This window comes from Brienomyrus brachyistius, chromosome 9, assembly GCF_023856365.1.
Source record: "Brienomyrus brachyistius isolate T26 chromosome 9, BBRACH_0.4, whole genome shotgun sequence".
In the NCBI taxonomy this organism is placed as follows: Eukaryota; Metazoa; Chordata; class Actinopteri; order Osteoglossiformes; family Mormyridae; genus Brienomyrus; species Brienomyrus brachyistius.
This window is the reverse complement of record NC_064541.1, coordinates 10,617,786-10,881,159: the sequence shown is the minus strand read 5'-3', so window position 1 is coordinate 10,881,159 and position 263,374 is coordinate 10,617,786. Positions and strand designations below refer to the sequence as shown.

The 263,374-nt window shown below is 43.8% G+C and overlaps 9 protein-coding genes and 1 long non-coding RNA gene across 12 annotated transcripts; 2 read left to right on the top strand and 8 right to left on the bottom strand.

Annotated features, from left to right (window-relative positions):
* Positions 1–103,157: 103,157 nt before the first annotated feature.
* Positions 103,158–120,580, bottom strand: LOC125749055 (programmed cell death 6-interacting protein-like). The gene is made up of 18 exons (XM_049025908.1): positions 120,375–120,580; positions 116,330–116,384; positions 116,092–116,161; positions 115,098–115,225; positions 114,338–114,491; positions 112,722–112,822; positions 112,110–112,241; positions 110,852–111,074; positions 110,414–110,537; positions 109,304–109,481; positions 108,321–108,432; positions 108,054–108,223; positions 107,511–107,759; positions 107,083–107,217; positions 106,692–106,786; positions 105,411–105,543; positions 104,982–105,199; positions 103,158–104,861 (listed from the first exon to the last, which is right to left on the bottom strand). The coding sequence occupies exons 1-18, from the start codon at positions 120,578–120,580 to the stop codon at positions 104,690–104,692; spliced, it is 2,655 nt and encodes an 884-aa protein (XP_048881865.1). The 3' UTR covers positions 103,158–104,689.
* Positions 120,581–124,815: 4,235 nt separating this feature from the next.
* On the bottom strand, positions 124,816–161,740 carry LOC125749208 (CLIP-associating protein 2-like). 3 transcript variants are annotated; one of them, XM_049026237.1, is made up of 43 exons: positions 161,479–161,740; positions 159,941–160,081; positions 157,190–157,266; positions 156,209–156,301; positions 155,563–155,708; positions 154,899–155,034; positions 154,120–154,190; positions 152,905–152,964; positions 152,107–152,184; positions 151,800–151,967; positions 150,804–150,844; positions 150,350–150,499; positions 149,466–149,489; positions 149,129–149,233; positions 148,963–148,989; positions 147,200–147,226; positions 144,340–144,510; positions 143,692–143,730; positions 143,221–143,328; positions 140,587–140,646; positions 139,538–139,644; positions 139,319–139,342; positions 138,767–139,008; positions 138,512–138,575; positions 136,832–136,995; positions 136,109–136,187; positions 132,837–132,980; positions 132,527–132,670; positions 132,191–132,297; positions 131,929–132,073; positions 131,488–131,584; positions 130,082–130,269; positions 129,545–129,673; positions 129,172–129,378; positions 128,789–128,905; positions 127,565–128,634; positions 127,282–127,504; positions 127,102–127,221; positions 126,729–126,758; positions 126,459–126,578; positions 126,056–126,398; positions 125,966–126,025; positions 124,816–125,905 (listed from the first exon to the last, which is right to left on the bottom strand). In XM_049026237.1, exons 1-36 carry the CDS (start codon positions 161,510–161,512, stop codon positions 128,545–128,547), a joined length of 3,804 nt encoding a protein of 1,267 aa, XP_048882194.1. In that variant the 5' UTR covers positions 161,513–161,740; the 3' UTR covers positions 124,816–125,905; positions 125,966–126,025; positions 126,056–126,398; positions 126,459–126,578; positions 126,729–126,758; positions 127,102–127,221; positions 127,282–127,504; positions 127,565–128,544. The 3 variants fall into 3 exon arrangements, with proteins under 3 accessions (XP_048882194.1, XP_048882193.1, XP_048882195.1); XM_049026236.1 differs by lacking the exon at positions 127,282–127,504 and having other exon boundaries at positions 125,966–126,398; positions 127,102–127,251; positions 127,625–128,634; XM_049026238.1 differs by lacking the exons at positions 126,459–126,578; positions 126,729–126,758; positions 127,102–127,221; positions 127,282–127,504 and adding an exon at positions 126,819–126,878 and having other exon boundaries at positions 125,966–126,235.
* Positions 161,741–179,097: 17,357 nt separating this feature from the next.
* On the bottom strand, positions 179,098–180,694 carry LOC125749661 (GTPase IMAP family member 9-like). Its single transcript, XM_049027128.1, has 2 exons — positions 180,650–180,694; positions 179,098–180,313 (listed from the first exon to the last, which is right to left on the bottom strand). The coding sequence occupies exons 1-2, from the start codon at positions 180,669–180,671 to the stop codon at positions 179,364–179,366; spliced, it is 972 nt and encodes a 323-aa protein (XP_048883085.1). The 5' UTR covers positions 180,672–180,694; the 3' UTR covers positions 179,098–179,363.
* Positions 180,695–185,622: 4,928 nt separating this feature from the next.
* Positions 185,623–242,544, top strand: LOC125748855 (GTPase IMAP family member 8-like). The gene is made up of 8 exons (XM_049025514.1): positions 185,623–185,638; positions 186,480–187,226; positions 200,961–201,503; positions 215,874–216,077; positions 216,610–216,835; positions 238,720–238,950; positions 240,060–240,349; positions 241,446–242,544. The coding sequence occupies exons 1-8, from the start codon at positions 185,623–185,625 to the stop codon at positions 242,228–242,230; spliced, it is 3,042 nt and encodes a 1,013-aa protein (XP_048881471.1). The 3' UTR covers positions 242,231–242,544.
* On the bottom strand, positions 210,743–212,563 carry LOC125749659 (GTPase IMAP family member 7-like). Its single transcript, XM_049027127.1, has 2 exons — positions 212,488–212,563; positions 210,743–212,167 (listed from the first exon to the last, which is right to left on the bottom strand). Exons 1-2 carry the CDS (start codon positions 212,528–212,530, stop codon positions 211,227–211,229), a joined length of 984 nt encoding a protein of 327 aa, XP_048883084.1. The 5' UTR covers positions 212,531–212,563; the 3' UTR covers positions 210,743–211,226.
* LOC125749664 (GTPase IMAP family member 9-like) lies at positions 221,976–224,227 on the bottom strand. The gene is made up of 2 exons (XM_049027132.1): positions 223,583–224,227; positions 221,976–223,156 (listed from the first exon to the last, which is right to left on the bottom strand). Exons 1-2 carry the CDS (start codon positions 223,602–223,604, stop codon positions 222,306–222,308), a joined length of 873 nt encoding a protein of 290 aa, XP_048883089.1. The 5' UTR covers positions 223,605–224,227; the 3' UTR covers positions 221,976–222,305.
* Positions 228,363–231,103, top strand: LOC125749663 (GTPase IMAP family member 9-like). Its single transcript, XM_049027130.1, has 2 exons — positions 228,363–228,514; positions 229,218–231,103. Exons 1-2 carry the CDS (start codon positions 228,493–228,495, stop codon positions 230,102–230,104), a joined length of 909 nt encoding a protein of 302 aa, XP_048883087.1. The 5' UTR covers positions 228,363–228,492; the 3' UTR covers positions 230,105–231,103.
* On the bottom strand, positions 235,235–236,883 carry LOC125749662 (GTPase IMAP family member 7-like). Its single transcript, XM_049027129.1, has 2 exons — positions 236,787–236,883; positions 235,235–236,532 (listed from the first exon to the last, which is right to left on the bottom strand). Exons 1-2 carry the CDS (start codon positions 236,797–236,799, stop codon positions 235,592–235,594), a joined length of 954 nt encoding a protein of 317 aa, XP_048883086.1. The 5' UTR covers positions 236,800–236,883; the 3' UTR covers positions 235,235–235,591.
* A 4,464-nt stretch (positions 242,545–247,008) lies between the features above and the next one.
* Positions 247,009–261,611, bottom strand: LOC125748854 (uncharacterized). The gene is made up of 3 exons (XM_049025513.1): positions 261,417–261,611; positions 260,147–261,103; positions 247,009–248,317 (listed from the first exon to the last, which is right to left on the bottom strand). Exons 1-3 carry the CDS (start codon positions 261,436–261,438, stop codon positions 247,329–247,331), a joined length of 1,968 nt encoding a protein of 655 aa, XP_048881470.1. The 5' UTR covers positions 261,439–261,611; the 3' UTR covers positions 247,009–247,328.
* LOC125749666 (uncharacterized) lies at positions 251,782–258,071 on the bottom strand. Its single transcript, XR_007399978.1, has 2 exons — positions 257,941–258,071; positions 251,782–252,200 (listed from the first exon to the last, which is right to left on the bottom strand). It is a non-coding gene; the product is annotated as an uncharacterized LOC125749666 (long non-coding RNA).
* Positions 261,612–263,374: the final 1,763 nt, after the last annotated feature.

Here is a 263,374-nt window from a genome sequence, read left to right as displayed (position 1 = left end):
GAGTTAGGGCAGGGCATGGCCCCCGAAAGCAGTCCTGCACTCCGAGCTTCTCCCCTCCACCTTGTGAGGGATGGTCAGTCGCTGCTGGTTCTGAAGGACCCCCAAGACAGATTGGACCCTCACTGCAAATCTGTGCATCTCATTATAAAACCAGGACAAGGAAATGAAATTGAGAAACAATACAGATTTAAGGCTAATTTCTTCACACTGCTACTCTATCCTGTCATTTTAGGATGCATCCTACCCACCTGAAACAGTCTCACCTGCATGTTATCTTTCCAGTTAGACCATAACACCTCTTAGTTATTGTAATACCCACCTAACAGTGAGATGGTGGATTCACTGGCATGTGACATGTGACCACTGACATGTGACCACTGACATGTGACCACTGACATGTCACCACTGACATGTGACCACTGACATGTCACCACTGACATGTCACCACTGACATGTCACCACTGACATGTGCCCCGCCCCATGATCCCCAAACACCACCCATACAGCTTTGGTCAGTTTTTTTAATTCCCGTGTGATTCTGTTCCCTGAGTCACCCAGTCTTTCCCACACAACTGCACCTTACAAGAGAGGTTTTATTCTGATTTGTGACGCCAATTGATATTTTATTTACTTTTCAAGGTGAGAACCACTCCATTCAATACCATATGGTGACTCTGAATAAGCCTTTTGTGACACCTTCCATAGTTCTTTTTCACCCTGTATTAAACCTGTTCTGTAACATGAAATTCATTTATGTCAGTAAAATGAGTAAACAAATATAGTAATGAATGAGCACATCACCTTCAAAATGAAAAACTTAATTATGGAACGATGTCTGTGCATAAAACTCTGAAAGCCTCTTATATTTAAGGTAGTTTTTGCTGGTGATGTGAATTTGCTCTGTGGGTAAACAGGTCTGTAAAAACAACGTCGGTTTCTCCATGATGGTGATGAGATCCAGGGAGCATTGCTGTTTGAGGATGGATCGGGGGCCTTTTATTGCCCCCCTCGGGATATAAATGGTGGGCAAAATAAGCAACATAAGAAAATTACTGTTTTGTGCTTCTGACCAAAAATAAGGAAGAATAGGAACCCTGGAGAGTGGTACCACGAAAACACAGAAGGTCTTCCACACCCACAGAGCAAACCTCCTTCAAACAATTACTAATTGATTACTGGTGACTAGTGGGGTCTGAAACTTCTCCCAAAATGAAAAAGTCTATTCCCCAATCCAGCTGTGGGCTGCAGTGATGAGCCCTGAAGGTCACGGTCTTTGAGGAGCCATGTCCAGGACCACTGACCGAGTTGCCAGTCGGTGCTCGGCATTGAGTGGGTCGCCAGTCTGCACTCTGCATGGACATGGTCGGCAGTTGGCACTGAGCGGCTAGTGGTAGCTCGGCATCTAACAGGTCACCAGATAACACGCGGCACTGAGTGGGTCCCCAATCTGCACTCACCGTTGAGCAGGTTGCCAGCTGGTACCTGGTATCAAGCGGATCGCCAATCGGTGCTCAGAAATCAGTGCTTTGCCAGTCGGTGCTCAGTGTTCAACGGTTTGAGAATTGGAGCTCGGTGTCATTAGAGTGGTCGGAGCATGATGTCAAGAAGATTGTCAGTCGGCACTTGGCGTTGTGCGAGTTGCCAGCTGATGCCTGGCGTTGAGCGAGTTGCCCATCGGTACTCTGCAACTTCTTAATCCGCCGCCCAGCACGATGTCACTCCGGTGCGACGCCAAGCTCGTTACACTGGAGAGGAGTCGTCAGAATTGTGCACGTTATCTGGCACAGTGTGACCTCCTTTCCCGCAGCTGCGAAGCTGCTGAATCAGCCGCTGCTTCAAAAGGGCCGCTCCCAAAACGCTCCTTAAACAGAAGTAACCCGCTTACGTCGAAGTGTAGCGAGCCGTTATCCGGGACATCGCAGGCATGTGTGAAAACCCAGATGATTTCATCAACACGTACCCAAACCTTGTGATTTTATTGGGAATTTCTCAAATTCTGATTTGTCTGCTGTTAGCTTTCCCTGCAGTTGGTGGGAACTCGAAGGAGAAACGTATAAATTCCAGGCAGGCTCGCCGACAGCCCCTCTCGTGTGTGTCAGGGCTATTTCAGGACCTCTTTTATCTCCTGAATAATTGATGCGCGGATGTCAGAGTTGGGAAGGGCTGGCCTTCTCCTGCTTGCTGACCCACCTTGCGAATTCGCCCCATTGTCTGGCTGTAGAGCTTCGACATCAGAGCTCCAAATCCAGTGGCAGTCGGGGGGGATGTTGCTTTTTCACTCGTATTGACGAAAGCTTGTCTTGCATCTACACAGGGAAAATGGACCAAAAATTACTCATCTGTGGAACCTCCAAGCATATACATATGGTTAAGTCAGTAGTTCCCCCACCTGCCAGATTGTTTTCATTCCAACCCACACTGCTTTCAACCTGCAACATTCATTATTAGTCTATTAAGGACCATAAAAGCCCGATTAAGGTGAGTTAAATACAGGGGATGCTGTAGAAATAAGTATATTTCATGTAACGTATTTGTCTCTTTTTGCAAGGGCACCTCTTATTTTAGCACCAATTGTCAATGAACGTGGTCAGAGGGATAGAGCTCTTCATTCATAACTGCTTATCCAGTGCAGGCTGACAGTGAGCCTGATCCAGCATGGATGGGGCGCCAGACCATCGCAGGCTACAGACATACGCAGAACATAGAGACATCAATTCATTTATCTATTTCTTTGGTCTGTGGGGAGGAACCAGCGCTAACACTGGGAGAACATACAAAGTGCGCATGTATGGGGGGAAGCAGGATTTAAGCCCCCACCCTAGGGGATGTAGGGCTATAATTCTGTGCAGCCCCCAGGAAAGGGGGCACCGTGTGTGGCTCAGTGGGTTTGGCCTCCGCACCTGTGACCAGAAGGTTGCCGCTTCAAACCCCTGCAGAAGAGTCATACCTCAGTTGGGACCCCCCACCACCCAAAAAAATGCTGCAATATTCCAACCCTGCACCCAAATATGCAAAAAATTCCATTGTACATGTGTACTCATTGCAACTCGCATGTTCTGTGTTTTTCCCCTGAAATATCCAATCAAAGCCCCAAAACAAGCCGGGCAGGTCTAATGTCAGCTGCAAATTAAAACTTAGACATGCTCCCCCTCCCCAACAACTGGCATTATAATAAACGCTACTTTGAAAGAATACAGTTCAGAATCATGCAGTACAGGGCGAATGCCGCTAAGCCCTTCTATCAGAAACACTTATAATGAACTTTTCATGCTACAGCCCTCTATAATAAGGCATGCAGTGCTGAGTAGATGCACTGATAGGCTTGTGATGATGGAGACCATGCGGAAGCATATGGTGGATGCAATAAAAGGCTTGTAATTACGGCAACTGATTCTATCTGTAATTAAAACCGGTCAGTCGTAGCTCATGTGCTTAGCCTGCCAACACCAGTGTGTTGGAAACACTGCGTTAGATAGCGAACCGCTAGCTAATGGTACAGAGCCCCACTGAACAACATCTCAGACTAAGACTGCATGCGGCTCTCTCAGTTTCAGGAGAAGTTTAAGAACAAGTAAGGGAGTTAGATGTAAATCTGTAATGTTTTGGGGGTGTAGAACTTGTGTGCCATTATCCAACCATCTTTCGTAACCCTATATCCAGTGTGAGGTCATGACGAGCCTGGTGCCCTTCCCTGGAAGGCAGGGGGCATCCTGGGTGGCATGCCAGTCTATTGCACAGCACACACTCACTCATGCAATTACACGCTAGTGAGAAGGTAAAGACAGCACTTCTTCTAACCAGATGTTATAGGACTGTAGGGTGAAACCAGAGAACCCCAGACGGAACATGCATGTGTAATTTAATCATTTAATTCAGTAACTGATAGGAAAGTATCTGCTAAGAAAGTAAACCACTCATTGTGTATGAGTGTCATTGACGTTGGGTTAAATGGGTGAAAGGAATCCCAAAGGCTCACGCGGCAAGACCATTAGGCCACGCCCCCGAGCTGTGGATGCTCCCGCGCTAACTGCAGTCAGCTCTCTGCTCCCTGTCTGGCAGCCGCACAAATTACCCAGGCATCCAGCTGTGTTAAAATGACCAGGGAGGGTTTCAGCGCCGAGCCCCATGGACCAGGAGCACCCATGTGTTGCAAATTTAGATAATGAAGGTGAGGAAACACTATATATGGCGGTTAAGGGTCTCAACTGGTGATCAGAGGATTTCAGGTTCAGATTTGATTCACAAGACATATAAGCCGGGTTCTTTTTGCCGTATTGTAAACTCCTTAAATAAAGTTTCCTTTCGATAAAACTGTCCTCCAAGCAAACAATAAAGCAATGAAATCACATTTCATGACGCAACCACAAGACCTGCGGCTGAAACTGTGACTTGAAGCTGAATAGTCCATGCATTCATCTTCCATAACTTTTTGCCCAGTACAGGCTGAGCCTGGAGCCTGTGACTGAGCACAAGCAAAGGAACACCCTGGTCTGGACGCCAGTCTGTCGCAGGGCACACAGACTCGCCTTGTGGGAAATTCAGAGGAACCAGTTATTCAGTATTCAGATAACTTTGCCTACTTTAGACTGTGGGAGGAAAGGATTCAAAAGCTTCATTTTCATTTGTAAAAGTACAATGAAATACTTGCTTGCGCACCTCCCTGCAGACAACATATAACAAAGAAAGAGAGCAATAACAGACCAGTGGACAAAACCATACAATATACACTCAAGATGCGTATAATATACAATGCAAAACAACAGAAGTAGGACAACAAGGTGCTGAGGCTAAAGTGGCAGTAACTGGTAAATAGCAGTGGTGACTGCGATTACACTGCGAGGTTTCAGGGTGTATTTGATGTTCTTATTACCGTCGGGAAACTGGAGTACTTGGAGGAAACCTGCTTGAAAAGAGGGGAGCCAGCAAACTCCAGATGTGCAGAGCCAGGGGAGGAATTGAATACCTGGGGGCGTGAGGCTACAGTGCTACCCACTGCTCCACTGAGCTGTGCAGTCCAGACATAACTAATCGAACTAAGAATCCAGCTGTCCTGTGTAAGTCCTGAGCCAGGGCCCCTAGGCTGAGGCCCCTGGGTTAGGGCTGCCGGGTCGTACTCCACCTGTGCAAGTGACTGCAGCCCCCCCCCCTTCCTTATCACCATGTCCAGACAGCCCACAGTAGCGTGCAGGGAGGGTATCCACACTCCCTTTCATTCTGCAGGAACATGTAGTGGGTGGTGGGAGAGGGAGCGACATAAAACACTCTGGATTAGCAGTAATGTCGCTCGTTATCTGAGCCTCTTTCAATCTAATTGGAAACCATCAAATATCGAGCCGCTTTGGCCGCCTCATGGCCTGGAGAGTGGCCGTGTTCATTAGTTCATTGATTGGCAGGGCTGTTCTTGAAAAGGCCCAAATCAGGCCTGTTACGTGCTGCTCATCAATCACCCTGCAACCCCCCGGCCAATCGGCTCCGCATCGATCTGGAGGTGGGCCCCGTGCTCGCGCACACCTCACACCTGGAAGGGTTAAGAAAAGGCAGCAGGCCGCGATCGGCCCGTCCCCTTCCCCGCTCTTGGTGCGGCCCGTGGTCCGTCAAACCTCAGTCGTTTTACTGTCGTCTCTCACCGACAGCAGCTGGATTGTAAGGCTGTAATATCACCCACTGTTTTGTCAGCTTGCCGGTTTATTTCCACTGTACGGCTTCATCGCTTGTCTTTTATTATTATTTTAACTCGCCGCGGCACTAATCAGCGGTGAGAGGACCGTCGCGGGCGGATCCAGGCCGACGGCTGACGGATCGGGACACGTGCCATTTGTGCAGAGACTAATGGCTGTAATGATGTCGTCAGGCGATGTGCGCAGTGAGACTAACAGCTGCCGTGGAAACCATGGGGGGGAGGGGGCTGTAAGGGTGGAGGAGGGGGGGTGCTGTCTCTAGCTCCGCGAGCCCGGAGATTGTAGGATCGGATCCGTATCCAGTAGGTGACAGTAGACGGGCTCTGAATCGCTGTGTCTTCTGGCTCCTGACCAGTTCAACCGGACTAACTGGCTGCTGCGAATTTTATCCAAGATAACACTGGAAAAAAAAATCTGGGCACAGACAAAAATAAACATAAGCACTCAGGAAAAAAGTCTCCTGTCCAGTGGACCAGCAACATGCCAAAGTTGTATTTATTCCAGTGACGGAAACAGGACATTGGTGCTGCGACCATTGTGGGTCTCGTTTGTTTCTCATGATGCCTGTCCAAAGGATGTTGGACTTTCCTCAAGGGGATGTTGCTTAATTGCCTACTGGATGTCATACATTTTATATACAGTTTCTGCAATATTCTTGCAGTAGTTCACAGTGTGCACAATATTATTTTTAGCTAGTAAGGCCACCCAAATGTTCAGCAGCAGTGACTTTGCTGGGATGTGACCCAAACACCTCCACATCTCAAGCCCAGGTCTGTAACCGCTGTGGGGTGGAAGATGCAACAGCCACCTGTCGGCTGTGGGACTGAGGTAAAACTACCTTCAATTTATACAGCAACTAACTGTATTTTGCATGTGTTGGGAAATGCCACAGCGTCTTGATAATCAATTAATAATATGCAATTAAACTGACATTAAGCCCTATGGCGCTATTTCCCACCTGTTAGACATTTACATCTCATGAATAATGCATCGTGCTGAGAAGAAAGTTGAGAGAATTTACCGGGAGATCCGCGGCATCTCATTAACGTCGATGCGTCGCGTGTCATGCGGGAAGTGCTTTCGGGATAGGAATTAATTAATGTTTGACCCCCCGGCCACCTTCGGGAGCCAAGGGTGGAAATATTTTGTCAGATGAAGGGTAGTGATCTCTCAGCACGCTCACAAGAAAAAAATAAAAATGTCACGTAAATAAGGAGGGACCCAGAAAAGCAGCCTCACACATCAGCCATAAATGGCCCACTTCCAAAGGAGCCAAATCTCCTGTTAATTAATGATAATTTAGTCAGGCGCTTGTTTTAAGATGACTAAGATCCCCGCGTCTCTGTGTTCTTCCCGAATACATTATGTGTGATGCACGGGGCAGCCTCTCCTGGGCTGTTTAGGGGCCTAGTCACACCACAACAGCCCTAAGCAGAGCATGTAACTAAACCAGGGCAAGCATATCACCTGTGGATATAAAACTACCATGCCTGAAAGTTCTGTGTTTTTTTTTTTGTGTTTAAGAACACAAACTCTTGCTTTGGAGGCAATTACTTTGGATAAGAGTGACGTTACAGACTAATAATAAAAAAGACATGGATTTGTATGGTCTGACTTGAGTCAGAGCAGTTTTTTGGAGGGAAAATTTAATTACCCTGCCTGGTTTTGCCTCAAGCCTCCATAAATGGGGAGATTTAGCTAATATTAAGAAGCGGACACGCAGGACACTGCGTGAATGACAATTCCTGAAAGCACAGTGATGGAACGCAGCCGGGTTTGGGGGGGGGGCTATCGGGGTTCCCATGGCAACCGATCACTAGCCTGCACCCACAGAGACCCTTGTCAATGAAACCAAACCAAACCAGTTTGAACTAATTAGACTGTCAGGTCCTTATAGAGGGTTGGCCAGGCGGATGGAAGGAGAGCAGCCTTGCAGGAGAGATGTAGGGCCAGGCCCTTCAGCTGCGGGTGCGAGGAATCAGTGTCTTAGCTGCGAGTTTTTCAGTGACTGAGGAGTTTTTAATTACTTGGTCACTTTTTAAATTTAATGAGTTTTTTTTCTGCTCAGTTAAACCCTGCCATCCTGGCCCATGGCAGTCTGTTGTTTTGCCGTGCTAGTGCTGATTTCCCGGGCTGGCGTGCAGCAGAAGCGATAAAAGCGAAGATGTGGAGACTCACAGTAATGCTGTCCTATCTCGTGTTTGCGGCTTAAGTGCGATGATTCCAGGCTGCACCCTCTCCTCCAATTTATTATAGTTTATCTATCAAATGCACACGCATAATTGCTACCTTGTAATGTTTATTTTAGCCAAGTGAGTCTTAATTAATTGTTGGATTATCTGCTCAGTGGGAGCATGTAATGCAGACTGTGAGCAGTTAATGAGTCGATTGACGAGCTATTAATCTCCTGGAGTGTGTCCGCTTCAATCTGCCCGTCGATGAGTGACTATTTAACAGATGATTTTTTTTGGGGGGGGGGGGGGGGAGGGGGGCAGCACACTTTGAGTATGTGAAGGGTAGGGTGGGTGTGAGAGAGACACTCACTGCTGGCTAACTACGGGGAAGAAGTGAGAGAGAGGGACAGAAGGAGGCAAAAACAGGGCGAGCGAGCAGACAGGGGCTCTTCAGCCTGTCTGTGTTCAGCGCCCGCTCCAAAGATCCAAATGAGCAGCACTCACCCACTGGGGGCAGAGTACGACCAATCAGAACGCAGGGATGAAGTTTCCATTTCCATCTGTGGGTATGTGTAGGAAGGGATGACGAAGCTATTGATTAACCCTAATGCAGAACGAGAAGAAGGTGAACATGGAAGCATGTGATAGTGGTGGTCATGTGACCCCCCCTACGAAGTCACACACTTCACGAATCGGTGCCATAGAGATGGACTGGCATGACTCCCAAGGTGACCCTGCCTCGTCTCCCTGTGCTACCCGCAATAGGCTACTTTGGATAAGAAGTTATACAAAATAAATGGATTCGATATGGAAAACGGAGGGACTCCGTGATTCTACACACTCACGGAATACCTCTCCTCATTGGTGCTGGAGAGCTGGGGAGCTGGGGAGCTGATGCCGTTCGGGTCCCTCCTCTCTCTCCTGTCCTTGCCAAGTTCACTTGACAGGACTGCGGTGTCCCCGTCACCCGTCCCCAGCCTTAGTCACCGCGCCGCAAGCGGGGGACGTTCTGCGTTCGCATCGCGGTATTTCGGGAGCGCGCTCGCAATCCCGGCGGTCACAGGGATGGCCCGCTATCCCTGCCGCTCTTCCCCGTCAGCCTCACCTAGCTCCACACCTTCCGGCACGTTCTCTTCCTCCGTCATGCTGTGTTGTTACTTTCGGTATCCGTGGTGACACTGATGCGGGAGGCCATCGGATGCGGCGGACGCGGAAATGCCTCGCAGTGCCGGGTGCGTCTCCCCCCTGATCGTTCATCAGCCACGCCGGCTCGCCCTGTTTGTTTTTCTGGGCTCCTGGGGCTTCGGTTCGGGAGACGTTAGCACGTTTGCGGGAGAGAACGTGGGTGAGCTTCACAGGGAGGTAAAAATACCCAGAGTCTGCTAGCGCGGGGCTTGGTGTAATTAACACTTCTTTTTCTGATCCCCATGATGCCCTGCTGCATGTAACACATTTCCCAGATACACACCTACTTTCAGTTTTTCTAACATTCTTTTTTTCCCCGGCCTTCTCTATAATGAGATCCGACACTTTGCCAGGCTGATCCGTTTCCCAAGCGCGCTGCAAGTTAGCAAGGCGAAGTTTGACAGCAGTTTCTAGAGCAGTAGCTGCACCTGGATATTCATGATCGCTACGCCAGTCGCTATCATTCATGAGACACTTCTCAGGACCTATTTGACCTCCTTAGAGGATCTAAATGATTAACTTTTCCTATAATACCACTGTGTTTAAATTCCTTCTATTACATAACAATTTGCTGTAATACACCCCCCCCCCCCCACCCCCCCCCACCACCCATCTCCAAGTGATGCACAAGCGTTGTATCTCAGGAGGGATTTTGCCCACAGTTACTCCTAGATGTTGATGTCTTTCACTCAGACACTTAAGCAAACATCAGCTTAATCACTGTCCATTGTGAAAAATCACGACTGAAGCTTTCAGGCATTGATATTTTTTTAATGACATAGTACCCAAAATCATAGGCAACCTGGCCTGCTCAGCATTTTCATACATGCCCCTGAACATGATGAAAGGTTAATTGTCACCTCAGGGACATTCAGTATGTGTCAAGTCTTTCCTTTATTCTAGCTGTTACCTGTAAATAATTTTCACTATATACATGTCCTCACATCCCTGTCACCTGTTTACAAAACAGCAACATGCAACACTTGCTGGGGGTAAACTTGTCTCTGCTTCATTGATGAAGCATATTATAGCTAAATTGCCATTTATGTTGAATTTCAATGTAAAAAGTAAAATTCATTCGCATACACTTCTTGGTGTAGATAAATTTACTATATTTATTGAGAGGACGATATGGTGGAGTGGCAAGCTGGGAAAAACATATCCAAATAAATTTAAAAATTGAGACTTGCACAAGCGCCTTCCTCTGCAGACGCAGCAGGACCTCATTTGCTCGCGGAAAGGCGAATAGTTTTCCCATGAACAGTATGGCGTCCAAACCTGTGACTGCTTTTAAAACACTCACTTTCCATCACAAAGCCGTACCTACCTGGAGAACCTGGGAAATGTAACTTATCTGGAATAAAGGTCCATTTCAGTTACTTATAGAAAGGAATACATTTGCTGTATCAATACAAGCCAAGGTCAGCTAAATCACAAGGTTTACCGGGGCACAATTTTTCACTTCTTGCCACCAAACGTTTTGCTTGTGTATAAGGAAGCAGCTGTTGAAGGCGATGCCACGGCAACCTGCTGTAGCCGTAGGTGACAACTCCACATTCATGGACATGTGGACCCATGGCACAATGCATTGTGGGGAAAAATTAGCGAAGTCCAAACATTAACTATACTTTTACATTTCTTTGTTTAGTACTCTCTGGAGGAGAGAAAAATGTCAGTTATGTAAGTGTTTTTCTTTGAATGTGAGCCCACACAGTGAGAGAGAGAGGGAGAGGAAAAAACACTTCCCAGCTGTCTCCATGTACAAGATTAGAGGATGAGGGGAAAGTGTGATGTCACAACCAGGAGGGAATGGGGGGTGGGGGGTGGGGGGTGGACAGTGTGATAGCAGAACCAGCAAGGTGTAGGGTAGTGAGAGATGGAGAGTGAGAGCAGAAAAGGAGGATGTAAGAGATGTAGAGTGTCGTGACTGAACCAGGAAAACAGGGACAGGAGGAGTGAGATGGTAGAATCGATAGGACATAACAGAGATGACGAGTGCAAGAAATCCCCCCCCCTGAAAGACTGTGGTGTAATATTCTCAACAATTAATAATGGGGGGGCTTGCAGCTCATAGTCAGCATCTGCTTGTTTGCTGCATTCACTTGTGGAATCAAGCAAGGTCTGTCTGACTTCGATGCAAAATATTAGTAACTGGCTTTGAGTCCTTGACTGTGAGTCTATTTCAAGTGAAGTGCTATACAGGGTTCATCGGGGACAAAACCTGGATGGATGGTCGGGTTTAGGGTGCTCTGCTTTTGATTACTGTTTGTTGTGGGTTTCAGTAAATGTGCATTAAACGAGTGCTTTGTGTCTTGGTTGTGACACAGGGAATAAAATTGCATTTTGGCTAACAGTGCTAACCGTGCTAACAGTGCTAACAGTGCTAACCGTGCTAACAGTGCTAACAGTGCTAACAGTGCTAACCGTGCTAACAGTGAAGACGACTGCCAAGCCCATTCAAGAGCTCCTTCATTCCCTCAAAAAGTTTTTCTGTATTTTTTTTTCAAACACACTTGTGTTGCTCTGTGCCCCACATGCGATCGGAATTGTTGTAAATGAATGCATATTTCTGTGCGTTGCAATGCCTGCTGACTAGACCACGTGACATAATGATATTCACATCTGCCAAGTTTACAAATGATTGATCATTTCGTTTTTCTACTCAGGAAGTTTACAAAGTATGATGGAAACGCTGCATCAAACGGAACCAAGTTCAAAGTGCCAAAAAGGGGAAAATGAGCCTGAAAAAAGGTGAAGAGTTCTTTATGGTTTTGAAGCTATTAGTGAAGCATATTACAGCAGCGTAGAAGAATTCAAATCAATTGTGGGGCACCATTCACAAGCAGACAGCCATTTTATAAACTTTATTTTGTCTTTGTTCCAAGATAACAGGAGGACAGAACTTAATTATTCTTAGTTTGTAATTTACTTTGAAGAACAATGTGTTTCCAGAACACCAATTTTGATTAATTTGTTTATGCGGTTGTTTTCAAAAGCCTCAGAAGAATCTTTAGCTCTCTCCTACACGCGATCTCTTTAATTAAAATTCACAGTTTCCTCCTGAACTCTGCCTCTAGATATGTTTTTGCGCAAATTCAAACATTTGGCCGCACCGGCACTATCCTAAGCGCTGAGAAGTGACAAAGTGTATTAGAGATTCGGAGAGATTCCCATTCATATTCAAATGTGGCAACGCGCTACCCTGTACGGTGCAGCAAAGCCTGTTTTTTAGCTGTCATGTTTAATTGCACGTGGCCAGAGAGAGAGAAAGAGAGAGAGAGAGAGAGAGAGAGGGGAGAAAGAGCCACACAATACTGTAAGGAGGTTTAATTATCACTAATTGTCTTGAGATAATTGTTGGCAACACTAAAGATACTGGATGGTTCATTCTCGCTGAAATTACTTTGAAATTCTGCACACTGTAGCATTTGAGAAAGATGCAAGCTCGTGTCTAACCCCCAACAAACCCCATCCATTATTCTCACGGTGAGCCCGTTCGCCCCCTACCCCCACACCTGCACCTACAGCCTACAATTCCAAGTCGTCGCTGTGGTACCCATAGATCCATGCCAAGCTTTCAAACGCTAAGACAAAGACTCCACGACCAGGTGCCTGGGGTCCTGTACTGCATGATTCCACCAAACAAAGGCTGCTGCATTCCTGCGGTCACGAGCACAGCCGGTGCGAGCTGCTTTTCTCAGTAGTCTGACTCTTTGAAGAACAGATGTGAATTTGGCCTTAATTCATCAGCCTGATAGCCTGAATAGACACGGGTGATGTTATAGAGCTAGAAATGCTGGGATTTTATTTGAAGGTGTTTGAAATTGTTAACATCATTGTTAATCAATCCAGATATTCAAACATCATCTCATATTATATTAATATTGTTGGTAGGTGGCTTTTGTATGATACACACCGGTGGTACAGTACGCCTCAGTGTTAAATAAAATCCTTATGTTGTGTAGCTGTGCTGTTACACGGACTCAGGTCCTGCTGGGCAGGGGATTGGATGTCACTTGAGGAAAGCGTGTCGACGCTACTCGTAATCCTTCAGCAATTCGCCGGCACCGGGTGTCGTGTCCAGCCAGGAGGCCTGCAGTGGGAGGAGAAACCGCCTGGTCTCCTGGGAGGAAACTGGGAGGGCAGGGGGGTACGTTTGTGGAATTTGGTAGAGCTGCTGTCCAGAACACAGGCCACAAATTTGAAGGTAAAGAGCAGGAAACAGGGGCTTGTCTTGTCATTTTATACTTAAATATATTAATACTTTCATACTAATTCATATTTAAACAGTGGAGAAGCCTGATCTCCAACAAATTGCAATTAGGATGGAACTCCTCTCTAAAAAATATAAAAATCTCCGATGTAAACAAACATTGCTAGTTCTAAATTAACTCCCAGTTAATGTAAAAACCGCTAATTGGGCTGCATGTCTCGCGGATTATAAATCATAAAAACGGCGCAGACCCAGATCAGGGTGATGAGGACTGGCTTTCACGGCAAGCCTGCTCACTATGGTTAATAATATTTTACAGCTGTCGGCTGTATTGATTAGTTTTTTTGTGTAATTGATACAGATTTCATAGCCCGGCTGGCACTGCAGTCAATGAGGCGGCCTATTTCAGCTCCTTTGCATCTCCAATCGAATGTAGTCTTGCCTCCGCCTGGCGGGGTGGGGGGGGGGGGGGTAGAAAACAGTCCTATTATGTCAATGGAAAATTTTTGCCAAGTCACTTTTGAACTTTTGCAATGCTTCTTTAATCCATTTTTATTACATTTCCAGCATACTAAGAAATAAGCAAGATAATATGTTAAGATGTTATCGTAGCCGGAAACACCCGACGAAACACTGAGGAATGGCCACACAAAATAAACAAAAATTATGTTAAGCCTATATATACGTGTAGCGGAAACTCTGGAGAACATGAGAGGATGAACCTCTCATAATTATTTTTAATTAACAGTGTTTTTCCCATTTCTTCCCCAATGAAATTAAATATATGCAGAGGCAGGGAATAGACGTGTAGCTTAGGTAGTCTGGCGAGCGGCTTTCCGGAGAGCTGTGGCGGAGCATTTGAGCTGACGAGGTAGTTTTTACTCGCCTCTCCGCCATTTCCGGAGGATCATTAATCACTGGGTGCGCCAGGTGTGCTAGGAGGCCAAGCGATGATGTAGCGCACCTGCTCTCCAAAGTTCTGCCCGCGGGACAAGCCTCCTGCTCAGTGACACCATGTGACACCTGACCTGCTGTGGCCAATCAGAGGAACAGACATGATTGAAGAACAGTACTATAGAAGATGAACAGGCAGGAGTTTCTATGTCCCAGTGTGAGGCAATGCTTATGCATTCGCATGTGTGCATGTGTGTGTTTATGTGCATGTGTGTGTTTCTGTATATATGTATATATTAATTTGTGGGAACCACATGTCCGTACAATGTGATAAAACTCTGCTCTTTTGATAATGTGGCAAGGACGTCGTGTCCCCCTCACATTTCATAATTATTTGTTTGAACCCCCGCATATTTAACATGAAATATTAGTTTTATGCCAGTGTGTCCCCCCCCCCCCCCACATTCAAAATGCTTTTGACACCCCTGAATGTGGGGACTAAGTTTTCAGTCCCCACAGGGGGAAACTCAATTTTACAAAAATCTGTGACTTCAATCAAATAACTAAAAATGGAAAAAAAAAAAACCTCTATGGCCATTTTGCATAGTGTTACACAAGCTCATAGAGGCAGAAACAGAACCGGTGAAGCACATTTTACACGTCCAACATAAAGCGAGCTGGTGCCTGGGGGGTGGGTTTGCTAGTAACCAAGATGTCAGGGTGAGTAGGACGGCGAAGCCACGTGACGTACGGTTAAAAAACAAAAAACCGGAAGAAATGGCTGCCGTATTCCATGCACATGAAATCTAGCTGAAAGGAAGCGTTTTGCCCTTTAAAAATATATGTGATTTCAAAGAGTAGCTAATGCAGAACTCGACTGGCGCCATAACAAAATTGAAAATACATACTGTGACACAAAACACTGACACTCACAAATAACGAACATCAGGATGTCTCCCCCTGCCTGCAAAGTTCTCCTTTTATCCACAAAGGTTAATCTAGACCGATAAGAGTCAGCTGGTTATCAATATGGCACTACCGATAACTTTACACCCAGGAGTGTAAGTAGCTTTGGTAAAAATACACTGTGTTTACACTCAGTGGGCAGCTTGCGCTTGGTACTGCACTCAGCCCACTCCTCCAAATAGGCAATTATGCAGCTGAAACTGAATGCATGCGGGACACTTTCGGAGTCAAGAGGTCCAGTTATTCTTTGACTAAGCATTCGAACATGTGAGATGCCTTATCTAAGCAGTTTTGAGTATGATGTGACTGATGACACCAGACATGGTGGTTCTAGCATCCTACTTGGGATGTTCCTGCATTACAGTGTCCATTGTCTACAGTGAATGATGCAATAAACAAGAAGCCTTCAACCAATGGGGGCTCAGAGGGTAAAAATACCTTATTAAGGAGAGAGGTCAGAGGAGAAAGGTCAGACTCATTAAAGCTAACAGGAAGACCACGAGTGCAAAAAATAACAGCTCAGTTTAACAGTGCTGTGCAGAAAGGCTTCTCTAAGTGTACAATTTATCTACCCTTGAAGCATTTCAGAAGGCGAAAATGGATCCTACCCGGTACTAGCTAAGTGTACCTAATAAAGTGGGCACTGCATACAATGTGATGCAATGGGATGAATCATCAGGCACGACCTGTTCCTAGATCATAGGATCCTGCTCTGCTGGTCTCAGAAGGAGTCAGACCGAGTGGCCATTAACTAAGTGGGTGGGGCACAGATTGACACGTCCAAGTACAAGGTGAGAACTGCATGTGTTCAAGCCACGAAGCTATGATATGGAAAAGTGGGTCGGGTTTGATCCAGCCCCCTTCAATGATGGAGAGCAGTGGGTTCTGAAGGAAGATAGTAGCCAACTCCAAATGTTATATTATTACATTTGCTGTCTTGAAGACGAGTTTTCTCCTGGGACAGCGGCATTGCTGCAGGTCCCGGCTCCGCCCCCAAAGGCCCATCGCAGATCGTCCGTGTGCTCGCGTGTGCATGTGCGCGTGCATGTGTGCGGTTACCGTCATGCTCCCGGGAGAGAGTCGCCACCATTCTACTGGTCCCAGCGGTTCTGCTAGTCTCTAAGTGCCCCCCCCTTTATATTCCATTGCCTGGCAGCCCCTGGCAGAGGGTTATGTAAGGGATGAAGCCAGCAGGCGATGCCGTCTCTGAGAGCCCAAGACTGGCAGCTCCAGGGTAGGATCTCTTTTAGTGACTCACCGGCGATGGAGCCCCAGCACCTCGCAGCTCTGCTCTAAAGGCATTTATTGCAGTAGTCCTCCCCCTCCCCTCCCCCCAACCCTGAAAAACCATGATGAGCCTGTCCTGGCAAGTCATACGCTGGCATCCGGCACCACTGTGGGGACAGTCAGTGCTTACCGCACCACGGCTGTGAAATAAGACTGGAAGCGAGAGTCTGCAGAGAAAAGGCTGAGCGATGTATTAAAAACAGACATTTTCAGGCGCTTGTATTAAGAAAGAGCTCAGCGTGGACATCAGACACCAGGTGAACCGAGTCATTTCACAGCGGAACTGCGGAACACTACAGTTTACATCAAGCATATCATTCAAAGCCCGCGGAATGTGAGATACACCCCTCCAACGAACTATCCAGCTGTCAGTGGTGCCCAGCCTTTAGACACGACCATTAATATTGCTGTAACTTTGGCAGAAGTAGACGGACATTGGGCAATTTTCCAGCGTTTGGCCAGTCGAGCAAATAAATCAAAACATGGACGCGGTGACTGCAACTACGATGACGAAAAATGTAGAGAAAATGTGCAGACGCTATTAAAACTGACAGCACTCTACAAAGACCACATTATATAATGCTTTCCATCCATCTTCCGACCCCTCGCCGTCGACAAGCTTGTGAGGGGGGGGGCTCGCGTCTGTCTCTGGCAGTGTAGGGCAAAGGTATCGGAACACGCTGCACCGGATGCCAGTCCATCACGAGGAACATTCTGAGCCTCCTTATCCTTCATATTTTTTCTGTATCCGCTTGTCCCATTCAGGGTTGTGGGGGTCCGGGGCCTTATGGGCACAAGGCAGGGACCAACCAATCACAGGGCACACTCACAACTACAGGCAATTTGTTAACTCCAATTAACTATAGCATGTTTTTTGGACTGTGGGGGGAAACCAGAGTACCTGAGTACACAGAGAGAACATGCAAACTCCACACACGGAGCAATGGTGGAGGCTTCAACACTGGTCCTAAAGGTGAGAGACAGCAGTTCTCACCACTGCAGCACAGTGCCATGCATTACAGCAGTTACGCTTTGCGTGTGTGAAGTTTGTCTCCCCGTCTCACTCGTGTTTCCTTCCCCGGTTCGAAGACATGCAGCTAAGATAACAGCCATTTCATAATTGCCTCTATCGTGTGATTATATATGTGCACTGTGATAGACTGGCATCCTCTCCTGGGTTTTTTTTCCTGTCGTGTGTCGTCAGCCGCCTGGGATAAAGGATCTCGGTGCCCTGCAACCCAGTGGCTGAAAGACAGACCTCCGCATGGGTGGAATTATCACTGCATCCATGAGCACAGCGCAGCTGTCAGGTGAAAGAACCAGACTGCTAGATGTTAAAAATTGTAACAAATGGAACAGAGTGATATCAGGATGCAGGATTGGAGACACATACATGTTTGTACCCATATCTTTGTGGGGACTCTCCATTCATTTCTATGGGAAAATCCCTAATCACAACAAAGACTTTGACCCCTACCCAGCCCTAACCTTAACCATAAATAACCAAACAAAATACCACTCTTATTACAAGTTTAGTTTTTTTTAAATTTAAGTCACAGAGTTTTATATAATGTAATTTTGCCTTGTGAGGACTGAAAAGCTAGCCACCGCAACATGAAAATAATAAGATTTTGACATTGTGGGCACATTTGGTGTGTGTATTTATATAAAAGCCCCTCTCACACACACATACACGCATACGGAAAGAAATAAACTCTGCCTCACACTGGATTGTAGAAATTCCTGGTTTCCCATGGCAACACTCTTTATTACTGACTTATGAATATAGTTTTATTCCAGTGTTTCCGAATCAAACACTGCAGAGTTTAATACCCAATCTGCCTCCTGATGCAAACACGAAGTAACGTAAACATGGAATTTAATATCCAAAACCGAAAAGGAAAGTTTATAAGGACAGGAGAGTGAGAAACTCCCAGCGTTACTCGAGCTCTGGTGAGTAAGCGTTTCAGCTTGGGACTGTTGTCACTTCTGCAGGGGATCAGCGGGTGCTGGACATGGCAGTGCTCACTTGCTGTGTGACTCTGCACCATGCCGTCCGCAGGTATTTTAGGGAAGGAAATTAGCCTTAGGGCGCGGTAAATCTCTCCTGTTGTTCTGAGAGCTCATGTGGGACTGCACTGACTGACTTGGCAACCCTCACTAGTGTGATTTCACGTGTGACCATCTAGGGTTGTTTGCTGTCCTGCTTGCTTTCCACTAAGGTCAAATGGCGCGCATGATTCTGGAATGTTCCACAGTACGGTCACTCCAAAACAAAGCATGGAATTGCACGGCACACTGCACAGGCTTCTGACACCAGCAGTTCTTGTGGCACAATTGCAGTCACTTCACTGCACTGGTTGTTCTAATATTTTTTTTCTTACGTTATACACTTTTTACAGATTCATTTACTGGGTTTTGCGATTCTGTTTTCTACGGGGCATCTCTTGCCTCGACTTAGAATTCAGCTGTAATTAAATGTGATTAAATAAATTATGAATGAAACTAGAATCTGTGTTGCATGTCAATGTGCAGAATGCGGTATTTAAGTCCAGGGACTTTCTTTGTAAAACAGTGATTGAATTAGTAATGCGTCGGCAAACCAAGGAAGATAACTCTGTGTTCTTTTAATTCACAAAGCATAGCAATAATAATGCACTTACATTTATGTTTAATACCTAGGTATTAATATCTGGAGAGATGGTACAGGAAAGTTCATTATGGACTTATTGGATGGCAGAAAATAAAAACTCTTTGTTTGGATTGAGGAACTCCCACCTGCCTATGCACAGTAGCAGTCAAAAGTCTGGACGCACATACTGAAAATTCTTTGTTTTTCAGCAATATAACCTGGAGGACATATAGTAAGTATGATCCTCTTAGTCAGGACAGAGAACCCTACAGAGCTGGTTTGGGATGAGTTAGAGCAAGGCAGCCAAATTGTGCCCAGAATGTGTGGAACTTTAGGGTTTTTGTTGGAGAAGCATTCCAGGTGGCTACATATGGAAGGTGGCTGAAAGAGTCCACCATGCTTTCATTGAAGCGGAACGGGGCCATTCTGAAGAGTCAAAAATTAGAGAAAATTTTGAGATGTTGAACACTTCTCTTGCAATATTTGGTATGTATTACTCCATTGCCTCAAGGCCTTTTACCATGAGATGATTAACATAGGATCTATCTATCATAATATGTAAACTACAGGCACCACAATAACCCTTGACCTTCTTCAGAAAATTACTCCATCCGTCTTCTACCCAAAACAGGATGCTTAGAGGCTCTTCCAGGCATCACAGGGCAGGGAGAACATGCAAACCCCAGATACACATGGCAGTGATATGCCCCCTCCCCCCCCCCCCCCAGAGATGCTTACCCACCGTCCCACTGTACCACCCTGCGGGAGAGTAAGGTCCATTTGAGATACATTTATTATTGAATTTAGAAATAAATGACCAGTTTAACTATTCTTAGTGCGACCCGGACCAGGAGAGACTGGATGGATGGATTAACAATTCTCAGTAATTCTTCATAAAAGGACCCTCTGGAATGAATTTTTCAGAGCTGTCCTCAGAGGTTTGTTCCAAATATTCATGACAAAGCATGATCTGAAACCTCAAAGCTTTTACCCTAAAGACAAGGCCGCCGATGGTACACTGTCTGATGTATTCGGCAGCAACTGCCTCCACGTATCTGTGCTTATTTCTGCCTTTTTGTGTTCCCATTAGGGTTCGGCTGTGTAGTTATTCATGACCACATAAGTCAATGACTGTAAATAGAAAGAGGATTTAACTTAATAACTAGGTGTATTACTGTAAGTAAGCTCTGGATCTCGCTTAGGACCTTGGTTTTCTTTCTACAAAGATGCATTAAGGAGATCTGGGATATCTGGCGGACCTGGAAATTGCCAAGGTACCTATGCCCCTCCAGTGCCCCTAGTGGTGTGAACATGCACCTTGTCCTGGGTGAGCAGTACGTAAAAATATAAATATTACGAGACGCCATCAAAATATCATACTGCAGAGGAAAGAGCAAACAATCGTGTTTTATTTGCAAAAGTACATTAGAATGCTCCTTTTCACTGACACCCCCTTGCTCTCCATAGCTTGGGGGGGTCACAGCACAGGGTCCGCTAACATGTGGCCCCCCTGCAGCTGGGTGTTAAGGGTCTTGCTCAAGGGCCCATTGACATATGAGCATTTTGCTGAGGTCTGGGCTTGAACCACAAGTTGCTAGTGTTTGTGCACTAAGGGTCAACTGAGACTTGGGGTTGGTGATGGTGTGATTTGGGGGGGGGGGGGGATTTGAGGTTTTGATCTGATGGCTGAGACCCCATAAGCAGAGAGATGAGGGACACTGGCAATCGTCTCCTATGCTGCTGTTATTAACATTAACTGACTGTACAACCGTAAAGCCATTATTCATATAAGCTAAAGGCATCTGCATAATCAGCTAATGGAATACATGCAGAAATACTGCAGAGATAACAGCTACTTCCAAAAACACCTACACACGAAATTAACAACAAAGCAGGATGGTACCAAAAACGCAACTTTAAAGTGGAGCATAGAGCTGGGTTGGTGTGTAGCTCAGCGGGATTTTGACTCGTATTTGTATTCAAAAGGGTTTGGGTTAAAGTTTCAGAGATGGGGGCCTTTACCACCAGCTGCTTCAGGGATGATGGATCATCCAACTCACTGACATTAAGGTTTCCTCACTTGTATGGTTCTCTGGACAAAAGTGTATACTGAATATGAATAAAAACTTTCTAAGATTATTAGATGCTGTTGATATTTTCGCAAATGGCAAGACGCACAGCTGAAATGTGTCTAAGAAGCCAAACTGCACTCTACTGTATGTAGGGTAACCCCCAGTCATTTCAAGCTATGGTCCAGCCTAGTGGTTTGTGTTCATAGATTCTGCTTTCCAGTGGCATTACTAGATTCTTTGAGGGATTAGGTACCAGACAGTAATTTTCACATTTCCCCAAATTGGCAAATTGGATTTCTCTGTTTTTTTTTTTTTTTTTTTTTTGTAAGTTCTCTGAAACATGAAATTACCCAGAGAAAAATAAAATTTGTCTTATTGATTAAATGTGGTCCTGCTGCTGGACCTCAAGAGGGACAGTGTCATCATAAAGGCACAGCGGGCGTCCTGCTCTCCCCATGTCTTGGGACACAAGATATCTGATAGATGTTGCGGAATCCTTCAGTAAGACATGTGTTTGGCAAATATATCCTGCATACAGTAGCCACTAGAATCGACTGCACTCATTATTTGTCTTAAAGTGATACACAGTAATAACATGCTGATAAATAATGTCCAGAATGAATGCTATACCGGACCTACTGCAACCACGTTTCATGATGAACTTACCCACTGTACACACCAATCGTTAATGCCCTGCTGGAGAGAATAATCTGTTAAATAAATAAACATGAATGTAAACATGAACACTTAAAATAATTCTGCATCTGGCTGCAGTATGTGTTAAGTTTGAAAGCATGTAGCTGGCCTGCACTGGCATCTAACGTGCAGTTTTACAGTATGTGTGTATATTTATTTTTCATGAGCAGACTGCTTTGTTCAGATTCATTTCTGTGTACAGAAAATGACTTTGAATTAGTAATGCTTTGCCACGTACACATGTTAAATGTGTAAATGTAAAATGTGTATGAAAGCATTGTCGCAGGCACATGGTGCTTCAGATTGTCCTGAAAATAAAAAAAAAATACTTACTTAAAATCACCAGCTAAACTTAAATGCATGCAAAGGTGGGATCTATCGTTCTCACATGTTTAACGAGATACATTTCAACTTCATCCTTCACCTCGCCCTTACACTAGCGATGAATCTCACACACTAAGGTTCAAACAGTGTTAGAGCGTTAAAATTCAAATATATCTCACTTTGGAATCTTATCTTTGGAATAATACTTAGTGTGCTGTTTTAAGGGTGTTTTTTTTCCATAGCACACTAACGTTGCCAAGAATCCAGACTGGAACTCGGGCCCATTTTGGAAGATCAGGTATCCGTCACTTGGGTCAATGAATCATAACTGCTGCCATCAAGGATCAAGGATTTATTTTTTGTCCTTGTGCAGGCATGGTTACACTATTACAACAGAATTAAGTATCAATCTTTTGACGTATAACACATATGTGCATAGAAATCCAACAAATTACAGAAATACTAGCACCATAGTTATATAAAAATACAGTAAATATGCAAAATCCTATATTTACAGTTGAGGTTCAATAAAGGCAGGGGTCTATACTCGCACCAACTGACATAATATGTGACAAGAATACTAGTTTGCTTAACAAATTGTGAGTGTAAATAGTCGTCCGTACAGTACCGAAAAGCTGGTGTTCGGCCAAATGTTTCACCTGTCTTGTGAAGTCCTGGTGATTATTATACGTGCATGATATAATATTGACGTGATATCACCCGGGCCTACTGGGGAGCACGTATATATGAGACTAACGAGAGGCAGCTGGGAGTGATTAACACGAGGGTTAGGAATGAGCTGGAAAACAAACAAGTAACAGGCGTGGCTTGTTATGGGCACACTAGAGATTAGACAGGAGGGTCAGGTGGGCATGGATGGCAGGACTATGTGGCAGATAGGGATCAGCTCGACAACAGCTCTGGAGAAGAAGCGGTTTCTGAGTGTGACAGAGCGAGAGTGCATGGTCCTGTGCCTTTACTGGACAGCGGTATAGTGAATAGAACATGGCCGGGGTAATTTGGGTGGGTGACGACGCTGAGGACTCTCCAGAGGACCCTCCCTTGCTGTAGATTCCCTCAACGTCTCGCACTTATTGGCTGACTTAATGACTCGCTGTAGGACTCCTCTATCTGCGGCAGAGCAGCTGCTGTACGTGATCTTACGCAGAAGGTCAGGGTACTCTCGGGAGTGTATCGCCAGAAATCTACCCGCGGTTCTTGGGGCAGGTGGGCCCTCTTTAACCTCCTTAGGAAATATAGGCACCGTTACACCGTTTTGACCACAGAGGATCAGCAGACCATATGAGGTCCTCTGTGATGTGAATTTGTAGCTGGAATCTCCCTCTACTGCGTCTCCATCAAAAAGAATGGGAGGGGGTGGTTTCTGCATCTTGACCTCCTAAAATATCTCATGAGTTCTTCTGTTTTCTTGGAGTCGAGCACCAGGCTGTTGGCTTAGTATTCTGGCCTGCTTCAACATCTCCTGTGGGCTGACTCGCTGAGGCTGGAGATCAGCCCCATGACAGTGGTGTCATCTGCGAATTTGATGATGCTGGAGGCAGAGGTGGGACTGCTGGTGTGGGTGAAGAGTACACAGAACAGTCGGCTCAGCACACCGTCCTGTCGAGCTCCAGCGCTGAGCGGAGGAACGGAGGAGGAACAGCTGCCCGGTCTGACAGTTTGGGGTCTGTCTATTACAAACTCCAGGATGGAGTAACAAAACTTCAGTGTTACGCGTAGATACTGCGCCTCCTTCTGTTCACCTCCTGTTCTGTTGACCGCCACTCCTGCACAGATAGCACAAATCATGCCAGTGTTGCGAAATGAGAAAAAGTGCGCCAAAATAATCATCCATCATCCATCCCGTGTATCTATCCCACCCTCTGGTACTGTGGCAATCAAAATGAGCCATTAGTGGCCTCTCACTGCAGTCACCTTCACCCTTGGCATGAAAACACGCAAAGCGTGCCAGGAACTAAAACAGACTGTGTTGGTATGCCGATGACACTCTGTAACTCAATTCATCGATCCATTTTGATTCTTATTTCATGCCTGTTTTCAATGAAGTGCACACCGTGAGCACGCATAGCTAAAAAGCCTGCTTTTCTCAATAACCTCTCTTTGCAAAAGAACAAAAAAAAATTCACTATTTTACATGCTCGATAAAAACCACGGCCAGCTCATTTTTTTGTGCTACCAAATGTATCCGTAAAACTAATTACCATGAAATGAAACCATTAAAAATCCAGTCTGCTATTTAATCTTTCCTCGTTTTAGACATACATTCTTTCCATTGAATTACTTGTGAGCCCATTCTCACGCACACAGACTTTGTGTCAGTGGCACTCCTTGCTGAGTGAGGGTGGATATAGGCAGCGGACACATCCACCTTAATTACAAAAAATGCAATTTTTACCACTCGGCCACTACAAAGAATGAAACTCCAACGCTGGGACCGCAATATGCTAATTGTGAAGAAAATTCCATGACGACAAGCTTTCGAGACACACAGCAGCACACGGTAGGAGATATTAGTGTGGTTGTTAAGGGTGTGAGCTTGTATCCTCAAAGCTGTAATGCTCTTTAGAGGAAGGTCTCGGCTGATAGAACAAGTGCAGAAGCTGCTTTCATGATGATTGCGGAACAGCTACAAGACAATCTCTCTTCATGAGGGTGAGTGGAGTTTGACGTCATCTACGGGAGACTGTGTGTTGTGGTTTCTGTGAAACAGAAGCTTTGCACGGCAGTCAGAGAATGAGCTTCAGGGAAAGGAGCAAAGAAGGGGAGGACAGGCTGAAGCGAGGTGCAACTCTGCGAAATTCTGTTTGGCCATCTTTGTCGCTCACAAAGTGGCACCAATCATGGGAAGATTTTGCTCTGAGAAACCCGACCATTGGTTACCTTGGTCACTCGGCCTTCTAGGATAAAGGAAGTGGTAAATTTCATCCACAACAGACAGCCCTGCTTTGTTTACTGAGCATGGACGAAGGACTGATTGCGCAGTAATTATCATTTGTACTCCTAGTTTCAGGTCACTTTCACTTGTGGAGGAGTCGTAAATGTCGAGGCCTTACTGGGTGGCCGCCATTCCCACTCCACAGGTGTCAAAGCTGAATCGCAGGCGTCCTCATGGGCACTGGATACAATTTTTATTTGAGCAGGAACACCTTATGCCACAAATCTGTGTGCCTTGCAACTGTGGTTCCCCATATTAGAAGAGCATCTGGCCATAATTATCTCATTAAATATCACCTGTTCAGACCAGGCGAAGTAAAATCTCTCTAAGCAGACTCCCCCCTGTCGTCACACCAAAAGGAGGTGAGGCCAAAGCCCTAGGTTCGCTGCTTGTGGTGGACAGGGTGGGAATCCGGGTGGCAAATAATTATATCAAATATTGAATAAAATTTCAATGCATTGCATCACTTAGCCTGGGGGTATTTGTTCAGTGTGTGAATAAACAACCATGCTCATACGTCTGCATGACCTTTTTGTTTTCCTTTATCCCGCATTTTACATAGACCACGCACAGATACATTTTTTTTGTAGACAGCATTTTTATAGCTACCAAGCCTGGTTAGCATTACTGTGAGGGTTATTGTGAGGTCGTATCGTGGAAACTAGACTATCAGTTAGCTTTGCCCCTCCAGAGGTTTTCTGTCTCTCCAGGGCCCACTATTCAAGGGCTTTGTTTTGGAGTGGGGGCAGCTTATGAAAAGTCAAGCGTGTTTTATAGCCTTCTAGACAGTCCGCAGCGCTGTTGCTAACACTAACTGTTTCACATCCATAGGGTAAAATGACACTCGAAATGCTGCTGGTGCCACACGAAGACACGCAGCGTGTAGAGGGCAGGAGAGACTCAGGGAACAGGAGAATGACAGGCCAGGTGGCTGGGAGTGGCGAAATAGGGCGATGTCTGGCACGCAATCAGGCAGCTGGGCAGACAGCTACATACTGAGACTTTTGGGTCTGGCAGCTCTGACCTGCAGCACTCATTCACCTGCTGATTGTTGAAAGAGTAGAAACTTCTCCTTTTCTATCTGCTGCAAAATCTATCCATCTTTCATGACCGCTTTTCATTGTCAAGGTCATGGTGGGCTTGGAGCTTGTCCTGTTCAGGGTCATTGTGGGCTTGGAGCCTATCCTGTCAGGGTCATGGTGGGCTTGGAGCTTGTCCTGTTCAGGGTCATTGTGGGCTTGGAGCCTATCCTGTCAGGGTCATGGTGGGCTTGGAGCTTGTCCTGTCAGGATCATGGTGGGCTTAGAGCTTGTCCTGTTCAGGTTCATTGTGGCTTGGAGCCTATCCTGTCAGGGTCATTGTGGGCTTGGAGCCTGTCCTGTCAGGGTCATGGTGGGCTTGGAGCTTGTCCTGTCAGGGTCATGGTGGGCTTGGAGCTTGTCCTGTTCAGGGTCATTGTGGGCTTGGAGCCTATCCTGTCAGGGTCATGGTGGGCTTGGAGCTTGTCCTGTTCAGGTTCATTGTGGCTTGGAGCCTATCCTGTCAGGGTCATTGTGGGCTTGGAGCCTGTCCTGTCAGGGTCATGGTGGGCTTGGAGCTTGTCCTGTCAGGGTCATGGTGGGCTTGGAGCTTGTCCTGTTCAGGGTCATTGTGGGCTTGGAGCCTATCCTGTCAGGGTCATGGTGGGCTTGGAGTTTGTCCTGTTCAGGGTCATTGTGGGCTTGGAGCCTATCCTGTCAGGGTCATGGTGGGCTTGGAGCTTGTCCTGTTCAGGGTCATTGTGGGCTTGGAGCCTATCCTGTCAGGATCATGGTGGGCTTGAATTTTATCCCACGAGGTACTGGGTATGACACAGGGGATTTGATGTCTTCATAGGACACACACTGTGGGCCCTTTTCACCTAAATCATGCGTTTGCAGAGTTAATTGCGAGAGGGATACGAGTATAAGATGCAAAGACCACAGATACAGAGCTGGGGTCACAAGGGGACGCAACAGCCTTGGAGATGTAAGGCGACAGAGCCAATGTGCCATCCCTGGTACAACATGCTGCTGCTAATGTATTTTGTACCATCCACCCTCTTTATGGACCTTAAACGTGTCTCTATGGTTAGCTGGGGGGTAGGGTGAGATTAATAAAACTGAGTGGGGGGGGAACTTTCCCTCTCCACCATGACACAGCATGTCAGCGCCTAAAGACAGCCACTCTCATGTGACCCTGTCGCATTATGACCTGTCACTCCATCTTCTCAGGGGCAATTAGTCCCACGGCGGCCGTGTAATCCGTTTAAAACAGATAAAAAGGTTAAGTTTAAAGATTTACTTTCTTCCCCCAATTTACAGCCATTGTGAAGGATGAAGATGCGATAAATCATTTCGGGCGAAATCTGCTGACGCCTCATTAGAGACGCCGGGACCCTTGGAGACGGTTATAGCCACATAATTAATAACCACCTGAGAACACGACAGAATTATCCTCAGCTAGCTGCGGGAAGGAGAGCAACACGCGATTGGTGTCTTAAAGTGCCACGGACAGAAAGTGAAGGTGTGCTTCACTAAAAGACCAGGGGGCCATACCAGGAGGTTCACTTCCCAAAGATCGCACCATGAGCAAGGAAATGGTGGCTGTGGCTGCCCTGGGAGGGAATGTCAGGTATCAGGGGTGGGGGGGCACGTGGAAGAACGTGATACAAAAAGTATTTATAAATGAAATGAAACCAACACTGTTTTCGTTATATATGGTATTCCGGTATATTTGACCTCGCGTTCTGCATGCACAGCGAATTGGCTCCAGGAACATGCGGATTTATAATAAAAGGTAAGGAATGCATTTTTTTTTGGGAAGGGGGGGGGGGTTCTGCTGATATTGGGGGACATGTCCCTCCCCTCCATCCCCTTATTCCTGACATCCCTCCGTCCGCCATCTTATTAAAAATGCACATCAAACTGGTCTTTTCTTGTTCCTTCGTTTCTGGCCCCTCTGGGTGATATAGTGTCCTGAGTAAAAGCTGCTGATTACAATGTATAGAGTGTGATGTTACAGAGGTGGGTAGAGTAAGAATTACAGAGACAGGATGCAGGCAGTTTGCAGTGCCAGCCGATTCACTGACAACCACTTTTGATAGTCTCAGTTTACTTGATCTGTTTTGTTACACTGGTTGTATTACTCCTGATGACTATATAACGGCTGGCAGTTTACTCATACATCAGGCCCGTAGGACTTCTCAGCAAAATCAGCACCAGAGGTGTATAGTCCAGGTTCAGGAAGTAAAAATCCAGATCAAAATTTTGTTTCAACCAACCAGTAGAGTATAAATAGTCACAGTCACAGAGTACCCAACTGATTGGCTGAAACAAAACCTCGGTCTGGAGTTTTACTTTTTGGATCTGGACTATCTACCTCTGATCAGCTCTGACCACCCTCGGGACTTTCTAGAATTGGGGGATGGGTGGCTTACAATTTCCTTCTCCCTGACCACCCATGTTTAAGCAGCACTGGGGGGGAAGGCCCCGCCCTCCATCTCAGCAGCCTCCCACCACATCTCGTCTGCGTTCGTCACGGGCGGCTCCTTCACAGTTGCTGTCCGTCATAGTGGTGCTGAACCCCACCCTTCCTGGATTGGTAGGTCACTGTACTCCCACTGCGTCAAACTGCTTTCAGGGAATCAGAGGAGAAGATGGCCAAAGATTTTTTTTTTTTACGTCAATAGAATGACAACCCTGAATCAACCTAATTAAATTAAGAACACTTCTGTTATATTGAAATATATCATGTGGTCATTCTCGCTGATGTGTATTCCTCTTACATTTAGTATCCCAGCCGCAATTAAGGATGACGGCTTTGCTCAAGGGCTCAGTGGTGAAATCACACTGCCAACCTTGGGATCTGAACACACATGATCAAGTGCGTTGGTTATGAATGGGTTAATTTGACCCATGACATCCTTTCTTCCTGCGTCTTCACACTATCATGCTGGTTGATTCGGTTGCTGATCCCTTTCCTGGAGACCCCAAAGAGACGATGATCCTCCTGGGAAGAACACATTGGTTTTGTTTACCTGGAGCGAGGGGAAGTTTTATAGTCTTATATTTATGCGACCTAATCTTCTTAGAAGGATCTGGAACACAGCATTAAACTTCCACAGGGCTTCTGGGGGCTTCCGTGGAGGATTGGCGATCTGAGTGGAGGAGCACTTAGCATCAGTGACAGCGTTTATCCCATGGTGATCCCACTGCCTTTCTCCTGATGCCATGTGTTGTCCCTGAATCTAATCCACGGGCTAAGTATGTGTGAGACCTAGAGGAAGGAATTGGGGTGGGGGTGTGGGGGGCTCGATCTTGCCTTCCTGCCGCTTCAGAAATGGATTTGAGGCTACGCATTGGACAGGCAAGGCCATTAACAGAAGATTCTTGCTGCACGGAGCGACACGGAGATGAGGCTGGATGGTTCTCCTTAGTAACAAGGCTGATCGCAAGCTGACCGCAGCCTCTGCGTATCTGTCCCACAGATGAGGGGAGTAGCGCTCCAGAATTAAACGCAGAAATACGACAGATACCTCGACATCCACACTCAGAATAAGGGTGAATGCCTTTTATCTTTACCTCCAACATTCCGATGATACTGTCACGGTTGCTATATATGCCGTACCGTTGTCATGGCATCCGAGGCTAATGATACTGGTATTAAAGTTTAGGTGAGGTGACACACTCTCATTACCGGCCTGAACCCACAGGTAGATGGACGCCTGGCACAGCGTGGGGGTGGAGATGACGGGTGCTCGGGCAAAAGCAGGTAAAAGGCAGGTGGCAGCCCCCTGTGTGATCGAGACAGATACAACGGAAAAAAAAAGTAATGTCACCACGGAAACATAAACATCGCCTGCTCCGCTGCTGGGGTGAAGCCGCTCGTATGAACCGTCTTCCTACTGTGTGATGACATGGCTAAAAATTGAAAGCGAAATAGGAATATTTGTGTCATCTGGGGCGGTTGAAATCTGTGTGTTTGACAGAGAATTTCGAGTGCTGTTTGTGCATGGAGAATCCCACTCATGAGAGGATTTCGCCTCCCTTTCTTTGATTACGCAGATCATCTAATCGGATTGACGAGGCAGTGACAGACAATCAAAATTCACGTAGAGGGACTCGCTCCCAGTGGGAGGGGTGAAGGGATCCATGTGACTGGAGGAATGAACGGGGGACTTTAATGGGATTTTGGCACCTTTACAGCGAAGGGGGCGAAAAAAGAGGGAAAGATAGTTGTTTGTGAAGATAGCTGAAGAACAGTGGCAGCCAGTGTGGAAGTAGAAGGAAAAGTAGGTCTGGCTGCTGGGGCGGGTAGCAGAAGCCATTTATGTCTTTAGTAATATTGCTGTGGGTGAATGAGGAGCTCCTTACCTACGTTACCTAAGGACATCCACACCCTCGCCTTTCCACACACGTACTGCGAGATGAGGTGGAGAGTTATTTTACTCTATAAAGTCACTCTTCATTTTACTGAACCGAAAACGGGAGTCAACCTAAAATTAAAGTGTGGGTGACGCACTGTAAGAAAACATAAGCTAAGATAATGATTAATAATCAGCTCACTGCACCAATTTTGCAGTGTAACAGGTTGATAATCCCCATACCTAAAAATGTGCCTCGTATGTTTAAAACACTCAGTTATCAGCCTGCCGTGATGCGAAACACTGCCGTCCTCTTAAAAGGAGTTGGAACTGTTTGGGCAGCGCCCATGAAATATCTATTAAGGATTAAACTTAAATAAAAGTGATCATTTGATGTTGAGACCATGGATGGGAGTTCGTCTGAATTCAAAGGCAGACAGAAGAAAGGAACCATTTGAAAAGCTCCATTTCTGATGATATATTGGTGAGAGCTGGGAATCTCAACGAGCCGTTTTATCATTATCATTTGAATAATTATTTTTGATCCAGTTTTGGTGTGAATGAATGAGAATGAGTTTCAATCCCATTCCACTGTGGCGGGGAAGGGGGGGTGGCACACATAAGTATTAAAACTAACATATGTAGAAACACTAGAAATTGACAAAAAGCGAGCGTCACTTTTCACAATCAGAAGTGATCAGGGGCGGCCGTACATCCCACTCGTAATTATCCCGTTTACATTTATTACACCTAATGGCTTCTCAGGTGGATAATAATGCTATGATCCAATAGTTTCTTGCTGGTTTTGTCTCCTCTGACAATATATCTGTCAGACAGAAGCATACATTTAACTGGAGTAATTCAGTGAGGATAACCAACCATGTGAATGGAACTATTGAAACATCATAGCTATAAATGCTAGCTGACATGTCCGTGATCCGCTTCATCCTGTTCAAGGTCAAAAGGGGGTGGGGCCTATTTGAAGTGAGACAGGGCACGAGGACACCATGAACAGGATGCCAGTCTACCACAAGATGCATGCCAATTACTCTAGCTCCAGGTCTTTAAATAATGCAAATTCCACATGCACAGAGCGAAGGTGAGATTCAGACACCCAACTCTGAAGGTGTGAGGCGACAGTGCTACCCACAGAGGCACCAGTTCACTCCTGCGGAGCTGCTGCTCCACCCACCACATATCCTGCTAAGATGAATTACCAGGCCCCCTTTCAGAAAGGCTTTGGCATTGTAGTTACATTTCCCTTTCATATTCCTAACTGACACATGGGTTTTTGATGTGTGAATACTGCCCCCCAGAATACTATGCTTTCCCTTGTAATATGACATTAGATTTGATAAAAATATGACACAAACAGTCTCCTCGTCGGGCGAGCATTTTTATCACGCACGGCTGACGTGAGGAGCCTTAAAATCGAGCGGACGAGCTTGCTGATTGCTGTCGGGGGGCGGGGGGGGGGGGGGGGGGGGGTCGCAGTTTGAATTTAAGCTTACGCAGAGGCAGGGTCATCACAGATGGTCTGAAGGACGTCGCAGACACCGTCTCGTAAAAGGTCACTTCCGTTTTACCGTGCAGTTTCACACTAACTTTGACAACGGTCAAAAAAAGGGGAGTGTAGTGTTACAAGTCACAAAGGTCAAAATACAGGATCGACAGTATGAGCAACAAAAAAACGCAATATTTTGTTAAATGAAACAAGCAAATACCGAATAATTGCTTGATATAAATATGGGCAATTTTACCTTTATTTCCCCTGAGTCAGGGAAAATACAGCAATTATCCTTTCAAAAAGAGTTCTTTGTTTTTCAGCGATGTATAATAACCATGAATACAGCAATTTGGATGCGGGAATACAAATTTTAAAACTGAGAAGCAATTATGCCGTTAAACTTTGCACTGACATAGCAAATGATGTGTACTGCTGATGCCAAGCCACATTTAGGTCTGTACGCTGATATAGGAAATGATGTGTACTGCTGATGCCAAGCCACATTTAGGTCTGTACACTGATATAGGAAATGATGTGTACTGCTGATGCCAAGCCACATTTAGTTCTGTACACTGATATAGGAAAATGATGTGTACTGCTGATGCCAAGCCACATTTAGGTCTGTACACTGATATAGGAAATGATGTGTACTGCTGATGCCAAGCCACATTTAGGTCTGTACACTGATATAGGAAATGATGTGTACTGCTGATGCCAAGCCACATTTAGTTCTGTACACTGATATAGGAAATGATGTGTACTGCTGATGCCAAGCCACATTTAGGTCTGTACACTGATATAGGAAATGATGTGTACTGCTGATGCCAAGCCACATTTAGGTCTGTACACTGATATAGGAAATGATGTGTACTGCTGATGCCAAGCCACATTTAGGTCTGTACACTGATATAGGAAATGATGTGTACTGCTGATCACATTTACATTTTACATGTTTACCAGATACGTTTGTCCAAAGGACTGTACAAGTGAGGCAAATCGCACATTACAAACACATGTACTGTCAAGGAGCCAACTTGGCATAAGTATAGCTAGACTGGGCTTCCAGTGAAGGCCCAGCTGCAGCCCTAGCTGTATTAAAGCAGGAGATACACAGCAGCTTCCAACAAAGCAACAGCCTAATAGGTTTATTCAAGTGGAAGCAGAATCTGAGAAATGTAGTATTCATAAGGCTGTTTCTTTCATATCAGGTAAACACACACAGATCCTTATGATTAACACCTACTAACCGGACAAAGCCACACACCATGGGTATTTAGCTTGGACACATTTTTGCTTCCAGCCGTTTTGTAGAACCCCAATTTATGATGAGCAATTAATGTATTTATATTTCTATTACATAAGAAGTAATACATCAATAAAAATATATATATATATTTAAATATCATGAATCAAGAGAAAAATAAGCCCACATATGTCATTAAATCATTTTATGATTGTCTTATTACCCTTTTATGTCTGTTGTATAATCTAAATTCCAAAAGTAATAAGAGCAATATGTATAGATGGACATCAAAGGTCAGCTTTACTTCAGAGAAGTTTATCCTCTCACTTTCATTCACTTCCTACAGAACACACTGTCAGAGATGTAAGAAAGGATAAAGTTTATTCAGAGGTGACATGCAAATCTGGTCCTGATGGTACAAGCTTCATAATCAGCTATGAAACTAATAATTTCTCCTCATTGAGAACTTCCATATGGGCATGAGAATATTAGAATGAGTGAAGGAATGAAATAATGAGCACAGGAACAGCAGCATGAGCATAGGAGCATTAGCATGAGTGGGAGAATGTTAGCATGAGTGAGGGAAGGTAAGAATGAGCACAGGAGCATTAGCACGAGCATGGGAGCATTAGCATGAGTGGGAGAATGTTAGCATGAGTGAGGGAGGGTAAGAATGAGCACAGGAACAGTAGCATGAGCATGGGAGCATTAGCATGAGTGGGAGAATGTTAGCATGAGTGAGGGAAGGTAAGAATGAGCACAGGAGCATTAGCATGAGCATGGGAGCATTAGCATGAGTGGGAGAATGTTAGCATGAGTGAGGGAAGGTAAGAATGAGCACAGGAACAGTAGCATGAGCATGGGAGCATTAGCATGAGTGGGAGAATGTTAGCATGAGTGAGGGAAGGTAAGAATGAGCACAGGAGCATTAGCATGAGCATGGGAGCATTAGCATGAGTGGGAGAATGTTAGCATGAGTGAGGGAAGGTAAGAATGAGCACAGGAACAGTAGCATGAGCATGGGAGCATTAGCATGAGTGGGAGAATGTTAGCATGAGTGAGGGAAGGTAAGAATGAGCACAGGAGCGTTAGCATGAGCATGGGAGCATTAGCATGAGTGGGAGAATGTTAGCATGAGTGAGGGAAGGTAAGAATGAGCACAGGAGCGTTAGCATGAGCATGGGAGCATTAGCATGAGTGGGAGAATGTTAGCATGAGTGAGGGAAGGTAAGAATGAGCACAGGAGCGTTAGCATGAGCATGGGAGCATTAGCATGAGTGGGAGAATGTTAGCATGAGTGAGGGAAGGTAAGAATGAGCACAGAAGCATGAGCATGGGAGCATTAGCATGAGTGGGAGAATGTTAGCATGAGTGAGGGAAGGTAAGAATGAGCACAGGAGCATTAGCATGAGCATGGGAGCATTAGCATGAGTAAGAACATTTTAGTAAAGGAATGTATGGAAACAATACTGTGAGTGAGAGTGCTAGCATGGATGGGAGAACATTAACATAGGGTAGAGAGTATAAGAATGAGCATATAAACATTGCGCACTAATGGCAAAATGTTAGCATGAGGGCATTAGTATAAATTAGGGAGTATTATCATGAGCAAGAATGCTGAGAATTAAGGCATTAGAATAAAAATATTAACAGAGCATTTCTGACATGAGGATCATGACAAGAATGTTAGCGACGCAGTGCCCATATGAGGGTGTATCACTTATCAACACTGTGGTTGGCACCAGTGTTGCTAGGAGAATGGATGAAACATTTGGACAGGAACAGGAAAAAGAACACCGGACAGGAAAGCTGATTTTTATAACTTTGCCAGCACTCTTGACCTTTCTAACTAGTAGCCTTTGCCAACGTTGCTGACCTTTAAAAGTGATAGTTTTCACCAGTGATGGTGCCAGTGTCCTAGTTTATTAGTCATTTAAATGTGTCCATTGAACCCCAGCCATTGTGTGAGGGCGAACCTTTGAACGTTATACCAAGCTTTCTTTGAGATCTAGGATTGATTCCAAGTAATCACTCTCCTGAAGGTTAACCTGTCTTTGCGGCTGTATGGAAGAGGTCGTAGCCTCAAGAGGTCTTTTGTCATCAAAGGGAACAAGTTGTTCATGGGATATTAGTGAATATTAATGTTGCTCAGCAGACTTCACCAAAGCCACTTATTTTTCAATTGTTCATGCAGCTGAATGTCTGCGAACAGGGAACAACCTTTTGGATGTAGGTCCGCTTCTCTGTGATGCAGTCAGTTGCTTGATCTGTCAGTATCTACCATAACAAGCAATGATGAATGAAATGTCAGCACTCAAACATAACTGTAAACTGACTGATATCTCAACTACTCAACAAGCAATATTGATTTTTAAAATTTACTATAGTTGAGTTATCTATAGCTGTTGATAAATAACGGGCTTCTTACTGAAGGGCAGAAGACGGTTTTCAGGGATTATACTGATTTTACTGTCCTCATCCTTCCTCCCCTTTCTTCTTTCCATCTTTTCCTTCATTCCTTCATTCCTTCCTGTGCCTATGGTACATAATTCTCTTTGTTGTAAGAGCCAGAGAGTATTGCAATCTCATCTCTTCCTTGACGCCTTAATGAACGCTGATAACTGCCTTGTCTGAAGTCCTGAGTGAGTGACCCTTGTTTGTGTTCTTGTTCTGCGGGTCGCACAGCAAAGACCAATTTGCACTGTGTTCCTGTCAGCCTTTCAATCCATGTGAGTGTGCAACCAGCTGTCAGCGGAAGCTCACCTGTGTTCCTCGCTTGAGACCCTTTTGTTTGTTTTTTTTTTAGTCTGATGGCTTGACAGCTGTAGTCAGTGCCACTACACGCTCAGTAATTTAAGCACTGCTTAGCGGTCGTACTTCCGCTACTTGGTAAATTGCTGTTGGCAGGCCTGGCTAAAGGTGAATGAAACCCTATCAGGATGTCCTGTGTCGGGTAAGATCCGGATGCTTGTATCTTCTGCTGTCTGTCTCTGAGTCCTTGTCGACGACTCGGCCCCGGTCACCCAGGGCCCAGCTTGACACACTTTTAATTTCCGTGATTTTTAATGCTGCAGATGAACTGTCCCTCACAAATAGAACAAATGCAAGACAAAGGCACAAATGTTTGACATTCAGACACGTCGATGATTTACAAAATGGGGCCATGCTAGAAGAGAAGAACAGCGGATGCATGTCTGTGGTGAAAGAGGATAATTTATTCACTACCCCTTAACTTACATATTTGCTTATTGCCCATGTCTCAGCTGGGTTATTGAAGACTAACATTGTCGTGTGTGTGGGACATATATGTGAGTTATATCATAGGATTTGCGTCATAAATTGTAAGGGGAGTGTGTGTTCTGTGATGGATTTATGTCCCATCCAGAGTGCTCACTGCCTAATGCAGTGTGCTTCTCAGAATTAGGTCTTTGCTCACCCTGACCCTGAACCGGATAAGTCATATGGAAGATGGATGGATGGAAGGAAGGAGGAAGAAACATACAGGTTGTGTAACATTTTAATCAGTAACTCATTTGTATAATGGGTTATTTTTTTTCAGAAGCGATTCATTTTTCCCTCGCTATGTATAAATAGGGTAGAATTTTTTATAACAGAATCCAGCGGCTTTTTAAAATTTCCAGTGCAGGGTTGTAAAAACCACGGCACCTGCTCTGAGATCAGAGAAATATCATTATGGGACACAAGTTATGGTTCAGTCTCATAGGAAAGGAAAACTTTAGTAAAATCTTTGATTTTTTTTCATTTTATTTTTTCAAAACATCACTAGACCACAAATATGAGATTTACTGTTTTGACTCACATTTCCCAGATACTTTTTGTGAGAAATTGTCTTTGAAAGTCTCACAGAAAGCTTGGTTGGATCTAAAAGGTAAATCTCAACAAGGATCTTGGAGAAATCTCACTTTGTCTTCATTCCAAGTTTCTCAAAACGTCTTAAAAAAAAAAGATTAAAGTCAGATTTTCACTGCTTCTTTTCCTGAGCCCCAGTAATATTCCTCAGTCTAAGGTCTGATTTCGAATCTCTATTTAAGCTGTTTGTTTCTACAACAGAAATTTAAGGAGACGTAATTTAGTCAACAAACGTACTTTCCGAGATAAAATGAGATATCCAGTGATTCTACTGAGAAATTAAGCCGAACTATTGAGCAGTAAAATTTTTCACGGCCTGTCTCAACACATCCATCTATCCATTTTTAATAACCATTTATCCGATGTGAATCAAGATCCAGAGTCTATGCGGGGAAACGGGGTGGGGGGGGGGGGGGGGGGGCACAAAGCCAAGGTGAGTGGTGGAGGGGATGGTGGAGTGTTGCTGGGTGCATAAACGCCCACAGAAATGGGCACAGTCACACGTTTTGCAAATGAAACCAAGAGGATGCCTTTAGACTGTGGGAGAACGATGAAGGCGGAACTGGCAGAAACCCAAAGAAACCCAGGGAGCATGTCACAGGTGACCCCCTCGCGGGGGTGCTGCTTGTTGTTGTGAGACATTGTAATGCATCACCTTTGTCCTTGCTGCTGTTTATGTATGAATAACATTTGTTCTTTTATGTTTCCCATCCCTTTAATATACATGACTATTCTGCTATTTTTAATTTTTCTGTTACCTTTGGATGTATTAAACGCCGATAATTCAAATAGATCCACCAACCTTCTCCGAGCGAAAAAAAATCACTGTGGAGAGATAAACAGCTACTTTGGGTTATTTTCCGTTACTTTTCTTTTCTCGCTTTATGCCGCTTTGTGTCACTTGGTAGATATTGCATGTCTTCTGTTCTGACTTGAGACCGACAGCCCTCACCGAAGTAAAGATTAATCGCAACGCTTTTCAGCCCTTCCCATATTTTGACACATCCGAGGGTTAAAATTTGGATATGATACGGCCTGTGGAATGATCGATGTAAAACGGCACACAATGCAGACCATCTCTTTTTGTCGCCCCCATTTTATTGTTTTAATTTGTGTTTCTCAGCTTAGACTTGGGATGAGCAGTACTGACACGGTTCAGTGTCCCCACAATGTATTAATAATTAATAGTGGGGGGATGGGTGCCACTTACAGTCATTCTGCGGCAATGAGTGCCGGTAAGAGATAAAAATGACCGCTGTGTTAACGTATAAGTGCTACTTACCCATGATGCATCTGTATATTCAGGAGGTGCAGGCAAATGCTGCTCATCTGATCCATCACCACCTGTTTAGAATATGGGAAGCTGTGGAACGAATAACCTTTGAGTTGTAGCATCACACGGAGACCCGCTAACCTGACTGAATGTCCAACTGCTTTCCAACTGCTTGTCCATCAGAGGTTCACGTTTGCCATCCATCCGATGCAGGGAAACACCCTGGATGGGATGGCTGACTGCCCCAGGATACAGGCATGATGGCCAATTTAGATAACAGGCCTTCTATAGCTGCACGTCTTCATACTGCCAAGAGAGACAATTACAACACGTGGAGGACAAATCAGCTCCACACACGCACAGCCCTGTACTCATATCTTTGTGGGGACCATCCCTTCATTTCTGTGGGCAAAACTCTAATCCAAACAATGACCTTAACCCCAACCCAGCCCTAACCTTATGTAAGGTTAAGTAACCAAACAAAATACAAGACATCCTGCATTTTTCGTTTTTTAATTGCTGTCACACATTTTAATAACATTCAGTTTTCCCTTGTGAGGACTGTAAAAAAATGGTTGGGTATTTTGGGGACATTTGCAGATGTGAGGCAACAGTGCTACCCACTGAGTTGCCATATCTCCCTGATTGAATTATAGAAATTTATTTTACATTTTTATTGACCCCTGTGGGGAAATTCTCTCTTTGCCTACCCCATCTTGCTCTCCGTTACAGGCACACATATGTAGGTAAGAGCAAGTTTGGCAGCAAAGGTCAGCCGGGGGAGGTGAGGTGGGGGTTAAAGGCCCTGATCAAGGTCCTAAAGACATGTGGCTGCTCTGCCAAAGCCAGGCTCCCTCCCGATCACCGGCGTAGAGGCTTTGGTCACTGAGTCAACTGTGACACAGATGTAATAGAACACAAATATGGCAAACAAATAAAAGGAACTTAAGCATTGTAGTAGAAGTATGGGCAGGGTTCTCCAGCCCTGTTCTGCGTGATGCTGGACTTCATATGCATGTGTCAGATGCCTTCTTCCAAAGAGACTCGTATGTACATTAGCATAACTTAAAGGGTCACTGGTAATTTGCTCACTTTTCCCACAACGCGGCGATCAGATTGACCCCTATAGATGTTTGAAAGCTTGGCCTGCATATTAAGTACGGTTTTAGCATTCGGGGCTGATTTCACTTCATACCCTCGTTCGATCTTAACTTCAAACGTCCAGCCATAGTTAGCATAACTGACTCCGGTTGGGTCCTAATAGACTCTGTCAGCAGGTAATAAGCTGACAAAAAGCAAAAATAACTGTTGCTCAGGTAAAGGCGAGGTAAGGCAGCCCTTACTGCCTTGGAAACACGGTGGTCTGTAAAAATGGGGGCTGAAATGTGCTGTCCATAACTGCTAGCTCTGCACCACAAGCCCTGTCTTAAACATTCACATGAATATTCATTTAATCCAGCCTCATTGTCAATTATGGTTGATGGAGGTGATATTGAAAAAGATGTGGATTCCGCATCAATTAAACGGGAACCGGCAATGTGGGGGTGGGTGGCGGCTAAAAAAAGAAGTATCGATGCTAATTAGTGGTACTTCAGTCTGATTGTATTTGTCTCCTTAAGTCCCACAGACAAATTAGCGCCACCGATTATGATTAGATTTCAGATTAATGCACTCGCTCTGGCTGGCGGGTGGCCAGAATGGCCACGCCCACCTGCTGCTGCCACACAGATGCCGAGGACTGCGGGCTCATTAAGTTAATGCTCAGGTGGAATCAATTAGAGGGCTTTTAAAAAGGCTCCTGCAGGCCTGACGGCTGGGGAAGCAGCAAACTATGCGGCGTTCATGTGGTCTTTGGCAGCGAATTATTACTTCTCTAGGTTGCAAGTAGAACTGCTGTAGTCTAAAAGCAGAATATGCTGGTACGACTAAATGTGCTAAAACTTGAATAATTTTATTTTTTTTAAGTAGGGTAAAAAAGAGCAACACTGGGAAAGTGTTCACATTTGTGTTAATGTGCAAGGTGATAACCTTTGCACTAATGCCGGAGGAACGGTTTTCAATATAACCATCAATAACTTGCGGTAATATTGTATAAATCACTACATCATCTCCTTTTATAATAGTCAGGAATTACACTTTTTTCTTTATGGGGTGTTTTTTTTTTTCTTTTAGCCTCCTCTAGCAAATATCCCTTTTTATGACGTACCATATTACGTATGATCTGATTGATTGATTGACCACCGGATCTTTCCGGAGCCACTTCTCCACTGTAGGCTGCTCCCACCATCTCCCTGGCAGGGTTGTATTAGAATGCTATTTTTCTGCCAGGGACCGTGCTGCCTAATTGTCCTTGGTGCTCTCTGGAGATTGCTAATTGAGGGCTTGTGATTACAGCTGTGCACTTCCGAGCCGGTGAGCCACCGCGCATGCCATGGCAACCCGTCCCCACTGTGTGGGAACCATAGCAACCTGCCCCCTGCTCCTGGGGTCCCCGCAGTGACCTCTCCCTTGCGTCTGCCGCCGGGGTGCCAAAAATCCCCCCGATGCCGATCCTGCGTTACCATGACAGCCAGTTTCCGTGCGCACATGGCAACATCCAGATTAAGCCCGCATCAGGAGCAGAACCGCGGTTCTGGTCCTGCTGAGAAGCGAGATGTGGCTTCCTGGGTTGTGTGGCGTATGGCTGTCGTGCAAGTTGGTACAGATAGCAAGGGGTAAGAGCGAAAGGTGAGTTAAGTCGGTCACATGCAGCAGGGACACCATTACATCAGGCAGACCTTGAACGAGTAACGGGATTGGCTGAGACATAATACAGTATAATCCAACATAAGATTAATATACTGTAGGGCTGTTGGATACTTTCAGATTAGGAACCACGCTTTGGGTACTCATTAAAAAATATTTCTATTAAAATGTAGTTTCAAATTTCCTGGAGGTGAATCCCTGCACTTCTTTCAGTGATGAGTTACAGATCTGTGTTTTTTTTTTTTTGGGGGGGTTAGGGTTATTTTAGAGCCTCCTGTAAAGGTGCCTCTGCCTGTTTCCGTGTTCCCTATACTGCCTGCAGATTATTGCAGTGGCGTGAGCAGCCCCCCACTGCAACCCTATACTGCCAAAGTCATTTTAATGCTAATTAATATGTGATTGTTAATTCTGTTTATAACTGGGAGTAATGGAATACCGGACTAAAGACTTTAAAGCAGATCGTCTCCATCGGCATATCGATTCAGTGAGTGACTGATAAACAGACAGACAAATTGTAAAATGTTTCTCTTGCTCTTGCAACCTTCCTCCCTGCTCCTAGGGTCCCCACGGTGACCTCTGTCTTATAAGTCAGGCAGTTGTACTTCATAGTAGAAGAACCTTCGGTTTCACATCTTGGTGGATCCCACAGACTGTAAAAACAGGGTCAGACATACTGCATCCTGGAGAGTCAGTGCTAGGCGGGTGGTTTGGAAGCTTCCCCAGCCGGGAGGTACAGCTGGGCAAAGGTAATGGTGATTGGGGTCGGGATCAACACATGCTTTGGCTCCAGGATTACTGCGATCTTCCACTGGAAAAGAGCTCACGGGAAATGAATGGATGGATTGACATCTATACTCAGTCATCTAGTAGAAGAATCTTCAAGGTGGTGTTTGAAATGGCTCCACCTTTCCCATTGTCTTCTGAATGTTTAGGATTTTAAAAATAATAAAAATAAACATTCAATAACCGTATAATCATGCTTGCATATGCTAGGAGTTCTAATGAGAATTGGGACGCTAATGTTGTTTTTAGCTGTGAACTTTTTAAATCTGTTGGCACTGCGTTTACTGTGTTTGGACCGTGTCTGTTTGACACTATATAAATGTTCGTCTGTATGCACCAGAATTTTCCACTGAGATCTTAGTCTTCATCTGAATCTGCACTGTTCTTGTAGCACCTCTTCTACAGATTCAGTGTTCTGGGAATTTAGGTTGCGCTTAGGATTGTAGTGGAGCATCCGCCGTAGATTCCATGAGGAAATAAGTTTAAACAAAATGGTCTAATTAACCATTTGCCCTGCTGTGTAGGTATTAATTACCACAACTCGCACCTCATCCCTTAAATGAATCTGAGCATCATGAAAAAGAGATGAGCGTTCTTGAGTGTCGCATTAACTCACAAGGCCACTGATTAAACATTAAACATTAGGTATTGTGTTTATACTCAAAGCACCAAGCTCGATTTAATTGATTGGCCAGAGCTATTTTCAATATGGCCGCCTATTGTAGGCGTTGGTATTACTGCACTCAAGAGGAAGTAGCAGTCGCGGGAATAAACAGCTAGGACGATCGGAAAACAGAGGAGAGTCAGCAATATGATCACCGAGGTTGCAGGAAATGGCTTTTTGATAGTCTAATTTATCAGGAATCAGCAGGTAGAGCGTCTCGGTGCTTGGAGGACACACAGGGCCGCGAGCCCAAATACCTTTAGCTGGTACCTCTGCTGTCAGAACGCGTCCTTCATTCTCTCACTCTTCCCCTCTCTCAGGAACAAGCTCACATTACAGCAGGCAACTTAAGGGCCCACGATTCCTGAAATGTTCGTTTATCATCATTAAAATGCAAAGTTCGCAGGGGCCATGCAAGTAAATTTCTCCCTTTGCTCTAGATAGGGTTTACCCACCTGGGGAGAAGTGAAGCGATTAAGGTTGAGAAAAACAGGTGAGACAATAAAGGCGAAGACATTTCTTTTTCGAATCGGTTTAAGCAGTGGCCGCATAATGGAAAGAGAGGATGACGGATGCTCCTTTCAAGTGGCACAATGAGCCGAGTGCCTCGCACTCGTGAAGAGGACAATGAGTGTGTGGAGCCTTTATGACATTACCTCACCAGGCAGCAGGTGGCGCAGTAGTTAAGAACACAGGCTGGAAACCCGATGGCTGGAGGCTCCTCGCTATGTCGCAGGTGTGTTCTTGTTGAAGCAGTTTAACTTCGGCATAGGGGTGTTTAATCCTTAATGGATGCATCAGCCGAAATTGTTGGGTTTGGACGTAACTGGTGACACAAAAAGATGTAAAGCTGTTTGAAAAGTGAAAGTTAAAAATGGAGTAGAACTAGACGACTGCAGTAAAGAGCCGACAACATATACTAGAGGCAGATGGTGAAAATAAGCAATGTAAGATGTCTGGGGAAAAGCTAACAATACAAATACTAACACTGGATAATCAAAGAGAATGTGTTGTGTGAAAGACGGAATGTGAATGTAGGTTTTTTTTCCAAGTTAAGGACAATCGCAGATGAAAATGCGAGTGGCGTGCGGATATTGCGGTATCTGTTCTTGCCGGATGCATAAGTTATGCTTGGGTATGTAAAGAGCGTCGTGGCTGGTCATTAAGCACCTATCCATCATGGGTTGAGTGGAAGAAGAGGACAGTCTACAGCAAGACACATGCGCTGCACTCACCCAGCCACCTGGAGAGTCATATGCTTGTGGTGACTTTGGATCAACCATTTACTTGAAGATAACGTGTGAAAACTGAGAGACCAAGAAGACGGCAGGAGAACCAACAGAAGGAACACGAAAGCTCCAGATTTGCAAACTCGCCCTAGTCTCTAGGTCTGCTAATCCACCACGCTGCCAACGGGGCCTCTCAACCCTGTGTAATGCACAAACCTTCTGGATGTAATCTGTAAGTAATGTGTGTGTGTATGTATGTGTGTGTGTGTGTGCATGGAGAAAGTAATATTGAAACCACAGGTGAGCTGAAGACCTCGGTGTTACCGTGGAGATACGGCAAGGATAGGGACCTCTCTGGTGATGTAATGCAGAGATGAAAATAATAAGATTCTCACAATAATGGAGAGCACCTGTACTGGTAGCTGTGTACTTCATATGGTGGATTTACACTGAGTGACAGTAATTACTGTGGTAATTACCATACATTGTGGAGAGAAATAGTGCCAAAAAGCATGGAACAGGGCCAGGCTATTACTGTAGTGCTTAGGAAATTGTATTTAAAGCCTTCTCTGAGCAAGCGATTGGCTCGAATAACAGAGAGGAACCCGGATAACTTACCCCTCGTCAGTTTTGTTGCAGGGCTGACAGTGGGAGGAAGAGCTGCAGTTTTGTTCATTGCGATTCACCTGCGGACAGTAGCTGCAGAACATCCATTATGGTATGGCATACAAATAGGGTATGACAGGTTCCTGTTAAGCCCATTGAGGGCAGGGTGTGGTGGCACTGATGTGAAAACAGTGGGACGCGACAGTCGGCATTTTAACACCTACTGCTACCATGTGGCTTCCAAACCCCCAGTGGGTGGGTTCATTATGCACTGTCAATCACTGCCACATCCTGTCCTCATTGGATCATTCCTTAGTTCCCCTAGGGGTAAACTGGAACTGATTGGCATTGATAAGTTCCCTGCAATGTAGGTTCAAAATGAGAGCATCATCCCATGAGGACTCACAAGTCAGTCCAGGAAACTCATTGTTCCAGGAAAGCAGGGAAGCTGCAGATGCTACAGCCATTGCTTATTAATGTTGACACTGGCTTACAGGGTTTTGTAGGAATCTGATTGATCTTTATAAATCAACGCGAAGAGACACAAATGAGGCTAATGTCATTTGGGGACACACCTCCACCAAAGAAGGTCTTCCCGTCCAACTTCCTCGCTCTGAATTCCGAGGTAAGACGCCAGAAATAAACAAATGAGCCGCATCTTCTGAGCTCAGTGGTTCGGAGGGAACCATTGTCAGTGCCGAATGTGAATGATATGAGTATGTGAGATAGGAAAACAGTGTAATTTTTATGTGGCAAGAACCCATTTTTTGGGGTTTTTGTGAGTGTTTCCTGAGATAGAGCTGGTGCCGGGGTCAGTGCAATACTGTACTGAATAAGTGGTTTGAAGCTGTATGGATGGATGGATGGATGGATGGATGGATGGACAGTTTGGTGCGTAAAGCCAACAGCTGAGAACTTGAGTTGTATGCAAAGTTGTTATAATTGGTTGACATTTGAGTCGGCCTGTTAGAGCAGGAGGTAAGAGCCATTATGAAACGGCTTTCCCAGCCGTGACTTTCTCCTGTCATAGGCAGGTGCCGCCCTTTCACTGGCCCCGCGAAATGCCACCGATCCGTCCCCCTTTGTCTCTCCCTCCGCTCGCCGCTCACCAGTTAAAGGGGTCGAAGGGTCGCTGGGTCAGCTAGCCATCTTGTGGTCAGCTGCTCGCTAATTATTCATAAAATCACCCCGCCTTTGGCAGGGTTGATGTTTCCGTGCCACCGAGCGAAAATCCCCGGAGATAGAATGACCTTGGGAACAGAGGCTGTGTATCCTTATTTAATCTGACTGTTCGGATCGGCTGGATAACTGACCGTCAGCCAGCGTGCGAATGTGAATCTGCACCCCAGAATCAGCGTGGGCTCTCTAGGCACCAGGATGAAATAATATTGGATCGACATGGGGGGAGGCATCTGACTGTGTACAACCACAGGGGGATCGGAGGTGATTTTTAGCAGCCACAAAGCAGAGGGGCAAATTCTTGTATCATTTATTGTGCATTTTATTGTAACAGTAATTATTACAATGGGCTGGCATCCAGGCCAGGGTGTAGCCCAGCCTGTGCCCTGTGCTGCCTGCAAAAGACTCCAGGCCTCATCTTCAACCTGAGCAGCATAAGCCACTGGAAGATGGATGGATGGATGGATGGATGAACAACAAGATTGATGAAGTGTTTCCTTCCTTCTTAACACACAAAGATTTCATCTTTGCTTGCATGAAATTCATGTCTGTAAAATCCACTGAGGGATATAAAATATAAAAACTGATGAGAAAAATGTGCTTTCTTTGATTTATAAGCATATGAGTGTGTTATAAATGTCTTTATATGAGTCTTCGCAATTAATAAAATGACCTGGATCATTTACAACCTTTTAAAAATTTTTATGTATTATATGCATGCTATAACATTTTTAAATGAAAAAATGTTTTGGTAAAACCAGTGAATCAAGGTTAAAAGTACGGCACTATGCCATCATGCTGTGTCTCTCTCTATTAATAGCCATGTTGATTAGCTAACTTGGCGTCACTGAAGAGATTCCAGGTTTGGGGCTGGATTCCCTCCCCACTTTGCACAGAGTTTGCATGTCCTCCCTGGGTTGTGAGTTTCACCCTGTAGAAGCCGAAAATACAATAACTGCCAATAATGTAATAATTTCTCCGTTCGTAATTTAATAAAAATCAATAATGTCATAACTGGCTAATAATGTAATACCTTTTCTGAAGAAATAGCATAACAACTTTTTGTCGAAAATGCAATAAGTTATAACTTTATTGGCCAGTTATTACATCATCAGCTTTTATTACATTAAGAACAGAGAAATTTATTATGTTATTGACATGTTATTACATTATTGGCATGTTATCACATTATTGGTAGTTATTACAGTATTGGCATATTATTACATTATTGGCTGCTACACTTCAAAGACATACAATGATGCAGACTCTCTAAACTGTGCATAGTGTTTGAGTGAGTGTGTGTGTGTGTGTGTGTGTGTGTGTGTACTCTGTCATGGACTGGATCCCTGTCCGGGAAGCTCCCCTACCCTGTGCTGTATGAACAAACCCCACCTCCTCTGAGACATTTTACTGTATAAGGAGTGGGAGGTGGACTATTGACTAGCTGAAATATATATTTTGTAAAAAAAAAGGCAAAATGGGTAGCTAGCATGAAATGATTTCATTAAGATTAAGATTTAAAATTAAGATGCCACTGGCTGATGCTGCGTTTAGCAACTACCTGTAACACACATATATCATGTTTTTTAATAGATAGAGTTACTTTGGTGATTGGGGTAATATATTTACAAGCAATGCATTGTAATTAACACTTTTAAATTAATTCCTACATTGTCAAAATTACAGTAAATGGTGGGCACTTCACTAACTTTAACTCTGAATAGGCTCCGGACCCCCCCACGACCCTGAATAGGACAAGTAGGTTCAGAAAATAGATGGATAGGGGGTCGACACCAACATGCTCCCAAGGAAAAGTAATTTCCGGGAGTAAAACTTTTGTTTTGAGGTTTTTTACTCTGCTCATATACACACCGATATGTGCTGGATGCACACTGGGATAAGAGGCTGTAGAGCACTTAAATATGTGCCACCATTTTTCTGAAAGCCCAAACATGAATTAAAATGCGGTGAGGTGCTATCATCCTTCGCACTTCCTGCTGGTAGCCTGCTAATCGGCTAATGTGGTTCCCTCCATTGCAGGCGCCCCCCAGTACTCACAAAAGCAGATCAGTCCTTAACCACCAAGCTATTTGCTGCTTTTGAATAACCTTTTATATTTTTGCCTCTCGGATAGCTGCAGGAATGGTTGGCTTGTACTGCTGTTAGTCTGAAAACCTGGAGATGGCAGGTTGGTTGACATTCTTCCAGGTAATTGTGAAAATTCACACAAATCAGTTTTAGATATGATTTGTGAGGGACAAATTTTAAACATGAAAATTTGTAAATATATATATATATATATATACTTTAATATGATGACATATAAATATAAATACTTTAAAATGAACAGATACAGTCAACGGGCAGTTGATTAGGGACACCTACAGTAGTACCAGGTAGGACTTACCTTTACCTCCAGACCCATATCAAGAGTTCAACACCACTGTTGTACCGAGTTTTAATTTGTTTCACTTTTGGGTTTCCTGTTCACTTTAATCAGCGTGGTGTCTAAGGCCAATGTACAATGAAATATATCATGATGTAAGAAACACAAAACTTGGACCTGTGAGTATTGGAAAAAAAATGGAGTCATGAGACACCTTATGTCTTGTTGGGTTTATGTTTGGAGAAAGTCTGTTTGTCAAGATCAGTGCCTGTCTTGCCCTTATCTGTACAGTATGTCAGTTCCTTGATTAGCCAGTAGGTGACGCTGGACGTCCCATTATTCTTGGCTCCAAGTGTGTTCTTCTGTTCCCCAGACCGCTGCATGGTTTAATGGGCTAAGTGGGTGGTTGTGTCATCCAGGCTTCCCTTTTGTTGTGGGTTCGAGTGTTTAGTATTAAGATTTATGGTTCCTGCTTTTTTTCCTGCGTTAGTTTTGTATTGGTGTATTTCTGCACGATTCCTCATTCTGCTCTCGGTTGTTGTTCTCTGCTTGTACTAATGTTAAGTTATCTTTGTTATCCGAGCATCTGCCCAGGTTTGATCTTTGGTATCTGTTGATTGTCCCACACCTGTTTCTCGGTCTTCTCAGTTTCTCAGTGCTTGTTAAATGCCCTCATCTCTCTGTTGTTGATCTTCACCATGTATGCATTTAATTGCCAGATATTTTTGTGTTTGTGTTCTAGTTAGCTGCTGTTCTGCTGTGTATTATTGCTTTTGTTTCCTGCTTGTTCTCCATAAGAGTCGCACTTTGTTTGCCTCATGTTACTCTATTCTCTTTGTGAGAACTCCTTGTTTTCCGGTTACCTATTTCAGTTCATTTGTTAAATTAAGAACCCCTTTTGTCTGGGAGCTGCACCATGGATCGTCCACAGCTCTACTGCCATAGAAAGCATCCTGTGGGAAGCATTACTTCTGATGATTGTTCTGCATAGTCGTAATGTGGCCTGCGGGGGCATTTTACAACCGCAGGTGTAATCTATGGTGCAAACACTCAACCCCCATTATGTCCACATATTCCAAGGTGACAGTGGCCCCTACACAGCTAAACAAATTCAAGAGGTTTCATGAACACCGGGGATTAAGTAAAACACCCTACTTGACCTCCTGATTGACCAAATCCAAAAGTCATTGACCCTTCATGGAATGTTGACAGAGCATGGAATGAACACAGAGTACAAAGTAAATCCATCCATCCATCCATCCATCCATCCATCCATCCAGCAAGCACGTTTTGTAAGTTGTCTGCAGCCAAATGCATATTCTGCTGGTTGCTGAGCTGGGCTGTGTTAAGAGAAATTGACAGTCTGTTTAAACCAGCTGCGGGGGGAAGTCAGGGCTAAAGTGGAAGGATGACAAGAGACTGACTTTGTGTGGCTTCTGTCTTGATCACCAGGAGGGCTGTTAGTTTGCACGTGTCCTGTTTCAGATGGCTGCCTGACTTTCGTTTTAAGGTACAGCGTTAATTCCTGTAATTTCTGATAGTTTTCCAAAGGAATCGTCGTTGATTTAATCTCTAGTGTTTTGTGCCTTCCTCTCCCTGGAAACCAACACGATAGTTGTTGGAAATGCGCTGATTACGGAGGATCGCGATCTTTCTGACACAGTGGGACTCCGCAGACATAATTAAATTTAAGGCTGATGGCCTCCATGGTCCAAACTGTTTATTTTAGATTTCAGGGCTCCAGCGAGAGCATGAGTCACCAAGATACAAATAGCACGGAATGCGTATATACTCTCAGCAACCGTGTCATGAATCAAATATATTTTTTGTTTACCTTTGTTGCTCTTTGTTCTTTGAGTATATTGTCAAATATTCATAGTTGCACTGGGGGGCTGCTTTTGTTTTAAGGCGAGTTCCCCTGTTTTAGAGGAGGCTGAGATTATAGCTGAAATAACGAGATGTCTCAACACAATAGATGCCAAGAGTTCTGTCTTTTTTTTTCCATGAAATATGTATTTCTGTATGAATAATGCAAGACCTGTCATGTCTGCTGAGCACATGCATAATGCATGCAGCCCCCCTTGTAATAACAGGGAAACAAACCTATCATTTTGCAAGATGGGAAATTACATACTTTTTCACAGGCTCACAAGGATCCCGTAACCAGCGGCGAGAGGAAGAGAATGGAATCGGCCGATTCCCGGAGTTATCCCCGACTCGCGCTGAGGCCCCACGTCTGACTTATCGTTTTCTGGAGATAACAGGAGCGTGAGTTTCAACAAGGTGGACAACACAGGAGGGGCTGCCCCCGTTGGCACTGCAAAAGACCGAGAGCTTCAGGTGACCGTTTACTTGGCTTCACTCCTGCGTCTGCTTATCTCTGCTTATTGCTGCTAATGTGGGAAACACCTTCTTCAGCTGGAAGTCTGCTGTGTTTAAGGTGGATCCTCCAACACAGTTACCCAAGAACGACTCAGCACGCCAACCGAAGACCTTCTTTTCTTCTCACTGCGGCTATAAGCACATTATGTATAAATGTTAGCAAAGCAGAGAAATGAGTGCACATGTTTGCCAGTTCTTACTGTGGCTGAATTCTATACTTGGTGACTAAAAGTACATTTAAAGAGTAAATAATGGAGCTGACTGGAATCCACACGGATGAGGTCAAGGACATTCAAGCAAATATTTATTTTCTGGAATTTTAAAACCACATAAATGAATCACTGAAATACACAGTTTTCTGGAACAAAAAAATCCAAACCTCATTCGTGATTACGTCCTTTATCTGCAAACAGCCATGCCTGTAAATGTTACGAATCTCCTCTATGTTTAGGACTGGAATTGGGAAGACTACACTCTACCAGGGACTGCTTTGAGGGGGGGCAGGTCGTCCCCTACAGGGAACCCAGCTGCACACGCGACAGGGCGTCGGGTTGCGCGGCCACACGCAGATACGCAGGGATTTATGGGGTCTGCTTTAACGAGCAAAATTAGTTTAAACTGTAGTCTCCAGGGACAACGGGCTGGAAGGGACTCTTTGCTACAGAAGTAGACAATTACTTCAGCAAATAAAAGAGGGATAAGGAAATAAGTAAAACGGTGAGGAAAAGCATTAGCTACCAGTACTCTCTCCTTACAAGGGACCTACGGGAGGCCGATTTCACTCAGATACTGAAACTAATAAACTTGTGCTGGATATGCGACAAGGGGGACTGGAGCCAGGAAGACAGCTGACCTTTATCCAGCAGAGGATTCGTCGGTAATTAAATGTGCTCCATTTGGGTCTGTGTGCACCAGTCGTTGAGCTATGAAGTCGTGCTGGGGGTCGCATTACCACCCTAGTTCATCTATGATAAACCGCCACTGCAGGCCAGCTGGACCAGTTTGCAGGGGGGTTGGGGGTGGCGTTACTGAACAGGCCTTCTGCTTCGATTTCCACAAGACGGCTGGTTTGCTGAGCCTGTAGCTGAACATTATGAAGTTGTGGAGCAGCCTAGGCCTTGATCCAGTGACGCGTTTATCACCCGGTCTTAACCAATGCCGCTTCCTCTGCAACGTAATCCTGACAAACATCACTGAGACCTTCCTTTGAGGTGCTGTCATGTGATTTACCAGCTAAGTCATTCACTTCCTCATTTATCCGTCCGTCTACCAAGTCAGAGCCGGCCCTGGTTTTCTGGTGCCCTAGACGAGATACTGCTGGACCCCCCCCCCCCAAATACGTTAGTTTGCGTCTGTTTCAGAAGAAAAGTACTGAGATATTAATAAGTATATTGTCACAGAAAGGAACCAAGTAGTATTTCTTCTGTTTCCTTTCACTCACTCAATCAATCGCCTATGTAGCCTATAGGGTGGGCCGGCTGTGTAATCAGGATTATGGGTTAGGGAGCCTACCCCAGGTAGCAAGGCTGGGGGACACCGTGAATAGGATGCCAATCCATCGCAAGGCATATGAACATGTACACGCTATGGGCAAAATGCAGGAGAAAACCTGGAGGAAGCCTGTACAGCACGGGCAGAACATGCAAAGTCCACACAGACGTAAATGGAGATGTGGAGCCGCCACCCCCCACTGAGCACTACAGCACCCCTCATCGGTTCATCCATGTATTTAAATGCTGCTGGGCTGTAATGACCGGACAAAATGGTGGGTTTGGTAGAAAGGAAAGCTGACAACAGTGTGGATGAGAGACTTCGGCGTGCTCCTGCAGAAATCGGCACCCTGCATACCAAGCATTCCGATTTTGAACAAAAGTGAACAAAAAGCAGGCATTCTTTTTTAATTAGACCTTTGACTGAAAAGAACGTAATCTGGATTTCTGGAGCTGTGTACGTGTGCCACGAACGCATGGTTGTGTGTAATTAAGGCAGCGCGTAATTGGAATGTAGAGTTATGATTTAGGTTTGTCGGACGAGGAGTAAGCATGGTCACGCAACAGAGAAGGATCGCCATATTTCTCCAATTGGGGCTTTCAGCAAAAGTCCCGCAGCAAAGGAAGTGTGTTCTAAAGAAGGAAAATTAATTGCGGAGTTAATTAAAGATCCAGACGTCGGTTAAGGTCAAGTAGCTTCCAATTTCTTTGCCTCCAGCAGGTTTAATGAATCTCCAGCTTCCTCTGTATTGGTGGAGATTAATCAAAGGACAGCCAGTCAAAGAGAATGAACAGCCGCAACCTCCCCGGTCAATATCTAGGAAATAAATCATTGCCGTGAAATGAAAACAAAATATACTGTGTTGTTTCAAAAATCTTGGGTAGTCTTAAAATGTAAAAAAGGAACATAGCTGTGAATTTAATATTATGACCCATTTATTAAAAAGCTATATATTGCAATGAGCGACAGCTTTGGTAATAAGGTCAGTCATACTTTTATGGATCTCTAAGCAAAGTGGAACTTGCCGGCCCTGCATAGTGATATGGCAAAGACTGTTCAGTACCTTGGACAAGGACTCCATAAAGAAGTGTGCAGGACCATGGACAGAACACAGTAAAAGGGTGTTTGGTGCCATTACTTATGAGCCAATCATCTGCTACACGGCCCCAGTGATCCAGGAGCCAGTGTAAATAAGCCAATGCCCTGGGAGCACTCAGGAAAGGGTGCCAATCCATTGCAGGGCACACACTCACAACCATAACTGGCAATTTAATTAAAGTGCACGTCTTCGGATGGCGGGAGTAAGCCAGAGCACCCAAAGGAAGCTCATACAACACAGGGAGACTGCTTACACACAATGCGGGGGCTGGATTCGAACCCGTGACCGTAGAGGCATGACGCCACAGCGCTGCTGTTTATCATCGCCATTAATGTCGCTGTTGTACTTGCTTATTGTAAACATTTTTTTTCTTTTAATCCGTAGCGACTTATGAACAGTCTTGCATGTCAGCTTTCCGGAATTCTCTGTATGTCCTGCTCTCCAGGCACACCGGAGTCGTGCTGTACCCTTAACGGCCACAATACCGCCACGCAGTGCTGTGGTGTGCAGATAATGGTCGTTTCCCAACAGCTGCTCTGTGTCTGCTTAAAGTAACGGCAGCTCTAAAGGACCCCCCCCCCCATCCTAGGCAGATAGCCATCTTATCATCCCGCCTGTTAAACATTAAGTAACATTTAATCATATTGTAATTATGAAAGCTCTACAGGTGAAAAACCATCGAGTATCTGATGCAAACATAAAAATAAAGGTTCCAAATTTGTATTATTTGGGGGCCCTAATAAATATGAGAATACAGGGTCACCATACTGTGCTTTTAATTATTCAGTTGATCATCTTAAACTTACGTTTGTCTATTTTCTGCTCGAAGATCAGACTCTTATGCATGATAAGCAGGGAATGAGCAGGTGTTACAGGAGTGCGGCTGAATAATCCAATGTGTGAAACCTTGTAAGGCTCACCCAAGCCGTGGGGTGTGGGTCTGGTGGCTAACTGTAACCCACCCCCCCCCTCAAGCTTTTAACACATAAGCTCGACTGGAAGCCGTTTTCCATTCAGGACCACACACTGAGAAGAACCACTGGTGTAAAAATCAACAGTTTAATGAAAGTTTGTCTGGATTTAGCAAGAAGAAGAAAAAACTTTTCAGAGGAGACTAGGGTGATGAGGAGATGGGAAGAAAAACTATAACTATCACACTGACCCTGTAGCACGGAAGTGCAGGAGACGAGCCTAACCGAAGGTGGCTGAGGGTTACCACCCCCGTCTCTCAGCTGGAGGAAACGGCAGACGCTTTTTACACCCCAAGCTTCCTTTGAATCATCCCTGCAGATCGGAGGGGCGGAGATTCCAACCTGCTCGCTGGCTTTGTCGTGGAAAGCGCTGGGGTCCCCGGGCTAATGGAAAAGAACTTTAAAAGGAAGTCACAAGCTGCAGTCAACAGTGACCTCTCCACTGAGTCTTTTAATGCAATTTGTAAGAGGGAAGCAAATTTCACTAAAGCTTTTCACCTCTGTTCTGCGCTCCAGTCTACCTCTGTCGGCATAAAAACAGATAAATAATGCAGTCAGTATAAGTGAAGCCAAACAGGTACACCCTGTCTCTGCTTGTTTATTTCTAGACGTATCTGGAAAATTCCACCGATAAACTGATACGCAGCGTTTCAACCTTAAGAAAAGGTTTCATGGGGTCCACTGCACACACACCGCTAAGTACATTTAATTTAAGGATAAATAAAACGCTCGAGCAGAGAATCTGATATTCCAGCTTGAGGCTTCTGTCTGGTCTCTTCTCGTTTACTCATACAGTACATGCATATTAATCACAGTATCGCTATTGGACTTTCGTATCAGATGGAGTGACCTGATGGGTTGTAAATGTGTCTGGCGAGAGAGCTGGAGGTGAAGGGAAGTTCTGATAAGCAGAAAGTATTTAGCCCTTCAGAGGGATCTAGAGAGTCATAGAATTTCGGGAAATGAAGGTTACAAGAAAGTGAGTTATCTCATTTACTTTTAATTTAAATACATTTAATTATGTTATCATTTATTTAATAAAATTCTCATTAAAAAGCTACGGGAGGTTTTCATGCTTAGTTTGAGAGAATATCTTGGTGAAAACAAGGGAATCTCATCAGAGAGTTTCCTGTGTAAGGTTTTTAATCTCTGAGTTTAGTCAGTGCATTTTGCCCAGGAAGCTCACCCTCTCACTGCAAGCCCAAAGGATGCAGATCCTCAACATCTCTCAGACATTTAAGCAACTGAAACACACGGTCTACCAGTAATGGAGAGGAATAATATCCAGAAATAACGTCGAGAGAGACCTACCTGAAATCTAGAGCACCACGGGGTGAAACCCCCGAAGGCAAGGGTCACCAAGTAAATTGCAGTGGTCGCAATGTATTACACCATCACCTGCACCCACGCACACTTAGTGACATTTTTGGGGGGAATTTTATCATATTGTAAAGTTAGCAAGTGTTTTTTTTTTTTTTTGGAAAATCAATGAACTAGAAGGATATTTATTCAGGACTCACAGGACTTTTAGTCCAGAGGTATATGAACTCCTGTGGCCCCTACCCGCAGCCCAGAGGGAAATGTACAGCAGGGAGACCTACCTGTATTCTAGAGGGATATGTACAGCAGTGAGACCTACCTGTATTCTAGAGGGATATGTACTGCAGAGGGAACTAGCTGTATTCTAGAGGGATATGTACTGCAGGGAGACCTACTTGTATTCTAGAGGGATATGTACAGCAGTGAGACCTACATGTATTCTAGAGGATATATACTGCAGAGGGACCTACCTGTATTCTAGAGGGATATGTATTCAGGAATGGGCAATGCACAAAATCCATCCATTTCACACACCCAAATGAAGCAAAGCAACAATATCACCCAGATCAACTGCTATTAAAGAACGTTTTAAAGACTTTAAATTGGCACACAGTAGCATTTGCTTGGACTATTTCACAGGGCAATGGCTATTTAATGACCTGCTTGTAGGTATTAACTCATCTTTCCCAGGTAACTTTGATTTATTTTACTTCTGAATCAATACCTTTGCTTTATGCCTATACATATTTTAAATAACGGCAATTCAGCAGTCAAATTTACCTACAACGACCAGGACTTTTTACTGTGTACGAAATCTCTCAATAAGCAAAACACAAATTTGATGCTGTAGTCTCATATGAAGGTATTAATGGGTCTGCCTCAGTATGTCGCCTCCCCCGAAGGCCATTCTTGGAGCAGCTAGGAGTGTGAGTGTTCTTGTCAGGTTCTTGCTGGGCTGGCAGCTTTCTGCAGCAGCTGATATAAGTGAATTACGGAGCCCGGCCTGCTTTGTGTGGCTCTTCCTCTCATCCACTTCCTGTTGCTTCCCCTGGACACGTCATGGTTTGGCTCTTCTACCATCGCGGCAAAAATTTTTTCCTCACGTAGCCAATATAATCAACGCCATATTTCTTTCTTTTATCACGGCAAGGAAATTGATCAAATTGCCTTTAATGAAGAAAATAACACCTTAAATAATCTCTAGCTCAACAGCCAAGGAGAAAACTTGGTGCTCTGGTCTGTGTTGATTTCTTAACTTTACTCTCAAGCCGGGATTGCAGCAACAAAACACAGAGCTCTGAAATCTGACAGCTTGTTACGAATGTAATAAAAACTATGATCATCACTTTTGATTTTTATGTTTTGATTCTGAATTTTTATTAAGTACCTGAAAAATGCCACTAAAAAAACTACCTGCAGACACTGACTAGAAGGACGTGTAAAAAAATCATCAAAGAGATTATTTCATTTTAAATCATGCTACCTTTAAAAAAAATGGTGTCCGCATAGAAATGAAATCATTTATTCTGTATCAGCCTTTTCTTTACATGGGCTAAGAGGCCTTTGGTCTAATTTTCCTCCAATTAGACGTGTTCTGCCCTAAAGGTCAATGCCACAGTATTCATTATCCTAATGCTTGCTAACGACCTCCTTTGACGGCCTCCTCTAGCCCCATTCACACTCCTGGCTGTTTGATTGACAGTAAAACTGTACCCCTGAAGTCTTTGACCAAAACGTTCATTACAGGGAGAAGACCGAGCATTGTTCTCCTACATGTTGATCTATGGTTCTCAGGCACAGAAATATTCTAGATACAGCACGCAACTCCTGGTCATGTCCCCAGAGGTATGAACCCATTGAATTGAATGACTGTTTCCTTGACAATGATGCCCCAAACGCAGACTCAAAGGTTGGAGAGGTCATGCAGTATCACGGCAGCACTCAATCTGTGCTCCCCCTTGTGGTCATAACAGGGCAGAACAGGCAGCCATCACAGAAAGAGAAGCAGTGGCAAAAGTCTTCTGGGATTACAGCGTTTTCATACAGATTCCATTCAAGTGCCTTTTCCTATTATGTTGCGTGGGGTTGGACGGCGTCTTATTATCTGACATTAACCAAAGGAGACATGGAAATGAATCTCATGCATTTTCTGAGTTTGACAAATTTATCCTATGGGGAGGTGGGGGCTTATAGGGGACTGTGGAGCATATAAATTCACATGATGGGTATATAAAAATTTAAACAGAAACTTTCCAGCCAAACTGTACAATCTGTGATACACTGGTTTATGCAATGGGAACATCTTTGGTAGTCTATACCTTACATAATATTAACCGAGTCTAATGTATATGTATAACATGATTTGAACAGAGTGTTTGCTCAGCCTACCGAACCACCTGTTGTTTGTATGACTAAGGAGTGCTTATGGGAAACAGCCGAAACGCACTGGCGTGCTTGATCTCAACTTAAAACAGCAAAAATAAATTGTAGCTTAGCAACAGTTTTTCCAGATTGTGTTTCACGCTGTTTTTCAGTGGAAGCTACAACGTCATAAAGTCCGACACAAACAGGACTGTAAAACTGAAGAACCAAAAAGAGGTAAACGAACATTTTTCTGCATGAAAACGTAAACACAGCTGTCTTCGGGCCTCGTAGATTCATCTTTAAAAGGTAAACAATTCACAAACAGGGCCCCGGGCACAAGGAGAAAGCTCTTTGCTGGGCTTCTGTTTGACAAGATATGATAAAATGAAAGAGGGTTTGATTAAAAAAAGGTGATTAAAGATAACCTCACAGGACAGGCAGCCATCCCTAAAATAACCCTCATCACCACACCCAAGAAATCTATACACACATTTAGGCAAAGCTCGTCCATTTAATGGGCACTGCTTTTATGGAGCAAATCGGTCCAAAATAGACACTGTTCATTACCAGCCATTCACTTAACTTCCCCCTCTCATTCTGCATTTTTTCTCTCTCTGTGTCCTTGAGGGACATTTTGTCTCAAAAAAGGTTGATCCTTTTAACACGTTAAATAAAATATTTTTCATCTATTTATCTTTTAATTCTTTTAAAAAGCCACCGTATGGTATTTTGGTGTATAAGCACTTGTAAAGTATGGCATTTGAAAGTATGGCATTTGAAAGTATTTCTGCGACTGTAGATAATTATTTTCATTGCAGAAGCTGTCGTTAAGTGGATATATTTTATAATTTGTGTTTGTGTTGTGTTCATGCATTTACATATCCTTGGAGTTCAGTACCTTTGATGAATAGCTCAGAACCTGTCTCTCTCTTTTTTATTAGTGACAAGTAGTCATGGTTGAAGGAAGCTGTTAGATAAAGCAAGGCTTTGAATAACATATCACAAATTATGGCGCTTTAATGCTTCTATACATTACGATTAAAACATGAGCAAAAAAGAAATGTGTGTTCAGTGGAAGTATCAGACAATATGGCACGGTGATGCAGCAGCATGTTCTCCTGGTGTTCATGTGACTGAATCCCCACCATCTCTCAAGCCACAAGGAAGACCTGCATCGAGACTCTTCTCTGCTCTGGTGTGTAGTGGAATGAACTTCCACTATATGTCCGAAAAGTTGGGTCACTGTGGTGTCTTCAGAGAGAAGACTAAAAGCCTACCTCTTTCAGAAGTACTTGGATTAGCCATTCCAGGATTATTACAAAAATTTGCATTGCGTGCCAACAGTTTGTAGAGAGATAGTATTCTTAACTGGGTTCTACTGAACCAGTATCAGAACGTGCTCACTGGTGAGACTTCTAAGCACTTATGTAAGGTGCTCTGGCTAAGGGCGTCTGCCAAATGCAGTAAATATAAATTAATTTGTGAAGCAGTGGTGTGTGAGTGTCTATTTGTGCTGAAATCGAAGGTATTCTGCCCCAGAGTTCTCCTACCTCGTGCCCTTCACTTCCTAAGATAGACTTCAGGGTCACCATGACCCTGGACTGAATGGAGAGATTATGTATTATCCTGCAATAAAGTTTCATAGTAAGTGCATGATGGCTGTAAATATATTATATTAACCAAACCTCCAGGTCGACAAAAAAAACACATGTTGGTTGGTAAAAAAACACTAACTAAGGCTGATCAGAACCATTCCGGATCAGTACCTGTTAGCAAACATTTTCTAGACGCTATGTTGTGTGTTAATTTGGACGCTGCCATTAATGGCGAATGGAATTCTCCCTGAATTTCATGGGTCTCCGAGTCAGTGCTGCTATTTGCACACGGTTCTTTTCAATTAAGCTGATGGGGCATTTGTGTTGTCAGTGTGAATGTCACACCACTGTTTTCCTTCCTCCTGCATGCCCCCTATTAGCTCCACGGCGGCTCCCCCAATTTATCCCCAACTTCCCCTTGTCCATAATCCAGCATTAGATCATTTTTAGACAAAGGGCATTCTGGGAGATCTAGGTATGTGGCGGATCCGGCCGCCTGACAAATCTGTCCCTGACAGCAAGTTTACTCGTTTAAAAATATATATTTTGCTTATGTGGGCAGTGATGTTTCTCACTCTAAGCCAGGGGGGTCCGACCTACTGGCTTGCACACAGAACACAGTGGGTTTGGGGAAGGGGTTGGTTAATTTCTAAAAGTAAAGTATTGTCTGTATTTTCAAGCCGTGGCATTTTCTTTACAACCCCTAATGTTTGGATGTTATATCTGAAGAAGCTAGCTAGCTATAGCAGGATCGGCATTGGGTGAGGGGGGCGGGGCAACTGCGGGCCATGCCCCCTCCATTGTGCCCCCCCCCCCCAAATGCCACGAACCACTGATCTTTTATTTTTTAATAAAGGCATTCATCCAAAAGCAAATAAGCTCTTCACAGACATGGTAAAACGAAGTCAGCATAAAGGATTGCGAGTGGTAGACTTTGGTGATGTTGACAATATGTGCCTCTTAATCATACATAATCCTATGAAATTCCTGAACGATGTATGACGGTCCGTGGTCATCAGAAGGTTGGGGACCATATCTTATTAGTATTTCATACACAGTTGGAATTTTGAAATCAATGACCATGACAAAATTATAATAGATTTATTTTTTTTAGGTTGAGTTAAACTACTGTACAGCACAAAAAAAATCATTTTCTGTATTCATATTAAATATTTTATTAGCTGATTAATGAATAGTAACAAGGGCGGCATGGTGGTGCAGTGGTTAGCACTGTTGCCTCACACCTCTAGGACCCGGGTTCAAGTCTCTGCCTGGGTCACATGTGTGTGGAGTTTGCATGTTCTCCCCATGTCATTGTGGGGTTTTCTCCGGGTACTCCTGTTTCCCCCCCCACTGTGTGAGTGTGCCCTGTGATGGGCTGGCCCCCCATCCTGGGTTGTTCCCTGCCTCGTGCCCATTGCTTCTGGGATAGGCTCCGGACCCCCCGCGACCCAGTAGAATAAGCGGTTTGGAAAATGAATGGATGGATGAATAGTAACATGGTTATAGGGGTGTAGCTAATTCTATTTTATAGGTTCCTGTTAACAGAATCCTCTAGGTACAGATTTCCCATAAAACAATCACACGTGCAGGAAATATTCATTTTTGATAATCACATTGAAAAAAATTTGACATCTATATAGTAAAAGATGTAAAACTACTGCAAAAACTTAATATTAAAGTTTCACATTCATTAAAAAATTTGCACAAAAGATAATCTTTTTGTCACATATATAGGCATCACAGTTCATCGCCATCGCAACATCTGATCTACTGATTACTGACTTCATTGGCACAGCACCCAAAGGGACTGTGGGTAATTAAAATACCATCTGCGCACAGGGTCTCCTTTCCCTTCTAGCAGGGGCTGGCATTCGGTACTCAGTGCGGGATCTTGGCATGTGATCCAGTAGGCACAGCGTGGAAAGTGTGGCACCCTTGCCAGAACTTGGAGGGCTGAAAAATACACCAAGCAGGACATATGCACTAAGTACACTGTTAAGCAGTTTAGCAAAATAAAAAAAACTTACACACATTTCCAGCTTAAAATGTAAACTTTTCCTAGGGCACTACCTTCTACTGGTGGGTACAGATAGTGTGTAGAGTTGCTTTATGTATGATAATTTGGTTTCTCATCATGAGCATCAGCATACTGTTTCTCCAGGTGAGGGCCATGGTGGCAACATGCCAAGCTGATCAGACCGAACTTCTCTTTCCAAGGCCACTGACTCTAGGTCATTCTGGAGAACCCTCAGACATTTCCAAGCCAGCCAGGTAATATAATCCTTCCAGCATGTCCTGGCTCTTTCCCAGGGCTTCCACCCAATTGGATGTGCCTAGAACACCTCCCCTGGGAGCCAGCCAAGAGGCGTGCTTATGAGATGCCCAAACCACCTCAGCTGACCCCTTTCAACCTGAAGGAACAGCATCTCTCTTTCGAGATCCTTCCAGATATCCAAACTTCGCACCCTCTCACAGGAGCCTGGAAACCATTGTGGAGAGAGCTCATTTTCACCAGACATACTTGAGGACTGATTACCCACAATTCACGACCATAGGTGAGGACAGTATTGTAGATTGACTGGTGAACTGCAAGCCTCATCTGATAGCTTAGCTCCAATCTTCATTTAAGATCTGCTCAGCATCTAAAAACCCGCAGCTACCAAACCAATCGGCCTGTCAAGCGATGTTCCTTCTTACCATCACTTGTGAACAAGATAACAAAGTATTTAAACCCCTTCAAAGGTTCACCCCCCCCCCCCCTTACCTGAAAGAACCAATCCTTTCTTTTCTGGGACAGCACCATGCCCACAGATGTAGTGGTGCGGATTCTCATCCCAGCTGCTTCGCACTCAGTATCGAACTTCTCAAGTGCCTGCTTGAGGTTCTGGCCAGATAGCGGGGATGTCACCTCTAATCCCTCATACCGGATGCCCTTCCATCCACAGGTGCGCCTTGGTATCCTGTCCATAAAAATCCCAAATCGGAGTAGAGACAAGATGCACCCTTGCCACAGGTCAGCTCCCATTCTAAATGACTTTGATTTTGTGCCAAGTATGCAGAGACAACTCTTACTATATCTGTACAGGGACTATCAAGAGGTTTGCTTCCAGAGCCCACACCGTGCGTGGAGGTAAGGCAAAGTACATCTAGCTAATTCCTGCACTAGCTCAGGCTCCACCCCCATGCCCCGAAAGGCACAACACGAACCTGCAAGATGGCTGCAGCCATTTCTGCATGAGCCATTCCCGCTTGGCCAGCAAAAGCTCACGGTTACACATCACCCCCAAGCGTGACACCAGAGTGGTGCTGTTCCACACTCTGGCATTTCCTGGTACTTTTTATGGGGGTCTTTGCTGGATTGCAATTTGTCTTGTTTTTCCCATAGACCTGTTCACCAAGAGAACACAAGTCCCAGAAGACATAGCTCTGAGAGAACCCCCCCTCACCCCCCACCCCCCCCAGACTGTACTTAGATCACAATCCTTAGAGGGGTAGTTAGATTCCTACTGATTTTTATTTTCATTTGAGACTGAACAGGTAATCAGGGCTGGGGTTGACACAGCACCTCCTGATCTGGTGGTTCTGCATGTAAGCCCCGTTATCATGGCCGATGTGTCCCACCCCCAGCCCCCAGAGAGCTGATCCACGGCTCCCAGATGGACCGTCTGCCACTCATGAATAAATGACAACTGACTTAAAGGTGCGCTTCACCAGGCACAGTGGGCTTCACGCAGCTTCACCGGAAGAACGGAGGAGCCACTCGCCGTACATCTGTCCCTGCCGTGCGTGGGGCTGGCTTTGAAAATCCCGTGGCCTGGCAACAGGCTACCTGAGAAATAAGCCCTAATCGCATCCCTTTGCATTTTTCAGCAAGGTCCCGCAGGGTTAAAAGCAGTGGATGCTAGTGCTTCACCTTCTCAGTGGCCAATTGGAGTATTCGGAAAGAAAGGAGACTTAATTTATTTATGTATTTAATATGAATCTGGTGGGAGCCACAGAACTTGCACTAGAGCAGCACAACAAGGCTGTCTGCAGTAATAATTGTTTTTTTAAGCCCTGAAGAGCATTAACTAAACTTCTGTCTTCAGCACAAAAACAAATAATCACAGAACAGACCTGCCACTCGCTGTCGAAACAGATAGTTCCTGTCCTGAAAGGCCTCATCCCTGGTGACATTTCAGTCAGTGTTTAGGCCCTCATTGCTACACCATTGACCCATTTAACAGGATACGCATTAAAAGCAGTGATAGTGTCAAAAGCCTTGGCACAAAGTCACAACATTTTATTGTTTTATTTATTATTTTAAGACAGTCTTTCCCAATCCGGTCCTTGAGGACACACAGACAGTCCATGTTTTTGCTCCCTAAATGATGACTCTCTGGCTGGGAGCTGAAAGGGAGCAAAAACATGGACCTGCTGTGGGTCCTCAAGAACTGGCTTAAGAACCGATATAATAACTAAAATATTATTAGAATAAGAGTTTGAGTATGATCACAAGCTCCTGTATTGGGGGCTGCTTCCGTCCGTAATGAGAAACAGATTTTGGGGGGAGTGTTTTTGGGGTTTGCTCCTAAAGTTATGCTACAGCAAAACTAGGCAGACAGCAAACATATTATGGTACTGAAGAACATATATCATAGTACGTTTGAAAATGCTATGAACACAATGAATGTCATATAGTATTATGAATCAATCTTTTCAGTCAATAATTCTCCAAAGAATTCTGTCTTTTTAAACTTATGACATGTCCTTCTTCAGGAGAATTGCTCACTTAGCATTTTGATTGAGTATTTACAATGAACTAGCAGACAGAAACAGTCTATCAGCCGTCTATCAGCCATCTATCAGCAGTCTATCAGCCGTCTATCAGCTGTCTATCAGCAGTCTATCAGCCGTCTATCAGCAGTCTATCAGCAGTCTATCAGCCGTCTATCAGCAGTCTATCAGCAGTCTATCAGCCGTCTATCAGCAGTCTATCAGCAGTCTATCAGCCATCTATCAGCAGTCTATCAGCCGTCTATCAGCAGTCTATCAGCCGTCTATCAGCCATCTATCAGCAGTCTATCAGCCGTCTATCAGCTGTCTATCAGCAGTCTATCAGCCGTCTATCAGCAGTCTATCAGCAGTCTATCAGCCGTCTATCAGCAGTCTATCAGCAGTCTATCAGTCGTCTACCAGCAGTCTATCAGCAGTCTATCAGCCGTCTATCAGCAGTCTATCAGCAGTCTATCAGCCATCTATCAGCAGTCTATCAGCCGTCTATCAGCAGTCTATCAGCAGTCTATCAGCAGGGTGAAAAGGAAGGCGGTTTGACAGGGAAGCGATTCAGCCCTGTGGCATCAAGGAGCATAAAGCATAAAGGACAGTCGAGTCTCACATAAAATTCTGTACCAAAGTCTTCGACTGTGTGTATATTTGCTCAGAAAAAATAATTGAATCAGGCATGTGCAGGGGGGAGCTGGCAGGGGGCTATTGCCCGAATGACTGAAAGTCCCCCTGATACCCTAGCAGAATTAACTGTGGGAGCCCCTCATTTTACGCACGTGAACCTCAAAACATCTGTGCAATAAAAGATAAACAAGATTTTCTTCCGCCCTCCAAAAAGTTACTGACTCGATTCAGCCACCGCCTTTTGTTTCCCAAAACTCTCCTTGACTCCAAGACTCAACGAGGTCTTGATTAGCCAAACAAAGTGGGGGTACTGATCCAGTCAATAAATACCTCATTATAGTCTATTATGACATAGAAGAAAACAGAGCTTTACAAGTGAATATAATGTATCATAGCATCTTCAATCACCATTGAGCCCAGAGAGCTGAATAGGTTAAGAAGAAAGAATGAACAACATTACTGGCATTAAAATGGGTCAGGTGAAAGTGCTTCAGGAGTTACTCTGGGGTTTGGGAAAACACTGAAATTTATGTAATTATACCAAAAGCCATATGGGAAATAATAAAACTCCTGTTAGGACATAGAATTGGGGAGGGGTGAGCGGGGGTGGCGCAAGCTCCAAGGTCATGCGCTCAGAAGAAATAAATGCAACGTCCCCACACCAAGGTAGGAAGGGGAGCCCTGCAATCGCATTTCCCAGGTGAGCCGACGCAGGTAACGAAACCAGCTGTGCAAACATGCGACGGCAGTGATGGAGAAATGCCAGTGGTGTAAATCAAAGCGCAATTAGTGCGACTCTCCTGTGCGACGGTGCTTCCAAACCGCAGCACCCCATCAGGAGAGCGCGGTACTATTATAATGTTCGGTTTAAAGCTCGGTCATATTTATCCAGCCGTTTCCTCCCCATGTACGTGTCCAAAATCCGCAGCACAATCCGCAGTATGTGGAATATTATGGGCCCGAAATTGCCAAAGGAACATAAATTATACTAAGCTCACATGGAAAATGTACGGCATATTTACACTATTCGCACGAGTGTGCTCACAGAAACCAGCTGATTATAGGTTCGGATTCCAGTAAGGCAATGCCTAGTATGAATTAAAGCATATCAGAGCTATTTTAAAGTGTTAGTAATATTAGCATACGAGCCTTTAAAATAACTACCATAGTAGGCCTATAATGGCGTTAAATATAAATAAAAAAATATATATATTTAGTTCTAGGATACTTATATTAAATATTACTATACATATCTCCATTATTCATCAGATGTGGTCTAACAGAAATGAACTGATTTTTAAATCTGTTTACCTTCCATACATGGTGGAATCGGAACTTGAGACGATATCTGTGGTGGGGCTCAGTTCGGCGTTATTGGACCCGTTATTGGCTCAAACAAATCATGTATGACTAATAAAACATTTAAGTGGGCAGAATTGATCTCCCGTCCTGGGGGGGCGGGGGGGTTCGCGAGGGCGACTCATGGGCCGCCCCCCTGCCCGCACCGCCTCGGACGGGGTCGCTCTCATATCCCATGGTGTTGACTTAACCTGATGTTTCCACCTGCTGCCTTGATCCGCTGATCCTGCGAAGGCGATAAATAAACGACTGTCGGCTCCTATTGCCGTGATTCACAGCGGGGAGCGGGTGCAATTGCGGGTCTCAGGGCTGCTTTCCCTCCCCTGGCGCGATCGGTATCCGATAGTGGTGAAACCCCCCCTTTGCTGATGTTTCTGGGACAGATCCTGTCCCCTAGCCCTCATAAATCAGCGTGAGCCCCCCAACTGCAAGGAGAAAGGAAAGACCTGCAGTGACAGATTTGGCAAAGGGACCCAGGGAATAGAAAGATTAAGGTAACAGCCAATACCTGCCAGTTAAGATACACACTGACTGGTATAATCTCATTTTTGAGGAAGAGACTTTTGTGAATGATTATTTTCTGTGTGTGAATAAGTCACATAGTGACCGTTATAATTCCCTTGCAGGCATAGTTACGTTATTTACTTCTGAGGGAACTGGTTTAGTTTGCGAATATTTTCGCATGGGAAATTAACCGAGCAATTAAATGCGTTTTATGAGTCTAAGTTTTTGTATGCTTGTAGGGGTGTTGATATATGACTAACAGCCAGAAATTTACATCATTTACTTTTAAATGAAGGAATAAGAAGAGGAGATATTTTCACCGATCATTATCTACAGTGATCCTCAGGTTAGATCATCAGACTGATTATCCTTGAGAATCCACTGTTATTTAGAGTCATAATGACATCAGCACCGATAGAGAATAACATTTCTGTAAGTCAAAGCGAATCCACACCATCTGTCTTTATCAGTCCTCTCTCATCCAAAGTGTGGTTTCCCGTGATTCCAAACCAATACTAGGTTACTGGTCACATCTATCCAAATTAGGGCTACGCTACTCGTCCAAACACAGTCCTCCATCATTAGTAACACCTGCTCTGGGTTACTTGTCAAATCTATCCAATCCAGAAAAATACTCTGGATAGTCTGAAGGTTTTTAGATTCAAGAAGAGGCTGCCTTCACTTTTGAAACTTAATTAAGGACACATCTTAAAGGCAAGGTAAGCATATTGACTCACCGAAATGCCAATCAGCATTATCTGAGTTGCAAAGGCATAAAATCTATGTGTTTATCTTATAGTGGTGAAATCAGGCATTTTGTCAAAGTGTAAATTGTACATTAAATCACAGCAAATTGTTATTTATTTCCTTACCTACTGTCGCTCCCTCTTGGTACTTTTGTATTTTCAAGAAGCATGTTCTTCATGTTAGCATGTAAATGATGTATATCACTTACGGGCAGCATCTCTGCCGGGTGAGTAACATCAAGCCTCCTGGACTGAGGGGTTGAGTCCGGCCTCTGCTTATTGTACATGGATTATGACTGTTCTCCCTGTCTTGTGTTGGTTTTCAGAGACGTGCATTTAGGCTGATTGGGGTCCCTTAATTACCTATGCGTGTGCCCCCTGCGAAGGACAGGCATCACATCACATCTCACCATCCACCTTCAGCTCTGCATTGCCTTGGATAGGCTACATCTTAACTCCCCCACCCCCCCCCCCCACCCCACACCCCAAAACGCTGAGCAGAATAAACAGTTAGTAGGTGGATGGATGTATTTTTATTCATGTGATGTATTAGCAGAACCTTTAAAATAATTTAAGTATTAGTGAATTTTGCAAAAATATGAAATATTTACATTTTAACACAGTTGCTTGTCTTTCTCTTTGTACCAAAGCTGCTTTTGAACATTATTAGACTGCAGTTTCATTGAACAGCTTCTTAATTTTGCAGCGCCTTTGAACTGTGCTTCTCTTTAAAGTAATACTTGCCTTTCTCATCTTTACCGGATCCCTTCAGATGGAATGTTTCTCTGCACCAGTTCCCACACTGGTGAATTCAAGGGTCCTTGAGCGCAGTGGGCCTTGCACACATGCCCCAGTGCTCACTGCTGTGAGACTTAGAGCTTTCAACTGTAATACAGCTGGCTCTGCATTTCCAGTTGATCTTTGTCCATTAAGTCTCTGGGGGACCAGAGAATGGTGTATGGTGTGCAACTTCTCCACTTATTTTTACATTGCTTACTTAACCACTTAACTAGTTCAGGCCAGGGTTGTAGTACTCAAGTCCAGGACACGGACTTGGAATAATAGTCTGACAACTTGGACTCAGTTGTTTTTGATACTGATTTGTAATCTTATAAATACATCTAAAGTGCACAAAATGCATTATGCAGCTTGTGAAAATCTACTAGCCTGCTAAATATATCTGCCGATGCTTATTAGGGATGGGGGGGGGGGGGGGGGGGGGTATTGATTCAGATCACGATTCTCTGAGGGGGAGATTTTTAGATTGCCATGAGAGTTCAAATTCTAAAATATCAATTTAAACATAAGGTACTGCAATTACGTTGGTCACATTTGCTACTGCTAATATATTTGCCCAAGCACACACAATTTTGTAAGTAAAGTAAGTAAATGTTTATTTATAAAGCAATTTAAACACAGCCAAAGTTTACCAAAGTGCAAACAAGTTTTTATTTGCAAATAAAAAGTAAAATGACACCAAGAAACATGAAACCATTAGGGGACTGAAATGCACGAGTCAGGCAAGGTGCTATCATGGACCAGTACTGTCTCAATTTAAATCCAGAGTTTGGGCATAATTTTGATTCCATACTGTAAACAGACAAACATGAGCACAGCTATCTGCTTGGATTCACGGTTCATTGTAATATCAGTACAACAGGGAAACTTTAACAAAATTGTTTATTATTAAAACTTCAAACACAATTAGGAACATTTGTAAACCAAAGATAATGGGAAAGCTGTGCTCCAGTTCAGGGGCTGCATCCTTCGAAGGCTGCATCTCATGGCCTAATTTGTCACAGCGGCACAACAAGGCTGTCCCATGTCGAAGGTTCCTCAAACGTGACCTAGAAACATGTCCTTCTGTTTCTGCACCTTGGAGGGTGTACAAGATGGATCCTTCACAACCTAGTCCATCCCAAGATTATAGCACAGTGGTAAAGTCAGTGTGTCCTGGCTAGTGACGCTTCGTGGCTGAAGGGTACGGGAACAGCTGGAAATGCAACTAGGAAATTATCCATAGGCCAGACCGTCCCATTTGACAACACTTCCTGTTTGACCTTTGAAGGACGCAGTCTACAAAGACATAACTCTCATGAAATGTAGCAATTCTTTTCATCGTGCATTCCAAACGGAAAATCACAGAACGGCACCTGATGAATATGCATATCATTACGCCCTTTGTCTTCACTTTAAATGCACTCACAAATATTGATAACTAATTTTAAACTTTGTAACGTTAGACAAAACATAAAAGCAAGCATATGTACAATTCGTCGCCTGCATAATCCAGAACTCACTCAGGCACCCTTCAGAACCGACAAGCAGTTCCCCCAAACTCAATTCAAAACAAAATCATTCCAGAACTTACTCAATCATAGAGATAATTTAACATCCATTACAGTTTTGCAGGACTTCATGCAAAAGAGCCGATTTAGAACTTTTCAAATCACCTAATATACACACATACATAATTTAATACTAATATCGCGATCACCCTCCATAAGGCCCATCAAAGAACCAGGAACCCAAAATCTTTAATAAGTTCATCCATATGTGATACACTTAGTAACCAACACAAATTTTCCTAGTGAGGTTTTTGACTGTTTGGGGAATGAATGAATAAACAGAGATAATAAATAAAGAGACCCTGAGGAGTAAAAATTGATTCTTGTGCCCAGGGCAGCTGCAAAATTATGCAGAAAGCAGAGTTTACTGCTCTAGCATACTTGGTACTAATAAGGTGCATCTGAGGTTCCTATTAGCTTCTGCAGATAAGATTAGAAGAACTTGTTCATCCTGGAATGATTCACCAAAAGCAGTTCATTCAAAACTAAAACCAGTGATGAGTCAGGAAGGAAGCAATGGCTGTCCGCTACAACAGCATCCTACAAATTGCCGGTCCCTAGCCTGGCATGTACAGTAAAGCTTGTGCTTATAACTCTGACTTAACTAGGGCTGGAGTCAAGTTACCCTATTGCAAGTCACGAGTCATGAGTGAGAGCCTGAGTCTAAATCCAAGTCATTCCATCCATCCATCCTTTTTCTGTAACCACTTACTGTATCCTATTCAGGGTCATGGGGGGTCTGGAGCCTATCCCAAAGACTACGGGCACAAAGCAGGGTACCATCCAGGATGGGGCATCAACCCAGTGCAGGCCAAGTCCAAGTCACTCTATACAAATGTTAAATGCACAAACATATAATAACAATAAGCTTACTGGTTTTATTGAAATGTTTTGCATATAAAATTTAGGTTTCAGTACTGTTCATCAGAAATGTGATAAATTGTCACAGCGTGTCATGGCAGAAAAAAAACGGTGACGATCCACTTGCGTCTCTGATACCGAAGGGGTTTATTAAGCAGAGCTGAACACAACAGGGGAGGCTCATAATAAAAGGGCCGCAAGGGGTCAAAACAAAACGGCAGAAATAAGAATGTAAGAAAGAAATCACAAAGCAAATACATTTGGGAGCTGAGCAACTCAGGGATAGAATAGAATACAGCAGAATAGAGGAACGAGTGCAGGACAGCTGAGAATCATAAACAGTTAACCAATCACAAGGACTCGGGGCAAACAAGGAACAGGTGGACATATAAAAACTAAACAGTACTGGAGACTAGGAAAAATGAGCAAACACTAAGGGTTAAATAAGGAGCTGGCTATTAGTCACTCATACTAGATACTTTGGTTTTATATCTGACTGCATAAAGCCATGAAAATAGACGATGCAGTGGTGAGACATATCAGTCACCCTGTACTAAGATACAACCACATGCTGGCATCTTTCCTGCTCTCTTTGTCTCCTCATCCTTCTTCGTGAAGTGCAATGACTTTGGAAATCTCCGTGAACGCTGTAGCAGTACAGAGCCTCCCACACTGCGAGAGGCAGCGTTGCATATGCATTTTTATGTTCCTCATTTTGCAGTTGTCTTTCTAATTATCATTAACAGTGGCTGATTCATAAAGATTTAATTGGGCTTTAATGATAATGGTGGATCCCAGACGGTACAGGAGACAAAGGCAGATTTACGGTCCATACCTTTTTGAAATAGTTCTATGGCTCACAGTTTGTAACATTAACGTTCTTCAATAAATATATATTTTTCACAATATGGTTAAGGTGATATTTTAAAGGCATTGTTATCATATTAACCATTATTCATTATTCATTGTTGTACAGAATTTCTGTTAATACAGATATGAATTTTGCAACAATTTAATTTAATTTCCCAGTTTTTGCTTCTTTTTTGAATAAAAAATAAAATCTGTCTGTCCCTTGCTGTGTGTGTGACAGTGTGTGTGCTTATCCTACTGTTCCCAGAATAAGTTTTGTGTCACCACAAGGTAACTGAACAAGGGACTATGGAAAAGCGACAGATGGATATTTGGCTGCTTCCCAAGGTTAGTCCAAAGTTACTCATGCAGCTTACAGCTCAAACATGTTCAATTAAAGCTTTGTTACTGCAACCAGATAGCACAGTTCAAGGTGCCTGCACACTATTGGAGTGGCAGTCTGGCTAACCAAAAGCTACAGTAATTGTACCACCTATCACGGATATATCAGTATATCATGTGCTAGCATGCTGACTAGATGAAAAGTACTGCTAAATGGCCAAATGAAAGCTACTGTACACTACAGAGGTGCCCGCACACTTTGGGATAGCATGCTGGCTAGATGAAAGCTACTGCACACTACAGAGGTGCCCGCACACTTTGGGATAGCATGCTGGCTAGATGAAAGCTACTGTACACTACAGAGGTGCCCGCACACTTTGGGATAGCATGCTGGCTAGATGAAAGCTACTGCACACTACAGAGGTGCCCACACACTTTGGGATAGCATGCTGGCTAGATGAAAGCTACTGTACACTACAGAGGTGCCTGCACACTTTGGGATAGCATGCTGGCTAGATGAAAGCTACTGTACACTACAGAGGTGCCCGCACACTTTGGGATAGCATGCTGGCTAGATGAAAGCTACTGTACACTACAGAGGTGCCCACACACTTTGGGATAGCATGCTGGCCAAATGAAAGCTACTGCACACTACAGAGGTGCCCGCACACTTTGGGATAGCATGCTGGCCAAATGAAAGCTACTGCACACTACAGAGATGCCCGCACACTTTGGGATAGCATGCTGGCCAGATGAAAGCTACTGCACACTACAGAGATGCCCGCACACTTTGGGATAGCATGCTGGCCAAATGAAAGCTACTGCACACTACAGAGGTGCCCGCACACTTTGGGATAGCATGCTGGCCAGATGAAAGCTACTGTACACTACAGAGATGCCTGCACACTTTGGGGTAGCATGCTGGCCAGATGAAAGCTACTGTACACTACAGAGGTGCCTGCACACTTTGGGATAGCATGCTGGCCAAATGAAAGCTACTGCACACTGCAGAGATGCCCGCACACTTTGGGATAGCATGCTGGCTAGATGAAAGCTACTGTACACTACAGAGGTGCCCGCACACTTTGGAATAGTATGCTGGCTAAATGAAAGTTACAGCACAGAGCCTCCACACCTTGTGCTAGCAGGCTAGCTAGATGGAAGCTACATTAAAGTTGCTCCACAGCGTGGAGGTGACTGTAGACCTGGCGATAAACATGCTGGCTAAATGAAAGCTACATTAAAGCTGTCGCACAGCAGGTAGGTACCTGCACACCTTCTGGTAGCATGCTGGCTAAACGCTAAACTAAAACTATGGCGCAGCACGGAGGTGTCCACACACCTTGTGGTAGCACGCCTGCTAAATGAAAGCTACATTAAAGCTAGCGCACAGCAAGGAGGTACCTGCACGCCTTGAGGTAGAATGCTGGTTAAACGAATGCTTTACACAGGTGTCATTGTCAGCCAGGGGAAACAGAGAGCATGGCTGGTTAAAGAGCAGGGTTTGTGGCTCAAATTCTGAACTGTCAAGCTCAACAGGGACAATAGCTCAGGGGCGAAGCATTCCTTAATATACATATTGGGTAAAAAAACATATCTCATCATCTAATGACGACCCATCGAGCGTTGACAAGTGATTGAGCGTGGATGTAATGTGCTCGGCGCTTCACTGAGGAGCCTCCAGGAGAGCTGAGCGCTGTGTCCAATCGGGCCTGTCTCTTCGACTCCCTTCCGCCCAAATGGGCTTGACACCCGCATCCCTCTGGGAGTCGCACCAGTTGCGAAAACATATGCTCACGATCCGTTTGCAGAGCGGGTGTTTTGCCAGTTATTAAATGCTTGCATCCACTGCGAGTGTTTAGAGGTGCCAGGTTATCCTGTAAAGCTGTAATTACAAAGTTGCTTACAAGGCCGTGACTAAAGAACTACATTAGATATGACTTTTGTAGTGTAATTATTATCTTAATGGTACAGTTTATTTACGGAACTGTAACTAGAGGCATGCTTGGGTGTTATTGGTCAGTTGCACAAATTTCAAAAGGAGAGTTTTTAAGTGAGGACATCAGTAGTTATGGAGCAGATGTTTAGACAGTTTAGTTAAGTCTTACTCAGATGACAGCATGCTGTGTTTTAAAATTGTTTTCCACATTTGGTTTCCATGCCTCACAGCATGAATATGTTTCATATTCAGAAGATGTGGTCCAGTTATGGTTTGAATGCATTTACACAGTGTTTGTTTATGCAGAGAGCACTGATATGATCAGTGGCCTATTGAAGGGGGCACAGTGTGCTAGAGACACACTCTGATAAAGTGGCAAAATACAGGCTGTTTAAGAGCCTTCAGATCACCTGAACTGCCTGTCCTTGGACAGAGGGGGTAAGAACCCAGGAGGAGACACAAACTCATGCAGAGCTGGGGAGGAAGAACCCAGCCCTGCAGGCAGCTGGGTATCCTGCTGAGCCCTAATGAAATTATTATCGTAATGAAGTTGTTGATCTCTAAACTCCGTAACAGCGTAAATGGAACTAATTTCATTTGGGTTAAAGAAATTCTGTTTAATTTTTTTATTTTTTTTTTGCAATGATTTTGGAAAGTCAGATGTTGGCAATGACACGCTGAATACACAGCAAGAAAGATCTTTTCCAAGCGTCTCATCAGGTGGCATCATAGCGTGCGGCTTTCAAAGTCATTCGCAGGGTATTTTTACGGGGCCACTTGTGCAGACTCTCCGTTGCAGAAATCAGCTTTCGATGCTACGAACTCTGGCTGTCATGCTCTCGAATCAGGCTTAACCTTCTCCTGGCATGAGAGTGAGTAATTCGCATGACTCAAAGAACTTTCAGGATGGATTGTGGATCTTATTAATGACATTGGTTGCAGTTATGTGTTTTGGATGGTGCACGGTACTTTGAAAGAGCAGGTCAACCCACTGTCTCCCTGCCTACCACAGCCAAGCCCCTCTTTACATAATTTCTTGTTTTATACGGCTTCAGGCATATATAGTGCATGGCATCCCCATCACATTTTCACAAAACACAAATTAGTAAATAAATCAATCTCTGTGTTCAGTATTCCTTTAAATACCTTACTGCCCCCTACACAGGCATAATTGAAAATACAGATATCAGATACCTAAGTATCTATGCAAGCCTGAGCTATCTACCTACTGTATCCTGCATACGTGCTTATCCTCTACAGGGATGTAGTGTGAACCTGAAATACTGCATTGGATCAGTCTGCTGAAAATGGCTATATTCAAAAGAGTATGGCTATGTGCATGTTTATCAGTGTGGGCGGGGCCTAAGAGGGCATGTCATCACTTGGGTGTGGTAGTATTTCTTCTTTTTTCCCCTCCCCCATTCACTCATATACAGGATAACTAGCATGACATAAGCATCCAGGATCAGCTAGATGCGGAATCACAGTCCCATAAGCCAGGACACACCCAAAAAGAAAGATGGCATTCATGTCAATAAGCCCTTAACCAGGACATTCCATGATGCACGCTCGGAAACGTCCATAAATCTGTTCCGGGATCTGCTGATGAGTGTGTGTGAGAGTGTGACGGAGCCATGCAGAGCGGGGGCCCCGCTGTGCAGTCTGAGTACCCCACTGTGCCACGGGGCTAAACATCCCTCCTGTCAGAAACAGTCTGTCTCGCTTTCACATCCACTCTCTCCCTCCTTCACCCTCTCCCTTTCTCTCTCCCTCTCCGTTGCTTCCTCTCGCTCTCCTTCTCCCTGTCTGTCAGCACAATCGCACCCTGAACATATTTCTGTGAAAATGTGGCAGGTCTCTGCCCGACCAGCGGCCGCTCATGCTCTACAGATTCCCGGACATCAGCAGAACGAGTCTCAGATTAGCTGCTGAACTGCTGCTAAATCTGAGTCATTGTGCTTGTGTTTGGGATCTGCATAAGCACATAGATTGTGTCCTTCTTGCCGAAAATCAAGGGAGAAACCGTTTTGAATCACATATTGATTGTCAAGGTCCAGCTAAAAGCTCCCGGCAATACATGACCTTCCACTGGATAAGCAGATATGGAAGATGGATACATGGATTTTCCTTGAGTAAAGATTTAAGTTATTTAACATAGTTGGATTGTTTGGTATTTTACTTATGCTGTACTGGAAAGTTTTTCTAATCAGATACTGCTATTATGACTTTTTGTATAAACTTTATGCTTGTTAGAACTGCATTTTCTTCGTATATTTTTGTGTTTAGGCCAAGAGAAAAACAATTAAGTTAAACAAAAAAAAACTGCTACATAAACTGCCTGGCTTCTGCAGATTTATGCTGGTGTATCTCCGCTCCCCAAATGACAGTTTGCCTGAGATTAAACAGGTCGATAGTAGGATGAATGAATATTATTTGGCTCTTAAGTAAATATGCCTTGATATGTTGCACTAAAGCCTCATACACGGGAGGTCGTGTGTTTGATTCCCATCCCAAGTATGTTGTGTGTTTGATCCCCATCCCCAATATGTCAGGTGTTTGGTTCCCATCCCCACTACATTGTGTGTTTGATTCCCATTCCCAGTATATTGCGTGTTTGATTCCCATCCCCAATATGTCGGGTGTTTTGTTCCCATCCCCACTATATTGTGTGTTTGATTCCCATCCCCAGTATATTGCGTGTTTGATTCCCATCCCCAGTATATTGCTTGTTTGATTCCCATCCCCAATATGTTGGGTGTTTGATTGCCTTTCCCAGAACAATTCTTTTGGAATTCTTATCTTTGTAGGGGATTCCTCCTGCTACGCACATTTACCCCTGCAGTGAATGAATTGTAGCCTATAAATAGTGTTTTGTCTGTGTGTGTTTCCTTATTAAGGCTCTAGATTCACTGTGACCCTGTACTTTGATAAGTGTTTAGGGCAAACGGACACCCTGTGAATATGTACACCCAGAATACTAGACTTGGCTTATTGCTTTCTGGGATTTATTTATTTATTTATTTTTAACACAGAGTGTTAACTCTAAAGGCTCAAATGCTTTTCGTACAATTTTTACAGTCTTCTTTCTTACTCAAATGTAATTTTAGCTTAGAAGCTACTCCCCCCATCGCTATGGGGCTTAAAAAAGAAAGAAAATGTCTTCCCCAGGTCCACTGTCTGTGTCCACTACAATAATGGCTTTGCCACTTTGCCTAGGCACTTCTCTGTAGTGCTAAATGTGTGTGCGTGTGTGTGTGTGTGTGTGCACTTTCCCTCCAGGCATCTCTTCCCCTTTTCAGCTCGCGAAGGATGAATAATGATGAAAATGTAAGCTGCTAATATACTTGATAGCGTTAGTATCTGTCGCGGTGGAAGGAATTATACTTTGTGCATTTTGAATATGCCTCATTTGCACTGATCATAAGTCACAACTCTCACACCATGACTATGGGACACACTGCCACCTAGTGGCTATATCGTGAAGCATTTTAGGGGTGGTGGGAGACAGATTGATTCGGTTTGGTGCCACATATACCATTTCTACCGTTTTAAATCTGCTAGGCTATAACCCTCTGAGTGGAAAGTGGTCTGTTTTATCGTCATCGTTTTTAATGTCATTAGGGAAAAAAATGAACTGGCGGGCCCTGAATCCATTCTTCTGTCTGCTGGGGAGGAGGACAGGGTCACACTGAAGCTGCCAACCCCTGTAGAGATGCACAACACCGTGGCAAACTGCAGGATGCTAGGACGATGAATGAGGGTCGAAACCTCACTTACAAAAGATGCCAATTAGACTCCCAGCAAAATCTGCGTTTTCCGTATAGAATGCACGCCCATTCACTAGTGAGTGTGGTGCAGAGCCCACTATTGATCGGGAAAACTTTAAGATGACAAACTGCAGAGTGCTGTGGCAAAACATCCCGTAATGAAGGGACACAAATCTTTCAGTCGGCTTTAACACGTTTCGTTTCAACCTTAGGTTGGGAGCGATGCCGCTGACACTAAAAAGGTTGTACTGGAGCTGCAAGTTTCAAGAGTAAGTGTACTTACATTCTTTCATTTTTCAAATGGATCCAGGACATGACAGTAAACTGAAAATATTATGTAAGCTTTATTTAGCTTATGTCACACATTCATTTGAAAAAGGACACCTTTACCGCCGTCGGTCTTAAAAATGCATTATCTAATATTATGTAACATGCATCTATTTGAAATATGTCTGGTCTGTGGAATAGCTTGCAGACTCACTGCAGTCTTATGGTGGATAATTGCCTATGGAAAACAGATTATGAAATTATATCTTTGTAATTTATATCAGGAAGCCGTGTGTATTCTGTATAGTGTAACTAAATTATTGTGCGACATCTTTGGTTGGTTTAACCCAAGCTAACAGCTAATGCTGTGGATAACACACTAGAACACTTTCTGACACTCATCACTTACATCCTTCAATGCACTACACATTACGTAGCACGGAGATATATACAATCAGTAGAAAAACAATAATACAGTCAATGAAAAATATTTGGTCCTTTAGTGTCAGCTGTCTCCTCTACACATTGTCAGTATACTGCTATGGTATGTTGCATTTTACAATATTACAGAATTCTATGGTACGCGACATTTCATTATACTATGAAACTTTGCAATGCTATGCTACATTTCACTGTACTATGGCACATTAGAGTGCAATGCCACATTTCACTGTACTATGGCACGTTACAGTGCAATGCCACATTTCACTGTACTATGGCACGTTACAGTGCAATGCCACATTTCACTGTACTATGGCACGTTACAATGCTATGCTGCAGTTCACTGTACTGTGGTACATTACAATGCTATGCTACATTTCACTATATTACAATACATTATTATGCTACACTACATTTCACTCCACTACTCCACACTGATACTTTGCTGGATGACAGCACTCATTAGGGCCTGGAAGATATGCTCTTCACTCCCGCATCGACTCTGAGTGTGGTGTGTGGTGTGGGGGACGGGACGGGCGAGCTGAGCAGGAACAAATGTTGGTGTCATAGCCTATAGTGAAATTTTCATGTGTTATATTCCACAGAATATTTCACATGTAATGTAGCCTTTAGGGTAATTTACATGTGTTAAAGTTCTCCAGTAATTTACATGTGTTAACGTTCTATGGTAATTTACACACATTATAATATATAGGGTAATTTACATTATAGCTAATACATACAGCTCATGGAAAAATTTTGTCTTGTATAATGCATGTTAATGACCTAAAATATATGCATACAATTTGCAAAGTAAGCTTATAAGCAGTAGCTAAAGCATTTTTGTTTTGCGTTGTGAATCCAGGGAGACAGAACAGGCTGCGACCACTGAATACCAGCGGTGAAGTTGGTCTGCCTACCCAGCTATTGTTCATCTATTCATCTGCGGGTCTCATACCCACCCCCCCCATATCCCCCACCAGGTTGTGGGGCTGGAGACCATTGTAGGCTGGGTAGGATACGCGACTCTGTATTCCCTGCATACAGATTTTTATAAAATTGCGTTTCCCCTTGTGGGGACCAATAAAATGTCCCCGCAAAGTAAAAATATCCATTTCTTGTCTCATTGTGGGGACACTTGGTCCTCACAATTGAATACGTATGTGACTACACACATAATACACAATAAAACATGCAAACTACACACAGAGAGCGGGGGCGGGATTCAAACGGCAGCTCCTGGAGGTGTGAGGACACAGTGTCACACTGAGTCACCTCTCTTTGCGATACCATGGTAAACACACTAATATTAGCTGCTTCATTTGTATCATCTGTCTCCACTTAATCAAAGTATTCCCATAACCTATAAGTGTTTCTGTATTAATATTTTTTGTGCTGTTTTTAATTTAACCCAGCTCCTCACCTTTATTTGCTGTTACAGACGTTTCTTCTGCATGCCATCCGTCGGTTTGATTACTTTCATCTTATGGGATGAACTTTGCTGTTATGAGAAGATATTACATACTTGGGGTTGACTGACAGCTCCAAGATTAACACAAGAGAACCTCCAATGCCTTTGTTTTTCATGCATTTCTTTATTATTATTGTTGACACTGGGAGTTTGTCCCATTACACACATAAAGCTGGAAGAAATATATTAATAAAATTCATAATTTTGTTATGAAGCACAGCAGAGTATATAGCAATGACAACATTAACATGAGAAGACAAATAAAAGATCTAGAAATCTAGAGTAGCACTTTTACAAACACACTGCACAGAAATATAAATAAATCCTGCAATCTGGTCTGGCAACTGAGAGGAAGGCAGCTCAGTTTCCATATCAAAGTTATAAAACATTGCAGTTTCATAACTGATTAAGGTAAAATGTTATGTTGTGAGGTAATATCTAATGCGTGGAATAGCAGGACCTATTGGGTTGGGTGAACGGGAGACCAATCAGATTTTACCATTAGACTGTCCCATCCAATTAGACATGACTAAGGCTGTGATGCAAACATCCTATTCCGTCTGGGAATGGGGTTATTCTCCTCAGACTTTGATGGAACAGATGCTAAATATTTAAAGCGATACTTCCATTATTACTCAGCCTCTCTGTCTTCTTTGAATAATTCACCTCGGGATTAAATTCTATAACAAGCTGTGGTGGATGTGCTCACGCATTGGCAGTGGCAATAATTTGAGGGGGGGGGGGGTGGGGGCACTAAAATATGTAACTAGCACCCCCCCCATGGTATTGCAGCCCTGTTGAAAAGCTGAAGGACAATTAAAGGTCTCTAAGCTGTCATCAGAAAAGGCACATTAACGGACTGGACCCAGCAGATCTCGAGCGGGGGCAGTGATGACGGCGGCCGCGAGCTTACTGGCGACAGCCCCACTCAGCGGTCGGCCGTGCAAAGTCAACCTGGAGCATGGACGCATTTTGATCAGGAAGCTCATACATTCCATTAAGATGAAGGGCAACTGCATGTTGGATAAGGACAAAAAAGTGTTCTGGTTCTGTTCCCTTTATAATTTGACTGTAGATGGCGGGGGGATTAAGGAGCTGCACTCTCAGCTATGTCTTCAGACACATTTTGATGCATATTGAGACTTCTGTCCACTGTCTGTCTCTGCTCAGTTTAATCTAATGGAACACAAAGTGTATTTAAGAGGAAGTGAGCTTACTTATGTAGCTATGGGCAGCACATGGCAATCACAGCCTCCTCCTAGCACCAGTATTCACAGCCCACAACTTTAAGCCTAAGTATAGGTTTACACCCTGAGAATCATACACAGGAATGGGACCTGCTTTGGAAGGACAATGCACAAAAATCATGTGTTATAAAGTGAAAATTGTGCTATTAGGGTTCCATTATGGATTAGTTCCTGGACCAGTGCAGATTTTGGTTTGTAGCAGAAAACTGAAAAATAAAGTTTTATGACGCTTTTGGGCACTTGACTGATGCAGAGAGTGCGGTGTCCACTCTTATTAATCTGCTGTGTATTTCAATGACACCACGTACGGGCGATTACCTCAGGGACTGTACTTCTGTCGTTTCATTGCACTAAAACCCCACAAAAGAATGGGAAAGGAGATTGATTTCATGAATCGATTTTTAACACAGCCTAAGGTCTGTGTTCTTTTGTCCTTCTTTAGGTGTTTCTCAGTAGGGAAATGTGGGGAACCTGAAGGTTACCAACCACAGTTTTTCATAGTAGTTCTTAAGTTATGGATTGATGGGAAAGTAATGAAATGATCACGGTTGTTTAACACTGGCTTTAGGCCAGCTACCTTCTTCAGTGTGGTGAACTCCATCATTCTCTTCCAGTTTTAGGTTTTTCTTCCAGGATGTCTTCAGTGCAGGGAGTCCCATAATTTTCTCTCTGAGGTACCTTCTGTTTCCAGAGCATAGACCTCTGTTTCTCGCTCTGGACTATAGCTGTTATCTCAAGAACATTTAGTTCCAGCATAGTCTCTGGGAAGGCCTCTTTCTCCAAAAGAGTGATTGGCATCATTTGCTGTGGGTTAGCTTCTGTCCCCAGGACACTGATCTCCATCATTCTCTGTGGGTTAGCTTCTGTCCCAAAGACACTGATCTCCATCATTCTCTGTGGGTTAGCTTCTGTCCCCAGGACACTGATCTCCATCATTCTCTGTGGGTTAGCTTCTGTCCCCAGGACACTGATCTCCATCATTCTCTGTGGGTTAGCTTCTGTCCCCAGGACAATGATCTCCATCATTCTCTGTGGGTTAGCTTCTGTCCCCAGGACACTGATCTCCATCATTCTCTGTGGGTTAGCTTCTGACCCCAGGACACTGATCTCCATCATTCTCTGTGGGTTAGCTTCTGTCCTCAGGACACTGATCTCCATCATTCTCTGTGGGTTAGCTTCTGTCCCCAGGACACTGATCTCCATCATTCTCTGTGGGTTAGCTTATGTTTCCAGTCTAGGAAGCCTCATCATTATCTGTAGGTTAGTTTCTGTCTCCAGGGCACTGAGCTCCATCATTCTCTGTGGATTAGCTTCTATCTCCAGAGCTTCATCACTTCCCTGGGCTATATCTGTTGTATCCATGGTGCTTCCTATACATTCTCTGGATTAACTGTTGTCTCCAGGGCACAGCGATCCATCTCTCTCTTTGTACTATTACCGCCGTCTTCCAGGCTTAGAACTCCATCACTCTCTTGGTGTTAGTTGCAGGAATTTGATCACCATTGTTACATAATGGGGAAAAATTACATTACCACTCAGCTAAGCCTTTTCAGACTTTTCGTAAAGAAATTGCTGAAAGTCAGCATGAAGCTTCAGGCTGCTGGGGCATATCTAGTATCCTGTACATAGTGATCAGCAGAAGGAAAGGGTCATTGTTCTTTAAAAATCACCCACCCTAAAGCCTTGATAAAAATGCAATTAATATTGACTTCTGTAAAGGTATTTGTCTCTGAGATTTATGTAGGCATCAAATGTAGACACATATAAAGCATCAAATGAGGATATGCATGAAGGTAAACTGTGATCTCTAATACATATCTGTCTTGATACCTACACGAAGGCTTTATGTTCATGGGAGGTTTACTTACACAACAATGTTCTGAGGGCAGAAAGAAAAATGATTGGTTCTGAGCGATAACCAATCAGATTGTAGTGGAGGCAGGACTAGATGTCTCGGTCAATATCAGCCTTTGTGTTTATTTACACTCAAAAGAAAGTGTATGTCACATAAAAAAATCTGGATTAAGTCAAAGACTCTATATAAGATTTATAATGAATATGTTTTATCCTTAGAATGAGTATTTACAGTAAGAGGAAGGTTTCAGGGCAATGCTGATATGATTGGTATTCTCATAATGTAATAGTTTGTCTATTTTAATAAACAATAATAATGTGACATTAATAAATGTCTGTAGAAAGGTTAGATGTTTGCTCTTCTGGGAATTTAATAACTTTACAGCTAAGGTGTAAAGGAAAATCACTCAGAACATGAAGCGTTTTTCTTAGCAGTCAGTCATTGCATGTGGAATGTTTGTGTAGGTTGCAAGCGAAAATAGTTTTTGATGCAGGAGGCGAAGTTTGGCGCACAGCTGTGAACACTTTCGAGCTGGAATGTGTTTGCGTTGCACTGAAGATGCGAACAGAGCCCCCTGCGCGCGTAAGCGAGTCTTTCTTTGTGAAATCTCCACCCTTTGTCGTAGCCTGTGGACAGAGTTGCTAATATCCTCCATAAATCAGATGTTAAAAATAAACAAATTCACAGCACATCATCATCAAAGTCAAGACGATACCCTGCAGATTAGCACAAAACAGAAGGTTTCAATTCTCACCTCATTTAGCAGACATAATTAGGACTTTGTAAGAGGAGTTTTTTCCATCTGTCTGACTCTATACTTCTCATTAATCTCTGAAGCTTGTTCCTTGCTTTTAATAAGTCATTTAAACATCACTTTTTACTCTCGCCATGCTCACGATCCCTCTCACGCACAGCACAATCGGACAAAGCGCGTTTCACACTCTCTACAAATGTGTGTTTTTTTTTTTTTTTTTTTTACTTGCGCGAAAACTTTTTGGAAGTTACCCGGGGAAGGCTCCATATTGGGAAACGTTGGCAGGAGAAGGGGCAAGAGACAGCAGGAGAGGGAGAGAAAACGTTTCATTTGCCGGTTCCGTCGTGAGGATGCTGGATGGGGCCCCCATGCAGGCGACGGATCCGTCTCGGGCCTGCGGAGGCCCCAAATGAACCTCCCAAATGAAAACTCACAGCTTGGGGCAGAGTGACTCTATAGTGTGTATACGGCTGTAAAGGTTCTGCAAAGAAAATTGCTTTATAAGCTTATTAAATCTGAGACCGGCATCGGGAGAGCGATATAATAAGGAAGAGGCTAAACAGCCTTCGCGAGCGAGCGAGGTGCAGCTAGGATGGGAACCCTAGCGGCGGGAGCCCATGGTGTGAGCATTAATTCTCCTCTGTGTCTCTGCTCATTATTTCAGCCCTCTGAAGAACGTGCCATGGGAGGTGGGCATGGGGGAAGGGGGGGTCGTTGCCAGAGCAACCATAAGCTTCTACCGTTCCTTTTCCGCTCCTTCCCTCAAAGCCGCTGCTATCTTAAGCCTCCTTTTAACCAGCGGTAGGGAGAACGGTGCATCGGCGCGCCGGTGTAACTCAGACGAGGGAGAAACAGGTCGAATGGGGCTTTTTTTGACTGACGCTGCATGTCACGGCCAATTCTACATGTTAGCGCAGTGCTTGAGCCTTTGGGTTTGTATGAAATGTTCACTCGGCGAGCCTCCTCTCTGGACTTCGGCATAGTGGCTCTGTGCTACTGCACAGTATTTTCATGCCTGTGAAAAGCTGTGCAGACCAGCACAAGGGTCCTCTGCAGTGAGACGGTTTTGATGACTTGTTTAATTAAGACGAGAAAAGCAACAGACTGTGGAGTCTCGTCCACCCACCTCCTGGTTAGCGTAATCATGGCAGTGGAATTTGCAGCGCGGTTTTCTCTTGGAACGAACCACACATCTCCTTAGCTTAAAGACCCTAAAAGGGGGAGTCATGTAACTTTAAAGGAAAATAAAGGTGATAGATATATGTGGTTCTCCTTCTGTCGCCCTTCTTAATGCAGTTTAGCCTCTGAATGAACAGAGTGTTGGTTCAGACAGGTGCATTCATTAATCTGGCAGGTTAGGTAACCATTTAAGCACAAAGAAAAGGAGATGAGACAGATAAGCAGTTCGCCCTCTACAGGTTGGAGGTCTAAACATATGATGGTGACACAAAACAAAAGCATTCTCACCAGCAATTCCCCAGCAAAGCTTCAGTCTCTCTAGTAAATGTTTCAAAATCAGATAACCAAATGAATGAAAAATGAGTGAGGACTGCAAACCAGCTCCCAAGGTGTGTGGAAACAAGCTTCAAGAAAGCCAAACAGAACCACGAAGAAGTTCCCAAGGAAAGCGCGATCTTTGGGGGAGAGTATGGGCCCTGACAGTGCTGCTCATTTAGCCTGACTGAGCATGTTTATTGCCGTTTAAACCCCTGTTATTGCTGGCTTGTACAGGAAAAAAAATCCATTTGCTCTCAGGAAACTCATTTATTCGTAATCCCTGTCCTCCTGAGCTCTTTTATCCATTTTGAAAACGCGGGGACAAATGAAAGCACTCGCTCCTGTCACTCAAAGCCTACTGCTGCGGCATCTTCCCTGTGTTCAGCCTGAAAAATTTTACAGCGCACAATGGCTGCCGTGTAAGTCATTACTGACATTCTGAATGGTTAGTAGACAGATAATATTGACAGGCATCCAATGACAGAACTTCTATCAGGTGTAGAAATATAAATCCTAAACCGACAAGATCCCGGCTTATCCATGTAAAGCTAGAACTGCCCATGGTGCTTTATTGTCCTTAAAAAAGCCCCCCAGACCCAATTCCACCACATTTTCTGAAGTAGCTCATTACGTTAAATCACCTACCTACCTACGTAATGTAAGTTCTTTACCAGTGTTAGAAAAAGTGACATGCAGCAACACCTGCCCCATTCTGTGACAGCTACAGGGGAGTCTAACACTTCCTGTAATACCTGTAGGAGAGTCTAACACTTCCTGTACACCAATGTCTTACACTCTCCATGTGATTTACAGCAACTGCTGCTTCCTTTACCACATAGAGCAGAGTCTAACCCTTCTTGTGTGATGTGAAAGACAGCCTGTCTGATACATCCTGTAGGACAGCGGAGCTCTTGGGAGTATTACTTACACATAAATGTTCTGAGGGCAGAGGGAAAAATGGTTGGTTCAGAAAGATAACCAATCAGATTCTAGAGGAGGTGGATCTAAGCAACTACAGCAGGCGGGCCCAAGACATCTGATTGGTATAGTCTTCTCTAGTTCCTTGGACCCCCTTCCTCTCCAGTCTGATTGGTTATGTCTCTGAACCAATCATTTTTCCTTCTGCCCTCAGAACATTTTTGTGTAAATAAAACTTCCACGATCCGTAGGGGAGTCTATCATGTCCCCTGTGCTTTACTTCTCAGGCATTCTATGCAATATATTGGGTTTGACGTTGCCTTAGTAACATATTTGCGAGACATGCCTCATGAGGTTTACAGCAGAGCCTGCGGTGGGGCTACAGGATTGCATGCTTGAGCATGAGCTTCTTAGGATAATCACACTCAGGTGCAACCGATTAAAGGTACTTTATAAAATGGACCCTTGAACGCTGGAGGAGTTGAAGGAGAAGCAGATGCTCATGTCAGAAGGGTTACTTAAGGTCTGAAAGGGCCGCTCACACTTTCCCATCAGTCAATGTTTAGTTTATTTTCTGCCCTGTTCTTTCATCATCTGTTTGTCGTATATAGGCTTACACAGCCTGCAGTTATTAGCACACAGTTATCGAATCAGCTGGAACTTATTTATATTTTTAATGTGCAGTAACTCCGCTTCCTGTTGCGCGTCAGCTGCAGATACCCCGTCTCCTTATAGAAGATGTTATAGAGCAGCTAATGTGTCAGAAGCGACGTAATGCCCGATGGGTGGGGAGGTGGAGAAATTCAGAGAGCGAAGATCCTCATTTCCGTTCCCATGGTAGCATTCGGAGTCTCCGATTTGGTCTGTGTGAATGAGCAGTGTTGCTCTTCTTCTCCTTGGCCAGTCAGACCACAGTCTTGTTCACCTGGTCACCAAATGAGAACGTCGGTGGTGAGAACGTCGGTGTGATCTCTCACTGTATCAATGACTACATCATCTTCTGAATGAATGTAATTATTCCACTTTATTGTTGTCATCGATCACAAAACTATGAAATACCTCTTCAATAAGAAGACAACTAAACTGGGGTCATACCTCCCTTGGTCAAGCCTTCCACAAGAGAAGTCCACCTTCACCCTGCCCAGCTTCTACCTCTATCTGGGGTCTGCGCATCTCGGGTTAGAAGAGAATCAAGATGCCATCAGCCCTAGAGTATCTCTAGGTTCTCTAGCACTTATGTAACCTGTCCCTAATACTACAATGTTAGGACAATGTCATGCATATGGATGCTCCACTACTCCTGAAGATCACCGATACTGATGCTCCATGTATGTTCTCAGACCACTCATGTCGAGCTCCTTACATCCGTTAGAGTTTCTACGCAGATACAGGTTTAATGTCATTACAGCGACAGGTGGCGTTGACCTACAGTAACAGCAGGATCAACTAATAAATACACCAGGTTCTCCTCTTTTTGAGTGTTTTGAATCTAAGTGAATTTTAAAGAGTTCTTTGCATCTAGCAATACAGCACAGGCTATGGGGTCTGCTTTAGAGTTATTAAAAAGGCAATTAGTTTTATATATATATATATATATACTGATATACCTATGGGAGAGAGATATATAGAGAGATTCTCAGAGGACTGTGGGATAGACACAGTGTTACGCAGGCATACACGGAAAGCACTGCATTGAAGAAAGCATACACGGAAAGCACTGCATTGAAGAAAGCATACACGGAAAGCACTGCATTGAAGAAAGCATACACGGAAAGCACTGCATTGAAGAAAGCATACACGGAAAGCACTGCATTGAAGAAAGCATACACGGAAAGCACTGCATTGAAGAAAGCATACACGGAAAGCACTGCATTGAAGAAAGCATACACGGAAAGCACTGCATTGAAGAGACTCGTATGCACAGGCCAGTGTGAGGGAGGAAGCTCACGGGCTTGACCTAGTAAAGCCCTTTCATTCACCTGTAACTAATCTCTAATAATATAAAACAGACATCTGGGGGTCTCTCAGAACCCCACACAGAACACATCGCCCATTCTCTTCCTTCCCCTAGTCCTGTTAAACCCTCGGACAGATAAAATCCCCCGCCTTCCTATTCCTGCCTCACATTTTTTCCGTTCGCCATCCTGAATGGAGCAAGTCTTACAGAAGGCAGGGAGTGCTGAGCTGTGTGGGGGTCCTGAAGGGCTGTTTAGAAGACCTCATCCTTCCGTGCGCTTCACGCCTTTTCTGAAACCTACAGCTGGATATGTGCTGAATATATGCAGTGAATGCGTTCAAATAGCACATTAGCTAACAGTTTAAGTAATTCCATTACTGTCTTCATTACAACTCCGAATTCAAATTGACTAATTAGGTTTAATTTGCTAAATAATTGCAAACATTTGTGAAAGCCTTTAAACAAGCATAGCCAATTCCTAATTTAAAAAAGCATATTGGAAAAGAGGCATCTGAACACAATGACAGCATTTTGCAGACGTTATGTTACACAAGGGTGGAGCTTGCTTAGGTAACTCTCCTAAAATTAACTCTATCTGCTATATTTCTGTAAGACCTGACTTATGGATGGGAAGGAAAATTTGCCACTTTTAATGAAAATACTTGTTTGTTTTCAAACCTACTATCTGAAAAAGCAGGTTATGCGTATCTGGCTTACAGAATCATAGGCTCCAGTTTCACTCATTGCGGCGTAGAGGTTATCTGCTGACCAGAAGCTTGGTCAGATTAAAAATAGGATATGGGAATGTGTGGTTTGGCTCTGCATAAGCTTCTCTGTATAAATGTGTCAACTAGGGACCCCCCACTTGTTTGGAAGCATGGGTAACCATGACAACCCCCATGCTCCCACCTTCCGTCTTGTTATATAAGAAAGGAAGAAGACAAGAAAAGATTTGAAATGAATGATCTTATATTTAAGTCTATATGAAAGGCGAAGTGTCTTCCTTGGAACCGATGATGCAGGGTGTTCTTCAATACCAAGAACCCGAAGATTGTTCTTGTGTTCTTATCAAGAGTGATCTTGCTGACTTGCCTCCAAAGAATATACTTGGGATGCCATAGATCATGGGATTGTTTTTATTAGCAAGGATGCATCCATGACGCTTGTGGCTGGGCAAGGTCAACATCTGGGGTGTTTTTCAATATGCGTACTTGTCCGTACTTGTGTTCTTGCATTCCCCGTTTTAGGTCATCTTCCATTGCCAAAGACCACTTCCAATACTGAAGAACAGAAGTACTAATGACAATACAAGATCTCGGATGTCGTTCTTGCCTCTACCCTATATCAAAGATACATCGGTCGCATCCTCGCCAAACTAAACCAATCCCTCAATTCATTGCATGCCAAGTTCGTTCTTGGGAGGCAAGTTAGCAAGACTGGTCTTGCCAAGACCACAAGTACGATCTTGAAAAACACCCCTGAGAGTTTCATCCTCTGTATTTCTGTTCATGAGTATTGGAACTGTACCTTAGCAATGGAAGATGACATCAAACGAGCGCGTGAGAACACAAGAACGGTCCACATAAAGACTCACAGATTGGAGGGCATCCTGCTGCTTGTGTTCAGTAGTCAAACTAAACCTTCATCACCGTGGCGACAGCCAGTAATGGTACACAGTGCATTCTGTACTTAGTGGCTGGACGGCGTCAGTTGCCATGGATGTGTGGAGGTCGACACAAGGGGTCGAGGGGGGTCCTGTCATTTTTAAACTGAGTACTCTGTCAACCGCAATTTGAAAGACGTTTGCACAGGGAGAAATGCCGTAACATAATATATGTTTAATGGCAGCTCTATTGTGCTAATTTGCCTCCATATGTTCTTTGGAGTTGGGAAAATCAATGTTAAAGAGACGGAGGAACAGATAACCAGTGAGGGATATAACACCAGCCCTCTTTTCTTAGAGTTGTTTAGGTTGTCTTCTCTTACGTCCTTCAATGGAACTAGTCAGCTGAACGGTCCACAGCTGTGGCCTCTCTGTCGTCTATGACAGATGGACTTAACTGAAGGTTTTACGTTTCACAATCATTATTGTTTTTTTTCAAGGCTCATGGGAGAGGCTATGCACACACATACACGCAGCTCTGAAAAAAATTAGATGCCTCTATACTTTTTAAAAACCTGCATTTTAAAATCCTGGTTTAATCCTGGTCCTGCTAGCAGATGGCTACACTGTGCAGCAGGTTGCTTCCAGGTTCTAAGCTTCTAAGACAGCAGTGCAGAAGAACAAGGTGAAGCAGGAGACACTGGCAATAACCAGAAACCAGCCAGCTAAAGGATGTAAGTGACGTTCTAATGCCAGCGATGACCGTCAACTTATCCGACAGTGCCTCTTAAATCGGAGCATGACCTTCAAAATGAATGGGAAACAAGTGGCATGAAGTGCACTGCTAGGACAGTTTGTATCAGTATCCTAGAAGCAGGAGTGAAAACCCGCAAAGAAAGGAAGGAGCCCTTCATTAATGAGAAGCAGGGAAGAGCCAGGCTGGAGTTAGCAAAAAACTTATATTTTATACAGGCACATACCCAGACACTGAGAAGTGAGCCAGGGAACCTGAAAATTTTGCTGCAGTCTTTTAATTTTTTCCAAAACTGTGTGTGTGTGTGTATACAGTATATATATATATATATATATATATATATATATATATATATATATACACACACACACACACACACACGCACACACACGCGCACAGGCAGTCCTGGGTCTTCCACCCAAGCTTCACCATGAATTTGATGTTTGTTCTTGCTTCTACTGTTGCAGAATTCGTGTTGCTCTGATGGAGACTCTTCACACTGACGTCTCCTCTGTTTTTAATGGATGAAGTCGGTTCCTGCTCAGTCATCTTATAACACGTTAGTAAGAGTTTATTTTTTTTTTGTAATATGCATTTTCCATGAACGTTTTGAAGACCCCCCTCTTATGCATAAGCCCCACACATACGCATACATTCACATCCTTTTCCCCAATGAAGTTTGTTTAATTATGCACTAAAAGACCCTTTTCAGAAGCCCGCACTGGCGAGTGAGAGGACATTTCCAGCTCCGCCAGCCAGCCAGCCAGTTGCACTTCAAATGCTCAGCTATGAAGTGTTATAATTAGCAGTGTTCTGTGCTGATGGGGAATTAAACAGTCATGAAACAGATTCAGTTACGCAACATTTATTATTCAGTTCTGCTTCTTTACAACCTGCCCTCTATTAAATATTATTAGTGCAACCTCAGAATGCACAGTATTCATAGTTTAAAGAGCTGGTGACAATAGCATATTTTTTAATGGGATGGTGACAATAGTATGATGTTTGGATCCCATTCCTGAGTTGACGGTCCAACCTGAACTCGACACGATGCTTAACTATAAAGATGCACAGACCCTCTGGATTTTTGGAATGGACCGGGGCACTGTTTACAGTGCCACTTGTGTCAGGACAGGAGTAGGAAATAAAATGAACAAAAATAAACGCAGGTAAGCAAATGTTCTGTTTGGTATGGAGCAGAGAATGGGAATGAGGGGAGACCTAACTGAACACACCAGTATAACACAAGCACTGATGATGTAAAAGCACGGAATAGGGTAACTAATGGGTCAGTATAACAGTGGTGACCAGTGATGTGTCTCTCAGAGCTGGTGTGCTGAGACGTTTGCCATGACCTGTCATGTTATTCCATCTTCGTTTGCCAAACTGAGGATATGGTGAACATTCATTCATTCCATTAGAAAAAGATCGGCAGGAGTTAGTTTTTTTTTTTAAATCTCTGCCCTACAGTGTTCTGATGGCTCCAAGCTGATCCCAGCCAATATTCTGAGAATGAGCCTTTTGCTTTGCCTACCATGTAGTTTGTTGTTCCTCTGTCTCATACCAGTACGTGATAAAACCAGCATAATACAGTGAGCTCCCCCCCCCCTTCCTAAAACAAAACAAACTTTTCTAAGCAGTCCGTTTCCATTTTGCCTTCTCAGGAACTCATTATTCTTAAATTGGATTACCGTTTGTGATCCTAACTGTCTGAGATCGCAGAATATCTGGACAAATCCGCAGTAAGTAATTAAAGTAGAAAATCATTAAGATTTGTCACAGGCCGATCAAGTACGATTCAGTTATGAAGTCTTCTATCTGACTTTAATTTAATAATCCTCCGAGCCTCCGGGAGGAGCGGCAGGCCTTGTTAAGCCACGGTGGCCTTCCGCAAACTTGCCAGCCAGATTGTATCTGACAAGTCGGAGTGTCGTGTCATTACACACAGCAGCGGTGGCCGACGCCAGATGTGCTGGGGCACTGCGTTCAGTCTGCGTGTTAAGAATCTGTCGTCGCGGCTGTAGGTGCGGTCGCCCTCGGTAGCAGCTCGAAAGGCCGTGGATTGGTTTCCATATGCGCTGCCATTTTTAGCTAACACTTGGGTATTAACAAGCGGGTAGCTAAGGCTTACTTTAGCGTCCCCTAACCCTCGCCACACCTTTCCTGGACCTCCCTCGAAAGCCTTTCCAGTTGGGTGCTCCCTTGGTAACTCTTCTACCTGCTCCTTTGATTCCTCAGCTACATTTTCATTTTCACGGTTGCCCGAGACGACCCTTCACTCTCTTCTGCTGATCGATTGTTCCGATGATGTCTCCTTCCTCAGTTCCCCCCCCACGTAGCCACAACCTGCCTCCTCCCACGTCTCCTTCTTACTTTCCTTTCCATTCTTTCCAACAATCCACCGTATCTTCCATGCTCCCAATTCCCCCACCCAGCCCTCCATCTTCTTCTACCTTCTAACCGACCATCTATCTCAATTACTCCCCCCCCCCCCCCCCCAACTGAACCAGTTGGGTCATTTCATCCTCCACCCCTTCTTTTTCAGCAAAAGGAGGGCATCAATCTGTCTGCTGCAACGGTCTCCGGACCACGAGCTGTGGTGATGGGCAGTAAAAGCGAAGGGGTGGACGGAGGAAGAGGTGCGGACCTGCTCTTTAGGCATCCCATTTTCTCGCCGACCTGTTCTGTGATCGTCTATCTGACTTGGGGGGGGGGGGGGGGGGCAGTGAGGGAACGCGATCCAATACACTTTGAGTGACGTGAATGGCTCAGTTGAGACCCTGAGTTATTGCGCTTAAAAAAAAAAAAAAAAAAAGATAAAGAAGAAATCACCCCTCCCTGAAAACAATGTGTGGTTTCCTGTTCATTCTCCCACTCTATTTTGCCTCAGGAGAGGTTGCCATGGAAACCAGAGAACTCTGGGAGAACGAAGATGCAATTAAGTTGTCAGGCTATACATCATACACCTGTACAATTTAGCTATTTATTCTTTCTATTGATTTGCAGGAAATCATGGCTGATAGCTCAGATATATGATATATGCTCGGCTATGTCTGGCGTGCACAGCTCCAGAATAATCAGCACACAACACGCCAAGTGCTTACTTTAAACAGTATGTGACAGCGAGGGTGGCTTACATGTGATAGTTTAAATAAGATAATATTTTGGGCTTTTATGTTGTTTATTAGCCTTGTACGAAACAGGTGCTTTCCCACACTGATCACGTGTGACAGGGAGGGGAAACAGCTGATTCTTTAACATTAACCACGCACACTGGATGCGTGCGACTGAGTAAAACGTGTCAACTGTCAGCACAGAACTGGAACAAAATATGCATAACACTTTTAGTCTGAATGATGACACCATAAGTTAAACATGACATCACAATAACAAGTCCACTGACAGATCACTGCAATGCTGTGTTCCATTTGGACTCGTAACTTGGAAATTCCAAGCTCCTAGTCGGGAATTTCGACTGGAATTTCGACTCATGAACTTCGAGGAATCAACACAACCCCCGAGCTCAGAATCCAAGATGGCCGCAACCTTTATCAACAAAAGTGAAAGTTGTAGTTTTACACTTTTTATTAGCACTTACATCTTATTTGTGGGTCATTAAATCAGTCACACGCTGTCTGTGGATGGTTTACTATGGAGTTCTATGCGCAAACACGTAATGTGCTGCTATCAACTGATATTGCTAACAATGGCTAACAGTAACAGTGACTAACCTAGTAAAGTCGGATTATTTGTCCGATTCAAGGTAGACCAGACTAAATGTAAGTTCACAAAGATAAAGCCCATTTAAACTGAGGTACATTAAATCCGAGAAGTTGTCCGACTAAGAAAGAATTCCCGCTTTTTGAAAGAGGCCCCTGGTATTGTTAAATGTTAAATGGCTTTCCGCCTTGCTGCACTGGAACACGTTAAACTCGTGTGTGACGTCACTCTCAGTTCCAAGTTCCGACTTCCAAGGTTATACTGGAATCTCATTTGTGTTTCTCCTATGTAGCTGAGGCATACCCTTTAAAAGAGCAAATTAACATAACTGCTTAACTGCTAAGCCACATCACGTCACCTTGCACCTAGCAAGTCATTTTAAACACTTTAAATACTCCAACATCATGCTGGGAAACACCTGAAGGGCCCCAACCAAATACAAACACTCCTCACCTAATGACCTACCTGTTTACCGACTGCCCGGACTTACGGTCAGCTCTCCGACCGCTCGCTATTGTACGAGAACGCTGGTTAGGGAAATGGCAGCACGGCCTCAAGCGTCTCATCTCGCGTCACATTTACAGCATGCAAACATAAGTGATGTACATTACGGCTGATTTCCACTATTTTGTAAATACTGTACATGGTGCAAAGCTGACAATAAAACTATATTTAAAGACAGTTGACACAATCCCACTACCAGTACAGTATGCCTGAAATATCGGTAAGGGGCGACTCTACGCTTATTGACCAAGCCGCTTAATTAACAACGTAGTCTTAGGAACGGAACTCGGTCATTAAGTGAGGAGGGTCTGTATATCCAATTAGATGGCCTATTTTCCTTTTAATTGAGTCATTAATATTTGTTTAGCAATTAACAATCTTTCTCTTACCATTTTACTAGTTTGGCAACATGAAATTTTAATGTAAAAGCTTAATATTTAATAAAAATTAATAAAATACTATCTCCCATGTCTCATTTTCTGTGTACTGGCATAAGATTCTCCTCTCCTGTTTCCTTTTTCTAAAACTCTCTCCCTGACTATTTTCAGACACAGATGTCTGACTCTGGTCCAAGCCTTACCGCGGGCTAATAACCGATCTTCCTCAGACTCTTGTAGGGCACCTGGCGTGCGGCTGAGGCGATAATTAAACTTGTTGTGTGAACTCCACAGGTAATGCGCAAAAGCAAATTGCAAACACAGCGGTGGCGAGCATCGGTGGCCATTGTGGTCAGCGATGTGTGTCTGCCAGAGCCCGGGCAGACCAGTCTGTGACGGGCTTTTTCTCGTTTAGAAGTGCCTTGTTAACATACTTGGTGGGCGTGTCCATCTGAGGGTTTGAAGAAATATTATTAGTATGTTATTACTCATACATAATAGCCCGATTGCGCCCATTCCTGCTTTATATGAGTAACCCCAGATAACCAGCTCAAAGGTATTTTATACTCTGCATATTTATCACGACTCCCGGACACAGGGGTGCAGTCTTGTGCTTTCACACCCTTATCTGCCTGACCTGCTGTCTCCTGATTCATGTTGTTTCATATGAATCGAATAGCAGTGAGGGTTGAAATGGAAAGGGCACATCTGGCTGGTCTAGTCAGGAGCCTGTTCGTCACCAGATGCGGTTAAACCTCCTTATGGGCTGCTCTGCCATTCAAATCAATGTATTTTTATGTAGCGCCTTTCATAACGGGTTCCTAAAAGCAAGGTATAGACCGTGGTCAACGTTAAGGCCGACGTCCATCAATGAGTCACTTGTTTTTACCACTACCCCCTCCAAAAAAATAATATCTGTAGCGTAACTGAGCACTCCGCCATTATTTACCTTACTACGTTATAGGGACAAAGTGATTCCCAGCGGACTTAAGGTACGGTGCGTGTGGTACAATACAGTCTAAAATAAATGACAGAGCCAAAGATTACTGCAGCTGTGATATCTGCACGGCATTCCAGGGTTTAAAATTACTATCATTTTTGAAAAGCAAAACCGGTAATTTATCTTGTAGGAATGAAGCAGACATACATGTATCACAGGGGTATTCTTTCCAAACAATGATCCTGATTATCGTTACATCATGTTACTTGTTTAAGAAAAGTCATTTTCTGAAGAAGCTTCGCTAGACGTTATAAAAACTGACAGAGATTCAGTGTACAGCGTGCAGGAATCTGCATGTTCTCTCCGTGTTAACATCCGTTTCCTCCTACAGTCAAACAACATGTCTTGTATCCCGTGCTAAATGGGATAGGCGTCAGGTTCATAAGGACCCAGTACTGGACAAGCAGCGATAGAAGGTGGAAAGAAGGCAACCCCACATTGTCTTGTCTCACAGCAAAAGCCGTTCACATCTATTGATCTGAACTTGTGATCTTCTGCGAGTCTCGAAAAATAAGTCGGCAGTTTTCGGTAGTTGCTACCTGTTACTTTCTACAAAGCGAGCTTGATTAAATCACATTCACTATGGTGACCCAATTCTAATAGTATGTTCAATGTTTTGGACTCCTGAGCTGTAAAATATCAGCCCTGATGCATTTAAAGCTGATTGATTTGGTCAAAGGGGCTGGCCCGTATTTACCACAAAGGAAGAGCAGAGAAATAAAAGATGAAAAGCCACGATCCAGAGTCGTTTTGCTCCGTAGGCATTTAAAACCATTTGTTTAAAAACATTTTCAGCTGCATATTCGAGACCGTTAGCTATGAAAGAAAACTCAAGAGGATCTAATCGGCTGACAGTTGTGCAATAATTTATTCAATATTTCTCGTAAATGGCATTTAATTGAACAATATGAATGATAATCACTGTTTTTTCCCTCAGATTTGGTTTTTGCTGTTTTCCTGTATAGAGTATGTCATGTTAATTACTTGCATAATTTCAACAAACTCACTTAGTGAATTCTATAAATTAAACATTTACATAATTTAATAAATGTTAAATAAAACAGTAAATGAGCAACAAAATATAAATGCCCACATGCTAATGAACTAAAATGGCATGCCATTTTAAAAATATTTGTGATTAATAATATGCATCACTTGTGAAACAGCCACATTGTTCTCATAGTAAAGTGGTATAAAGCTTATACTCGTGTTAAAATGCTTCTCAGATGCAGAAAGACAGAACAACACAAAGCATCATAATACCGTGAGGAAATCTATTGCATTGTCACCACTGCACACATTTGTGAAGCCAGATTGTCATTAAATTCCTCCAGTTTTAGTCTGGCACCGTCAGCTGTAATTTCAGGTCTGGATGTGATCATTCTTAAGCTTACGTTTATCACCCAGTCTGTCTTAAGGTAAAACGGCCTGTTTGTGAATGTCTTCTAATAAAAGCAGAGTAAATTAATAGATCCAACTCTTGATTGTCATAATGGCTGCTTTAGTAAAAGCCTGGACCCTCACAGAAAGTACAAAAGCATTGATTTCAATCCACCTCTGCAAAAACAAGAAGAAGCTGCTATTAAAACACAACACAGATTTATATTAATACATTTTTTTATGTTTGCCTGGTTAAAACCTTTATCAGAACCTGCTCACAAAGCAGCTAGAAGTTTTGTAGGAGGTGTTTTACACCAAACTGTAAACTGCGTTTCATCTCCTTGAACCCAGCTATGAACAGGGGCCAATGTGCCTTCCTTATTGGGGGGGCTTTGGAGCAGCCTGGACCGAGCGGGATGTCACGAGAGCGAAATCTGTTTGACCACAGATACCAGCCTCTCCGCAGGGAACATTAATTGTGTGCCATGGATAAATTTAGTCTCTTACAGGCTAATTTATTACCACTGGGAAGAGGCAGCAGGTCACAGGGAGAAATAGAAGACCAAATTTAGAATTTATAATGCCATGAAATAGAATGTTATTCTATTTTTATTGTGCTGTATTATATATGTTTGTTCATGTTAGGAGACATTCTCTTCAAAAATGAATTTGACAAAATCAGCAAATTGGCATTAATCTCTTTTGAAAGCAACCACATAATTTTATTGTTCCTGTTTCTTCCATTTACATGGAACTAAATTTCCAAGCAAATATATTTCATATTTCTCCATAATAGAAAAATACTTGCACTGAACTGAATGTGTCTTAATTACGAAAACCAAAGCTGGTAAAGCGGACTCTTTGTCTAAATAACAGGGAGCAGAGCTCTTACATCTTCTTTGTGTCACAGGTACCGGAAACATAACTCTTGCGTTGTCTTTGTGTCTCAAGTACAGGAAACATAATTCTTGCATTGTCTGTGTCTCAAGTACAGGAAACATAATTCTTGCATTGTCTTAGGTACAGGAAACAGTGCTTTAACACAGCTTCTGTATCTCAGGTACAAGAAATGATGCTCTGAAATGGTCTCTGTGTCTCAGGTACAGGAAATATAACTCTTGCATTGTTTCTGCGTCTCAGCTACAAGAAAGAGACCTTTTGCTTTGCCTCTCTTCCAGTTGCCGGTCTACTATACTGTCTCTGTTTCTCTGGTACATATGGCAGAGGACCTTCCAGTTAAAGTTATCACATTTGTTTTCAGCAACCTGTTGGGCTGAAGTTGCTCTTCTGGTTAATTTAAACATACAGCTGCTCACTCTGCCCCTTTTATGCTAATGCAATCATGAGAGGCGAGCATTCCAGAGTGGCTCCCATTCCCGGCCCCTAGCCCTTTTGGCAGAACATGCTGCATTGTCAGGTACACCCCAAACCGCAAGAGCCTCCAAATGGACGGACAGCTTTGTCTGCTTTGTATGGGTATCCCATCACCTCACCTACGGCTTCTGCTGTAAACCTGCCACTAACTGAAATGTGAGCACAGGTGGAGAGTTCAGCTACAGAAAGTAAAAATTCAGACCAAGATTTAGTTTCAACCAACCAGTTGAGTACTATGTGATTATAACTCTTTATACTCAACTTGTTGGTTTCTCTGGATTTTTACTTTATGGATCTAAACTAACCACCTCAAAGTCTAAAGAGTCTAAAACCTGGGGAGGCACATCTACAGAGGCCTATGTAGCCTGAAGAATCCATGTAACTGTCCAGGTGAGAAACTCACTCTGGGTTCAAGCTCCAGACCTCCCAGATCCTGGATGGATGGATGGATGGATGAATGGATGTATGGCAATACCCCTACATCTCCACTAATAAATGAGCGACGTTTCGTGGGCTGTCTCTACAAGAATTGTCGCAATTCTCCCGTCCCGACTCCTGACAGCAAATAAAACCTGAAATATTTGGTTTGGTTTTGCCCTCAGTTTGCCCTCACTGCAGAACTAGCCTACAAACTCCCCGTTTTGATTTATTTGGATCCCGCCACACATTCTTATGTCTCTCCTCCCGTTTTCTCCCCACAAAAATGGTGCCTTTACTTTTTCAGAATGAATGCCAGTGCCCCCCACCCCCACACCCACCCACAACAGGATGGCACTGGGAAGCACCAATGCAGGGTACGTTTCCCGAGCCTAAGCGTAGTCCCCAGTCAGGTGGAATGTCCCCTAAGCATCGATGTCCCCTGAATGGACCCAGAAATCAGGATGAGTGGCCCACGCGTACAAAACAACATGATGGAGCTAACGGAAGAGTAGCAGAGCGGTATGCCACGGGAGTGATATTAAAGCTGAAGACAGTTGCGTGGACTCAGCGCCATATCATCTTACTGACAAAGAGGAATGCTTTGACAGATACACCAATCCCCGGGCACACTTGCCTCCCTTTGCTAGATTGAATTCAGCTGCTTCTAGTTATACTTGAACCCAAACCCCGTAGATCAAAAACAGCCTGCAAGCAGAAGGGTAAAATAACTTTATAATAGAGTTACCTGCACTTACGAAGTCTTCGCACACCGACTCCAGTGCCCACTGGCTGCAGCGGCGCGGAGTACACAGCCATCCCTGCAGTGCTGCAAGTCTGCCCCCTGCTGAAAATGGGTGGCAGCTGCAGGAGCAGTCTTGCCTCACTTCCCTGCCCAAATTCTAGGCTCGTCCTGGCCCTCCGGCGGCAGTGAGACCTCCGTTAATGACATACAGGGGCTTAGGGAAAGGTACAGCACGGACCAATGGATTCTCATTACAGCCGCTGTTAAAAATGACCATTAACTTCTGCTGTCTTTGACTAGAAGGCATAAACCACCTCTGTTGAATAAGCAGAACAAATACCATTATGCATAAAGTCTCTTTTTTGGATGGCAGTTTAGAGTAGATCCATATACTTCAGAAATATTCCTTGTTTATCACGTAAAACTACTACAGCCATAAAGTCACAATGAATTATATCAGAATTATAATGCAAAGTGCGATATTTGGTAAATCTAACTTATTACTACAAATAGAACTGTTGTATTATTTACTTGCCTAGCAGAGCTGAAATGCACATATGTCTTGGACATTTCAACCAATGAAATGTCACTGTTTGGTTATGGGCGCTCACAGAATTTCAGTCTGAAATCCTGTGATTTAAAATCCTTGATTACCTACTTTTCAAAGGGATTCTAATGCTACTACAGTAATAATAAAAACAGGCATTCATATGTCTGTCCATCACCAACCATCTATCCAGATTAGGGTCACAGAGACGAATCAAAATATGAGAGCCTAAAATCAGTGACTACTGTACAATTTAGAAGCAGGAGGAGCTATTAATGGTTTAAAAACGTGCAGCAAGCTTCAGCTGAATTAAAGGCTATTTAATTAACCTGCCTTTTTTATTCTCACCAAATACAAGGCTGGTAAATGAATGGAAGCAGTAGGGAGTATTTGTTTTGATCACATTAGCAGTTTGGTGCCAATCCATCATCACCCGTGCTGTTGTCATCGCTCACGGCGACCGCCCGGGCCGCCGCATCTCCCAGGATGCCATCTGGGAGGTAATCGAGTTGTCTCTGTTAACGCCGAGTCTGAGTGCAGGAAGTCAGATTGATGTCTTCACTCAGTGGCAGAGAAGGAGCTCGTCCGGCGCGCTAAGTGGACAGCCTGGAGAGGTGTGTGCGGGGGGAGGTCGCACGCACCCACGCCTTTGCCGGTTTGCGTGTTGCAGAGGACTCTTTCTGTGTTGGCGCTGGGGGGCTGGGGGTGTCACCCCTTTAGCTCCCATCACCATACATTTCACCTGGGCCGTCACGCTTGATTCGAGCCCCTCCCCGCTTTTTCAGTTGCCACCTTACTGCTGTGCTCCCAACACCCCGGCCTCAGACCCTGCTTCTCCGTCTGGGGGATCTCTTCTTCCTGCTTCGGCGGATTCCTTTTGTTATTTTCGTGTTCGCAGACAAACAGATGGCCTAATTACCATGTTTAAAACATAACCCAATCTTTGCCAATAGAATTTCGGAAATATTAGCGGGAGTCAGGCTTCGGTGACAGTGCACATTAGGCCTGACTGATAGGATCAAAATTACCTCTGACATGCAATCCCCTCTAATCCTAAGGGTTTATAGTAACGATAACAATGCTAATGACAATAATAACACATGTACATGAAATATATGGATTCAACAGTGCCAAATATTGTACAAAAAAAATCTGGCCATCTATGTCAATCAATTCATGCATTACAAATAATTATGATATTAATCACTGTTGATCCTTGTAGGGAAATCCTCTTTTTACTCCCCCCCCCATTTTGCTTGCCTTGAGAATAAGCTTGGCTGTGAAGGGCAGCCACCTGTTACAGCGCTTAGAGAGTTGGGCATCAAAGACCTTGCTCAAGGGCCCACAGACATGCTGAGGCTGGACTTGAACTGGTGACCTTCAGCCCACTGCACCAGACATCCAGGCACAAACACACACTTACGGACTACAGGCAATTCACAGATGCAAAGTGCCCTAGATGGAAACACCGAACACAGAACGGAGGTGGGACTCAAAACTCAAGCCCCTAACTCAGGAGGTGAAAACTACCATGCGGCTCAATGTATGTTAATGCAAGACCTTCTCTGATGCCTGCAGGTTTAAATTCCAAGATAAGGTCTTCTATTAAACTCCTGAAACATACCTGACAACTGAATGGAGAGAATTAATATCTAGCAGTATAATTTGGTAAAAATGTTGCCTCAGGGTGGCGTATCTTTAGGGAGGGAGAAAAGAATATGATGATCAAATAAGACCAGGTGCAAGTAGGAGGTCTTTGTGGTTCACCCAGGTACATATTCCCTGCAGAGTGATAAACGCACTGATTCATGAAGACGGCAAACCGAAGGAGGACCCCGAACTGACGGGGTTAACCCATCATCTGCCAAGGAGCAGCACTGACCACAGCCTAAACTAACAACACAATGAACAGATCGTGACAGAATTGGCTACAAGCCTTTCCTCAATACAGTCAGGTCATAGATCCTGAACTGCTTAATGATTTTGGGGAGAACAGGGGGGGGGATGAATAAAACAACAGGAGATAATAATACTGTGGTACCATGGAGACTGAAAATAAAGTCTTATTTGCTAACATAGTGACTCAAAAACAAAGCATATGTAATTGATGTATTAATTTTTACTTCCCAATACAGGAGCTGTTTGGGGAGGGGGGGCACCTTTAGCCCCCTTATCTGAAAGATGCATCTCCTGCCACAACAAAATCATGGAAGTGTCCTGCTCTGCCACATTCTGAATGAAGCAGCGTGTCCATTGGGAGACTGCTGTTATCTAGGTTGGTAATCACATTTCAGCACATCAGCATAATCAAATGTATAGTAATAACCCGACTCTCACTGCCGTTAAAATCCCCCATGGGTTCCTCATTAGCACGAGTAAGTCCGAAGAGCTTCCGGCCTGCTTCCCCACCTCTCTGACACGGTTCTCCAACTCCGCCATTTGCTTTGCATTTAGCCGAGACGAGACAAGACAAGATCTCACGGCAGCGTGATGTGCTTCTCCGTGGTTGTTTTTCCCACACGGCTCAAGGACCCAAAAGCATTTCTTCAAAGATTTTGCAGTCAGAGCAAGAAACAATATGACTGTAGTGCCACTTCACAGTGTGGCTATAACGACCTCGACGTCCATCTTCATTGCGGCCCCCTTTCTACCTTTCACTCAGTTCATCCCCACTTTCAATAAACTTTCAATCACGCCTCCTCATGGAGTGCATATTTATTTATACGAACGGCAGCGGGATTAACAACGCAAGACAGCTCTGTGCAGAATCACTCTGTAAGAGCAGACAGGTCCTTGACATTTTTGGCTTCATTTCCATCTGGAAAATATTTACCCTTAAACTCTCTGCCTGTCTGCACATGGAGAGGTGGTGACCTTTGATGACATTTAATATGGGAACAGACAGAATAAAATTATATAAACTTAATAAAAAGATCATCCAAACACAGAAGAGTGAAACCCTCAAAGCCTAAGTAAATATTTTCCCGGTGCGTTGTGAAATTAACCCTACTTTTGTTTCCGAAACAGCAGAAATGATTATTCCTAGAAAAGTCTTTCTTCCATAGTTTGTAATTATCAGGGCAGATCTTAGCAGTGATATCGTAACGCCACAGATAATATACATCGCAAACCTTTGCGCAATCACTTTAATAATTCTCAGAGGATTTAATAGATCCTCTTCTTCAGCAGACCAGACACAGCGAATCAAATCAGGGCAAATCTACACTGACAGAGAGCCAAAGACCCGAAACCGATATCTGCATCATTGTCGGCGAGGGGAAAGCGTGTTGAACCTCTAGTTTTAGCCCTTTCAGGTTTCACGCACAAGCGTGGGCATTGCGGGCGCTGTGGGCATACGTGAGGAACATACACCCCCCCCAGATGTTTCTGGATCTAAGGCTGTAAGACTACGCATACCTGATCCGCTTTCGCCTGTCGTGCTGTTCGACTGCTTGCTTTCAGAATACAGAGCAGGCCCATTCCTCAGACAAGAACTCAGCAGTGCAGAAAGACGTGCTTCCTTCAGGGACCAACATGCTCGCAGCTCCTTTCAGCAAACATGATATCTTACTCTGCTACCACCACAGGCTACGTGCTTAATTAGCATGTTATAAGAGTGGCGGTAACACGGTTGAGAAGTGCTGGGAGTTCATGGAACTCTGAAGTCACATTCGCACTTCCGTGCTATCGCGGCACGCATGGTAAAGCCACAGCTCAGGAACGCTGAATTCCCACTGCGATTCTTCAGGACCTGAGATAAGCCTAATTGTGCAGGTCAAAATGGGAAGCTATTTCACTCCCTCCTCCTCTAATAACGAGCAGCCAGCTTAAGCTACTAACACTGACCCAGAAGTAAAAAGCTCATATTATGATTGCTTGAGTACAAGTAAAAGTAATGATACACTCAATGACAACACTTTGTGGAATGTTGCAAGAATGTTGTAACAGGAAAGGGAGGGAAAAAGTTGACAAAATCTGTTAAACAGATTATATTCAAACACAGTATAGTTCCCTGTTTTACATATATGTATAATTTACTGTTTATATTTCCACAGCTGTATCACCCAAAACATTTACCGTAAATATATATCCAGTCTATATAATAGCTCAGTGCTGGACAGCAGTATTGCCGTGTGCGGGGTCTGACGCCCCTTAAGTTTAATTGCACAGAACTTCTTCAGTATGAGTGTTTATAATCACCGTTACATATAGAGGAAGCGAGAGTGACCAGCTGGCCACTGCAGCTTAGCCTGTCATCAGGCATGTAGATAATCCATATGTACCAGATTTAGTCCTTTATTTGGGGTGTGCAGTGTCAACCAGAACATTCAAAATCGTCAGGAGAGGAGTGGGGGGGGGGGGGCGCACTTAGAGGAGGGACAGTCAGTTCTGGTTCTGGGAAGCATAAATCGAGATCTTTAACTCCCGCCGGCTCGATTCTAGCCACGTTCTCATCACAGACCTTATAAGCTCCAGTTCTCCAGTCTCAGTCAAGGCTGGGAAATCTGCAGGACTAAAGCGCCTCCCAGGACCAGAAGTGAAGAGTGAACCAAGAACACCTGAAGCTGAGATTATGGCACCCCCCCTAAGGGTAGTGAGGTTGTTGCGGCTGGGTGTAGCCTTGCGGTTGCTGCTGCTGCTGTGGGAGTGGAGCAGAGCTGGGGAAGCCCAGCTGCCCCACCCCCTGGAAGGGCATGTAGGGCATGGTGAACTGCCCAAAGCTGTAGGGATTGTAGGACATGGACATTGGGTAGAACCTGCAGAGACAGACAGATATCGGTCTTCAGAAAACTGACTCATGGTGGATGAGGAGTAGCACAAACCTCAGAATGCAGTAAAAAAGGGGGTTGCCCTGGAGACCAGACAGGAGAGCTTACCCAGGGTAACCCTGGTATGTGGGGTAAGGAGGCCCCTGAACCTGTGCCGGCGTGGTGCTCGCTGCTGGCAGGGTGGCACTGGAGGTGCTGGTGGGGGCAGGGACTGTGGGGACAGTGGGGACAGGGGTGGACTCTGTAGAGGTGGGGGTCGCAGTGGTGGGGGCTTTGGAGAAAGTTGGAGGTGGAGGCCGTGCTGGGGGCTGGGCTTTGGTCACCGCCTGTGAGACCAGGAAGTTCACATCAGACCAAATGACGGGCACCACACTCATCACATTACACTTTCCATTAAGGAGCAGCGCAGAAAATAATTTGTTGGTTTAGTTTGGGAAAATGTACAGACACTTTCTTTTCAGTCATCTAAGGACAAGTTAAATCTGTTCAAGGCCGAATTCCTCCAGAAATTGGGCAGTTCAGTACACAGGTACTTACGAACATGGTCCGGGGAGCTGGGGTGGGGGCAGGGGGCATGGTGGACGCTGGAGTGCTGGAGGTGGACTGAGGTGTCGAGATGCTAGAGAGGGCAGGAGCACTGGATTCGTGGGCGATGCTATGCTGGAGGTCCCTGAGTAACGGAAAAAAAAACATTTCCTTTCAGCTAAAGTGCTGAGTGACAACTGCTTCTCCAATGAGTAACCGGCGTTTGTCCCTTCGGACAGGAATTAACAGCGGCTCAGATTCACTGGCCAGAGTGCCAGTAAGCTCCCGTTTACCAAACAATCCTCGCAACAAAGCCATCAACGCTGGAGCTCATATGAAGACAGTGGAGCTCCCAGTCCACATGTTTTCCTTAGATAAAGGTACGATACTCACACTGCAGAATAATTACTTATCTGTGCAGAAGGATATCTACACAGCACCTTTCAGAGAACGCAAATGTCCGAATCAGTCGTACCGGACATTAAATGGACTTTACCCTAATAGCTCCCGGGTAATTTATGATTGACCCCAGTGTGTGATTGAAGTAGACAATGTCTGGAGTGCATGTGTGAAAACAGCTACTAACTACGAGTTACCAAGTAAGAAGTTCTTAAACCAATCCCCAACCACCCCTCATTCCCTCAACTCGACATTTTTCTTTTAGTCCACCAATTGCATGCTTGGGGCAGGTAATCAAAGCCTAAAAATTAAGCTGACAAGTACATCAGTTTTGTAGATGATGGAACAGAAAATAGAATAGAAATGTGGATTGTCTGGCTGGGTGGGGAGGTCTGAAAATTGTGTTAATCCACAGGTCTCCTCCCCAGTGAAAACTAAGCAGGGGTGAAGACTAGTACAGACAATCCAGGTCTCATCAAGCACCTTTTGAAAGAGCACTACTTAATCACCTGGAACCCAGCAGGGGTACAGCTGACAGAAGACGATACTACACACCAGACCTCTTCAAATCTGGCCCTCGTTTCCAAATGCAGGCGCAGTTTTCAGCTCTCCCAGGTAGTTAAAGAATTACTGATTCTGACTGGTCAAATGCTTCACACCTGGCTCACGGGTAAAGGAAGGCTGGAAAACCAGCAGTGCTCCGCCCTTGAGCACTTCGATTTGAATAGCCTTGGTTTACAGAACAGGCAAGGCCCAGCCAATGTCATAACCCAACCAAGGTCATGAGGACAGAAGGTGTTCTCTGAGACTCCTCACCAAAGGCAGCTAATGCGGCACAGCAGTGTTGAGATTCATGCCCCCCCTCACCCCACAAAACACCCGGAGTCCTCTTACTTAAGGTGTTCGTCGCGCTCCGTTTTGCGTGCAAACACAATGTCACTGCACTTGTTCTGGAACTTCAGCAGCATCTCGGTTAAACCGTTGTAGAACTGTAGGGTCACAGAAATGGTTTGTCAAGAGACATCTCAAATGAAAACTATCGAACAGCTCGATGGTGCATCACGAGGACTCGACTTCAGCTAGAAGATGTTCGGTAATACAGGCAGAGAACACCATGACGGTCACAAAAACATTCTCGCACCAAATATCAGCTTCTCAATAAGCTCACAAAATGGTTCAAACTGGAGAGATTGTCAAACCTGGAAGCTCACAGTAACAAGCTGAATAGTCACAGTGGTGATTTAATTCCTGCCATGTTGATGAAATTGCAACCCAGAGAGCCCACCTTGGTACCCTCCTGCACATTGCTGGAGATCTCCATGTAGGTGTCATGGGCTGAGGCCAGCTTCTTTAAGACCTCTTCCCTCTGCTGGGCCTGCTGGTTGGACTGCTTCAAGGCAGAAAACTCCTGGTGGGACTTCTGCAGAGGCAACAAAGCAATACATCAGAAGCAGACAAACCTGTTCTTAACAGCTCCCTCAGATAAGACTTGTTTTGTGCTAAGTCAATAATTCAAGTAAAAGTAGGATTAACACCATGCTGAATAGCACAGTGTTTTCCAACCCTGTCCCCAGGAACCCCACCAGGAGCTGGGAGGAAGCACTGGCATAACAGATTTCTCCTTTCAGAATAAATTGCAGCTTGGAGGAACAGTAGTTCAGTAGTAGGCATAATCTAGAAAGTTCCGTGGTACGTATAGCCTCTTCCACCCACCTGCACTTTGGCCAGCACCTCCTCCTGGGTCTTCAGGCCCTGCTGCATCTTATGGGTGTAGCTGCCATAAGCGTTGTCCAGCTCGGTGACCGATAGGGGCTCCTCGTCAATGGTGCCATCGCGGGCCAGGGCGCTGAGGAACTTGCTGGTCATGTCGAAGTGCACAGACTTGATATCATTCTCCAGCTGCTGACGTTCCTTCTTCACCTGATCTAATTGGGCCAGCTGTGTCCGGAGGACTCCAACAACCTGGAGGTGCCAAGACGATGCTGTAGTAACAAGGCTGCTGACTTGTGACTTCTGACCTCTAACCCCCAGAGTAAACATAAGCCTTAACTAATATGACATCTCACTGCAGTTAAAACAGGCGCGTCAACACCACCTTTCTCAGGATTAGGTCCGTTAATTAGATACTTTTATATATGACAGCCCTTGAAATAAGTAATTTCATGTGTTGCCATGGTAACCAGTCAAGGTAACCAACTGGATGCTAAGACGATGGGAAGACGGGCAACTTTCAGCATACCTAAGCCAGGCACTCACCTCACTTCCCTGCAGGCTATGAACCGGGTTGGCAGAGGGTATGGCAGCAGTGAGCTCTGCCTCTGGCTTGCAGAGCAGGGCGATAGCCTCGCAGTGGGCATTATAACGATCACGCACAACCTGGTCCGCATCCGCTGCCTTGTCCAGGGCACCACGGAAACCAGCCCCCTCTGCAGTAAGGAGGGTGGAGCCATTAGCAAACAGTAAACATTAACCATGAAATAAGCTAATCTGAGGAGTCACTGTTGAAGGAGAGCATCTCAATACCTGTTCTAAGGGACTTGTAAAGATCACATGAGGGCAACCGTTGCCATCTCTGGCCAAACTTGGCTCTGAGCTCATTGTCCGTCGTTTCTTCGTTATCCAGCATTTTCAGTGACTGCAAGGCAACAAATCCGCTTTACTGGGAATGACAAGAATCAAATACTTTGGCCTAAACCACATGGCTTTACGCGTGTGTTTTATCGTCGCTGCAACCACAGAACTTGGGAAGAGCTCATTATTGTGGACATGGGTAAAGTTTCATAACACGCAGGTACAAATTGGATTACATACACGGTACATTATGCGGCTAACACAATATCTAACCGTTAATAACGGTTATCAGCAATGGCTACTCAAACAGTGAAGGCTATACCAAGGCCAACACATTGGCTAACAGCTAAGGCTACATTGAGGCTAGAGCTCAACACAATAGCTAAGACTGTGCTACCCTACTAACAGCTGGTAGTGAAGTGGTTAAAGACACGGATATCATAACCTGAAGGTAGCCAGTTCAAGTCCCAAGGCATCCTGAGGCAATCCCACTGATTAAATGCACGTAACCCATATCACTTCAGTTAAATATCCCGCCCTCAAAATGGACAGGAACTGCTAGGCGACCCACATCTCCCGCAAAAGGACATCAGCAAATGATACACAATGTCAAAGACATGTGCCCACCCCTCCCCCATCAAATCATCTTTTACCATCACTGCACCCACTCCGGGTCACTCTCATCCACCTCTCTGAAATCGATATGCCTAAGGTGGCCCATCTGAATTGTAGGTTACTTTGAATTAAAATGTCAGTCAAACAGCCGATTATAATAGTTGTGGGGACAGGAAAAGCGAATAACAGTTGAGATGCACAGTGGCGTAGCTAATTTGTGGCTATGTTGTGCACATTTCATACGTTGGTGTGATGTGGGTTTTGCAACACCGTGCCAGTTATGGTACACAGCGGCTTAAAGAAGCAAAGATGCTATAAACCTCGTCCAAAATTTCCCGGTTCCTCTGCACCAGCTCGGGCAGGTCCTTGATGAGCTTCTCAATGCTCTGTATCCCCCCCCGCTGGATGACAGCACCGGACTTCTCCAGGATGGACTGGGGCACGGAATTCCCTGACAAGTCCTCCAGGGCAGCAGGCAGGTTGAGGGAGGCCAGAATTCTGTGTGCAAGATAAATTGATTTAAGCCCCAGTGCTGACCACCGGTAGCGTTAAAAAAAGATTCACCACCACAAGTCGGGATAGTAACAGAAGACACCCAGCACAGGTATCTTCATGGGCACCTCCACACCAGCATCCCACTGGTAAATAACCCTCAACACCCATTTCGTCTCACTTGGAAAAGGCTGGTGGTTCATACCCCAGGTGAATAACGGCTGTTATACCCCTGTGTCAGTCCAGACCCTAATCCCAAATTCCAAAATGCAGCTCCCATAAAGCACTAAATGTGCACTTGTCCTTTTTGATAAAGCATCTCCTTAACAAATATACAAAAGCACCACCCCCCAGGGGGGAGAGATCACAAGAGAACCTTGGGAGCCCTTCATTGTGCTTGATTTAATTACACATCAGCTAGACTTAATTAGCCTGAATCTCTCTGCTGTGATTTGTTTGTTTATTTATACATTTTTGTACTTCCAGACAACCCCCAGCTCCAGAATGCAAATGTGGCAGACCAACTACATCCAACAAGAAAACACACGCTCCCCCAGCTTTACAGCACCCTCATCTATGAAAATGGCCACCAGGCCCAATGCTTGAAACCATGGGATGAGACTGGGGGTTGAGACTCAGCCAAAAAGTCCCAAATAAGAAAGTAAACAAACATACTAATAATATCTACCTCAGACCAGCCATTAACTAGTAACTAAAGAAAATCTACCAATACTATTTTCTTTTAAGTGGTTCCTTGTCCGTTTCCTTTCTAGCAATGAAAAATCTTCAAGTTTTCCACATAATGGAAATTAGGGACTTTCCTGTTTTTTTGGTTTCGTTTGGAAGACATTGCCATCCTGTTCAGAAACGTATAAAATACTGCAGAAGACATGACTGACTAATGAATGAGTGGCACCCAGTGCTGACCCAGCACTTACCCGTTGAGCAGGCCAGTAGACTCCCGCATGGTGCCCACCACCTGGTTGACCAGAGCAGCCTTCCTCTGGTTCGAAGCTGCCAGGGCCTGCTGCACTGCCATTGGCACCATCTTCTCAAACAGGTCTGCAGAGATACACACAGAACCACCTCCACCACTGACCGGCAGAGAAGAACCTGGACTAGGATCTAGAATTTGATCACTGCCAAGTTGGAACTTTACTTTTGAACGAGGCCTATTGTCTCAACCACAAACTACAAAGTTGCTGAAATGAAACTATAAGCAAAATATTTTTGCATTATGTAGATTATAGTATTAAAATCGTAACTAGCTTCAAAGTGATGGAGATCTCATTAACCTGTAAAGGAAGCACAGGTTCCATCAGAGTCTTTCTGACTTTGGAACCAGAGCCACCCTGTAGAGAAGCGGCTGCACTTACCACTGAACTTCTGACTGAGGGGCACCTGGATGGCAGTGGGCTTCACCATGGCGGCCTTTCCGATACGTTCCAGGTCCCGAACCTCAGGCACTCGCTCGTGATAGATGAAGTCATTGTCTTTCTTGGCTGGAGTGAGAGCACGCGCAGTCTTGTCTGAGAGCTCCCGCACATTGACGTACTCGTCATAGCGAGACGTGACTGTTTTCAGCAGCTCTGTTGCATGCTGAAGGGGATGGGAAAAGTGTTGGTTATTTTAGAAATGACACACATGACACAAAGTATATGATTTTGCAAATGGATACAAAGGAAACCAGAGCGGGAACTCGGATATCAATGCTGACATCAACTAGCTTTAGTTAAACTCCATCAACGCAACCAATGATTGTTGCAATACCGGCCGGGAGTCCAACCTAGAGTGGGCCCCCACCGGACAAAAAGGGCAATTTACAAACATGCAGGTCACCCAATCATAGGAGGCCATCATATGATTATGATGGCCTCCATCATATTATCATAATTAGGAGGCCCTAATTATGATAATAGGCATTTAGGCAAACTCATGTATTAGAATTTTTAATTATGAATGCATTTTAACTAGCTTAGACAGAGAAATAGCTTTGTGCATAAGCGACTCTTTATTCATTTAATTGTCCAATAGGCTTTAAGCACACCTGCCATGTGATCAAATGCAATAGAGCATAACAACTGACACCCGATCACCTATATGTTCGACAATTTGCAAGTTACCCTCTTGTAAAAAGATGATGATCCTGGATTCCAGAAGAAAAATAGCATTTTATTTTCCCTCAGCTTCTAAAGAAGACTTTGATTGGATTTGAGACTATTTTAGCGGAACAGCATTAGAAACATAAAACTGTTGCGTTTGAAGATGCATGGGTAGATTGTTGAAATAAGATCGTGGTATAAAAATGAAATTCAGTGCTGTCCCACTGGACAGCTTTTGGCTAACTGCATCTAAAGATTACCCAGACAGTACTGTGTCAGTGTTGCTACCATTTTGTACAAGGTACCTGTGCGAGCCGAGCTTTTCAAGTTTGACTTACAAATATCAATTCCAGCCAGGACACAGGCTCTCTCTTCTTCACATTGAAAGTAAGGCTCAGCCAGTAGTATGTGTTAATCAATGGCATGCCATAGGATAGTGTGCCATGTTAGAAAAAGGGTTGGAAAACACTGTATTTAGGGATAGAGGGTGAGAAGGAGGGTGGGGCACACAAGAGATCCAGGGACCACTTACTTGCAGCCTGGCAATCTCCTCCCCAAACTTCTTTTGCTGTTTGGCTACCGTGGCCTGTCGGTACTGAGCTGTGGCCTGCATCACATACTGTTTGGCCGCTAGCACCGGCAGAACTTCCTGGAAGTAGAAATACTGAGGGACGGGAGGGAGGGGTGGAGCCGGCCAATCACACGTGCCGAACAGGAAGGACAGGAGTGGGGAACAGGAAGGGAAAAGCAGAGAGTGAAACTTTCATTCCAGTTAAACCAGGTGCAGTTCACATCAAGAAAAACCTGAACACAAAGCATTCCATTACCTTTCAAAAGCAACAGGAGAATGACAGGAAATGGCAGGACAAAAAAACAGCATGTGGTGACACACGCGGCTTACAAAGCTTCAATTTTATTGTAATGCAGAGAAGAGCAAACAGATACACGGTAAGAATGACCAACTGGGACAATGAAACCATGTACATGCACTTTACACCTTAACTGAAACTGTCTGTATTCACTAGGGACAGGCTGGCAAAGCCACATAATTTGAATATTTTACCGTAGCACGCTGGCAATGGGGAATTATGGGTAAGAACCTGAGAAGCTGAAGGGTCGAAGGCTCCAGTGCAAGCAGGCTTACCTTCATCAGACCGTCTTTGTGCTGGGAATGCTTGGAGGCATCTGCATAGAAGTCTGCAGCCTGAGTGGCCAGCTTGGCAACGATGGCGTCTCTCATCTTATCTGGAACCGGAACAGGGAATTTTCACTCAGTCAAATGAGGCGTTTCACACCGAATCTTTAACTCAAACGCCACAAACAAGACCAAACGAAAGGTCTGACAAATTTCACTGCTGACACAGTCTGGGAATCCCTATCCCGATAAGAGGCCAAACTCACATCCAGTGAAAAGCCAACAGCATGACTGTCCAGCTGTGGCCCAAACACGCGCGTTAAGTACCAAGTCGGCCAAGCACAAAGCGAAAAGCACCCCTTCGTGTCCGTGCATTCCGTGAGATCGTCCGTTATTAATTAATCAGGATCATATACGTGTATCTGCAGCATCCATCCAAGAAGTTATAACCAAGGACGGTCCAGAATGGTGTGTTTAGGGAGACACCGGCAAGCCTTTGAAACGGCTGCTTCAAACCCTTAGCTTAAAACTACTATGCTGCAGTTGGCCATATCCATCCACCGTCAGCATGATTAATCACAGCCTCCCCAGAGATCCGCTCACATGCTCCTCGCAGATCCCCACAAACGCTGCTTATTCACTCCAAATGCCCACCCCCACCCCCAGCCCCAGCCCAATTTGGATGACTCTCAGACCATAGCATATGCTTAATCCATCCATTGCAGCCGCATCTTATTAAAACCAGCTATATCTGCAGAGCATTCTTTGAAGAACAAAAGGTTTATGCAGAACAGACAAATAACTGCCAGCTGGAGAAACATCACAAGGCCATACATTATTATGAATCGGTCGCCATAGAAGCCTGAACGTCAGTTCCTCAGTATATTATATAACTCTTTTCTGCTGTAAATCAAAGCTGCAGACATGTCTGTTAGAAACGGTGCTGGCACTCTCTAGTGGCCATAATATGTAAATGAGCCAATTAGGAGAACAAAAAGGGTGAATGAGAGCAGAGGACGGACTTACAGCCCCAAGGGGCGCGGATGACTCAGGAGACGTCCCCAAACACCCCATTCATTTACAGCCAGCATGCCTTTTGTGGGGTATCGTTAACGCTGAATTTATAATCACACCGAGGCTCTATAAATGTGAAGGCCTCAGTCCCCTGGTGGCCCGGGGTCAGGCTGTCCTGTCAACCTCTGCGTGGATTAATCCACAAAAGACCAATAAAGTAACCAGTCATGGGGGATAATCAAATCTGATAACAAAAGCTGACAATCCCACCCACCCTGGTTTTTGAGAGTATTGCCCCTTCCCACCACCACCAAAAAAAAAGAAACCCCAACGGTTTAGCTGTTTAGCAGACATTTTAAGAGAGCAATACATATTACTTTTACCAAACAATATTACACCTAACTGAACTGTTTTTTATTCGTACCGCATGAACTTCGAATCTGAGTAAAGGTACCCACGGGGATTCCATGTGCAACTTTTTTGGTCTTATAATTATTGTGGTGCAGTTCAAATCTGTTTAGAGTCTTCTTCAGGAGCAGGCTATGCAATTGAGCAGACACATAGAAGCAGCACAGGGGGAAAAATAGCTAAATAAAGGATGCCAACAGTACCTAAGGTGGCCTTGAGGACGAAGACCTCCTGTGCCTGGGCCAACATGATCTGGCTGAGCGCACTGGCACTGTCAGGGGAAATGTCCACTGTGGGCTCGCAGTTCAGTGAGGACAGAACAGTGTCCTTGATGTGGGCGAAAGCACCGGCGGCCAGCTGTGGGAAAGAGGAGGAGGAGGTCAAACAAGGCATGAGCGCGCCAAGCACGCTATCAATAGGGGATCTCTGCTACGGTCTGCTGTGGGGTGGAGAACATGGAAGGATCATTTTTGCTGAATGCTAAAGCACTTCATTAAAATCACCTGGGTGTCCAGGGAAATCAAACTTCAGCTGCTTAGCACTGTTCGTGCTGTCTGTGCAATAACTCATACGTCCATGGAGTGAGTGAGCGACTGAGCAGCAAAGGGCACTTAGGAGCAGATGCATCGTACTTTTATAGTCATCCACACTATGTACAAATGATAAATGTACTGTAATGAGGCTGCAAAATAACTAACCACAAAAAAATTGCAACTAGTGATGACCAACTGAAGCTTCCTGAACCATTTGCTGTATTTTTTGACTCCACTAGAGGGTGCTCTCCGCTTGCTTTGGGGCATGCTTTGAGCCCTTTTTTTGAACAGAGAGCACCATCTAGTGGAGTCAGAAAATACAGCAAGTGATTCATGCTGCTTCAATTAGACCTGAAACAAGCTCTCCACTTGGCATTTAAGGTGTAATAATCTCAACTGCACCACACAGGGCAAGGCATTAAAAAGTAACCTGGTAGAATTTGGCGGCAGTCTTCAGGCCTTCGTCGGAGTCCAGGCGCTGCTCGGTGGCGATCTGACTAGCCAGCGCCCCAATGTTGAACATCACACAAGTCTTCTCATAGCCCAGGCTGGGCAAGGCTGGGGGGGGGGGCACAGGCAGAGTTAGCATGTGGCGTGGTTCTCAAGTCGTGACTCAAAACCTTGACTGCTGAAAACTAAACATGCTTGGTAGATGTCGTTTACTCTTGAGCTCTTAACCTCTGACGGGTCACATGATCAAGGGGAAGCACATAATCTTGAATCATTAACAAACATGTAGGTTGCAAAACAAGCAAAAAAACGATAATGCTGAAATATGGCCATAAATTAGATGGACAAATGAATTCGCACAAACTAACTAAAAACATATTCCTTAATACCGTTCCTTTGACTATGGTCATTAACCAGACAAGGCTTTACAAAAGTTATTGATTCAATAGTGATTAGTTAAGTGAGTACTTAATAGTACAGGTTAGTAGTCATATGCAGGTGGTTCTGGCACAGACAATGATGCAAGTTAAGAAAAACATGCAGGTGTTTAATTCTGCACATGTAATGAATAGTGTGGCTCTTAAATAGCATATTAACAGTGTGGGTTACAAATAAGACAGGAGCCTGGACTGCTTTAGCATACTTGCAGGACTGAGCACGAATCACTGGCTCAGAAGTTTGGATTCCATGTGACCACGAAATACTGCAACACATGCCCCATGACCCAAGAGTCAGGCATCTAATGGCAGATGATGAAACTAATGCAGAGCTTTCAGAGTGGTATTAAGCTATGGTTTCACTTGAAGGCCTTTTAACTATATGGAATATATAATGTGGTTAAGCCTCTTATGTGGCGTGTGGTTAAGTGTAGAAAGAGGGGCGCGGGGTCTGTGAGACCCCGCCGCTCAGGAGGCAGGCCGGTACAATGTGTGCCCAGGATGGTGCTGTAATACTCAAAGCCACTGAACACTTACCCAGCTTAGCAGAGCCGCTAAATAACGATCCTTTATCAAAGGCATCTTTCCAAGTAAATGTCAGGCAGAGCTGAAAAACAGGAAATGAAGCTACTGCTTTAACAGGAAGCTGCCCACCTTCACGTTATCGGTTACGCTGGAATGTGCTATCTCACATATGTAGATACTAAATATCTAAAACGTCAATCACATCCTACAAATTATACTTTCCGTTTAAACATTTGGCAACATCCCATACCTGGTTTTCAGAGAAAGGGAACTTTGCCTCAATGGCGCACAGCTGATCATAGTACCTATGGGAATAGAAAACAGATGTTCAATTTGAACAACTCGGAAGCTTACATCCAAAGTGCTTATATGTAGTCCTTTGATATTTGTTTCAAATGTAGAAGTGCGTTAAAAATAAAATGTATCATCATCCAACGACTGCCAGACAGCATTTCACAAGAAATTCCTCCATTACAATCCCATGATGTCTTACAAACTGGGCTACCAAACCCTTGGACCCATAATCTTATACAAGAGGCAGGTGTTCTAAATCCTAGGCTTGCTAATGGCAGATCTCATAAAGTGAAACTTGGTAAATCTGCGGGCTTAAAAAAAAATATGTGTAATCCTTTACCCTCCAGTGAAAACTATTGACTCCTTCAGCGCTGTAAGAGTTTACCTGATGATAAACCAAAATGTAAACAAAGGAGGAGGGAAAAAATGAGTACTACACCTTTCAGGCATGTGTGCACCTAATATAAAATATTCATGAGCTGTCACACTTTCTGCTTTTTACGAGTTGCATTAAGAGTGGTAATGTTACCCTCACTACCTTATATTAAAATACCTTCTTATTGGTAACACTAGTGTCTGTACTCATTAATAATTCTAAAAATAAAAGTATGACAAAACAAGAACACTTCCTCGCAGTGAAAAAAGCTTTACGATAAAAAGATGCAGACGACAGTGTATAAAGGATGAACTCACTGTGATTTCACTGGCACGCTTGGGATAATCAAGGAAGTCAAACTGAGCAACGTCCAACAAACTGCTTCTGCCTAAACAAGTCAACTGCTTAAAAAAACAACACAACAACAAGCAGACAATTGCTGCTGGTCTCTCTTCTCTAACGCACAAACTGCAAACTTGCTTTATGCTCTTAACGAAATCAGCTAGAGTCGAGTAGCGGGGGTTTCTCTTCCGGTCTCCGGCAGAACATCCACACCCTCTTTAATGGATTTGACTCAGCCATGAGGTCTGATATGTAAAGAAGCACATGCTTATCACAAAATAAAGAAAAAATAAGTTTATTTATTTGTTTACTTTAATATCATTTTGGCTACAGGAAACCATCTATTCGAATTTGTGGGAACTTGACGGGATCTTGGCAGTCGTGGTAACGACCGCTGCATTGCTATGGCACAGCCAATCCCGGCAGAGGACCTGCCTTTATGTGCTGAAGGCAGGGGGCGGGGTTGGCTACTGATTTGAAGTGGCTCTAGGCTCTGAACCAGGAACAGAATACACTCTAAAAACTGATCAGTATCCACCCAGCAGCGATTCTCAGCCGTGCCTTTCATGCTTAACTTGCCTGTAGCTTTCATGCAGTACACAAAACTTTATCTTTGCACAAACCAGTTTCCCAAATGTTGCAAGAGAACCTAAAGTGAACCCCAAGTAGACGGAGTGCAAGAAAATAGACAAGCAGAGCATCAGAGCATTATAGGCAATCGCAAACTGAAAAGGTGCAGCTCCTTTCTATGAAAACGGCAAAGCGTCCTGGGCCGAACCCACAATATCGTCACGATTAAAGACAAGACACTTTTAGTGGTTCCCTGAAATCAAGTCATTAATTACAGTGACAATAATCACCCCCCCACCAGCCACAGAGCATTATCATGGAAACAGCAGGAGTACAAAAAAAATACATTATCTAGTGTGATAAGCCTATTCAAATTAAACATACAGTTTCCTTTCACACATCAAATCAGCAAATGAAGCAAATACAACCCATCTATCCATGCCACAGAAAAGCAAAAATTATAAAATGTAGCACAGAGGACAAATACGGCTCTTTAAACCTGCCTACTTAAAACTAGCAAGAAGATTTACCACTAAACAAAAAGCAAGAGAGTTCCAGATTTTTTTCCCCCAGCTGAATCAACTTAAGACACACCAAGGGCAGAATATAACACAGGCAGCAGTGTGCTGACGGAGTGGCTCACTGAGGTGTGCGCCTCTTCATTAGTGACACACTTCGGGTAAACAGCCGCAGAGTTTTGCAGGCCCAGAAACACTGCACAAAGGATTTAGCCCGACATGCTATAGCAGTAGGGGACAGGCAATAACAAGGTCCATTTCTAAAACTCCATAAAGCAGTTTCTGTATTGTCAGTTTTCCTTTTTTTGGTTGGGCAGGGACCCAGCCAGCCAAGACTGCACAATGCAGCCCTTTGGGGCAACACCAATCTGCTGATTAATGTGGACGGCGTGCTGAGAGGCAGCACAACAGCCTGTGTGTCACCATCTCCCTCCATTTTGCAAAGTCTTCCCTCCCATCTGACTATTGGTAGATTCCTACCAGATTCCTTCCCATTTAAATCCTACACCTCCCATCTTTATCGAAAGGGCTATGTGTGTGTGTTATATATATATTAAATATATGGATTCCATTATTCCCATGACCATTTCATCTAATTTTATACCAGGCTGGGTATACCATCTGAGTGGGAGAAAGGCTACATTGAAAGTATGATGCGACTTTCACTGTTACTATATTTCCATCCCCCCCCCCCCCCAACAAACAAATACATAAATGCACAGAGTCAAAAGTACTGACAACAGAAAGACAAAAAAAAGTGAACATCAAGACATAACAGACAGTGAGTCACAGTGCAGTGATGACATGAATGCAGTAAAACAATAAAACCACATCCATGAGATGGAAAACACCCTTATTTTATTATTTTTTTTCCCTTTTGCTTTGTTTCTGCCTGGAGAACGTGTTAGAGTTGAAGTGTAATGATAAAGGAAATTACTTCCTGTTTCACTATGGATTTGACTGTAGCTTGACTCAACCTAAGATGGGAAATCTTCCTGTTCCTCCCAAACTCACAGGTATGAGTCCATTCCACAGATACAGCCTGGCAGCGGCACAATTTTGGCTGGAATTATCCTGTCGCTAGTTCGGACTCATCTCAGATCCATCCTTTATTGTAGCTTTTCCATCCTTGCTACAGGTGGGGGAACAAGCATTACGTTTGATTTATCTAATGCGGCCACTTTTATCCAAAGTGACATACTTTTTTTTTTTTTTTTTAAGCAATTAGGGATTAAGGATTTTGCTCACAGGCCCAACGGTGAAACCACTCTGCTGGCCCAGGGATTTGAACCGGAGACCTTATGACGTGCTGAGCCTCCCACCACGCCTCAGCAGGCAGCGACTCTTAGGTGTTCATATCTCCTTTGTTTACTGTCAGCAAACTGCATGTTTTGTATGTCTTTAGAAGTGAAAAACCTGTTAACAAGGCAGGATTCCAGGCAGTGACTACGCGTAGCTAAGCTAAACACACTACTGTTTCTCATCCATGCCCATCCCATTAATTCTTGGCAGTCAGATTTCTGGTATTTCAGTTCTGCATTATTTCCACATTATTTCGCATGGTATTTACGTTTGGGATTCCCTGGGCGGATAAACTCCTTTGCTATCAGAGTGGCTTGAATCCTATTTTTACACATTTTGGCCCAGCTGAGCACACTTACCTCACACAACGAAACTATTTCATAATCATAACAGAGAGTCTTTCACCTCATTTTTTTATTTCCTCGCTCCTTCATATATATGCACATACACTAGTGGCCAAAATTATGGAAACACCTAGCATTTTTGGAGTTACACATTAAAATGGACGGTTAAATAGAAACCGCCGCAACAGCTGAAGAAAGTTCTGAAATCTGTAAACATTGGAAGTGCTTCCACAATTTTGCGCACTAGTGTATACACTTATAAACCATAAGTGGTTAAAGTAAATCAGGAAGTTTTGAGTGGCTTGCAACAGAAGAAACGGGTTCGTCTGATTATTATCTAAAGAACACCAAGATAATCATTTGATTTGCTTATTTCGGTATTGGCTTTTAAATATTTCTCTTTTCCGTCTTTTTTGCGGCTGGGATCAATGACATCCCAAAGCTTGTTAGGATCACACGGGACTGTAGACACCCCCGAAAATTACAGCGCCCCACAGCCCCGTCGTGGGAGAGGGGGTGCCGGCCACCGACCCCCACCGCAGGACTCACCTGTAGAGCACCTCCAGCGAGCCCTCCCGCTTGTCCAGCTGCCGGCAGACCGCGCTGATCCGGAGCCCATCCAACTCCTCCACGGCTCGGAGGTGCTGCGTCCGCTCCTCGCCCGGCGCGTATGTGTGCGCGATGTACTTGGACAAGGGCTTCACTAGATCAACCTCGGACGACTTCTTCAGGGGGACCGAAATGAAGGCCGCCATGGACGTTGGCTGGGCTGCTGCCTGCGGGAAAGAAAAGGCTGCTGATGTTGGACCACAAGCACGACGGTTCACTTCCTAAAACTTCTCGGGCCGTCACATGACGCTGAGGTATATCCAGGGCCATCCGACTCGGGTTGCCAGATCAGCTGGGGAACCTCGCCACGAAGATACACTTATCCAGGGTTCCTAACTTTGGTCAGCTGGTACGCATTTACATGAATGTTACAGTTTTATTACATATAAAATAGTTCGCATGGTTTGCAAACTGCCCCAGCGCGTTTGACGTAGATCGTTTTAGGTTTATGATGGAATAATATACATTTGCCGTAAGATTTCTTGCGTGAACGTGAGACCTGGCAACCCTACTTGTCATTATATTGATAATACTTTAAACGTTCGATAACGTCCTGAGCGCACCTTCACAATAAACCCTACCACCATTAAAAGCTTTCCTGATCTCAAACGTATCATTCAGAACTATATCTTAACATCTCCACCATCTATAATACCAAGAAATCCAAACGACAAATACTTTTCGTAACGTACGTGAAATGTATGCGGATGTAGGTACTTACTAAAGTTACCAAAAGCCCAGCATGTGTTACACATCTCGGTAGTGTCCTACTATATACTTTACCTTGTTTTTGGAGTTTGCTGTCAGGTACCTTGTCCGAAGGTACAAGGGCGGTGTCCCTCGCTGAAATTGTGAAACTTCTGCAGCCACAAGTTCACGCTCAGCTGGCCTTAAAGGGCCAGCGCCGAATTCGCTTCGACATCACGTTTATGCTGCAAAGTTGATATTAGGCGCATCTAATTAATCTACATTCAATAGCCTCCCCAACTCTTCTCGTCCTAGATATCAGAATAACTTACAACATGCATGTACATATTTCGAAATAAAAAGATTCATTATGTAACCCATATTTAGAAAAAGTAGCGTGAACTAGGATAATTTGGGACGCCTATGCTTTTACATATATATTTCCTGTTCACCATGAAGTAGGTCAACACGAACACTGCTGAATATTAGCTGTGGTGTCATGTGAATAAGATCACATGACTTAAGATCTGTAATATCACTGAAGGAGATGAAGAGAAGCTCTTAGGTGAAGAGCATCCACAGATTAATAACATAAGGATTGTGATGGATCGATGCTATACTCATAAATCTATTATTTTTTTATTATTTTATTGTTTGTGAAAATACTTATATTTGGGACTTTTGGCATTTTTAGCTTTTTGATTCCAGTCGCAGCTTTTTATAAAACTGAATTTCTCCTTAAGGGGACTGAAGAAAATGGTCCCCACAACATCCAAACGACAGGTTTTTTTTATCATATTGTGGGGACATTTGTGGCATGATATTCTAGGGTAGTGAAATCCACATTTCTTCCTTTTTATATGGGGAGGAAACATCCTTGGGTTTTCAAGAAGGTGTCATGTGTTGATCTAAAGTGGTGGTAAAAAAAGCAAATAGTATCCCAGAATTCCATAATTCACCCTACACCCGACTGTATTTATACAGTACACAACAATTAACAGAGAACTGACAAATAAACAAGCATATAAATAGTCCAATAGTGGGTTTTACTATCGCCTCACACCTTCAGTGTTGGGAGATTGTATCTTGCCTTTGGTCATTGTATGTGGTATTTGCATATTCTGTATGATGATTTCTTCCCACAGACCAAAGACCTGCAGTTAGGCTAAAAGGCATTGCTAAATTTCCTGTGTGTGAGTGTGTACGTCTATGAGCCCCGTGTCGGACTGGTATCCTTTCCTGGGGGTACCTCAGCCTTGTGTCCAGTGCTGCTGGGGACAGGCTTCGGGTCTCCTGTAACCACTGGCAGGAACAGAAGATTGGTGGCTGAATTTTATGCCATTCAAAAATTTCAACATGAGTAGGTTTATGAGGTTTATGACTCTCGAATCACACTTCCGGTGTTGGGGTTCGAATTCGTTTGCACTCGGTGCAAGTGTGAAATTGTCATGTTTGCCCCGTTTTGTGTCCTATGACGGGCAGTTAGGTGAACTGGCATTTCTTAACCATTCTCCAGTGCTGCCTAGGATATGCACCCCCTCCCCCCACCATGTCCATGGTTTCTATGACAGAGTCACCTTATAGTCACAAGATTACTGTCATACTTTGCATTCGAAACACCTGAGAAGAACACATTCAGAATGTCTTGTTGAGTGTTGAGTAGACTGTATCCCAAACATGGATGCAGTTTATACTAGATTCTTCCGCAACAGACCAAGCAACATTATCAGGACTCAACCCACCTTGGTTACTCTACCCCACGCAACCACACACATACACATACACACACACAGACAGACACACACACACACGCACTGTACATGTACACCCATAGCTGCTGATGACAGCAAACGGTCTTACCCACCTCCCCATCTCCCCCAAACCGCTGCTAATGCACTGATCACTGTAAATACAATTATCATAATATTATAAGGTGTGCAATATCCATTTCTACTGCATACATGCTTCTTACACTGTTTACATGTTTTACACTGCATAAATATGATTTTTGTAGTGAATGCAATATCTGTTTACCAGGCACTGTTGTTATTTATTTACTTTATCTTGTATTCTAGTTATAGTTTTGATTTGTATTCTCTATTGCTGCTATTGTCTTATCTCATCTTATATCTTATCTCATCTCATCTAGAAGACCCTTACATGTTTGGCAATGAAGATCAGACAGAATTACCTGACTACAGAGTTCAACTCCATCCATTTCTTTGACCCCCTCCCCCCATCTATCCATCCATCCATCCATCCATCTATTTTCCAAACCGCTTATCCTACTGGGTCACGGGGGGTCTGGAGCCTATCCCGGAAGCAATGGGCACAAGGCAGGGAATAACCCAGGATGGGGGGCCAGCCCATTGCAGGGCACACTCACACACCATTCACTCACACATGCACAACTACGGGCAACAAATTAGCAATTAGCAAGTCCAATTAGCCTCAGCATGTTTTTGGACTGTGGGGGGAAACCGGAGTACCCGGGGGAAACTCCATGATGACATGGGGAGAACATGCAAACTCCGCACACATGTAACCCAGGTGGAGACTCGAACCCGGGTCCCACAGGTGTGAGGTAACAGTGCTAATCACTGCACCATCATGCCGCCACCCCCCCCCCCCCCACCTATCATAAATTTGGAGACATTTCCTCTCCATTTTTTTTTCTTTTACATGAAACCAGTCTTATTTGCAAGCCAAACACAAGACATGAACCATTATCTCTGGTGAAAGAGGAAGCTCGAACTTGGAGTCACAGGATACCACATACTGTCTATTTTCAGCCCTCAAAAGAGGTCAAGACAAAACTGCCTGACAGTCACCAGTAGGTGGTGATGAAAAGTGAAGAATGAGACCCAGCCTGAAGGACCGACCTGCTCCTAATGCAAAGAGAAGGCTCTCATTTTTAATATGATCTCCCAGCATCTCTTTGAATGTACTCGCAAACATTTTTCTTCATAATGTCCTCTTCAAAAATAAGTCTGGGAATTTCTCATTCCGATTTCCATTCCCAAAGGGAAGTTTAATATTTAGTGGTAAATGTGTGGGAAAAGAATAAATTAGATTATGTTTAAATAGAATAAGCAGCTATGTGTAAATGCTTAAATACTAATGACCGTAAAGGATATTAGAAATCTGCATATTATATGGGTGCAGGTCTCGCTCAGGGGTGATGTCCAAGTTGTTTCAAAGAAGGCTAAAAGAAATTCTGAGATTAATGCAAATAAATTCCCTTAGTCTAATTTGAAAGAAGAGCAAGGTCATAAGAATATCAAAATGTTTCCTTGATATGCAAGGAATGCCAGAATGGTACGTAGAGCAACAAGCCAATAGAAATTGAGAAAAATAAATGAAGAATCCCTAATCAAATCAGGTCACAGGGACACCAGTTACTTACAGCTAGTGATGGCAAGAGCGACGCTTTATGAACCATTTGCTGTCTTTTTTGACCCCACTAGATAGTGCTATCTGTTAAAAAAAGGCTCAAAGGCATGTCCCAAAGCAAGCCAAGAGCACCATCTAGTGGGGACAAAAAATACCACAAACGGTTCATGAGGTGATCAGTACTTACAGCAGCTTTTAGGGTGTTTTCAGCTGATGTGGTGTGAACTTAGAAGTACATTTAAAAACTGCAGAGCACTATCTGTTTCTGGTTTAAATGGTTGAATCAGTGGGCTGGTCCCGGTGATGTTCTGTACATTTTTATTGCCAGTATACGCACAACTGCAAGCACAGGCCTAGAAATACACAAAGGAGAGCAGAACGGCAGAAACTCCAATGTTACACTCACAAGGAAGAAAATGACACGGTTAGGAAAAGGTGACATCAACAGTTCAGCCATTCAAGTCCATAGATGCTTTTCTACGATTTCCCCACCAAATAAAACGGAGACTATATATTCGCCACAACAGAAAGGAAGATCGACAGCACCGCCTCGGATGAGGCTTGTGAAGATTGCCACATCAACCTGTTTGACTTTTATATTTCATTTATATAGATAGACATTTTAAATAACTGTTCAAATCTGGTCATACTTATGCAGTAATCCAAACCACCTACTTCGATGGGAAAATAACATCAGGTAGGTGAAGAAGCCTTCTGATTGGCTGAGTGTGAGTAGGCAAGGAGAGTTGGGGGCTGCTGTTGTGTAGGAACACATGACTGTGTGGAGAGTGACAGGAGTTCTGGCCAATCTGACGGAGTCTAGGGCCTGTCCTCATTGGGAAATAGTTGCTACTGGGTATCATTTGACTGGCACAGAGGGTGCAGCAGCTCTGCCTGTCCTCACCATGTAGGGCTGAAATCAGGGTCGATCATACATGGGGTTCCACAATGAGGGATGAGCCTTTAAAACCTGCCTTGGCAAAGGACCTGGATTTTAATTCCTGCATCAACACCTTGATGCCTCCAGCCCTGAGTTCTCACCAGCTTCACAGAGACCACATCAAACGCAAAATAGCTTCTCAGGACTGGCAGCTGTAAGCCAGGTTTGCATGCCGAAGAGGGCTTACCTGTGGCCATCGCTCCAGAGGACACCTGCAGAGGAACTGTGAGGGAACAGGACAACTGCAAATCCATCGATAGGGGATAGGACAACTACAGATCCACAGCCTAGGGACAGGACATCTGTAGAGGCTCTGTATGAGGGCAGGAAACGTCCAGAGCCTCTATATGGTGACAGAACACCTGCAGAGTCCCTGCCAGAGAAAAGGATCACAGCAAAGCTACTGCCTGAGGAAAGACACCTGTGGGGCCTCTGTTTGGGGACAGGACACCTGCAGGGCCTCTCTCTGGGGACAGAACACCTGCAGGGCCTCTGTTTGGGGACAGGACACCTGCATGGCCTCTGTTTGGGGACAGGACACCTGCATGGCCTCTGTTTGGGGACAGGACACCTGCAGGGCCTCTGTTTGGGAACAGGACACCGGCATGGCCTCTGTTTGGGGACAGGACACCTGCATAGCCTCTGTTTGGGGACAGGACACCTGCAGGGCCTCTCTCTGGGGACAGAACACCTGCAAGACCTCTGTTTGGGGACAGGACACCTGCATGGCCTCTGTTTGGGGACAGGACACCTGCAGGGCCTCTCTCTGGGGACAGAACACCTGCATAGCCTCTGTTTGGGGACAGGACACCTGCATGGCCTCTGTTTGGGGACAGGACACCTACAGGGCCTCTCTCTGGGGACAGAACACCTGCAAGGTCTCTGTCTGGAGACAATACCCACGAAAAGGACACCTGCAGGGCCTCTCTCTGGGGACAGGACACCTGCATGGCCTCTGTTTGGGGACATGACACCTGCAGGGCCTCTCTCTGGGGACAGGACACCTGCATGGCCTCTGTTTGGGGACAGGACACCTGCAGGGCCTCTCTCTGGGGACAGGACACCTGCATGGCCTCTGTTTGGGGACAGGACACCTGCAGGGCCTCTCTCTGGGGACAGGACACCTGCAGGGCCTCTCTCTGGGGACAGAACACCTGCAGGGCCTCTGTTTGGGGACAGGACACCTGCATGGCCTCTGTTTGGGGACAGGACACCTGCATGGCCTCTGTTTGGGGACAGGACACCTGCAGGGCCTCTGTTTGGGAACAGGACACCGGCATGGCCTCTGTTTGGGGACAGGACACCTGCATAGCCTCTGTTTGGGGACAGGACACCTGCAGGGCCTCTCTATGGGGACAGAACACCTGCAAGACCTCTGTTTGGGGACAGGACACCTGCATGGCCTCTGTTTGGGGACAGGACACCTGCAGGGCCTCTCTCTGGGGACAGAACACCTGCATAGCCTCTGTTTGGGGACAGGACACCTGCATGGCCTCTGTTTGGGGACAGGACACCTACAGGGCCTCTCTCTGGGGACAGAACACCTGCAAGGTCTCTGTCTGGAGACAATACCCACGAAAAGGACACCTGCAGGGCCTCTCTCTGGGGACAGGACACCTGCATGGCCTCTGTTTGGGGACATGACACCTGCAGGGCCTCTCTCTGGGGACAGGACACCTGCATGGCCTCTGTTTGGGGACAGGACACCTGCAGGGCCTCTCTCTGGGGACAGGACACCTGCATGGCCTCTGTTTGGGGACAGGACACCTGCAGGGCCTCTCTCTGGGGACAGGACACCTGCAGGGCCTCTCTCTGGGGACAGGACACCTGCATGGCCTCTGTTTGGGGACAGGACACCTACAGGGCCTCTCTCTGGGGACAGAACACCTGCAAGGTCTCTGTCTGGAGACAATACCTGCGAAAAGGACACCTGCAGGGCCTCTCTCTGGGGACAGGACACCTGCATGGCCTCTGTTTGGGGACAGGACACCTGCAGGGCCTCTCTCTGGGGACAGGACACCTGCATGGCCTCTGTTTGGGGACAGGACACCTGCAGGGCCTCTCTCTGGGGACAGGACACCTGCATGGCCTCTGTTTGGGGACATGACACCTGCAGGGCCTCTGTTTGGGGACAGGACACCTGCAGGGCCTCTCTCTGGGGACAGGACACCTGCATGGCCTCTGTTTGAGGACAGGACACCTGCAAGGCCTCTATATAGGGACACTACTCCAAGATATTACCTTCAACACCACTCTACCTTCAGATCCTGGCATTCTTGTTTTTGAATCATTTCACATACAGGAAATAAAACACCACATAAAGCAGGAGGTAAGTCTCAAGTCCACAGCCTCATAGCATCAAACAAACACATTGGGACATATTGTCTGCAATAATTATTTACTTGTCCATAACTGTTGTAGGGAATAAAAAAGTCAGCATAGATGTCATTACTGTTGTTCGAAAGAATGTTTTTCTGTCCCGAATGACTGTCCCATATCAGACATACGTGTCAAAAGCGAGCCAAGGAATCTCTAGTGCTGTGCCCCCCAGTCAGCTCTCATGTCTTCACTGCACTGGGGAGATGTTGCCATAGAAACAGGTGCATTCTGTTAGTACTGTGAGATCTTATTAATATCTGGCACGTGGTTTGCTGCTGTCCACACTGTAGTTAAAAAGCAGGTCGCCACCTGGTCCTAACTGATGAAAGAACCATAACTGACCTCTCTCTCTTAGTATTCATTTTTCAAAGATATTTTAATGTCATTAGAGAAAAGGAGTGTTGAGGGTGAACCCCCGCCCTTCTCCATATTTAGTTTCATCAATATTTTCGGTTTTATATCACACAAAACAGTCCAACTGTGACAGTGATGGTGAGGGTGAGAATAGGGATTTTAGCAGGGAGTCTGGTGACCTGGTGTCTCCATAGTAACGTCCTCTGGGTGTGGAGGGCTAGGTTGGGTTTGGCTGCCCTGGCCGACGTCCCAGTAAGGCGATGTAGCATGCATGGTAGGAGGTGTCTGTGAGTCCACGAAGAGTCCCCCGCACTTCTGCCCAATTGCCTCCAGAGGGCACTGAACCCTCATTCTGGTTCACAGACCCTGGCCAGAGAGATCTCCCGTGGAGTCGCTGCCACTGGAACCCGACTGAGCACGCTTGATGTAAAGGTTCAACAGCTTTAACTGAATAAGAGGAGAGAGAAAAAGAAGGAGAGTTTTATCATTCACTCAGTATTGCCACTAGAGGGAGCCAACTCCTAACTAAATGCAATCTCTTCTGGACTTGGTGAGGCTTAAAGAAGCAGGATAAGAAGGAGAGAGATGGGTGGGTATTCACCTTGCTCCCAGACAGCTGACTGAGGTGCGGCTTCAGCTCATCCCCAATGACAGCGTAGATGGCAACCAGGCAGAAGACACAGGCCTTGCGCACACTGCTCTCGGGGTTGTCGTAGCCCTGCAGAACACAGAGCCACTTACACACAAGCTACCAAGCTGTACGCATCATACTTACCCTGCTGAGTCCCTGCATTTAGAAATACATAGTAACATGACTTGAAAATTGAAAGTAGACTGAGGCATCATCTAAGTTCACACATTAATACGTATACACACACACACACACACACACACAAACACACTAATATGCACATAACACGTAGCACCACACTCACTGCTGCACAAATGCTAACACTCTTCACGTTAGCCCACATGCTAACATACCTGTATGAGTCCTGGAACTACCTCTGGCAGGAGCTGCTGCAGGCTGTCCTTGGAGAGACGGTCGATAACCTTGGTCTGCATCTTGATGCCGGCGAGGTTAATGGGGTAATCAGCCGTCTGGATGATGGGACACAACACCTTGATACACTGCTCTGGGCCAATGGAGCTGGCCAACATGGCTGCCGTATCTTCAGCTGCTCGCACCACCTATATGGACAGACAGGGGGAGCAAGAGAGCATAAGGGCATATCCTGGGAAAAAATACTCGTGGTCATAGGCATAGGGAAGAATGACTGAATACGTCCTCATTGTGTCTGGATGTCAGGGACACCATGTGACTATATAAGACTGGCCATCACAGTGTTGCACTAACCTCCTTGTGTGGGTCTTTGTGGGCTTCCAGAACCTTCATGATGGTTAGCTCGGCATAGTTCTTGAAGCGTGAGGGCTGCTGGTTGAGGATCTCCTTCAGAACCCTGAGGGCCAGGGTCCGGATTACGTGCTAAGGAAGAGGATTTTGGCACCTGAGTTACGCTCAGCTAGGCTTTGGGCAGGAAACAGCAGCAGATTAAATGGGATGAACATTTTTGGACTAATGTTTAACACTTTGATATCATCAGAACCACTTTCTGTTCACGTATTGAATCAGACACTCTATTGAAGATATTGCATGGGCCTCTAGAATCACCTGACCTACCATCCAGAGTCTTTGGACGGAGGAACGTCTGGAGTTGGATATGGTGTAATGTTTTGGTAGGACTTTTGAGATAGGCAGGACTGAAGAGTGATGTTTTCCAGGTCAGTGTGGTGTAAAGATCAGTCAGTGGAGCCCTTCCGGCTGGGCGACGGGATCTGAGCATGGCCCGACGCCCAGTGAATGTGGTGCTACAGAGCTGAGCCAGCCTCCTACCTCTTGGTCACCGAGCGTCTCCAGAAGCAGCAGCAGGATGGTCTTGAAGTGCTCATCCCACACCAGCAGCTGCCCGTCATGCACTAGCCTCAGCAGCTCGCCCAATGCCGCCTTGCGCTCCTCCACACGCTCGTTGTGATTGGACAACTCCTTCAGCAGCTCTGCCACCAATTCCGATTGGTTACCCTCTGTGTGAAACGCATACAGCACAAAGTCTGGACTCACTTACTGAAAATTATTTGTCTTTCAACAACATAACAAGTATAAGCAGACCTCAAGTTTATACAGTAAAAATGATCTTGTGACCAAGGAAAGACATGGAGTGCTGTGACAGATGACCTGGCCCCCACAATCCCCTGACCTAAAGCCTACAGAGCTGGGTTGGGCTTGACTTAAGGCTGAACTTTTCTTCTGGGTTGAGTCTACGGCATGACCTACATAAGTGGCCTACGTCGTTACGAGCATCTCCACTTGTGTGCTGATGTGTCTGTGTCGCTCAGCAATTACATCTCCAAAAAGCTACATGATACATAGTTTTGGATATTGAAGTTATTGTCTTCCCATTGTGCGATATATTCAATTGTTGAATCGTGCCCTTGAAACAGAAATTAAAAATGAAAATTTAACAAAGTATCCATTTATCGAGTCCTGGTTTTATCTGTGCTTCTCCAAACTTCCTGTTGACAGATTTGGAAAAATGTGGAGCAGCTACAAAGTCACTTTTTATGCATTTTACCTTCTAAAGTTAGTATCTATACTACTTCTTACTTTTCTTAGTCTTGTAAAATATAAATAAACTTAATGGAGGCATGTGAAACTGGCACCATCATCCTGGGTGTTTTGTAGACCTGTTTCTACGACACCCAGGGTTATTGAATGCTAGATATAAATGGTGCTTCTATTTCAATCAGCGATATCAATCAGCTTTCTTCGCTCCAATAAATAAACGAACGCTACCAAGAGGACCAATCGGAGTTGTTATGGTCTGTGTCACCGCGATGTGTAGTTACATTCCTGGGGAGGTGCACGTCAGTCTATGGCGTAAGGTCCACGGCTACCCTAAACTCATGGCGTCGATTCCATCCTGAAGTATAGATCAGCCTTTAGAGTAAGGCAGCCTAGAATGTGTTAAACTTCAGGGTTGTTGGAGAAGCACTGCAGGTGGCTACACTGGGAAGCTGGCTTGAAGAATGCCAAGAGTCTGCAGTACTGGCTGTCACTGAAGCAAAAAGGGGTTATTTTGAGGAGTCTAAAATTTGAAAAAATGTGCTCTTGGTTGTTGCAGTATTTGAAACGTGTTGCATCATTTCCTTGAAGTGAATTACATAGACGGACACATTAAAAGCTGGACTTTTGACTGGCACATGCACAGAATAGCATGCAAGTGTGTCAGAATAAGTGCACACCTTCAGGGAGGCGCTCTGATTCGTCATCGGGGGTGTCCTCGCTGTGGGATGGGGGGTCCACCCCCATAGATCCCATGTCCAGGTCATCACCGGCCCCCTGCAGGAGAGGCACAGGAGCAGCAAGTGTCTGAAACACACCCATCCTTACATGGGCCCCAAGTCTGGTTGGTCAATAAAACACACAATGTAATTAACATTAAATATAAAAGAACTATTCATGAAATTCTGTTTCAGAACAATCCTCAGGCAAAATGTTGACATAAAAATACTTTAAAATGCATTTGGACTTAGCATAAATGAGCAAGATATTTTTGGTGTTTTTGGGAGCCGATGAATTATTTATGAATTAATGCTTGGATTACTATTCAGTGGAGCCTAGTGACTTTCGCACATGAAACCTCGAGGGTTCGAGCCGCTTTCCCATCATCCCCTGACACCCACCGACTCGCCGTCCCTCTTTCCGTCCCTTGGTTCGCTCATGTCCTCCTGGCTCCGCACGCTGAAGTTCTGAATGGCCTCGCTTACACCCCGCAGGGAGCTGTAGACATCCTCTGAGTTGGTGCCTTCCGCCTCGTAGTCAAATACACTGTGAGGGGGGGGAAGGGGTAACGAACAATCTGAAGTATTAGTGAATAAAACACTTTGTGTGGTATATGCTCTGGACTTCTGCCCACCTGCACACTGACCGATGTGCTACACTCACCTGGGCGAGGGCGTGTTCTGCGCCGTGCCGGTGGGTGAGGTCAGGGGGCTGCTCCAGTTGGCAGGAGAGCGAGGTGTGTGGCGTGTCAGGGGGCTACCTGTGGGCGTCTGCCGGGAAAGGAGCACATCACCACCACCCAAAGATCAGGGCTTCATTTTGTGCGTATTCTGCTTTGATAAATGGTCCTAAAGGTGCCCCTCAAGTTTAAATCCCTGAAGGAAGATTATGTTACAGCTAAAGTAGGTCTTGACCTGGATTTAAACCTGTGTAGAGGCCAGACCCGGTGTCCCAAGGTGAAGCTAATGTAGGTCCAACATGAGCACCAGCAGGTCAAACCTGAGAGTTGCTGCCGCTGTTGCGAAGGTGGTTCTGCAGAAGCTTCGTTGCACCATCTTGGAATGTTTTGGGCAAAGCCCCAAGAAGCATAGTGAACTCTGGGGTGTTGAGTTGGAACAGGGAGATCAGCACTGACTGGGCGGCCTGCAACCAATCAGAACCATGGCGGCCAAGCACGTTGGTAACAGCCAATCACAGTGACATCACATCTAGAGATGTTCTAACAAGATACGCTGCAGGGTAATTAGAAGTTACTATATGTTAGATCTCATGGTCCAAATGGAATCGGAAGCAAGGGGAAAAGCCTCACCTTCCGGACATCGACGCTCTTGGGCTCAGTGGTCCACGTAATGATGCGTGACACAGCCAGGCGTGTCTCACTGGAGTTGACAAAGTCACCAGGGTCCATCTGCATAGCCAGCGACTCAATATACCTAAGGATGGCCACTTTTACCTGCAGGAAGGCAGAGACCCAGCTTGCTGTTAGCAATCACATAATACTGCCGAATAACTGCTGCTGTTTAACTGCTCAGCAGACAGTCATATGTAGTTTATGATGACTTACAGGGCTCCACCGTTGACTTTTTAAAATGGTTGCACATTTTACCGAAACTCCTTTGTAAACACGACTGTTTGCTTTCCATCTGTTACTCAAATTCTTATTTTCAGACACTGTCTCTTGGATGTTCTCCTGAGAGGGTGTGTCTTGTTCAGGGTTACCGGATCAACCACTGTTCCACCCGCTGCCCTGCTGGGACGGGACGGTCAGCTACTAATACCGTTAAGCTACAAACTACATTACCCACAACCCCCCAGGTCCCTTTCTGCTTCTATTGTAGCTTGACTGTTCTTGGGAGATAATTTGCCAGGTTCGGAAATCTCGAAATTATCACCGAAATGGCAATGCACCTAAAAAATGGACTTCAGTAAAACAACAGGAGGACAGTGGCCATTATTGTTGAAGGTAACGCTCGTAAAGTAAAAAATTCACCACCATAACCAACTGAACGGCCAAGCCTAACAGGATTTTGAAGGATTGAAATAACTAGGACTTCATTAGGATTAATGAAGAATATATCTTTTGCTGACATCCCAAAAAGAGACAAACATTAAACCAATGAAACAGAAAAAAAAAACAGCCAGATATCTGTGTTTGTTGTCTCCATGGATACCTGGAGGAGAGGAATAAAAGAAGTTAATGAGAGAACCCTTATAAGCAGCACTGCAACAAATGCTAACCTCCCGAGGCAATGAGCTCTACTCCGTCTTCACAGTGAGACTTACTGACTGTTAGCACTGGGGAGAAGGATGAAGGATGAGACAAACAGACAGAGAAAGGCAGGACTCAGGATACCAGAAGCAGGACAAAGGCTGCTGATTAAGAAACAGAAGATTGGACAAATAAACTAATATAAAACAGAAGACGGAACAAATAAGGTACTGTAAAACTGCATAAAAGAAGAGAAACAGGTGTACTTGGCAAACCAAGAAAATGTCAGCGGTTCCTTTTTCTGCTATTTATGTTCAGTTTTTCTTCATTTTAAAACATATATCAGGCTTCGTAATCAGTGTCTCCATGACCGTCAGGAATTAAAGGGCATCTGATATGAGCTCCTTTGTTTGACGTCCTTGCCAATCCAGGTTCATTTGATTTTTAGGACCACGTATTGCAGCCTGGTGAGCTTTTATTGGGGGAACCAATACAGCCCCTACCAATTAAAGCAACAAACTCACAGGCACCTGATCGACTAATTAAATCACTACTACAGCCAACTGAGACAATCTAGCTCATTTAAACTGCCTCTCGGGGAACAATTAGATATTTTCATAATTCAGATTCAGTGACCAGAGCAATGGGGCGCACTCCATGCTCTGTGACAGAACCATTTACATCTTCCCGCCTCTGTTCTTTGCGGTGCCATTTTCTGTGTCATCCAGAATGATTCTACTGTACAGCGCGTTATAGAATTGCTTCCCCCGCTGCTCCACTGACCTGAGATGCTTGGTTCCACACTTGGATTTGCTCCTGCAGTGTGCAAGCATGGCAATGGCAAGCATGACGCCTGGCGTTTCTGGGGCAGTGGGGAAGCAATTTTATACCGGCCCCTTGCCTGCGAACTGACTTCCGCACAGGCTTCGGAGAAAGAGAGAGGGAAGAGGGCGTCCATTACTGGAAAAGAGAGACATGAGATTGCACAGGGAACGGGGGACTGAAATGACAGACCAGTCAGGACAGACAGTGTTGTGGAGGAAGGAATGAAGCACAACAGAGTGTCATAGGGGCAGATTCAAGGAACATCTTTGCACCGGAGACAGTGGGCTTCAGTTATAAGCAGAAGTCAGGAGATTAACGTGCTGTACCATTACACCAACTGTAGATAAATCGGAAATGGCTGGTTTCAATAAGCACTGATTGTGTAGATATGCATATACACTCAGCTTAGTCATGTAGGTGGTCATGTAGTTGAGTGAGACAGCTTGAGAATAAGTAATACCACTCTTTTTACCACTCTCTAAAAGTTCCATCATTTACTGATATTAACTGATAATATATGAGGGTGGATTTCGGACTGAGTTCTGCCTTTAAAGTCTCCCATAGCAGGGTAAGCCTTGCAAACTGGTTTCCATCACTTCTTAGTTAATGGGATAACCATCAGCTGTCCTGACCTTGCTCTGACAGCATTGCTAGGTCAGGGAAAATCGTGTTTACGTGCAAGAAAATATAATTTCTATGGAAAAAAAACAAAGGTATTTCTCAAGTCTTATATGACCACTCTCAGTGAAAGTGTTGATAACATTGTATCACAGTTTATTGCATTCTCATTTTATTGTTCTCTTATTTTATGATGTAGAGCTCCTAATTTCCATTACAGGGGGTGGAAAAAATAATGGAAAGACTAAAGAGATTCAAAGGTAAGGCACCAATCAAAGTGCAACAGGTACAAAACTGTCTGATGAAAGGCGAAGCCTATTTCCTGAATTCAGAGGGTGTAAGGCAAAGAATGCCTTCAAATCGCCATGTTGGTATGGGAAGCCAACTTGTGGGGGTCATTCGGTTTGCTCAGTGCTCCAGTATGGTTGTATAATAACTAAGGAATATGAGGACATTTCGTATTACCAGGTGAACTCAATGGTGCAAACACTCTACTCTTATCATGTTCACATATTCACATATGATAATGGCTGTATACACAATTTCTAGGGGTTTCATGAGCACCAAGATGAAGCCAAATGCTTTCTACTGCCGCCCCAATCATCAGATCTAAACGTCTTTAAGTTCTAGAGCACAGAAGAATGGTGTACTCCAAATATGGTCCATGACATTAATATATTGTTAGGTGCTTCCATTATTTTCTTCACCCACTGTGTCTTACAGAAGTCCCACTTTCATATGTCATACCAGAAGGTTCCCACTGTGGAAATTCCCCTTTTTTCCCGTGTTTGCAGTAATATACCAGCAATAGACACAGCTGATCTCTAATTGAGAGACAGAGCAGGACACCTCAGGAAGCAAGGTGGCTTCACCGGGGCAGGGCAGGGCAAGATACCCATCAAGGACATTTCCTGTACCTCCTTACGTACCTTTAGATTGGGCGTCTGGGTCTGGTCCACAGTAAACCTCATGAGGATCGCGAACTGCAAGTCATTGGGGAAGGACTCCCTGGAAGGATATGGGCCAGGAGGGATGTCATTGTTAAAAGGCAGCAAAAACCACTGGCTTGCTATGTAGCATGGTCATGGCTGATGACAGTCAATCACAATGGCTGAGGATGACATGTGACAGGGCTTTCGCTAGCAACAGGTAAGGGCTATAGCCGTGGGCGCTATGAGTCACATTAATGTTTAGGAATATGATTTATTTTAATATGATTTAGCTACCTTAAAGGTGCATATCAGGGCTACCCTATTATTTTCCCCTAAGGTTCAAAATTCATCAAGCATACTAGCTAAGACTCACAGTTGGGAGGGCAGGGATGGGGGGTCTATGGGGGTTCAATTGACAATTTGCCTGACGTGGGGGGGGGGGGGGTTGGGGGTGGGGGCAAGAAATCACATCGTGCTTTGGCCTAATCCACCATTTGCATACCCCTGGTGTATACAGTCCATGGGATAAACTAGTGGATTAATCCCCTAATCCAGAGAACTGTTATGATTATACCGTTGGGTAAATTTCTACAGTTGAGTCCCCAATATGATACATACTTGATGAGCTAATCCCATCCTGTAAATAGTTGTTAACCTATACCACGTATACTACACTCTACATAAAAATATTCTTTCTTATATTCAGTGCTGCTGCCTTACCTGGTGACATCCAGCGCCCTCTGGACCTTGGCCTGAACAGATCCAAGCAGGTCGGCACCCATCTTCTTCAGCAGCTGGGTGAGCAGGACAAAAAGCCAGTCGTGTAGCTCCTCCTTGTGGACCAGGATGAAGTCAACCAGCGTCTCCAGAAACATGCTGAAGACCTACATGGAGTAAGAGAGGACACTGTGATGCTGGCTGGGGGGCACAACCCCAGTTCACAGGAGTGCACATACATAGACGCAGCCAAGCATCTACAAACCTGTATCACACACTCACACTCAGGCAGGAGAAAAGGACATGAGATGAAGCCATCGCTGTGCAGAGAAGCAAATTCCTCTAGGAGATTAAACCACCCCCTCCCTCCCCGTTCAGCTGCACCAGCATTAGTGACCTGCATAAGTTTGCTGTTATAAAATTAGTGCAGCATGCAGGAAAGCCCATTTAGAAAGCAAACATAATTAGTCCAAAATTAAGATGAAATTCACAAGGTTTGGTGGAGACTGGTCATCGCACCAAACAGTACAGACTACCAGCCGCTCGGAGCAGTAAAATGTTCAGGTATTAGTGGACTGCTAGCTAAGCATCGGCCGCATTGCTTGGTTTGCTGTGGTGTGATCTGAAGCCAGGCAGACTCTCATTAGTGGCAGATGCAGGCAAAAGCATGCAACAGCCTTCAGCCAGACGCTGAATGGACTTACTCTCTACAGAGAGTTCCGGAACAAGGGAGCATGCAGAGAGGAGACAAATACACCCATTAGTGTTTGACTATCAAAGCCTGGGCAAACAGCTCCTCACCCCTGACTGGGAGATGCAATACCGTATCTTTGAGTCACCCAGCTGAAGGGAATGCTCTCTGCTCTCCGCTCTCTGCTCATTCGAACCTCACTTTTAAATTCCCCCTTAATCAAAACTGCATCTGGGGCTGCTGAGCAACTAATTAAGCTCTATGGGCTGGTCAGCCATTCTCTGCCACATGATGTGTCAATACACTGTTCAGCAATAAGTAACAAAAATAGAAAATGACATGACCACCGAGAACGGAGCCTCAGTATCTCACATGGATTTGAAATGTTTCCGACGCTATACGCAAATCGCATGAACTGCAAACCTCAGCTCTTTGCAAAATCTTGCCTCGGTCTTCTGATTGTGAATGCCATAATAATATTGTAGTTCAGAGGCCTTTCTTAAATCAGAACACCCAAATGAAAACAGGCCAGAACTATGGGTCGCCTACAACTAATACAACAAGATCGTCACAATCTCACCACATTAGGGTTTGTGTCTGCAGACTCCCTGAAACTGCACCATGGTCCCAGGCCCCCCCCCCCCCCCCCCCCCCACCGCTGTAGCCTGTTTCTACACATCACACTTACAAGGTTTTCTAAACAACAAGAAAGTGAAGCCATATTTGTTTAGAACATGTTTATTCTGAATTATATTATATGTATACTAAAGTTTCTATGTGCTTCACTTACAACTATCTTCTACATGTTTATTGTTGGCTTCATTAAGCACCATTTGGCCAGCAGATGTCACTGTGATGCGATGTTTTGAATTTTTCAGAAGATCGAATCTCTTACCAAATCAATTATTTTAGCCTCTCAAAAGCCCCAATTCTGCCATCACTACTGATAACTCAGGCCCTGGCGGACGAACGGCCGAATACATTTAAATTACCTTGCTATGAGGGTCAGCAAACATCCTGGTGAAGATTTCACAAAGCCTCTTCAGCTCCACCCGGCTGTGGGAGGGAGAAACACACATCATGCCTGAGCAACCAATCAGAGTTTCTTCTTTAGCCACATAGGAGATTAAACCTAGGTAGAAGCGGTGCTACAGGAGGGAAGAATGGGTTTAACAGCCCAAGGCAGGAGGGTGCAGTGGTAGATTCCAAGTGGGCGTGTGGATAGGTGAGAAGGCGGGGCTTCTTGCCTGAGGATCCTTTGGCTTTTAAGCAGGCCCTGCAGCCCCAACAGGCCCTCCTTCCGCTCTGACCAGTTGGTGCTGGCACAGCGGTTCAGCACCTCAGCCACATCTTCCGTCTGCCGCATATAGGTCAGGCTGCCGTTGCGAGAGCTGTAGGAGCGCTCCGAGCAGGCGCTGGATGCATCGCTGTTGGCGTCGTCATCAGAGTACATCCCGTATGCATCGTACCGCCGCCGGACCGGCTTTTTCTGCAAGTGGCATCGGGCGAAAACGGAGCCATTAAATACTGAACGAGACTGGGGCCGGGACTGACATAACTGGCTCACGCACAGCAGGCCCCAGTGTTATAATAAGCCCACAGTAGGAGGTGACAACCGATCAATCAGTGTCACACAATTCGCTAAGCGACGACGGGTTCCCACAGTCAACAAAGAGAAACTAGTCACATGATCCAGACCCTCTGGGCAAAGAAGTGAAAAGACATGCGGCTGTACATGTGCATGCACCAAGCTAGACTGTGTGCTTACACAGGAGTCGAATCCAAAACATTGTTTTTACCTTGCTCCTAGTGTCTCCCAAAAGCTGGCAGCATGAAGCGATCGACAAAAACTGTTAGCATAGCAACAAGCAAATGATTTCTTGAGCTGCGTAATTCTGGACATACACACTTTACATGACTGGACACAAGTGTAGCCAGAATAATATGCCAAGGAAAGTGTGAGAGAAAGCTGGTTTTGTGTGAGACAGTGCTATGGGAAGGGAGGCAAAGTTACAGACCAGAGCATCGGCCAGTGCCTCCTCCACATCAGAGCCGGTGTTCAGGACCCTCATGCCACTGACGGACGAGGACAGCCTGCTGGACTGACCCATCCCATAGCCAGACCCTGGAAAGCAGAACCTTTTGAAATTTACTGAGCACGCTGTATATTCTCGACTACACAAACACACGCATACTATCACCAGACAAACAACACACACATTAACACAGAAGACAAAAATGCTATATGTGCCAAACACTGAACAGACTACAAACATATATGCAAATATAGACACAAGCACAGACATATATATTATTATAGCTACGCTGGTGGGGGGTTTGTATTATTCCAAGGCACCAGCACAGCTAGAAGTGGATGACAAGCTATAAAGCAGTAAATAGCACTGGCATTGCTCTAGTGGATAAATACCTGCAAAAATACTTTTCCCCAAGGGAGCTAATCATGTGCACATACACACGTCTCGCCCACTGAGAAAACTGCACACGCAAGCATACACACCGTTTTCTGTTGTTATTCATTAATCAGTCATTCTGTCATGCACTTCCAGAGCACATAGTGACAGCTGATTTTTCTCAGAAAGCCATTCCTCTATTTTTCCCAGGGGTCTCACTGAAATGAAACAGTCTTGTGCTCCTCCATCATGTCATCAAGGAAAATCTGAGCCAGCATGCTCACTGACCCGCAAGTTCATATCTGCATTGTGCTAGAGGAATGCAGGCAAACCGGGCTAGAAATGCAAAGTAACTTGAAAAGAAGCACAGGGCAGTGAGTAGCAAACCAATGAGAAGAGAGAGCTGCTGACTGAGGCGGGCTAATCAAAGAGGACCCAATAAGCTTCTCTGCTTGGACAACAAAAAGAAAACCAGAAAGGTGATGGGTAGTGGGGTGTTGTGTGTGTTACCAAGGCGACCAGCTGGAACACAAGCTTTCATCATGGACACGCAGCGGAAATAATAACACGACACGGTACAGCAGCTGTGTGGCTAATGATGGATGTGACCAGTGGAGGGCGTGGCCAGTGCAATACAGGAGCTGCTCAGCCTTCACCTGTCACCCCGAAAACGTCGGGGGCATGGAGGGTCCCCGTGGACCTGGAGTGTCGGGAAGCTGGAAATAAGAACCACAGAATGTCGCGGCCGTCAGTGCCAGAGCAACTGGACCAGTGCTGAGGGACAGCAGGGTAGCGGTGGCTAATGCAGCTAAAGCTAATGCTAGGAGAAGCAGCTAAGCTAGGAGCGCAGTGGCTGATTTAGGGAGCATTAGCTAATTGAACAGACAGTAGCTAATGCAGAGAGCTAGTAGCTAATGTTAGCAGCAGCAGCTAAGGCATAGGGAAAGAAGCTAATGCAGAGATAGAGCGATTAATGTAGGGGACAGTAGCCAGTATTGGGGAGTGGCAGCTAATTGAGCAAACAGTAGCTAATGCAAAGAGCTATTAGCTATTGTTAGGAGCAGAAGCATTGGGAAAGCAGCTATTGTGGGGATACAATGGCTAATGTAGGGAACAATTGCCAGTTTTGGGCAATAGCAGCTAACTGAGTGGACAGTAGTTAATTCGGAGAGCTAGTAGCTAATGTATGTCACAACGGCTAATGTAAATAGTGGACGGCATCTAATTCTGAGGGACAGTAGCTAATGAAGAAGGACGGCAGCTACTGCAGTAGCTAATCTAAAGGGACGATAGCTAATTGTGAAAGTGAAAGCTGATATATTAGGATAATCGCTAATTTAGAAGGACAGCACTCAAAACGGCACTCAAATGGCTTTTTTAATCGCCGGTTTCCAGTTTACCAGGTTCAGGAAAGGCAGCAGACCGGAGGAAAGCAGAAGAGAATCACCACATCTGTCAAAGGAGAACCTCTCACTGCTTTCTCTGTATCTCTCAGTAACGGCCTGACATTGTGACTCGTTATGTAGAGGCAAATACTGGTTGCCATGAAAACCATGAGTCACTATTCCCCCCCCCCCCTCAAACCCCTTCGCCCTGAGGTTAACACAAAGCCATTGTTCATAGCATTGAATCAAAAGAAGACCCAAACAGCCATCTAACTGCCATCTTTCCATTGGCATTTAGTCTGGATGGCTAAGCAGTGTACTTTTAATGGGGTTTATTGATAATTATATACAAAACATATTTTAGTCTGTAATCAGGAAGAATGTGTAATACAAAATGTGTTTCCGTGTTCTGAAAAAAGTTGGCGTTTAGAAAATTATTGTTGTTTAGAATTATATATTTTATTTAGATTTCTCCCATCTAGGTTTTTTGTTTTTGTTTGGGTGTTAAACATATACATGTGTTTTTACAAATAATTTTTCTTTAAAAATTTTAAATCCTTTTATCCATCAGCAAACATCCCTGGATCATTTTGGAAGTAAACATAAAATGATGGAATGTGTCAGTTTTAAAAGAGATTTTCTTTCGAATTGTGTCTCTTATGTGGACTGGATTTATATTTCCACAAAACAAAAGGAAGCTGCTCCTTTGCTTGGGTCAAGGAGAGTGGAGACACACCGAGGGAATCATACCGATATGAATGTGCAGTGATGATAAACCGAGGCATAGACAAAAAGTGGGTTTTACTGGAAATAGCGTGGACCTTATGGGATAAATGTTGGGCTTTTCTGGTGATAGGGTGGGGCTTATGGGATAAAAGGTGGGCTTTGCTGGAGATAGGGTGGGGCTTATGGGATAAAAGGAGGGCTTTGCTGGAGATAGGGTGGGGCTTATGGGATAAAAGGCGGGCTTTGCTGGTGATAGGGTGGAGCTTATGGTATAAAAGGTGGGCTTTGCTGGAGATAGGGTGGGGCTTATGGGATAAAAGGTGGGCTTTGCTGGAGATAGGGTGGAGCTTATGGGGTAAAAGGAGGGCTTTGCTGGAGATAGGGTGGGGCTTATGGGATAAAAGGCGGGCTTTGCTGGAGATAGGGTGGGGCTTATGGGATAAAAGGCGGGCTTTGCTGGTGATAGGGTGGAGCTTATGGTATAAAAGGTGGGCTTTGCTGGAGATAGGGTGGGGCTTATGGGATAAAAGGAGGGCTTTGCTGGAGATAGGGTGGGGCTTATGGGATAAAAGGCGGGCTTTGCTGGTGATAGGGTGGAGCTTATGGTATAAAAGGTGGGCTTTGCTGGAGATAGGGTGGGGCTTATGGGATAAAAGGTGGGCTTTGCTGGAGATAGGGTGGAGCTTATGGGATAAAAGGCGGGCTTTGCTGGAGATAGGGTGGGGCTTATGGGATAAAAGGCGGGCTTTGCTGGAGATAGGGTGGAGCTTATGGGATAAAAGGCGGGCTTTGCTGGAGATAGGGTGGGGCTTATGGGATAAAAGGCGGGCTTTGCTGGAGATAGGGTGGGGCTTATGGGATAAAAGGCGGGCTTTGCTGGTGATAGGGTGGGGCTTATGGGATAAAAGGCGGGCTTTGCTGGAGGGAGGCAGACTTCACATGCGAGTAGGTGGACCTTAGCAGGAGTTTTGCCAGAGCAGGCAGACTTTGCAGGACAGAGAGGGTAGAATTTGCGGAGGCCAAAGCACACTTTGCAGAAGGGTAGCGAGGCTTCGTAGGATGGAAGACGGGCTTCACAGGAGGGAAGATGGGCTTTGCGATGGATGTCATAGAAGCAGTTGGGAGGAGGGGGGGCTGCTTTACAGGGTTACGCTTCAGGATGGAGGGTGGTATACGCACCGAGGGACTGGAAGGAGCGGATGGGGCTGGTGTCACGGCTGCTTTCACGGCTGGTGTCCCGACTACAGCCCTGGCTCATGCTGGGTCGAGGGATACGACTGCCTCGCGCTAAGGGGTGGGGAGTGGGGGTCAGGAAAGAGGGGGTGGGATAGGAGGGCAGGAGGCAATCACAGAGAGAGAGGGAGAAAAACTCTGGTAAAAACTCTAACTCTGATGCTCTAAATATATGTTGGAAAAGAAAAATGTTTTTTATAGAATTTTTTTCTCTGATTTTGAAAGCCTGAATTTACGCGGCATGATGTTCATTAGTGTTTCTCAACTGGTGCGTCACCGAGTGGTTTAGAAAAATAATCATTTTTACTGTCACTATGGTTGATGATCCTCATCATCCTGAGGCTAATCCAGTTGGGAACTGCAGGTATAAAAATACATGGCACAGTGCAAAGGTAGTGAAGTTGGGACAGCACTTACTTCCTCTGGCTCCTCCGTTAAACACCTGGTTTGAAGGTGCTTCATATAAGACAGAATAGTAAACAAAGAGAATATTAGAAAGCCTGTCCCATGCAACAAAAAAAACATAAGTAATGATCATGCAATCAGAAAGATTCAGAAAATGGTACCTCTCTGTTGAGACACCATACCATCCCCAGTGCATCAGAAGAATATCTTTCCAGATAAGCTGGGACAACCTGATATTTGTTTTAGAATACTGCTGAAGGCTAATGCTAGAAAAAAGGTCAGCCTAGTATCCCAGAATATGCGTTAAGTTGTTAAATATGGTAAATTAATGCAGGGCAAGAAATTGCAGGAGTAGGAGGTGCGTGGGGTTGGAGGAGGTGGTAAGGATCTCTCCCCCAGAGAAGTGGGTGGGGATGGAGGAGATGTTTAAGGCCTCACCCCCAGAGAAGTGGGTTGGGCTGGAGGAGGTGTTTAAGGCGCTCACCTCCAGAGAAGTGGGTCGGGCCGGAGGAGGTGTTTAAGGCCTCACCTCCAGAGAAGTGGGTGGGGCTGGAGGAGGTGTTTAAGGCGCTCTCCCCCAGAGAAGTGGGTGGGGCTGGAGGAGGTGTTTAAGATGCTCAGAGAAGTGGGACTGGAATAGTAGCTGTTAGAGTGACTCACCTACAGAGAGGCGGGTGGGGCTTGAGTCTCGACTGCAGCCAAGACTGCGGGGGATGCGGCTGCGGCGGTGGGAGGAGCTTGGGCCTGGCAGGGCCCGTTGTGCCCCCGTGCTCACAGTGCTGAGAGCGGTGCTGGTCAGAACCCGCCCTGGGGAGCCAGATCTGCTGCCAGCTGGGAAAAACAACAAGAAAACAATATGCAGTATGATAGGAGGCTCGGAAGATCAGACACGAGTGATAGCAAAATGTTTTCCTCTTTCCTCGTTAGTCTGTAGCATCATATTATCTTGGAAATTGTCTGTATTACTGTGAGTATAATAACCTGTATTATTGTGTGTCTTCTTCATTTTGTATCATTGTCTTCCTCATTATTGTGTATTATTTTATATTCCTCATTACTGTGCCTCACTACATCTTACTCATTACTCTGTGTCAGTGTATCTTCCTCATTACTCTGTGTCAGTGTATCTTCCTCATTACTAATTATATCATTACTGTATAATAGTGTGTCTCCCTCATTACTTTGCATCAGTGTGTCCCCCTCATTCCTGTATAATAATGTGTCTCGATCATTACTTTGCATCAGTGTGTCCCCCTCATTACTGTATAATAATGTGTCTCCATCATTACTTTGCATCAGTGTGTCCCCCTCATCCCTGTATAATAATGTGTCTCCCTCATTACTTTGCATCAGTGTGTCCCCCTCATTCCTGTATAATAGTGTGTCTCCCTCATTACTTTGCATCAGTGTGTCCCCCTCATTCCTGTATAATAATGTGTCTCCCTCATTACTTTGCATCAGTGTGTCCCCCTCATTCCTGTATAATAGTGTGTCTCCCTCATTACTTTGCATCAGTGTGTCCCCCTCATTCCTGTATAATAGTGTGTCTCCCTCATTACTTTGCATCAGTGTGTCCCCCTCATTCCTGTATAATAATGTGTCTCCCTCATTACTTTGCATCAGTGTGTCCTCCTCACTAGTTTGCATCAGTGTGTTCCCCTCATTACTGTATAATAGTGTCTCCCTCATTACTTTGCATCAGTGTGTCCTCCTCACTAGTTTGCATCAGTGTGTTCCCCTCATTACTGTATATGTGTGTGTTCTTCATTACTTTGCATCAGTGTGTCTCCCTCACTAGTTTGCATCAGTGTGCCCCCCTCATTACTTTGCATCAGTCTGTCTTCCTCATTAGTTTGTATAAGAGTGTTCTCATTATCGGGAGTTCTCCTCTTTATAGTTTAATAGTGAATCTTCCTCAAATTGCATATCATTGTGTTCTCCTCATTATTCTGCATCATGGAGTTTCTCTAGACTGATCCTTTATAACTAGCAGTGCATTGTCTGCAATGTCCTCATTCTATGTATACAGTCCCCTTTTAAGCTCTGTACCCTCAACAAACAGTTGCATGTGAATTAGACTGATTTGAAAGTTGAACCCTGCATGGACTCATTTAAATTGCTGCAGGAAATGTAGCGGCCAAGGGTGTGCCAGGGTGTGCAAATGCCACCCAAAGCATCAGCTGGCATACCCAAATGAATTTCATTACTTTTTTCTAATGTGGGAGTGGCGTTCCTTATTTCTGGTACACGCTGGTCTTAGGTTTGGCCTTCAAGAAATTTAAGCAATGATTATTAGGCAATACTTCATTGTACTTGAGTTCCTGCACACCTTATTTGTCCATGTCACACCCAAAGTCACAATCAAACCACAAGTTTCTAATACTACCAGATTTTAACCACACTCCCACAAACGGGAAGGACCTGGACACAATGACTGTGAAATGATGCTTCCATAAAGTCTGAAGCAAAGCGTTTATTCAACATACTTTCAAGAGGGAATCTGCTGCCTTTACAAGCCAAGGCATCCCGTTCCTCTACGGACAATGAGAAGTCTCTGGTGACCTACTTCAGTGTTTCCAAATCCAGTCCATGTTTTTACTCCCTCCCTGCTCCTGTTCAGTAAAAATGTCTGGCAGGGCGCTGGGAGGGAGCAAAAACGTGGAATGGCTGGGGGTCCCTGAGGACCGGGTTGGGAAACACTGGTCTACATGATCAAATTAGGCCTCTAGTGCCAAAGCGTCTGTGCTGTGACTGGAAGTTCTGTTTCCAGCCAGGATTCTGCAGAATAGTCACATCTGTGGGTCCCTGGGCGAGGCCCTTAACCTCCAGCTCCATAGGTGTCACTGCAGCTGGCTGCCCTTCACTGCAAAGCTTTCCCGGAGGAAACCCCACGACGACATGGGGATTATTATTATTATTATTATTATTATTATTATTATTATTATTATTATTAACAGTCATAAGCTCAACTCTTTTGATTATGGAATTGAAATCTCATGTCATCATGGGTTGGTGGGTGGGTGCATTCATACAGCCTGAAATTTCACTGTAGCAGTTCTGATTTAAAAAAAAAAAAAAAAACCTGCAACTGGATCAGAGTATAGTTCCTCAAACCCAGAACATTGTCCTGTTTTTTCACAATTCAGGTTCTGCTGTCTGTCACACAATGATAACCCATATCAGTCTATATGTATGCTAAGGACCCCAAACAAAGCTTGCTGGATCATAGAAGCCCGTAATCTAATGTGACATCAGACCGATGCTGCATCATGGGGCAAGGTAGGGGGGTTGAATTATCTAAGCAAAACAAAACAGACGTAACAGACAAATTTAATTATAAAAAGGCGAAATCTGGCAAATTTTTAAGCAGAGCAAGTTAGACAGAGTTTAGCATCACTCAGCACTAGCGGTCGGGGTGTGTGTGTGTGGGTGGGGCTTAAGGGTGCACATGGCAGATCTACAGCTGGGGATCAGGAAGGAGAGGGTGCGGGTGCAGGAAGAAGCCATCAGGAGATCTTACCGCCAAGGGTGGCAGCAGACAGGGATCCTGGGCAGGTTGGAAGGCAGGATTAGAAAGGGAGAGGGTGGAGTTATCCAAAGCAAAGGGGCGGAGGCAGAGAATCGTGCTAGTAAATTAAATAAACAGCAAAAGGAAGCCAAAGAACACAAACCAGAAATGGCACAGAGGGTGGGATAAACAGCACAAGAGGCATAGCAAACATTGCTGAGGGTGGGGAAAATAGTAGTGATGGCCAAATGAAGCTTCATGAACCAATTGCTGTATTTCCTGACACCACTAGATGGCACTCTCTGTTCAAAAATATGGCTCAATTCATGCTGCAATGCAAACCAAGAGCACCATCTAGTGGGTTCAGAAATACAGAGAATGGTTCATGAAGCTTCATTTGGCCACCACAAGCAAATTGTGCTGTGAGAGGGATGAATAGCACAAAGGGTGGGATAATGAGCAGAGGCCCTGATTGGTGGAAGAAATTATATGAAGCGAAGGGAGAGTAGCAGTAACTTGAGAAGGTGAAGAATAAATATGTGCAATGACATGTGACTGATATACCAGAACATGGGAGGTTTTCAAACTATGGTATACAATCAAACACATGGAACTATCTCTGTGGGGAATTCCCATCGATTCCTATTCTAGTGCCATTAACAGTCCCTAGCTACACAGAAAAATAGATGGAATTTTTTTAAAGCTTTTTCTCTTGTAAAAATTATTGAATGCAAAAGCACTGTCTCATGGGCATGTCCCCACAATGAGCCTCGCTTTTGTGCAGATACAGAAAGTCCGAAACGCAGGTGAAGCCCAAGAAGACATTGCAATAGCTGACTGCACGTACAACCATACTATTCACAACTCAAAAGTGCACAGATTCATCAACGTGGCTAATCAGGATCGAATGCTGTTTTACACGTCATCTAAAAGCAGACACAGTATGCTGCAGCCATCCCACTCCTCTGGCCAACAGACGGGCCAGGAAAAGCGAAAGCGGGCTCACGTACACACTACAAATCCACAATTTCAGCTAAAAAGAACGCATCCTTAATCTACTTAATTCTGACTTCCACTCAAAGATGCTGGCCCGCATTAAGCGCTCAAGAAGTCGGATGATGCTCCAACTCACGATGGGAACAGCACAGTGAAGTGGGATTACCAGTCCCTGTCAATCACGCCCTGGTTTAATCCAATTGGAACAAATGAAGAGCCAATGGGAATTGGATTAAAGCATCATGTGACTGACAACATATGATAACCTTGACCCCTGTGGAATTCTCTGAATATCCTCAGCACTGTCTGAGGAGATGTCAGTATGAATATACACATTTTGGGGTGCCACCACGTTTAGATGCAAGAGCTACGAGCACAGTGCCTAGCAACACTGGGAAATGTATACGAGACACGAATTAAAAAATTAAAATGCTTATTTTTTGGAGAAATATTTGGAAAGTACTGATTCATATGCAGTGCAGGTCAGCTGGAACTCTGGGTGTCCTAACCCTGTCCCACCCCTGAGGCCAGGCTGGCAGAGGGGGCAGCAGGGTATATTTGGAGGTCAGTGCTGGTAGGTCTTCAATAAATCCTGGGGCAGACATGGGTGTTGACCTCCATAAACACCACACCGCAGTCGACCCATGCAAAAATAAAAACAGGCACACACGCAGCACGAGTGCACACACGCAGCGCGACACAACCATCAAAACGAACGACCAGTGATCCCCTAACAGCGAGCACAGAAACACAGACACAGAACACAGTGAGCAGAATACCTGGCATAGAATCAAAGTCCTCCGAACCTAGAGGTACAAAGCTTATTGTTAGGGTGCTGGCAGAGTTCTAGGCACAATCATCGTAGAGGTAGAGAAGAAGAGTCTTACTGGAATAGGGTGTGCGTGTGCATGTGTGTTTGTGGGGGGGGGGGGGGGGGGTTCTTACGCTGCGACTGGGAGACTGGCTTGCCGTGGTTACGTCCTCGTGAGTCCCCCTGACCTCCAACAGGCCCCCCTGCCACGGAGAGCGTCTGCCTGGCACGGAGCCGACCTGAGGGGACAGACAGTCACAGCATTACCTTCTCTTGAGCCACCAGGGGGCAGCATTGACCCTCAGCACCCGAGACTAGGGGGAACAAACGTGGGACTTATAAATCAACTCACTGGTGTGAGTTAGCATGCGGAAAACTGAGCATGAGAGGTCAGATGAGATGAAGAGAGCAGAGAAAGGAAATGTCGGTCGCTTTTTCATGGGACGGGACAAAGCGTCGAGATGTTCTTACCATCCATCTTATCGGACGTGTCATCTTTAGCAGCAGGAAAGAGAAGAAGGGCAGGAGTTGAGACGCATTCGCAAGCACATTAATGCTTATTTATACTTAAAAGCACTGATTTAGGAACACATTCAAGAGAGAGAAAGAGTAGGTCAGAGTTGGAAGAATTAAAGGGGACGACAGTGGTCATTCGGTATCCGGCTTAAAATGTCTCACTATCTCTTCAGAGAGCACAGTATTGACCTTCACAGATATCTCGATGGACAACCCAGGCATCGCCCTGAAGGGAGCTGCTAACCAGGAGTGTTAAAATAATCTTCTCGTTGGTGTAAAACTACAATATTATGTTTGACAATGTGTTAGCTTAGCCATTTCGAAAGCTCTCCTAAAGTTACCCCAATATCTATAGCAACCCTCCAATAGACCCATGTATTTTTTGACCTTTCCAATACCCCACCTTGTTTGGATAATCAATACCTCATTGAGTTATTTAACTAATAAAGTTAATTAATCAACTAAACCAGTGGCGAAATTTAACAGATACATTTATTGACTGTGGTGCCTCTGAGGAGAAGTTTGGGATCAACAGTAGTGTTCTGGAGGTCTAACAAGGTATTAGAAGAAATGATTGTTCATTTTCTCTTGTGCTACTGTTAATTTGCATATGTGCTAATGTTCTCATAGCCTTAAACATTTTCCTTGACTGCCTAATGTAAATGCTCCGAGCTACTGTCATTCAGATCAAACATTTTTAATTAAGCTGCTGGCTTTCTACATGTGAATAAAGTATCAGTTTGACTGCATTTAGCTGGGCTGAGGTATTCTCCCGGCATTTCTCCAGCGATCTCACGGCCCTGCATGAGCCGGAACAGTAGGCTGGCACGGCGTCGTACCCAGAGAGCTGTAGGACCCTGCGGGCAGGTGGCTCGTCCCTCCAGTCTGCCCGGCACGGGCCTTGGCGCCGGCGGCAGCGTTGACATCGACATCGCTGCGGGAACGCTGCAGCGATCCTGGTGACCCCGGGGACTTGGCACCCACAGGGCCTGCGGGGGGAGAGAGAAGACAGAGTGAATGATGGTGAATGATGCTGGATATTTAAAAGATGAGATATCCAGCTGACCCGGGGTCAGCAGCTGCATGTTCATTTTAGGAACCGAAGGTAATGAGCAGAAGGTAATGAGCAGAAGGTAATGAGTAGAAGGTGATGGTAAATCCGTCGGACGTAACCTCCAGTGTTTTCCTCACTATATCCAAATGAGGAAGACTAGCCACCCAATAGTCAATCATAGACCTTTAGCTTGCATAAAAATAAGCTGATTGCTGTCATCGCATTCTTCAAACAATTACCTCTTCCAGGGGTTGCAGACCACTTTGAGGAGAGAGGTCGGCTGTAATAGAGATTGACAACCAATGAGTACATGTTTAATTATTCATCACATATTTGAATCCAAGGTGAATCCCTTAGTTTGTAATGTTTACTCATTTTTCAATATGGCGGATGTTACTGAGTCTCAACTATACAAAATCACAGCCCTGTGTCCTGCTGGTCACAACTCTCGTTCCTTCTGTAAACCCTTGCTCAAACTCTGCAGCTGAACACTACGCAAACGCTGCTTCACAGGATCATCGGTTTAGCCAATGTATATTTGTAATGGGCAATGAGACGATCATTCTGGGGACATAGTGAATATCACATCACTGCTCTGTGAAATAGGTATTAAGGCAGATAAGGCAAACATGGGTGTGACCTTTCTAACCTGACACCATGCTATCTGGTCTGGAATCCTGTGCATTTATTCCTCTGGTTCCGAGATAATGGGCGATTGTTAGTAGAAGTAAAGAAAAGCAAAAAAAACTAAATCTCAACAAATTCAAGACACGGTGAGGCCTCCCACTGCTCCACAAAACAAAGGAGAAGGACACAGGGAGGATCTGTGCGGATGGTATTCCTGGAATCCAACATCCTTTCCAAACATGACTGCTCCTTGCTGACGCACCAAGCAGAGGGCTAAGTCAGATCCTCCCTTGCACTTGAGGCCCCAAAGAAGCAGGGTTTCTTTTGAGAATATGTACGCAATTGTCCCTTCACCTTTAAAGGATCCAGACAGCTTTGGGAGTGCTTAACGATTCATATTGCGAGGCAAACAATAATGACACAAAGCCGTGTAAGTAGGGCAAGGACCATGTGACCAGCTTTAGACTAATCACCATCACCGCTATGGGTAAACTGTTGGAGTTCCCAGTTCCAGCCAATAGGAAACCAAATTAGATTCTACTAGATGAGCTAAACTGGGATATAACAGGGTTGTGTCCTGGATGTATACATGCGTAGGAGTCCCTTACTTGAGGCTTTCCTGAGAGCTGGAGGAAGAGCGGTCGGACTGTGGCAATGAGGCGGCACTGCCAGAGCTACGTAGGCAGGACTGCAAATTACGTTGGTATGACGCTTCCAGTGAATGGTAAAGGGCATCCGCCTCGGAGGGGAAGTGCTGCCTCAGACCCCAGTATGCCCTGTAGGGGGCGATAGAGCACCACAACATCCGTGGTAATGCATATGCTTATAGTTACTGCACGTTACTATGGCACACAGAAATATGCAGTGCGTGGTAAATAAAACAAAATGGAAAGGATGACTGATTGAGAATCTCACTTTCGGGCCTCCACTCGGGCCTCTGCGTCTGCATCTCGAATTCCCTTCTTTATACTCTCCACCAGAACAGCTGCATGCCTGTCAATGAGGACAGAGAGGATCATGGGCAGAGTGCATCAACACAAGAGAAGGGATATGATAGTGCGGGTCAGTTTGAAGACGGGGATTTACACCTAAAATAACCAAACGCGGAAAGCTGAAGTCCAGAAAACACAAATCCAGACTAAGTTTCTGCTTCAACCAACCAGCTAAGTCTGAAGAGTCACAGTCACAGAGTACAAACAAAAACATTTCAGACAAACAAACCATCCAACCATAGTCAATTGCCAGTCAGTTCACATTTTTGCTTCTCAGGGAGGTGGGAGGGAACAAAAATGTGGACTGTCTGTGGGTCCCCAAAGTATTGATTGGGAAACGTTGGTTGTGAGCATTCTCAAGCCAATTTGTACTAATACTATCTGTACTTAAGTAGTTGGATATGAATCGGCTAAAATCGGTGTTTCTCAATCCAGCAATTGGGGACTCACATTCTATGCCCCTGGTTATTTAGCTCCCGGAGGAGTAAAAATGTCTGGCAGGGAGCAAAAATGTGGACCAACTATGGGTCCCTGAAGATTTGGAAACATTGAGCTAAATAACTGTGGGTGGCAGTGTACCAATGTAGGCAATACTAGTATATCTCTCTATCCAAGTACATAAATCATATTCTCAGTGATGGTAACTCTGTTCTTGACTTGAGCGCAATATGGACGTGCGGAGAAAGGCTGGCGGAGCTGTATTCTCAGAAGGGAGCCTTACTTTTCCAGGGAGTGCGTGTGCCACTCCTGGAGCAGAAGATCCAGGAAGTCGTAGCATCGCCTGCAGATTCCCAGGGGAGGAGAGAAAAGCAGGTCAGCAGCTAGAAGGCCAATCAAAACCAAGCAACATCTCATGTCTAGTCAGCCCCCACCCTCATGTACTCTGTCTCTTAGCTTTTCAGCCTTTATTACACTGCACATGAATGTCTAATGTGATGCAGACAGTTACTCCCTTTGGCTAGCAGCCCCTAGATCGGGGGGGGGGGGGGGCAATCTTACCTAGAATAGGCCGTTGTGTATGCGGCATTTCACTGCAGCACCCTAATTAGATTACTAATTAGAGGACTGATTGGCTGAAGAGTCCTCACACCTGGGTTTGAACAGCTGACCTAAAGGTTACCCCAAAAACCTGCGTACACACCGGCCCTTTGCGGATAGTATTGCCCTTCCCACCCTACAGAGACTGTGGAAGCTATTATCAAACTGAAGGTGACCCTCCCACTCCTACCCATATTAGACGGCAGCAAATGGGAGGGGGGGGGGGGGGGTAAATGAATGCTGTGTTCAGCTGACATGGGATCTGTGAGGTGTGTGTGTTAATTACGTACAGATATTTAAAGACTTCCCTTACACCGTCAACATGATTTAAGCACCCTTATTAATGGGAGAACTCCACCTACACTCTGAGTCTGAGTCGGCGTCCTTCTAGGACAGAAATACACCTCAACTAGTATATTTTTCATGCGATTAAGTTCACAGTAGGGTCCTCCTGTAGAACTTCTTATCTGTATTAAATACTGTAAAAAACATACATAATAACATGTAACGCTCTGTAAGTACAATGGAACAGAGGCTCTGCAATGGTGTCCCAGAATTCACTCTGTTCCACATCCTTCTGACCCTTCTTTAATTCTCTGTAATGGAACATGACAGTTGCCAGTGTTCTGTCTGAGAAGCTGATTAGCTGTTGTACAGTGAATAGCTTTGGATGATTCTGCTCGCACTCTGGTAAGGCCATCCATCTGTATGGTAAGGAGGAGCTGGTACGGTAATGACGGGTTGTCATGGTTTCAGCGGGCCGGTGGAGTAACGACGGGGTTGATATGGTAACACTGTGTCGGCATGGTGAGCGGTGGCACCCGGGTGGCATCGGTCCAGGCTTCAGATGGCAGAGGGGCCCAGGAAGCGAGGGAGGAGAAAGAGAGCGAGTACTGACCTCCTGACGGCCACGGACTTGGACGTGCAGTTGCTGGTGATGAGCGGGATCAGCCGAGGGACGTGCGTGTGCTGGGGGGGTGGGGGAAGGGTGGAAAAAGCAGCAGATTAGCCCCCCTGCTGAGCTGAGTCCACCCACGTAAACCAGCAGCACTCATCGCAGTTCTGCAGCATAGCAGCAAATTCCCTTTCAGGCCTTAAATCAAATTAAAACAATTACGTTTATGACTTCCTGCTTCCTGCTGTTTCATTTTTTTTCCCAGACAGCTTCAGGCTGCAGTGAAGTTCGCTGATTTTGCGGCGTTAAATAAGCGGGTGTGGCAAAAGCCAAGGATTCAGATTCTGGTTCGCATGAACCTGCAGAGTTGCGGCCCTGTGCCAGAATGCCTCCTGGCTTCCGCAGACATCCCACATCTTCTGCAAATCCACAGCAGCTCCCTGACACCTGCGCGTGATGCACAGTGTCCCAGAAATCTTTCGTTCTTTTATTTAGTGGTGGCAATATTAGAAAATTTTACTGCAGGCACTCAAACACCCCCGCACCCCCCCCCCCCCAATCAGCAAGCATTGGGCTTGGGGGGTTAGGTGGTATCTAATTTTTAATGTAATGACAGTCCACATTTTACTCTGAATGGTACAGACAGTACAGTTAACAGTAGTTGTACGGTAATATAAAAAGCCGCACTATTCTAGGATTTTCCAATAAACTTTGCCTGATATTATTATCTCCCCCCCCCAGTCAGATCCTGCTGGGTGGGATAAAAGGCGTGGCCCACTCACCCGGATGATGAAGCGTATTGCCGCCACGCCCGATGTTGCCATCACTCTGGCACAGTTCGGGATCAGGTTAAACAGAATGGGGACGATGGCTTCTGCCCCATGGTCAAACTTGTTGCCCAGGACCGTGGAAAGATGGCTGCCGCAGTGAAGAAAACAGGGCAGTGAAACTCAATGAAGAGCCAATCAGCTACAGCTAAAATTACGTAACACCCTACCAAGCTTTTTACGTAGCTTTTTAATACCTACATTTCATTTGTTCCTAAGTTCCGTTTTTATGCCGAGCTTCTCTCTGCCGTGTACAATCCCATTCTCCTTTTATCTACTGCAACTTGTGAACATTTTATTTTGTATTTTTAATTCTGTGTCGTTTCTACTTTATGCTCTCTGATGACTTTTTGTTCTAGGTATTTATTTTTATTTAATTTCATTCCTTTTATCTCTTTCTTAAACTGATTTTATCATTTCTGCAAAAATTATTATATATTAGTATTATATATTATTAATTATGTATCATTATAATAATAATTATTATTATTATTATTATTAATAGATTATTATTATTGAAGCATTTTTGTACATGCCCAGAAAACTGTCACAGATGCATGTGAAAATGTGATATATAGGAAGTGAAAACGCGGGTGACCTTTGACCCGGAAGCACTCACGCCACAGTGATGCAGGCCTCGCGCACCACTTGAGAACGCAGGTCCTTGGCTGACAGCTTGAAGGCGCCGTCCAGCAGGCGCAGGTGCTGGTAGAAGCAGTCGTAGTTGGCTGCCCCGGCCACCAGCAGCGAGCGCACCTTCTTTAGCTGCAGGCGGGGAAGAGCAAGGGAGGGCTTAGCTGATGGAACAGGCCGTGATCACGGTACCTCGCCAGCAGTCCTGCTTCCTCGGCCCAGCTGTCGGCGGTTGGTGAACACTGCTCTTTGGGTCTGAAACCTGTGATCAGCGCCAGGTCAGAGCACAGGCTCATTCTAATCACTGGGGCACGACAGGGGATAAACTGGCAGCCGCTCAAAAGGCCAGTTACCTCAGAGGAAACTGGCAGTGCTATCGCTAATGAGCTAAGATGTACGGCGGCAGTGAGGTTGACAGGAAACCCCCCAGAAAAAGGACTGAGCTGGACTAGTCTTCATTGCACTCTGGGTTTCATTCAGCTTACTAGTTCGGATCGTTTGTCAATTTGTTTGAGTAAATTCAAGTTATGTGGGCTATCCTGTAACATAAGAAGCCCTGCCAACCACTCAAAGAATCAATGTTATGCACAAGTGAGGCTCTTTGACTGCTACACCCTCTTCTGGCTGCTTACCGCATTTGTTCGCTGCTCCCAGTCATGCTTGTCATCAGACAGCACCTCGCGAATCTTATTCAGGTTGTCCTCTAGGTCCCTGGTGGAGTAGATCTGTGGAACAGAGACAGTTATATCAGCAATGTTTCATTGAAGCTTCAGCTGGCTTTGCATGCCCACGCAGGCTGTCCTGTTGTGTACAGACGATGCTAGACTTCGTATCGGTCCTCTACTATCTCCCTATATTTTAGCTAGAGCCTGATGCTGTGGTGTAGGAGAGAGTTTGATATTGGGGAAGACACTGCTTTATAATTTAAGTACAGAGGTCTATTTATTAGAGGCAAGAATAAAGCCAAATTAAATATTGGGGGGTACACACTCCCCCCATCCCCCCTGGATTCTATGCCCCTGCTCTGATCATAAACAGAAACAGTTCCCGTCAAATTTGCTTCCTGCTGAAATCAACCACTTAGACTAACAAAGACAGTAACAAGAGTCCATCTCCGACAGCGCGAGTTCACTCTGACTTTGCAGATACTCTTCAGACCGGCACTGATTTAGGGAATATCTTGTTTATATCCCGGGAATAAAAGAGGAATCCATCTTCACGCCAATTTGAAGACCAGTCTGGTATAAGCCTTTTACACTGAACTATAATTCAGTTTTTGCCTGGTCGCTGTCCCGGGCAGCTCGGCTGGACACCGGTGCTGCATGACCGCTACGCCCTGTGTTCAATGACTCATGGCTGAGGAACATTGAACCAGCAACACTACAGCCCACCAGTAAAAAAAAAAAAAGTTGATCTGTGACTGTACCAAGGACGGAGAATATAAAAGCATAAAAAAATTTAACCTCTGGGGCTTTCCGAGAGGATAATATAAAAATGTTTATATGCCTGCACTTTTTCTAGAATCTTCTCTGCCTTAATGGAGTTTACAAAAGATTTTTACCCTCTGTATTTTACAGAATGCATTACAAATCAAGCAAGCTAACGGCGCTCACATGTACGGTGGGCACATCCGTGAAGGCCTTGGCGAAGTCCTCCTCATCCACGGCCCCGGCACCTTCCCTGGACTGGGCTGCAAGAGGAAGAGAGGACAGGGTTACACTGGCATCATCAGTGCTGGGGCTGGCTGGCTCACAATTTTACGTGGCCTTTAAGTGGCTTTTCCGCATCCTTACTGCACTTTTGCAGCTTTTGCAGCTACCAGTAATCTGAGGGAGTATTTCTACAAAAGAATTAATAACAAGCTGATGAAAAGGAACCTGGTCAAATAAAAAGAACGCAACTTTTTACACAACAAATAAGAAATTTTCCTTTCATGGTGTGTAAAATGCTGGAAAGACAAATGATAAGCAGCTTCTATAAAGGAAAAACAGGTCACAATCCTGTCTTGTTTTTACTCAGCTCAGTGGCTCCATCATTCATGGGCAAAAAATTAGCTTATCTGTGGAAAAAACACACAGATATGGACAATAATAGATAGTAAGTTCGGTGCCTGCATTCAGAAACATCAGCAGTTTTTCTAACAATTACTGAATGTTCTAAAGAGTGAAACTGTCCATCATTTTCTTACTGTTACACACACAGACACCAGTGCCATGCGACTGTACATTCTAGTCCTATGTGGCTCAAGTGCAGGGGGCATATTTATTAATGGGATGCTATGCTTTGCCGGCTAGCTAATGAGCTTGTCTGTCAGCTGCGCACTTCCTGATAGGCTAATGAGCTTGTCTGTCATCTGCGCACTTCCTGATTGGCTAATAAATTTGTCAGTCAGCTGATCCCCATGGGACTGGCTGGCCTTACACTAGGAAGGATAAGTGCACAGACTCTTAAGCATGGAGCACTTACGGAGTCTGGGTGGGGAGCAGTGGAGATGCCAGTTACACCTTATTGATATCTAACCAACTGACAAATGCCCCAGCCACCTTAAATCAGTCTTCGGATGAATTTGTAGCCTTTGTGTCCAGTGTAAAGATTCATCAATATAAAACAAGCAAACAATGTACACTGATACACACACACATATTGACACACACAGACACACCAGTGCAAACACAGGCATAAACCCATATTTTAGATTTGGTTATATTAGCTGCAAGATTTCTGTTTATCTTATACTGATTCTGTTTGTTGACATCACGCCACCACATGAAAACCAAGACCATCGAAACTCCAACTGCTTAAAATAAAAGTTAAAATTTGTTTTTGAATACTGTTCATAAAAGTCAAGAAAGACTGCAGTGGGCTAGGGTGATTCATTCATTAGGTTTATCTGTTTAGGGAATGATCAAACATGCCTGGAAATGCATACTGATTACTGATATCTAGCACTGCACATTTATTAATCTTAACATATTTCCCATTTAATGCTGTTGCAAGTAGACTGTTGATTGCGAGATGCCTCGTGTTTCACCATACTCTCTTCTCTGGTTGTTCTACGTCACTGCAAGGACCGTGCCAAGACAAACTCACTGCGAGCGTGATCCCACACGGTCAGCAAACCTCATTCTGGTGGGCTTTTCTTTATGGGTCTCAAGACACGTGCAATGAAGTCTATGGAGCTCAGGCTCCTTCTGCTCAACGCCAGGTACAGTAGCTCCAATCCTGCCCCCCAGTAACATACTGGCAGCTCTCCTCTGTGGGGACAGCAGGTGACCCACGGCCAGCCTGACATCCAGTCTGAAACACCACAGAAACAGAGCACCCCCCCCTGCCCCGTCCACTACTGAAGGTGTCGTAACGCCCAGAAGCCAACAGAAATCTCATTGAGCCCTGGGAAGTTTCTCATATTGAGCTGTGCCTTTCCATCTCTGCTGCTGACAACGTTACTGAAGTAGAGCTACACGAGGGTGGGGGACGGGGGGCTCCAATGCAGTGATGCACGGTTGCATTGTGTTGCCCTGGGACAGTAAACTGCAGCAAAACAAAGAAGTTCAGTGGTTTCTCAGCAAAGTTCTATTAACCTTCAAAACTACACCACTCTTGTAATTAATATCGCATGCTTGAAATGTGTGTCTTTACTGCAACCTAATTACCCTTCATACCTACAGTTTGCGTTCTTCCCTTTAATTCGGTCTGCCTGAATTGTGACAGAATGAGGGATTTCAGTATCTCCACACTAGCGGCTGATCACCCTTCATACATACAGTCTGTGCCCCTCCCTTTAAATCAGTCTGCTTGATATGTGGCATAGTTCCTTTCTGACACTGATAGAAAATCAGATCTTTCCTCAGCAGGTGAAGCACACAGCACCTGCACCACGCATCCTTCTAGAGAAGAGAACCACAGGCAGATTTATCTTTGCATCAGAGGCGATTCTAGGATGTGACCAATAGGGGGCCTCAGCCCCCTTGAGAAATATGGGGATACAAACTGTACATAAAAATACAGGAGAAATCACTAGGTTTTATTAAAAAATGCAACAACACTCAGGGGTGCGGAGATGAAATATAGGAGGCCTGAAGCTTCTAGAACAACCTATGGTTTCCATCAAAGATGGTGGTTATACAGTAAGCGTGGCAAAACCATTCGCTGACCTGTTTCTGTACTTGGGGCGGAAGGGCAATGCCGGGGCATTTATATCTACGCATGATAACCTCGTTAATATGTGTTAGCATGTTGAACGTGTTTCATGCAGTCATGTGTGCAGAACTTCGGGTTTCAGTACGTGTTTTATGCGTGTGTGTTTGACATGAGCATGCGCAGGTGCGTGCATGCGTGTGTGCGTGTGCTGCACTGTGTCTCACCTCCCGTCCGGCTGGGGCCCAGGCTGCTGGCCCTCCGAGGGTTGTTACCTGGGTTCCCAGGCTTCTTGGCCGCAGACAGTTTACCAGCTGCCTGAGAGGAAGAGGCCTCCTCCTGCGCCTCCTCATCCTCAAAGTTTTTGTCTGGATACAAGGAGAGAGACGACACCCGTTTGTACGAGGGGCCCGGGGACGCCTGGCCCCCCGAGGCCGGACAGGGGGCCTTCGCTGTCTATGGAACGCATGCTGTAGTGACCGCATGGCTTCGCACACAAACTGCTCACGGATACAGAGCATCGCACCTGTATCACTTTCAGGCAAGCAGTCTGCGTGCCTGAAATGTCCCTCGACTACAGCAGTAACGTATCATGCAAAATGATACTACTACAGCCCTTGTTGACCAAGGTAAGTAACGGATCAATGGAAACAGCTCCTCTAAAGGCCTTTGTAACACGTACCAGTAACGGATTTCCTTATTCTGTGAATATAAAGGCACAATAACACATACAAGTAGCGCATCAGGCCAAACTGCATGATAAAAACCCTGGTAACACATATGCGTAACATATTGGGCCAAACTGCACATTTAAAGGACTGGTATCACATGGCAAAGAACAATTTGGACCAAACTGCACACTTAATAGCCCAGAGTCACATACCACTAGTGTATTGGACCTTAATGTACATTTAAAGTTCCTCTACTGCATTCAAGAAGCATATCTGCAAACTGCACCTTTAATGGCCCTGAAAACATGTTTAAAACCTTTAAAAAATCTTTAACACATACAATTAAAATACTAGTCATAATAATAATATCAAAGTCCCCAGTAACACATAAAAGTAACATATCTGTCACAATCACACATTTAAATGTTCTGTAGCGCATTCCAGTAGCATGTCGACCAAAACAGCACCTTTAAATCTCTCTGTAACACACAGAGGAAGGTATTGGCCAAAATCCCACCATTAAAGGTTACCGTGACACATACAATCCACATATCTGTCAATCTCAATTGAGCTTTTGAAGGTCTCAGTAATATCCACACCCTGCATATCGGCCAATAATGTTGTTATATCACATGCAGTCACACACACGCACGAACGCTGAGTGGAACATGCAATCGAGTCACCTGAGGATCTAGACGTCTCTGTATATTTTATTCCTAAACTGTCTTAGCATATCAGCCCCTCCCCACCATTTAGAGACAATAACCACGTACGCACACACAAGTGTTTGCACGCACAAATGCAATCCCCAGTCACCTTGACAACCTCCCACATCGAGCTTATAGTCTGCAGTGGTCTCAAAACCTCCATGCAAAAAAAGCATCCCCTCCCACAAAGACATGGCCAGGTTGCCCCCAAACCCCACACCCTGCTCTGACTGCTATCTACGCTCAGCTGATTTGGGATCAGCTTGCCCTGCCCTACTGCTAACCCCTAATGCCGTAAGCTAAGCCGTGAGGCTGATCCAGAGTCAGCCGATGCAGACATGATGCACACGATGCACCTGCACTGCCCACACCCAGCCCAGCACTCACAGTCGCAGATCCTCTGGCAGATGAGACGCCTCATGCCTGGTTTTTAGGTAGGGTGGGGTTGATCCAGGCGCTGGTCAGCTGCCCCTGAGCCCCCTAGACTGGGCTACATGTCCAAGCCCAGCCCCGGAGAGAAGCCTGCCCAGTGCGCTCCTATACAGCCTCTGCTTCACAGATTCTCTGCCTCATCCGGCATTTTCTTTCTCTCACCCCCTCCTCTTTCTGTTTCTCTCTCTCCCTCACTCCCCCTCTCCCTCTGCTTCTGTCTATCTCTCTCTCACTCTGTCTCTGTCTCCCATTCAGCCCACGGAAGGCAGACGACCAATCAGGAGGCTGGTGACATCATGCTGCAGCCAGTGCTGTTTCAGAGCCGTGCAGCTCTGCCGCATACCAATGAGCAGGAGGCTCTGGGTGGAGCCGTCCAGGGTGCTATGACGCCATTGGACGGCTGCGCCGAGGCAACCTGCCTGTCAAATGCCGGAGAGACAGACAAAGACAAAGACTCCCAATGCACTGTGCTGTTGCAGCCTGGTGCACAAACGGCAGACACACCTACACACCGCGCATACGGATCACACACAGCGCATACATATTCAGCTGCACTCTCAGGCGTAAACATGCCAAGCTTAAAGACAACAAAAACAGAACACACAGGCATAGCGGCCACATAAACACACAGACAAACACACATGCAGCTCACACATATACATACAGACAACAAAATAAATTAGCATACACACCCAATTAAAACACTTAACACACGCAGTCAGACCAAACAAACAACATGCAGCAAATGACAGAAACACACACAAACGATAAACATGTAAAAAACACACACACTTATAAAATTGAGGTTATCCATATGGGGACCAGAACAACATCAAAAATAACAGGTTTTTATGACAATGTGGGGACATTTGATTCCCCCAACATAAGGTATACCTGGACCACACACACACACACACACACACACACACACACACACACACACAAACATAGCTATAACCAAGAACATCATCTAAAGCATCTAGTGGCTCAGAGACTGAGGAATGGTTCTGAGACCAAATGCCTTTAGGTTAGGATTTTTGCTGTATAAATGCCTCATTTTATTAAACCAGGCAAGGAAACCACTCATATGAGGGAACCAGGCCTCACTGAAAATGCTAAATGATAATTGGTGGATGGACTGGAATGGTGACATACTACCTAAAGGGACAACTTGCTCTCCTGGACTAAAGCGCACTAAAGCCCGTGACCAGACCCAAAGGCAATGAATTCCCCCAAACAGCAGTTTGTTGCTCTTCAGACTTTGGCCACATCCCACAGTCCAGCAACGGGTGACAGCCGCCAATTTCAGCTCGGTGCCAAACAACGTCCCGGCCCACTGAGACCGCGAGTGAGAGCTGGGAAGTCGTTCTTTAATTATTTGCACTACACTCCTTTCAACCATGACAATGTGGATCAGAACCACTTTGACCGCACTCACTCAGACTGAGTGGACCGAGTTTACTTGTATTGTTTAACCCCTTGCTGTTGCCTGTGAATTTATGTTACCTAATAGGAGTTGTGATCCTTGAGACTATAGTTGAAGTTATAGAACCACATCCACTTGTGTTTTTGACTGTGCACACCCATTTGAAACATAATTATCAAGACTGTGGGGACTTGTACTATGCTTGGATTCTGTTCTGCCTTTTCCATGATGCAAGCTCAACTGAACCATATTGATTTAGACCACCCAATAGAACCTCAGGATGTGGATGCACAGAAACCTAACCACAGGGGAGGAGCCAGGTCCACCTCCGCTAGGCCAAAGGCGCAGACTGTCACTATAGCAACAGTTTGGGCCCAGCTGGCCAAGCTATCAAGCCGCCCAGTGACTAAAGTAATCTTTATGGCGTGAAGGAACATCCTTATCAGCACCACCAGTAAATGAAACTGAAGACGTCAGTGATGAGACTGTTAACACGACGCCGTCTGCAGTAATTACTGCAGCCCAGCTAAAACACCACCTTGAGTATTTTATTCTCCATGCTACCTGCGATTCACGGCGATATATTCAAAGGGTTGCATTAGTGTATGTTTCTGTATCAGTGTAGATACCACCAGGAGTCATACAGGCATTCCACCTTAGAAGGAGAATTATACAAGCTGACAGGTGTAGGGGTTGGAAAGTCTACAGCACTAGCACCTATCCATCTATCTGTCCATTCATTCGCCCATCCCTACATCCATCCATCCATCCACCTACCCATACATCCATCCATCCACCCACCCATACATCATCCATCCACCCATCCATCCATCCATCCATCCATCCACGCTCTCACTGGTCAGTGTCACAGCACAAGGCTGCGATAAACCCTGGTTGGGATGAGCCTTCATGTAATTTCCTTCAAACAGAACAAAATTGCAAATGTAGGTTGGCATAAACATCTAAGTCATAAAATACGGCCAAGAGGCGACTCCAGGTCAAGGTAGAAAGAAACAAAATCACTTCAGCACCCTCTAGTGGTCTAGTGGTATATATACCCTATATATAGGGAGGCATGAGAAAGATATATTTGTCATTTAGAAAATATTCACATCCCACAATCATTAGCAATATTTTAAAATGCCAAACTTAGCCAGACAAAAAAAAGTTAAATTTCTACCTGTACACAGTGACTTACAACCTACAACTATAACCAAGCTTATGTATTGAGCAGCTGTTGGACAAACGTACCTGTTCCAAGCACCGCCAATGCTAGTTTCAGCAGCAGTGCTAACACTAGTATGGTAAAACGTGCAAATGTGTACGCTATTAGAGCGTTAATGCCCTCAGTTTGGCATTCCAGGTGGCAGATCGTTGCCAAGAGAGACACTGCAATGACACCCTTCATGATTCAGTGAAAAGAGGCACCTCTGTACATCACCAAGGTTTAAAATAAGAAAATGCAGCCAAATGATGGAATCTATGAAGTTTATCCCTGACTGCTGACCCACTTGAAGCACCTCCAGCAGAGAGAAGCCCCATGTAATCACATGGTGTCGGCCTCTGACTCCACCTAGTGCCAAGTGTGTGGAGTTGCAAGCCTACGGGCTCTGAATTGGTGATTTAGATATGGAAGTTCAATTGTTGGGATTCTTTTGCTCAGCTCCCGCCTCTGTTGGTATTGCAGTAGAAATCTGAATGTTTATGAGCTTTTTTCCAGCTTGCTGTGCAGTTTCTTCCATGCCTTTGGATCACCATCGGCTGCGACCTTTATTTCTTGTAGACGAACTACACAGGAGTTCATCCTTATACCAAGGCAGATGACAATCAGGGAGAACCTTCTCCTTACACTCCTTTGTTTCATGACATGTTGTTTATTTACCCTTTTTACATGCAAAACTATCACTCACAAAGTGACATCAGCAGAGAAAGATGAGGAATCACGGCAGGAAGTCTCAACACTGAAGAAGGTTATAAAATCATGAAGTTTAGATGCCGATCTTGGCGCACGTCACATTAACAGTGTCAGACGTTTCTCAAAGCTAGTATCAAACCTGCTACGTTTTCCAGCTGTCTTTATAACTGTAGTTATTTAGAGCTTAATATTCCCATTAAGGGTTCATCTGTCTAAGAATTGGAACAGTGCTAGTCATGTCCACTAGAGGGCAACACAAAGCTTGCTGAAAAATGGCCGAGCTATCCTCGCTGCAGTCAGGGATGAGGGTACATCTTACATTACTGTTGTGGCAAACAAAGATTACCACATGTGCTAACCACTGACCATAGAGGCACACAGTCACAACAATTAATAATCAATATGTATATAATATGTATAGACAGATTCCTGAATCTATAGGGAATATTATATATATCCAAACATAAACACATGCACAAGGAGTTTCAACCATTTTTAAGAATACATGATTTTTTCCCATACGTCTGCAGGGCAACAGTCAAATGAAATAAACATCACTGAGACACAATGCCCCCCCCCCCCCGTGTGGGAAGTGTGTTGATCCCTTAATTCTGCATGAGCCTCTTGGGCAGCCCCTCAAGGATGTGACAGGGCACAGAGGGTCACTGGATTATCCGGGGTGAATACAGTGCCCCCTATGTGCCTGGCATAAAGATTAAGAGTGGAAAGCAGAACACAGAATTATCCTGTTGCCCACAACGAGGACAGCACTCACAGGGTATGTTCCATATACTGCGCCCATAAGCCACCTGCATGGCTGGTATCCATCTGATTGCCCACCTCAGCAAAATCGGCCGAGTACTAAACAGAAATATGAGAAAAATGTGTTTCTGCAAGGGAAAATGACCCAGTTTAATCTTACTAGGAAAGTACCGCAGTCCTAGGACCACAAAACTGTTTTTATTCAGGAGCAGAAGAAGAAGTGTCCTGAGACTACTGGAATGTAGCCCTGTAATTATAGTAAGGAAGATGTTACACCACATGACCAGGGGACTGTCACCCTATCATTACAGCAGGGCTGCAAGAATAGTATGTCATGTGACCAGAGGAACGTTGCCATGATGTTACAATAAGGCTGTGAGAATGACATCACATGACTGTGGAAACATTGTCCTACGTTACAATAAGGCTGTGAGAATGATGTCATGTGACCGGGAAAACACTGTCCTATGTTACAATAAGGCTGTGAGAATGTTATGCTGCACATAAATGCAATGCTCAATTGCCCAGGGAATTTAACCTGTAATCTTTTGTCTAGGGATTCAGTCTGTTGTCGGCTATGAAAAAGCACTCCCCAAGCACACTGTGGCCCAAAGACTTAGCCGCAGATCTCAGTGAGAGATGGTATCGCGTTACACATCATCAGAGGGAGCCTTCACCCTCACACCCTCACACACACATTAGCGATTCCAAATGAGCTTTGAATCCCATGCACTGGAGCCCAGGAAATGTGGCAGTTAAATTAGACTGAAATACGCCTCAGAAAGTGAACCGTCTGCTTCGATCATAAAAGGAGACCTTGGAAAAGTCAGACATGGGTAGAGCCGCTTTGACTCACTGAATATTCTCAGCCTGTGACTGCATCCCCCCCCAGCTATAAGCTTTGAAGTCTCTCCCAGAACTGAAGGTGTTAGTCTGAAGCAGCACATACAGACATGCACACACACACACACACACACACACACAGAGGCCCTGGCATTAGCCACTGTCTTCCTTAGTTCCTCCAATATTCTTCAGAATCCTTAATCTATTCCCTAAAGGGCCATATTAGATTAAGTGCCACTTTCACCACAATGATGTCCAACTCCCCAAACGGTAGCTATGGAGGAGGTGACCTGTCATCTTTGCCAGAATCATGCATGTAGAGCAGACAGCAGAGTCTGACGGCACTGAGGAGTGAGGGAGCCGAGGAACACGGCCTTACAGACCATTATTATGTCAGGGTTTGCTGGATAATTGCAGAGGAGGTCAACAGAGTGAAAAAAAACATGCTGCTTTGTTTAAGAAACAGAGAAAGTCACTGCAGTAGAGTCATACATCAAAGACACCTACAGCAAAAAGGATCTAGCAGTAAGAGACGCCTACTGGATGAGATTTAAAGAAATGTAAGAGACTTGACACAGAATTACAAGAACTCCATTCGTAACCTTTGCTCTTCTAAACCAATGCACATTGCAAAACCCACACAAGCAGATGCAAGTCTACATACTACAAGGACGGTCCAGGCGTTTTGTAGAGTAGGACAAAATTTCTCAGCCATTTCCACGGGGAACCCCAGAAGGTCCTTGTTTTTGTTCCCTCCCGGGTCCCTGCCTGACAGTCCACAGGGCAAAAATGTGGATTGTCTGGGCGTCCCTGAGGACAGGGTTGAGAAACACTGGCACAGGAGACTGGGCTGGGTTAACAAATAAATAGCATTCAGTATGTATTCCATTGATGGAGTGGTTGTTTTCTGTGGTACTTATTGATGTTGAGTGGAGTTGGCTACACCCAACATGCAAAAGAGGTTCTCTGATTAGCCAACATGATTATTCACTGTGGCTAAACAAGTATGTACCAACCAGGCTGATTTTGTTTTAGAAAACCACAGCCACCTCAGAGAAGGGGATTGGGTGCCTACCCACCATACTAGTATATAAATTAATCCCAGAAATGCTGTTGAGTAACATCTTGTCAGTGTACTGCTCAGAATCTTGTGAAAAAACAAGTACTGTATATTACTTCATACACATAGCTGCACAGTCTCCCTTCATACATACAGCTGCATGGTCTCACTTCATATATTCATTCAGCTGCATGGTATCACTTCAGATTTAAGGCTGCATGATCTCATTTCATACATATGGCTACACAATCTGACTTCATACTTATGGCTGCATGTTCTCCGTTCATATATATAGCTGCATGGTCTCACTTCATACAAACTGCTGCACAGTCTGACTTTATATGTACAGCTGCAGTCTCACTTCATACATTAAACTGCACGGTATCACTTCACACATACAGCTGCACAGTTTCACTTCATACATACAGTTGCAGTCTCACTTCATACATACTGCTGCATAGTCTCCCTTCATATGTACTGTACAGCTGCAGTCTCACTTCATACATAAAGCTTCATGCATATAGAAAAATGGCCCTACTTTATACATGCAACTTTATGGTCTCACTTCATATATTTGGCTGCATGGTCTCACTTCATAAATATGGCGGCATGGTGTTGCTTCATACCTACAGCTCCATGGTTTCACATCATAAATAGGGCCGCATAGTCTCACTTCATACATACAGCTGTATGGTCTCACTTCATACATACTGCTGCACAGTCTCACTTCTTACTGTACATCTGGGTACACGGTCTCACTTTATACATATGGCTGCATGATCTTACTTCATACATATAGCTAGACAGTTTCACTTCATATATAAGCCAGCATGGTCTCACTTCATATATACGGCTGCACGTCTCATGTTATACATACCGCTGGACGGTTTCACTTTATATCTCTCATATTCAGACAAACACTACCAAAAAAGTTGCAGGTTTTAAAATGACATGATAGTTATTCTTTTCAGTTTTATCTAACTTTCTGATTGTTTATCTGGCATTTTACTTTGTGTATTCCCAGTAATATTTGAAACAGCAGCCCTGAAGTCACACATTATGACAGTGACAATATACGGTGTTACTCCGTGTGTGCCCGTTCACACGCAAGGAAGTGCACCAACACTTTCTTAAATTAATTCTCATAATGCACTTTGTTTTACAGTAGGGTGCCAAACACATGCAAATTGTTTTAGATATATGCTCAAAAAATAGTAACCAGCAGCTGTGGCACATGTAATGTTCAAGGTCAGATTGCCCAGTTGTCCCTGTGCACAAGCTCAGTGGCTATAAAAACTCCCACGTTTAGCTCATACAAATTAATTTTTTCCTTAGGAGCAACAGTCACTAGCCTGATTTATCACTATTGAAGGCATCCATATGTGACAAACTCCAGGATGCCACTGCCTGAACATGCCTGTAGAAATTACCTGAATGCATCTAACTACAGCAGGTTGGCAAGCTACAGTAATTCACAAGTTCTAGAGCACAGCCCTGCTATTTGCTAATTGCAAGATTTTTCAATCTTATGATAACATTCAGTGAGCAATATCTGATTTATTTGCATCTAGTCAAAGATGGTGATTTAAGAGTCTAAGCATGGTAATGAGGGTTCTTAAAATGACAGAAAAAAAATGAATTAAATGACATATTTTATTAAATATTTTAAGTATTTTAAATACATAAAATACAATCTTTCAAGTATTTTGTTACAAATTACATCAGATTTTTTTCCATCCAGCAAAATACTAAATACTTAAAAGTAATTTTAAATACATGTAATTGGAATACAGCCCATCTCTGGTCTCACTTCATACATATAGCTCGATGGTATCACTTCATATTTATGGTTTCCAGGGCTTTGCTACATATGTACAGCTGTGTAATCTTCAGTTAATGGGAGTGCAGAGAGGGCAGTGTGAGATTCCTCTCACTGCTCTTATGTAGGCTCGTGTTTGTATGCAAACGCTTGCCTTTGTCTGTTTGTGGGTCTCGGCAAGCCTCAACCCAAACATCTGAAGATGGAGCAAAAATACAGCAGATAAATGAGTAAATCATTCAGAGCAGCGGCCCAGCTTTCATAGGCTGGATCAGAGTTGCAGGTTGTTTCATCAGAAGGGATGTGAACCAAATCACTAGCATAAGCCCCCCCTCGCCCGCTCCCCCCCCCCCCCCCCCCCAAAACCTCCTCTCTCTCCCCACTGGGAAACTCCCCATCCCAGACTTCCCTGCCCATGTTATGTTTTCATGCCGTAGCAGGATATTAATGTCACATAGCAGGGTCACATAGCCTACATAGAGAGCATGTTTTGTGTGTTCAAGACGAGAGCAAAAGGAATTCAATTCATGGTCATTTTTTAAATATAAGGACTGGCACTTAGGGACAACACAGGTCTATTACAGAGAGTCACGGTATATCTGCATGCTCAGGGATATTCCAGAGAGTCATGGTATATCGGCATGCTCAGGGATACTCCAGAGAGTCATGGTATATCTGCATGCTCAGGGATACCCCAGAGAGTCACGGTATATCTGCATGCTCAGGGATACCCCAGAGAGTCACGTTATATCGGCATGCTCAGGGATACTCCAGAGAGTCATGGTATATCTGCATGCTCAGGGATACCCCAGAGAGTCTCGGTATATCTGCATGCTCAGGGATACCCCAGAGAGTCATGGTATATCGGCATGCTCAGGGATACTCCAGAGAGTCACAGTATATCTGCATGCTCAGGGATACTCCAGAGAGTCTCGGTATATCTGCATGCTCAGGGATACTCCAGAGAGTCTCGGTATATCTGCATGCTCAGGGATACTCCAGAGAGTCTCGGTATATCTGCATGCTCAGGGTTACTCCGGAATTACAGTATGTCTGCTAGCTCTGGAAGAGTTATGGTGTGTCTGAATGTATAGGGATACCCCAAGAGCCATGTTTTATATGCATGCTCAGGAATACTTCAGAGAGGGTGCATACATTCAGATGGATATTCCAGAGAGTCATAGCGCATTTGCATGCTCAGGAATACTCCGGAGAGGGTGTCTGCATTCCAAGCATACTCCCGATATTAAGTGTGTTTCCAAGTTCAGGGCTACTCAGGAGGTTCAGACTGTGTCTGCATGTTCAGGGATACTCTGGGGAGTATGTCTACATTTACAGGGATACTACAAAGAGCCACAATGAGATTATAACATGTCACAGTGTGACTACATGCATAGTGATACTACAAAGAGTCCCATTTGGACTGAATTCACAAGGACATTACAGAGAGTTTGAGTGTGACTATGCAGAGGAATACTGCCAAGCTGTGGATAGCTTCCGCCTACTAACATATGCCAAATTTCAGCTGATAAAAAGTTTTCTTAGCTGCAATTCCTCTCGGCCTCTCTACCCTGCACAACAATAACTCACTGAACCAAGGAAACAAAATGAGCTGTCTGAGAACAGCTAAGATCGCCAGTGTCATTCATTACCTCCTTTATGAGAATTTCTTCTTCAGGCCTGGAAGCTTTGCTGTCATGAACACACACTGTTTTCTTTTCACTGACCCAATTGACTTGGGTCAAGCCAATCTTTTTACAACAGACTGCAGGACAGGGCAAAAACCCTGTCTATTAATCGAAGATCTGCAGAACTGGCCCCCACCAACATCCTTTATATTCTTCTACATCCAGATGCTAAAATGGCTCAAATATCTGCAGCATTTGGTAGTCAAAACATCACCGGGATTCTTGGCATGATCTCCGCGTCAGATCACCAGAGCAGAGATCCCATAGCAGAAAGAGTTCTCTTTATGCAACCACCCGGCCATTCGGCGTGGAAAACCCGGAAATTAGCCTCGTCACAAAGGTTTCAGCATGCAGGACTTCCAGGCGAACCAGAAACAAATTAATCACCGCGGCGACAGGGCGCAAAGAAGAGGAGGGCTGACAGCACCGTCTAACAGTGACATAGAAAGTGACTGCAGGGCTACAGCCGCTATCGAGACAACGTGAGATACGCTGTTGTGACGCTAACATTGTGGGGGGAGCCATCGCGGCCCTTTTGGGACTTCTCTAGCTCGCTGGTGGTCTATGCCGCGCTGGTAAACGGATATTAACACACATCTTCCCCCAAAGACTCCCGGCACTGTCTCCTGGATAGAGAATCCTCTTTAATATGCGCGGCAGACACAGACACTTGAGGTGCACCCAAACATATATGCACATATGGGCACGCATATGGGGACGCACATGCAACCACAAACCACACACACATGGGAGCAAGCAGATATGCACAATCACATGTACAGGAAGAGTGCGCACGCATGAATACCCATGTACACACGTGTAGACAAGCAGACATTCATATAGACGTGACCAAGCAGAAATGCAATATGCATGTAGACAACCATATACACACATGTGAGGCTCACATGCACATACGTAGCACGCACGCACACATAGGGACGCTGTCCCTTTACTGTCCAAACCAGTAGCACAGCTCAGGAAGGTGCAAAGAGCATAATAACTGCTTGTGGGGGGGGGGAGGGGGGGGGCTTGATGAATGGGAGCTGTCTCCTTCAGCTGAGCCATTTCTAAGCCTGCACACGCACGCACAGACACACACACACACGCACGCCCCCCTCCCAGACTGAATCACTTACCCCATCCCTGGCGCCCCGCGGCCATGGCGACCGGAGCAGCAAGCGTCTGTCAGCCTGTCTGTCTCCTCTGTTCGTCGGGACTCAGTTGCCGGTAGGTACTCTGCGACCTGAGCCGATCTGTAGCTATCCCTGCATCTCCTCCCTCTCCTTCTCCCTCTGTCCCTCTTTCTCCCCCTCCCTCTCCCCCCCCACCTCACAAAGCAATGGGAGATGGCTGCTTCAAAATAAAAGTCCTTCATGCAACATGGTGCAGGTGTACCTGCCCTGTCCTCTGTTATCCAGTCTTCCTTGTATGCATGCTTGTGTGTATGCATGCTTGTGTGTATGCATGCTTGTGTGTATGCATGCTTGTGTATGTGCATGCTTGTGTGTGTGTGTCTGCACGCTGTGTTACCTTTGTGAGAACAAGGTAGAAAATATGAAAAAACAGTAAAACACACTTTTTTTACAGCTTAATTTTCTTTTCTTACAAAATATCAGTTTAATTTCAGCGTGTGGCTCAGTGGGCTAAGCCTGTGTGCCTGTAATCAGAAGATCGCAGGTTCAAACCCAGCCTCAGCCTGTGGGTCCTTGAGCAAGGCCCTTAACCCCCAGCTCCCTGGGCGCCGCTACGGGTGGCAGCCCTTCGCAGACAGCAGACTCTATGAAAAAAGAGCAAGTTGTGGGAGGCGTAAAGGCAATTTCCCTACGGGGATCAATAAAGTATCGACTGTTATTATTATTATTATTATTATTAATTTCAAATCAGTTTTAAATCCTCAGTTTAATATAGATTAGATTTGTGGGCTAGGAGTTAGAAATGATTAAATACAGAACAATGCATATGGAAGCTAGCAATGCAAGCACGTGTCTTTATGTATCTGTGTTCCCTGAATTGTACTGCAAGCAAGACCCTCTGTGCCTCTTTGCACATCTGAGTGTCCACCTCTCTGCATCCCTTACTGTGATATGCTGTGACATCAAAGAAAAACATGCCAAAGTATTTCAGCTGCAACACGTGTAGGTCTGAAGCAGGGGAAAGCATGAAAAATGAAACTGAAGCACGACAGGGAAACGAAAACAGCACAATGAAGACGGGCAGCGATATAGTTTGTGCCAAAGAAATACATTATAGCACACTGACAGAATGGAGGCTTCACTGACAGACTTGTTCAGAGATGAACACCTTATTCGTCTGCTGCTCCACAACAAACAACCAGCAGTAACTGAACGATTCTTTTGCCGAAGCCATATTGTACCACTACTCAACCACTGCTCAACAATCTCCAGGCTTTATTTTGGTCTTCGCTCAGAGTGTTCATTATTATTTCATATATTTCCTGAGCAAACAGCATTCTCAAATGATATTCTGTACCTTACATTTGAACAAGTTTTACCCATTCAAATACCTAGTGCTTTTGGTGACTCAGTGATGATTTCATTATTTTTTGGGGGGATGCTGCTGATGTAGATGTTATATAAGGATTCTCACCCTAGTGTTGGCCTTATTTTGGATTATGAGGCCAGTGTTTGTGTTGTTCTGTATTATTTAAGGTTCTGAGAGCAGTGATGATGTCATTGTAGATGCAGGGGCCAGTGTTGATGGATTAACATTATTAAGGCCTGAATTGCCTCTTCTTTTGATATCAGAAGCTAGTGCTGGTAATATTTTTGATTTAAGGAGAAATTGTTAGTGTTATTCTGTATTAACTGGCCAGTGTTTATGTTATCCTGGATTAACCAGCCAGTGTTGCTGTTATTCTGGATTAACCAGCTAGTGCTGGTGTTTCTTTTTATTTAAGGGTTCAGTCTTGGTTTTATTTTGTTTTAAGGGGCTAGTTTTGAGTTATTTTAATTTAAGAGGCCAATGTTGTTTGTTATTCTGTGTTATTTTGGGTTCTGAGAGCAGTGATGATGTCATTTTAGTTGTGCTGGCCTGTGTTGATGTTGTTTTGGATTATTAAGGCCAGAATTGCCTCTTCTTCTGATTTCTGAGGCCAGTGTTGATGATATTTTGGGTTTTCAGGCAGGGTTGCTGTGGTTCTGTATTGTTTTGGAGGTCAGTGCTGAGGTCTGAATTTTGAGGCTGGTATTGAGGTTGTTTTGGTTTGTCAAGCCCAAGTTGGTGTTATTTCGGATTGCGAGGCCAGGCTGCTGCCAGCAGCAAGACAGTGCCGGGCTCTGTGCGGCGCCTCGGTGACAGGCAGAGACTGACACGCTGCCCCCCTGCGCCACCAATGCAGCTGGCAAGGGTGGCAAGAGAGGCCTTTGTTACTGGAGAGGAACTAGAGCCAGGGGGGCTGGAAGGCCGAGGCGCTGTAAAGGAGACCCAGAGAAAGGCACGGGCTGTGGGATGGAATAGAAACCATGCAGAGATTTGCCCTCAGCGGTTTTCGGACACTGCAGCCCGAAAGGGAGAGCAGGCGAGTCAACTGGGCCTCTTCTATCCATAAGCTACACATTGCTGTTTACCACAATTACTCAACATCTGCAAGTAGAAAAATCCATCATTTTAACATGCATCTCACTGCTCTTCAAAATAATAATGCTAATCTGAGCGGTTTCTGCTGCAGCTCTGCATGCATAAGCATTTCCCATGATCTTTATGGCCTTCTGGTATGAAAGGGGGTTTCCTCTCCAGCCAGGGGCAGCTTGGGGCTGGTGTTGGGGGGGGGGAGTGACGTCTTATTCCACTTGAGTTGCTCTCTTTTGCCGTCACGCTGGCTTAATGCGATCGCAGGTTTGTGTGAGAGTCGGCTGCAGGCAGAGCTGGGAGCTCAAAGCCAGTCCTGTGCGTTGGTATGTAGGTCAAGTAGCTCCTGCTGCCCTTGGTTTGAGAGAACTTTTTTTTTTTTTGGTCAATGCACACCACTATTTCTCTGCTGATATTCAGTCTGGGTGGCAGTTAATTCAGGTTAACAGGTTACCCCTTTTCATTTAATAACATGTGATCTTATTTCCTGTTACACACTTTCGTTTCGGGAAGCCTCTGAGGCAAAGAACTGTGCTCCAAAGTACAATGGCAGTGCTTTTCTGGGATGCGACCCAAAGCCCTCCAGGTTGTTCCACAGAATGTGGACCCATAGTGCCCTTGCAGTGGACCCCGCGGCTGGTGACGATAGCGATGCCACCAGGCTAATCTCCATAGAGGTCGCCTGTCCACACAGCTCCATGCAAACATCCTGAAGCCTAAGTTCATGCAGGAATGCCAGTCACCCTCCCATGATGCACCTCCTTGACCCGAACCCCTCAGTCTGTTAAGAATCAGACAGTCCAGACATCAGGCTGTGCCTTCCCTTAAAACTTTAGCCATTCAAGCAACCATGGTGAGAATTCAACCAAACCAGACTTGGGTATAGATTTTACAGCCCCCTCTCCCCCCTCGCCACAACTGACACAACCTCCATGAAGCATCCTGGCATAGTCAGAATTTAAGTCAGTATTCTTTAAGGTATCCCAAAAACACACAAAGGCACGTAAACTGCATGAAAAGAATATAAAAACACTCCATCTTCACAAACAACTTAACGCTTATCCATACGCTGGCATATTTTGTTGATGAAATTCAGGTTAAGTGGTTCCTTCTGGGCACAAAAGCACATCCCGCATCCGATTTGAACCTACAGCCGATGCGCTGCAGCTCCAGTGAAGTTCGGCGGCTGTCCGCTGGCGCCCTTAACTGTCACAGCCAAACGCACGCCAGAGAGGACGGGAATCTTACCGTGACTGAGGCTTAGGGCCATGATGGCAGGGTTCAGCGCGTCATTGAACTTGTCGAGTGTCGCTTGTGATCTGAAAGCCAAACAGGACAAAAAGGTTTGAACGGGTTAAAAAACACATAAATATTTTCTACAGTTATCCAGTTACAATTCAAATCAGAGGTAATTCAGCATCTTCTCGGTGCTCCAGAAATATATATGTGTTTTTACCAGGTACATTGCTCTTCTGCTTGTCCGTATCTGTTGTTTGTATCCTCTATTGATTTGCTTCAGGAGCTCCTCCAGGAAGGCATGAAATCCTGCTGTGGGCAATTAAGCAGAGTCTTCTTCTACTCCTGAAATAGGAATTGAACTGGAACCATCTGTTTCCCAGGATGCGGTGCTGCGTCAGGCGGAGGTAGGAACTGTGACACTGCCGGCTCGCAGCCCTGACGTCTGTGTCCCGCCGGACTGCAGCGCACACACACATACACACGTTGCCAGCCCTGCCCGCTTTCCAGCCAGTCAGGGATCGTGGCTGTGGTCGCCACGGCAACGCATTGCCCTCTTTAACAACCAGTGGCCTACAGAATATATGTCAGGGGACTGACAGAGGACGCATCAGGCTGCATTGCTGTCTGTCCTCTGCAGGGTACCTTGTAACCTCAGAGTCTCCTCTCCTGCATCCAGCTCCCCCCCCCCCCCCCTTGGGGCTGTGAGCAGGAAGAACAGCACCATGCTGACTGGGCAGGTTACTGTCTGTCTGAGGTCCAGCTGTCACCGCACTACCAACAGTGCCACCTAGTGTTCTTCTTTGAAATACCATCCAAAAGGGAGCACGTTCTCACACTCGGAGATTAGGTATCTATATCTTTGTGGGGACTCTATTCATTCTAACCCTAACAATGGCAACCTTAACCCCTATCCAGCTCTAACCATAAGTAACCAAACAAAAATACAAGACTTCTGCCATTTTTAGTTTTTGATTGCATTCTCAGATTTTTATAAAAATGAGTTTTTGCAAAATAATGTCCCAAAAAAGATCAAAATAACAGGCTTATACAAACCAAACATATCTCCACAATTTAAATATACATGACCCACACACACACAAACACACACACACACACACAATTGCAAATAAACACTCATACATACATTCACCTTTACAAAACAAACAACCACACATACATACATATTCAGACATACAAATACACAAAGACCTGCAGGGATACAATGGTATTTACTAATACATCATATGTGCATGTACAGACACAGCAAAACACACCTTCTCATAAACACATGAAACCAACAACACACATATACACACAGACGGACACAATAATGACAAACCGTCACACATGCATAAGTACACAGTACTTTAAGAAGGCTGCTATCTGATAAACATTCCTCAAATACCACCAAATACCTCCCTGTGGTCTGTGTGTCTATGTTTGTGTGTATATATGCAAGAGGTATAAGGTTTCATACACAGGCATTGTAGCCAAGAGGCCCAGTGCAATGACTGGTTACCCCATCCTGTGGTCGTTGTGGATCCCAGTGCCCCAGTGCAGTGATGGGGATACTGCTGTGAAAATGGTAAAACTGGGGTCCTGACACTCTGATGTCATAAAATTTCCATGGACATCTTTAGAAAGAGTAAGGGTGGTAGTCCGATGTCCTGGCTAAAATTGCCCACTGTGGCCCTATCAAATCTGGCCTCCTAATCATCCCCTGTATCTAACTGGTGAATTCTCTCCTGCCCCTTCACCACCTGCGTGGTGAGCGTACTGCTGGCTGCCGTCACATCATCCAGGTGGGGCACTGTCAGAGAATAACCTTGGAAATTTCTGAATTTTCCCACTTGAGTATCCCAAAGTAATTACTCTATAAAGGTAGGTATACCAAGTGTGAGTTATACAGGATTGTTTCAAAGGACTTGTGTTGAATGAGACTAGAAAAAAAAATCAGTTTTGCAATGTTTATTATTAGCCACAAGAGGGTGCAAGAACACCAATCTTGCCTTAGGATACAGAAAAGCTGAAGTACATTGTGAGTTAATTACAATGAAACAGCACTGAGAGAAATCAGTGGGAGCCCAGCACCCCACCACCAAAGGAAAATGAGATGCAATGACGTTTGTAAAAAGGCATTCTGGGTAGGGCCAGGTTGCCAGCTGAAACAGGCAACTGTCCCGCTAACCTTTACTATAGAGTTACCTTAATGATGCAACTTTTTGGTTGTGGTAAAGGCATGTTGTTAAACATCTTGAATTGTCATGCTATTACCACAATTTAGAGACAAGTGCAAATAGACTCTTACTTGTAAAATTACAGACCTACTATCCCTTTTATACTTTACGTTTTGATTGGGTTGGACGGGAGGACATGAACAGGCAGCAGTCACAGGCACAGCTGGTTTCCCATGCTTCTTCTTGCAACTGGGAACAGCTGACGGGACTGGAGTGACCTGCAGGGATCTCCTGGGCAAATCTACAGCAAGCTGAGGGGAGTCAGTTGGTGGATCTGTAGTGAGGTCCAGAAAGCCAGTGGACAAGTCCGTGGAGAGATCTAGGGGGCCAGCAGGCAATTTGGTGGCGAGCAGCCTCTTGTAGTGGGGAACTGGTGTTGTACTGCAGTAAACGGCAGGGAGTCGGGAGGCTACTTCCACCACATTAGACTCCTGGGAGAAATCTATCTGCCGCTGCACTTCCAAAACACCCCATGGAGAAATGCATCGTTGCTTCAGCTAGGACAGCTAGATAAGCATGGAACAGGAAGCACCAGGGAGACCTATCTCTCTTCCAAGGGTGATCAGAGGGTCGTTGAATATGGTAGCCATTAGGGGGGAAAGCTGGCAGAGTCCTGACATTCCGTTTTATTTAACTTAGAAAACATATGCAGGAAACGAACGGGAACACGAGGGATCCAGGACAGGAGGATGGGACCAAAGGACGTTATAGGTAACACACAGGTTTGATGTTAATGCTAGGACTAACAATAACAGGACAAACAGGCACTTAAATACATAAACTAATGATGAATAATCAACATCAGGTGTAGCCATTCAGGCCATGTGAGGGAGGAGACAGGAGGGTTAGGGTTAGGGTTAGGGTTAGGCAGATGAGACGAACAAGACATGACACCGAGTTATTAGACAGAACAATTTATGTGTGTCAAAGCTCTTTTTATTATAAGGAAAAATATTTAATTTATTACTAATATTTAAAATTTATGAAGTATGTTATATTTTAATTAAGTACATCCACATTGAAACCCACTTCCAAAAAGATAGTAGGAGTAGAAAATATATTAATGAACAAATAATTACATAAAGGCACTCATTAACGTATCAACATATTACATGCATGGAAACATTAAATTCTGATAATCCTGTAAATGTTTTATAGATGATTCTATACTGCATATCATCAAATAACTAATTAAAACTAAATGAAAATAAAATGAAACATTTGAATCAAAGTTGGTCAACAGAAATGCATCCATACAAAACTTTATCTCTTTACAATCCTGAAAGCCTTGAAAATCTTCATCTTGAGCTTCTGTAAGAAAGTCAACTGAAGGTCAGACTCCTCTGCCTTTCTGCGCGCTTCCCTCAGCTCCTGCTCATAGTCTGCCCTAATTATCTGTAACTTTTTTTCAATCTCCTTGTCCACCGCACTTCTCAGCTCTACTGTAAGTTTTTCTGCTCTCTCTAATCGCTCTTTCTCTAGTTTTTCTCGGCGGAGTCTTTTCTTCTCTATGGCTGCTTTCTTGATCTCCTCCTCCTTCTCCCTGATCTTTGCCTCTGCCTCCTTGTACATCTCCTGGGTGTAAAAGCTGTCTCCATTCACGGCCATCATCTTGTCAATCATGTCCAGCAGTTCTTTCACTTGATCCCTGTTGGATAGATTCTTGTTGTTAAAGACACAGTATCTGCTTCCACACTTCCTGATCACCTCATTCAGGTCTGGGTGAGCATGCCTGATAAAGTCACGAATGGTCTGCTTTTGAAGGTCATCTCCACGAGTAAACAGGATGATCATAAATTTATTCGCTTCTTCACCAAAGATCTCCTGCAGAGCTTCGACACACATCTTCTCCTCATTTGTGAATCTGTTCAGCTGCATCACCAAGAGAAAAGCATGTGGCCCTGGACAGGAGACCTGGATACATTTCACTATCTCTTTCTGTATTTCATTGTTGGGCTGCTCAGTGTCAAACAGACCTGGGGTGTCGATAACAGCAATGGGTCGATCACATACTATGGCATCTTCCTTTCGACATTGACTGGTTACTGAAGCACTTCTGAGAGCAGATTCAAACTGTTTCCTGCCCAGGATGGTGTTTCCAACTGCACTTTTCCCCACTCCTGTTTTACCCAACAGGACAATCCTCATCTGGGGGCAGCCAAAGGGGCTTTGAGGTCCTTCTTTAGAAGTACTTGGATAGTTGCAAGTTTCCCCTGCAAGTGTAAGTAAGCATATACAGTATGGATGTTAAGATTTGTGGATACTTAAAAGTACAGTGAAATACCGAGCTCTGTAAACATCAGACTTTAGCCATCAATGTGCATGTTAATCTGCAGTCATATATATCTGGATTTGCCATTTTATTGAGTCTAGGACAATGTCTTCGCTATAATCCAAAAACTTAGATCCAAAAAACATTATTTCACACTTTCTGAAAATAATCCCACGGAAATATGAAAATCCAGCATTCTAACACATGGTCTACATTGTGAATGAATGCAATTACTCCAGTTCAGTCAATGCATGTTGAAAACAATATTTGAACCAACCTTTCCTTATCTTCAGAGCCATTTTCTCCTGGAGACAGCTCGGTGTTTGCTGAGGGAGGAATGTGCCAGACCTTTTACTGTAAAGATATTTATATGCCATCTAGAGGTGACTCCCTTTCTATGTTCCCACCCCCAGACTTCATTCTTGCATTACAAGGCACCAATTATGGCATCCCCTCTAGGTGCTATACCTGTAGATATGAACATGCCAGGATTCTTCATAACCTGTACCAGAAATGCAGCAGAAAAAAAATTGTTCCATTCCATCTTTCAAAACAAAAAATATATAACAGAACACATGAACCTCATTGTCACGCAATCAAGGTGTAAATTATGGGGGGGGGGGGGGGGGGGGGTTGAAACCAGCCAATACAATTCCCTGGACCCCTTTAAATAGGTGGACTCCATCAATGCTCAACCCAAAGTTATGTCCTTACACGCAACATAAGATGATGACAGTGATCATGAAAGTGATTTTTAAAAAAGAAAAAATACAGGAAAAACTTCTACTTGCATATTGATGTTAGCGGGAGGGTTTTGTGAGGTTTTTGTGCCAATAATGTAAAAGTAAAGTAAAGAGAGAATGATGTATCATGGGACTGTGTGGATATCAATTCATCTGCGATATTGCATTACAACTGAGACATGAATTACCATGCAATGTTTATGGTCCGATATTTGAACTTGGAAGGCAGCATTTAAGAATTTCTATAGTTTATGATGCTGTTTATTATCATTAAACCTAGTGATTGCATTTTGCATTTCTTCCATCCATCCATCCATACATCCATCCATCCAGTTTCCACCACTTATCTATGGTCAGGTTGCAGGGGCAGCAGTCTAAGCAAGGATGCCAAAACCTCCCTCTCACCAGCCACCTCCTCCAGCTCCTCCGGGGGAATCCCAAGGAGTTCCCAGGCCAGCCACGAGATATAATATCTCCAGTATGTCCTAGGTCTGCCCCTGGGCCTCCTTACAGTTTGACATGCCGAAACACCTCCCCAGGGAGCCGTCCAGGAGGCATCCTAGACAGATGCCCAAACCACCACAACTGACTCCTTTCCATGCAGAAGAACAGCGGCTCTACGTTGAGCCCCTCATGAATGTCTGAGTTCCTCACTCCAATCTCTAAGGTTGAACCCAGACACCCTACGGAGGAAACTAATTTTTGCTGCTTTTACCCATGATCTTGTTCTTTCAGTCACTACCCAGAGCTCATGAGCACAGGTGAGGGTAGGAACGTAGATCGACTGGTAAATCGAAAGCTGCATTCTCTCATTGCCACAACAGCATCTACATTACTGCCGAAGCTGCACCGATCTGTCTGTTGATCCCTTCTTCCCTCACCAATGAAGAAGACCCCGAGATACTTCAACTCCTATGTTTGGGGCAGCAACTTATCCTCCACCAGGAGAGGGCAATCCACCTTTTTCTGGTCGAGAACCATAGTCTCAGACTTGAAGGTGCTGATCCTCATCCCAGCCACCAGCAGGCTGCAGGTCACCAGCTAGTGATGCCAACACGACCACGTAATCCGCACAAAGCAAAGAGGAGATCCTAAGGCCCCTGAATCAGACTGCCACTTAGCTATACCTAGACATTCTGTCCAAAAAAATGATTTCACAGAATCGGTGAAAAAGTGCACCCACCGGGTGTTACCCCATACTCCTGAACACCCCCTACAGAATCCCCCAAAGAACATGATCGTATGCCTTTTCCAGGTCCACAAAACACATGTAGACTGGTTTGGCAAACTCCCATGAACCCTCCAGTATCCTTGTGAGGGTGAAAAGTTGGTCCAGTGTTCCATGGCTAGGACGGAATTTCCATTGTTCCTCCTGAAGGAGTCCGGAATCCGAGGTTCAACCAGCAGATGGACCCTCCTCTCCAGTACCCCGGCATAGGTCACCATGCATTCACTAAGTTCCCCAGGCTTGACTCCAGGGCGAGGCCCTGGTCTCAACAATCCAGACAGGGTACCATATTCCTTGGTTTTATCCCTGGATTTCTTTACCTATTCAATTAAATGTACATAAATTTGGAATATTTGTATAGTTTTATACAAAGTGCATACAGCATGCACTATTCATAATCTTGAGGATGAAATCAACGCTGAAATGCAGCAATGTTTCATTGTAAACGAAACAGTACATATAGTGATGTATATGAACAGTCTGAAGAATATGAACAGTACGTGAACAGTCCAAATGCTGTAGTTCATGAATGCTGTCCAGTGGTGATGTACTGGGTTGCAGGGGGTCCGGAGCCTATCCCGGAAGCAATGGGCACGAGGCATGATGTATACATTTATGCCTAAATTGTTAACTATTATTATTACATCTTCTATGTGCTAAGTCAAGGTGACAGATAATATCCATGACATCCTTATACTTCTACAACTCTTCCAACTAATTGAGTTGGTGAAATTCATCTCAAAATCTGAAGTCTGAGGGTCCCATTTTCCATTAGAAGCGAGATGGGGGACATGCACGATGCCAGCGTCTTTGCCAGCATGAGCTCAACGTAGCTGTTATTTTCCCAGGCCTGCCAACCTTGAAGAAATTCTTGGAGTACTACATTATGCTGAAAAAATATTCCGCTCATGTAGATGTGCACAGGCAAAAAGAGACATAGCACCTTATATTTTAGATAGCCGACTCATTTGCTAATGTCCATCTATCCATCCATTTTCCAAACCGCTTATCCTACTGGGTCGTGGGGGGTCTGGAGCCTACCCCTGAAGCAATGGGCACGAGGCAGGGAACAACCCAGGATGGGGGGCCAGCCCATCGCAGGGCACACTCACACACCATTCACTCTCACACGCACACCTACGGGCAATTTAGTAGCTACAATTAGCCTCAGCAGGCGGAGACTCGAACCCGGGTCCCAGAGGTGTGAGGCAACAGTGCTAACCACTGCACCACCATGCCACCCCCAGGTGCTAATGTAATAAATCTAAATTTAAAATTAGTATGTACCTGAAAATACAAAAAACTTAACCAGTCACTCAAAATAAATTCTGGCAGGAAAAGTCTTAATGAATTAAATTTTGACTGTAAGCATGGAAAAAATAACTTCTTACTGTGCATGCATCTGAAAATAGTACATTTACATTTACAGTAGCATAATATGAAGTCTTGCAGTAGAATGTTTAACGAATAAAACAAACAAATACATAAATACATAAACTAATAGCAGCACCATCAATGAAACTGGTTATTCTCCAGTTTGAAAAAAAAATCTGCTGCACCATCCTGACATCCTCCACCCCACTTGCAACATACACCTGACAAATTGGTTTTAGTTTTATATTGTTGACACTAACACAGAGTTCTAATGTTAGTTGCACTTACATTCAGTTTGACCCTCAGTATTGACATGCAGTATTCTGCAGTTTGCCCTTATAATTAATGTTATGAACACTATGAAAAGTCACATTTAACCGTCCGCAGGACATGGGAAATATAACTCAATTTGCCACCTTATATGACTGGTGAATCAGCAAGCTTAATTGCAAATACATACCAGGGATTGAAATTGAATATGGAATTGTTGGTATTTTACTTTTTTCCACAGTCTGCTGTCATAATATGGGGATCTACTGCCTTGTCTTGCGGTAGGGTTCCGAAAATGTGCAAACTCAAAAAAGTAAATGTACTTCTGATATACTGTATGTTCAAAAAATGTAACCGGCAGCTGTGACACTGCAGGATCTGAGTCAACTGCGAATGTCAGTCATGCATGCACTAACACTGAAAGCCAAATACAAATGCAAGTAAATGTTGAGCTTTGGACACGCATACTGCATGTAAAGTTAACGGAGGTTACAATGTCAACTCCCCATGTTTGTATATTTTGCAAAGGAGTTCAAAGAATGTGCCTCAGGCAGCTAGAGTGAGGAGGGGAAAAGAGACAGTTAAAATCAAGGTGAAAGTGTTGCTGTTGATTTGCGGATCCTACCGACTTTCTCCTGAAATGACATTACGCATTTGTGAATTATCCCTGGTCTGATGGTCAAACTCCTCTTCTTCTTTTCGGCAGGCTAGATCATAGACATAGGGAGACCTATTTCCCAGCCATAACTTGAGTACTGCACAACTGTTCAAATTTAATATCACAGAATATGATGAGGGGTGGCACAGTGGTGCAGTGGGACCTGGGTTTGAGTCTCTGCCAGGGTTCCATGTGTGTGGAGTTTGCATGTTCTCCCCATATCGTCGTGGGGTTTCCTCCGGGTTTCCCCACACAATCCAAAAACATGCTCAGGTGGATTGGAGTTGCCAAATTGCCCATAGCTGTGTATGTGAATGACTGGTGTGTGAGTGTGCCCTGTGATGGGTTGGTGCCCCATCCTGGGTTGCCCCCCTGTTTTGTGCCCATAGCCTTCAGGATGGGCTACGGACCACCCACGACCTTGAACAGGATTGGCAGTTTCAGAAGACAGATGGATTATGATGTCCAGAATTATCACAGATATCAGTGTATTCTCACTTCTTTTGTCCATCAGCTAATTCATTGAATCAATGTTCATCTCCAACGTTATAATGAATCAATTCATGCACATCGACTTTGATTGATCTAATGTGAATTCTACATTATAATTTTGATGCATCATAATGCAACAACAATATACTTTCAACTGTAGTTGTTATTTTCTAGTTGATTTAATATTGGATCAGTAGTAATTGGCATACAGGGAAATAACATTGTTTGTTTGAAATAATCAATTGTTTGTGGTACCCATTCAGCTGCCCACAATTAAACCTGCAGAGAGTCATTGCTTCCTTTATATGGATTCAGAGTAATTCTGCTGGTGCAGGCATGCTGAGAGTATCTGTGTGTTGAGTAATGTTAATGTTAAGTACCTCCCACACAACGCTCCCGCCCGCACTTAAGGACATTACAAACGCACCGTCTCTCAGGGAGACATTAGTGGAAAGTTCAGGCTTGTTCCCGGTGCACAAACAGAAATGACAAAGGGCGATAGTAAGTATTCAACTCTTGTTTACAAAAAAGGATCCTTGAAAATCATACAAGATATTCTCTGAAAACAGGATCTTGTAGCTTTATTTCATTTGCTTGGCAGTTTATTTTACCTAGAACATTTCTCTGATTTATGTTTTTTTTTCTACGGCTCAATCAATGAATAACCTTTATGCAATTTTTAAACATTTTTCCAACTTAAACAAATAATTATGCTTTTGGACAGCACAATAATGTTGAAAAAACGTACAAGAAATAGATCAGTTCAAGAATAAAAAGTATTTCAGTTAAGGTTTAACCATGTTTTAAAACTATTTAAATCATGTATAATCTGTGTTTTATGTGAGAAACAGCCTGCTTTATGTGGTATACCACTTTAATCCGAAAAGCATCTTTTTACATTTTACATTTAATTAAGTTGTTGCTTAATATTTAAACACAGCGTGAACGATTTTGTCATGAATGTGATAAGTGACCAAAAGCAATAAACTTACAGATATTTGAACTGTTTTAAATAGGTGTTATATCAAAGGAGTAATAATCTCATATTACATTTAACACTCTAAGGGGCCAGTGATAGCAGCTTATCATCCATAACTAAAAACGTGCACTTAAAATTAAACATTTTTCCTAAAACATCGCTATGTAACCAAGATTTTAGGATGTTGAATAATATCGTGGTTTGTATGGATTTTATTACTGGAAATCAGGAAGTTTTCTTTCAATTTTTTTAAGTTGTTATGCTGGCACTCCATACATTTAGAATCTCATTGTTTGAACGCAGTTTTCTTTTTAAATCAGACATTGAATTGTAGATTAATTTTACAAACTTTATTTCTTTTAGCTGTCACACTGGTGCTGCTGGGCAGGAGAGGCTCAGGCAAGAGCTGCTGTGGAAACACTATACTGGGCAGAAAAGGGTTCCAGTCCATCCTCAGCAGCAAACCAGTGACCACAGAGTGTAAACAGCAGACTGAGTCCATTCAGGGGAGACAGGTCACTGTCATCGACACACCAGATTTCTTCGGTGACTCTCTCCATGATCCGAAGCCCCACATTGACACCTGTAGGTCTTTGGCAGAAGGTCCCTGTGTTTATCTTCTGGTGTTACAGCTCGGTCGCTTCACAGAGGGAGAGAAGAAGATAGTGGAGCAGACTGAACGCATGTTTGGCCCAGACGTCACACAGCGCATGGTAATTCTGTTCAGTTATGGTGACGATCTGGAGGACATCACCATTCAGGACTTCCTGAAGAATGCTCAGACAGAACTCAAAGCCCTAGTGGAGAAATGCGGGAACAGGTACCATGTCTTCAACAACAGGGACACCGGCAATAACAGTCAGGTGACAGAGCTTCTGAACATGGTGGCTGTTATGCTGGACAGAGATAAAGGGGGCCCAGTTACCCAGACACCACAGCTAAGTGTAAAGAGCACCAGGTATGTGGAGAAGCTGGAGGCGCACGATAGGAGCAACGACTCAGCAGTTCGGAGAATCGAGATACAAGTGAATGATTCTACGCATCGTGTCAAAAGGAAGCCGGGAATGACAGAAGGTGACAATGGCAGCCTGGAAAAGCAGGACACTACTGGTAGAGTTGCCGGACCACCTACCCCCCCCCCCCCCCCCCACCCTGCCTTTGGCCCTGGTCTGATTGGGAATGATTTATGAATATGAACGCTTTCAAGTTAAGTGTTATATGCAAGGTTGCTGGATGATGATCTCATTTTAGGCTCGAAGGAACAAGTGAGATAGAAAAACCACAGAAAAACGTTTATGTTGTTTTAGCAGTTTGTCATTCTTAAAGAAATAATAGCACCTTATGGAAATGACACATTTTTGATAAACATTTTTGTAACTAAGCGAATATGTAACCATTTATTTAGAATCTCATTGCCCAGAATTTTACTGGAAATGTGGAAATTAGACATGGTATTGTAATTATCTTCACAAACTTTATTTCCTTTAGCTGTCACACTGGTGCTGCTGGGCAGGAGAGGCTCAGGCAAGAGCTGCTGTGGAAACACCATACTGGGCAGAGAAGGGTTCCAGTCCATCCTCAGCACCAAACCAGTGACCACAGAGTGTAAACAGCAGACTGAGTCCATTCAGGGGAGACAGGTCACTGTCATCGACACACCAGATTTCTTCGATGACTCTCTCCCTCATCCTAAGTATCACATTAACAGATGTAGTTCCTTGGCAGAAGGTCCCTGTGTTTATCTTCTGGTGTTACAGCTCGGTCGCTTCACAGAGGGAGAGAAGAAGATAGTGGAGCAGACTGAACGCATGTTTGGCCCAGACGTCACACAGCGCATGGTAATTCTGTTCAGTTATGGTGACGATCTGGAGGACATCACCATTCAGGAATTCCTGAAGAATGCTCAGACAGAACTCAAAGCCCTAGTGGAGAAATATGGGAACAGGTACCATGTGTTCAACAACAGGGACACCAGCAATAACAGGCAGGTGACAGAGCTTCTGAACATGGTGGATGTTATGCTGGGCAGAGGTGAAGGGGACACACAGCTGACTGATTCTGTGAATGGTGTCGAAAGTAAAGCTGGAATGGCTAAAGGCGACAATGCTAACCTCAAAATTCCAGGAATATGTAGGGATATTAATGAGTCAAATGCTGAAAACAGAAAGAACAATCTGAATAGTGATATCACAGGTAACCAAGAAATTCTGAAAATCAATGATAATTATTCAGGAAATGCTGGTAGGATGAAAGGAGATGTGGTTTTGTATAAAAGAGGTAATATAGACATACAGAGCACAAGTGTAAATGTCAGGGATTCCAGAATGGGGAGGGATGGGGGGGTTCCGGGGTCACAAAGAGAAAAGACCCCTGTGAAAGACAGCAGACTCCGAGTCAAGAAGAAGCCTGAAATGATGGGTGATTACGATGCACAAGGAACAGCATCTGCTCTGGGCACCACAGAGGGTCACCATGTGAGGGATAAGGAGGACATGAAAAGAGCAAATATCACTGACTCAGCAAATACCAGCTACGTGAAAAGAAGGGCGGGGCAATCCAGAGAGAGCAGCTCCGAGATGCAGAGGGAGGACATGCAGGACTGCAGTAGGGTGCATAGTAAGGATACCTTTAAGTCAATAGACCTTGAGGTGGACCAACGTGATGTCTATAAAAAGAAAATTACGAGAGGACCTCCAGGAGACCCCCAGCAAGCACGGCACAAGCAGACTGAAGGTGTAGCGGGAGATGGAAGGAAGATTCAGGCACAAGGCACAGCATCCGCTCTGGGCACCACACAGGGTCACCGTGTGAGGGATAATGACATAATAAGAGCAAATATCACTGACTCAGCAAATACCAGCTACGTGAAAAGAAGGGCGGGGCAATCCAGAGAGAGCAGCTCCGAGATGCAGAGGGAGGACATGCAGGACTGCAGTAGGGTGCATAGTAAGGATAGCACTGAGTCAATATACAGTGAGAAGAACCAACATGATAATTATAAAAGGAAAAAATGGTGTAAATGTGTTTTACTTTAATACTAATAAACAATAAATTGGATAAATTAGATCCAGCGATGTCTCTCACAATTATGTGAGCCTTTGTTCAACAATATATTACATATGTACACTTAGACACACTGTCTTACAGGCTACATACCGGGTATTAAGCTTTGGATACAGCGGCCAAAGATGCCAAAGAATGATTAAAAGCAAAATGTAAAAACCTTGTTACACTGTTAACTGTAATGCGTTTTCAAAATCTTGCTATTTGGAATATTACTGAGCTAAGATGAAACTCAGTGACCTGAAGTTGAGGTACAGGCTTAAGACTCAAGTGGAGTCAGTAAAAAGTCAAGTTCTGTGTCTAAACTGAGTTACTGTACTTAACTTGCTCCAATCAATGTGAATAATCAGTTCATAACATCCAAATGGGCTTAACAGAAGCAATATTCTTATAGAAATTTTATTTTTCAATTTGAAATAAAATCGAACTGAGAGTGTCCAAAAAAGCAACAGTTTTGTCTTTTTTTAATGAAATGTCTGTTCTTTCCAATGTATAGTCACCAAAACATAGAACAATATCAGATACATTCCATTAAATAATAAACACTTCATACTTCCTGGAACAAACCATTATATCATCCCACATTTGTTACATATCAGTGCTGTATATATCAGTGTACTGTACAAACACCTAAAATAAAACCTTCAAAAGTCACAACATCTATTCATCCATCGATTTTGTGTGACCACTTATCCTACTCAGGGCTGTGGGGGGTCCGGAGCCTATCCTGAAGCCTATGGGCACAAGGGAGGAAACAACCCAGGATGGGGCGCCAACTCCTATGGGCAATTCTGCAACTCTAATTAATCTCAGCATGTTTTTGGACTTTGGAGGGGATCCACAGTAGCCGAATGAAACCCTACAACAACATGCAGAGAACATGCAACCTTGTTGGAACCGTGGCAGAGAATTGAACTATGGTCCCTGATGGGAGAGGCCACAGTGCTAATCACTGCACACACTGTAAAGCCATTGCAGGAACATACTGTATAAAGATGGATAGGAGTAATGGAAGCAATGACCACAGGCACATGAAGGATCTGTAAAAGGCCCGTGGGAGTTAACTTACGTTAAGTTAACTTGCTCCAATCAATGTGAATAATGAGCTCATAGCATTCAAATCGGCTTAACAGAAGCAATATTCTTATATGTTTTATTTTCAATTTGAAATAAAATGGGACTAAGTGTCCAAAAAAAGCATCAGTTTTGTCTTTTTTTTACTAAATGTCCGTTCTTTCCAATGGATAGTCACCAAAACATAGAACAATAGTATATACATTCCATTAAATAAAAGAGACCTTATACTTAATGGGACTTAGACAGACTTGTTTGTTTTATCCAAATGTGGTTTGGAATAGTTCTTTCCAGTAGGACTCCTTGAGTTCCGCAAACTTGAACATACTGGTTTGCTTGATTCTGTCTGTTAGCTGACACTAACATCTATAAACAGGATTTTATTGTTTAATGTCCGGGCTCCATGTAAGTACAAGGCAGTCTACCAAAACAAACCACATCTCACAGCCATTTATCTAGTGCACAGAGGTGGACAGCTTGAAGATTAGATCAGAAAGCACAGGGCAAGGGAACATCCTTTACATCCATCCAATACAGGGTGCACACTTACAGTACGGTGACTCAGTCACACACTATTGGAATTACTGTATGGGCTGTGGACTGCACTGTAGTCTAATACCTCCCGGGTAATGAGTTTGATTCCCTTCTTTTTGCAGGTTTCTATAAAGCCTATAAAGCACTGAATGGCCTTGCATCAGAATACCTTAGTGATCTGCTGGCCTCATACAACCCTCTGTGCTTACTTCGTTCTCAAGGCGCAGGGTATCTGTTAGTACCCAGGGTAGAAAGAGCTACGGCAGGCTGCAGAGCTTTCTCCTATAGAGCTCCTCAGCTGTGGAATGGTCTTCCACCGAATGTGCGGGTTTCAGGCTCACTCTCAATATTCAAGTCTAGACTAAAAACACACCTGTTTAGTTTAGCTTATGGGGACACTAGTTCTAGCTCTAGCTAACTCCTCACTCCCAGTCAGACCTATAGTGTGAGGTGTGGAGCTGGGTGGGGACTGGTGCCATTGGCTTTGGATAAGCTGGACTGTCAGTGCTGCCACTCTAGCTTCACAATCCCTTGTGGAATTGGAGTGCTGACATTTCAGGGACTCCCCATGCCTGCATTCCCACTTGCCTCTCCCTCCTACTTATGCTGCCATAGCCATATCTGCCGGAGCTTGCAGTTTGCACTTCATATTGCACTTACCTAACTGTTAGCGCTGCCTATAGTCTCCCCTGCTTTGACTAATTGTACATTTTATTTCCCCTACTCCTCCTGGGGGGTGCTGCCTGGAGACCTCAATTTATTAAGATGTCCAGCACACCCTGCTACATGTGACGTTGCCACTACCAGTGACGTCCCTGCATCCAGCTCGCCGTTCTGCCTATGTCATCTTGCATGTATGACCCGCTGCCTTACCTCTGGTTGCTTGGCGATTGGAGGGAGTGTCAGCACAGGCTTGTCATCACCTCCCTGCTCCCCGATTGTCTCTCAAATCTTATGATTTGGACAGTGTGACTTGGCACTTAGCCATCTCTCCTATTTGACTCTCCCTGCCGGCCCCTGGAGGTTTGGGCTCCCCCTTTGAGTCTGGTCCCTTCCAAAGGTTTCTTCCTTCTTGGGAGTTTTTCCTTGCCACTGTCGCCTTTGGCTTATTCACTGGGGGCTTTGGGTGGGGATGCTGTAAAGCGCTTTGAGACAATGTAATGTTGTGATAATGCACTATACAAAAATAAATTTGTTTGTTGCTTGTTTGTTTTTGTTATTATGAAAATTGATCTTGCACTGAAATGAATCTCACAAATGCTTGACTAATTCTGTATGAGTATATACTTTTATACATTATTTGACTTCTATGCAGAGGATGGGCCATTGGTGATATGTGTGTATGTGATTAGATTTTCACACTCATTTACCAGTCTTTTTGAATGTGACATTTCTTGAGAAACAACTTATACTTCCTGGAACTTAGACAGACTTGTTTGTTTTATCCAAATGTGGGTTGGAATAGTTCTTTCCAGTAGGATTCCTTGAGTTCCGCAAACTTGAACATACTGGTTGGCTTGATTCTGTCTGTTAGCTGACACTAACATCTATAAACAGGATTTCATTGTTTAAAGTCCGGGCTCCATGTAAGTTGAAGGCAGTCTACCAAAACAAACTACATTTTATACGTTATTTGACTTTTATGCAAAGCATGGGTCATTGGTGATATGTGTCTGTGTGTGTGTGTGGGATTAGGTATCTTTGCTGATGCAAGCAGACCATGCTGGTGTAGTTTTTAATGCACTGTGAGTTTGAATCTCCTCTTCGCACCCATTATTGTAAAGTTGCTTGTAACCATTATATAATCCCACATTTGTTACATAACCATAACATTTGTTATATATCAGTGTACTGTACGAACACCTAAAATAAAACCTTCAAAAGTCATAATACCTATTCATCCATCGATTTTGTGTGACCACTTGTCCTACTCAGGGCTGTGGGGGGTCCAGAGCCTATCCTGAAGCCTATGGGCACAAGGGAGGGAACAACCCAGGATGGGGCGCCAACTCCTATGGGCAATTCTGCAACTCTAATTAATCTCAGCATGTTTTTGGACTTTGGAGGGGATCCACAGTAGCCGAATTAAACCCTACGACAACATGCAGAGAACATGCAACCTCCACCCACGTGGAACCCTGGCCGTGAACTATGGTCCCTAATGGGAGAGGCCACAGTGCTAATCACTGCACCACCATGTCACCATAAAAACAAAAAAAAAACTGTTTAATTATAATCTTTCTTTAATAACAAATCTTTATTACTATGCAAAATTTACACTAAGGTTAATTAACAAACCTATCCCAAGAAGCCCAGGCCACATAGCAGGGGACATCCAGGACAGGATGCCAGTCCATCATAGGACATGAAGCAGGGGACACACTGGGCTGGATGCCAGTCAATCGTAGGGCACGAGGCAGGGGACATCCTGGAGAGGACGCGATGTCTAAGGACGCGGCAACAAGGAACAAGTGAGGGTAATCAACAGATACAGAAAAGGTCCAAAGACCAAGGGATACTAAAAGAAGGATAACTGAACAAACAGGGAATAGGAAGCAAAAACCAAGGAACTGTAAATGACATATAGAAACACGTAACAAAGTAAGAAAACACAAAATAACAAATGTTAAATAACAGCAACTTTAGTTGAGGCTGGCCTCCGGCAGAAGGAACAAGGGAAACTTCCAAATTCGTAAAAAAAAAATGAAAAAATTTGCATTTCAAATAGAAATTCCTAGCTAGAAACTGAAAGTACAGAACATCCCAGATATTCCTGCAGTGCTGCTTTTATGGGGGTTCGGTTTTCTCAATCCTAATTTCATCAGGCGTCATCAGCAACTGCTGTCATCATGGAACAAGAAAAATCAGAGAACATCAGAATGCACTGCTGACGTCCTCTTTGCTGATATTCATGAAAACAGTGGAGCTATTTTCCATGTGCTGTTAAATTATTAGTGTGTTGCTCCTACTCTGTTCAATGCTTATATGGACTTGTTGGGCAGAGTCCTGGGGTCCTGTGGCTGTCGGGTGTCCGTTGGTAAAGAAAGATTTATTGATCTTGACTTTGCCGATGATACCATGATCTTAGTGAAGTCGATGGAGGCTGTGATTGGGGTTTTCGAGACTGAGCGAGGAGCCTGAGTGTCTGGGATTGCGGGTGTCCTGGATAAAGACCAAGATTCAGGCATTTAATGACTTCTTAGGCACAGCCATCAGTAGTGTTTCTGTCTAGGGGGAGAATGTCGACCTTGTTGAGAGATTTGCTTACCCAACAGCCTTCAGCAGCCTCCATTCACCTGGACACAACTACACTGCTTCACACTACACGTTACATCTGTAACGCCGTACTGTGAGCACAGATCGGAGAATCAGGAAGTAGGAGCGGGGAGACGTTGAATCAGGGAATACTGGGTTTATTCGGGAAAAACAACAAAACGATACAGGGATCACTTCAATGACAGGACTGGGGCAACAGACTGGAACGTGAACTTAAATACAAAGGACAAATCGAAATAACAGAAGACAGCTGATAATTCGGAATTCACACAAGGTTAATGAGGGGCGTGGCACAGGAGGATCAAACGAGCAGGTCATGACAACACCAGACACTTTCTTTAGGTTCCATATCACCAACTACTGCACCACATATTTGTGTTTGCACATTGCACTTAATAGATTCTCTCTTGGGTGATATTAGTGTACATAATGTTTCTGGTGCAATGTTTCCACAGTATTTGTACAGCTCTTTTCAAACACTAGAAGCTTAGCCTAGCTGCAACTGTACCTAAGCTGGCTCCTTGAAAGATTTATGATTGTTTTGTCATACCTCTACCTCTCCTCTCTCGCTTGCATGTCACTTTGGACAAAAGCATGTGACAAAAACATAAATGAAAATTGTACATTTTCTTAGCTGCTTGAACACCGGATTCTTCTGATCTTGCAGGTTTTAATCCACATACGAAGAACTCCACCCAGCTTCCCTTTGAGATGCTAATTGAATGTTTTGCTTTTAACTTCGAAATCTGGGATTCTGTGCAACATCATAAACTAAACTCTAGGGTTATTTAAAGCCAGGAAGGAATACTGTAGCACTTTATTTAAAAAATCTTTGCTAATACTATTCTCCCATTTGGGTAAATAATAAGTAAATACTGCATCTGTCAACGTGATTCATGAAATAATAACAAGCCATGACTTTAAAATTAATGTGCCACATTAACGCAATAAATTTCCTAGCTCTGCTTTGAAATGACACTCAGTGGCATTTCTTCAAACTATTTCAAAAACCACTGGCCTATATAATGGACTGCTTGTAAATATTAACTTATCTTCCCCGTGACTTCATGCTGAATTGGGAGTTTTAAGAAGGAAGGATAGGCTATTCTGACTCCCTGTGGTGTCTAATGTATTCTTAAGTGTCAAATTATGGTGTCTTTAGAGTCAAAATAATGAGATTTAGATTTAGGTGAGTAATGTGATGTTGAAATACAGTTTTTATTTAGTGAACCAACTACATATCTATGTACATAGTATTGTTAATAGAGTTTAAATGTATACCGGGTCATCTGTAGATGGCGATGTTAATTGTAGTGAAGGTTGTTTAAGTGAAGTGCGGTGAAAAATATACTCTTGCCGTGAATAAAAAAAACACTTGAATAAGAACTAAAAGGAATGTGTGCATTTTATTTCTGCACGGTTTTATGAAGCTTTTTCCAATACATGACTAAAAAAAGGACAAACATGACAATACATTTGTGAATTACAATTAATCTGACATTCTGTTCGCAGTAAAAGGAAGAAAGACGCCTTTATAATGTTTATTAAAGGTAATGCAGCATACAGATCAAAGCAAATGAATGAAATAACAGCCTTTATATTGAATGCAAATCACATGCTGCCCTGCTTTGTGCCCTTAGCTGACTGGGACAGACTGCAGGCCCCACTACCCTGTGCAGGAGGACCAATCACACTCTGACGTACAGAATACATGGAATATGTAGTCCGAGAATTAAACTGTACATTTTAGGGTGTCTTAAATGATACAGTCATATGATTCCTTCATGGTAGGTAAGACTCGCTCTTATTCTTTATTCACCATAAAAGAATACCAAGGCTTTTGGTTGTTGTACAACATTGTAAGGACCCTTTAAAGACACTGTCAGTCTCATCTGCACAAATGGGAAGATGCACCTTTATTTGGGCAAACACTTACATTTTTTGCAACTTTGTATGCACTGTTAACTTTCTGATGTAGCTTCTCTGTAAAGTTACAGTTGAGATCACTCTTTTCTGCCAGCTCTCTGCAAAGTTTCTCTTCCTTATCCTTACCCCGCCAGAAATTCTTGGTTTTACTAAAAGACTCCTTCCTCTTAATCTCTGCCATCTTCTCCCTGATCTTGGCCTCTGCCTCTTCATACATCTCCTGCGTGTAGAAGCCTCCCCCATTCAGGGCCATCATGCCATCAATAATGTCCAACAGCTCCTTCACTTGTGTTCTGTTGGACATGACCCTGTTGTTGAAGACGTGGCACCTGCCTCCACACTTTCTGATCACCTCCTTCAGAGTGGGGTCGCCATTTTCAACAAATTCCTGAATGGTTTGGTCTTCAAGATCATCTCCACGAGTGAACAGGATGATCATAAACTTGCTTGCTTCTTCACCAAAGATCTCCTGCAGAGCTTCGACACACATCTTCTCCTCATTTGTGAATCTGGTCAGCTGCATCACTACCAGGAAAGCATGTGGCCCTGGACAGGAGAACTTAATACATTTCATTATTTCCTTCTGTATCTGCTCATTGGGCTTCTCCGTGTCAAACAGACCTGGGGTGTCCACCACAGCTACCAGTTTGTTGTCTTCCATTGTCCATTTCTTTACAGTGTCTGTGGTAACAGATGTGGAGCTGAGACATGAGTCTAACTCTTTCCTCCCCAGTATGGTGTTTCCCACAGCACTCTTTCCTACTCCAGTTTTACCCAACAGGACAATCCGGAGTTCTTCATTGTATTCATATCCTACAAGAAACAAAAACCAGCACAGATCAATTGCAAGTTATTAGAAATAGAAATTTCTGCTGAAACATTAAGTAACATAGTAACTAGTGGCTGGGTGAGCAGATCATACTGTACATGTTACAGTATTATAATAGTGAATTTTTCCAAAGAAGAGACAAAATGTATTTTTAAATGACAGTAACATTTTAGCGATGAGCTAATTTAAAGTTACTTGTTTCATAATTTAACCCTAAAAACACTGGTGCTACTGGCTCCTCTGCCTTTATAGATCAGCCACCTCTGCTTGACAGTGAGGAAGGTCATTCACAGCAAAATGATTTACTACTTATTGAACAAATGAGAAACTCAGTTTATTATAATTAAAATTATAAACTGAAAATAGAGTAAGAAATATAAAAACAAACCTTCCTCTGCTGAAAGACTCATTCTCGTTGATCTGTAACTGATGCGAGATCTGGCCTATCAGGAAGTCTTTGTGTTTCCTACATATGTTTCATGCCTCATGAAATCCCTCCCAGATGCTGGGATTGTTTCAGTCTCAGAAGCTCCTCCCACACACTGACATTCTCTACAGTAGGGATCACAGTACGATCGGTAAAACATGTCAGATGGGGGTGAAGCTGGCAGTTACATGTAATCAGTGGACAAGACTGAGTGAGTCTTAGGTGTGATCTGAATGTCATAGTAAAAAGTATCAAAGTAACAGAACCATTAACCAAGAAGAACTGTTCTTTTGCTGGGATCTTTTATGTCATTTGGATTAACCTTATAATGCTGATCTCTCTTTCATGTAGAATGTTGTCAGTTTTAGTCATTTTAAGCCACATGCTTGTCTTTGCCTCCCCACCTCTCATTAGTCCATGAAAATTCAGACATGAACCTTTGGGAATCTGTCATATTTACTTGTGTGAAGGATGAATATTGCTGACGATGTTTGAAGGTCAGCTGCCAATCTGGATTCTGTCCCCATAAAGAGTTACTACGGTCCAGTAGCCATTAGCATTTATAGTAAAATGAATTTGGCAGCAAATTCAACCAAGTGTGTTGGAAAATCAAGCTGGGGCTACGGGAATCACGCGAAGCAAAAATATCAACAGGCATCTGTGAACAACGGCAGCAGGACTTTTAACTGTGTCTTTAGTTGTGTACAGTACCCTGCAGTGCCGGGTTTATGTGTAATAAGCCATACGTTACTGTATCACTGCAGGCCGGTGCCTCATCCTTTGATTGCACTTCAGGGCCTTCTGGTCCAGCCTTAGAATATACATTATCTCCCTCAGGACATGGATTAATGCAAAGAGTTTATTCAGGCAGCTAAAAAGGAACAACTTTGCATTTGCCTTTATTTACTGAGCAGATGCTGCTGTCCAAAGTGACAAACAAGAGAGGCAGATAATAAATACAGAAAAGCTGAAGTACTAACCTTTATAATACAGAGTTACCTTAATGATAAGCCTTTTTGGTTGTGGTAAGTTTTTAATCCTCATGGGGCTTGAACTGTCATGCTATTTAGAAACAAGTCCTATTATAGTCATACTTGTAAAATTACAGACCTACTGTCATTGAGAAGCTAATGCTAATTCATGTATGAGCTCACAGATCGCATGGTGGGCTTGAACCCTTTGCACAGAAACAGTAATATTTAACGGGGAAATGGTGTTGGGGTAACAACCTAGTCTTGTTGTCATCTAAGGGTATCAAAGGAATTTTGGGAGCAAGTATATAAAGGCTAATTAAGCTCTATCAAATAGGTCTTGGATCCAGCCAAACATTTTGCTGAACGTTCAGCATGTTAATTCATCCAGTGGTGGACCTACCTGTACTTACTGTTCTTAATTCTCTTGTATTTTGCACTGTGGAGGACTGAACACTAAAATAAAGACATTGACAGCAAGGTTACACTAACAAATATATTCTTTCTGCCCTCATCCATCTACTGTATACCTCTGGGCATCAGGGTCTATAGAGTATGCAAAGTTATTAGTTTGTCAGTGATATTTAAAAATCCTGAAAGATGTCATAAGAAGGAGGTGGAAAAGTTATTAAATAGTTTGTTACAGTTTGAATATTGCCACTGAAAATCTGAAAAGTGAAAACTCAGGTATATAGTAGCTCACTTAAAAAGGTGAAATTTGTACATGTGTTTGGAGCTGAATAAATGTTAAGGATAGTGTCAGTTCAGTGATCCGTGTCGTCCCTTTTGTATTGCATTTTACAGCAAGGATGTGGTTTTATGGAATTTAATGCTGAATTGTCACACCCAAACGGAGTCTGTAAACACTCCAATTTATTAGACAAACCGATTAATGTCTGTCAAGGAAAAGCATATTTTATTGTAAGTACATCAACCTTAAAACCCACTTACAAAAATATATTAAAAGTGAGAGTAGAAAATGCAGCAATAAGCAAATAAATACACAAAAGCACTGATTAACATACAGTATAACATGCATGGAAACATGAAATCCTGGTAATCCTGCAAATGCTTTATATATGACTTTAAATTGCATATTATAAAATAACTATAAATGAAAATGAAACCTCTCATGAAGTCACCACAGTATTTGCGGCAACCATGCAATACAAATACGTATTTTTTGACTTCACTACTAACTCACTCCCTTATGGCTAATGATAACCTCACTGACTTTTAATTAATTTAATTAGAATTAAGTAAATTAAGTGAGCTGATGGTGAAATTTAAAAAATGCATGGATTTTTGTTTTTAGCTTTTTAATCCGAGCCAAAGCTGAGGAGAGACTGAGTCCGGGGTCAGTTTTGTGTGCACTTCACCGGACCATATTTATACAAACTTCTTTGTTTTATTGTTCAAAAAATAATCAGAAATGAGACTGTTATGTAAATTAGACAGACGAAACAAAATGAAAATGATTTCAAAACGACAAAAAAATTTGAAATCCATACAGTTATGGAGCTTATGCTTCTTCAACTTCAAACCTGCAGCGATTCACTGCTTCCTTTATTTGGATACAGAGTAATGCTGAGGCGTGCTGAGGGTATTTGTGTGCCGAGTAATGTGAAGTACCTCCCATCCAATGCTCCCGCCCTCACTTAGAACTACACCAAACGCACTGTCTCTCAGGGAGACATTAGAATATAGTTCAGGCTTGTTCCTGGAGCACAGAAATGACTAAGGCTGATAGTAAGTATTCAACTTTTGTTAAAAAAAAGAGCCTTTGAAAAGCAGGACTATGTCGTGTCATTATTTCATTTGCTGAACAGCTTGTTCTACCTAGAAAATTGTCTCTGTTGTATGTTTTTCCTATGACTCAATCAACGATCAAGTTATGTAACTTTTAAACATTTTTCCAACTTAGATATTTATGCTTTTGGACAGCAAAAAAATGTTAATCATGTTTTAAAAATATTTGAATCACTTATAATCTGTATTTCACATGAGAAACTGCCTGCTTATAAAAACTGTCTCAGAATTAATTACGCTGTTGCTTAAATTTAAATTTAAATGGAAATAGAACTTCAACAAACACAGCAAAGATGTGCTCATTTAATGTGATTTTTGTGCAGTGGGGTGGCATGGTGGTGCAGTGGTTAGCACTGTTGCCTCACACCTCTGGGACCCGGGTTTGAGTCTCCGCCTGGGTCACATGAGTGTGGAGTTTGTATGTTCTCCCCATGTCGTCGTGGGGTTTCCTCCGGGTACTCCGGTTTCCCCCCACAGTCCAAAAACATGCTGAGGCTAAATGGAGTTGCTAAATTGCCCGTAGGTGTGCATGTGTGAGTGAATGGTGTGTGAGTGTGCCCTGCGATGGGCTGGCCCCCCATCCTGGGTTGTTCCCTGCCTCGTGCCCATTGCTTCCGGGATAGGCTCCGGACCCCCCGCGACCCAGTAGGATAAGCGGTTCTAAAATGGATGGATTGTGTAGCAACATATAAACATATAAATATATGAACTCTGTTGAATTAGTTGTTGTATCAAAGGCGATGGATAATAATCCCACTAGGGGTCAGTGTTACCAGCTTATCATCCATAACTAAAACACGCACTTATGTGGAAGGAAAATTTATGCTAAAACATCCTTATGTAACCAAGAGGAAATAAAACTGATTTTAGGGTGATAGTTTGGTTTTTTTTACTGGAAATCAGGAATTTTTGGTTACAAACTTTATTTCCTTTAGCTGTCACACTGGTGCTGCTGGGCAGGAGAGGCTCAGGGAAGAGCTGCTGTGGAAACACCATACTGGGCAGAAAAGGGTTCCAGTCCATCCTCAGCAGCAAACCAGTGACCACAGAGTGTAAAAAACAGACTGAGTCCATTCAGGGGAGACAGGTCACTGTCATCGACACACCAGATTTCTTCGATGACTCTCTCCCTCATCCTAAGTATCACATTAACAGATGTAGTTCCTTGGCAGAAGGTCCCTGTGTTTATCTTCTGGTGTTACAGCTCGGTCGCTTCACAGAGGGAGAGAAGAAGATAGTGGAGCAGACTGAACGCATGTTTGGCCCAGACGTCACACGGCGCATGATAATTCTGTTCAGTTATGGTGACGATCTGGAGGGCATCACCATTCAGGACTTCCTGAAGAATGCTCAGACAGAACTCAAAGCCCTAGTGGAGAAATGCGGGAAGAGGTACCATGTCTTCAACAACAGGGACACCAGCAATAACAGGCAGGTGGCAGAGCTTCTGAACATGGTGGATGTTATGCTGGGTACAGGTGACACACAGCTGACTGATTCTGTGAATGGTGTCAAAAGGAAGTATAGAATGAAACTTGAAGGTGCTATGAGAGATGGAAGGAAGATGCAGCCGCAAGGCAGCCCAGTGACAAGAGGCGAAGACAGCAATGCTCAGAGAGATGGAAGAAATGACAAAGGAAGTACGACGACATTTAGTACGAAGTCTAAATGTGTTTTGCTCTAATACTAATAAACTAATATATACTGCATATGTGCACATAGACACAGTGTCTTGAAGGTTACATGCCATGTGTTAAGCTTTGAATACAACGGCTAAATATCCAAAAGAATGATGAAAAACAAAATGTAAATGCCCAGTTACACTGTTAACTGTCATGTCCTTTAAAAACTGGCTATGATTAATATCACTGCACTAAGATGAAACTGAGTGACATAAATTTCAATCTTTAAAGGTTCAAGACTCAAGTGGAGTCAGTGGCAACTCAAGTTCTGTCTCTAAATTGACTTACTTATCTTTCTCCATTCATTGCAAATACAGTAATTAGTTTACAGCATGCAAATGAGCTTAATAGAACCAATATCATTATATATGTTTTTAATTGTTGTACTTGAAATAAAATGGAACTGTGTTAAAAAAAACACATGAAAGCTTTGTCTTTATTTATTAAATGTCTTTCCAATGACAGTTAGCAAAATATAGAACAATTCCAGATACGTATTTTATATCTGATAGGCACGTCAGTTAAACAGCCCACTGGGAATTATCCCAAGTCTCCCGACTTGACACTCCTGGCCTGCTTGGACGTATTAGATTGCAGTGCGGCTCACAGCCTATAATTTCCATAGTGTGTGACTGAGTGTCTCCCCATGTTGGATGGATGTAAAGGCTGTTTGCTTGCCCTGTGGTTTCTGATGTAGGGTCCCAGCTGCCCACCACCGTGAAATAGATACATCACTGGGAGGTAGATTGTTTGATAGTCTGCCTTGAACTTTCATGAAGCTCAGACTTTTAACAATGAAACCCTGTTTACAGTTACAGCTGATAAAGACAGAAAGGACAGAAGCCAACCAACTGGAATGTTCAGGTTTGCAAGGAATTCAAGGAATCCGAGATGGAAGAAGACACATTTTGATAAAACAAGCAAGTTGAAGTTCCTTTAAACATATAAATGTTATCTGAGTGTTTTTGAATGTGGCACAAGACTAGGGCACAACGGCGATTTTGCCCACCGATTCTGTCTTTGGTTGCCTCTTGATTAATAAACCTTTCACGGCTACGGAGCCTTCAGCCTCCCCCAGTGTTCTGTGACGTGACCCTTCTGTCATTCTCCAAACTTTTGACCACGACTGTATGCCCTGAAATGGTTTTGCTCTAATGATCTGCATCTCTCCATCACTGCCTTCATTCTTTGGAGCCTCTCTGACTGCTCTGGGGGATACCATCTACTGTATACTGCAGTATTGTACATGATGCCAGTATACCTGGGTATATTTATATTTATTTGCTATTTCGGTGTAATTTGGCCCCTTTTACCTCTGCCCAGCATATAATCCACCATTTCAGGAACTCTTCTGTCACCTACCCACAAGTCCTGGTGTCCCTATTCTTGAAGAAATAGTACCTGTTCCTCCATTTCTTCATTAGAACTTACATCATGTGACATAATCTCCCTCTCTCTCTTTCTGAAGCAACCCAGCTGTAACACCAGAAGGAAAGCACTGACTACTGCAAAGGACCAACAGATATCATACAAATGACTAAGGTTGAAGCTGCTGGAACATATGAAGATGGGACAGGGGTGATGGGAGTAAGGACCACAGGCAGATTATGGATCCATAAACAGCCTGTGGACTCAGGCGGGGTTGCTGGAAATGGGGCAGAGAGTCGCTGACGAGTACCATACCCTCGATAACCTCTGCGGGACATGGAGAGATGATGGAGGTGTCCTTGTCCCTGGTGACCTCTGTGAGAATGGGAGAATGGAGACTGGGGCAGGAACCAGCAGCCTGGCAATCATGGACATTGAACTGGAGTAAGGGTGACCAAAGTTGGACACAGAGGAAATGCCCACTGGATCTTACTCCAGATCCTCTAGCGGGGGGATCCACTGGGTCTTGCTTGGTTGAGTTTGCTATGGGACAGTGGCTGGCAGTGAAGCAGTAGCTGGCAGGACAGGCACTGGAGGCGATGTGGCAGTTAGCCGAAACTGACAACAACATAGCAGCTGGGCAATCAGGTGATGCTGCCTCCTCAGGGCCAAATACTGGAGAAGTAGATGGGGGCTTCTCTGGACTGAGGACTGGAAACACTGGAATGGAGATGCGGGCTGAGTGGCCTCCACTGGAGACCAATTCTTCCCCTTTCCCTGAAGACTAAATTCTAGTGGGACTCCATTGCCTGCTCTGGTGTTTGGGGCCCCTGACCTCTCAGCCATGTGTGATAAGTAACCCGTCCATGAAATAAACCAACACAAAAGCCTTGTCACCCTGCCTTCTGCTCTCCGTGTTGCTTTCACTTTCACACAAGTAACCCAAGTATTTCTTGAAAGTTCTCTGAAAGTATAACACACAGGAAAATATGATTGCAATGATGTCTTTTGAGAAGGGAGAGGTCTGTTTGTTTTTCAGATTTATTTTACTACTAACTTTGGTTACAGGCGGGTTCTGTTCTAAAGACCCACACCTATTTTTGCTATGAAATGCCTAACCTGTGAAAAATCGTATTGGCATTTAGATAAATGTTATGGCAGGGCTTGACAAAGGAAGGACAATCCACTTAGTAGCTCTGAACAAAAAGGGTTTTATCACACAGAACAAAAGATAAAGGGAGAAGCAGAAAACAAACTGACTGCGAGGGGTCAAAGACAAAACAGGTAAAGTACAATAACTAAGGCAGGGAGCAAGAAAGGAAACTGAAAGTACAGAACATCCCAGATATTCCTGCAGGGCTGCTTTTATGGGGGTTCGGTTTTCTCAATCCTAATTTCATCAGGCTTCATCAGCGACTGCTATCGTCATGGAACAAGAAAAATCAGAGAGCATCAGAATGCACTGCTGACGTCCTCTTTGCTGATATACATGAAAACAGTGCAGCTATTTTCCAAGAGCTGTTAAATTAATAACTCACATGTGTGTAAATATGCCTATAATACACCTTTATATGATCCCATATTGAGTACATACTGATGTTGTAATGTGTATATCAATGTGTACTTTCAAATAAAGCCTTAAAAAGTCGTAAACCAAGAATACCTTAATACAGTCTTTCTTTAATGACAAATCTTCAATAATAGACTTAGACAGAGGGTGCTGGGAGAGTGAACCTGGACTGAGCAGCGGTGGTGAAACTGCTGGAACATATGAAGATGGACAGGAGTGATGGGAGTAAGGACCAGAGACACATGAGGGCTCCGTAAACAGCCTATGCGCTCAGGTAAGGTTGCTGGAAATGGGGCCGAGAGTCGCTGACGAGGACCATACCCTCGATAACCTCTGCGGGACATGGAGAGATGATGGAGGTGTCCTGGTCCCTGGCGACCTCTGTGAGAATGGGAGAATGGAGACTGGGGCAGGAACCAGCAGCCTGGCAATCATGGACATTGAACTGGAGCAAGAGTGAACAGGGTTGGACACTGAGGAAATGCCCACTGGATCTTACTCCAGATCCTCTAGCGGGGGGATCCACTGGGTCTTGCCTGGTTGAGTTTGCTATGGGACAGTGGCTGGCAGTGAAGCAGTAGCTGGCAGGACAGACACTGGAGGCGATGTGGCAGTTAGCCGACACTTACAGCAACATAGCAGCTGGGCAATCAGGTGATGCTGCCTCCTCAGGGCCAAATACTGGAGAAGTAGATGGGGGCTTCTCTGGGCTGAGGACTGGAAACACTGGAATGGAGATGCGGGCTGAGTGGCCTCCACTGGAGACCAATTCTGCCCCTTTCCCTGAAGACTAAATACTAGTGGGACTCCATTGCCTGCTCTGGTGTTTGGGGCCCCTGACCTCTCAGCCATTTGTGATAAGTAACCCGTCCATTAAATAAACCAACACAAAAGCCTTGTCACCCTGCCTTCTGCTCTCCGTGTTGCTTTCACTTTCCCACAAGTAACCCAAGTATTTCTTGAAAGTTCTCTGAAAGTATAACACACAGGAAAATATGATTGCGACGATGTCTTTTGAGAAGGGAGAGGTCTGTTTGTTTTTCAGATTTATTTTACTACTAACTTTGGTTACAGGCGGGTTCTGTTCTAAAGACCCACACCTATTTTTGCTATGAAATGCCTAACCTGTGAAAAATCGTATTGGCATTTAGATAAATGTTACGGCAGGGCTTGACAAAGGAAGGACAATCCACTTAGTAGCTCTGAACAAAAAGGGTTTTATCACACAGAACAAAAGAGATAAAGGGAGAAGCAGAAAACTAACTGACTGCGAGGGGTCAAAGACAAAACAGGTAAAGTACAATAACTAAGGCAGGGAGCAAGAAAGGAAACTGAAAGTACAGAACATCCCAGATATTCCTGCAGGGCTGCTTTTATGGGGGTTCGGTTTTCTCAATCCTAATTTCATCAGGCTTCATCAGCGACTGCTGTCGTCATGGAACAAGAAAAATCAGAGAACATCAGAATGCACTGCTGACGTCCTCTTTGCTGATATACATGAAAACAGTGGAGCTATTTTCCAAGAGCTGTTAAATTATTAACTCACATGTGTGTAAATATGCCTATAATACACCTTTATATGATCCCATATTGAGTACATACTGATGTTGTAATGTGTATATCAATGTGTACTTTCAAATAAAGCCTTAAAAAGTTGTAAATCAAGAATACCTTAATACAGTCTTTCTTTAATGACAAATCTTCATTAATAGACTTAGACGGAGGGTGCAGGGAGAGTGAACCTGGACTGAGCAGCGGTGGTGAAACTGCTGGAACATGTGAAGATGGACAGGAGTGATGGGAGTAAGGACCAGAGACACATGAGGGCTCCGTAAACAGCCTGTGCGCTCAGGTAAGGTTGCTGGAAATGGGGCCGAGAGTCGCTGACGAGGACCATACCCTCAATAACCTCTGCGGGACATGGAGAGATGATGGAGGTGTCCTTGTCCCTGGTGACCTCTGTGAGAATGGGAGAATGGAGACTGGGGCAGGAACCAGCAGCCTGGCAATCATGGACATTGAACTGGAGCAAGAGTGACCAGGGTCAGACACTGAGGAAATGCCCACTGGATCTTACTCCAGATCCTCTAGCGGGGGGATCCACTGGGTCTTGCTCGGGTGAGTTTGCTGAAGAGCCTGTGAGATGGGTGGCAGCAGGCAATAGCCACTGATGAAGCGACCAAAGGAAAGGCAGCCGCTGGCAAGGCTGGTGTAGGCGAGACAGCTGCTACGGAGGTGGGCACCGGTGAGGCAGTGACTAGCAAGGTGGGTGCAGCCAAGGCAGCTGCTGGGGTTTGAACTGACTGTGTCTGGATCTCTGGACTCGGATGAGAGCCCCCCCCCCCCTGCCCTGGGCCTTGAACACAAAACTTTGGCATTATAAGCATTTTAGAGACTCTGGTTTTGGGAAAAACATTATTCTGTTTATACTTGACATCAGTTCAACATGCCACCATGTTGCTTGATAGGTTCCCCAGCACTACAATAATCATGAGTGTAGGTGCTGATAAGTTGTGAATTTTTTGCCAGCGTTAAGTTAACCTATCCAAGGCACGGGTGAGCAAAGGGCCGGTGTGTATGCAGGTTTTTGGGGTAACCCTTAAGTCAGCTGTTCATCAAACCCAGGTGTGAGGACTCTTCAGCCAATCAGTCCTCTAATTAGTCATCTAATTAGGGAGTTGTACTGAAACCCACATACATAGTGGCCCTTTCTGGATAAGATTGCTCTTCCCTGATCTATAATGTCAACTTTGAATGAGTATCATTGTACTATTTTGTTTTTAGATTTTGAATTTATTTAAAGCCAGGAAGGAATATTGTAGCTCTGTAATAAAAAAATCTTTGCTAATTATATTCTCTCATTTGGGTAAATAATACGTAAATACTGCATCTGTCAACGTGATTCATGAAGTAATAACAGGTCATGACTTTAAAATTAACGTGCCACATTAATGCGATAAATTTCTTAGCTCTGCTTTGAAATGACATTCAGTGGCATTTCTTCAAACTATTTCAAAAACCACTGGCCTATATAATGAACTGCTTGTAAATATTAACTCATTTTCCCTGTGACTTCATACTGAATTGGGAGTTTTATGAAGGAAGGATAGGCTATTCTGACTCCCTGTGGTGTCTAATGTATTCTTAAGTGTCAAATTATGGTGTCTTAAGAGTCAAAATAATGAGATTTAGATTTAGGTGAGTAACATGACTCCAAAAAAGACGAACATGACAATACATTTGTGAATTACAATTAATCTGACATTCTGTTCTCAGTAAAACGAAGAAAGTCACCTTCATAATGTTTATTAAAGGTAATACAGCATAAAGATCAAAGCAAATGAATGAAATAACAGCCTTCATATTGAATGCAAACCACATGCTGCCCTGCTTTGTGCCCTTAGCTGACTGGGATAGACTGCAGGCCCCACTACCCTGTGCAGGAGGACCAATCACGCTCTGACGTACAGAATACATGGAATATGTAGTCCGAGAATTAAACTGTACATTTTAGGGTGTCTTAAATGATACAGTCATATGATTCCTTCATGGTAGGTAAGACTCGCTGTTATTCTTTATTCACCATAAAAGAATACCAAGGCTTTTGTTTGTTGTACAACATTGTAAGGACCCTTTAAAGACACTGTCAGTCTCATCTGCACAAATGGGAAAATGCATGTTTATTTGCACAAAACACATCAATTTTGTGCAACTTTGTATGCATTATGAACTTTCTGCTTTAGATTCCCTTTAAAGGCACAGTTGAGATCACTCTTTTCTGCCATCTGTCTGTAATGTTTCTCTTCCTCATTCTTATCCCGCCAGAAATTCTTAACTTTATCCAAAATCTCCTTCCTCTTAATCTCTGCCATCTTCTCCCTGATCTTGGCCTCTGCCTCCTCATACATCTCCTGCGTGTAGAAGCCTCCCCCATTCATGGCCATCATGCCATCAATAATGTCCAGCAGTTCCTTCACTTGGGCCCTGTTGGACATGTCCCTGTTGTTGAAGACGTGGCACCTGCCTCCACACTTTCTGATCACATCTTTCAGAGTAGGGTGGGCATTGTTGACAAAGTTCTGAATGGTTTCGTCTTCAAGATCATCTCCACGAGTGAACAGGATGATCATAAACTTGCTTGCTTCTTCACCAAAGATCTCCTGCAGAGCTTCGACACACATCTTCTCCTCATTTGTGAATCTGGTCAGCTGCATCACCACCAGGAAAGCATGTGGCCCTGGACAGGAGAACTTAATACATTTCATTATCTCCTCCTGTATCTGCTCATTGGGCTTCTCCGTGTCAAACAGACCTGGGGTGTCCACCACAGCTACCAGTTTGTTGTCTTCCATTGTCCATTTCTTTACAGTGTCTGTGGTAACAGAGGTGGAGCTGAGACATGAGTCTAACTCTTCCCTCCCCAGTATGGTGTTTCCCACAGCACTCTTTCCTACTCCAGTTTTACCCAACAGGACAATCCGGAGTTCTTCATTGTATTCATATCCTACAAGAAACAAAAACCAGCACAGATCAATTGCAAGTTATTAGAAATAGAAATTTCTGCTGAAACATTAAGTAACACACATAGCAAATGAATCTATTCACTAGTGGCAGGGTGAGCAGATCATGTTACAGTATTATAATAGTGAATTTTTCCAAAGAAGAGACCAAATGTGTTTTTAAATGACAGTAACATTTTAGCGATGAGCTAATTTAAAGTTACTTGTTTCATAATTTAACCCTAAAAACACTGGTGCTACTGGCTCCTCTGCCTTTATAGATCAGCCACCTCTGCTTGACAATGACGAAGGTCATTCACAGCAAAATGATTTACTACTTACTGAACAAATGAGAAACTCAGTTTATTATAATTAAAACTATAAACTGAAGATATAGTAAGAAATATAAAAACAAACCTTCCTCTGCTGAAAGACTCATTCTCGTTGATCTGTAACTGATGCGAGATCCGGCCTATCAGGAAGTCTTTGTGTGTCCTACATATGTTTCATTCCTCATGAAATCCCTCCCAGATGCTGGGATTGTTTCAGTCTCAGAAGCTCCTCCCACACACTGACATTCTCTACAGTAGGGATCACAGAGCGATCGGTAAAACATGTCAGATGGGGGTGAAGCTGGCAGTTAAATGTAATCAGTGGACCAGATTTAATGAGTCTTAGGTGTGATCTGAATGTCAAGGTAATAAGTATCAAAGAAACAGCCATTAACCTACTGTTCTTTTACTGGTGTACATTAAATTATTGTGCACTAACCTCACAACGCTGATCTCTCTTTAATGTGGAATGCTGTCAGTTTTAGTACCAATATTTACCAATACTTAGAGACAAGTCCAAATATACTCATATTTGGAAAATTACAGACCTACTGTCATTGAGAAACTAATGCGATTTCATGTATGAGCTCACAGATCGCATGGTGGGATTGAATCTTTTGCACACAAACAGTAAGTTTTGTTGTAATCTAAGGGTATCAAAGGAATTTTGGGCGCAAGTGTATAAAGGCTAATTAAGCTCTGTCAAATAGGTCTTAGATCCACCCAAACATTTTGCTGAAGGTTCAGCATGTTAGTTCATCCAGTGGTGGATCTACCTGTACTTACTGTTCTTAATTCTCTTGTATTTTGTACTGTGGAGGACTGAACACTAAAATAAAGACATTGACAGCAAGGTTACACTAACAAATATATTCTTTCTGCCCTCATCCATCTAATGTATACCTCTGGGCATCAGGGTCTATAGAGTATGTAAAGTTATTAGTTTGTCAGTGATATTTAAAAATACTGAAAGATGTCATAAGAAGGAGGTGAAAAAGTTATTAAATAGTTTGTTGCAGTTTGAATGTTACAACTGAAAACCTGAAAAGTGAAAACTCAGGTATATAGTAGCTCACTTCAAGAAGTGACACTTGTACATGTGTTTGGAGCTGAATAAGTGTTAAGGATAGTGTCAGTTTAGTGATCCGTGTCGTCCCTTTTGTACTGCATTTTACAGCAAGGATGTGGTTTTATGGAATTTAGTGCTGAATTGTCACACCCAAACGGAGTCTGTAAACACTCCAATTTATTAGACAAACCGATTAATGTGTGTCAAGGAAAAGCATATTTTATTGTAAGTACATCAACCTTAAAACCCACTTACAAAAATATATTAAAAGTAAGAGTAGAAAATACAGCAATAAGCATATAAATACACAAAAGCACTGATTAACATACAGTATAACAGTATAGCATGGAAACATGAAATCCTGGTAATCCTGCAAATGCTTTATATATGAATTTAAATTGCATATTATAAAATAACTATAAATGAAAATGAAACCTCTCATGAAGTCACCACAGTATTTGCGGCAACCATGCAAGACAAATACATATTTTTTGACTTCATTACTAACTCACCCCCTTATGGCTAATGATAACCTCATTGACTTTTAACTAATTTAATTGAAGAATTAAGTGAGCTGATGGTGAAATTTAAAAAATGCATGGATTGGTGGAGGTGCCCCTGAGGAGAGATTTGGGACCTGAAGCGATGTTCATCTCGCCATCCTACAAGGCATCAGTAACTTTATTTTTTTACAATCCTGAAAGCCTTGAAAACCTTCATCTTCAGGTTCTCTGTGAAACTCATCTGGAAATCAGACTCCTCTGCCTCTCTTCGCGCTTCCCTCAGCTTCTGCTCGTATTCCATCCTGATAACACCCAACCGTTTTTCAATCTCCATGTCCAGTGCTTCTCTCAGCTTTTCTGCAAGATCTTCTGCTCTTTCTAATCGTTCTTTCTGTAGTTTTTCTCGGTGGAGTCTTTTCTTCTCTATGGCTGCTTTCTTGATCTCCTCCTCCTTCTCCCTGATCTTTGCCTCTGCCTCCTTGTACATCTCCTGGGTGTAAAAGCTGTCTCCATTCACGGCCATCATCTTGTCAATCATGTCCAGCAGTTCTTTCACTTGATCCCTGTTGGATAGTTTCTTGTTGTTAAAGACACAGTATCTGCTTCCACACTTCCTGATCACCTCCTTCAGGTCTGGGTGAGCATGCCTGATAAAGTCACGAATGGTCTGCTTTTGGAGGTCATCTCCACGAGTGAACAGGATGATCATAAATTTATTCGCTTCTTCACCAAAGATCTCCTGCAGAGCTTCGACACACATCTTCTCCTCATTTGTGAATCTGTTCAGCTGCATCACCAAGAGAAAAGCATGCGGCCCTGGACAGGAGACCTGGATACATTTCACTATCTCTTTCAGTATTTCATTGTTGGGCTGCTCAGTGTCAAACAGACCTGGGGTGTCGATAACGGAAATGGGTCTATCACATACTATGGCATCTTCCTTTCGACATTGGCTGGTGACTGAAGCACTTCTGAGAGCAGATTCAAACTGTTTCCTGCCCAGGATGGTGTTTCCAACTGCACTTTTCCCCACTCCTGTTTTACCCAGCAGGACAATCCTCATCTGGGGACAGCCAAAGGGGTTTTGAGGTCCTTCTTCTCCGTACGTTTCACCTCCAGCTGTGAGTAAGAATACTTAGATGTTAAGGTTTATTGATACTTAAAAGCACAGTGAAGTTCAAAGCCATGTAAACATCTAAGCACAGCAAACTTCACCCATCAGTATGCGATGCGAATATTCAGTCAAAAGTATTAGGTTGTGCTCAGTTTTATTGATACTGAATATCATGGTTACAAACATTATTTCACACTTTCTGAACATAATCTAACAAAAATAAGAAAATCCAGCATTCAAAAGTCTGATTATATGGTCTACACTGTGAATGGATACAATTACTCCAGAACAATCAAGGCACGTTGAAGACAATATGCCAACCCACCTTTGCTTATCGTCAGAGCCATTTCCCCCTGAAGACAGCTCATAGTCTGCGGCAGGAGAGGTCTGCCAGGCCTTACAAAGACATTTTCATATACCATCTAAGAGAAACTCCCACTCAATGCTCCCTCCCACAGACTTCGCTCTGACTTCGTTCGATAGTACCAAAGGCACCTCCTCCAGGTGATATCTCTGTTGGTATGAACACGGCAGAATTTTTCGTATCCTGTCCCAGAAATGCAACAGACAATCAAAGTCTTGTTCCATTTGTGAATCTTTCAAAACAAAGAAAATGTCATATTTGTGTAACACATGAATCATAATTCACGTTTGCCTCATGCGTTTCTTTGCATATTCAGTTAAATGTACGTAGTTTTGGAATATTTAAACTGTTTTATACAAAAGTGTATATACATTATTCATAATCTAAAGGTGAAGTCAAAGCTGAACTACAGTAATGTTTCACTGCAAACAAAACACAATATCAATATATCTGAAAAGTATGAAGAATATGAACAGTATGTGAAGAGTCTGTCCAAATACAGACTGCAGTGTATTCAATGCTGGAATTTTAAAATGTTGGTGTACTTAACACGTACATTCATGCATCTTAAAACATGTTTTGTACTTGTTTGCTTTGGTAGCGTGCTCAGCTAACCAGTTAGTCTGGTCCTGATGTTGTGCAAGAAGTGAGTCTGTAAAATAACATGTACCTCGTATATCCTAATAGGGGAATTCAGTAGCCGCTTATGAACACCACCCAATGGCGATGCATATGTTTATGCCTAATTTGTTAACTATTATTATTACATTTTCTGAATTTCATGACGAGGCGGCAGATAATCTCCCTAACAGATAATCTCCCTATTATCCTTATACTTCCACACCACTTCCAACTAACTGGCAGAAAATCTGTTGGCAGAAAGCAAGATTTCAGTAAGTGAATGAAACAGGTAAACAGATCTGGTGGGAGGGAAATGGGGAGGGAAGGTCTTCTGTTAGGTGGCAGGTGTTACAGGCACCACGCTCTGCCCTCTTGTCCTCGGCCACTTTTCATTATCAGACCAACTGGTGTATCGGCCTTTTAATCCGAGCAAAAGCTGAGGAGAGACTGAGTCCGGGGTCAGTTTTGTGTGCACTTCACGGGACCATATTTATACAAGCTATAATGTTCCAAAAAAATAATCAGAAATGAGACTGTTATGTAAATTACACAAATCTTTCAACAAAACGAAAATTATTTCAAAACGATCAAAAAACCCATTTGAAATCCATACAGTTACTTTAAGGTCCTTTAACCCTTTTTTTGACCATTCACCTTCAGGCTTCCACTGTAACACTGAAACCCAAATCTGAACAGTACAGGCTGAAGCGCATGGGTCACCCTAGGTGAGCTTCACTCCACTCGCATCACTACAGCAATGCACAGCGACATTATCACATGACGATTATATGCGATTAACTGCCAAGGTACGGCTACCCTGCAGAGCAGCAGTGTGATGCACGTCGCCTGAGACGAAGGGGAATTGGCGGCTGTTCTGTGTCAGCACCGCAAAGTGTGAGAGCACTTTCAACCAATTAACTCCGACGTCGGCCGTCTAGGCGACTGCCTAAGCTGCCTAATGAGCCGACTTTGAAAGCGAAAACAACTTTAAATCTCACTGCTTCCTTTATTTGGATACAGAGTAATGCTGAGGCGTGCTGAGGGTATTTGTGTGCCGAGTAATGTGAAGTACCTCCCATCCAATGCTCACCACCTTATGGCTAATGATAACCTCATTGACTTTTAATTAATTTAATTAGAATTAAGTAAATTATGTGAGCTGATGGTGAAATTTGAAAAATGCATGGATTTTTGTTTTTAGCTTTTTAATCCGAGCCAAAGCTGAGGAGAGACTGAGTCCGGGGTCAGTTTTGTGTACACTTCACGGGACCATATTTATACAAACTTCTTTGTTTTATTGTTCAAAAAATAATCAGAAATGAGACTGTTATGTAAATTAGACAGACAAAACAAAATGAAAATGATTTCAAAACGACAAAAAAATTTGAAATCCATACAGTTATGGAGCTTATGCTTCTTCAACTTCAAACCTGCAGCGATTCACTGCTTCCTTTATTTGGATACAGAGTAATGCTGAGGCGTGCTGAGGGTATTTGTGTGCCGAGTAATGTGAAGTACCTCCCATCCAATGCTCCCGCCCTCACTTAAAATACACCAAACGCACTGTCTCTCAGGGAGACATTAGCGGAAAGTTCAGGCTTGTTGCCGGTGCACAAACAGGAATGACTAAGGCTGATAGTAAGTATTCAACTCTTGTTAAAAAAAATGAGCCTTTGAAAAGCAGGACTATGTCGTGTCATTATTTCATTTGCTGAACAGCTTGTTCTACCTAGAAAATCTCTGTTGTATGTTTTTCCTATGACTCAATTAATGATCAAGTTATGTAACTTTTAAACATTTTTCCAACTTAGATATTTATGCTTTTGGACAGCAAAAAAATTTTAATCATGTTTTAAAATTTAAATCACTTATAATCTGTATTTCACATGAGAAACTGCCTGCTTATAAAAACACTTAATGGAAATATAACTTGAACAAACAAAGCAAAGATGTGCTCATTTAATGTGATTATTGTGCAGCAAGCAATAACATATAAATATATGCCCACTAGGGGTCAGTGTTACCAGCTTATCATTCATAACTAAAACATTCACTTGCGTGAAAGAAAACATTTCTGCTAAAACATCCTTATGTAACCAAGAGGAAATAAAACTGATTTTAGGGTGTTTCTTTTTTTTTACTGGAAATCAGGAATTTTTGGTTACAAACTTTATTTCCTTTAGCTGTCACACTGGTGCTTCTGGGCAGGAGAGGCTCAGGGAAGAGCTGCTCTGGAAACACCATACTGGGCAGAAAAGGGTTCCAGTCCGTCCTCAGCAGCAAACCAGTGACCACAGAGTGTAAAAAGCAGACTGAGTCCATTCAGGGGAGACAGGTCACTGTCATCGACACACCAGATTTCTTCGATGACTCTCTCCCTCATCCTAAGTATCACATTAACAGATGTAGTTCCTTGGCAGAAGGTCCCTGTGTTTATCTTCTGGTGTTACAGCTCGGTCGCTTCACAGAGGGAGAGAAGAAGATAGTGGAGCAGACTGAACGTATGTTTGGCCCAGACGTCACACGACGCATGATAATTCTGTTCAGTTATGGTGACGATCTGGAGGACATCACCATTCAGGACTTCCTGAAGAATGCTCAGACAGAACTCAAAGCCCTAGTGGAGAAATGTGGGAACAGGTACCATGTCTTCAACAACAGGGACACCAGCAATAACAGGCAGGTGGCTGAGCTTCTGAACATGGTGGATGTTATGCTGGACAGAGATAAAGGGGGCCCAGTTACCCAGACACCACAGCTAAGTGTAAAGAGCACCAGGTATGTGGAGAAGCTGGAGGCGCACGATAGGAGCAACGACTCAGCAGTTCGGAGAATCGAGATACAAGTGAATGATTCTACGCATCGTTTCAAAAGGAAGCTGGGAATGACAGAAGATGACAATGGCAGCTTTGAAAAGCAGGATACTATTGGTAGAGTTGCCGGACCACCTACCCTCCCCCCCCCCCCCCCCACCCTGCCTTTGGCCCTGGTCTGATTGGGAATGATTTATGAATATGAACGCTTTCAAGTTAATTGTTATATGCAAGGTTGCTGGATGATGATCTCATTTTAGGCTCTAAGGAACAAGTGAGAGAGAAAAACCACAGAAAAACGTTTATGTTGTTTTAGCAGTTTGTCATTCTTAAAGAAATAATAGCACCTTATGGAAATTATACATTTTTGATAAACATCTCTGTAACCGAGTGGTGTGTGAGTGTGCCCTGCGATGGGCTGGCCCCCCATCCTGGGTTGTTCCCTGCCTCGTGCCCAATGCTTCCGGGATAGGCTCCGGAACCCCCGCAACCCAGTAGGATAAGCGGTTTGGAAAATGGATGGATGGATGGATCTCTGTAACCAAGGGAATATACAACCATTTATTTAAAATCTCATTGTTTGCATACAATTGTACTGGAAATCAGGCATGGCATTGTAATTAACTTCACAAAATTATTTTTCTTTTAGCTGTCACACTGGTGCTGCTGGGCAGGAGAGGCTCAGGGAAGAGCTGCTCTGGAAACACCATACTGGGCAGAAAAGGGTTCCAGTCCGTCCTCAGCAGCAAACCAGTGACCACAGAGTGTAAACAGCAGACTGAGTCCATTCAGGGGAGACAGGTCACTGTCATCGACACACCAGATTTCTTCGATGACTCTCTCCATGATCCGAAGTCCCACATTGACACCTGTAGGTCTTTGGTATCAGAAGGTCCCTGTGTTTATCTTCTGGTGTTACAGCTCGGTCGCTTCACAGAGGGAGAGAAGAAGATAGTGGAGCAGACTGAATGCATGTTTGGCCCAGACGTCACACGACGCATGATAATTCTGTTCAGTTATGGTGACGATCTGGAGGACATCACCATTCAGGACTTCCTGAAGAATGCTCAGACAGAACTCAAAGCCCTAGTGGAGAAATGTGGGAACAGGTACCATGTCTTCAACAACAGGGACACCAGCAATAACAGGCAGGTGACAGAGCTTCTGAACATGGTGGATGTTATGCTGGGTACAGATGAAGGGGACACACAGCTGACTGATTCTGTGAATGGTGTCGAAAGTAAAGCTGGAATGGCTAAAGGCGACAATGCTAACCTAAAAATTCGAAGAATATGTAGGGATATTAATGAGTCAAATGCTGAAAACAGAAAGAACAATCTGAATAGTGATATCACAGGTAACCAAGAAATTCTGAAAATTAATTGTGATTATTCAGGAAATGCTAGCAGTATGAAAGGAGAGATGGGCAGAGATAAAGGGGGTCCAGTTACCCAGACACCACAGCTAAGTGTAAAGAGCACCAGGTATGTGGAGAAGCTCGAGGCGCAGGATAGGAACAACGACTCACAAGGGGCAAGGGACACACAGCTGACTGATACTGTGAAAGGTGTCGAAAGTAAAGCTGGAATGGCTGAAGGTGAGAAGGCAAACCTCAAAATGCCAAGAATATGTGTGAATATCAATGAATCAAATGCTGGAAACAAAAAGAGCAAAATGATGAGTAACCAAGAAATTCTGAAATCAGAAATAAATGATGATTATTCAGGAAATGCTGGCAATATGAAAGGAGATGTGGTTTTGGATAAAAGAGGTAATATAGACATACAGAGCACAAGTGTAAATGTCAGGGATTCCAGAATGGGGAGGGATGGGGGGGTTCCGGGGTCACAAAGAGAAAAGACCCCTGTGAAAGACAGCAGACACCGAGTCAAGAAGAAGCCTGAAATGATGGGTGATTACGATGCACAAGGAACAGCATCTGCTCTGGGCACCACAGAGGGTCACCATGTGAGGGATAAGGAGGACATGAAAAGAGCAAATATCACTGACTCAGCAAATACCAGCTACGTGAAAAGAAGGGCGGGGCAATCCAGAGAGAGCAGCTCCGAGATGCAGAGGGAGGACATGCAGGACTGCAGTAGGGTGCATAGTAAGGATACCTTTAAGTCAATAGACCTTGAGGTGGACCAACGTGATGTCTATAAAAAGAAAATTATGAGAGGACCTCCAGGAGACCCCCAGCAAGCACGGCACAAGCAGACTGAAGGTGTAGCGGGAGATGGAAGGAAGATTCAGGCACAAGGCAGCCCAATGACAAGAGGCGAAGACAGCAATGCTCAGAGAGATGGAAGAAATGACAAAGAAAGTACGACTAAGTGTAAATGTGTTTTGCTTTAATACTAATAAACAATAGTGAAATTAGTTAAATTAGATTTAGCACCGGTTATCATTGGTTTACATGAGCTGTATGTCTCCTTATATACTGCATATGTGCACATAGACACAGTGTCTTGCAGGTTACATGCCATGTGTTAAGCTTTGGATACAGCGGCTAAAGATCCAAAAGAATGATGAAAAACAAAATGTAAATGCCCAGTTACACTGTTAACTGTCATGTCCTTTAAAAACTGGCTATGATTAATATCACTGCACTAAGATGAAAATGAGTCACCTAAATTTGAATCTTTAAAGGCTCAAGAGTCAAGTGGAGTCAAAAAAACAACAATTTGTTTTTTTTTTATTTTTGTACTTGAAATAAAATGGGACTGTGTTAAAAAAAGACACACACAACAACTTTCTTTGTCTTTTTTATAAAATGTCTTTTCTTTCCAGTGATAGTTATCAAAACATAGAACATTATTAGATACATCCCATTAAACAATAGACACATTATTTTTTTTCTTCAGATAACATTTATACGTTTAATGGAACTTAAACTTAAACGTTTAATGGAACTTAAAATGTGTCTTCTTCCATGTTGGATTCCTTGAATTCCTTGCAAACCTGAACGTTCCAGTTGGTTGGCTTCTGTACTTTCTGTCTTTATCAGCTGTAACTGTAAACAGGGTTTCATTGTTAAAAGTCTGAGCTTCATGAAAGTTCAAGGCAGACTATCAAACAATCTACCTCACAGTGATGTATCTATTTCACGGTGGTGGGCAGCTGGGACCCTACATCAGAAACCGCAGGGCAAGCAAACAGCCTTTACATCCATCCAACATGGGGAGACACTCAGTCACACACTATGGAAATTATGGGCTGTGAACTGCACTGCAATCTAATACGTCCAAGCAGGCCAGGAGTGTCAAGTCGGGAGACTTGGGATAATTCCCAGTGGGCCGTTTAACTGACGTGCCCATCAGATACAAAATAATTTGACTGGTTTAATACTGCGGTGGTCGGAAACAAAATCGTTTTATGCTTATAATTCTATAATGATGCTTTAGAATGGTAAACAATGAGTTTTCTCACATACACAATAGATTACATTTGCTCTGCAGAGAAAAACGTGCAAAGATGCAGCACAAGGGTCAGTCTGATCACTTTTGCGCACCGAGGTACCACAACTAATGGCTCACTATTGAAAATCACTGGAAGTTTCACGATTGATGGACGCAGAAAGTTACTAGGTGGGACGGAAAAAGTCGAGTGCTTAAAGAGTTCATTTGGTCTGGCTCTTTGATTCCCTTCTTCATGCAGGTTTCTGTTTGATTATGAGAATGGATCGTGCACTGAAATGAACCTGCCGTCAAATGTTTGACTAATTCTGTTTAAGTATGAGAATATACTTTTATACATCATTGTGCTTTTTATGCCAGTGTTTGCTGGTGTTTGATATGTGTGAGGGATTAAGCTTTCACACTCATCAAGCAGTACCTTTGAGCGTGGCACTAGTCGAGAAATTGATAGTGTAAAACATTCCAGACATTCTTGCAGGGCTGCTTTTGTGTGGGTTTGGTTTTGCCGCTCCTATGTTTATCAGGCTTTATCGACACCTGCTGCCATCACAGAATGAGGAAAATCAGATCATATCGGATCATACCTCACGAACAGCATTCCTGTGCTGATATATGCAGGCCACAGTGCTGCAGTTTTTCATTAAATCTACTGTTAGCACCCATTCTTGTAAAGTTGCTGATGACACCATATTAATTCTTTATTGGGTTAATTCCTCCAGAGGAGGGGCTAAAGTCTGTATAGAGCCTGTGGGGGGGAAGAGTGCTGTTATCTGTCAATGGCTGTTACTGACGCAGGAACATCCATGACATAGCCTGCTTGGGTGATTGTTCTTTGTTATATTCGTTTGTATTAATATTATGCAATTTTGAATCTATCCTCAAAGACTAAATGAAAATACTGACATTATTGTGACCCCATTGCCGCCTCATGTGTTAGGAGCCCCTGACCTCTCAGCCATTTGTGATAAGTAACCCGTCCATGAAATAAACCAACACAAAAGCCTTGTCACCTCACCTTCTGCTCTCCGTGTTGCTTTCACTTTCCCACAAGTAACCCAAGTATTTCTTGAAAGTTCTCTGAAAGTATAACACAAAAGAACATATGATTGCGACGATGTCTTTTGAAAAGGGAGAGGTCTGCTTGTTTTTCAGATTTATTTTACTACTAACTTTGGTTACAGGCGGGTTCTGTTCTAAAGACCCACACCTATTTTTGCTATGAAATGCCTAACCTGTGAAAAATCGTATTGGCATTTAGATAAGTGTCACGGCAGGGCTTGACAAAGGAGGGACAATCCACTTAGCGGCTCTGAACAAAAAGGGGTTTATCACACAGAACAAAAGAGTCAAGGGAGAAGCAGAAAACAAACTGACTGCGAGGGGTCAAAGACAAAACAGGTAAAGTACAATAACTAAGGCAGGGACCAAGAAAGGAAACTGAAAGTACAGAACATCCCAGATATTCCTGCAGGGCTGCTTTTATGGGGGTTCGGTTTTCTCAATCCTAATTTCATCAGGCTTCATCAGCGACTGCTGTCATCATGGAACAAGAAAAATCAGAGAGCATCAGAATGCACTGCTGACGTCTGCTGGGGTTTGAACTGACTGTGTCTGGATCTCTGGACTCGGATGAGAGTCCCCCCCCCCCCCCTGCCCTGGGCCTGGAACACAAGACTTTGGCATTATAAGCATTTTAGAGACTCTGGTTTTGGGAAAAACATTATTCTGTTTATACTTGACATCAGTTCAACATGCCACCATGTTGCTTGATAGGTTCCCCAGCACTACAATAATCATGAGTGCAGGTGCTGATAAGTTGTGAATTTTTTGCCAGCGTTAAGTTAACCTATCCAAGGCACGGGTGAGCAAAGGGCCGGTGTGTATGCAGGTTTTTGGGGTAACCCTTAAGTCAGCTGTTCATCAAACCCAGGTGTGAGGACTCTTCAGCCAATCAGTCCTCTAATTAGTCATCTAATTAGGGAGTTGTATTGAAACCCACATATATAGTGGCCCTTTCTGGATAAGATTGCTCTCCACTGATCTATAATGTCAACTTTGAATGAGTATCATTGTACTATTTTGTTTTTAGATTTTGAATTTATTTAAAGCCAGGAAGGAATACTGTAGCTCTGTAATAAAAAATCTTTGCTAATATTATTCTCTCATTTGGGTAAATAATAAGTAAATACTGCATCTGTCAACGTGATTCATGAAGTAATAACAGGTCATGACTTTATAATTAACGTGCCATAATAATGCGATAAATTTCCTATCTCTGCTTTGAAATGACACAGAAATGGCATTTCTTCAAACTATTTCATAAACCACTGGCCTCTATAATGGACTGCTTGTAAATATTAACTCATTTTCCCTGTGACTTCATACTGAATTGGGAGTTTTATGAAGGAAGGATAGGCTATTCTGACTTCTTGTGGTGTCTAATGTATTCTTAAGTGTCAAATTATCGTGTCTTAAGAGTCAAAATAATAAGATTTAGATTTAGGTGAGTAACATGACTCCAAAAAAGACAAACATGACAATACATTTGTGAATTACAATTAATCTGACATTCTGTTCCTAGTAAAACAAAGAAAGACGCCTTTATAATGTTTATTAAAGGTAATACAGCATAAAGATCAAAGTAAATGAATGAAATAACAGCCTTCATATTGAATGCAAATCACATGCTACCCTGCTTTGTGCCCTTAGCTGACTGGGATAGACTGCAGGCCCCACTACCCTGTGCAGGAGGACCAATCACGCTCTGACATACAGAATATGTAGTCCGACAATTAAACTGTACATTTTAGGGTGTCTTAAATGATTATACATGAACTGATTATTATTCTTTAACAAACATAGAATAGTATTAAGGCTTAGGTTTTTCATACAAGATTGAAAGGACCCTTTAAAGACACTGTCAGTCTCATCTGTGCAAATGGGAAGATGCACCTTTATTTGTGCGAACACTTACATTTTTTACAACTTTGTATGCACTGTTAACTTTCTGCTTTAGCTTCTCTGTAAAGTCACAGTTGAGATCACTCTTTTCTGCCAGCTCTCTGCAAAGTTTCTCTTCCTTATCCTTACCCCGCCAGAAATTCTTGGTTTTACTAAAAGACTCCTTCCTCTTAATCTCTGCCATCTTCTCCCTGATCTTGGCCTCTGCCTCCTCATACATCTCCTGCGTGTAGAAGCCTCCCCCATTCAGGGCCATCATGCCATCAATAATGTCCAACAGCTCCTTCACTTGGGCCCTGTTGGACATGTCCCTGTTGTTGAAGATGTGGTACCTGCCTCCACACTTTCTGATCACCTCCTTCAGAGTGGGGTGGGCATTGTTGACAAAGTTCTGAATGGTTTGGCCTTCAAGATCATCTCCACGAGTAAAGAGGACAACCATGAATTTGTTTGCTTCTTCACCAAAGATCTCCTGTAGAGCCTCTACACACCTTTGCTCCTCATCTGTGAATCTTGTCAGCTGCATCACCACCAGGAAAGCATGTGGCCCTGGACAGGAGAACTTAATACATTTCATTATCTCCTCCTGTATCTGCTCATTGGGCTTCTCCGTGTCAAACAGACCTGGGGTGTCCACCACAGCTACCAGTTTGTTGTCTTCCATTGTCCATTTCTTTACAGTGTCTGTGGTAACAGAGGTGGAGCTGGGACAAGAGAGTAACTCTTTCCTCCCCAGTATAGTGTTTCCCACAGCACTCTTTCCTACTCCAGTTTTACCCAACAGGACAATTCGAAGTTCTTCATTGTATTCATATCCTACAAGAAACAAAAACCAGCACAGATCAATTGTAACTTACTGTATTAGAACTAGATATTTCTGCTGAAACATTAAGTAACACACATAGCAAATGAAACTTGATATCACCGGTGGCTGGTGGCTAAAAAAATTGGTAAGAAGTGGTAAGAAGGTAACACATTTTACAATATTACATAATATTATAATAGTGAATTTTTCCAAAGAGAAAAAATGTGTTTTTAAATAACAGTAACATTTTCGCGATGAGTTACTTTAAAGTTTCATAATTTAATCTTCAAAACCTTTATAGATCAACCACCTCTGCTTGACAGTGAGGAAGGTCATTCACAGCAAAATGATTTACTACTTATTGAACAAATGAGAAACTCAGTTTATTATAATTAAAACTATAAACTGAAAATAGAGTAAGAAATATAAAAACAAACCTTCCTCTGCTGAAAGACTCATTCTCGTTGATCTGTAACTAATGCGAGATCCGGCCTATCAGGAAGTCTTTGTGTTTCCTACATATGTTTCATTCCTCATGAAATCCCTCCCAGATGCTGGGATTGTTTCAGTCTCAGAAGCTCCTCCCACACACTGACATTCTCTACAGTAGGGATCACAGTACGATCGGTAAAACATGTCAGATGGGGGTGAAGCTGGCAGTTACATGTAATCAGTGGACCAGGTTTAATGAGTCTTAGGTGTGATCTGAATGTCATGGTAAAAAGTATCAAAGTAAGAGAACCATTAACCAAGAAGAACTGTTCTTTTGCTGGGATCTTTTATGTCATTTGGATTAACCTTATAATGCTGATCTCTCTTTCATGTAGAATGTTGTCAGTTTCAGTCATTTTAAGCCACATGCTTGTCTTTGCCTCCCCACCTCTCATTAGTCCATGAAAATTCAGACATGAACCTTTGGGAATCTGTCATATTTACTTGGGTGAAGGATGAATATTGCAGACGATGTTTGAAGGTCAGCTGCCAATCTGGATTCTGTCCCCATAACCAGTTACTACGGTCCAGTAGCCATAAACATTTATAGTAAAATGAATTTGGCAGCAAATTCAACCAAGTGTGTTGGAAAATCAAGCTGGGGCTACGGGAATCACGCGAAGCAAAAATATCAACAGGCATCTGTGAACAATGACAGCAGCACTTTTAACTGTGTCTTTAGTTGTGTACAGTACCCTGCAGTGCCGGGTTTATCCGTAATAAGCCATACGTTACTGTATCACTGCAGGCTGGTGCCTCATCCTTTGATTGCACTTCAGGGCTTTCTGGTCCAGCCTTAGAATATACATTATCTCCTTCAGGACATGGATTAATGCAAAGAGTTTATTCAGGCAACTAAAAAGAAACAACTTTGCATTTGCCTTTATTTACTGAGCAGATGCTGTTGTCCAAAGTGACATGCAAGAGAGGCAGATAATAAATGTTAGCATACAGCTTAGGTACAGCTGATGCTAAGCTACAATTCCAGAGATTTACCAGAAACAGTTATAAAGTGTTTGGCATACAGTGGTTTGATAAATATCGCTACGGCAGGAAATGTACAATTTACACAGTCTGCAGACCTCTGGTGTAACTATTTCATGAGGTGAAGGACATTGCAGAGATAGTGTCACGCCGAATCCAGCAATGCAGGGTAACCATGAGAGCCCATGAATATGAGATTTTATATGAGATTATATGTAACCCAGGCGAAGATCACGGGAATGAGGATGGCCTGAGCTACTCGATGCTCGATGTTCCAGCAGACATCAAGAAGACTGTTGATGGTAGAGAATGTGACACTGGTGTCGGATGAATATCCTTGGGAGGGGCAAGAACGACATACAGGGATTTTTACCATCATCTGTACTCTCTTCTTAGTATTGGAACTGGTCTTCTTCACTGGAAGATGTAAAATGGGTTTGTGAGAACACAAGTATGGTCAAGCATGCATATTGAGAAGCACTCGCTGTGTTGCATTCTTACCTCTGATTACTACATGCTAGTTTGTTAACATAAAATCCTGCAAAGAAAGAAGTTGCTAACTGTGCATTTAATTACTTGGCCACTAGGTGGGGACAATAGACCCCATATGACACCACTCTCCTCACCTCGCCTAACTCATGCCACATCGCCATAACCTCCTGAGGAGTCTGAGATGAGTCTAGCGAGTCTTCTACCGACAGATTGAAGAACCGTGGCTGCCCCTGAGTCAGGAGCATGTAAGAGGACAAATACGGGGTTTATTAAAGGAATGGGAACAGGGCAAACAAAAGCAGACACCTAGGGTCCAACAGAAGTTACAACTAACGACAGAAAAACTGAGGCTCTCCGCTCAGTAACGCACTGCACCAGCTGCCGGAGGTTCTCATACATCTCTACCATGCGGTGCATGTCTTTGGGCGGAGACATCTCCATCAGGAGGTCGCCGCTCCGACTGGCCAAGTCCAGCACCGGATCCTCCTGGACCTCGGGCTGGCTCAGCCAGGATGTTACTTCTGCCGGCAGACCGAGACGCCGATTCTCGATCTGCTGCGGTGCTTCTTCTATGAGGTCTGTCATTCTGTAATGATCGCTCGGCGGAAGGCAGCGAAGCCGTGGAGTCAGGAATGGGGGGGTTTATTCCTCCAAAAGACAGGGCAGGGTACAGCACGATAGGCAACATTAATGACAGACCTGGGGAAACTACGCGGAATGAAATACACAAGACAAGCCGAAAATAACAGGAAACAAGTGATCACAATCGGGGACACACACGTGGATGATCAGGGGGAGTGGCACCCACGAGGACTGGACGCGCAGGTCATGACACTTAGAGTATGTGATAATTATAGATGCACCGATTGCATTTTCCCTGGCTGATCGGATTGCCGATATATTTTGTGCCTGAACTGCTGATTGCGGTCCTGGCCAATTCCGATTTTCTTAGTTTAATAATACTTAGCAAACTAAACATATTTTAATATACTAATCACTCATTTGGTGAACTTAGCTTTCTGTAACTAAAATACTTTAAGTAACCTTTTCCAATGAAAATGGCACTGCAGGAGTCGAATTAAATTCTTTTTGGGGGTAGGGATGAGAGCTAGTGCTGCAGCCTCTGATCACACAAGCAAAAGTGAGCGGTTTGCCAGTTTGCCCTGTCATTATAGTGGTTAAATAGTGTGTCTGTAACTGGACATTCACTGGTAGCTAAGCTTAGCCTGCTTCTCAACAGCACGTATGTTTATGTTGTGCTATTTGTATTATTTGTATATCGCTATGGACAAGACCGTCTGCCAAATAGAAATAAATGTGCTGTATCGCGATTCTTCCGATACCTCAGAAAATGTGTATGGTGGATACAAGTTGCAACTGGGTATGACAAAATATTGTGATATGGGCCATCCGTACTTCATACGAAAAGTAACACTAGTTGACAGACTACTTCATTGGCTCATAAAATCAGCCATATTTAGACTGGCTGGCTAGTGCTGGTCGGCGCCGGTCTCTAGCTGATCGATTGGTGCATCTGTAGTAATAACAGATTTAAAACTCTTGACGTGTCATCACAAAAAAAACATTAGCACATTGTGGCATGATGTTAGCTTTTAATCCTGAAATACAGATGTTTCATTTCTACATTTTTAGTATTATACTTATGTTTATATGACAACTTTTACAACGAGAAAATCAATATTAAGAATTCCAAAGACTGCCCAAATGACAGAGTGGTTTATAAAATAATACAATCCGAATCCTTCTTTTTCATTCTCAGCATTTCATGCACTTCTTTCAGCAGCTCTGTCACCTGACTGTTATTGCCGGTGTCCCTGTTGTTGAAGACATGGTACCTGTTCCCACATTTCTCCACTAGGGCTTTGAGTTCTGTCTGAGCATTCTTCAGGAATTCCTGAATGGTGATGCCCTCCAGATCGTCACCATAACTGAACAGAATTATCATGCGCCGTGTGACGTCTGGGCCAAACATGCGTTCAGTCTGCTCCACTATCTTCTTCTCTCCCTCTGTGAAGCGACCGAGCTGTAACACCAGAAGATAAACACAGGGACCTTCTGATACCAAAGACCTGCAGGTGTCAATGTGGGGCTTTGGATCAGGGAGAGAGTCATCGAAGAAATCTGGTGTGTCGATGACAGTGACCTGTCTCCCCTGAATGGACTCAGTCTGCTTTTTACACTCTGTGGTCACTGGTTTGCTGCTGAGGACGGACTGAAACTCATTTTTGCCCAGTATGGTATTTCCACAGCAGCTCTTCCCTGAGCCTCTCCTGCCCAGAAGCAGCAGTTTGGCATGTGCTGCTGAAAGACAGACATATCTGTAAAGTGTCAGCATGAGATATTAATCCTGAAGTTCATGACTACACGCCCGTAACACATAATACCACATATCTATCATCATTGTTTTTCCAGTACAGGATCATGAAAAGCATCTTGGCACACACTCTATTGGCCATTTATAGGAAGCCCACGTGACACGGGGAGAACATGCCAACTGCACATGCAGAGCCATGGCGGGACACCCAAGCAGTCGTGGAATGAGTTGACAGATGTGTCCAGTTAGCTTCCCCATATTCATCCATCTATCCATCCATGTTCTATACCCACTTGTCCTATGCAGAGTCACAGGGGTTTGGAGCCTGTCTTGGAAGCTACAGGTACAAGGCAGGGAACAACCTAAGACGTTGTGCCAACTCATCACACACCACACACCATTGGCACAGAGTCACACCTTCAGAGGAAACCCCGCAACGGCACGTGGAGAACATGCAAACACACACACAGAGTAAGGGCCCTGGACACAAATTAATTATTAGTTTTAAGCTCACTGTCATGGTGTTGTTTGTATTTCAATTAAATCTAAAGCTGATTAGTTTTACTTCTCACAGTGGCAGATGTGGAAATCGAATTTTCCCTCAGGAATCTCTATTGCAGCTTAGAGAACTTCTGCACGTTCCTCCAAAACTATGAAAAAAAATTCTTTGCTATAATTACATTTTTATGCTGAAATTCGGTATAACCAGCTGGAATAATACAGGAAAACTGAAAGTGCTTTTCAAGTAAAGTCGAACAACAAACTGACATTGCCTACCAGGAAGACGGAAAATTCTGAACACTTACCGTCAGCCGCTGCCATACCGGTCCAGCTGCTCTCCGAGGATGTTGGGAATGTGCTCTGATCTCAGTAGCACTGGGTAAAGATGAACCTTCTCCACTGCTGAGATTAAGAAGAGACTGATATATTAGCCAAGTAGGAGTGAGGTGGGGCTATTGGGGAGGAGTGGAACTATTTTGGGTCACAAAAATACTGACAGAGCCTGATAGAGCGGTTACAGACTCAGCTCATCTCCGGGGTACAATGAATCTCTGCAAAGACACAGGTTTGTCACTTGTAGCGCCTACTCTTTTCATCATAGAATATCTATCCTAATTCTATCATAATTCATTTTTGGTTTGTGTAATTAGACACGTATAACTAAACACTATAGACAAAGGTTTGTCTTCTAGAGCAAGCTACAGACTCAATTGAATAGTTGTCAGTTATCTGAGTTAGTTGGAGGGAAATATAGAATTTGTGTTTTTTCAAATGGTCTTTTTGGGTCTGTGTGTGAGTTTTAATGGTCTTGTTTACACTTGGTTTTAAAATGCGTCTTGGTTATCAGATCATAGGTAGACGGCTGAGACACGTCGTCGTTTACACCCATGTCTCTCGTGCATATCCAAGGTGTCCAGTTGATGACTTATGTTACAAGTTACAATATTACTGAGAACATTTATTGTAACGTCCTTGTCAGGGGCGCATCCAGGATGCATTTGTGTTTACATTACAAAAGATATGCGGTCAAATGCGTCCCAGACCACCCTGGCAAGAGGTCTGAGTGATCGGATAACAATGCGTCTTGCTGGTTGTTTTCACTTTTATTTAGCTCTGTCTACTTTCGATCCAATCAGCCAAGAAACATTTTAAGACCAAGTGTAAAGAGGGCCAATGTGTAATGCTTAAGCATTTAAAAAGCACAATATAGTTATAAATAAACATAATGTCATTATTCACAAACACAGTGTGGTTACTTTCATTTGCAGATAGACAGAGCCCTAGTGAAGATGAGGTTTATGCACCATCGTACCACTTTGACTGCTCCCAAATGAGGATTGTACTGCTGGGTAAAACAGGAGTGGGGAAAAGTGCAGTTGGAAACACCATCCTGTACAGAAACCACTTTGATTCTGCACTCAGGAGTGTGTCAGTCACCAGCCATTGTCGAAAGGAGGATGCTGTCATATCTAATAGACGCATAGCTGTGGTTGACACTCCAGGTCTGTTTGACACGGAAAAGCCTGATGAGATGATAAAGAAGGAAATGATAAAATGTATTCAGTTCTCCTGCCCAGGGCCACATGCTTTCCTGGTGGTGATGCAGCTGACCAGATTCACAAATGAGGAGAAGATGTGTGTCGAAGCTCTGCAGGAGATCTTTGGTGAAGAAGCAAAGAAGTTTATGATCATCCTGTTCACTCGTGGAGATGATCTTGAAGACCAAACCATTGAAGAGTTTGTTGAAAATGGCGAAACCTCTCTGAAGGAGGTGATCAGAAAGTGTGGAGGCAGGTACCACGTCTTCAACAACAGGGACATGTCCAACAGGGCCCAAGTGAAGGAACTGTTGGACATTATTGATGGCATGACGGCCATGAATGGGGGAGGCTTCTACACGCAGGAGATGTATGAGGAGGCAGAGGCCAAGATCAGGGAGAAGATGGAGGAGATTAGGAGAAAGGAGGCTTTTGGTAAAGCCAAGAATTTCTGGCTGGATAAGGAAAAGGAAGATATACATTGCAGACAGATGGCAGAAAAGAGTGATCTCAACTGTGCCTTTGAAGAGAAGTTAAAGCATAAAGTTAAGAATGCATACAAAGTTGCAAAACACATCTTCTGTCCAAAGAAAGCACCTTCAAATTTGTGCAGATGAGACTGGCAGTGCCCTTAAATGGTCCACACAATTGTACAGATACATGAAATCCTAAGCCTTAATACTCTTCTATGTTGGTTAAAGATTAATAATCACTATTGCCTATCATGAAGCAATCGTATGACTATATCATTTAATATATCTTAAAATATATATCTTATCCTCTACATCATGGTGCGATTGTTTCTCCTGGACAGGGCTGGGGGACCCAGGACCTATCCCCGACAGCTTAAGGCATCAGGCAGGGTATTATGTAATTTGGATTCAACATCAAATCTGTCTTTTCATTCATATGCTTTAATCAGTATGGTATATTATTTTTTAATAAACATTTTAGAATTTTATAATTACTACTTTCTTTGTTTGACTGTGAAATTGTGGGATTAAAGATAGCAGTAAATTCATTGTTTTAGATTCATGTTATTCAACTAAATCCAAACCTCAGTAATGTCACTACTGTATAACAATTATAACAAGATTAATCCATCTTTTCCTTCTTAAAACTGTGTATTGGGTTGCATCGCTCTCACACCATCCTTATGTTGAAACTAACTTACGTCAAGCCAGACGGTCATAACTCAAGGAGGATCTGTACATTAAAAAAACGTCAAATAACCTCTGAAGTTGGGGGGAAACCAATTACTGAATATTGTGGACGTTATTTGAACGTGAGTTTCCCATTTGGTTTCTGTTCCAATAAACCGTTTCAATGATGCAGTAACAATAAACTTTTACAGTAAAATTATAACTGAGCAGCTGATTCAAGCATGAAACATGATACCAAGCAAGTTGGGGTTAGAAGAATCATTTAAAGTGATGATATCACAGGCATCTGTGACGAATGACACTAGGGGCTCTATTTTGATGATCAAACGCAACCTTCTGAGGGCTGTATTGCACTATTCCACCTGATAAATCTAAATATTTACACGTTCCACCTGCAACAGGACTTGCAAGTCCAGGACAGGACTATTTAGCCAACAAACAACTCACAGATAGACAGAAGTGGATGTCATCATTAGTTGTTGTTGGGCGTGTTATCTGTTATAATGCCAGCTACCTTGGATATGTCAAATTCTTTTGTAAGAATTTTGTCAGATGCCTCACGTACACATTCAGCCTTATAAAGTGGTGTGCAGTGCTATGCAGTCCGAACACCAAAACTGCATCTCCCACATTTCTGAAATGATCTGAACCAGAACTATCACATACAGTATGCATCTGGAGCTCTGCAGGTCCAGAGACCTTTTGTGCATGAAATTGTTAACCCTTTCCTGACCACACTTCGAGCTTTTGGACTTTCTGTATACATGCAGTAATTTGTACCTGGAATGTCATACTTTCTGTCGTATCCGCTGGATACGATTTCTGAATGCCTGTCTTTCACATGTGTCTAGCGGGACTCAGTTCAAATAAATATACTCAGCCAGTGTTCTGTTCAGCCCCTGGGCCTCTCGGGAATCTCTTTGAGTGACACTGCAGACTTGATTGAAAGCTGATTAGTACTTTCTGGGCTGGTGCAGCTTGCCTTCTGCATATCTTATTTATTTATCACATTACCATGTAAATCATACCTTATCTTCCAAATGGAGGATTACATAATGGTGGATTAAATGCAGCTTTACCCACACATGAGCTAACAGGAGATTTAAACCAAAATGACACCACTGTGGTCTGCATATATCAGCAAAGGAAAGCTGTTCGTGAGGTATTCCGATATGATCTGATTTTCCTCATTCTGTGATGGCAGCAGGTGTCGATAAAGCCTGATAAACTTAGGAGCGGCAAAACCAAACCCACATAAAAGCAGCCCTGCATGAAAACCTAATCACACATATCAAAGACCAATGACCCATCCACATAACTGTGAGGTTCATTTTAGTGCAAGAACCAATTTATAATCAGACAAAAACCTGATGTATCACATCAGCTGTAAATTGCTTGCCATTTAGGGAGAACAGAGGCACAAAACAGCTGCCGTAAAGCCAAAAATAAAATGAGGTCAGGCCACTCTTACAAAAAATAAATTTGAACAAACTTTCAAAGTAAAAGCCTTAACTCACACAACTGACACCACAAATGGGGGCAGGCCTCACCCTCCCGGCTCTCACTCATCCAATTCACCCAGGACATTGATTGCCCACTCCTCCAGAGGCAGTAAAGCTGAACGTATGCCCTCTCAGTAAGGTAGGACCAGATTACCAGTATAAACGTTAAACACTATCTGATTAGGCACAATCAGGATATCATTACAATGGGGAACTAACAAAAGCCTTTATCATCAAGAATTCCCTTTAATAATAACCCTAGCTGATTATGAGATTGTACAGTATATATGGTACAGCATATTAGTCATCACAGATAAGGACGGAAGCGGAGGCAGGAATGGGGAAAACCGAAAGGGGCTTTATTAAATGAAACAACAGGCAGGGTAAAGCAAATGGACCACGAGGGGTTAAAACGGGGTGAGGAGGAAACAGGCGAGAACACGGGACGCAGGGCACACTATGGTGCACATGCAGGCAGAAACATCAATGACTGGACTGGGGAGCTCGTTACAGGGAGGCACTATATACATCACTGATGAGGGAGCAGACGAGAGGCACCTGGGGTGATCCTCACGAGGGCTGTAACAAGGGGAGAGATTAAACAAGTTACAGGTGTGGCTCATTAAAGTCACACGATGGAGAGAATGAGGGGGAAGGGATGCAGGGCATGACATCGGTGGCCTCCCTTTTGTCAGTAATGCATTTTCTTACACACTCGAAAGCATCAGACAGTTGCGGATGGCGCAACTTTTAAAGCGTGGCCAACCCACTTTCGCAAGTTTAATGGTGGAAAAGCAGCCCCTACGCCAGTCTCATAATTAGCCCTGGGTGTGATTGGCGCATAACATGCTATAAACCAATCAGAGTGTCCCTCCGATTCCCTTTAAGAGCGGAAGCATTTGCACCTTGGCGGATTACTATAATACAGGCGGATGTGCCAGGTAGTGAAAAAGAATCCTTCTCTGCAGAGGAAATGCATCTGCTCCTGCATGAAGTGAAAGCACATGAGCAGACCATCCACGACAACAGCAGGATTCCACCAAAGTTGAGGTCTGCATTCTTGCAGGAAAAATTTTAATTTTTCAATGCAGGAAGTGACTGATGTTTTGCATGAGCAGAAAAAATAATTAAAATAAACAAGTGTTGCTCAGCCCTACGATGGACTGGCCCCCCCATCCTGGGTTGTTCCCTGCCTCGTGCCCATTGCTTCCGGGATAAGCTCCAGACCCCCCACGACCCAGTAGGATAAGCGGTTTGGAAAATGGATGGATGGATGGATGAAGTGTTACTCAAATGTTTGATGATCCGAAAAATGGTTGATTTAGGTGCAATCTTACTAGCAACAATATCCTTGCCCGTGAAGCCCTTTTTGTGCAAAGCAATGATGACTGCATGTGTTTCCTTGCAGGTAACCATGGTTAACAGAGGAAGAACAATGATTTCAAGCACCACCATCCTTTTAAAGTATCCAGTCTGCTATTCCAACTGAACCAGCGGACAGAGTGACCTCCAGCCTTGTCCTTGCACTCTCATCTGTGTTAACGAAAATCACAGACATTTTCTTGATTTTCCCTTTTCATACATGTGACACACTACAGTAAATTGTCTGTGTTAGTCGCATTCACAGCTACTAGAAAGACATCGGCTGGTTTAGACCAGCACTTGGGCAGAGCATGAAGAAGACATGAAGAAGACAGAACATGACAGAAAGACTTTTGCTGTTCACTTGTGCCTTAGTTCGGTTTACACTGCGGTCACACAGCCAGACTGGAAGTTGATCATACGCAACTTTGTCTTGTTGTTCCGTGAAACTGTCAAGCAATTTCAGTGCTGGCCCTCACTGAAAGAATTTATGGCCGTTTATGTCCTTCTGTTTTCATGCCACTTGCACAAAAGAAATGTTATCGACATGTCCACTTGCTCACAGTGAATTCTCTGGATAATTCCTTGCTCCAGTTACACATGGGGGTCAATCCCAATACCCCGGACTTGTTCTAGGGACTTAGCAGGGAAGCATCTGTTTGATATCCCTTACGCCTGATTCAGACATTACAATACAACTCCTCCAAGTAATTGTCATGCCCCATTCATCCGATCCTCCCATGTGCCACGCCCCCTTATCTAGCCCATGTGGAATCCCTGTGTTACCAGCCGTTTCTAGTTGTGTCTAATTAGTCTGGTGTATTTAAGTCCACGTTACATTTGTTCCCCCAGTCTGGTCATTGACCTCCATCATTTCTGTGTGCATAATGCTCCTGATTTGTCTGCTCTATTATAGACCCCATGATTTCCCGATCGCTTTGCATTCTGTGCTGTTTCCACGCTCCACGTGCCGATCGCTCACGAAAGTAATGTCTAGAAATGTAAAGGTGGCAGCGAATGTCTGAAAGGGGCTGTAGTATAATTGCAATATGTAAAAGCAAAGACAATCCGGTAAGGCCAAACATACCAATTCACAATGGAAGCAACCACAGACAGTGAGCCAGGATGGGTCAAAGATCGGGAATGCACATCAAGACTGTTATTGCAAAATTTTTTTTGTTGAACTTGCCATATCCAGCAATCAAATAAAAATTAACATTTCCAAGAAATCCAACTGGCAAAAGACCGCTGGTCTACATGATTATGACAGGAGCACAGAGATCAGCTCATAATGTCTTCAGAGTCTCGTGTTGATGTTTCCGTTTACAGCATAAAGTAGCCTTGACTGGATCTATTAAAATGATTCTGGGGTTGGCACACTGATACATGGGAAATAAAGTGGGAAAATCCAGCCATTACTGTACCACCTGCCCAACTGGCCAAGATTCTTCCGTTCAGGTCAATGGTAGATTAACTTAAGAAACTTACAGTATGCAAGATATATTTGTACACTTACTCAAAGGACTGATTCTGAACTAACCAGTTTAAGACATGCAAAAGTACAAGTATGAGCATCTTAATAAAAAAGGGAGTATCAGATATGTGTGGTACGAAACCAGAATAGCCAGATAAACGGGGAAAGAGTAGAAAGGCAAGAAAAACATCCGGGAGCTGGACGTTCTGGATCCCACGCTATATACAGAACACAGCACAGTAGATCTTTTGAAGCATCAAGGAAGAGTATGTATTATCATAATATGAAATCTTTGACTGTTAGTAAAAATAAATGTAGTATGTTGTGTTTGTAATAAACTATATTCATGTAATACCCACTTCCCATCATATTCTAAAAGGATTAGACGTAAGCATAAAGCATAAATATATCATATAAAAGCACTTAATACACAAAATACATGTATTATCTCAAGAGTGATTTTATGTATTTTTATACTACAATGAAAAATTCATTTCAAATCAGCAAGAATTCAGTTCAAGTGTCAGCAGGACTTACACCTACACAACATTGAAATTAAGATCTTAAATGTATACAGCTTCACCATTCAGAAATATGACCCATTTATTTCTTTACAATCCTGAAAGCATTTGAAACCTTCATCTTGAGTTTTTGTACGAAACTCAATTGGAGTTCAGATTCCTCTGCCTTTCTTCTAGCTTCTCTCAGCTCCTGCTCAAATTCGATCCTGATTACAGACAACCTCTTTTCAATCTCCTTGTCCACCGCACTTCTCAGCTCTACTGCAAGTTTTTCTGCTCTCTCTAATCGCTCTTTCTCTAGTTTTTCCTTATGCAGTCTTCTCTTCTCTATGGCTGCTTTCTTGATCTCCTCCTCCTTCTCCGTGATCTTTGCCTCTGCCTCCTTGTACATCTCCTGGGTGTAAAAGCTGTCTCCATTCAGGGCCATCATCTTGTCAATCATGTCCAGCAGCTCTTTCACTTGGTCCCTGTTGGAGAGTTTCTTGTTGTTAAAGACACAGTACCTGTCCCCACACTTCCTGATCACCTCCTTCAGGTGTGAGTTGGCATCCCTGACAAATTCATGAATAGATTGGTTTTGGAGGTCATCTCCACGGGTGAACAGGACAATCATGAATTTATTCGCTTCTTCACCAAAGATCTCCTGCAGAGCTTCGACACACACCCTCTCCTCATTTGTAAATCTGTTCAGCTGCATCACCAAGAGAAAAGCATGTGGCCCTGGACAGGAGACCTGGATACATTTCACTATCTCTTTCTGTATTTCATTGTTGGGCTGCTCAGTGTCAAACAGACCTGGGGTATCGATAACAGCAATGGGTCTATCAAATACTATGGCATCTTCCTTTCGACATTGACTGGTGACTGAAGCACTTCTGAGCGCAGATTCAAACTGTTTCCTGCCCAGGATGGTGTTTCCAACTGCACTTTTCCCCACTCCTGTTTTACCCAGCAGGACAATCCTCATCTGGGGGCAGCCAAAGGGGTGTTGAGGTCCTTCTTGTTTGTGAGTTTTACCCCCAGCTGTAAGTAAGCATGCTAATGTGTTAAACTTCTTTGACAATTGAAGGTACAACAAGAGGCATGGCTACATAAACATTCCTTATCCATCAATGTTAATCATTAGTTTGTTTATACATAATGCAGTGAAATAATCCAACCAGAAAGATATGTCACGTTATAGAGTTTCATAAAATGCTCTACAGTACACTCTAAATACACGGTACACAGTTAAGCCAGTACAGTAAATGCATGTTGAAGACAATATTTCAACGCACCTTTCAGAGCCATTTTTCCTCGAAGAGAGCTTGCAGGAGAGGAGCGTCAGGCCTTATAAAGATATTTATATGCCATCTGGAGGTGACTCCTGTACAGTGCTCCCACCCACAGACTTGGCTCTTACGTGACGTGATAGCAGTGACCACGCCTCCTCCAGCTGCTATTCCTGTAAACACAGTTACAAGTATGAACTATGAACATGGAGTACAGCACTGTATGTCTCTAACAGAGCACAGAAACCATACTAAGATTATGACTTCCAAATATATCTCTGACAGATTTTGAAAATGAAACCAGCTTATGTGAATGCAGATAACGCTTCCTGTAGATCAGGTTTGTCGACCACTGGTCTGGCGGCACGTCGCTGACCGCGAGCGGCCTCTAGTGGAGGGTGGAGTTGTGGCAGGGAAACGCATTTCGGCTCATAAGAGGGAAACGCATTTCGGCTCATAAGGAGAACCCCCCCCAGCCAACGTGATGAATGACGATTAGCTCAGGGTATTAGTAAGACTGTACCGCCCATTAAGGGCATCTGCCTCCTGGTACAGTCGTTATCATTCAGTGAGACTGCAGTGAAGCGCATTTTGTTCCAGGTGCAGATACAGAAATGGTTAATAGTAAGTATTCAAGTTTGTTGAGCTTTTGAAAAAAATGAAATTATCAGCTTCGTGCTTTTCTATGCATCGAGTAATGACTTTAATGTACTTTTTAAAACATAATTTTGGATAGAACAATAATGGACAGAACATCGTATATACTTAGTAAAAAACATGAGGTTTGGTGTTGTTTTTTAATTATTTAAAACACTTATCTATATTACTATATTATCATGTATAACGGAATCGTGGCGAATTACAGTAGTAAATTAATGAGAAATTATGCTCTTTAATTCTAATTTAACGCTACTTAACGAAAACTATAAACGCAAAGAAATTGCATAAAATGACTTCGATTTCAACAGTGCTTTAGGCTGAAGGCCAGGACCTGTGGTCAGTGATTAAACACCAGAATGGTTTACTTATGTAATGCACTAATCCAATCTCATTTTACAGGCATGTTTAACTTGCCTAAACGAGATGGTACGCTAGTCCAATTTTAACTTAACATTAATTAAGTCCGGTTTCACTCACAGCGAAATTAATTTAGAATGGCTGGAGAGAAAGTCCCTTAATATATTTAATTCCTGACTAAGCAAGCAATAAAAGATGCAAAGAGCTTGTTGTTAAATAAATCAAAAAGATCTAATTGCATACAACTATTTGTCTCTAATAAAATTCTGGGTTTGAATCCACTGCCAAAAAATCGCAAAAAAAAGTTAAATTCTGCCCAGATACATGGTCAGCTAATTAAGTTAGCTACCCCCCCCCCTCCTTCCCCAGAAATCTGCTCTGGGGTCCTATTGGCGGGGGGGGGGGGGGGGGGGGGGGGGGGGGGTCCAGACCTTTCACAATAAGGAGATCAGACTAAACCCAGTGATTTAACTGAGGTATATATACTAACTACACAAATAATGATTATATTGTATTAGCAGTTTATCATCCATATGTAAATATACGCTTTTATATTATGATACACTTTTGGTAAAATATCTCTGTGTAACCAAGAGAATATGCAGCTGTTAATTTAGGGTCTCATTGTTTGTACAAATCTTTACTGGAAATCAGGCTGGAATTGTAAATCATGTTTACAAACTTTATTTCTTTTAGCTATCAGACTGGTGCTGCTGGGCAGGAGAGGCTCAGGGAAGAGCTGCTGTGGAAACACCATACTGGGCAGAAAAGGGTTCCAGTCCGTCCTCAGCACCAAACCAGTGACCACAGAGTGTAAACAGCAGACTGAGTCCATTCAGGGGAGACAGGTCACTGTCATCGACACACCAGATTTCTTCGGTGACTCTCTCCATGATCCGAAGCCCCACATTGACACCTGTAGGTCTTTGGCAGAAGGTCCCTGTGTTTATCTTCTGGTGTTACAGCTCGGTCGCTTCACAGAGGGAGAGAAGAAGATAGTGGAGCAGACTGAACGCATGTTTGGTCCAGACGTCACACGGCGCATGATAATTCTGTTCAGTTATGGTGACGATCTGGAGGGCATCACCATTCAGGACTTCCTGAAGAATGCTCAGACAGAACTCAAAGCCCTACTGAAGAAATGTGGGAACAGGTACCATGTTTTCAACAACAGGGACACCGGCAATAACAGGCAGGTGACAGAGCTTCTGAACATGGTGGCTGTTATGCTGGACAGAGATAAAGGGGGCCCAGTTACCCAGACACCACAGCTAAGTGTAAAGAGCACCAGGTATGTGGAGAAGCTGGAGGCGCACGATAGGAGCAACGACTCAGCAGTTCGGAGAATCGAGATACAAGTGAATGATTCTACGCATCGTGTCAAAAGGAAGCCGGGAATGACAGAAGGTGACAATGCCAGCCTGGAAAAGCAGGATATTATTGGTAGAGTTGCCGGACCACCTACCCCCCCCCCCCCCACCCTGCATTTGGCCCTGGTCTGATTGGGAATGATTTATGAATGTGAACTCTTTCAAGTTAAGTGTTATATGCAAGGTTGCTGGATGATGATCTCATTTTAAGTTCTAAGGAACAAGTGAGATAGAAAAATGAATATATTCCTTTAGTAGTTTATCATTCATAGTTATATAATGGCAACTTGTGGAAATGATACATTTTTGACCAACATCTCTGCAACCAAGGGAATATACAACCGTTTATTTAAAATCTCATTGTTTGCATACAATTGTACTGGGAATCAGGCATGGCATTGTAATTATCTTCACAAACTTTATTTCCTTTAGCTGTCACACTGGTGCTGCTGGGCAGGAGAGGCTCAGGGAAGAGCTGCTGTGGAAACACCATACTGGGCAGAAAAGGGTTCCAGTCCTTCCTCAGCAGCAAACCAGTGACCACAGAGTGTAAACAGCAGACTGAGTCCATTCAGGGGAGACAGGTCACTGTCATCGACACACCAGATTTCTTCAGTGACTCTCTCCATGATCCGAAGCCCCACATTAACACTTGCAGGTCTTTGGTATCAGAAGGTCCCTGTGTTTATCTTCTGGTGTTACAGCTCGGTCGCTTCACAGAGGGAGAGAAGAAGATAGTGGAGCAGACTGAACGCATGTTTGGCCCAGACGTCACACGGCGCATGATAATTCTGTTCAGTTATGGTGATGATCTGGAGGACATCACCATTCAGGACTTCCTGAAGAATGCTCAGACAGAACTCAAAGCCCTACTGAAGAAATGTGGGAACAGGTACCATGTTTTCAACAACAGGGACACCAGCAATAACAGGCAGGTGACAGAGCTTCTGAACATGATGGCTGTTATGCTGGGCAGAGATAAAGGGGGCCCAGTTACCCAGACACCACAGCTAAGTGTAAAGAGCACCAGGTATGTGGAGAAGCTGGAGGCGCAGGATAGGAACAACGACTCAGCAGTTCGGAGAATCGAGATACAAGTGAATGATTCTACGCATCGTGTCAAAAGGAAGCCGGGAATGACAGAAGGTGACAATGGCAGCCTGGAAAAGCAGGACACTATTGGTAGAGTTGCCGGACCACCGACCCTCCCCCCCCACCCCCCACCCTGCCTTTGGCCCTGGTCTGATTGGGAATGATTTATGAATATGAACTCTTTCAAGTTAATTGTTATATGCAAGGTTGCTGGATGATGATCTCATTTTAAGTTCTAAGGAACAAGTGAGATAGAAAAATGAATATATTCCTTTAGTAGTTTATCATTCATAGTTATACTACGGGACCGTTGAATGCTTGAATCTGATTGGCTGACGAACGTTCTGAGGTGTGCAATTATTTTCAGATAAACGCACGGCGAACGTAGTTCCAGGCAGCTCTCTTGACCGCATTACAGTTCCATATCACTTCGCATAGTTAACTGTAATAACGGAAATTAGCATACAGTACCTATACAGCACACAGGACTAACAAAAACAACAACATGACAGACGATTTTCCGAAAGTAAATTTTAATATTTACGGTGAATATGAAACTTTCAACAACTGGGCTGCAGCAGTATTAGTTAGCCTAGTGTACCAACTTAAAGGCTACACATGACATTTCTCACTAGCGAGGTAATAACAGCGCTGCATCTTAAAGCAGACTTACAGTTTAGAGACGGTGCTTCAGAACACTGTTGAGGGACACACAGAGGTAACCTAATTCATACAAGCTCTCTCTGTTTCTCTTTCTCTGTCTCTCTCGCTCTCTTTCTAATAACTTCATTATTAACTGTATTAGTCTGCTATCAACGGCTCAAGCCTCCATTGCCAGCTTTAAAATGACGTTTTGGAACTAGCAAAAGAGTCGTTGGATGAGATGCGGAAGAAATAATCCTTATTAGAAAATAATGCACACCCGAGGTGGTAATGCGGCCACGACGCGAAGCGGAGTGGCCGTTACACCTCGGGTGTGCATTATTTTCTAATAATTCAACGGTCCGGAGTCAATTATTCCTTACTTATATAATGGCAACTTGTGGAAATGATACATTTTTGACCAACATCTCTGCAACCAAGGGAATATACAACCGTTTATTTAAAATCTCATTGTTTTTATACAATTGTACTGGAAATCAGGCATGGCATTGTAATTAACTTCACAAAATTATTTTTCTTTTAGCTGTCAGACTGGTGCTGCTGGGCAGGAGAGGCTCAGGGAAGAGCTGCTGTGGAAACACCATACTGGGCAGAAAAGGGTTCCAGTCCATCCTCAGCACCAAACCAGTGACCACAGAGTGTAAAAAACAGACTGTGTCCATTCAGGGTAGACAGGTCACTGTCATCGACACACCAGACTTGTTCGATGACTCTCTCCCTCATCCTAAGTATCACATTAACAGATGTAGGTCCTTGGCAGAAGGTCCCTGTGTTTATCTTCTGGTGTTACAGCTCGGTCGCTTCACAGAGGGAGAGAAGAAGATAGTGGAGCAGACTGAACGCATGTTTGGCCCAGACGTCACACGACGCATGATAATTCTGTTCAGTTATGGTGACGATCTGGAGGGCATCACCATTCAGGACTTCCTGAAGAATGCTCAGACAGAACTCAAAGCCCTACTGAAGAAATGCGGGAACAGGTACCATGTCTTCAACAACAGGGACACCAGCAATAACAGGCAGGTGGCAGAGCTCCTGAAAGAAGTGTATGAAATGCTGCATAGAGGTGACAAAAAGAATGCTGGAAAGATAGAAGCTGACAATGAAACGGGTAACGCAAGACGAGAAGACAATAGAGTGGTAAAAGTACAAGACAACCTGGAAGTACGGATGAGCCACACTTCTGCAACGACATCTCAACGTGCCTGGAGAGACATAACAAAAGCAAAAAGCAAGTCAATGACAAGAGGCAAATACAGATTACAGGACGAAGAAGATACAACTATGTGTGCATGTGTTTTGTTTTAGATAAAGTACTTAAATTTGATAAATTAGATTCAACATGAAAAATGTGACCCTTTTGTCATACACTGAAAGGATATCTGCAGATAGACAGTGTGTTAAGCACATGCCATGTGTTAAGTGGTTAAAGATGCCAAAAGAATGATTCAAAATAAAATGTAGATACTTAGTTACACTGTTAACTGTCATGTGTTTAAAAAAAATGGCCATTATTACTATTACTGCACTAAGATGGAAGTGAGTCACCTCAGTTAAGACTCAAGTGGCGTTAGTGACTGGTCAAGTTCTGTATTTAAATTGAGTTACTTTACTTGCTCCAGTCGTTAGTTAATAGCATGCAAATGAGCTTAATAGAATCAATTGCGATGTCATGTTACAATTATTGTTTTTTTTTTTTTCATTTTGAATTTGAAATGAAGTAAAGTTGTCCAAATAAAATACACAAGAATGGTTTTGTCTTCTTTATTTTATCGTTTCTGTTTAATGGATGTTTACCAAAAATAGAACAATATTAGATACATCCCATGAAATAATGGACTCTATTTTTCTTCAGAGAACATTTATATACCTAATGGAACTTAGACAGACTTGTTTGCTTTATCGAAATGTGGGTTGGAATAGTTCTTCCAGGTAGGATTCCTTGAATTCCTTGAACATTCCAGTTGGTTGGCATCTGTCCTTTCTGTCTTTATCAGCTGTAACTGTAAACAGGGTTTCATTGTTTAAAGCCAGGGCTTCATGACAGTTCAAGGCAGACTATCAAAAGATCTACCTCACAGCGATGTATCTACAGTGGATATCAAAACTGGAGAACAACTTCTTTCCTGAATTTCAGTGTCACTGCTTACCCCAATTCGCGGGTGTTATTAGGCCGGTTTTAGGGAGGCTTTTGTCTCCCCCACCCCCAAATAAATGAGTATTTATTGGCTCAAGTCATTGATAGTGTGCCCTCGGCCCCTTCCCCCCAGAAAAGACTCAGGCTATCCATTCATCTCTAGTCCCTATCCCAAATTATTCTAACATGAATAGATGGGATGTAGTTAAAGCATATTTCATAATATATAAATATATTCTATATCACTATATAGAAAAAAACCTAAATGAGAAATAAGATTAATAGCTCTGATCAAAATTAGAGAACAGTCCAGGGTACTTCACAGTTGTTGGTGCTATTATAGCATCTGCTGCTAATGTCCTTTATTATCTAACAATCCCTGTTTATCTGGAAACACTGGTAATGGCTTGGCAAGTCTGGGAGCTGTTTCTTGCGACAGCAGGTTGTTCAGATGAAGGTTGAAGGACAATAGCTATTGCAATGAAACCCCATTCCATCAGCATGATTTCTAGCGTATTTAAGCTTTAAAATAGCACCGGTTCATTCAAGTGCTGGTCACCCATGTAAGAGAGAACAGGACGATGCGGAGACGCCTGACATGTAATCAACTCTGCTACTGGAATTGCTTGCCAGTTCAGCGCTGAATGGGGCGAGGTTCAGACTCGGCATACAGTGTCTCACAGTCTGAAAGAATTCAGACAGAAAGTCCACTTCCAAGTGACCAAACCTCTCATCAGCAGAAAGAATCCAATGTCTCTAGACTAACCTTTGCTGACGGGCATATTATATGGACAGAGAAGAACTTGTCCAAAGTTCACTTTAGTGATAAGAGCAAGTTTGATTTAGTTGGATCAGAAGGGAAACATTACATTCGAAATGGGGAAAGACTGAAGTACCTTCATGATGCATTATAAAGGTACTTTTAGTGCATCATAGATAAGAGCTTCACAGACCATTTATAATGACTTATAAACATTGCGATAATGTGTTATGCCTTTTGGTAAATATTTATACCCATATTTATAATGCTTTACAAATGCATTACGATACATTATGAAGGTATGTTCACTGAAAGGCCACATTGATTTTGAAAACATTTCACAGTGTCACAATATAGCTGAGTGCTTTGGCTTCTGATTAAAGGCTTATTTGGAAGGAATGTGCACATTTTATAGGTCTATATATTTTCATGTTGTTATTACAGATGCTCCCCTGCTTGCAAAGGAGATACGTTCCGAACAGCCGTTTGTAACTTGAAATGTTTGTAAGTCGTTATTCAACATAGTTTTAGGGCATAATGAAAGTACAAAGACCTAGGATGTTGTGAGTACGCACGCTATGCTGCTGGTGAGGAACTGGTGCGCAGAAAAAAAAATCATGTTTTGGACAGGAAACGGGAGCCCGATGAACACAATTTGGACTTAGAGTCCTCTTTGCGCGTTTGTCTGAAAGTTTGTAAGTTGAAAGTTCGTAAGTAGAGGAGCGTCTGTATTTTCTTCTCAACAAATTTGAACAAATAAAGATAATAAAGAGACATCATGTTGTACGACAGGTAAAGAAGATTATTTCATGCCAATTATGAAATCTCTCAGGCATGTAAAAAATGCATAACAGGTATCTACACTGAACTTAAAAGGACAGATCAACGGACACATATTCTGCAGACTTATAGTCAGACATCGTCATGTGAGTGGGTCTGCACTCCTGAAAAAGAATTAGGTGTCCACAGATTTGCCTTTTCCAATGATATTATCTGCTGAAGGGAAACCTCCTCTTTGATTCCTTGATAGAATCGAAATGAACTCTGCAGGTGGGAGCACTGGGCAGGGCTTACATCTTTACTATAACACTGAATTTCTGGCAGATGAGAAGGGGATCTTTAAGGGCAATGGAAGACATTATATTACCTTAAACGCAATTTTGAGGAGCCCTTAATGGCAGCCGTTGATGAAGCTTGCATTCATGCTCTAATCATGTATCCCAGGGTGGAGTCTATCCCGTGTGATGTACGGTAGGGACACACCATCACGTCCCCTCGACAGCTTACCAGCTCATCACTGGGCATGAAGAACGCTATTGAAACTTTGATGAATACATTTGTCCAAGACTAGGTTAGCAGTTTGGGATGGGCTAATTAATCCCACCGGAGAGCTGAGGCAGCACAGCAGCTGCCTGACCTCTGAAAGCCATGGGATTGTTCTTCTCTCCATTATCTTACAGTAAGTATTAGAGTAGTGAATGGGTTTAACTGAAAGCTAAAATTACAACCTTTCCAACATGCAAGTAACTGCCATGTAACCCTTATACAGCAAAATACTTGTCACCATACCTTCTGCCCTATTGTCCATGTGCCATTTGATTGTTACTTTCCCACAACCAACTCAAGCACCCATACAGGTTTGAATGCGTAATGCACCAGGAAATGTAATAACAATTATCTCTAACGAGAAGGAAGTGATGTGTTTATTTTTTATTTATTTTTCTGTTTACTTCCTTGCAGGCAGATTCAGTTGTATCACACAAAAGACCCACAGCTTCTATTTCTGATAGAAAGCCAAGCCAGTCATTCTTATCATTCCCATTTACAGAAACAGTAATTCAACTATCTGTAAGATCTTTCGTACGATGTCATCCCTAAGCTATACTCTGGGGTATTTCCATTAAGCAGAAGCAAATGCCTTTTGGTGACCAATTTCTCCTCCTCTCTCAGTTTTGTTCAATATCTGACAGACGCACCGCACTGTCTCTGAGTGAGTCCCACAGCAAAGACAGTAAAGCTTAAACTGCTCCTTTAACATATACCCCATTATCTTGAAACACCATTAAGATCTGCTGGATGTAATAGCTGCTCACATGACTGGGATTGGAGAAAAAGGTGGGGCAGTGTGGCCGAGCGATTTAAGGTACTATATTAAGGCTTAAGTCTCTTTGGAGGTGAGAATTCAAATCCTACCTCAGCCAAAACAACTGCTTTCACGCATGTACCCCGCAATATCAGTATGGACTTTAGTGGGTGGTGCAGCTGAGCAATCTACGATGCTAGCTTAAGGCTCCAGTCTCCTCCTAAGAGTGGGTTTGATCCTCACCACTGCCAGAGGTCCTACTTTGATGCATATGTCCAATGGTAAGAGTCTGCATGTGTCCTTAGCAAGTACAATGATGTATTGTGTGGCCATCAAACGTCCAACATTCCTCTGTCTTTTGCGAAACAGATAGTTTGCAAGGAAAACGTTCCCAAGGTTGAGGACCTTCAAAATTATGGTATTATCTCCAATATCTCAGTCAGGACGTGGGTGAATGCAAAGAGTTTATTCAGGCAGCTAAAGAAATCACTGCAATTACATTTATTTGGCAGACAGTTTTGGGAAAAGCAATGAACTAAGGAGGCGAATGAACTGAGGAGCCAGGTTAAGTACAGTTGCTGCTAGGCTAAGCGTCCACCGCTTACAGTGTAAATAAGGACAAGATAACTGTGGGAAAGAGAGATAAAGAAACGATGTTTAAAACTTTGCATGAGAAATAGAGAGACACACACAGTCATACGCCTTGGATAATTTCGGGAGAGCAGTTAGCCTGACTGCATGTCTTTGGAATGTATGGGGATATTGGAGAGGGAACCTTCAGAAAGTGAGGTGAAGATGCAAACTCCAGACAAACGGGAGAGGGGTAGCATTTTAACCAAGCGAGAAGGTGTGAGGTGACAGTGCTCAAGAACAACAGTATGCTGAGCATGAATGTCAGGGGCATACCTAGAAATTCTAGCCCCCCCCTGATAAAATGTCAGCTTGGGCCCCTCCACCCAATTTTATGTATATTTATATGTACATATATATGAGTATGAGTACATATATATGTATGAGTCTTTGTCAAGTGTTGGGTCCCCTACACCTGCTACAGTATCCATGTCTCTCCCAAGTCCGGTTCAAAAATGCTGCCTGCAATTACACAATTCTTTTATTCATTTTATTCATTCTTTTATTTGCATTCATGTAACATAAAACCAAAAGACAGATTCATTTAACACAGGTATGTCTCACACCTGCACTCTAAGTAAATGTATTCAATATAAACGTACTGTACAGCTTGCTATTTGGTTATATATTGGGTTTAGAAAACATATTTAAATGAAAACATTAAAACAATGGCCATTTTTCATCAAATGTCATCAAATGTCTCCAACACAACATATGATTTTTTATTTTTTTGGTAATTTTGCAAAAAATTGAATAATACAGTTTTGATTATGCCTGTAATAAACTGTTAGACCCATTACTGCTTACTAATCTTGAAGGCCTGGGCAACTTTCTGCTTCAGTCTTTGTACAAAACTCAAATTAAGTTCTGACTCCTCTGCTTTTCTTCGAGTCCCTTTTTGAGTCTTTTTGTGAACACCTTTTTTAGTCTTTTTTTGACTCTGTCCCTGAGACTCTAGAATCTCCTCCTTGAATTTATTGATTTTCTTGTCAATTTCAGCTTCCACCGCAGCACCCAGCTCTTGTGCTAGTTTCTGAGTGTTTTCCAACCTTTTCTTCTCCCGCTCTTCCATGCCAATCCTTTTCTTCCCCTTTGTTCTCATCCCTTCGATCTCCCCCTCCTTCTCCCTAATCTTTTTCTCTACTTCCCAGTACATCTCATGTGTGTAGAAATCTTCCCCATTCATGGCCATCATTCGCTCAATCATGGTCAACAGGTGATTCACCTGGTCCCTATTGGATGAGTCACTGTTGTTGAAGACGTGGTACCTGTCCCCACACTTCCTGATCACCTCCTTCAGGTCTGGGTGAGCATGCCTGACAAAGTCATGAATGGTCTGCTTTTGGAGGTCATCTCCACGAGTGAACAGGATGATCATAAATTTATTCGCTTCTTCACCAAAGATCTCCTGCAGAGCTTCGACACACATCTTCTCCTCTTTTGTGAATCTGTTCAGTTGCATCACCACCAGGAAAGCATGTGGCCCTGGGGAGGAGACCTGCATACATTTCACTATCTCTTTCTGTATTTGTTCACTGGGCTGGTCAGTGTCAAACAAACCTGGTGTATCAATAACAGCCACATGTCTATTGGAAATGTCACAATATTCCTTTTGACACTGGTGGGTGACAGACACATTCTGCAGTGCAGATTCAAATTCCGTCCTGCCCAGGATGGTGTTTCCAACTGCACTTTTCCCCACTCCTGTTTTACCCAGCAGGACAATCCTGATTTGGGGGCAGTCAAAGTGGTGTGGGGGTTTATCTTCACTAGAGCACTGCCTATCTGAAAATGAAAGTAACCACACTGTGTTTGTATAAAACCACATTGTGTTTGCTTAAAACAAAATAGCTCTTTTTAAATGGTCACCAACACACACAAAGACAGGAAGCTATAGCATCATTACAAACATATCCGTCACTGTAGCTGCTGAACCCCAACTGGAGTCATGGGGGGGGGCACTGGAGGCTATCCTAGGAACAAGGGGGAACCAACCCTAGGCAGTCACCAATACACCACGGGGTGCACACACAGGGCCAATTTAGATTTGCCAATCAACAAGCCATGCACTGTGGGTGGAAACCCACGTGGACAGCATGCAAACTCTACATAGAATCGATCTAGGACTGAACCCAGGACCTTCTCACTGTGAGGCAGCAATGCTAACTACTGCCCCACCATGCCACCAAACAAACATCTCTGAATATATTATTTTTCCCCCGAACGAATTTATCTATACCTCACTCAAGGTATCGGTAAACACCGAAACATCTCAGATCTATACTAGCTAATTATACAAGTCTCATTACAAAAACCAACAATGAATTAAGAAAATATACTGTGATGGCAAGAGAAAGTAAAGGCTACAAATGACCAACCTGTGTATCTGCAGATATTCATTGTTCCCTGGAGATGAGCTCAGTCTGCTATTGTGCTTTAAAGCTTCTGCATCAGTATTTATGTGACTTAAAATAATACGACTGTTCTCCAGTAGTCCCTCCTCCATTCATACTTCCCAAAATGAAATGTGCCAATCGCTTCTCGATCTCAGCAGGGTGAAATGTTCCCCTGTTCTCAGGGCTACTTATATCAGTGCACATTCTCATCATCCTTGGAGAGCTACTGGACCGGTACAGCTGGTAGCTGATGGTAAATGTCCAGAATTTTCTGTCTTCCTGTCAAACAACAATGTCAAGCTGCTGTCAAGCTTAATATGAAGAAACAAACTTCAGTTTGCAATCACGCTTTTTTCAAATAAATATTTGAAGAAATGTCATGAACATTAACAATTTAATTATAGCAAAGAAAAAAAATTGATTAACCTTACTTATTCATAAGTTTAATTCTCAAGTGTTTAATTAATTCACACATGTATCTCTGTGACCGGTGAACCTAGTGAGTTTTAGATTTAATTTAATAACACAGAGAACCACGATAGTAATTTTTCAGCAAACAATTTATTTGACAAGTTTATTCATAACTACATAATGAAAGTATCAGGTTTGGCGCCTGTATGCATGCAGCTCTATGAAGTTTTTTTTTATAATGAAACCGTGTCAAGTTTTAATGCTGTGTTCCATCTGAGCCTGTAACTCGGGAATTACACATCCCTAATTAGAAATTTCAACTGGAACACCCCTGTAGTCTGAATCCCTATTCGGAAAGTCGGGGGAATCTAACGACCCTGAGCTCAGAAATCAAGATGGCTGCTCCCTTTATCAACAGAAGTTAAAGCTGTAGTTTTATACTGCTTCTTAGTACTTGTATCTTATTTCTGGCTCATTAAATCAGTTGTACGCACTGAACTGTCCAATCGCTATCTGCAGACATGTCGCTACATTGTTTTTATGCATAAATACTGCCTAATGTGCTGTTATATACAGATATTGCTGACAATGGCTAAGAATTAACCAGGCTAGAACTTTTTTTCAGAAAGCAGGACTGCTTGTCAGGTTTAAGGTAATCTGGGCTAAATGTAAGTGAACAAAGACAAAGACTAGTTAAGCTGGGCTAAGCAAGAAATCCCGCTGTTTGAAGCAGGTCCCTGGTATTGCTAAATGTTTCTCTGGCTTTCTGTACTAGAACACACTTAACTTAATGTCATTCCCAGCACCGACTTCTGACCTTCCAGGTAAATATATTATTACATACGGTTAGGTAAATTCTAGACAACTTTAGAACGTGTTTTTTGCGACACTGCATTGATGTCTTCTGACAATTTTAATGATGACAATTAGTAAATACACCACAGCACTACTTTATGTTTGACAATATTATTACAGAATTATTTTTGTATGCAAAGTCAAAGTGAACTTTATTGTCATCTCTGCTATATACAAGTATAGAGCGAGTCGAGACGCCATGGTTCCAGTTTCACAGAGTATACAGAACAAAAGGCACACAGACTTTGCATATATAAAGACAAAAAAATACACTACAAAATATAAACAAACCTAAGTAGACAAGATAAAAATATAAACTCTGCAATTAATAACACCACTAAGTTTTTATATAATTTAAAAACTGCGTTGTGTGAGGGTTTGTATTTAGTAAAGACTGAGAATGTTCCATTTTGGTTTAATTTGTAGTTATTTTTTGTGCGCCACTCTAAGGACTGCTACTCAATTTCATTGTACTCTGCGCCTTGAACATAAAGGAATGTTATCTTAAGTTTCTAATCTAATACACCACCTAGTGGCCGGTCCTGTTACTGGCCCTGGGAATGAATTGTCTTTAAAGCCTCCATCATACGATGTACGTTAGGGCTGCCATTGAGGGATATTCCATTCTATTTATTAGTGTGTGGCACCTTCCTCGACAAAGTTATCCCAAAACTAATGGCCAAGATTTTGTATGATTAGCACCAGAGACTTGCAGAGGGGAGGGAAACCAAGACACCTGTGGTAATTGTAGGACAAAAACAAACAGGAGGGCTTAAGAACTTCCCAGCTGCTTAACTATATCAGTCTTTTCTCAAAGGAGAAGGTTCACCTTTACCCACTGCTACTGAGACCATACAGAGCACATTCTCTGGGGATGAGGTAAGTCTGTAATTGCTCTTTACAGCTTCAGTATCTATCTGAATTAAAATCCATCCATCCATCCATTTTCCAAACCGCTTATCCTATTGGGTCGCGGGGGGTCCGGAGCCTATCCCGGAATCAATGGGCACGAGGCAGGGAACAACCCAGGATGGGGGGCCAGCCCATCGCAGTCTGAATTAAAATGATACCACTATTCTCCTATAGTCCCTCCGCCATTCATAATTCCCAAAAATAAAATATAGCAGTATCTCCTCGATCTCAGCCGTGGGGGGATGTTCCCAGTGCTACTGAGACCATACAGAGCACATTCTCAGCATCCTAGGAGAGCAGCTGGACCTATATGGCAGCAGCTGACTACCGGTAAATGTTCAGAATTCTCCATCTTCCTGTTAAACAATGTCAAGTTGTTGTCAAGCTTTATATCGTGACACGAGTGAGCGCTTCTGTGCGAGCAAGTAGCTGATTTGCATGTTCCAGCATGTCCTGCTTCCATCCTGTAAATATCCCTGTGTTTGTTGCTGTAAATATGGTACTGTGACCCAAAATGTGCCGTGTTCCTACTGTACCTGTGCATGTTCCTGGCAGTGTTGGGCATTTCAAGTCCAGAAGATACAAATCTAGACAAAAACTTTGTTTCTACCAATCAGTTGAGCATAAAGACCCTTTAGTACTCAAGTGATCAAGAAGGACGACTCGAATACAGGCTATGGGAAGGTAAACCCCTCAATGGGGTGTTTATTGCAAAGAACAGGCATGATAAGACATGTAGACAGAGAACATTGACCAAACAAGGAGCAGAGGACTAAAAGACGTTAACATATGGGGCTAAACAAAGGGGCAAACACAAGGCAGCTATGGCTGGTTAACAAGAGGGCAAGAACAAGAGAAAACTAACAAGGCTCAGTATGGCTGGAGCCACGCCCGAGGGAAAGACAAACAGGGCGGGTCTATACGTGACAGTACCCCACCCCGCCCCCCCACCCCAAAAGGTGCGCCCTCCGGGCGTGCCAAGCTGGCCGGAGAGGGGTTCCAAGGGACCGTACGAGAGGACGGGCACATGGGGCAGGACCAGGGACGCTGCATAGGGTCGAACACCAGACGCGCAGACTTCCATGACCAAGGACCTAGAAAGACGAACGAAATGAGAACCAAACGACCATGACACCACTGGAATCACTGAAAACACGACATCATGGGACCAGGCAGCACATTACCGCAATAAAAACAAGTTCTGGAAAAAAAAGTTCCAGAATCCACAACCTGGTGCCTGATTAAGTCAGAACAATTATAATAAAGTACAAAATAACAGTAATTATTATAGTGATAATAAATGTAAGGCAAGGACATACGGTACTGTACTGCACCTCGAGTCGACGAATCGCTGTTTTCGCCAGCGTACATATCTACCTACTAACGTACTGTACTATTAATTAGCCGAATTTTTTATATACGATAATAGCCTTTAGAATGCAATACGGCAGTCAATTTGTAAGCATGTGTAAGCAGGGGCGCCGCTAGCAATTTTGGGCCCTATGACAAAATATGAGGTTGGGCCCCCCTACCACACCCATTCAGATCTCTGGGGGCCCCTAAAGGGGGTGGGCCCTTAGAATTGTCCCAACTTTCCCCCCCTTAGCGGCGCCCCTGTGTGTAAGTAGCATGTTCTTAACCCAGGGACTGCCTGCATATTTCATTATTAAATGTGGCCGGCAGATTGATTTCCATACTGGTCTATGCTGCTTTGGTGCTGGTGTAGCTGGAGAATCAGCTTCGTCTGCAGGTGTTTTTGCGACAATTGTCAGTTCTTAAATGAGATAGCAAAGTTGCTGAGTTTCCTGGTGAAACTCGCCTTTCTTGCGCACATTACAACATCTGATGACCCATTTTAGCATCGGGATTTGCGGCAAGCAATCAGCAAGATTATCACTGTAAGCGCCTCCACAGTAGAACCTCGGAGGAACGGAATCGGACGGAGTTCCGATGATCTCGCTCATACACGCATACAGACACATGCATATACATACACACAAATTCTAACTCTTTCCGGGGGTTTCACGTGATATATGATGATCTGGTCAGCCACTATATAGGGGACAAATGCGCCTATAGTTAGAAAACATAGTCAGACCGTCTCCAAACACAGCCTGGAGCCACTCTTTTGATCTCTTAGAAATTTTTTACACCACACAACAAACAAAAACAACGACAAACCACTTCACAAGTCTGTCTCTAGGCGTACATCTTTCCTCTGGTCTACATAACGTGTTTGTGCAAAGTTACCTTAGACAGCCAATCACCAGCGACTTTAGATCTTTACACAAGTATGCTGCATGCTTGTTAGCTCACAGACACTGAGATTTACGATTTGGGTATAGCAATTTGTCACCAGCAGAAAATTGATTGTTTGATTCTCGATACGATTGGAGCATTTCGGTCGGTACCACAAAAGTACCGAAGTTTGGTACGCAGCCTTATGTACGTTATGGTGTGCGGCCTCCTCTGGATTTACCATAAATATCATTTAAAAATTCCCCGCTTGGTTTTAAAGCAGAAAATTAAAACAGAAATAGCGAAAAGAACTGCTGTTTATTTTTTTTTTAAGAATTGATTTTGAAACCGAAAATTCGAAGAAGGAACCATACACTGATTTTTTTTATCCTCTGAGCCATCTAGCATTTTTAAAAATGAAATTAACCAAGTAGCATTACCGTCTCGCATTTCTCCTCCATCGGCTTCCCTGTGAGATGCTAATCGACTGTTTTGATTTAGCTGTGAATTCCCAATTTAAAATGTTTGCTCATACAATTGTTCCATTTTGGTATCAAAATACTTCCTGCGGCAAGACAATGGGAGAGATGTGCATTATGACTTCCAAACTGATGGTAATACGTTAACTTTGGCCATCCTGATTAATACAACAAATTATTGTTGTAAATTATTTTTCATTCTTTTACTGCCATTCATGTAAAGTAAAACCAAAACACAGACTCATTTAACACAGGCATGTTTTATACCTACACTCTAAATAAATGCATTCAACTTACAACTGGTTGCTATATGGTTAAATTTTTTTTAAAAGACATAACAAAACAATATATATATATATTTTTTTTTTTAATTCTGACACTTTTGAAATTATACTTATTTAAATAAACTCAGCTGAAACAGAAAAGGAATTTATTTAAACTGTACATTTAAAATATAAGATGAACAATACCAGTTATTTACTTTTCACAGAGTGAAAAAAGCATTTCTTACATTCTTTTATTGGCATTCATGTCAAATGAAACCAAAAGACAGATTCTCCTAACACAGGTGTGTCTCACACCTGTACTGTCACAATAAATGTGTTCAGTATAAACCTACCAGTTGCTGTAGGATGACGTTTAAAGGCTTTAGAGTGTCTTTAAAAGATGGTGAACCTTACTTCTAAAAATGTGTTAAATTATCAACCAATGTTATCAACAAATGTCTCCAATACAACACATAACACTTTAAATTTTTTTGTCTGTGTTGGTAATTTTGCAAATAATCATCATGTCTATAAGTTTTTAATGACTGTAATGAAAAAATTCATAAAGAATTTTTTTAGAGCCATTACTGTGTACTAATCCTGAAGGCCCCTACAACTTTCCGCTTCAGTTTTTTTGCAAAACTCAAATTAAGATGTGACTCCTCTGCTTTTCTTCGAGTCTCTATTAACATCTCTGTCATCTCGCTTTCAATTTCCTCCTTCATTATACTGATCTTCTTGTCAATCTCTGCTTCCACTGCAGTACCGAGCTCATATGCTATTTTTTTGTGTTTTCTAACCTTTGAGGTTCCATTAACATCTCTCTCATCTGCATTTGAATTTCCTCCTTCATTTTATTGACCCAGAGCAGCACCCAGCTCATGTGCTCGTTTCTGTTTGTTTTTCAACCTGTTTTTCTTCCGCTGTTCCCTGAAACCTTTCCTCTTTTCTCTATTCTCTCTATTGATCTCCTTCTCCCTCTCCTTGATCATGATCTCCACCTTCTTGCTAATCTTTGTCTCTGCTTCCCTGTACATCTCCTGTGTATAGATATTTTCCTGGCCTATCAATAACAGCCACGTGTCTATTGGAAATGTCACAATATTGCTTTTGACACTGGTGGGTGACAGACACATTCTGCAGTGCAGATTCAAATTCCGTCCTGCACTTTTCCCCACTCCTGTTTTGCCCAGCAGGACAATCCTGATTTGGGGGCAGTCAAAGTGGTACGATGGTGCATAAACCTCATCTTCGCTAGGGCTCTGTCTATCTGAAAATGACAGTAACCACACTATGTTTATTTGTATGTTATTTATAACTATGTTGGTCTCATTAAATGTTTAACTAACAAACGCACATGGATCCACACGGAACTTTTGTGGGAAAACAAAAACATTGTTAAGGGCTATAGCGTCATCATATATTACCAGAAATAATTCCCCAAATCATCTTGTTCAACTGAGGTATATTAATTTTTATCTAGTCCTACAAATTGTTGAAACGCTACGGATCCCCGGAAGGGACATAGAGGGGGAAAAAAATCCGCAATTGTTAACAAAAAAAAAAAAATGCATTTTTGTGAGATCTCGCAATACTAACTGCGCTGTACCCATTTAAAGTACAAAAGATATAATTTATTTAGGACTAATTAGTATAAACCTAAAAGATACAAACATGTCCTGTAAGGCACGCTTTAAGCATTAACCTACAGGGGACAATGTATACCATGTAACTTTCATATTATAAGAACATAAGAACTACACAAACCAGAGGAGGCCATGCGGCCCATCAAGCTCGCTTGGGGAGAACTAAACTAATAGCTCAGAGTCGTTAAAATCTTATCTAGCTCTGATTTAAAGGAACCCAAGGATTCAGCTTGCACTACATTATCAGGAAGGCTATTCCATACTCTGACTACGCGCTGTGTAAAGAAGTGCTTCCTTAAATCCAGCTTGAAATGTTCTCCCGCTAATTTCCACCTATGGCCACGAGTTGGTGTATTTAAACTAATGCTGAAGTAACTATTTGGTTGAACAGCATCCAAACCTGTTAGAATCTTATATACCTGGATCATGTCCCCCCTTAGTCTCCTTTGCTTGAGACTGAACAGATTTAGCTCAAGTAACCGTTCCTCGTATGACATTCCTCTAAGACCAGGAATGATTTTTGTGGCCCTACGCTGCACCTTTTCTAAGGCCACAATGTCCTTTTTAAGATATGGTGACCAAACCTGCACACAATATTCTAGGTGAGGTCTCACCAAGGAATTGTATAATCTTAGCATTACCTCCCTTGACTTAAACTCCACAAACCTGGAGATATACCCCAACATCCTATTAGCCTTTATTATTGCTTCCCCACACTGGCGAGAATGGGACATGGAAGCATCAACATACACACCAAGGTCTTTCTCATGATTTTTTTCAGTGAGACCCATGAAATACCTGTACTTTATATTTCTGCTTCCTAGATGGAGTACCTTACATTTATCGACGTTAAATTTCATCTGCCAGGTATCGGCCCAGTCACTAATTAAATCAAGATCCCGCTGTAGCTGCTGAGCCGCTAATTCAGTATCTGCTACACCACCCACCTTGGTGTCATCTGCAAATTTCACCAGTTTACTGTATATATTGATATCCATATCATATATGTAAATTAGGAACAATAGTGGTCCTAAAATCGAACCCTGCGGTACCCCACTATGAACGCAGGCCCACTGTGACATTGTGCCTCTTATAACTACTCGCTTTTTCCTATCTGTTAACCAGTTATCGATCCAGGTTGCTACGGTACCTAAAATACCTGTCGCTTTGAGTTTAAGTACGAGCCTCTTGTGGGGGACAACATCAAAAGCCTTTTGGAAATCTAAGTAGATGACATCATAGGCCTTCTTATCATCAACTTCCTGAGTAGCTTCCTCAAAAACTCCAACAGATTCGTTAAACAGGATCTACCTCTCCTAAATCCACGCTAGCTATCCCGCAAAATGTTATTGGAGTCTAGGTAATCTACCATTTTCTCTTTGATTATAGCCTCCATAACTTTACCAGTTATACAAGTTAGACTGATTGGCCTATAATTAGACAAATTACTTCTATTCCCTTGGGCGTTATGAAGGCGTGCTTCCAATCAGGAGGTACCACACCTTCAGATAAGGATTTTTGAAAAAAAAAAATGTGTTCTTATATACATTTATTTGTTATTAATATCCATTCACTGCCAGTGACTGTAAAAAAGACAGCTGGACTATTGATCATAAAGTGCTCACACAACCATTGAAATATTCATTAAAAAATTTACCGTAAAGAAATTGTCATGCCCGGCTCGTCCGCTCCTCCTGTGTGCCACGCCCCCTGCTTACCCACATGTGTTTCCCGGATCGTACCCAGCTGTGTCCGTTTGCTTTCAACCAGTCTTGTGTATTTAAGTCCTGGTCTCCCCAGTTTTCCTTGTCTGTCATTGATGTTTGTTCGCGTGAGATCCCCGTTATCCGTATTAAACCCTCGTTCGCCCCGATTCCTGCCTGCCTGTCTATTTTTGGATCGCTCGCGCTTCCTGAGCGATAGCCCGTCCAGCCCGTCCTGCACGCCCGTGACAGAAATCTGTAAAATGGGTGTTGCTTGGTTTTGTTGAAAGATACCGCAGCCGGAAAAAACTGAATAAAGTTCGTTTTACCATGGAGTCAGAGTTAAGTTAAAGGTATATCTCTCTGTTATTCTCTATCTATGACGTATACATGTATGGAAATTGAATTTCAAGTTATAGTCATCTTATCACATAAACCAAAAAATGAATTAAGAAAATATACTGTAACGACATGAAAAAGTATGATGCTGCAAATGACCAACCTGCATATCTGCAGATATTCATTGTTCCCTGGAGATGAGCTCAGTCTGCTATTGCTCTTTAAGGCTCCTGCTTTATTTGTATGGCTTAAAATAATACTACTCCGATATGGTAGTCGCTCTTCGATCTTGGCAGAGGGCAAGGTTTTCCTTTACCCGCCTGAGACCAGATAGGCTACATTCTCATTATTTTTGAAAAGTAGCTGGACCGGTTTGGCAGTGCCTGCTGGTAAATGTTAAACAGTTTTCTTACTCACTGATAAATAACATCACCTTGTTGTGTCGTGACGCAGGTGGGGAAAAATCCACTTGAAAGGGATTTATTGGGGAAACAACACACTGGGTAAACTACAAAATGAAAGGACCATGTGGGGTCAACAGTAAATGGAGGGAACAGGCATTGGGGACTCGGGGTCACTGCTGGGTCGGTTGGAATGCCCTTTCCCACACTGAATTTCGTGCACATCATACACTTCCCGCTGAATTGGGCATCAGAAACCCAGAGGCATGAAACACCCGAGTCAGTCGCCACCATCCCGTCACAAGACACATAATCCTGGCTATGAATGGCTGTGGCCATCCCTGGATACGTGGATCTAGGGAGATAAGGTCGGTTAGTCCCAGAATGTCACCACTTGCCTTCCCCATCGCACCGTGCTCCGGTCCTTTTCCATACACGGAGCACACACTTCATTGAACCTGTTTGAATCAAAACAAGGTCATTTTCCCCACATGGGTCATCAACGACTGGTGACAGCAAAACCTAATCCCCAAATCCAGTGGTATCCTTAGCTAAACTCTTAGCCTAGTGGTCTGCCAGGTCATTCCCATGACTGATTTCATCAGTCCGCATTGTGTGGGCCTGGCACTTAATTATTGCCACCTGTTCAGGTAGCATGAACGGGTTCCCCATTCCTGGTCAGAAAACCTCTCTGTTTATACATTTTTAAATTGCGTAATATTACTTCTTCTTAAAAGCGTGAAATATTTCCAGATCGTCACCCTCTTTTACGATGTTCACATGCCCGTACTGCACAGCGTATGTGCATGACGTCACAGCAGGCGCAAGTCACTGCGCTCACACCCACTGATTGGCAAAAAAACTGAGTGGCAGCATTAGCGTTCAGCTTCACATCTAAAATGAACACATCTGTGGTCGTTTTTCGTTTCAGCCTTCAGCGCAGCACTCAGTTCATATGCTAGTTTCTTTGTGTTTTCCAACGTGTTCCTCTCCTGTTGTTTCCTGCCGTGGCCGATAGCCTTTGGGATAGGCTCCGGACCTCCCACGACCATGAACAGGACAAAACCATTTCGGAAAATGGGTGGATGGATGGATGGACCACAAGCTGCAATATTCTGACACGTTTGACACAAATGCTGTTATTGAATACTTGTATTAAAAGGAACAACAAGATTATGTTTTTCTGCTCCAAAAAGAAGGAATTGGCCAATGGGGAAAATTCTTTTAGCTTTCTTGTCAATCAAGTGTAGGAGCACTTGCAGGTGCCTGTGTCAAAATACCAATTTAAGTTTAAGAGTTTTATTTGCATATCACCAGCTCAAAGTATCAGATTGTTTTCAAAGGTGTTTACCAAATATTTATTTATTTATTTATTAAGAATTAAATTAAACTTAATTTAAATAAACCCAACTGAAACATAAAATTAATTTATTTAATTAAACTGCACATTTTATAATCATATAATATGAAGAATACCACTGATTTACTTTATACAGCATGGGGTAAACCATTTCTTACATTCTGTCATTGGTATTCATATAAAATAAAATGATGAACCTTATTTGTAAAAATGTCTTCAACTGCTGTTATGATAATCATAAGCAATGCTTTATTGATCCCTGTGCCTTCACAGCCCCCTCAACTTGTGTTTTTTTGGCAGAGTAAGCTGTCTGTGAAAAGTGGCCACTTGTGGGGGTATCCAGAGAGCCGGGGATTAAGAGCCTTGCATAAGGACCCACAAATGTGCTGAGGCTGGGTTTGACCCAACAACCTTGTGATTATCGGCACACAGGCTAAGCCCAACGAACCAAACATTGCCCTTCAAGAAATGCTCCACAAATTGTCAACAAATGTCTCCAGTACAACACATAACACTGTTTTTATTTTTTGTTTTGGTAATTTTGCAAATGATTTAATGTTTCATCGTGTCTGTAATTACTGTAATGACAAAAAACTGTTAGACCCATTACTGCTTACTAATCTTGAAGGCCTGGGCAACTTTCTGCTTCAGTCTTTGTACAAAACTCAAATCAAGTTCTGACTCCTCTGCTTTTCTTCGAGTCTCTATTAACATCTCTGTCATCTGCCTTTCAATTTCCTCCACCGCTATATTCATCTTCTTGTCAATTTCAGCCTCCAGAGCAGCACTCAGTTCATATGCTAGTTTCTTTGTGTTTTCCAACCTGATCCTCTCCCGCTGTTCCCTGATGTGATTTTCTCTGTTCTCTCTATTGATCTCCTTCTCCCTCTCCTTGATCATGATCTCCACCTTCTTGCTAATCTTTGTCTCTGCTTCCCTGTACATCTCATGTGTATAGAAATTTTCCTCATTCATGGCCATCATCTGCTCAATCATGTCCAGCAGCTGATTCACCTGATCCCTATTGGAGGAGTCCCTGTTGTTGAAGACGTGGTACCTGTCCCCACACTTCCTGATCACGTCCTTCAGGTCTGTGTGAGCATGCCTGACAAAGTTATGAATGGTCTGCTTTTGGAGGTCATCTCCACGAGTGAACAGGATGATCATAAATTTATTCGCTTCTTCCCCAAAGATCTCCTGCAGAGCTTCGACACACATCTTCTCCTCTTTTGTGAATCTGTTCAGTTGCATCACCACCAGGAAAGCATGTGGCCCTGGGGAGGAGACCTGGATACATCTCACTATCTCTTTCTGTATTTGTTCACTGGGCTGTTCAGTGTCAAACAAACCTGGTGTATCAATAACAGCCACGTGTCTATTGGAAATGTCACAATATTCCTTTTGACACTGGTGGGTGATAGACACATTCTGCAGTGCAGATTCAAATTCCGTCCTGCCCAGGATGGTGTTTCCAACTGCACTTTTCCCCACTCCTGTTTTACCCAGCAGGACAATCCTGATTTGGGGGCAGTCAAGGTGGTACGATGGATCTTTGCTAGGTCTATCTGAAATGACAGTAACCACGCCATTTGTAAATAACCACCCTATCTTTGTACATAACCACATTGTATTTCTATACAGTACTGTGCAAAATTCTTGTCCAGTCACAAGAAATATTTAAAGCTATTTGATTAGGTAGTAAATGCACTTTTGTTCAGAACAAAAAACACAATTTAGAAGTAGAACAGAAATTAAGAGTAATAATAAAAACTACTAAGAATTTCTTGTGTTCTTTAACATGAAGGTCATCATTTTCAAAAACGAATTAAGAAAATATACTGCGATGACAAGAGAAAGTAAAGGCTATAAATGACCAACCTGAGTATCTGCAGATATTCATTGTTCCCTGGAGATCAGCTCAGTCTGCTATTGTAAAGCTTCTGCATTAGTATCTACAGTATGTGACACCACTATTCTCTTGTAGTCCCTCCCCCAATCATACTTCCCAAAAATGATATTTAGCAGTATCTCCTCGATCTCAGCCATGGGGGATGTCCCCAGTCCTACGGAGATCATACAGAGCACATTCTCAGCATCCTAGGAGAGCAGCTGGACCGGTACGGCAGCGGCTGATGGTTAGTGTTCAGAATTCTCCGACTGCCTGTTAAACAACGTCACAGTGTTGTCAGGTATTTTGGAAATATGATACTCTGTGGTCATGGTGATTAAATTACATAAGAGAGGGTTTCACCTTCGGGGGTGAACAGTGTTGCTCTGGAAAGTACCTGCAGAATAGCTCAGCAGTCTCCTGTTTGTAATTCCCGCCAGGGGTTTTCCAGCCTTTACTGCCACGCTTTCACTTTCTGTCTTGGTCATAGCTCTGGAAATGGTTGTGCTGAATGACAGGGGTTATAGAAGAACCAGTAGGGTGGTTTGCCCTGGGTGTCCTTCTGCCAAACCGAGTTTCTGTCAGGTGGCCTCATCTGTAGTTTCTCCTCTGGCACTGGAAGCATAGTATGATTTTGTCTTCCAGGCATGAGCAATGTAGGGGTGACACTGGTTAATTAGGTATCACTCAGGTTAATTGGGGGTCACTCTGGTTAATTAAGGATCACTGTAGTTGCAGCATTAGGGGTCACACTGGTTAATTAAGGGTCACTCTGGTTAATTAGGGATCACACTGGTTAATTAGGGATCACTCAGGTTAATTGGGGGTCACTCTGGTTAATTAAAGGTCATGCTGGTTGCACCATTAGGGGTCACACTGGTTAATTAAGGGTCACTCGGGTTAATTAAGGGTCACTCTGGTTAATTAGGGGTCACACTGGTTAATTAAGGGTCACTCTGGTTAATTAGGGGTCACACTGGTTAATTAAGGGTCACTCGGGTTAATTAAGGGTCACTCTGGTTAATTAGGGGTCACACTGGTTAATTAGGGGTCACTCTGGTTAATTAAGGATCACTCTGGTTGCACCATTAGGGGTCACACTGTCACTCATCAGTGTCATATGTGGGTCAGGCCATGTAAGAACCCACTTAGCAGTCCGAACGGCTCTCTAATCAGCACCATGCATCTGGTAGTGAAGTAGGGAGGGCTAGTAGTTACAGTATGTGGTACAAAATCATACACCTGCCTGAAGTATTGGAACCCAGGTGATGTAGACTGTATGTCATTCCCTCTCCAGTTCAAGTGGAATTCCCCATCTCACAAACTTTATACCTGTTGATGACCGAAGGCTGTAGATGGAATACAGGTGAGCTCACCCAGTATCTCTCAGTATCTTGTGAATTACAGTCAGTCACAATGAGTTTCTCTCCTTCAGATCCCACAGATCTGTAAAATCGTCATGGCTTGGACCATTTAAAGCCCTGTAGGCAATAACCAGGATTTTAAACCTTACCCTGAAATCAACGGGAAGCCAGGGCAGAAATGATAATACAGGTGTCATGTGCATCTTCTGCTAACTGCCACATTTTGAACAGCTTGGAGACAGGAGACAGAAGTTTTATTTAGTCCCGAAAACAGAGTATGATAGTCGTCCAAATGAAGCGAGATGAAAGCAGGAATAAGCATTTCAAGCTCAGCTGTAGGTACTATTGTGAGGAACATAGATTTGTCTTAAATGAAAAAAGCAAAATTGTGTAAGTGATTTAATATGAGCATCAGAAGATAAAGACTGATCTAAAACCACCCCAAGGTTACATACATTAGGCTGAGCTTTTGACGAGTCAGGCAGTATCTCATAACTGATAGCCTCCCAATCACTGGGGCGTGATACAATCATAATCTCAGTCTTATGATGATTCATGAACAAGCAATTATTAGAGAACCAAAT

What these genes read in the sequence shown, in the direction of transcription:
- LOC125748854 (XM_049025513.1), bottom strand. Translation starts at nt 261,438, where the DNA reads ATGAATATCTGCAGATACTCAG. An exon ending in GAATATCTGCAGATACTCAG is followed by an intron (nt 261,104 to 261,416) that starts GTTGGTCATTTA and finishes CTGTCATTTCAG; the next exon opens with ATAGACCTAGCAAAGATCCA. An exon ending in CTTCAAGATTAGTAAGCAGT is followed by an intron (nt 248,318 to 260,146) that starts AATGGGTCTAAC and finishes TTTCATTTTCAG; the next exon opens with ATAGGCAGTGCTCTAGTGAA.
- LOC125749659 (XM_049027127.1), bottom strand. Translation starts at nt 212,530, where the DNA reads ATGAGCTGTCTTCAGGGGGAAATGGCTCTGACGATAAGCAAAG. An exon ending in GGCTCTGACGATAAGCAAAG is followed by an intron (nt 212,168 to 212,487) that starts GTGGGTTGGCAT and finishes TCTTACTCACAG; the next exon opens with CTGGAGGTGAAACGTACGGA.
- LOC125749661 (XM_049027128.1), bottom strand. Translation starts at nt 180,671, where the DNA reads ATGGCTCTGAAGATAAGGAAAG. An exon ending in GGCTCTGAAGATAAGGAAAG is followed by an intron (nt 180,314 to 180,649) that starts GTTGGTTCAAAT and finishes TTACACTTGCAG; the next exon opens with GGGAAACTTGCAACTATCCA.
- LOC125748855 (XM_049025514.1), top strand. An exon ending in TGAAAAGCAGGATACTATTG is followed by an intron (nt 216,078 to 216,609) that starts GTAGAGTTGCCG and finishes TTTTTCTTTTAG; the next exon opens with CTGTCACACTGGTGCTGCTG. An exon ending in GGAAAAGCAGGACACTATTG is followed by an intron (nt 240,350 to 241,445) that starts GTAGAGTTGCCG and finishes TTTTTCTTTTAG; the next exon opens with CTGTCAGACTGGTGCTGCTG.
- LOC125749055 (XM_049025908.1), bottom strand. Translation starts at nt 120,580, where the DNA reads ATGGCGGCCTTCATTTCGGTCCCCCTGAAGAAGTCGTCCGAGGTTGAT. An exon ending in AGGAGATTGCCAGGCTGCAA is followed by an intron (nt 111,075 to 112,109) that starts GTAAGTGGTCCC and finishes CATCCCCTTCAG; the next exon opens with CATGCAACAGAGCTGCTGAA. An exon ending in ACATACCAGGGTTACCCTGG is followed by an intron (nt 104,862 to 104,981) that starts GTAAGCTCTCCT and finishes CTGTCTCTGCAG; the next exon opens with GTTCTACCCAATGTCCATGT.
- LOC125749664 (XM_049027132.1), bottom strand. Translation starts at nt 223,604, where the DNA reads ATGAGTCTTTCAGCAGAGGAAG. An exon ending in GAGTCTTTCAGCAGAGGAAG is followed by an intron (nt 223,157 to 223,582) that starts GTTTGTTTTTAT and finishes TGTTTCTTGTAG; the next exon opens with GATATGAATACAATGAAGAA.
- LOC125749663 (XM_049027130.1), top strand. Translation starts at nt 228,493, where the DNA reads ATGAATCTCTGCAAAGACACAG. An exon ending in GAATCTCTGCAAAGACACAG is followed by an intron (nt 228,515 to 229,217) that starts GTTTGTCACTTG and finishes TTTCATTTGCAG; the next exon opens with ATAGACAGAGCCCTAGTGAA.
- LOC125749208 (XM_049026237.1), bottom strand. Translation starts at nt 161,512, where the DNA reads ATGAGGCGTCTCATCTGCCAGAGGATCTGCGACT. An exon ending in GAGGCCTGCATCACTGTGGC is followed by an intron (nt 155,035 to 155,562) that starts GTGAGTGCTTCC and finishes TCACTGCGGCAG; the next exon opens with CCATCTTTCCACGGTCCTGG. An exon ending in CAATACGCTTCATCATCCGG is followed by an intron (nt 154,191 to 154,898) that starts GTGAGTGGGCCA and finishes CCACCCCCCCAG; the next exon opens with CACACGCACGTCCCTCGGCT.